The sequence below is a fragment of the Homo sapiens genome, chromosome 5 (assembly GCF_000001405.40).
Source record: "Homo sapiens chromosome 5, GRCh38.p14 Primary Assembly".
Taxonomy (NCBI): domain Eukaryota; kingdom Metazoa; phylum Chordata; class Mammalia; order Primates; family Hominidae; genus Homo; species Homo sapiens.
In genome coordinates, this window is record NC_000005.10 from 57,303,458 (window position 1) to 57,564,623 (window position 261,166).

The 261,166-nt window shown below is 40.6% G+C and overlaps 1 protein-coding gene, 1 long non-coding RNA gene and 2 pseudogenes across 2 annotated transcripts, besides 5 other annotated features; 2 read left to right on the plus strand and 2 right to left on the minus strand.

The window, feature by feature from the left end:
* Nucleotides 14,336–16,590, minus strand: LOC100288510 (TSR1, 20S rRNA accumulation, homolog (S. cerevisiae) pseudogene; annotated as a pseudogene).
* Nucleotides 24,074–25,273: an enhancer, noted in NCBI's record as "BRD4-independent group 4 enhancer chr5:56623358-56624557 (GRCh37/hg19 assembly coordinates)". NCBI's record gives its function as "activates an origin of replication core promoter dependent on BRD2, P300/CBP, MED14 and CDK7 cofactors, and independent of BRD4, by STARR-seq in HCT116 cells {active_cell/tissue: HCT116}" and the evidence as "EXISTENCE:reporter gene assay evidence [ECO:0000049][PMID:35650434]".
* Nucleotides 63,221–64,420: an enhancer, noted in NCBI's record as "P300/CBP strongly-dependent group 1 enhancer chr5:56662505-56663704 (GRCh37/hg19 assembly coordinates)". NCBI's record gives its function as "activates an origin of replication core promoter dependent on BRD2, BRD4, P300/CBP, MED14 and CDK7 cofactors, with strong dependence on P300/CBP, by STARR-seq in HCT116 cells {active_cell/tissue: HCT116}" and the evidence as "EXISTENCE:reporter gene assay evidence [ECO:0000049][PMID:35650434]".
* On the plus strand, nt 91,650–231,956 carry RMEL3 (enriched in melanoma 3). Its single transcript, NR_186596.1, has 4 exons — nt 91,650–91,721; nt 190,618–190,768; nt 193,323–193,460; nt 229,479–231,956. It is a non-coding gene; the product is annotated as an enriched in melanoma 3 (long non-coding RNA).
* Nucleotides 118,079–118,248: an enhancer, noted in NCBI's record as "experimental_86414 CRE fragment used in MPRA reporter constructs". NCBI's record gives its function as "activates a minimal promoter by MPRAs in K562 erythroleukemia cells, with activity observed for the introgressed 5:56717448 variant allele {active_cell/tissue: K562}" and the evidence as "EXISTENCE:reporter gene assay evidence [ECO:0000049][PMID:34662402]".
* Nucleotides 118,924–120,806, plus strand: SALL4P1 (spalt like transcription factor 4 pseudogene 1; annotated as a pseudogene).
* On the minus strand, nt 176,561–179,354 carry ACTBL2 (actin beta like 2). The gene has a single exon (NM_001017992.4). The coding sequence runs from the start codon at nt 179,248–179,250 to the stop codon at nt 178,120–178,122; it is 1,131 nt and encodes a 376-aa protein (NP_001017992.1). The 5' UTR covers nt 179,251–179,354; the 3' UTR covers nt 176,561–178,119.
* Nucleotides 190,837–192,036: an enhancer, noted in NCBI's record as "P300/CBP strongly-dependent group 1 enhancer chr5:56790121-56791320 (GRCh37/hg19 assembly coordinates)". NCBI's record gives its function as "activates an origin of replication core promoter dependent on BRD2, BRD4, P300/CBP, MED14 and CDK7 cofactors, with strong dependence on P300/CBP, by STARR-seq in HCT116 cells {active_cell/tissue: HCT116}" and the evidence as "EXISTENCE:reporter gene assay evidence [ECO:0000049][PMID:35650434]".
* Nucleotides 191,435–191,494: an enhancer, noted in NCBI's record as "active region_22582". NCBI's record gives its function as "activates an Ori minimal core promoter by ATAC-STARR-seq in GM12878 lymphoblastoid cells {active_cell/tissue: GM12878}" and the evidence as "EXISTENCE:reporter gene assay evidence [ECO:0000049][PMID:35858748]".
* Nucleotides 231,957–261,166: the final 29,210 nt, after the last annotated feature.

Here is a 261,166-nt window from a genome sequence, read left to right on the forward strand (position 1 = left end):
CTAACTTTCCACACACACTAGTGGGGGAAATTTTAGGATCACCAAAGAGGACTTAGAAGATGGCCATCCTTGTACCCTGCACCACTAACTCCTGTAGCCCCTATACCTTCTCTGTGGGGCAGTGGCTCTGTCCCGGGACACATGCTTTGCCATTGGCAGTGGTTCCTACTGAAGACAGTTGGGATGTCGGGTCCTTCTCATCAGCACTGAACTTGGGCAGTCTCTGAGCTTTGGGATCAGGGCTCCTCACACTCTCAGTGGTGGACGAACAGCTTTAACAAAATTCCCAATCCATCACAGACTGATATTTGTATAAAAACAAATTTTTGCCTTTGTAAAAAATGAAATGAAAAAATCCAATACAAGCGCCACTTAAAAAATTATTTGATTTTAACAGGTATAATAATCTGTCAAATTGCTATCAAAGCTTTAGAAGACTTTCTATTACTGGCACACTTGGTTTCTCAAGCCACCCACTTGGCCCTCTTCCAAGTTGTACTTTTCTTTTCTTTTTTTCTTTCCTTACTGTTCTAAAGCTTTTAAATAAACTTTCACTCCTGCTTTGAAAAAAAGAGACTGCATTACTACAAGAAACAATTCAGTAACAAATGGTTTTCCTCCCTGGGGCAGGTGCATTGACCAAACTTTGGGAAGCCCTGCTCTGGAGGACTTAGAGAGCCTACAGGCTCCTGTCTGGGGCCCACCACTATGTGACAGGCAGGGGGCACACTCCCTGTGCCTTGGCTTCCTTACCTGTAGAACAGGGGTCACGACACTGCCTCCCTCATAGAGTTGTTGTGAAGATGAAATGGGTTAGTACGTGTGCCTCTTAGAATAGAACACGGCTACTGTGCTCAGGTGTGAGCCAAATGTGATCAGTCTTCATTTACAATCAGCTCCTTAGGCTGGATGCTGTTTGTATCACTGGGATAGGAGCTGAGCCACCTGAATTTTGGAGCCACCTGACTTGTGCTCTTCTCGTTGGATAGCAAGACTTTCCTTTTCTTACAAATACTCATTTAGGTACATTGAAACTGTTGGAACTGCAAACATTTTAGGCTTTTGCTTTTTCTGCTTTTTTTTTTTTTTTACAGTTTGCCTGTATTTTTGCTTGGAAAATGAGACTTTATTGAGTGAATCTGTTTATCTTCTTTATTTTTGGTTAGTTTCTCTTTCTAGTTAAAATATACAAAAATTTTTAGACTCATAGTATGACAGTGGGATGTTTAGATCTAAAATAAACTGTTTTGTCAAAACTAAAAAACAGCAAGAACTCGTTTAATCCATGTACCTTTTCCTTTGGAAATCACAAATTTTCTTTTAGACTAAGAGCACTATTCCTTTTAATTAGTATAGAACATCTTATTTCTGGTGATGTTTTAGGTTTTGACATGCCCTAAAGGCAGAACACATTAGTGCCATGTTTTAAACAACTAAATCATTCTTATCAAGTCATTGGCCTAAAACTGAAATCTATAGCATAAACATGCTAAAATGACTGTTTTACTGTATTTTACCAGAACTTGGCCTCATGTTTGCATTAGACTTTTTCTAAAATACAACAACAACAAAAAAAAACGAGTGAGAAATTTCTACTTACATTGTGAATCCTATTTCTCCACAGGCTTCTGTTTTGTTTAGGAGTTGCCTTTGACAGTGTTTTGAGCACAAAATAAAGGCTGTGCAGTATTTCTGTGTTTTAATGTCACATTCAATTCTGGAGGGAAAAGTTGGTCAGATGAACAATTGATCTTTGTGTCTCTGTGCAGAGTAAATACACTACAGTAACAACATTCCCAGGGATCTCAGTTTTCTATGGTGATTCCTAAATATCTCACGTGTGTGTTACTAGGACTCACCTGCTTATGAGTTATAAAGAAGCTAAATGGACAATAATAATTCACTACTCACAGGGTTGGGTATCCACTTCAAGTGCCAATGGACACCTGCTTCACAATGGCTCCTGCCTCTGTTGCAGGCTCTCCTCTAGAAGGTGTGCCCAGGGTTCTTTGCTTGCTCTTCCTGAGTTGCTGACTGATTGCTTCATTCCTTAAAATCTTGACTGAACAATTGCCAAGCTGTGTTCCTTGATGAACTGGGGGCTGCCAACTGCCAACTCTGAACTATCCTCTGTCTCGTGTGTAGCAAAGCAGTCTGCAGTTCCTATAGCTTCTCCCAGAAGGCCATCTCAGGATGGAGTCCAGTCCTGAGTCCTGGGTACCTGATTGTGAGGACAGTGGACAGACTGTGCTGTTGGCTCCTCCTTTGTCTTTCCCTTCAGTCACTGCCACCGAAAGATTCCTTAACTGTACTCATTCAGCTGATAATACCCATTCAAATCAAGTCTTGCAAAGCCCTTCTCCCAGTCTTCTGGATTTGTTCAGACATAGTATATAAATATACATGATGAATTTATATATATATTATTTTATATAATATATAATAATATATATTATATTATATATATATCAGCTCACTGCAGCCTCGACCTCCAGGGCTCAAATGATCCTTCCACCTTAGCCTCCACAGTAGCTTGGACCATGGGTGTCCACTCCCACACCTGGCTAATTTTATGTATTTTTTGTAGAGATGAGGTCTTACTATGTTGCTCAGGCTGGTCTCAAACTCCTGGGTTCAAGTGATCCTCCCACCTTGGCCTCCCAAAGTGCTGGAATTACAGGTGTAAGCTACTGTGTCTGGCCCTGCATGATACATTTAATTAGAGTGTTTCTTTTTGGATAATGTGGTAACTAACCACTGATGTCAAATTTATTATTTGAAGTAGTCATTAGAAAATAATGTAAGTTTTTGAAGCATTTCAATTGTATTGATTGAAGAAATATTTATTTGAAATGGATAAATGCTATTGGTCCCTCTCTAACTCCTTCAGGCACAATGTCTGCCACTAAGTGGTAGAGCGTGGAATCACTTCCAAGAGCCCCATGAAAGTGATCATCTTGTCTGACAGAAAAGGGAAGTCACCTGAGCATATCTGCTCTGGCCCATTGTCTCTCCTCTTTTCTGGGTCTCCAATTTAACCTACGTTTGATCTTCTCACTGTGGCCTTTATGTCTCTTATCCTCCTTTCTACATACCATTCCTTTTACTCTCTGTGTTTCATTCTATTTCTTGTGACATATCTTCCAGTTCACTAATTCTTTCTTCAGCTTCCCCTATTCTGCTGATAACTCAGTACATTGTTTCAAATTTTGGTTATTGTATTGTTTAGTTCCTGAATTTCAACTTGTTTCCTTTTCAAATCTGCAATGTAACTTTCTACCTTTTCCAGTTCTTTGCTGAAATCATTTAGTTTTTGTTTTGATCTTTTTGAGCACATTAATTATAGTAGTTTTATAGTTTATGTCTCATAATTTCACTATCTGGACTACCTGTGTGTACAATTCTGCTGCCATTTGTGCTGGTTGTTGTTCATGTTGCCCTGTCTCTTTGAGGACTGGTTATATTTTATTGGGTGTTGGACCATTGTCTTTGAAAACATTTCTTGTAGAAATAATTTGAGGCCTAGAATATATTTTTTCCCAAGGAGAATTTTCTTTTGCTTCTGCTAGGTGTTGGAGGTATCTGGAAGTACAATCCAGGATCACATCAATTTAATTGCAGGGCTTGAGACTTTGTGGGCCACACAAATGACATGCAGTCAGACTGTAAGTGAGAGCAGGTTTAATTACAGTTTGCATTTATTTCTAGGATGCAGCCCTCAGCATACCAACCCCAAGCACTGGAGTCCCCTTTTAACAGGGTCTAGATGCTGCCTTTCCCCCTGCTATTCTCATAAGGTGTCAAAAGTCCTGCTCTCCTTTTATCTGTCTCTTCAGGACAAAGGCAGCCCAGGTGTGGGTCCCTTTCTCTGAATTTTTATTTTTTACTAGATCATGGCCAAATAATTCCTCACTCTCTTGTTAGCTATTTGATCCTTTTACAATTTTTTTTTGTATATTTCATCTGGCTTTTAAAAATTCAATTCAGGAGAAGAGTTGGTTTGAATTATCCAGTCTATCTTTAATGGAAATATAATGGGGGAGCAGATCTATAAAGGCTGGCTAGTGCCTGTCTCCAAAGAGAAAAATTTCCAGCTGCTTGCTCTCTGCTTCAAAGCCCATCAGAAGTCAGCTCTGAGCCCACCGGAGCCCTCTGGTGCAACAAAGAAAGCAAATTGCCTGAGGTCCTGCAGTCCTGTGGTTTTATATCACATAGCCAGGCAAAATAAAACTTGCATGAGTCTTGTACACTCTTAGCCATTACATTCTCACTCTGTTGCCAACATCCCAAGCTTGTGGAATGTGAGGAAAGCACCTGGTGGCTAAGATAAAACAACAAAACCATGCTCTGCAGACCTGAGCTGTAGCTCAGGCAAAGCAAGTACCTACTTTTGCACTGCCTTGTAATATAGACTGTGCATTTGTATGATAGTTCCTCAATTTTTTTCAAATGTCGGCTGCACTAGCTTTCAAAATTTAGCATGTATGAGAGTTTTAGGAGAGCTTGTTACAGCACAGATTGCTGACTATACCCTGAGTTTTCAATTCAGTAAGTCTCGCCTAGAGTCTGCAAATTTGTATCTCTCCCAAGATTCCATGTGATGCGGCTGGTTTGAAAACCACATTTTGAGAATTGAGAAACCAAACTGAGAATCATGTCTACTCCATTCTTTGGACTATAAGACTCAGGTAGGGACTGTAACTCATCCTCCTTGGTCTCTCTTACCAGCTAACTCAGTACTATGACCCATGTAGGACCTTTTAATGTAATAATCTGATATGGTTTGGCTCTGTGACCTCACCCAAATTTCACCTTGAATTGTATTCCCATAATTCCCACATGTTGTGAGAGGGTGGGAGATAATTTGAATCATGGGGGCAGTTTCCCCCATACTGTTCTCATGGTAGTGAATAGGTCTCACGAAATCTGATGGTTTTATCAGGGATTTCTGCTTTTACATCTTCCTCATTTTCTCTTGCCACCACCATGTAAGAAGTGCCTTTCACCTCCCACTATGATTCTGAGGCCTCCCCAGCCATGTGGAACTGTAAGTCCAATTAAACCTCTTTTTCTTCCCAGTCTTGGGTATGCCTTTATCAGCAGTGTGAAAACAGACTAATACAGTAAATTGGTACCAGTAGAGTGGGGTGTTGCTGAAAAGATACCCGAAAATTTGGAAGCGAGTTTGGAACTGGGCAACAGACAGAGGTTGGGACAGTTTAGAGGGTTCAGAAGAAGACAGGAAAATGTGGGAAAGTTTGGAACTTCCTAGAGACTTGTTGAATGGCTTTGACAAAAATACTGATAATGATATGGAGAATGAAATCCAGGCTGAGTTGGTCTCAGATGGAAATGAGAAACTTGTTGGGAGCTGGAGCAAAGGTGACTCTTGCTATGTTTTAGCAAAGAGACATTTTGCCCCTATCATAGAGATTTGTGGAACTTGAACTTGAGAGAGATGATTTAGGGTATTTGGCAGAAGAAATTTCTAAGCAGCAAAGCATTCAAGAGGTGACTTGGGTGCTATTAAAGGCATTCAGTTTTAATAGGGAAGCAGAGCATGAAAGTTTGGAAAATTTGAAGCCTGACAATGTGATAGAAAATAAAATCCCATTTTCTGAGGAGAAATTCAAACTGGCTGCAGATATTTGCATAAGTAACAAGGAGCTGAATGTTAATCAGGGTAAAATGTCTCCAGGGCATGTCAGAGATCTCTGTGGCAGCCTCTCCCATCACAGACCCAGAGGTCTAGGAGGAAAAAATGGTTTTGTGGGCAGGTCCCAGGATCCCCATGCTGCATGCAGTCTAGGGATTTGATGTCCTGTGTCTCAGCTGCTCCAGCTATGGCTGAAAGGGGCCAATATAGAGCTTGGGCCATGGTTTCAGAGGGTGAAAGCCCCAACCCTTGGCAGCTTCCACATGGTGTTGAGCCTGGGGGTGCAAAGAAGTCAAGAATTGGGGTTTGGGAACCTCCACCTAGATTTCAGAAGATGTATGGAAATGCCTGGATGCCCAGAGAGAAGTTTGCTGCAGGGGCAGGGACACCGTGGAGAACCTCTGCTAGGACAATGCAGAAGGGAAATGTGGGGTTGGAGCCCCTACACAGAGTCCCTACTGGGGCACTGTGTAGTGGAGCTGTGAGAAGAGGGCCACCATCCTCCAGACCCCAGAATGGTAGATCCACCTACAACTTGCACTGTGTGCCTGGAAAAGCCGCAGACACTCAACACCAGCCCATGAAAGCAGCTGGGAGGGAGTCTGTACCCTGCAAAGCCACAGGGGCAGAGCTGTCCAAGGCCATGGGAACCTACCTCTTGCAGCAGTGTGACTTGGATGTGAGACCTCTTTTTCTTCCCAGTCTCAGGTATGTCTTTATTAGTAGCATGAAAACGAACTAATATATAATCATTGACTGAATAATTCAGGGGTTTTCTTTGGGTTGTTGTTGTTTTTGTATGTTTTTATATGGAATTTCCTAGGGTGTACTAGAGGTTTCATGGTAACTCTGCTGTCTATAGCAAGAATCACAGGACCCTTGACTTGTAGGTTTTCCCCACTCCAGTTGTGGAGAGAGGCAGCATTAGGATCAATAACTGTTGTTGAGGAACTTTCCCATTGAGGACAATTCTTCACTTTGCTTTGAGAAATGCACATACTCTTTTTTATGAACAAATGCTAGTTGTGGCAGGCTATGATTGCTAAAAATCAGGGGTGGTTGAATTTAATTTGATTACAGAGACAAAAGCGTGTGGAGCCAGGAAGAGAAGCAAAATATGTGGGAAGATAAATAGTCTAAAAAAGAGATAAAGAAAGAACCTTCAGAGCCTGAGCAGGTGGCCACCATATGACCCCTGGGTGCTGCCTGAGTGTATCTGAGATAAAGATTCCTGTAGGAAGGCCTTGGTGTTTACTATCCTCCCTGCTGGTGGGTGGAAAAGAACCGCCTGGTGGGGTAGAAGTGGTGCTATGGTTTGGATGTGGTTTGTCCCCACCATGCTCAGGTTGAAATGCAATTACCAATGTAATGGTGTTTGGAGGTGGGACACTTAAAAGGTGATGGGGTCATTCAGAGGGATTAATGTCTTCCTTGCAAGACTGCATTAGTTCTCATGGAGATGGTTTCATAGTCATGAAGAGTTGGTTGTAATAAAACAGGTTGGCCTCCTCCTTTGTCCCCTCTCTTGTGCCTGTGCCCGGTGCTGCACTCACATGTGCTCCCACCATGTGATGCCTTCTGTCATGTTATGACATAGCATGAGGCCCTCACAGTAAGCTGAATAGATGCAGCTCCCTGATCTTGGACTTCCCAGCCTCCAGAACTATAAGGAATACATTTATTTTTTAAATAACTTACTCAGGCTGGGTACAGTGGCTCATGCCTGTAATCCCAACACTTTGGGAGGCTGAGGTAGGAGGATTGCTTGAGCCCAGGAGTTTGAGACCAGTCTGGGCAACATAGTGAGACCATGTCTCTGCAAAAAATGAAAAAAATAGCCAGGTGTGGTAGTGCACGTCTGTGGTTTCTGCTACTTGGGGGGCTGAGGAGGGAGGATTGCTTGAGCCTGGGAGGTTGAGGCTGCAGTGATCATGCCACTGCACTCCAGCCTAGGCCACAGAGTGAGACACTGTCTCAAAACAAAACAAAGCAAAACAAAACAAACAAACAAACAAAAACCAAAATTACCCAGTCTCAGATATTCTGTTATAGCAACAGAAAATAGGCTAAGGTGGGGGTGAAATAGGTAAAGTCTTTCTTTGGCACTTGCTGGTCTTTTTTTGGTGGGCTTGTCCATCCTCTATTGCCCCAGTGTTCTCATATTAGAGGTCCCTCCTTTCTGGTAAGCTGGTAAGTGATTGGACGGTATAGTGTTAATGACTGAAGAACATTTCTATTTAATTTAGCTAAGTTCAACAAATTACTGGTTAGCTGCCACATTCCAGGCATTTTTAGCCACTGGAAGTAAAAAAAGAAATGCAACACAGTCTCTGTCCTTTTCATTCTAATGGGAGATGCAAAGCACTATGGCAGGGGCAGGCAGAGGGCAAGAATGAGTAAGTAAGTTGACCATGAACTTTTTAATCAAAATTGAGAAATTTTAGAAAGTGAAAGAGGATGCTAAAAAATTATAGTGGATCAATGGAAAGGAGGATGCAGGGTCATGCTATCTTTTCAGGGCCTGTGGGAGCAACGAGAAGGGGCTATTTAGTACAGCTCAGCCTAGCCAGTAGGTTGTGGGTGGGGGCTTAGAGCAGAATTGTAGAACACTACTTAGTGGATATTGTGCTTGAGTTGAGTCTTGAGCCTGAACTTTTGCATTTTAAAGCAAGACCCCCTGAAAAGAAGCAGTGTTTTCCCCAAATGACTCTACTGGTGTAATTTAAGGTGTTATGATCCCTGGGAGTGCAAAAGGAGAACATTTCCAAATCATACTACTTTGAGTGATCAATGATAGACCTTATGTTCTTAATAAACATTTATCATGTGTAGAGGGAGCAAAAATCACTTGGTAGTTCACGATTCCTCATTTCAGAAAAACGAAAGTTCAGTTGATTCACTCAGAACTCTTAGAAAAAAAAGAGAAGCAATTTACTCATTCCTCCTCAACCCTGTCATACCTCTCTAACCTTCTCTCTCTGTCTCTCTCTTTTAGTACACAAAGTCAGTAAAGCTGATCTTTGGGCCAAGGTTGTAACATGGTCAGTCCCAGGTTGGAGACAACTAATCTCATTGTAAGACAGCTCTCAATATTTAAACAAAGCTAAAGTCTGCATTAGAGCTCAATGGTATGTCCTTGAAGTCTGTATTTCGTCAGCTAGTCTCTGCCCCAAGCTTTCCCTTCATTGCTAGATTTCTTTCCTAATTACCTTGCCTGCATTTACTTTCTCACCTGCTGAGAACATATTCTCACAGTAGCATAATTGCATAGCTGTGGCTTATATTTTGCTACTACCTTGGGTACTGTTTGCTGCAAATAAGGACATTTACGGTCCCTGAGAGATGTTGAAACAGTCCCAAAATAACAGACATGCAAACGCTTTGCCTGATTAGCTGCTACTTATTAAAACATATGGTTTAAGGACTGAGTTGCCAATTTTATGTTTCCATAAAGTACTGCATGGTCTTGAATAATGAGGCAAATTGCAGAATACTGATGTTTATGAGCAGTCAAATCTGTGGGTTTCAGAGGCACAGACCGTGACTTCTAACTTATAGTTTCAAGTTAATACAAACTTTTTGCATTATGTATTTTTTTGGTTGTTGTTTTTTGACACAGAGTCTTGCTCTGTCGCCCAGGCTGGAGTGCAGTGGCACGATCTCGGCTCACTGCAAGCTCCGCCTCCCGGGTAAACGCCATTCTCCTGCCTCAGCCTCCCGATTAGCTGGGACTACAGGCGCCCTCCACCACGCCCGGCTAATTTTTTGTACTTTTAGTAGAGACGGGGTTTCACCCTGTTAGCCAGGATGGTCTTGATTTCCTGACCTTGTGATCCGCCCGCCTCGGCCTCCCAAAGTGCTGGGATTACAGGCGTGAGCCACAGTGCCCTGCCTGTATTATGTATTTTTAACATCTTTTGCTCTTACAAGGATTGGGCTCTACTTGTTTTCTTTGTTGGGTTATATCTTAGTCTACTACTGTCTTTGACCTTGTTGATGTTTCTGGGTACAAGCAAAACGGAAAAGGCTTCAGGTTTTCCTTTCAGAGGTTTTGCATAAAAGTCCAGTGTTTGGCTATTATGGGTTGAATTGTGTCCTGGAAAAGGATACATTGAAGACTTGGCCCCCAGAACCTCAGAATGTGACCTTATTTGGAAACAGGTTGATTGAAGTTGTAATTAGTTAAGACGTAATACTGGAGTGGACCGGGCTCCTTATCCAATATGACTGGTGTCCTTATATGAAGCTGGTTATGTGAAGACACAGACACACAGGGAGAATGCCATGAAGATGGGAGATGGTGCAACTACAAGCCAAGGAATGCCGAAGACTGCTGGCAACCACCAGAAGAAGCTAGGAAGAGACAAGAAGGATTTCCCTCCAGGTTTCAGAAAGAGTATGGCTCTGCCAACACCTTCCTCTGAGACTTCTAGCCCCCAGAACTGTGAGAAAATACATTTCTCTGTTTAAAGCCACCCAGTTTATGGTACTTTCTTCCTGCAGCCCTAGGAATCTAATGGCTAATGAAGTCTGGGCCCATGGTTCCCCCTCTGGATGCCTCATTCACAGAAATGGTTCCAGGTGACCTGGGTGGTGTACAGCAGTCCCTGCTTATCTGCAGTTTCACTTTTCACAGCTTAAGTTAACCTATGGTCAACAGCAGCCTAAAAATATTAAAGGGAATAATTCCAAAAATAGGCAATTCAAATAAGTTTTAAATTCAGTACCATTCTGAATAGTGTGCTGAAATCTGGCACTGTACCCACTGAGTCCTGCGGGGACATGAATCATACCTTTGTGCAGTGTGTCAGCGCTGCCTATGTTCCCTGTAGGTTAGCCACCTAGGAGCCATCTCGGTTATCAGAGTGACTGCCATGGTTTCATAGAGCTTGTGTTCAAGTCACCCTTATTTTACTTCATAATGACCCCAAAGCACAGGAGCAGTGATGCTGGCATATTGTTATAATTGTTCTGTGTTATTATTGTTACTCTGCCTAATATATAAACTAAACTTTATCGTAGGTGTATTATATATGTACTGTATAGAATAAAACATAGCATATATAGGGCTTGGTATGATTTGTGGTTTCAGGCATCCACTGGGATTCTTAGAATGTGTCTCCTGCAGATAAGAGAGGACTAGTATAATATGAGCAGATAGCAACAGGGCTGGATAGGAAGGTGGACAGCCACCCTTCACACATGCAGATCCATCTGCCTGGTAGTTCGGAGCCTCCTGTAGTGGTGACTGTTATGCTCAGTAGATTTTCCATCCCCCTTCTTCTTGGTTTCAGCCCCTTTAATGATGAGTGTGGGGATAGGCAGGGTGCTCAGGACCCTGGCTTGGCTAATGGATGTGTTGCATCCTCTGACAGCAGTGGCACGGAACCCAAACGGAGCCCAAACGGTTCTTCCTGGAATGGATGGAGAGGCACTGGGAGAGAAAGCGCTTTCTTCCCACTGGTACTGCTAAGCTGGGACTGCAGGCAGCCATGTGTATGTTTTTCTGAAGTGGAGAGGGCCTGCCTGAGGTGACTTTGTCATGGAAGCCTCATGCTTCCGAATCTCTGGGTCTCATTCCCAGGTCCCAGTTCCTGCAGTTCTGACCTCCATCTTGTGAACTACTGCAGGATTCCTCTCAGCTATAAGATTCACTGCATTTCATTTCTACTTAGTTAGAATTTCTTCTTGTGATAAAGGCTTTTTTTTTGTTGTTTTTTTTGCTGCTTCCTTCTCACCTTATAATTCCCTCTCTTAGAATATTGGGCAGTATTTTGGTTTACATGCAGCTGGATCCCACTACACCATGAGTTTCTTGAGAATAAGGCCTGCATTACTTTTTTTTGTTGTTACTTCATAGTGCCATGCCTGGATTATGTCTGGGCACCCCAGTTTTTTCTGGGGGCAATTGGCTGCCAAAATGATCAAATGAATAATAAGCAAGCTCGACTGGGATCACAGAATGTTTAAGTGGTAAAGGAACCTAGAGTTGTTCCTAATCTAGCGGTTTTCAAAGTTTAGACGCAGAATCCTTTCCTCATTGGAATCTTAGGTGGAAGCCCACGTGTAGAGCTCAGGGTGTGGAGTTGCTCTGGTTGGGGTAGAGGTTGTGGCCCAGGGGGCTGCCCTCTACTCATTTCCTCAGCATGGCCTCCGTGAGGCTTTTAGAGTTTGCTGGGGGCCACATTTATCCTCACTGAGCTGCAGTTCTCCCTCTCCAATCCTGCCTTCCTTTCCTTAAAAAGTGGTTGTGAGAAATCATAAGTTGATGCTACCGCACTACAGCTACTTCTCTCTCTCTCTCTGTTACACACACACACACACACACACACACACACACACACCCCTCTCTAGGGTCCTGGTAAAAGTACTGATGAGCGTGATATGTAATGCTGAAAGTCTCAAAGAATGATCTATACATTTCACAGTAGCTTTTGGACTTTTGGGAATAGGATCAGTTCAAATGATCCAAATTTAACCAAAGTTTTAATGGGAGAATCTCTTTTCTGAATTATGACACCTTTTCCAAACCATGCTTAATTCTTAATTCTATTTTCTGAACTACCACCTACCATCATCAGAACACTCCATGTCCTGTCATAAACGACTGCCCTGTCATCAAGGCCCCAGGCTGGTGCTATTTTTCTTCATTATTATCAGTTTTTTTATTGTGGTAAAAACACATAAGTTAAAATTTACCATCTTAACCATTTCTGAATGTATAGTTCAGTAGTGTTGGTTACATTCACATTGTCATGCAACCAATCTCTAGAACTCTTTTCATCTTGCAAAACTAGAACTCTGTGCCCATTAAACAACAACTCCCCAAGTTCCTCTTCCCTCAGCTCCTGGGAACCACCATTCTATTCTTATCTCTCTGAATTTGAATACTCTAGGGACTTTATGTAAGTGGAATCACACAGTATTTGTCTTTTTCTTCCTGGCATTTACTTAGCATAATGTCCTCAAGGTTCATCCATAGTGTAGCATGCGACATGATTTCTTTCCTATTTATTTATTTATTTATTTATTTATTTATTTATTTATTTCCAGACAGGGCCTTGCTTTTTTTCCAGGCTGGAATGCAGTGGCATGATCACGGCTCATGCAACCTCCACCTCTCAGGGTCAAGCCATCCTCCCAACTCAGCCTCCCGAGTAGCTGGGACTACAGGTGTGCACCACCACACTTGATTAATTTTTTGATTTTTTGTAGTGACAAGGTCTCACTATATTGCCCAGGCCAGTCTCGAACTCCTGGGATCAAGTGATCCTCCCATCTTGGCTTCCCAAAGTGTTGGGATTACAGACATGAGCCACCGTGACTGGCCTCCCTCCTTTTTAAGGGTGATGGGACAGAAAGCTTTTAAAGAATCTAGAGAGCAGACCACGTTGGGGGCACATAAAGAACACTTACTGAATACTCATTGGATGACTTTAATTTTTCTCATAATGTCTTTTAAATATTTGGTTTTCTAGTTTCAATAAGCTGGACCAGTCAGATTCCCTGTGGACATGAATGAAAGAAGAGACCAATCTGAGGATGCTTTGAGAGTTCCCGAATGTTCTACAAATGGTCCTGTCCCTTCCTGGCCTTCATAAAAAGAATGTTCTTTTTAACTTTGAGTAGTGGTTCTCAATGCAGGTGGGTGGGTCGGAGGTGGTTTTGTCCCCTCCCCAGAGGACATTTGGCAATGTCTGTAGGCAGTTTTGGTTGTCAGGACTTGTGGGAGGGTGCTACTGGCATTTAGTGGGTAGAGGTCAGTTTGCTGCTAAACATCCTACAATACACTGGACGGCCCACAACAAAGCATGACTCAGTCTTGTGGTAATAGTGCTGAGCTTGAGAAACCTGATGCAGAGACAGCAGCTCAAGAAGGTCACGCTGTGTATGGAGGGTTAGCCAATGGGGGACTTCCAGCCATTACATAGAGTGATGATTCTCCTCTTTAAGAAGGCCTGGCATATACTGAAATAGAACAACCTCCATCTACGTCAAAAGCTCAAAGTTGATACAAAACATCACATCAACAGTGGCTTTCTTATCTAAACACCATTTGTCAAAACAGAAAGCCCTTCAAACAGCTGACATTCAGGGAGGGCAGCCTCTGCCCTGCTCTGGGAGCCTCAACCCAGGATATTTCATGTTAACATAAACAGGATAAGCCTTTTCAGCTGCAGTGCTGTTTACCAGGAACCTGCTGGAATAAACTAGATTGTTAAGTTTAATTTAGTGAGCAGCAGTAATCACCGTAGTTCTTCCATTTGTGGAGAAGAAACAAACATGTGGGCACATCTGACAGAAGCTGGATTTGCCAAATGGTGGATTTGCCAAATGGTGAGGGTGACTTTGGAGTGCTACCCCAGCGGATGATGAATGTAAGGATGACAGACTCCATCCCTCAGAGGAAAGAATCAACTTAAAAGTGAAAGAAGCAAGCCTAACTGCCCTCCCTGCTCTGAGGGAGGAATGGAAAGGCATTCTGGAAACGCATTTCTGTCAAAGCCGAACATCAGCAAGTCAGTGACTAAGTTGAAAGGAAATGTGGTCAAAGGGTACAAAGTTTCAATGACCCTGGAGGAATATCCTTTAGCGATCTATTGTACAGCATGGTGACCACAGTTATTAATAATGCATTGTATTTATGCATTTATTTTTATTTCAGTAAGATTTAATAGCTTTTTGGATTAAGCAGTAGAAAAACTTCCATACTTAACTGAGACATTTTATCAAGGCCAAAAAAATTCTTGCAAAATGGTGCAGCCGACTGACAAGCTGACATAGAAAATAAACTTTGCCCAATCACAACTTGTGACTCCCATCCTTGGAGTGCTGACTGGCCTCAGTAAGACAGAATCGCTTTAAATCCATTACTCCATGCCCACCTGAGGCACTGTTGAAGAAATCTCACTGTTCACCCAAGGTGCTGGTTCTGGTACACTTGGATCATAAGTCCATTTGGGGAAAACTCATTTGTAAAGGTTCATCAGTTCTGTGTTCTGAGATTTTAGCTTCCTATCAAAGCTGCACTTCATGCGGCCATGGGTACCTGAAGGCTCCTGGATGTGTCCTCTGCGGCTCCACTTTGTTCTCAGTTCTACTGGTTTAAACCACTGCACATCCTCTCTATTGAAGAACATGTAACATACCACTGCCATCTTAGTACAAATTTTGAAAGGAGGATCACTCAGGACAACTCTCTTGATGACCATTCTGTTTGGATCCACCAGCAAAAGATGGCCTGTAGCAATGAGATTGTGCATTCCATTGCTTTTCTGCTTGAAAAGCAGCAAAGATGAAGGAGGAAAAGTGGTTGGTGCGTATACTGTCACCGCCAGGGCCATATCAGCAGTCAGGAATCTCTGAAATTTATGTTTGTCTGCTGCAGCATGCTGAGAGAATAAAGGTGAGGCTCGGAAGTGCCTGGATCTACAGCGGAATATGAGCTCCTCCTTGGCTTTCGCAGATTCAGTGCTGCCAGGGTCATGCCTCACCACCATATTCAATACTGACATCTTCTGTTCATGAGGTAGTGAAGAAAATGCAATCAAGGGTGCTCCTTGCCTGAATCACTCAACCACTGAGACAGGGACATTAGAGACATGAAGTGTGACATACTGGCCAACATCAGCTCCTTCAACCTCTTTTTCTTCAATCTCTTTAAATATGCTTTTCCTAGTACTAGTAAAGTTCTGAAACTGAAATATTCAAGCACAATCTTGAGCAATATTTTTCCTTAGGATCCTATGGAGATGTCTGGAAGCTCTTGAGGCCTTTGTATTTCTGAAACTGAATTTCTGGCAGCCACATCACAGGGGGTGTCCACCCACTTCACCTGGAAACATCTCTTCCAGTCTTTCTTGTTTACATTTCTCCAACATTTTTGCCTCAGCTTCTTCATCCACTTTCTCATCAGAGAGATCATCATGCACAGACTCCCTTGTAGTCATAGTTTCACATTCCTCCTCTTCTTCATCTTCACACTTTCATGCTGAGATTCCTCCTTCATAAAATCCTCATGTTCTGTATCATCATATTCTTTACCACCTTAGAATCTCCCTTCAAGAAATCCTTTGTCTCACTCAACTCCTCCTCATTGGGCCAGGTTTGCTCCCCCTGCGTTAGATCTGGGATAACCTCTGTTTGTCAGGATTCCTGTCTAGCAGGATCTGCCTTCATTAGGACTTTAAGGTCTTCTTCCATATCATCGACAGTATCCATAGCACAAATCTCTATTGCCATGTCTGGGTCCTTTTGGGATTTAATTACTGTAGGATTTAAAGGGAAAGGGTCCATGGGGTCATCTATGTGTTTCATCTGGAAATCACCACGTCCAGTGATATGCAGCAACCTATTTACATTCAGAGTCTGCCCACGAACATAGCCTGAAATTTCCAAGGTGCCCACCAAATTATTCTCTTCACTAGGAACAAAATCAGCAGTATGGGCAAATAGGTAGGCCTGCTGATCTCGAAAAGCAAGATGCCATTGCTTCTGGTTAGCCAACTGCCTAAGCAGCATCCCTGCCTCCTGTTGAGTGTCTAACAAGAGGAGTTTGTCATCCAGAAAGTGCTTCTCCACTGCTTTACTTAGCTTCTTTCTGGCATCTATTTGTTTCTTCAGTGGGAGGCCAGATAATCCCTGGACAGCTAGTGCTAATGAGGAGAGCCATCCTTGCTACCCAGCTGTCTCTTCTCCGCCAGAACCACCTCCTTCTTCTGCTTTTGGAGCTGACTGGCGGAATGCCTCTGGTCTACTCTGCTGAGTTCTTTTCTCACCTTCTTGCTTAGGGTTTTCAGTGCTAGATGGCCCTTGCCATCCTGCTGTGCAGATCCCCGACCCCGATGCTGCCCACTTTTATGAGCTTTATTCTGCATCTTGAGTGGGCTGGAGTGGTGGGCTGCCATGCTGCAGCTCACGTGTACAGAGTCAGCCCATTGTATTTATTTCGTTTTATTCTTTAATCTTTTTTTTTTTTTGTAAAGTCGGGGTCACACTATGTTGTCCAGGCTGGTCTTGAACTCCTGGACTCAAGTGATCCTACCACCTTGGCCTCCCAAAGTGCTGGGATTACAGACGTGAGCCACCACGGCTGGCCAATAATGTATTGCATATTTCAACATTGCTAAAATAGAGTTTTAATGTTCTCATCACAAAAAAATGATAAATTAGTGAGGCAATGCATACGTTAACTAGTTTGATTGTATCTTTCTATAACATATGCATAGATCAAAACATCACATTGCCTCCTTTTCCACCGTATAGCAGAAGGATGGCACAGACACTTTGAAGGGAACAAATAATACAGAACCAACACACAAACAAATGATTGGAAAACATTGTACTCCATAAATATATACAATAAAATAATTACAAATTAAACAATAAAATGTGGAAGATTTGGATATTATTTTTCTTCCCATAGTTAAAATAATACTCTTTAATAAAAATTGTACAAGCTTTTTTTTTGTGTGAGTTTGTCATATTAGAATTCCCATCTACAGAAGACCAGGGAAAGAATGAAGGTTCTTAGTAGTAAGAGGAAATATAGTCTAGCCCAGCAGCACTCAGAGATCCGGTACTATCTCGAGTACCACTAATCGAGCGGATGCATCCCTTTTTGATAACTATAACTATCCCTCAGTGCCAAAATTTACTGTTTTGTCTAATCTCTGGCCAGCCCAGTTGAGCTAGAGAAAGGTTGTGTTTAAGTGCAGTAAATGCCTCAAAGGGAAACAAGTGAGTTTTCATCCAGGTGGTTCCCCTTTCAGCTGCAACTTAATTTCCTCTCGTTTTTTGCTCCATTGACATAGTAGAGTTATAGTTCGTCCTCAATGCAGTGGTTAACAGTTCAGACTCTAGATTAGACTAGCAAAGTTTGAATCCCAGCAAGTTACTAAACCTTTTTGTGTGTCCTGTTCTTCACCTTTAAAATAAGAATGATAATGCTTGTACCCACCTCATACAGTTGTGCTGACTTAAGTGATTTAATATTTGTAAAGCACATAGAACAGTTTAGGTGAATGGTGAATACTATATTTGGTAAATAAATAAAAATAATGCCTGCCATCTTAAGCTGGAATCTCTAAATTTACACATTAGACTGCAACTAAACAGACTTTGGAGTCTGGAGCTAAATCATAACAGGGAACAGGTATCCTAAAAACGAACATGCATTTACCAAACAGCCCTCAATGTCTCCAGGGCTGATTTTTAACTGCTATTGCAAAGGATTCCACCCTCCCAGGGCCTGCACATGCTGAAGGTATACGACGGCCTGGAAAAAGTGTCAGATGGTTTTCATAAACTTGGCACTGACCAATCATCTACCTTCTTATTCGTTGGGTAGGTGCTAACTGTAAGTTGGGTAAAATAGAAGTTTTACCAGAGCAGGGGGCTGGGACACCACAGAATAAACCAGCAATCCCTCTGACGTGGAGGTGATAATAGCAATTCAGTCAGGAGGTGACAGTCTGGACTAAGGGTGTGGTTAAAATGGCACAGGAGGGGCAGAATCGGAAACAGGTATAAGCTGCAGGCCAGGACTGTCCTTAGGGGCAGTAATGATGGGAGAGACCAAACCAACAGCCCGATTCAATGATGAAAGCTGAATTGGGCATGGCCGCAGAAGGAAAAGTCCAGCACCTGTCTCAGCTCTGGCAGTGGCTCATCCACCTGCTCTCCCTGGAACCTCCTTTTCCACTGTGTAGCAGAGGGATGGCACAGATACTTTGAAGGGAGCAAATAATACACAACCAACACACAGACAAATGATTGGAAAACAATTATACACAGCAATTCTTGCCTACTCTCTTGAGGCCCGAGAAAGTTCAATCAAAACCAGAATTAAAGAATGCCAGTACTGGCCACCACAGGCAGGGGCTCATGGGCTTTGGAATCCAAGAGAGAGAGAGGACTCGTGGATGTCAAACACGTTGCTGACTGCAGAAGTTTCACTTTTTCTTTTATTTATTTATTTATTATACTTTAAGTTTTAGGGAACATGTGCACAATGTGCAAGTTAGTTACATATGTATACATGTGCCATGTTGGTGTGCTGCACCCATTAACTCGTCATTTAACATTAGGTATATCTCCTAATGCTATCCCTCCCCGCTCCCCCCATCCCACAACAGGCCCCGGTGTGTGATGTTCCCCTTCTTGTGTCCAAGTGTTCTCATTGTTCAATTCTCACCTATGAGTGAGAACCTGCGGTGTTTGTTTTTTTGTCCTTGCGATAGTTTGCTGAGAATGATGGTTTCCAGCTTTGTCCATGTCCCTACAAAGGACTGTGCAGCCATAAAAAAGAAGTTTCACTTTTTCACTTTACCATTTTCCTTAAAATTTCCCATGGATGGTATTCTTGGTTTTTGGGTGGAAGAGAGAGAGGGAGAAGGGAAACAGGAAGGAAATATTTCAAGGGGGAGCAAAGTTGAATTAAGACTGGTGGTTGAAGGCTGGCGATGAATGCTCCATCTCTTACTTCTCTCCTTCCATTAATGTCTAAGGGGAAGCAACAGAAAAGGTCGGTTCTGAGTAGGGGAAGCAAAGGCAGAGCAGTCCCGCTGCTGTCATCAGATTTAGCGAGATTTTTGCCCAGCTGTTTGCTGAAAGAAAAGCAGGAAAACGAAGAACCAGAGGGCTCAGGCAGGGCCACTCTGTCTTGAATGGTCTCATTCCTCATTCTCAAAGAGAATCTTTCAGGGGTTAGCTCTTCCTTGAGAATTTCTGCAGCTCAGAAACCTGCCCTTTGAAGCCCAGGGTGGCCACCTTTTTTTTTTTTCTTTAATTTTTTGAGACGGAGTCTAGCTCTGTTGCCCAGCAGGCTGGAGTGAAGTGGCGCCATCTCAGCTCATTGCAACCTCTGCCTCCTGGTTGCAAGCAATTCTCCTGCCTCAGCCTCCCGAGCAGCTGCAACTACAGGCATGCATCACCACGCCTGGCTAATTTTTGTATTTTTAGTAGAGACGGGGTTTCACCATGTTGGACAGGCTGGTTTTGAACTCCTGACCTCAGGTGATCCACCTGCCTCGGCCTCCCAAAGTGCTGGGATTACAGGTGTGAGCCACTGTGCCTGGCCATTTTTTTTTTTGGAAAGGGCAATCTGTGACCCTCCCACTGGCTGCCCTGGGAGGGTTGTCAGCTTTGTTGTCAGGATGTTTTATGTTGGACACTTATAGGTTGAGTTGTGTCCCCTACAATTTATGTGTTGAAGCCCTAACCCTTAGCAGCAGTGAAGGTAACCTTATTTGGAAATAGGATTTTTGCAGATGTTATTAGTTAACATGAAGTCTTTAAGGCAAGCCCTCATCTGCCGTGACTGGTATCCTTAAAAAAAGGGGGAATTTGGACCAGGCGTGGTAGCTCATGACTGTAATCCCAGCACTTTGGGAGGCCGAGGTGGGCGGCTCATGAGGTCAGAAGATCGAGACCATCCTGGCTAACAAAGTGAAACCCTGTCTCTACTGAAAAATACAAAAAAATTTAGCTGGGCGTGGTGGCGGGCGCGTGTAATCCGAGCTACTCTGGAGGCTGAGGCAGGAGAATTGCGTGAACCTGGGAGGTGGAGCTTGCAGTGAGCTGAGATTGCACCACTGCACTCCAACCTGGGTCACAGAGCAAGACTCTGTCTCAAAAAAAAAAAAAGGCGGGCATGGGGGCGAAATTTGAATGCAGACACATACACACAGGGAGAATGCCACGTGCAGATGAAGGCAGAGATCAGGGCGATGCTTCTACAAGTTAAGAGATACCAAGGACTGCCAACACACCACCAGAAGCTAGGAGAGAGAACAAATTCTTCCTCACCGCCTTCTAACCTCCAGAACTCCAGAACTGTGAAACGAGGAATGCCTGCTGTTTTAATCCACCACTTTGTGGTACTTTGTTACAGCAGCCATCGCAAACTAATACAGGCACCAACTTGAAGGTTTGGACTTATTGGAAATAAACAAACTTTTCCCTGGGAGGTGGATCTACTCCACATTGTCCCTACGGACTTATATTTGGCTTTTGCCAGTAACGGTTTGTACAGTGACCCTTGGTGTGGTTCTGCTCCGGATCCCCCTATATCTCTCTGGTGGAAAATTTCCTAGCTGCTCCAGGCTGTGTAGGGGGATCAAGAATGGAGCTCTTTGTTTAGACTTTGCGTGGTGTACATAAATAACGAGCATATGGGGAATTTTCAAGCCAGAGGCATTTCAGAACTAGGCAAGGGAAGAGAGGTTTCATTTGTTAAAGACATTTCCTGTTAAAATTCATCACAAGCTTCTCTACATCCTCCCTTTCCAGTGTCCTGCCCCCTCCCCACACACCCCAAATATGTAAGAGACTTTCTTAGCAGCGTAGGCCCAACAGGATGTTGTGAGAATGAATAAGAAAAAATTAATACATCAAACCAGATGAATGGAAAAAGCTCTGTTTCTTTTTATGCATGTAACTTCAGAACTGTAAAAAGGGAACGAGTAAGAGAATTTCTCATAAGTGAACGTGCTGTTAAGTGTGTCTAAATTGTTTATACAAAGGGTTGCCTTCAGAAAATCACCCCAGTTGTTCCTTTTAGTTATGGGGACATGCACTGAAATTCTACCTTCAGGATTTTAATGGAGACTTCTTTTGTTAGTAGCTTATGTGCCTAGCTGTCCCAGGCTGAAAAGTAGGGGGGTCAAGTTTCAGGTGTAAGAGCTGATCTACTCCAAGCCAGTCCACCCAGAAAGCAGGAGGTGGGCCTGGCCCTGGGGAATAATTTTGGATTCGCTGAACGCAGGGTACCCCACTTAGTTACTGCTATTTCCTATTATCCTGTGGATGCTTGACAGCAACCACATCTATTGGCTCTGTAAAAGCTCTTTTAAATAAAAATATTTCATTAGCTGCCAGGGAATTGGTGAGGCAAGCTGTGTAAAAGGCAGCTCCATTTGCTTGCGTCTGGGAAGGAGGTTGACTCCTGGTTAGCACAAGCATCCCAGTTTCACACCCCATTAACAGGGTGTCAGTTGGATTTCTCCCTTTTAACCCAAACCACAACCCTAGGGAAGCTGGCCAGCCTTCCAGTTGCTTCTGGTGTAGATATTCATGGCTTCATGGTCTGACTTAGTTGAAGTGATTTCTTGCAACAGTTTCAGAAGAGGCACGTCCACATTCAAATGTAACCATAGGAACGTATAGCAATGATAAATGTTCATCATATAAGGATTGCCTTGTATTTTGAATTATGGTGCTTTCTGGACAAACCTCCTGAAGATCAATGTGTATAATTGGTAATTTGCAGTAATATTAGGAAATCAAATAGAAAAAGTAACAAAAAATTACAAAAAGTAACAAAAGAGTAATAATTCCTACTCTTAAAAATATTTCTTAAATGGTAAGGTGCAAGAGAGAATACAGAATATAAAGCATAAAACTGAAGGAAGTCGGATTAGGGTACAATTTATTGAAGATCTACAATGAGCCAGGAAATGCACTAAGTTCTTTACTGTGTATCCTTATCTTGGGAGGAGAGAGAGTGGGGTGGGGGGTGAGGGAGAGAGAGAGAGAGAATATGAATAGATCCATTTGGAGAATTTGTCTTGCATTATTAAAGAAGGGTAATTTATAAGAGTTTCATGAAGTCATTTAGGAGTTTGAGGGGCAACAGAAGAGATGTAATTATGTATCCCAAAACCCTAAACCCAACAATCACATTTTTCTGATTTACAGAAGGTCTAATCCCTGAGTAATGTTTTTAAGGTTCAGGTCCAAACCCTGGCTTTGGAATAATTGGCCTGTTGCCTGGAGTCAGGGCTTCGGCTTTTAGAGGCAAAAACAATAATCAAAAACAGCTTTCAGAAAGATGTCACTCTACCCCAAGCCTACCACAGTGACTTGCACATAGTATGGCCTGAAATAAGAGTTTGCGTAATGGATGAACAGAGGATTTTATATTGAAATGTTGTTTGTAGCAGACAATTCCTATACTTCTTTTTCCACTTGAAGATGATGAAGAGAGACTTGTCTGAATTGCAATAAGAGGAAATAGGTTAGAATTCCCAGCTGCAAGCAGAAATAAATCTTGGTAAGAGCTTCAAGAGGGTTAATGAAGTTCTTTCTGGAGTATCTATGGCAACAGAAAGGCTAAACATGGCCCTGTGTACTATGTAGAAGAATAGGGTAGATCTTTTTTTTTGAGGCAGAGTTTCGCTCTTGTTGCCCAGGCTGGAGTGCAATGGTGCAATCTTGGCTCACTGCAACCTCCGCCTCCCAGGTTCAAGTGATTTTCCTGCCTCAGCCTCCCAAGTAGCTGGGATTACAGGCATGCACCACCATGCCCAGCTAATTTTTTGTATTTTGAGTAGAGATGGTGTTTCACCATGTTGCCCAGGCTGGTCTTGAACTCCTGACCTCAGGTGATCCACCCGCCTCAGGCTCCCAAAGTGCTGGGATTACAGGCATGAACACCGTGCCTGGCCAGATCTTTAAAATCTGCTCCTTACCCCTTTCCTGCGTGCCTTTTCATTTACTACTTTGTGGGAGACACAGCCACCTAGAATTATACTAAATCTCCCGGAATGATGGAACTCTTTCTTTTGGTCAAGATGCTCAGTCTTTTTGAGGACACAAGCATCACGCAGCTGATGTTGCCTGAATTGTGTTATGGTATAAAAAGGATACATATCAGTTAGGGATTGGTTTAGCTGAGAATGAAGGCAAACCCCAAATAAAATGGCATAAACAAAATAGAAATTGAAGAAGTTCAGAGGAAAGTATCCTGTTCATGACATTGTCAGGAGCCACTCTTTCACCTTGTGGCTTCTCTACCTCATGGTCCAAGGTGGTTGCTTGAGCTCCAGCCATCATGTCTACATTCTAGCAAGGAGGAAAGAAAGGTATATTTCATTTTTTTTTTTTTTGAGACAGGGCCTTGCTCTGTTACCCAGGCTGGAGTGCCGTGCCATAATCACGACTCACTGCAGTCTTGACCTCTCCTGGGCTCAGGTGACCTCCCACCTCAGCCTCCTGAGTAGCTGGGACTACAGGCATGTGCCACCATGCCTGGCTAATTTTCGTATTTTTAGTAGCGATGGGTTTCGACATGTTGCCTAGGCTGGTCTTGAACTCCTGAGCTCAAGCAATCTGCCTGTTTTGGCCACCTAAAGTGCTGGGATTATAGGTGTGAGCCACCACGCCCAGCCATATTCTATTCTTACAAGGACACTTCCTAGAAGTTGCAAGAAGCACCTTTGCTTTTATAGTGTTGGCTAAAACTTACACATAGATATCCTACTTTCAGGGAAGACTAGTAATGTGGTCTCTATTTTGGACATTAAGCACTAGTGAAATACAAGGGATTCTATTATGAAGAAAGCAGAGGAGTTTGGTTAGAAGGGGACAACTTGCAGTCTCTACCATGAGGGTAAAACGGGCATCTAAGAGGTTTAAAGACAAGGCTTGTCACCCTGACCATGAAAACATTACTTTCCTTTCTAACTGTTCATTGTTAGCTTCTCGTTTGAAAGCAGGCACCAAAGGGAATCACTCTACACTCACCTTGGTTTTTCTCTCAGTTTTAACTCGATTTTGAAATCCTGACAGTAGGAACATCTTGGCAGAGCCTGAAAGTGTTCACTAGACTCTTGGAGGCAGCCTAGGTTCCCAGGAGAAGAGCACTGCTTTCAAACTCTAATGGAAAAATGCACTGTGAGGCAGGAGGTCTGGGCTAGGGCCTGAAATTCTACATTTCTAACAAGGTCCCTAGTGATGCAGTGCTGCACTGCACAGACCAGGTTTTCAGTGCAAAGATTTAGAGAAAGTTCTCTATGGCTATCTGAGTCCCAGTTTGTAGCAGGATATTCAGGAAGGGATAGTGTAATTGCCCAATGAGTTCTTCTTGCCTGCTGTACAGATAGAGCCTATTCACTGAGACAGTGCTATTGCAGTGGAGAAAGAGCTTAATAAATGCAGACCTAGCCAAACCAGAAGGATGGGAGTCTATTACTCAGAACAGCTTCCCTAAAAGGTCAGAGGCTAGGGTTTTTCAAAGATAGTTTGGCAGGAAGAGGGAGAGGGAATGGAAAATGCTGATTGGTTGGGGATGAAATCATAGAGGTGTGGAAAATGGTCCTCTTGCACTGAGTCAGCTTCTGGGTGGAGGCCTCAGGACCGGTTGAGTCATGAGTCACCAGTCCAGGTAGAGTCAGCTGGTCACCAGAATGCAAAGGTCTGAAAAAAAAAATCAAAAGACCCATCTTAGGTAATACTCTAGTGATGTTATCTATAGGGGCAATTAGGGAAGTTACAAATATTGTGACTTCTTGCAATGGCTGGTTATTGTTTCACTATGCCCACTTTTAGCAGAGTTCAGGCCATCTTGTGGCCTTCCTTTAGTTTTACACAGGCAGTTTCTGTTCCCAAAAAGAAGGGGATAGTTTTGGGAACAGCTATTGTCATCCTTGCTTTAAGGTAAACCATAAACTAAATTCCTTCCAAAGTTAGCTTGGCCTATGCGCAGGAATGAATAAGGACAGCCCAGAGATTAGAAGCAAGATGGAGTCAGCTATGTCAGATTTCTCTTACTATCATAATTTTGCAAAGGTGGTTTCAGTGGGGGTGGTAGTGACCAGTATATCTGTCAGTGGTTTTCATATACTACTGCTCATAAGAATGCCCTTTTGGAGCTTGGTAAAATACAGACTTCTAGGATCCTGACAATCACTTTAAATGTAACAGGTATACAGTATACAGGTATACAGTAACAGATGTCTGATTTTTATAGCAGGCACTCTGAGTAATTTCTGATAAAGGTGGTCAAGGAGCAGCATTTTGAGAAATATTGGTACCCTGTGCCTAGGCAGTCTGTGTGGGTGAGGGTCTCGACCTCTCAGATCGTAAATTTACAGAGATCCTGGTGTTCTGGGATATGTGAGTTTTAGATAGTCTGGTTTAATTAATTAAAGGAGACACATATTGCTAATCTTTGTGGCTCAGGAAAATTTTATCAAAGGTACATTTTCCTCCATTTTGGAGTTAAGGGTTTTGTTCTTGCAGGAAGTTTGAGGGTGTCTTAATCAGCTCAGCTGCCATAACAAAAGGCCATGAATGCAGTGGCTTAGATAATAGACATGTATTTCTCACAGCTCTGAAGAGTGGAAATCTGAGATCAGGGTGCCAACATGGTTGGATTTTGGCAAGGGCTCTCTTCCTGGCTTGCAGATAGCCTCCTTCTACAGCCACCTTCTTGCTGTGTTCCCACATGGCAGAGAGGGAGTGAGTTCCCATCTCTTTCTCTTCTTATAAGGACATTAATCCCATCATGAGAATTTAATCCTCATGATCTCATCTCAACCAAATGGCCTCCCAAAGGCTCCATGTGAAATACCATCACACTAGGGGTTAGGGCTTCAACATATGACTTTTAGCGGAACCCAAACATTCAATCCATAACAGGAGATTCTGCATCACTAAGAATGGTACTGGCTGATTAACAAGAGGTTTGGTGTGGATAGAGGTGGATGTGAGGGCAGGGGCAGGGGAGAATCAGGGAAGGGAAGAAGGAGAAGGGGCGAGGCAGAAGCTGATCTCTAGTGGGCATTGCTGCATGCAGTCATGGTGCTGGCCATTGTAGAGGTGTCACTTCATTTAACATGGTGGAGGTAGTGGGGGGTGTTTCATTTTACCTCAGACATTTGTTTTAATATTCTGTTTGCACATATTAAATATTTAATCTACAAAAGGGTTGGAGGAAAGAAATGGCTTTTCTGATGACCGAGTACCAGGACTCCTTTTTGCCTCTTCATCTTCATACCATGTGCACTGCCTGAAAGGTGTTCTTCCTTCCCATCCTCCTGCCTCCTTCCCATTCCCAGCTCTGCATCTCCAGTTCGGTCTTTGAATCCTCTGTACTAATAAAGGCCTAGTTCAAGTGCTAGGTAGATTTCTCTGTCACCCTTTTCAGGAGTCCCAGATCGTAGCCCCTTGCATGGATTCAATCCTTCATTCATGTGGATTAAGTTTCCCAAGTTTCTGCAATCAGCCTGGGGATTCAGGCCAAACCCCAAATACCAGTAATCCCAAACCAAGCAGTGACTGTGTTCTGAGATTGAAAAGCTGGTGGATGGTTCATTCTCGTTTGGTTGCTTCTCCAGTGCACTCAATAGCTTCAGGACCTGTTTTCCAGGAGATTACCATTCCACCTCTGAGGAAAGAAAAATGTGATCGCCCTAGGGGTTCATTTCTTTTGATCTTTCAGTAACTTAGCAGTCAGCTGGCTCAGTGGGTCTGCATTAGCTTGATTAAAGAACAGGTTGATTCCAGCCCTGGGCTCCAGAGGCTCCATTTCCAATAAGGACACTTCCTTGACAAGACAGCATCCAATATTATAGCTATAAAGATATTTCCTGTCCTTGTCCCCAAAAATGTTTGGAGCTTGATGCTGGTGAGCTCTGTTCTACCAGAACACCAATGTATTGCATTGATCAGGGTTCTTCAGAGAAACAGAACCAATAGGATATGTATCTATATCCCATATATCTACATCTATATCTAGGAAGAAATTTATTTTATGGTCTTGGCTCATATAATTATGGAGGCTGAGAAGTCCCACGATCTGCCATGGGACTGCAAACGGAAGACCCAGGAAAGCTGTTGGTGTAGTCCTAATGTTTGAGAGCTGAAGAGCTGGTGGTGTAGATTCCAGTCTGGGTCTGAAGACCTGAGAACAAAGAGTGGCAAGGGCAGAGAAGATCAATATTCCAGCTCAAGCAGTCAGACAGAGAGTGAATGGGACCTTCCTCTGCCTTTTTCTTCTATTTGGTCCCTCTACAGATAGCACCATGCCCACCCACATTGGGGAGGGCCATCTGCTTTCCTCATTCCACCAATTCAAATGCTCATCTCTTCCAGAAACACTGTCATAGACACAGTTAGAAATAATGTTTAATCAGGCTGGGTGTGGTGGCTCCTGCTTGTAATTCCAACACTATGGGAGGCGGAGGCAGGCGGGTGGATCGTTTGAGGTCAGGAGTTTGAGACCAGCTTGGCCAACTTGGCAAAACCCTGTCTCTACTAAAAATACAAAAATTAGCCAGATGTGGTGGAGCGTGCCTGTAGTCCCAGCTACTTGAGGGGCTGAGGCAGAAGAATCGCTTAAACCTGGGAGGTGGACGTTGCAGTGAGCCCAGATCACACCACTGCACTCCAGGCTGGGCAACAGAGAGAGACTTCATCTAAAAAAAAAAAAAAAAGTTTAACCAGCAATCTGGGCATTCCATGGCCCAGGCACATTGACACATAAAATTAAGCATCACATGTATTGTATATATATTTAAAATTTCTACATGCTAATTGTTTTGGCATCTTAAAAAATGTTTCCAGCTGGGCACAGTGGCTTATGCCTATAATCCCAGCACTTTGGGAGGCCAAGGTGGGTGGATCATGAGGTCAGGTGTTCGAGACCAGCCTGGCCAACATGGTGAAACCCCATCTCTACTAAAAATCCAAAGATTAGCCAGGAGTGGTGGCATGCACCTGTAATCTCAGTTACTCAGGAGATTGAGGCAGAAGAATTGCTTGAACCCAGGAGGCAGATGTTGCAGTGAGCCGAGATCACGCCACTGTGCTCTAACCTGGGCGACAGAGCAAGACTCCATCTTGAAAAACAAAAGACCAAAAAGACAAAAACATGTTTCCATCTTAGGATAGACTGCCCCTCCCATTGCTGGCCAATTCTGGGATACAGCAAAGGGCTCAACTGGGAGTGTGCCCTAGGTATCCCAACTGCCCAATCCAGGGCCATATCTCCTCTATCTGGTCCATGCACCCCAGGAAGCAATATTCCTCTGCCTTAATCATCCCAGGGCCAGCTACCAGGCAACTAGGGACATGCTTATAGCTTACAGCTTGCTGAAATTATTCAAACTAGCCAATCCTAGTTTGTCTTTCCTATGGAAACTTCAATAAAGACTCTAGCATAAACCATTTACTTGCTTCTATCTTCTGCTTCCTGACCACCCAGGTGTCTTTCCTTGTGGCCCTGAGTGGCCTGCTGTAGCTCCTGTCTCTAAGACCTGTGAGTATAATGCACTTTGTTTTCCTGAGCCTCTCCTCTGTCTCCTCTTGTGGTGGGGACCTGGCTGAACATTTCATAAAAGAAGGCAAAACAGTTGACCATGGGCTTGGGACTTACATACGCCTGGCCAAAGCTTTTGGGATGAGGGCTCAGGGAACTATGTGCCCTGTGCTACTTCTCTGCTTGTCATCTTCCCCCTCCCACAAAGCCTATTTTCTATCTGTATCATGAGGCATAAATGATGTGTGTCTATGACTCCTTTGTAAAACAGTTTCCAAGTTTTGCTTATTAACCACTCCTGCATTTGAGGATAAAGTGACGTCTGTGGTGACAGATCATGGGATTAATAACAAATGGTTGGACCACTGCTTTCTTCCCACTTAATAAATATTCCATGTGTAATTGAATCCTGTTGAATTAGTTGGGCCACAAAGGCTTCTTCCTCCTTTGCTAGGAATGCAGCCAGAGTTGTGCTTTAAAAGACACGTGTGCATGTGCTTACACTGAACAAATTCCCTGGCAGAAAGAAAGTGGTGGAGGAGTTAGAAACGCAGAGAAAAGCAGAAGGCAGCACCAGAGGAAGGATGTACGTGAAAGCCTCAGTACATTATACAAATGAAATGGTGATATATTCCCCAGGAGAAGGAGACAATGCTGTTTGGGGCTTCATACATCCTGTTTCTTCTTGTGATTAAACTGAAAAAAATTAATGATGTTGGGAAGGAGGGAAAGCTGAAGGAAGACCAGAGCCTGATACCTTGGGGTAATGATGCTGCCTCTGTCTGTGCCTTTTTAATGCTGACAGGAGCCACCCCTTCTGCCTAATGGAGAAACATAACCAGTTTCCATGCAGCTTAGAATAGCTGGGGTTGAAGAGAAGGTGCAGGGTTTTCCTTTTTTTGGCTCAGTGCCTTTTTAGTTAGTTCAACCAACTCGGCTGGGGGACACTGGAGATAGAAGTGTGACTGTTGTTCCTCATCCATAGGGGCAGGCCACATGGGCAGACTACCTGACATTTGTATCCTGCTTCCCTGCAGGGTGAGGAAGTCTCATGAACATAGTCTCCTGAGCTGAAGCAGGGGAGGGCTCTGGAGAAAGAGGACCTGGGTGCAGATCCTGCTCATTCAGTGATCCCAAGACCTTGGGCATATTTCACTATCAACTTGCCAGGGAGAATTTCCAGTGCTGAGGATAGGGTGGTGAACAAAGGAACTTTGGTTCTTGCAGGGAAACAGTCTAAGAATAAGTAGCAAGAAAAGAAAAGAATGGCAAATTTTGATAAAGATTTCAAAGGACACTGAGGGGCTGAAAAAGTGATGCTGGGGTGAGCTGGGAAGAGGACCAAGTCAGATATACTTCCTACATTCAGGGGACTCATGTCCTAGTGGGAGTGAGACATACATATACACCTGCACACATGGTGGAATGCTGCAAAGAAAACAAACAAGGGCCTAAGAGAGGAAAAAGGCAGGGGATGCAGGTGGACCCACGTTGGTCAGGGGAGGCCTCTAGGAGGTGACCATCGAGCTGATAGAAGATGAGAAGGCTGGCCTTCAGCAACAGGAGCAGAGCATTCAATATGAGAACCAAGAACAGCCTATGCAAAGGGACTGAGGAGGGAATGAACTGGGAGCACCCAAGGAAGTGAAGGAGGCTCAGTGCAGCTGGAGCCTGTGAAACAGGATGTCTGGGGAGGAGCTGAAGCCAGGAGCCAGGTCGGAGTCCTATAACATGAAGTTGTGTGGGCTCTGATGGGGACTTTAGAGTCTCTTCTAAGTGCAGAAGGCACTTTCGGCAGGAAAGTGATATAATCCAGTTTATTTTAAAAGACATTTGTGCTTGCTGTTATTCTTAAACCTCTGTATAGTGGGAATAGTCCATAGTACCTACTTCAGAGGGTTGTGTGAGGGTTAATTGCGGTCTGAATATAATGCACTTGGCCCAGTGTCTAGCGCACAGCAAGTTCAGGGCACATTGTTATTCATCTACGTGCAAAGCTGGCTTCAAGGCCATTGAGCCCACCTTATTCTAACTTTGGCAGTTCTTCCCATAGCCACTTGGAGCTGCCTTACAAGGTGAGGTCAGATTGTATTTGTGTGTCTATGTCTCTCTACCTACCTGCCTGCCTGCCTACCTCTATCTCAGTCATCTTTATATATTACTGGAGTAGCCAGAGGTAGGGTTAAGATTTTTCTCAGAACACAAATTTGGATCTAATCCAACAGTCAGACAAATGGGCAGTCAAGTTCCAAGTTCCCAGGTCCTTGCTATTGTTATCATTTTCATCCAGGGGCTATGAAATATCTACTTTGGTCATAAAATTCATGCAAGGCCACCATAGAATACTAAACTTTAAGCTAAAACTATCAATGTTGGACATTGTCTTCCACCTCCTTTTTGTTCTCTACCCTGCTGTCTGTGCTGGGGGCTGACCTCCACGGACCACATCCCTTCTGACTGCTGGATGATGTGGCCAAACACAGGAGACTGGAGGACAGACAGAGTGAGAGGTCAGGATATGTATTCCTTCTGCTTCCTCCCTATCCAGCCACCTTCCTCTACCAAAGGCCACAGCTCCTGTTGTGGTGGCCTCCTCTACATTGCTGGTTTCTCTGGGTTCAGGTGACCTCTCTTTCCTCTTACATCTTTAGGTCAGGGATTGTAGCAATTTTCTGCTATTTCTAGCCCAGAGGTGCTTGTTGGTTTCCCTTGATCCTGCCCACACTTTGATAAATAGTCTCTTCATCGAAATTATTTTAAATCACCCCTTTTTGTGTCTGCCATCTATTTCCTACTGGGACCCTACCCACCCACATACTCTCTAAGCTCAAATGTTTTAAAAATGTACCCTGGTTATTAGGGCACTAACCAGCTAGATGCAGGTATATTTTAATATTCATCATATTTTAATATTTCTAAGATGTACCCCCCACACACATATTTTAGCACCTCTGAAATCAGGATGAGATTTGCAAATGGTGATGTTTTACTCTTGCTACTGGCTTGGCATCTGTGGGTGTTTTCTTGTGCATGTGTGAACTTGGTCATTCATTGCTGGTCATGGAGTCCTCATTTTAATGGAGTTATGTTTGTTGTTGGTACTATTCAATGGTGTTTAAAGTATTTCGGTAGGTTTACATTATGATTCAGCTCTGGAATGAAGTCATTATTTACACAGAGGCATGGAACAGAGCAGCAAAGCATAATTTTGATGTCAGTGAAGCAAATATCCATCTTGGCAGAATGGAGGAAATTCCATATTTTTTAAAGGGCTTTATGGGACTTAAAAAAGGAAGATACTCATAAGTAGTTGGAACTGTGTTATATGTGTTACTGAGATATGTGCAAAAGGATTGCCTATAATAGGATGAGCAATGTGACTAAAGGAAGTAGGAATTCCCAAATCCTTTGGAATAAATCAAAGAAATTTCAAAGAAACAAGGAGTTGGTGTCATTGATTGGCAGTGTTTTTTATTTTTTTCTTTCTTAGTGGCACATACAATACTGGTGTGCTTTACAAATTGTTGACTCCTTAGATTTGATGATCTATGGTATTTTTTAGAATGCTATTTTCTGGACTCTAGCCCATTTATTGACTCCAGTCTTACCTCTCTGGTGAATTTACAGAGAAACAAAGGCATAGCATTCATCTCCAGGCTGGTGGAGGATGTGCTTCTTAAGTCTCCTTCTTCCAGCCCCAGATCCCACATACTCTAAGGGTTTGAAATTTGAAAGTTGATGAGTTACTGAACCTCCAGGGGAGTCTAGGACCTCTCAGAGGCCAAAGGCTTGCTGAATGTGCTGGTGTAGAGAGAAGACTGCTGCCCCAGGAATGTTCTCCTTAGCTGGGGTGATTGAACATTTTATCTCATGGTCCTGATGGAATAAAATAATAGGCCTTAAAATATAATTCTAGAAAGAAATTAGGGGGAAATCAAGTAACAATTCAGTGGAGTAGGAACATTCAACCCAGGGCATCACTGCTGTTTTCTTCCAAGCTTCCGATGCAAGACCACTTGTGGCCCTGCTGGGTAAGCTGGGGAGGGAATTACCAACAAGACTGCCCCTCAGACCCAGGCTGCAGATTCAAAGCACTTTATTTAGGAAGAGTTGAAGGTACTTACACACACCTATTTCCCCAAATGGCAAGAAATATGATCTTTTTTGAGTATGCATTTTGAAAGTATTTGAAATACCCTTTTTGAAAATATCCCTTTTCAAATATGATCTTCCCAAGGGCCATATGCTGATGGAAAAATGACTTGAGCGTGGAGTGAATTTGTGAGATGCCTTTGGAACTCTGTCCCCAAAATTGAAAAAATAAAAAAAGCAGAATAAACTTAGTACTTAACTCTAAAGGTCTGCTAACAGGTCATGTACATAAAGGTAGAAAAGAGATTCAGAGACAGATGAAGAAATTCAAGAGGGACAAATTCTGTTCTAAAGATAGTTCAACTGCTGTGCCAGCCTCCTTTTGTCCCTGGTCCCTCCATCTCCCCTCCCCATTCTCCACCTTTTTGCATCTGTCTTTCTGCTCAGAAAAACTGGCCTGTATGGACCCACAAAGTGTTTCCATGTCTTCATCCTCTGGGTTTGTCCAGTGAAGAAGGAATCCCAGGAGGAGATGAGAAGGAAGGGATGAATGAGGTCAAATATTGATTCCCCTGGCTCCCTGCCAGATAGGTTGCCTGGAACCTCTGTGTGCATCTACGGAAGGTCACAGGTCTTCTCAAGGTGTGGTGTCTGCATAGTCTCTTCTTTGGTAACTTCCCCTCTCTTTTTAGGCCTAGTCAGTCACAGTTCTACTAACTATTAAACTGCAGGTTACAGCACTATCTCTGTGGCTCCTCTACGCCTACAGCTTTGCAAGTATATCCTCCTGAGAGTATGCTATTTCAAGTGTGCCATCTGCTTCTCAGTGGAACCCTGATGTCTGGGTACCAGATACTCCCGTTTTCATGGAAGATGTTAGCTGCTGTAGGGTTTGAGAGATTGGAATTACCCTGGTTCAGTTCCTTTAGCCCTGAATTTCGGGAGGTAAATGCAAAGCCCTGACAATGATGACCTAATTCCCTGACTTCCTCTGGGTGTCAGAGATTTGGATGAGTTTAGAACATTGATTTTTGGACTGGGCGTGGTGGCTCATGCCTGTAATCCCAGCACTTTGGGAGGCCGAGGTGGGCGGATCACCTGAGGTCAGGAGTTTGAGACAAGCCTGGCCAACATGGCAAAACCCCGTCTCTACTAAAAATACAAAAATTGGCCAGGTGTGATGGCACGTGCCTGTAATCCCAGCTACTCAGGAGGCTGAGGCAGGAGAATCGCTTGAACCCAAGAGACGGAGGTTGCAGTGAGCCAAGATCACACTACTGCACTCCAGCCTGGGCGACAGAGTGAGACTCTGTCCCAAAACAAAGCAAAACAAACAACAACAACAAAAAACACTTATTTGATTTTTGGGAATTTGGAGCGCTAGGTCTGGGACAAGGAGTGTGATTTGTTTGTAAAGCGATGTGTTGGGCTTCAGTGTTCATTTGAATACGTCATTTAGTGATGGTTGTTTCTATATCTCTTATTAGTTAGCCTCTCCAACTTACCTAAAATAACAAAATCACAGATAATTTGTAGGCTAAAATTAGTCTTAAAAATTATTTTTGGCAGGGAGTGGTGGCTCATGCCTGTAATCCCTACATTTTGGGAGGCTGAAGCAGGTGGATCACCTGAGGTCAGGAGTTTGGGACCAGCCTGGCCAATATGATGAAACCCTGTCTCTACTAAAAATACAAAAGATTAGCTGGGCGTGGTAGCGCATGCCTGTAGTCCCAGCTAATCAGGAGGCCGAGGCAAGATAATTGCTTGAACCTGGGAGGCAGAAGTTGCAGTGAGCTGAGATGGTGCCATTGCACTCTAGCCTGGGCAACAAGAGCAAAACTCCACAGTTTTTTTTTGTCTCCCTCCAACATACCTTGAATAACAGTGCAAATTCACTGAATATAGAGTTTGGTGAGTTTATCTTTCCAAACAGAATTAGACTTTGACCTTTCGTAGTCACAATTGCAAGTGATACCTAAAGGGAAGTTGGACTGCTGCAGACAGTTGTTGAGGATGTGCACTGGTACCTGTAGGGGGCACCATTCATATATACTGTGAATTGGCATGCAACCTGCACAACCGTGTGCAGTGACCCTAGGAGGGGCCATAATCACCTCCAGCACTGATGGGCAGAACAGGGTGGAGTTTAACTGTTGCCCACACTGCCTCTGGTTATCTGCATTTTAAGCTTATGCCTTAACCTCAAGTATCTGATTCACGGTGTGAATTTTGCTTTTACTGTGGCTCTTTGTATATTGCAGCTAAATATTTCACATATGATGTCTCAATGTTTGAGGATATTCCATGGCAAATTTAATTTCTGGAGTACCAAGATGAAGAGAAGAAGCACTGGATCTAGTGCTGGATACCTGGATTCAAACCTTGGCAGAACAATGATGAAGCATTTCCGGCAGGACTCTCAGAATCTCAGGCTTCTTAACTGTAAACCAGGGTGAATAGTAGCTTTCTTATAGGTTTTGATGAATAAACAAGATTACATATTTCAAAGAACCTTACACACAATAAATGCTGAGTAAATATTGATTTATTCTTACAAAGCAAAACCTGTAAAAGTGACATTTTCAGAAAAGATTAATAGGTGAGCCTCTCAAGCACCAGTTTACAACAGATTTTTTTAATGCAACAGAAACTGTTTGGGAGGCTGGAGAGAGCTGGTTAGCTGGGCTTGAGGCTAACTGCACATGACATTCAGCTCCAGGGGCAGAGGCCTGATCCCCAGAGGGTTCAAAACCATTCTTGGCTTTTGCCCTTTTCTCTGACATCTTGAGTTTTCCTATTTATCGACAGGGCCAAGTGGCAAAGAGGTATTCTTCTTTGCCTTTGAATGTTTGCACAGCTTCCTCTTCTGATTAGAGAAATCAGATAGAGCTGGGATCTTTCACCTCTATCCTAATTGGTACATAGCACATTGTGACATCGCATCTATTGGTGTTGAACATGTAGGGGGAGGATTAGGATTTAGACCAAAGTTTTTTTTTTTTTTTTTTCAGAGTCGTACTTTGTCTGGGACTGCAAGTGCATACCAACATGGCCAGCTAATTTTTAAAATTTTTTGTAGAGATGAGGTCTCATCAGGTTGCTCGGGCAGCTTCTGGGCTCAAGCAAGCCTCCTACCTTGGCCTCCCAAAGAGCTGGGATTCCAGGTTTGAGCCACCACACCCAGCCTAGACTTTATTTTCTATGGTGATGGAATTAGGGAGTGGAAGTGAAGGATGTTATAATGTGGGCTTTAACTTGAAAAGGGATATAATCTACTCCCTCTATTAGGCGACTCCTGATTCTTGAAGCCAAATTTTTCAGTCTTCTTTTGTGATTCCAGGAGCCAAAACAACCAAGGAAGACCTGGTTCCAGTAATAATAATGATATCTTATATTTGTATAATGCTTTGTACTTTGGAAAGCAGCTCTATAATCTCATTTGACCCTCACATAAACCCAGTGAGGTGGCTTGGGAGGCATTCATTCCTTTATTTTACAGCTACAAAATCCCAGAAGATAATAAGTGTCTCGCCATGATCTCATAACATGTAAGTGATAGAGTCCAGGTCTCCTGGGTACTAGTCTAGCATTTTTTACTTTACACTGTATCATCTTGAGCATTCACATTCTTTGAAAAAATTTTTATTAATGAATTTATAATGTGTGTTCATGGTTTCAAATTTAAAAAGGTACGAAAGGATATATAGTCAAAATTAAGCCCTCTTCCTTCTTTCCTACTCTCTTAATGTATTGCCCTTTCTGGATATGACCACCATTCCCTATTTCTCATGTCTTCTTTGGTGATATTCTGGGCATTTTAAAGCATAAATGTATATTTTCCCCTTCCCTGATGGACTTAAAAAAATATAAGACAGTGGAAATACCCTAGAGAAGTGGGCTTGGAGAAGTTGGTAAGTAATCCCACTTGGGGTTTTGTGAGAAATATACCTAATCTTTGTGGCTTTGCTTTTGGGAATCTAAATGGCATATTTTAGCTTTTTTTTTTTTTTTTTTTGATGGAGTCTCACTCTGTCACTCAGGCTGGAGTGTAGTGGTGCGATCTTGGCTCATCACAACTTCCACCTCCTGGGTTCAAGCGATTCTCTTGCTTTAGCCTCCCAAGTAGCTGGGATTACAGGTGCCCACCTCCACGCCTGGCTAATTTTTGTATTTTTAGTAGAGATGAGGTTTCACCATGTTGGCCAGGCTGATCTCAAACTTCTGACCTTAGGTGATCCACCTGCCTTGGCCTCCCAAAGTATTGGGATTACAGGTGTGCACCATGGCACCCAGCCTATTTTAGCTTTTTAAATATAAAAGACAATCTCTTTGCACTTTAGATCTTAAAAGTAATGCAGGTGTTTTAAAAAAGTTCTTACTGTGGGATTTTTTTCTAATAGTAATAGATAATAGTTATTAAGTGATTTACTAAATGCCAGTTACCATTCTAAGTACCTTTTGTGTAATGTTTCATTAATTCTCACAATAAAGCTATGATAGAGGTATTATTATTATCCATTTTTTATAGCTGAGCAAACTAAGTCTCAGAAGGGTTAAGTAATTTACCCACAAGCACACATAGAGTACATGTCCAAGCTGGGATTTGAAGCAAGGCAGCTAAGCTTACCCCAAGAGCCACATTCTTAACCTTTGTATCAATGTGACAAAAATAATTCATGCAGGTTAAATTACTCCTGAGAATGACTTCAGTAAGGAAGCAGGGATTTTGGATAGCTCGCCCTTTCATTTCTGGTTTACTTCTGGTGTTAAAGTTATCACTTAATCTTGATCTGCTTTTGCTTTCTATCTATGGTCTTTCTCTTCCTTTTTTTTTGAGACAGAGTCTTGCTCTGTCACTCAGGCTGGAGTGCAGTGGAGCTATCTCGGCTCACTGCAACCTCTGCCTCCCAGGCTCAAGCAATTTTAATGTCTCAGCCTCCCAAGCAGTAGCTTGGATTATAGATGTGCACAACCATGCCCAGATAATTTTTATATTTTTAGTAGAGATGGAATTTTGCCTTGTTGGTCAGGCTGGTCTCGAACTCCTGGCCTCAAGTGATCTGCCTGCCTTGGCCTCCCAAAATTGCTGGGATTATAGGCATGAGCCACCATGCCTGGCCCCTAAGTCTTTCTCTTCTTCTGCCTAACATTATGCTTGAGGATCAGGAATTTGTTTTCTGGATCATAAGGTTATTTCCCATCTTCCTCCATAATTCCTAAACCAGGGCCATAAGAGCTTTCTCTCTTGTAAGTATTGGATGTTGTTTTCTGGAACATGAAATCATCAAGATAATACTTGAGAATTGGAAGTTGGAGAAAACCACCAAGTATAATAGAAATGTGAGTCCCTACATTCCTAGTCTTTAGCTCCTCTGATAGTGCCTCACTATTTCACAACATCACAACGCCTCAGCTCTTCTGATATGGTGTGTTATATATGGCTCTGCTATAGGACCAGGTTGGTTTTTTCCAATCTGTCACACACCAATGCTAATACCCAGTTCACCCTACCTGAAACTCACCAAGAAAGCTCCACACCTGAACTGGCCTACACCTTTTTCAACAAGTTGAACTTGCTGGAGCTTGTACTTGGGTATCGTGTCACGGTCTAGTTGCTGTAGACATTTCTAAGCACTGGCATTTTGCAAATCAATAGTGGGGACTGGCAGTGGTGTGAGAACAACACTTTAGGTGGCCCCGGGTACAAAATGCTGTGAATTGTTTAGCCAAGTAAATGAATGCTGGCACTGGCTGCTTAATTAGGACAATAAAGCTAGTGCTTTCATCTTATTTCTTCATAGCCTTTGATGAGGTGTTGCTCTCCTATTTATTATCCCTCTTTTTACTGTTTTTTCTTTTTCTTTTCTTTTTTCTTTCTTTCTTTTTTTTTTAAGACAAGGTCTTGCTCTGTTGCCTAGGCTGCAGTGTGACGGTGTGAATACAGCTCACTCCTGCAGCCTAAACTCCTGGGCTCAACTAATCCCCTCACATCAGCTTCTCAATTAGCTGGGACTGCAGGTGAGCACCACCATGCCTGACTAATTTTTTTTTTATTTTTTGTTTTGTAGAGACAGGGTCTCACTATGTTGCCCAGGCTGGTCTTGAACTCCTGGGCTCAAGTGATCCCCCTGCCTAGGCCTCCCAAAGCACTGGGATTACAGTTGTGAGTCACTGTGCCTGACTCATTTTACTTTTCTTCTTTTGGGATGGTTTGGTGGACATAACTCGTATGTGAATCTATCAGAACAAGAAATCCTACTACAAAGATGAAATTAAGTTGCCTGTGTGTTGAAGCACACAGTTTACACCCTTATGTGCTGCCGCATTGGAAAAAATTCATATGTGGCAGATGGGGAAGACCAAATAGACACATAGCAAAGGAGAAGTCTACACACTAAAGAGAGACACCCAGTCATTGTTCACCTGAGAGCTGTGGCAGGCTCAACCTGCTGAGTACTTGTTATTCATCTTGGGTTGGCCACCCTGTTGCCAACCACCAGGAAGAGAACCTGCCATTTAGTTGACAATCTAGAATCCAGTTCCTGGGTACTTAGTCTCTAGGTTATTCCATTAAAAAAGTGACATCTGCAACTGTAATTTCTTTCCCATGGGTCAGTGAAAGAATTTCCAGAAATACTGTTGATCATTTCTGAGCATCGTTAACTGATCCATAGATACCAGAGACTTTTTTCTCTGTGAGGAAGAAAGTCCTTGTGATACTTTATCGTAAGCTTGGACCACTTAGGCTATGCAAGAGATTCTGAGACCCAGCTCCCTACTACTGTGAATGTTGCTTCACATTGTTGCAAATTTCCCTCTTCTCCATCAATACATAGGGATAAGTTGAAAACCTCATCAGAATTAACAGGGAGACTGGAACTGCTTTTGATGAAAGGCCAAGAAGAGAAAGCTCTCAAAGTACTGAGTATTGTCCAGTCCAGATCACCTGGTGCTTGTAAAAAATGCAGATACTGGAGCCACTGAGTCAGACTCTCTAGAGGTAGGATTGTGGAATCTAAAATGTTAACAACCTCCCTGTGGAGTCTTAAGCATGCTAAAGTTTAATAACCACTAGTTTAGGGGTCCTCGTTTTAACTTAATCCTTAGCGGCTGCTTACATACTTCCAGGTGTTTCTCCAGACTCCATCATCCCAAGTGTGCTAAAATGGAGGAATCCGTGTCAAAATAACACTAGCAGCAATGAAGAGGCCTCATCTTCCCAAATGTCCAAAGTGTCCCCTCTGAAGCTGTCATTGTTGTTGATGGCTCCCAGCTCTGTCTCCCCTCACTGTCTGCTTCCTCATCTGCATGGCGCAGCTTTGCCCCTAGCCCAGGCTACCAGAACTTTCTTGTGAGTGCATCACTAGCTGGGTTGCTGGCAGCATGTAATAGCTCAGATTTGGTGGTCTGACAGACTTGGGGTAGATCTTGCCTCTCTTGCTTGCCAAGTGACCTTTGCTAGTTAAATTCTCAGGCTCAGATTCCTTATTTCTAAAAAGAGAAAATAGTTTATACCTTATAGGATTGTGTTAAGATTTAATAAGATAATTCATGTGTCTAACATATAATGAACACTCAGTACATTTTAGCTGCTTTGATATTAATATTAAATATAAAACCACAGCATTTGTCATGATTCTAGCCAACATCCCTAGATACAGGACTCTATCTTTGAGCTTGAGCCTCAGTTCAGGTGGGGACCTCTCAGTCCAGTCCAAGGGCGAACAGTTCTTCCCACATGGACATTGCCTGACTTGGTTAGAACACTGCTCATGGACACACAAGTCCACTGATGACTCAACATCTTTTGTCTGGAGCTCCTAAAGGATGCTCAAACTCAAATGTCCAACAGTAAGCTTAGCATCTTCCTCTCCCAAGCTGTCCCCTGCCAGCTTTCCTTTCTTGGAGAAGAGTACCATGGTTTCTATGGTTGCATAAAACAAAAAAATCTGAAAGCCATCCTCGACACCACTTTGGAATCTATCACCGAGGCCAGTCAGCTATACTTTATAAATTTATCTCCAACCCATCTATTTCTCTCATGTCCACTGCCAATGCTCTGATTCAAGTGGTTATATATATATATCTTTTAAAACACACACGCACATATATACATATGTATTTTTTTAAACTGGGCCACCGCAACAATCTCTTAACTAGTTTTCTGATCTCACTAGTATACCCTGTGCTATACAGAACAATTAAAACACAAATCTAATTATAGCACTATCCATCCCTCTCTAGTCATTTATTCTAGCATATTCTTTTTGATATTTATTTTGCTTGACAGACTTGACAAATATATTAGTTGACATTATGTTGCATATTTTTTGTTTATGGTCTGGCTTTCCCACTGGAATATAAGCTCCATGAGGGCAGGAACTTTGTTTTATTCGCTGTAGATGAGTGTCTGGTGCTGGTAGGCATGCAGTGAGCATTTGTTCCATGAAAGGTCTTACTCCCTTTCCGTGCTTTTCCACTGGTCTCAGGATATGGAGCAAATCTGTAGCACAACCCATGAGGCCCTGTACACACTGGCCCGTATAATACTTCTAGCTTTAGCTCCTTTCCTCTTCTCCTGCTTGAGCATTGGGCAAAAGCCAGCTTGACCTTTCTTGAATAGGTTAGGCCTCCCCTGCTTCAGGGCCTTTGCACATGCTGCTCACTCTGCCAGGAAACCTGCCTAACAACTACTCCTCAATTGCATCTTAGCTTTGTGGGGATGTCTATACCAGCTTTTTCAACCCTGTAATTTTTTGTAGCACTCATCACAGTATGCAATTATATACCTGTTTCATGGATTATTTAATTAATATTTAATTTAATATTTAATTATTTAATTAATATCTCTGTTCTGGTAGAACAGAGATTGGCAAACTATGGCCATATGCCATACTGGGCATCCCATCTACTTTGTATGATCTGCAAATATATCCATGCTTGTTCATCTATGTATTGTCTATGGATGCTTTCATGTTACAGTGGCAGAGTATGTGACCTCATGGACTGCAAAGCTTAGATATTTACTATCTGGCTCTTTATAGAAAAATTATGCTGACTCTTCTCTAGATTCTTCATGAGGGCAGGAGATATTTCTGTTTTATTCATTACAGCATATATTATGTGTTCAATAAATACTACTTAGATGAACAAATGATTTTGAGTAGGCCAACATTATTTTCCTACTGCTTCTCTAGAAAGTAATAATAGCCTCCATTACAGTTATATTCCTAGACTTTTGACAATTGGCTCACATTAGTAATTGCAAAAGGTAAAATTATGACTCTCAGGCATTCATTGTGATTAATATTGCTTAAATGTGATGAATTGTGGGGCTGGGTGTAGTGCATGTTCCACAGTGGCTAGTAGGATGGGTATACGAGCAGAACTGTGAACAATATTTACATATGGAGATCAACCAAAGACAATAGAATAAATATCTATTGTCATTTATTTATAATGAAAGTATCATATAACTTTAAGAGAAATGTTTTAGGTGAAGTAGAAGTGAGTATTTGAATGAGAAGCAAAGGAAAGAAAAAGATTTGTTGTCTGAATACTTAAAACTCTGTTCCATTAGTTCTTTGCTTACCTTGCTTTGTGACACTGAACTCTTCAGTAATGGCTCCAGGCTATAGAAAACACCTCCTATTGGAAAATTAAGTATCTAATGGCCAAATACTAGAAAGCTTTTTGGGTCAAACTAATGTTTTTTTTTCTTTTCTTTCTTTTTCTACCTATTTTTATAGAGAACAATGGCATCTAGTAAATTCTACTTGGGTGATTTCCTGGGATTACATAGAATAGTATATTTGATGTTCATTTTACCAATTAGAATACAATGGGCTACAAGTAACACAGTATCTTTATTCAAGTCGAGTGCTTTGATAAAGACAGGTATGACTTCACAAATGAGAAGTTCAGAGGTGAGGCAGTTCTAGGCATGGGACATTTGCCTATTAAACAAATATATCTACTATGAGCCAGGCATTGTTTTAGGAACTAGAAACATGGAAATAGATAAAACTGACAAAAATCTCTGCTTTCTCGGAGATTATATTCTAGTGGGGTGAGGGAAGATCATTACTGGCCTCAGTAGGCCATTGTAAGACTTTGGGTTTTACTCTGAGTGAAATTGGGAGCCACTGGAGGGCTTTGAGTGGATGATGAACATAATAAACTGATTTAGTTTCTAGGGGACAAAATGGCAAGAGTAGAAGCAGGGAGATGAGTCAGATGGCTATTGCAACAATTTAGGTGAGAGACAACCAGGGCTTGGACCAGGGTGGGAGTGGTGGAAGTGGGAGGAGGTAGTTGGAATCCACATACTTCAAGATAAAATACACTCACATTTCAAGGGCTAGAGATGACCCTACGGCTTTGAGGATTGTGAAACGAGCCTGGGAGAAGTGTTTGACAATGAAAATCTTTGTAGACATAGAAAGGTTTTCATTAAAACAACAATAACAACAGAAACATGAAAAAGAGACTCAAATTCTACAAACATCTGAAGGGTGTTTGTGTAAGTTATCAACTTATTGCTTCTCAGTTCCATATGAGCCCTTCATTACCTGCTCTGACATAATGAACCTGGACCCTTTTTAGCATTTCTCCTCTGCAGCAAACATGACGATGCTGAGCTTTGTTAACAGAGAGCCCTGGAGGGGCGTTGCTGGAGGAAGGGGGTTTCTCTTGCTGGTTCCAGTATACTTGGCTCATCAGGCTTCCACCCTGACAATAGCTGATGAGTATTGATACTGTGTGCCTGAAGTGACATTTTGGCAAGTTCACCTGACATAAGGACCATAGGCAGCATGGTGGATGATAAGGTAATGTCCATTCTACTCCTAATGATTAGAATATGCCAGAAAACAACCATATGTTCACCTTATTTGGCTCAGTCATGATGATGATCTGGATGCTATGACCCACTGGCCCACATCAAATGGTCTCTACCTCAGTCCTAGCCTTTTCTTGTTGTTCAGAATGAGTGCCAACTGTATTTGCTCTGCCCTTTTCTCAGAACAAGTAGAGGGCAAATGAGCAGGTATTCACAGTGGCGATTGTGGATTTAAAAATATTTATTCTTTTTTACTCTTTTGTGTTAAATTTTCTACAATACATATACATTACTTTTGTTATAAGAAAATAATAAAGTTGTTTTCATTTTTTTAATAAAGAAAAGAAATTTATTTTTTACAGTTTTGGAGGCTGGAAATTCCAGGGTCAAGGGGCTGCATCTGGAGGGTCTCCTGCTGGTGGGGACCTTCTGAAGAGTCCTGAGATGGTACAGTGCATCACATGGTGAGGGGACTTATGATAGGCAGCCACACTGGCTTTACAGTGGACTCACCCTCTTGATAACCAGTCCACTCCTGTGATAACCCATTCACATATCAACCCACTAATCCATTAATTCATGAATGGATCAATCAACTGGTGAAGACAGAGTCCACATAATCCAATCACCTCCCGAGTGTTCCACCTCTCAACACTGCTGCATTGGGGATCAAGCTTCCAACACATGAACTTTTGGGGGACACATTATTTATTTAAAAAATACTTTTATTTTAGTTTCAGAGGTACATGGGCAGGTTTATTGTATGGGTAAACTCGTGACTCAAGGGTTTGTGATGAAATAATCTGTACAGAAAGTTATTTTTAGTTAAAAAAAATGTGTAGCAACTCTTCCTTTTCTACGATAAAAAACAATGGCATGCATTCCTGATTCTTTTTTTATTTTTTTGAGATGGAATCTCACTTGGCTAGAGTGCAGTGGTGTGATCTTGGTTCACTGCAACCTCCACCTCCTGGGTTCAAGCGGTCCTCCTGCCTCAGCCTCCTGAGTAGCTGGGACTACAGGCAAGCACCACCCCGTCAGACTAATTTTTGTATTTTTAGTAGAGATGGTGTATCACCATATTGGTCAGGCTGGTCTCAAACTCCTGACCTCAGGTGATCTGCCTACCTTGGTATCCCAAAGTGCTGGGATTACAGGTGTGAGCCACCACGCCCAGCCACATTCCTGATTCTTAATGTTACAATTTCCATAACACAGAAATAATTTGGAGATAATGTCATTTAGCTACAATTAGGGAAGGGAAAACTTTTCAAGCTCTCTAAAGGAGGTAAATCTTATTTTTATAATTTTGCCTTGTTTAATTTTCATTGCCATGTGCATAGCTCCAGGGAAAAGTTATCTTTTTTGGACGTTTGAACTTCCTGAATACAGCCTAGTTGGAATAAATAGCTTTCATTGTTAGAGGGACCTCAGGGACTAAGTGTTACTGAGAATTTGAATATGTCCTCCAGTTTGGAAGACAGGCTATAATAAGGACAAGCCTACAGTCGTCTTGGGATCTCATTTGCAACACTTCCTTGGCATGCTTGCAGTTTGGACAGGGTTCACGTGCCAAGGTGTAGGATGAAAGATAACCAGACCCAAAATAAACCAGGCAGTAGGACAAGTTTTGAATTTTAATGCATATTAAAAATGTTGCCCTATCCTGGGGCTGCATTTCAAAGAGAGGTATAAAGATAAATGTACCTTTATATTTTTGGTATTTGAAGGTATTTGAAGGTCTGTTTTACTAGGAGATGTTACAGTGCAATGAAAGTTGACAACAGCTGCGCTGGACACAGCTACTTAGAGACTCAATCACCGTGAGTTTAGTTCTAAATTCATGGAATTCAGGGGTTAAGAGCATGGATTCTGAAACTAAACTGCCCGGATTTGACTCTGTCACTTATCAGCTGAGTGACTTTGGGAAAGCTACTTACCTTATCTGTACCTGTTTCTTCTTCTGTAAGTTAGGAATAGTAATAGACTCTTTCTATCCAGTTAGGAGGATTATTCTTTGGTGAACTCGGTGGATGAAGAATTGCTGGGGACTACAATACGGCAGAGGTTCTTTGGCTAAACTGGCAGTCATTCTCTATCCCTTTTTTTCCACAAGCTTTTCACCACAGAGGCAAGACAAGCTAACATTTACCCATTTGTTTGCCCTTGCAGCTGGTGATGGCTATTTACAGTTAGCCAATGAAACATAAGTGAAACTCTCCCCATGAAAGGGACAGTTGCAAGCTGCACTGCTTGCTCCTCTTCTTGCCTTGAACATATGTTATGTCTGGAACTGTGGCAGGCATTTATCAACCATGAGGTGACAAGCAAACAAGAAGCCAAGATAATCTCAGAGATGCCAATCTTAATATCCATGAACTGCTGAACCAGTGCCAAAACCTAAATATTACAGACTCCTTGCTTCAGTAGGTCAGGCTTTCTGTTACTTACAGTGGAAAGCATTCGTCTTAACTGATATGTATGGTAGATACTCCAGAGTTACCACTCTTTTTGTCCTAGTCCTGTGTTTCTCAAAATATGGTTTTTAGAACACCTGCCTTAAAATCACTTTGGGCTCCAGCCAGTGATTCAGAAATCTCTGAGAGTGGGGTCTTTGAATCTGTATGTGAAAGAAGTTCCCTAGGTGATTCTGATGCACATTCCAATTTGAGAAGTCTTAATCGGGTGTTGGCTCACTGAGTTCGTTTTTGTCGGGCAATCACTGAGCGTTTACTAAGGGCTAAGCACTGCATTAGGCATTGTGGATGCAAAGATGAACAAAACCACTTTGCTCTTGAGGGGCTTACATTCTGGTGGCAATTTCAGTACAAGGAGGTAATTGCTTTAAAAATAAAAAAAAGGTTAGCGAAGCAGTAGGCCATTCTGAGAGATCAAGAAACTACCTGGAAGGGAAGGCTATGTGAATTACACAGTTTCAATCAAATATATGTTTTTATCCCGCTAATTTGACTCCATAGATGTTCCTTTTCTGTATTTGTGAATGTAAACTTTTAAACAGCATTACAGCGATTTTGATAACATTTCGTGACCACATACTTTGTGGAGCTAATTCTGTAAAGCTACCTCAATGCCTTAATCAATTTTATCTTCTGGACAGTTAAAATTATCCATTATTTTCAATTTTCATTATGATTTTACCAGCATTATTTTTCTTTTTTTTTTTTAAAGTGAAAGCAAGTTTATTAAAAAAGTAAGGGAATAAAAGAATGGCTACTCCATATGCAGAGCAGCCCCGTGGGCTGCTGGTTGCACATTTTTATGGTATTATCTTGATTATATGCTAAATAAGGGGTGGATTTTTCATGCCTCCCCTTTTTAGACCATGGAGGGTAACTTTCTGATGTTGCCATGGCATTTGTAAACTGTCCTGGCACAGATGTGAGTGTAGCAATGAGGATGACCAGAGGTCACTGTCATTGCCATCTTGCCTTTGGTGGGTTTTAGCCGGCTTCTTGACTGCAACCTGTTTTATCAGCAAGGTTTTTATGACCTTATCTTGTGCTGACCTCCTATCTCACCTTGTGACTAAGAACACCTTAACCTCCTGGGAATGCAGCTTAGTAGGTCTCAGCCTCATTTTGTCCAGTTCCTATTCAAGATGGAGTTGCTCTGGTTTAAATACTTCTGACGGTTTTATGCAATTTTATCATATGTGTAGGTCTGTGTATCCACCACCACAGTTGAGATATGGAATAGTCCATCCCTACGAGCACCCCTGTGTTCTCCTGTCATGCTCACCTCTCACTGCCTCCCTCCACCTTCCATAGTGCCTGGCAACGACTAATCTGGTTTCCACTTATATAATTTTGTCAGTTGGGGAATGTTATTAAATGGAATCATACAGTAGGTAATCTTTTGGGATTGGCTTTTTAATTTAGCATAATCTCTGGAGATTCATCCAAGTTGTTGCTTGTATCAATCATTCATTTAAAAAAAATACTGAGTAGTATTTTGCACTATACCACACATACTGCAGTTTATTCACTCATTGAAGGACACTTGGGCTGTTTCCAGATTTCAGCTATTACTAATAAGGCTGCTATAAATATTCGTGTGTAGGTGTTGTGTGAATATAAGTTTTTATTTCTCTGGGATAAATGCCCAAGGATACAAATTATGGGTCATATGGTATTTTGCAGGTTTGGTTATATAAGAAACTGCCAAACTGTTTTCAGGGTGGCTGTACCATTCCATATTCCCAGCAATGTAGGAGTGACTCAGTTTCTCTGTATCATCCCCAGCATTTGGTGTTGTCACTAATTTTTATTCTGATAGATGTATATGTAGTGATATCCCATTATGATTTAAATTTGCATTTCCCTAATGACTAATGGCATTAGACTTATTTTCTTTCTTTCTTTCTTTATTTTACTATTATTTTTATTTTATTTTATTTTTTTTAATCATATTTTAAGTTTTAGGGTACATGTGCACAGTGTGCAGGTTAGTTACATATGTATACATGTGCCATGCTGGTGCACTGCACCCACTAACTCGTCATCTAGCATTAGGTATATCTCCCAGTGCTATCCCTCCCCCCTCCCCCCACCCCACAACAGTCCCCAGAGTGTGATATTCCCCTTCCTGTGTCCATGTGATCTCATTGTTCAATTACCACCTATGAGTGAGAATATGCGGTGTTTGGTTTTTTGTTCTTGTGATAGTTTACTGAGAATGATGATTTCCAATTTCATCCATGTCCCTAAAAAGGACATGAACTCATCATTTTTTATGGCTGCATGGTATTCCATGGTGTATATGTGCCACATTTTCTTAATCCAGTCTATCATTGTTGGACATTTGGGTTGGTTCCAAGTCTTTGCTATTGTGAATAATGCCGCAATAAACATATGTGTGCATGTGTCTTTACAGCAGCATGATTTATAGTCCTTTGGGTATATACCCAGTAATGGGATGGCTGGGTCAAATGGTGTTTCCAGTTCTAGATCCCTGAGGAATCACCACACTGACTTCCACAATGGTTGAACTAGTTTACAGTCCCACCAACAGTGTAAAAGTGTTCCTATTTCTCCACATCCTCTCCAGCACCTGTTGTTTCCTGACTTGTTAATGATTGCCATTCTAACTGGTGTGAGATGGTATCTCATTGTGGTTTTGATTTGCATTTCTCTGATGGCCAGTGATGATGAGCATTTTTTCATGTGTCTTTTGGCTGCATAAATGTCTTCTTTTGAGAAGTGTCTGTTCATGTCCCTCGCCCACTTTTTGATGGGGTTGTTTGTTTTTTTCTTGTAAATTTGTTTGAGTTCATTGTAGATTCTGGATATTAGCCCTTTGTCAGATGAATAGGTTGCGAAAATTTTCTCCCATTTTGTAGATTGCCTGTTCACTCTGATGGTAGTTTCTTTTGCTGTGCAGAAGCTCTTTAGTTTAATTAGATCCCATTTGTCAATTTTGGCTTTGGTTGCCATTGCTTTTGGTGTTTTAGACATGAAGTCCTTGCCCATGCCTATGTCCTGAATGGTAATGCCTAGGTTTTCTTCTAGGGTTTTTATGGTTTTAGGTCTAACATTTAAGTCTTTAATCCATCTTGAATTGATTTTTGTATAAGGTGTAAGGAAGGGATCCAGTTTCAGCTTTCTACATATGGCTAGCCAGTTTTCCCAGCACCATTTATTAAATAGGGAATGCTTTCCCCATTGCTTGTTTTTCTCAGGTTTGTCAAAGATCAGATAGTTGTAGATATGCGGCGTTATTTCTGAGGGCTCTGTTCTGTTCCATTGATCTATATCTCTGTTTTGGTACCAGTACCATGCTGTTTTGGTTACTGTGGCCTTGTAGTATAGTTTGAAGTCAGGTAGCGTGATGCCTCCAGCTTTGTTCTTTTGGCTTAGGATTGACTTGGTGATGCGGGCTCTTTTTTGGTTCCATATGAACTTTAAAGTAGTTTTTTCCAATTCTGTGAAGAAAGACATTGGTAGCTTGATGGGGATGGCATGAATCTGTAAATTACCTTGGGCAGTATGGCCATTTTCACAATATTGATTCTTCCTACCCATGAGCATGGAATGTTCTTCCATTTGTTTGTATCCTCTTTTATTTCCTTGAGCAGTGGTTTGTAGTTCTCCTTGAAGAGGTCCTTCACAACCCTTGTAAGTTGGATTCCTAGGTATTTTATTCTCTTTGAAGCAATTGTGAATGGGAGTTCACTCATGATTTGGCTCTCTGTTTGTCTGCTGCTGGTGTGTAAGAATGCTTGTGATTTTTGTACATTGATTTTGTATCCTGAGACTTTGCTGAAGTTGCTTATCAGCTTAAGGAGATTTTGGGCTGAGACAACGGGGTTTTCCAGATATACAATCATGTCGTCTGCAAACAGGGACAATTTGACTTCCTCTTTTCCTAATTGAATACCCTTTATTTCCTTCTCCTGCCTAATTGCCCTGGCCAGAACTTCCAACACTATGTTGAATAGGAGTGGTGAGAGAGGGCATCCCTGTCTTGTGCCAGTTTTCAAAGGGAATGCTTCCAGTTTTTTCCATTCAGTATGATATTGGCTGTGTGTTTGTCATAGATAGCTCTTATTATTTTGAAATACATCCCATCAATACCTAATTTATTGAGAGTTTTTAGCATGAAGGTTGTTGAAATTTGTCAAAGGCCTTTTCTGCATCTATTGAGATAATCATGTGGTTTTTGTCTTTGGCTCTGTTTATATGCTGGATTGCATTTATTGATTTGTGTATATTGAACCAGCCTTGCATCCCAGGGATGAAGCCCACTTGATCATGGTGGATAAGCTTTTTGATGTGCTGCTGGATTCAGTTTGCCAGTATTTTATTGAGGATTTTTGCATCAGTGTTCATCAAGGATATTGGTCTAAAATTCTCTTTTTTTGTTGTGTCTCTGCCTGGCTTTGGTATCAGAATGATGCTGGCCTCATAAAATGAGTTAGGGAGGATTCCCTCTTTTTCTATTGATTGGAATAGTTTCAGAAGGAATGGTACCAGTTCCTCCTTGTACCTCTGGTAGAATTCGGCTGTGAATCCATCTGGTCCTGGACTCTTTTTGGTTGGTAAGCTATTGATTATTGCCACAATTTCAGATCCTGTTATTGGTCTATTCAGAGATTCAACTTCTTCCTGGTTCAGTCTTGGGAGAGTGTATGTGTCGAGGAATTTATCCATTTCTTCTAGATTTTCTAGTTTATTTGCGTAGAGGTGTTTGTAGTATTCTCTGATGGTAGTTTGTATTTCTGTGGGATCGGTGGTGATATCCCCTTTATCATTTTTTATTGCATCTATTAGATTCTTCTCTCTTTTTTTCTTTATTAGTCTTGCTAGCGGTCTATCAATTTTGTTGATCCTTTCAAAAAACCAGCTCCTGGATTCATTAATTTTTTGAAGGGTTTTTTGTGTCTCTATTTCCTTCAGTTCTGCTCTGATTTTAGTTATTTCTTGCCTTCTGCTAGCTTTTGAATGTGTTTGCTCTTGCTTTTCTAGTTCTTTCAATTGTGATGTTAGGGTGTCAATTTTGGATCTTTCCTGCTTTCTCTTGTGGGCATTTAGTGCTATAAATTTCCCTCTACACACTGCTTTGAATGCGTCCCAGAGATTCTGGTATGTTGTGTCTTTGTTCTCGTTGGTTTCAAAGAACATCTTTATTTCTGCCTTCATTTCGTTATGTACCCAGTAGTCATTCAGGAGCAGGTTGTTCAGTTTCCATGTAGTTGAGCGGTTTTGAGTGAGATTCTTAATCCTGAGTTCTAGTTTGATTGCACTGTGGTCTGAGAGATAGTTTGTTATAATTTCTGTTCTTTTACATTTGCTGAGGAGAGCTTTACTTCCAAGTATGTGGTCAATTTTGGAATAGGTGTGGTGTGGTGCTGAAAAAAATGTATATTCTGTTGATTTGGGGTGGAGAGTTCTGTAGATGTCTATTAGGTCTGCTTGGTGCAGAGCTGAGTTCAATTCCTGGGTATCCTTGTTGGCTTTCTGTCTTGTTGATCTGTCTAATGTTGACAGTGGTGTGTTAAAGTCTCCCATTATTAATGTGTGGGAGTCTAAGTGTCCTTGTAGGTCACTCAGGACTTGCTTTATCAATATTGGTGCTCCTGTATTGGGTGCATATATATTTGGGATAGTTAGCTCTTCTTGTTGAACTGATCCCTTTACCATTATGTAATGGCCTTCTTTGTCTCTGTTCATCTTTGTTGGTTTAAAGTCTGTTTTATCAGAGACTAGGATTGCAACCCCTGCCTTTTTTTTGTTTTCCATTTGCTTGGTAGATCTTCCTCCATCCTTTTATTTTAAGCCTATGTGTGTCTCTGTACGTGAGATTGGTTTCCTGAATATAGCACACTGATGGGTCTTGACTCTTTATCCAATTTGCCAGTCTGTGTCTTTTAATTGGAGCATTTAGTCCATTTACATTTAAAGTTAATATTGTTATGTGTGAATTTGATCCTGTCATGATGATGTTAGCTGGTTATTTTGCTCATTAGTTGATGCAGTTTCTTCCTAGTCTTGATGGTCTTTACATTTTGGCATGATTTTGCAGTGGCTGGTACCGGTTGTTCCTTTCCATGTTTTGCGCTTCCTTCAGGAGCTCTTTTAGGGCAGGCCTGGTGGTGACAAAACCTCTCAGCATTTGCTTGTCTGCAAAGTATTTTATTTCTCCTTCGCTTATGAAGCTTAGTTTGGCTGGATATGAAATTCTGGGTTGAAAATTCTTGTCTGTAAGAATGTTGAATATTGGCCCCCACTCTCTTCCGGCTTGTAGGGTTTCTGCCGAGAGATCCGCTGTTAGTCTGATGGGCTTCCCTTTGAGGGTAACCCGACCTTTCTCTCTGGCTGCCCTTAACATTTTTTCCTTCATTTCAACTTTGGTGAATCTGACAATTATGTGTCTTGGAGTTGCTCTTCTTGAGGAGTATCTTTGTGGTGTTCTCTGTATTTCCTGAATCTGAACGTTGGCCTGCCTTGCTAGATTGGGGAAGTTCTCCTGGATAATATCCTGCAGAGTGTTTTCCAACTTGGTTCCATTCTCTGCATCACTTTCAGGTACACCAATCAGACATAGATTTGGTCTTTTCACATAGTCCCATATTTTTTGGAGGCTTTGCTCATTTCTTTTTATTCTTTTTTCTTTAAACTTCCCTTCTCACTTCATTTCATTCATTTCATCTTCCATTGCTGATACCCTTTCTTCCAGTTGATCACATCGGCTCCTGAGGCTTCTGCATTCTTCACGTAGTTCTCGAGCCTTGGTTTTCAGCTCCATCAGCTCCTTTAAGCACTTCTCTGTATTGGTTATTCTAGTTATACATTCTTCTAAATTTTTTTCAAAGTTTTCAACTTCTTTGCCTTTGGTTTGAATGTCCTCCCGTAGCTCAGAGTAATTTGATCGTCTGAAGCCTTCTTCTCTCAGCTCGTCAAAGTCATTCTCCATCCAGCTTTGTTCCGTTGCTGGTGAGGAACTGTGTTCCTTTGGAGGAGGAGAGGCGCTCTGCTTTCTAGAGTTTCCAGTTTTTCTGTTCTGTTTTTTCCCCATCTTTGTGGTTTTATCTACTTTTGGTCTTTGATGATGGTGATGTACAGATGGGTTTTTGGTGTGGATGTCCTTTCTGTTTGTTAGTTTTCCTTCTAACAGACAGGACCCTCAGCTGCAGGTCTGTTGGAATACCCTGCTGTGTGACGTGTCAGTGTGCCCCTGCTGGGGGGTGCCTCCCAGTTAGGCTGCTCAGGGGTCAGGGGTCAGGGACCCAGTTGAGGAGGCAGTCTGCCTGTTCTCAGATCTCCAGCTGCGTGCTGGGAGAACCACTGCTCTCTTCAAAGCTGTCAGACAGGGACATTTAAGTCTGCAGAGGTTACTGCTGTCTTTTTGTTTGTCTGTGCCCTGCCCCCAGAGGTGGAGCCTACAGAGGCAGGCAGGCCTCCTTGGGCTGTGGTGGGCTCCGCCCAGTTCGAGCTTCCCCGCTGCTTTGTTTACCTAATCAAGCCTGGGCAATGGCGGGCGCCCCTCCCCCAGCCTCGCTGCCACCTTGCAGTTTGATCTCAGACTGCTGTGCTAGCAATCAGCGAGACTCCGTGGGCGTAGGACCCTCCAAGACAGGTGCGGGATATAATCTCGTGGTGCGCCATTTTTTAAGCCCCTCGGAAAAGCGCAGTATTCGGGTGGGAGTGACCCGATTTTCCAGGTGCCGTCCGTCACCCCTTTCTTTGACTCGGAAAGGGAACTCCCTGACCCCTTGCGCTTCCCAAGTGAGGCAATGCCTCGCCCTGCTTCAGCTCATGCACGGTGTGCGCACCCACTGACCTGCGCCCACTGTCTGGCACTCCCTAGTGAGATGAACCTGGTACCTCAGATGGAAATGCAGAAATCACTGTCTTCTGTGTCGCTCACGCTGGGAGCTGTAGACCGGAGCTGTTCCTATTCGGCCATCTTGGCTCCTCCCCCCGATTTTACCAGCATTATTTTTCATGGGAAATTCACAAGGACAATTTACCAGTTTATAGTTTTTGTCATATTGTTTCATTTTGTGGTTATTATGACAACCAAGCCCAATTTGCCCAATTAAAATGTTACAGATCCAAATTTAGTCAAGAAGGACTTGTCTGTCAACTGTTTACCATATGAAGTTTTAGTTGTGGCTAGTTTCATATTCTTTTGATGAATATTTCCCCATGTCAATTTTTAGTTATTGAGAAAATGTGATTATTCAATCAAGCTTAAAAATAAATCTGTTAAAAATTCTCTATGTACATTTTTAGTTTGTCAGTTATGTTGAGTTTACTATTTCTAGTGGTCATATTTATTATAAATTTAATGCAAATTAAGAGTTTATATGATATTTTTCTCAGCTAATCCATGAAGACACTGGAGCAATACTCCTCAGCTATTCCAAGGCTGATTGGCCTATTATTTTGAGAATCCAATCATTCTGTTCGTTTTGAATGACTTTATGTGCTGGATATCAAAGGTCCGCACTTGGTGGAGAGAAGAGAAAGTGATAATGCCAAAATGGTGTGGGTATTAGAGAAGGTGGGTTGAGAGTGGAGAAGTGCTTTGCGTGATTCAAGTCCCTGGAAGCAGATGGGCAGTGGGTACAGAAGCCAGTTTGATGTGACATTGTGGGTACAATGAGAAGCAAGTGCAGAGAGTAAGGATTGTATCTCGAAGAAGCCTGACAGAGAACAGGAGGGTAAATACACACAAGAGCTAGAAGTTTGAAACTTTTTAGGATGGTGCAGATTTGACATGTTTGTGGGCTAGCAGGAGAGCATCAGCTGGGAGAAAAGACAAAAATGCAGGAAAAGGAGATTACCAACAGAGCAGTACCAATGAAGAAAAATGAAGGAACAAGAGCAAGTGCTCAGGTGGAGAGCTGGCTTCGAGTTGGAGGAAAGGAGATTAAAATTGATGCAGGTGTAGGTAAAATAGTCTTAATTTTCTCAGTGAGCCAGGAGGCAAAAGTGGCCTGCTGAGTGGGCAAGGATAGTTGAAGCTGGGTTAGTAATGGGCTTGACAACTCTTGCTTTTGGTTTGCCCTGCAGACTTTCCCATCTCCCTTCTGGTAACAACATCCTCTTTCATTTGGGGAGCTCTCCCCTGTGGATCACAGGATTTGGTATGTGACCCAAACTGGGTCATTTGCTGAATGGAGGAAGCCTGCTGTAAGAGTAAGTGAATAGAATCAGAAGGTCAGTTTGGGTCCTATTAGATTTAAGATGTCTGTTACACATCCAAAAGGAAATGTTAAGTAGGCAGTTGGATATATAAGTTCAGAGCTCAGGGGAGAGGTTAGACGTCATCTGAGTAAATGGCATGACCTAGAACTGGATAAGATCATCTATAGGGTTAGTCTCTGTTAGTTGGAGGGAGGGCCAAACAAGAAGTCCTGGGGAGTTCAAGGCTGCTGTGAACTGTGATTGCGCCACTACACTCCAGCTTGGGTAAGAAGAGCCAGATGCTGTCTCTAATAAATACATAAAATTTAAAATGAAGGAAAAAATAAGTCCTGGTGCATCATTCAGCACTAAAAGATGAGGAAGAGGAGAAAAATGTTCTGAGCTAGGAATAAACCTGGAGAGTAGGTTGGGTGTGGTGGCTCATGCCTGCAATCCCAACACTTTGGGAGGTCAAGGTGGTAGGCTTGCTTGAGCCCAGGAGTTAGAGACCAGCCTGGACAACGTAATGAGAACTCGTCTCTACAAAAAACAAACAAAAAATTAGCAGGGCACAGTGGTGCATGCTTGTAGTCCTGGCTACTCAGCTACTCTGGAGGATGAGGTGTGAGGTTTGCTTCTGCCCGGGAGATTGAAGCTGCAGTGAGCTGGACAGCACCACTGTACTCCAGCTTGGCTGACAGTGTAAGACCCTGCCTCAGTGAAAAACAAACAAGCTTGGGTGACAGTGTGAGACCTTGTCTTAGTGAAAAACAAACAAAATAGCCTGGAGAATATGGATTTTATTGAAGGTATGTGAAGAAAGCAAAGAGGGAGGTCAAGGGGAGAGGATAGCTTGAAGCCAGGACTTTGAGACCAGCCTGGGTAATACAGCAAGATCCCCATCTCTAAAAAAAAAAAAAAAAAAAAAAAAAAAGCAAAAAGAAAATTAGCTCAGTATGGCGGCACATGGCTGGAATCCTAGCTACTTGGGAGGCTGAGATGGGAGGATCCCCCCAGAAGTTGGAAGTTACAGTTAGCAGATTGTGCCATGCCTCTGTACTCCAGCCTGGTGGAGGAATCAGCTGTGAAAATGTTGCTGGAGGTCAAGTGAATTGAGGACTGTATTAATGATTGGATTTGGCAAGGTGGAAGTCATTGTCTTCAATAAGACCAATTTTAGTGGAGAGGTGGAAATTAAAAGCCTCCTTAGAGTGGATTGAGAGAGGGAGAGAGTGGGTTGAAAAAGAGGAGGCAGGAAGTATAGTAATCCTTTGAGGAGTTTTGCTCCAAAGGGGAGCAGAGAAATGGAGCAGTAATTGGAAGTGGAATGAACACAAAGGAGAGGTTTTGTTTTGTTTTGTTTTGCTTTTTAATAAGGAAGTATTACAGTATGCATATATGCTGCTGGGAATGATCCCATAGAAAGGGGTAAAATTGAAGATGTAGGGCAGAGAGGGAATAACTGTTATAGCAAAGAGAGGATGGAATCAGTATCAAGTGGAGAGTTTGGGCTTAGGTAGGATTAAGTATGGCTTATTTTTTGTCATTGGGATGTGTCACAGTATACAGTACAGTTGAAGCCAGGTTGATAAAGTTGCTGATAAGAAAATGAGGCAATTTTGTATTAATTGCTTTTAGTTTCTTAGTGAAATAAGAAATAAGGACACTGGCTGTGGGATTAGCTGTGGTGCTTTCCTAGGGTAAGGTAGACAGTCAGTTTGGATAATGTGAGGAGCGTAAATAGACCACTGGATTTGGAAAAGTGGAGGTCATTGGTGATGTTGGCCAGAGCCTTCTCTGAGGCAGTTTGTAGGGGTGAGGCGGGTAGTGTTGAGGCTGGGGAAGGAACTATCCCTCCAGGAGCAAGGGCTCTGTGCACCTCTCTAATATGTTGATGGCAGAATTAAGGCTGGAGGAGGGGGCAGGTGCTGGTGGTGACAGCAGTGGTTGAGGATATTACCAATGAGAGAAATTGGCAGAGGAGAGTTCTTTTTCTGATCTGGTTCTTAAGTTGTAAGATGTAAGTCTGGTACTTTGCACACCTACTTGGAAGAAGGCAGACTCTAGAAGGGGAGAATAGCGCCAATACTCAGAGGCAAGCAATGGAGAGAGAGAGTTTTGGAGGCCTCACTTGAACTGCTGGATCCAGGGGAGCCCTAGCTTTATCCTTCCATCGATTTCAAGTTGTGGGAATAAAGACCACTCAAATGAGAACAAGCAAAGACTATTTGTTCAGTGCTTACAAAGGAGCCAACTACCATCATTTGTGTTTGGCAGAGACTCACAGGCAGGCAGAGGAGTGGGAAAGCTTTACAGTGGAAAAATGACTTCCTGATTGGAAGTTGCTGGCATGGGGAAACTGGAGGCAGGCTAACTAGAAGTGGGGCCTCCTTTGAGGTTGGCTAGGGGAACATATACATACACATATTTTTTTTCCTGGTTGATCCTAAGTTGGAAGCAGGGTCAAAGAAGGAAAGCTGGAAGTTATTGAACAAATGTTGAATATTTTGGGCTGATTGCTGCAGAGGTTGTGGTTTGGCTTTCTAGGATGGTTGCTGCAGAGGTTGTAAATCAGAGTTCATCTTTTATGTATGATCTGTTTGTATATTCAGTCTCTTACAGCTGTATGTTCTTTTTTTTTGCTTAAGTTACTCTGTGTTGAGTATTTGTTGTTTGCAATTGAAGGAGTCCTGTCCTTCAATAGAGAGACAGAGTTTGAGCATAATTTGAAAATGAGTCTGCAGATGGAAGCCTGGGTGAGTAAGCAAAAGAAACCCCACAGAGGCTAATCAGCACATTTGAACACCTACTTTCTGCCAGAACCCTACATAAACCATCTCATTTAATTCTCAACAACCTATGGTTTAAACCTCTTCGCTTTCAGATGGAGAAAGGGACTCATAGTGGGCAAGTACGTTGCCTCATGTGGCAAAGACAAGGATTCAGTCTTGTATTTTGAGGTTGAGTATCTGCTCTCAGGTTGTGTTACTTTGGATCAAACAGGAAATGGATTTTCCTCCTTCAAGGTCACCCACAACACCTACATATTATCTTTATGTTTACTTCATTCTATATACGGGGTCCCCATGAACATGTGTTCACACATCCCTTGAGGCTGATTCACTGGACCGATGTCCACTTTGTGATCATGCCTTTTAAAAGAGCAGTTGTGATTTGGATGAAAACTTAATTTTGAATCCAGAGATTTTCTCATCCTCATAATATTATTTTGAAAATCACACAGTGTTCAAAAATGAGTTATTGATGTTAACAATGATTATGATGGATAATTAATTCTGCTATGCAAGTTGATCAATAAAACTCACATCTTGCAGCCCAAAAGAGATCATGTCTTGATGTTAGTAGGTATATATTAAAATAAATAAACAAACAATAAGAAAACAAATGATCTCTGCGTTATTGAAGGAATGTTTGGTGGGAAAGTTATTTTCAAATGTCCAGAAAAAGTCAATGGGGCATTAGGGCATTAGGGCCTGTAATCCCAGCAGTTTGGGAGGCCGAGGCAGGCAGATAGCTTGAGCCAGGAGTTTGAGACCAGCCTGGCAACATAGTAAGATCTCATCTCTATGAAAAAGAAGCAAAATTAGCCAGGCATGGTGGTGCATACCAGTAGTCTCAGCTACTCAGGAGGCTGAGGTGGGAGGATCGCCTGAGCCCAGGAGGCAGAGGCTACAGTGAGCCAAAATTGCTCCAGTGCACTCCAGCCTGGGTGACAGAGTGAGACCCTGTCTCAAAAAAAAAAAAAAAAAAAAAAAAGTATGTCCCTTTGGATGGCTGTGGGGTAGTGAGAGAAACGATCTTTATGAGGGTGGGAGAGTTCAGTAGAACCAATTAGAAATTGCTTGGTCTAATTTGAGGGCCCTTCTCTCCACTAGAGCCAGGTTGCTTTGCCTTAGCCAAAAAAGAGTCTGCTTTTTTCCCCCTCTATGGTTGGCTAGGAAAGTTCACTGCTTTCTGGATCTGGATGGAATAAATAAAACAAATTCACCTTTCCTCTTATGTAAGATCCTTGTTCAGAACTCAATTTTTCACTTATTTCATATTTCCCCCTTTCTATCATTCTCCCTTAGAAACTTGTTGCAAAACTAACATGCTTATTATGTGCAGGTGATAAAATTATTGATGTTCCTAATAAGGCACTCTTAGTCTGTAAGACATACAGGACATTTCTTTTAAGATTTGTATGCATGATAGACTTTAGTCGTTTGGCACATCAAAACGTTATAGGAGGGGGAGAAGAGACGCACCTGGATGGTTATAATCGTCTGCAGGGTGATCCAGGTTCTCAGACCTTGTGAATTTGTTGTGGTCCATCATGTGTGAATTTGGTTAGCACCTCATTAATTTATTAAAGCCAAAGAACAAAAAACCAAATAAAATAATGGCTGTGTTCCCGGAAAAATTTTCCACAGATGGCTAAGTGAGTCTAGTAAACAAAATAAAACAAAACAAAAATCAAGGGTATCATTTGACTTGTCTGTTGATAGTAGCCTCTAAAATTTTATATTTCCTCTTTAATGCTTTGGAGATAGAATGAATAACCAGCCAATGTTTCAGAATGAATAACCAGCCAATGTTTCAGTAATGCTCAGTATTGGTTTTAGCAGTCGTCAAAGTAGCCATTTTGTGGTAATGGACAACCAGGAGACTTTACTGGGTTTTGTCTGCTCAAAGCCACAGTGGCTTCTTCTGGGGAGATTTTACCTGATGACCACCTGGGTAGAAGTGATTTCAAGATGGTGACATGTAAGCTTCCGTGTAAAGGGTAAATATTGATATTTTTCTTGCAGTGAACAACTTAGTGGCTTGTTTTAAAAATTATGAATTTTTTGTACATACAAGAAAATATTGATAATATAAAGACTAGCAAAATAGCACTCATGTATTCAATATTCAGCATAAAAACTAGAACATTACTGATAAGAATTAGCTCCTTCCATGTCAATTTTTCACCCCAATCTCATTTCTTTTCCATTCCACACACCTCCCCAGGAGACCACTATCCTCAAGTCTGTATTTATTATTACATCGATTTTCTTTATATTTTCCCACATATGTATCATTTGTAAACAATATATTATTTAGTTTTGCATTTAAAAAGTTTTATACAACAATATCTATTTTCTATAATTTTCTTTCCCACCTCTCGATACAATGTTTGTCAGATGGTGTTTGTTGATCATTCTGGGATGTGTACATCAAGGGCTATGAACTCCATGGAGAGGGCCAGAAGCAGATACACAGATGACTGAAGTTTTGGAAAACAGAATCTAGGAGAAAAGAATAAAGGTATTGGACTGATATATATGCAAACTAAAAGGTGGTTGGCAAGATATGTGTGTGTGTGTGTCTATACATAACAAGTGCTTTTATAATGGATTGTTTTAGTTTTAAAATGATTTTACTCTTGATCTGTATTAAATCAAGTCAACTCATGTAGTATCCTAGCAAATACTCTATCTCAAGTAATATTCAAGACTATAGATCTTCTGAATCACACTCAAGAAGCTGACGATATGCATTTGGCAGTTTCCAAGAAACAGTGGTCAAACTATAATAAAATTTTAATGTATCAGTTAATATTTACCGAGCACCCCTCTTGCAGCTAGCATTGGACTAGGTGCTTAAGGACAAGTAGTTTGACTCAATAAATTAAAAAAATACACACTTAAGGTTTATTCTTTACAGATTCATGGTAGTTTTATTTAAGTTTCTACTGCTGAGAAATGTGAGGTTTTGTTGTTGCTCTTTCAGTCCCCAAAACTCCATTTTGAGTTCTCCAGGCTTTGGTGGAATTTCAGGTATTATCAGATCTGGTGGGTGGGACCTGTTTACCAATTCAGCCCCTTGTGCACATGGCCAGGAGGCTGGCTGCAAGCATTTTCAGATGGACAGAGACATGCCTCAGGCATTGTCAGTGGGTGTGAAATGCACAGGAGCTGGGCAGCAGGCCAGAGGGTGGGTGGAAGTTTGTAACTGATTATTATAAGACTCTGAATTCAAGCAGACCTAGATTCAAATCCTACTTTCACCACTGCAGGGGAATTCTACATATATATATATATATATATATATATATATATATATATATATATATATATATATATATATATAATTTTGCCTCTGGAAAAAGTAGGGTGAAAATCATTCTGAAAAAGTTTAGGTTAAGATATTGAGTATGGTTTGGATTTGAGTGGTTTATTTTGAATAAATTAAATCTCACCTACCTCACAGAATCTGTTGTGGAAAGATTGTTCAGAATGAAAATATTTTGTCCTGGGGTCTTGGTAGGATGTTTGGGGCGAGGTGAGGTGGGCACAAGTGGTGGGATGAAACATTAAATACATTTCCTTCCCTTTTTCTCCTTTGACTTCTTTCTTTTTTAAATGCGTCTAGTAATAAGAGCTCGATTCAACTGGACTTGGTGGATGAGTTAAGGAAAATCTGGATGTGCCCCAGTTCATGTTTCTCTGGCTAGTTCATTGATTTCATTTACAGGAACCACATACTCACCATGTGATCCTTGTCAAGTGTCTTGCCTTTTCAAAGACTTAGTTTTGTCATCTGTAACATGGAGATCTTATCTGAATTGTTACCGTGACAAATGAGATGATACATGTGAAAATGCTTTGTCCATAGTTGGGCTATTATTACTATTATTATTATTTCTATGACTTATTTTAAAGTCTCAATTCAGGAGTCATTGAACTATGGAAGTCTTCCCTGACTTTTCTCTGTCCCCCATTGGGACAGATCGTCTTCTCAAATCTTTTATGTGATGTGTCTTTTAAGCACTTAGTGGGTTGTTTTTTAATTTTTATTTTTTTACATTCATTGTTTATGTCATTTGTAGTGCAAAGCTTGCTTACTGGTTGTCTTTCTCACCAGACTGTGAGTTCCTTGAAGGGAGCAATAGTACCCAATCCCATATCCAGGATATCAAGCTACTCAATAGTTTTTGCTGCATGAATGATAAAAACTAATATTCTGTAAGATATGAATATTATATTTACTAAATATGAACTCAAAAGATGCTCTCATTTTCAAATAATTTATGAGTGGCAGTTTGTTAACATTTATTTAGGGTCTATGTGGTTATTTATTTATTTTTAGATATAGGGTCTCACTATGCTGTCCAGGCTAGCCTCAAACTCCTGGGCTCAAGTTATCTTCCCACCTCAGCCTCCAGAGTAGCTGGGATTACTGGTGCATGCCACCAATCCTGGCTTATGAGCTGTTAACTCTCCTAAACACTGGAACCAGAGAGCATCAGGCCACACAGTAGCCTTGCATCATCATGAATGGGGAGTCAAAATAAGACACAGAATACAACACTGGGACAATATATATCACCCTCAAAGAGTGGCTAATGCACAACAATGAAAACAACAAATTAGGGCTCAAAATACTCTTCAAGTGAAAACATCTATCTGCATTTTCTAAAAGTCTGAAAGTTTTAAAACTTGTATTATTAGTTTAATTGAGAATCTGTTAAACAAATCTGGGGGAATCATTCTCATCTCTGATGAATTGCTTCTATGATCCCCAATCCAACAGGATAGCTGTAGATAGGAGGAAAATGCTTACCAAAAGAAGGCATTTTAAAACCCATTTTTGGCCACCCTTTTCACAAGTGCTTAGACTCTTCCTTTTTAAAGAACAAAGACCTGAAGCTCAAGGTGGTTCACAAATTTATCCAAGAAAATTTTCAGAGTGGCAAATTATAGTTTCAGGTTTTACATTATTTTTCTTAATTTGATTAAAAAGTTCCAGTCTGTTCTAATGTTCCTGGGCCCCCAGGCATGATGGCCCTTGGAGGGTCCTGGAGCATCTGCATCTGGTGTTATTAGCGGGGTAAGATACTCTAGGCCATAAGTCACAGTTAAAATGTTCCTTACAATTAGAAACTGCCTTTGTGTGATTTTTTTGGGGGGGTTTAACCGAATGGCCCTGGAATATGGGTCCACTCTCCCTTTTGGATTGATTTTCTCTGTTTGAGCCTGATAACTGTCTTGAGCAGGAAGAGGAGGAAGGGGAACCAGCCACCTGTAGAAATGAGTTTAGGTCCTATTTACATAGCAGGTCAACAGCATGAAGTCCAAGGGGAACTCTAGCAGGGTCAGTGAGATAGGTGGAGAACCTAGCTGGTCTGTTTGTTTTTCCACAAAACATTCCAGGAGCAAGACAACATCCGCTGAGGAACAGCATTAATAAGTGGCATCTTTCATCAGAAGCACTCAAAGCATTCATGAAGACTTACTCATTGAGCTGTGAGCCACACCTATGTTGTATCTGTGGCTCACTTAAAGATTAAGAAACCAAATTCCTCCAAGTTTGACCCTGTGGCTGAAAGGGAGGCTGGGGAATGAACAGACACAGACCCCAGGTTCCATATCTCACTCCAAATTAACCTGGCATAGAATGGGATGTCGAGAAATGACAGTGAGCACCATTGTTATCACTATGACATCAATTGACCCTTATTTTTGGGTATGAGGATTCTACACAGTGAGGAGGCAGAGTTTCTGCTATAGGAGCTTCTGATCAGTTTGGGAGTTTTGTCTCATGTGCAAAAACCGAGAAGTACGTGAATCTACCCTATGTTAGGTGCCAAATACAAAAATAAAGATAGGAAGTTCAGAGGTGGAGCCACCACCCAGGCTGTGGTGGGCAGTGGAAACTTCACAGAAAAAGACCTTGAGTTGGACTTTGAAGAAAGATAGGATTCGTGCATGCAGGAGGTGTGGGAATGTGATTTTCAGTCTGAAAGACAGGAAGGAGATTGGGGAATGCATGGAGTAATTGGGGGTACTAGAGACACCAAACTGTGGTGGACCAGCTGGGTGGAAGATCCCCTGCAGGGATCCGTGGAGTGTCAACCTCACCGGTTTTTAGAGTCTGTGACCAAGGGAACAAGTTCCCTTTTGTCTGAATTCTGTGACATTTAATTTGCTTCAGTCAGAGGTAAACATCTGACCCTGCCTGGCAATCCCTTCCTAGGTTGTTATGATGACCAGTCAGAGGTTCAATTTTGCCACCCAATTTCTTACTGATCAGAATTCCAACTAGAGATGTAGTTCCCTCACTGTTTCCTCCTTCTGAACAGTGAAATTGTTCTTGCCTGCAAGAAGTAGCCTGAAGCAAACTGGGACAGTACAGTTTGTGAAAATCAAAAGAAGAAAGGATATTAAAAAGGAGAGAATGGTCAACAGTTTTCATGGATGTGGAGAAATCAGGGAGAATCAGGTTAGATGTGTCTAATCTTCTATGGTCAGTAAAGTAGAACCACATATTAGCTTCTTCTTGGATTAAGGGAGAGCAGATACTGTGAGTCAGCCATTGCCAGCTCTCCTTCACAAGCTTGAATACACTCTCCTATGATTCCTGTTTATGTGATTAAGACATTTAACTATCATCTAGACATATGTTAAAAATTAAACTCAGCTGTGATTTTCCCTCCCCCGAGATGCATAAAACTGGTGTATGTGTTCTGTAGGATTTTATTATGTTAAAGCATTACTGCCGCCTCTTATTAAAATTGAGTGCCTTATTTTGATATTAGGCAGAGGAGTTTGACGGATGTTAACATTCTAAGAGAAATTTGTGGGAAACAATTTTGAGGTTGAAATATTGATGCAACTGATACTAATTGCTAACATCCCAGTAAAGCTCTTAAGAATCTATTTGTATGGAAATTGAAAAGGACCATCAAATGGAAGAAAGACCCAATTTATTTGGAAGTTTTAGAAAGTCCAGTAATAAAGAAATGATTTGATAAGGGAAGTAGAAGAAAGGCAAAATGAGCAGATTACTTTGAAAATATTAAATTGTAATAGAAAAACATTAAAGAAAAAAATGATACAAATCCTACCACAGTATCATAGCAATTATTCTTATCTTTTGAATTTTTAAAAAAGAGATGGTGTTTTACTCTCTTACCCAGGCTGGAGTGCAGTGGTGCAATCATCACTCACTGCGGTCTTGAACTCCTGTGCTCAAGTGATCCTCCCATCTCAGCCTCCCAAGTAGCTGGGGCTACAGGCACTCGCCACCACACCTGGCTGACAGCAATTATTTTTGCTTTTTGAAAGTATCCTGTCCTTGCCTTACCAAGTTTTAAATCCAAATCTTGCATTTTTCAGAAACACTGTTGCAACATGGGAGACAAAATGAAGTATTTTGCATCATTTTATGCTGCGTGACTTCAGGCATGCCTAACACATGTCACTATTCCTACTTAGTCTTCATGATTATCTTTTGAAATTACTCTATAATATTTCAGTAGGGGTTTCTTCTCGTTTCTTGCATCTGGCCACTGACTTCTGATTCTCTCTGGATGGTTATCATCTTGCAGTCTAGAGGTAGAGGCAGTGGGAACTTTGTTTAGGATCTTGAAGATACTTGCTTGTAGATGTTCTTGCCAGGGGTACGCTGTCACTGGGTGTCTCATGCCATCCTCAGGCTGGGGGTGATAAAGGAACAAGAGGAGCAGCGCTGTAGAGTGGGAGAGAAGGGGGAGAGGTGGAAGGCTGGGGTAGATGACTTCCCCACCCAGCCCTGCCCTGACTCTTTCTTCCTTGGCTTTCTCCTTCTGCCCATATACAGTCCTTCTCTGCCTCCATCATAGCTTATCCTCTCTTTTGTTCCGGTTCCTTCTTCTGCCTCTCTCTCCAGGGACCTCCCCTGAGCTTGCTGTAGTTTAGAGATTCTCAACCCTGTCAATGCCTACCCTTTAAAACATATTTTGTAATGACCCCTTTATCCTGAAATGAAATTTGTAGGTTATAGATTCTCAACACATATAATTTAAAAATTAATCTAATAGTCTAGTTGTAATATAAAGAAGAAACAAAAGGAAACCACTGTAAAATAAAATGATGTAAATGCTCAGGCACAGCTGTATTAGAAGTCATATAGAAGGAAACAGATGTTGGCACATAATGAATACGCTTGTCAGAGAAGCAGACAACATTCGACTGGATATTGTTGATACTTAAAAATATATGTGACAGTGTGTAATAAGGGCTAGAGAAACACGGCACCTTCTTATCCAGGCATCTGTGTTCGGGTAAGCAGTCTGTGCTGCATCAGGGCACCTGGCAGAGGGACCAGTGGTTGATGCAGCTCTTGCTTTTCTTTCAAAGCTGTGGGCCCCTGGGACTTTGTCTACTGGAGCCTTCTTAAAATGGTCACAAAGCATCTACATAAGTGACTGGCTGTCCTGGCATGCCCCGTCCCCACACATGCACATACACATATACATATGTGCACTTAGATTAACAGTGGAGTGAGCCCTACAAAATGCAGAGTAATACATGTGTGCTATTTTCATGACTCAAATACTATGAAAGTTGTTGCTATTTGTGACATAATCTTCTGAAATGAATAATTTTTGGTATAGTTGGGAATAAAAGCAAGCACAATCTTCCCTGGATTTATGTGGTAGTTGTATTCCTGGAAAACTAAATGTATACGCAAACATTACAAAAATATTTATATAAAATAGAGTTAGATTCTAGGCTCAGATAATTAGAAACAGATTTTTTTCATTTTAATTCAACAGTCATGGTGACCCAGAAAAATTCTTAGTTTTCAGGGGTTAGCATCCCTGACTCCTGCTCATTAAATTCCAATAGCACCCCCAGTCATTGTGACAATCGAGAACACCTTTTTAGAGTATGATAAAACTTCCATTGAAAATCACCTATGTATTGAAGAGAAAGCTGAATTCTCAGTTGGGAAACCTGGATCTAAGTTTTATCTTCCTCCAGCTATTATTTCTGGGTGAACAGGAATAGTGAGTTTTTTATGGTGCTGCACTTCCTGATTGGTCTCCGGGAAGGGATGCTTGAATGGGAGCTGATCTTGTAGGGAGAAACCCTCCACCCTGTTCTCTAAAAAACAGTGGCACAGTGTTCTTGGCCTAGTATGCATGCCTCTCCCCCTTTTATAGAAAATGCACAGCCTTTTTTTTCTTTTTTTTTTAAATGAGTCTCTTCTCCACTCCAGCCATGAGACTCTCATGCGGCCTCTCAGGAACACAGTGTATAATGCATACCACAGTGCAGGATTCCAAGCAGTACCCTGCCCTCCTACCCACAAAAGTGAACGTTGCACCCAGTCTGAGCTAATCAGAGATCTTCCCTGGGAGTTTTTTACATTGAAGTTGATGGAGAAAAACTCTTTCTGCTCTGGGGTTGATGTTGGGTAATATAAGTCCAGAAGCTTCTGGCAACCGTACTTCTAGCTTGTGAGGAAAGTTTGAGTGAGAGAACAAACCTGATAAGGGGAAGAAGCAGAAAAGAGAGAGATACTGATATCTGATAGTGATATTATTTTATTTTATTTTCATAGGTTTTTAGGGAACAGGTGGTGTTTTGCTACATGAGTAAGTTCTTTAGTGGTGATTTGTGAGATTTTGGTGCACCCATCACCAGAGCAGTATACACAGTACCCAATGTGTAGTCTTTTATTGCTCACCTCCCTCCCACCCTTTCTCCCAAGTCCCCAAAGTTCAATGTATCATTCTTATGCCTTTGCATCCCCATAGCTTAGCTCCCACTTATGAGTGAGAACATGCAATGCTTGGTTTTCCATTCCTGAGTTACTTCACTTAGAGTAATGGTCTCCAATTCCATCCAGGTTGCTGCGAATGCCATTATTTTATTCCTTTTTATGGCTGAGTAGTATTCCATCATACATATATACCACAATTTCTTTATCTACTCATTGATTGATGGGCATTTGGGCTAGTTCTATATTTTTGCAATTGCGAATTGTGCTGCTATAAACATGCATATACAAGTATCTTTTTTGTATAATGACTTCTTTTCCTCTGGGTAGATGCCCAGTAGTGGGATTGCTGGATCAAGTAGTAGTTCTACTTTTAGTTCTTTAAGGAATCCCCACACTGTTTTCAATAGTGGTTGTACTAGTTTACATTCCCACCAGTAGTCTAAGTGTTTCCTTTTCACTGCATCCATGCCAACATCTATTATTTTTTGATTTTTTGATTATGGCCATTCTTGCAGGAGTAAGCTTATATCGCGTTATGGTTTTGAATTGCATTTCCCTGATCATTAGTGATTTTGACCATTTTTTCATATGTTTGTTGGCCATTTGTTCATTTTCTTTTGAGAATTGTCTATTCATGTCCTTAGCTCATTTTTTTTTTTGATGGGGTTGTTTGTTTTTTTCTTGCCAATTTGTTTGAGTTTGTTGTAGATTCTGGATATTAGTCCTTTGTTGAATGTACAGATTATGAAGACTTTCTCCCATTCTGGGGGTTGTCTGTTTACTCTGCTGATTGTTTCTTTTGCTGTGCAGAAACAATATAGTTTAATTAAGTCCCACCTATTTATCATTGTTTTTGTTGCACTTGCTTTTGGGTTTTTGGTCATGAAGTTTTTGCCTAAGCCAATGTCTAGGAGGGTGTTTCTGATGTTATCTTCTAGAATTTTTATGGTTTCAAGTCTTAGACTGAGTCTTTGATCCATCTTGAGTTGATTTTTGTATAAGGTAAGACATAAGGATCCAGTTTCATTCTTCTTCATGTGGCTTGCCAATTATCCCAGCTCTATTTGTTGAATAGGTTGTCCTTTTCCCACGTTGTTTTTGTTTGCTTTGTTGAAGATCAGTTGGCTGAAAGTATTTGGCTTTATTTCTGGGTTCTCTATTCTGTTCCATTGGTCTATGTGCCTGTTTTTATACCAGTACCATGCTGTTTTGGTGACTATGGCTTTATAGAATTGTTTCAAGTCAGGTAATGTGATGCCTTCAGATTTATTCTTTTTACTTAGTTTGATTTTAGATTTTATAGCTATTATGCTTTTTTTAAAAGAAAAAGCTGGCATTTAAAAACTTTTCTGCTAGAAATAAGGCACCAAAATAGAGCCAAAAACTCTTTAACAATGAAAATTATGACATCAAAATGAAAACATAAACTCAAGAGCAATAGCAAACTTATTGAGTGCACCAAGTCACCTTTATTAACTCATCCCATTAAAAGAAACCTGCAATCTGTGACATCTGAGTTAAGCTCTGCATCACTCTAATACCAAAACCAGGAAAGGACATAACAAAAAAAGAAAACTACAGACCAATATCACTGATGAATATAGCCGGAAAAATCCTTCACAAAATACTAGCTAACTGAATCCAATGGCATATCAAAAAGATAATCCACCATGATCAAGTGGATTTCATACCAGGGATGCAGGGATAGTTTAACATACGCAAGTCAATAAATGTGATACACCACATAAACAGAATTAAAAACAAAAATCACATAATCATCTCAATAGATGCAGGAAAAGCATTTGACAAAATCCAGCATCCCTTTATGATTACAACCCTCAGCAAAATTGGCATAGAAGGAACATAACTTAATGTAATAAAAGCCATCTATGACAAATCCACAGCCAAGATAATACTGAATGGGGAAAAGTTGAAAGCATTCCCCCTGAGAACTGGAACAAGACGAGGATGCCCACTCTCACCACTTCTATTCAACATAGCACTGGAAGTCCTGGCCGGATCAATCGTACAAGAGAAAGAAATAAAGGGCACCTAAATCAGTAAAGAGGAAGTCAAACTGTTGCTGTTTGCTGATGATATGATCATATACCTAGGAAACCCTAAAGACTCCTCCAAAAAACTCCTAGAACTGATAAATGAGTTCAGCAAAGTTTTGGGATACAAAATTAATGTACACAAATTAGTAGCTCTGCTATATGCAAACAGTGACCAAGCTGTTTTTGAGAATCAAATCAAGAACTCAATCTCTTTTACAATATCTGCAAAAAAAAAAAAAAAAATACTTAGGAATATACATAACAAAGAAGGTGAAAGAATTCTGCAAGGAAATCTGCAAAACACTGCTGAAAGAAATCCTAAAACAAATGGAAACACATCCCATGCTCATAGATGGATAGAATCAATATTGTGAAAATGACCATACTGCCAAAAGCAATCTACAAATTCCATGCATTTTCCAACAAAATACCGCCATCATCCTTCACAGAACAAGAAAGACAATCCTAAAATTCATATGGAATCAAAAAAGAGCCTGCATAGCCAAAGAAAGACTGATAGTGATATTGATACCTGCAATTGCTCAGGCTAATTTAAATTGCATTTCTGAGATGGGCAACCTAAAGAATCCTTGCTGACATGACTGAATTTCCATTCAATCTTTTCCTTATCCAAGGCTCTGTATGACAGTCACTGGGCACATGTAACTTTTGAGTGCTTGAAATGTGATTAGTCCAAATTAAGATGAAGTTGTAAAGTACACACTGTTTCAAAGACTTAGTACTAAAAAAAGTAAAGCATCTCAATAATTTTTATATTGATTATATGTTAAAATGATACTCCTTTGGATATATTGGTTTAAGTACAATATATTGATAAAATTAATTTTACTTTTTTCTTTTGTCCTTTTTAATGTGGTTATTAGAAAATTAAAAATTACCTAGTGACCCACATTGTGTTTATTTTGGATAGCTGTGTTCTAGAATACCTACCTCAGTGCTTACTGCCCTTTATCAAATTTCTAGTAATTGAGTCAATAGGTTAATTTCAGAGACTCATATACCTGAAGAGATGGGCAACTCAAATAACCCTGGCTAATACGACTGCATTTCCATACAATTGTATGTGCAGATTCTGATTTATGAGTGAGCTTTTGGTGCTGTTTATGAGTGACCTTTTGTGGGACTGAATGGATTTCCAAGAACACACAGAGGCTCAGCTTCTCGTTCCTCATAAACACCTATGTCTGAAGTGGCAAGCAGTGCCATGGCTTAACAATCCTAGTTAATGACACGCTGCTGGTTTTCAGCCAGTAGTTAGTAGTATCTTTCTATGAGAAGAAAGAAGCCTATAATCTATGCCCAACACATCATTGACATTTATTAGAGCTTTTCAAAAAGCAACACATGGAGCTGTATTGTCCAGAGAGAGAGAGAGAGAGAGAGAGAGAGATGGAGAGAGAGAGAGAGAGAGAGAGAGAGAGAGAGAGAGAGAAAAGCAACACAGATTAAGGAATTCAAGTTGCAGGTGCAGTTTCCACTGTATTTTACAGAGATGTTGATAAAACAAGAGATTTTATGTGGCTGTCAGCACCTCCAGTTTAGTCACTAAAAGTAATTGTGGGGTTCATGAACATCAGAGATCCTTAAATTATAGTTTGACACTTCATACAAATTTGGTCCTGATTAACCCCTGGAGGGGTTTGGTGGTAATTTATTGAGAGAGGTGATTTGGTATGTGCACACATGCATGCACGTGCGTGCGCACACATACACACAAACGCATATATGTGTGTATTTATACTCAAAATGTTCCTCCTTCCTAGAAAATGATTGAATTCTTATGAGTGAGCATATTTAGTCTAGATGCAGATGAATTCACTTATTCAGAGAACATTTATTGGGGTTATGAGCATTTATTGAGGGCCCCAGAGCTAGGCAGAGTGCACTGATTAGTATATGGCTGTTTGGGGACTACTGAAAATAATAGTCCCTTTTAGAAGACTTATATGTAGGATTCTACAGAACCACTAACCTAGCAGAAAATGGGAAAATGCAGAAAGATTTTTTGAAATAATTACAATACAGTGAAAAGAATGTGAAATACTAAATTATAAGACCCTAGAATTCATCATTTACTAGCTGCTATGACTTCAGGGAAGTTGATTAGCATAGTTTTCAAACCTATAAAATAGTAATGGTGTTAATAAAATAAAGTAATAATCCCCAACTTGCAGGGTTGTTTTGAGGATGTGAGATGACATATCTATCTAAAAGCAATTTTGTTAATAGAAAATTAACTCCAGAATATTAGATTAACACATTTTATTGTGATGTTGTGCCAGCTTCATTTTATTTGCAAGCACTAGAGGGTCCTAAATTTATAAGTTAGTCTGTAGCAATAATCAGAACCTTTGATTTCCTACTTGAAGCATGCCACTTTATTTTGAATTAATGCATAATCTGGAATGAGGTAGAAGATTTAATAGTATAATGCAATAAGATTTAGTATAATGAAGGAAATGACTACACAGGTCACAAGATCGCATACATTTGAATGATACAAAGCTTAATTAAAATTAATTTGTTTTATCCTTAATGATGAGGCCAAAGCAAACATTATTTTTATGTCTTTTACAAGTGATGTCAAATAACTAATTCTGAGGCAAGAATTAAGTTAAAAGTAAAATTTACCGAAATCTGTGAATTTGATAGGGAAAACAATGTCTTATATTGCAGTATTGAAGTTTATAAGAATCAGACTACACTTTATACTTAAATTTTTTTCCTTTGGTTCATCTAAGGCAGCTACTTGCTGGGACTTTGCATACTTTTATTTATCTATCAATCAGCCTGCACTCTGGCTTTTAATCAGGTTGGTGAAAATCCTTACCACGTGATTATGAAATGATTTCTTTTTTTGATTAAAATGGTAGGAAATTTAAAAGAAAAAGAAAATTAACTTTATAAATATTACTTAGCTTCCTAATTAATAAATAACTTAGTTATAGAAAATTGTCATTTATAGCATAATGTATACATACAGGGTGGCAATTTTCCAAAAATTTGAACACAATAAAATACATTAATAGAAAAATTCCACTGAACATTTAATATTTTTGGATTATTCTGAAGGCATGTTGGGGTTTTGGCATGTCTTTAAATTGCCTTACCCATTACCCCAGTAGATATGGGATAGTAGGATAATCAATTAACCTTGGGACGAACAGAAAAACACTTTTCTACATAGTGTTTAAAAATAAACCTTGTCCTTCCTATGATTTTCACAGATGCTGTGATGATCATCTTTAACTAAAATCTAAGACCCATTATTATTTGCAACATTGTCCCTTCTCAATGATTCTGTTTTAAAATATAATTCCCTTGAGACAGCACCAGCATGTTATTGGGAATTAGTTTTTATCTGCTTTTTAGACTTCTTCTATAATGGGAACAAGGCAGGATAAACACCCTCATTCTCTGTGGGATGAAATGAGGTTTAGAAAGATGGAGTCTTTCTAAGTGGAAGTAGAAGTATGAAGCAGGTGAACATGTTTGCAGTGACTTCTACTTACTGGAATTGTTGCACATTAATCTTCCCAGATCCCAGATCCTGCCATGTTACTCACCCACTCAACAACTTTCAATGGCTCTGCATTGACTCCAAACTTTCCACTCTCCCATTACTCCCCTCTACACATTACCCTATCCTTCATTTAAACTGGGTATCTTATTCTTTCTTAAACATGGCCTAGTGTCCTTCTTCTATTTCTTTGCTTCTCCATTATCGCCATCTTTCCTAATCTAGTTTATGTTTCATGACTCCACTCAAATCCACTTTCTTCATGAGGTTTACTTTCCCCTCTCCCTCACCCCATCCAAATAAATATATTACCTTCCCTCTCATTTCCAAGGCACTTTCTTTGTGTCTTTTTCACATCATGTATCATAGTGTGCCTTTTATCGTAATTATTTTAGTGTTTGACTAATCCAGCCACACACTGTAAGCTTATTGAAAGCATAAAGAGACTGTGTCTTCCTCAACTTTTTAACATATTCATAATATGTTGCAATTATAATCCAGGTGAAACGGACTATAAATAAATTTTCACTGATTTTTTAAATGTAATGTACATATGTTTTATCTCTCCCATTAAAGGAGATGTTCCTTGATGGTGGGGATCATATCTAACTTACTGCCCATATCCTCCACAGCATTTAACCAGGGTTCTGCACAGGAGCAAAGTTCTCAATACACATTAATGAAACGAGTAAGGTGGTAGATTGGACACACGAATGAAAGAATAGATGAATGGACAGATAGATAGATAGATGGAAAGATGGATGGATGGTCCAAAAATGATAGACTGGATTAAGAAAATGTGGCACTGTAGCCTTGTAGTATAGTTTGAAGTCAGATAGTGTGATGCCTCCAGCTTTGTTCTTTTGGCTTAGGATTGACTTGGCGATGCGGGCTCTTTTTTGGTTCCATATGAACTTTAAAGTAGTTTTTTCCAATTCTGTGAAGAAAGGCATTGGTAGCTTGATGGGGATGGCATTGAATCTGTAAATTACCTTGGGCAGTATGGCCATTTTCACGATATTGATTCTTCCTACCCATGAGCATGGAATGTTCTTCCATTTGTTTGTATCCTCTTTTATTTCCTTGAGCAGTGGTTTGTAGTTCTCCTTGAAGAGGTCCTTCACATCCCTTGTAAGTTGGATTCCTAGGTATTTTATTCTCTTTGAAGCAATTGTGAATGGGAGTTCACTCATGATTTGGCTCTCTGTTTGTCTGTTGTTGGTGTATAAGAATGCTTGTGATTTTTGTACATTGATTTTGTATCCTGAGACTTTGCTGAAGTTGCTTATCAGCTTAAGGAGATTTTGGGCTGAGACAACGGGGTTTTCCAGATATACAATCATGTCGTCTGCAAACAGGGACAATTTGACTTCCTCTTTTCCTAATTGAATACCCTTTATTTCCTTCTCCTGCCTAATTGCCCTGGCCAGAACTTCCAACACTATGTTGAATAGGAGTGGTAAGAGAGGGCATCCCTGTCTTGTGCCAGTTTTCAAAGGGAATGCTTCCAGTTTTTGCCCATTCAGTATGATATTGGCTGTGGGTTTGTCATAGATAGCTCTTATTATTTTGAAATACGTCCCATCAATACCTAATTTATTGAGAGTTTTTAGCATGAAGGGTTGTTGAATTTTGTCAAAGGCCTTTTCTGCATCTATTGAGATAATCATGTGGTTTTTGTCTTTGGTTCTGTTTATATGCTGGATTACATTTATTGATTTGCGTATATTGAACCAGCCTTGCATCCCAGGGATGAAGCCCACTTGATCATGGTGGATAAGCGTTTTGATGTGCTGCTGGATTCGGTTTGCCAGTATTTTATTGAGGATTTTTGCATCAAAGTTCATCAAGGATATTGGTCTAAAATTCTCTTTTTTTGTTGTGTCTCTGCCCGGCTTTGGTATCAGGATGATGCTGGCCTCATAAAATGAGTTAGGGAGGATTCCCTCTTTTTCTATTGATTGGAATAGTTTCAGAAGGAATGGTACCAATTCCTCTTTGTACCTCTGGTAGAATTCAGCTGTGAATCCATCTGGTCCTGGACTCTTTTTGGTTGGTAAGCTATTGATTATTGCCACAATTTCAGCTCCTGTTATTGGTCTATTCAGAGATTCAACTTCTTCCTGGTTTAGTCTTGGGAGAGTGTATGTGTCGAGGAATTTATCCATTTCTTCTAGATTTTCTAGTTTATTTGCGTAGAGGTGTTTGTAGTATTCTCTGATAGTAGTTTGTATTTCTGTGGGATGGGTGGTGATATCCCCTTTATCATTTTTTATTGCGTCTATTTGATTCTTCTGTCTTTTTTTCTTTATTAGTCTTGCTAGCGGTCTATCAATTTTGTTGATCCTTTCAAAAAACCAGCTCCTGGATTCATTAATTTTTTGAAGGGTTTTTTGTGTCTCTATTTCCTTCAGTTCTGCTCTGATTTTAGTTATTTCTTGCCTTCTGCTAGCTTTTGAATGTGTTTGCTCTTGCTTTTCTAGTTCTTTTAATTGTGATGTTAGGGTGTCGATTTTGGATCTTTCCTGCTTTCTCTTGTGGGCAAGGCTACAGTAACCAAAACCGCATGGTACTGGTACCAAAACAGAGATATAGGTCAATGGAACAGAACAGAGCCCTCAGAAATAACGCCGCATATCTACAACTATCTGATCTTTGACAAACCTGAGAAAAACAAGCAATGGGGAAAGGTTTCTCCATTTAATAAATGGTGCTGGGAAAACTGGCTAGCCATATGTTGAAAGCTGAAACTGGATCCCTTCCTTACACCTTATACGAAAATCAATTCAAGATGAATTAAAGACTTAAACGTTAGACCTAAAACCATAAAAACCCTAGAAGAAAACTTAGGCATTACCATTCAGGACATAGGCATGGGCAAGGACTTCATGTCTAAAACACCAAAAGCAATGGCAACCAAAGCCAAAATTGACAAATGGGATCTAATTAAACTAAAGAGCTTCTGCACAGCAAAAGAAACTACCATCAGAGTGAACAGGCAACCTACAAAATGGGAGAAAATTTTTGCAACCTACTCATCTGACAAAGGGCTAATATCCAGAATCTACAATGAACTCAAACAAATTTACAAGAAAAAAACAAACAACCCCATCAAAAAGTGGGTGAAGGACATGAACAGACACTTCTCAAAAGAAGACATTTATGCAGCCAAAGACACATGAAAAAATGCTCACCATCACTGGCCATCAGAGAAATGCAAATCAAAACCACAGTGAGATACCATCTCACACCAGTTAGAATGGCAATCATTAAAAAGTCAGGAGACAACAGGTGCTGGAGAGGATGTTAAGAAACAGGAACACTTTTACACTGTTGGTGGGACTGTAAACTAGTTCAACCACGGTGGAAGTCAGTGTGGTGATTCCTTAGGGATCTAGAACTATAAATACCATTTGACCCAGCCATCCCATTACTGGGTATATACCCAAAGGACTATAAATCATGCTGCTATAAAGACACATTAACACGTATGTTTATTGCGGCATTATTCACAATAGCAAAGACTTGGAAGCAACCCAAATGTCCAACAATGATAGACTGGATTAAGAAAATGTGGCACATATACACCATGGAATACTATGCAGCCATAAAAAATGATGAGTTCATGTCCTTTGTAGGGACATGGATGAAATTGGAAATCATCATTCTCAGTAAACTATCACAAGAACAAAAAACCAAACACTGCATATTCTCACTCATAGGTGGGAACTGAGCAATGAGAACACATGGACACAGGAAGGGGAACATCATACTCTGGGGACTGTTGTGGGTTGGGGGGAGGGGGGAGGGATAGCATTGGGAGATATACCTAATGCTAGATGACGAGTTAGTGGGTGCAGTGCACCAGCATGGCACATGTATACATATGTAACTAACCTGCACATTGTGCACATGTACCCAAAAACTTAAAGTATAATAATAATAAATGAAAAAAAAATGTGGCACATATACACCGTGGAATACTATACAGCCATAAAAAATGATGAGTTCATGTCCTTTATAGGGACATGGATGAAGCTGGAAACCATCATTCTCAGCAAACTATCACAAGGACAAAAAGCCAAACACTGCATGTTCTCACTCATAGGTGGGAATTGAACAATGAGAACACATAGACACAGGAACGGGAATATCACACACCAGGGCCTGTTGTGGGGTGGGGGGAGGGGGGAGGGATAGCATTAGGAGATATACCTAATGTGAAATGACGAGTTAATGGGTGCAGCACACCAACATGGCACATGTATACATATGTAACAAACCTGCACTTTGTGCACATGTACCCTAAAACTTAAGGTATAATAATAAAAAAAAAGAAAGATGGATGGATGGATGGATAGATAGATGGATGGATGATGAACGGATGGAGAAAATTTATCAATTTCTCTACTGTTCCTTGGCTATTAGGTCTTCTAGTCATTGGCCCAGTTGCCAACTGAGTTTGAAAGAAGCAATACTCAGCTGTGACTGTTGATGGAAAAATGGACCATAGAGGAAATTTCTGACCCACTTTTGGCAAAGTGGACACACATAGACCCAGCCCTTCTCTCTGAAAGATGGACAAACTGTTTGGGAGGGGATGACCTCCCAGCAAGGTCAATGTGGCTCTAGGGTGACCAACTGAGGGAGAGCAGCTGGGCCAAAGTGACCTGTCCAGCCATTGCTCAGAACAGGCTGTAATCCTCACTGTGAACAAGTCCACTGAGTTTGCTTGTGGAGGATAAATGCAGGACTGACTGTATAGAAAGGTAAAGAAGCATCACCTTGGCCAGGGAGGCCCCAGACAAAATCATGAAGCAGGTGTATGTGTTTGCAGTGACTTCTACTTATCCTTTTTGCCCAGTGTCTCCACCTTTCTAAATCTCATTTCATCCCACAGGGAATGAGGGTTTTTATCCTGCCTTGTTCCCATTATGGAAGAAATAAAATAAAGCAGAGTAATGCTAAGCATTCATTGTTACTCTCATGGCTTGCAGGTTGGCTGCAGCCTGGCTGAGCTAGGCTGGGCTTGACTGGGTGGCTCTGCTTCAGCTGCAACCCTGGCTAGGCTTGACCCTTTGCTGTGAGTTGGACTCATGTCTACACCCATATGATCATGTTAGAGTCCAGGCTCAAAGGGCAGCAGCCACCTGAAGGAAGCTCTTGTCCAGGTAATGGCAGAAGCATAGGACAGGTATTAGTTTCCTAGGGCTGTCATAACAAAATACTACAAACTTGGTGCCTTAAAATAATGAAAATTTATTCTTCTACAGTTCTGGGGGCTAGAAGTTAAAAATGAATGTGTAGGCAGTGCCATGATCCCCCCAAAAGTTCTAGGAAAGTGGCCTTACTTATCTCTTCCAGTTTTTGGTGGCTGCAGGTTTTCCATGGCTTGTAGCAGCATTACTCCAATCTCTACCTCTGTCCTCTGGCATTCTTTTCATGTTTCTGCGTCTTGTCTCATGCAAGGGCACTTTTATTGGATTTAGGGCCTGCCTTACTTTAGTATGACAGTATGATCATAAGTTCCTTTCAATCCTTACCTTAATTACATCTACAAAGACCCTATTCCCAAATACGGTCATATTCTGAGGTTCCAGGTGGACACAAATTTTTAGGAGACATGATTCACACACTACAGGAGGGCAAACCCAAACAGGCAAACACATTATGTCTGCTCACATCTCATGGGCAAAACCAAGTCACATCAATTGGTAATTATCTTCTGTCTCTAGTGTGAGGGGCTGTAAAGTCACATGGAACAGGCCTGGATACACAGGGTGGGAAAGAAATGGGGCCAACAATCCAACCTACTACAAAAGCCTAGTTTGCTGTGAACCCAGAAGAGGAGATGGTTGGTGGTTCTGCAGTGCTTCCTAGCCCTCCAGACTCTCATCTGCATAAATGGGTTTGCTGAGAAGTCCGTGCCTCATGGAGTTACAGTAATGATTCAGTGTTAATACATGCAAGCTGCTTAGCACAGTATGTGGCACACAGTAAGCACAGAATTAATGTTAACTACTATGATCCTTATGAACCCACTGTCCTTTCTCTACCATCCACTTCACCACTCTCTGTTATTCCTTATGCTTTCCCCCCTTCTCCTGGTTTTCAACACATGTAATTTCCATTTTGCATAATTCACATAAACGAGCAAAGAAATTCTCCTGTTGAAGAGTCTTGTTATACTAGAATTTGGAAAAAGGGGGTCCCAATTATAGGGTGAGATAACTATTTAGGACATTAACTATTAAGATAGTGGATAGTTGTGGGCAATAAGCAAGCTAAACTAGTGCTTTGATCTCCTGAAAGGGAACTTGCTGTAGGTTGAGGGATTTCTGTGGCTTTCATCAAAGGAGTGAGAATCATGCTGGGCCATTACCTTTGCAGAGTGGAAATGATCCAGCTCAGTTTTGAAGCAAAAGCTGATCAGATAAGGGCAAGAGAGCAAAGGATGCTGCATCATCACCCAGGCTGGCCTCTTGGCCAGCAGGCGGAGAGATAAGAACGTTGCTCTGGGGAACGAGTTCCCCAGCAGTAACTGCAGTCTCTGTTTGGAATATGAGTTGTTCCATGCTAATGAGTCACATTTCATCATTTCCGGGAGTTGATGCCCCAGAAGGGACTGTTGTCACATAAAACCTTTTTATAAAAACTGTTTATTTGGTGGAGTCTTTATGTTTAGCTTTTGCACCAAAATAATTTCTAAGTGATGATTCATTTCCAACCTACATGACATGCATAGACGCAGCTAATGCAAAATAGTGTTGATGCACGTTTTTTACATTTTTTTTTCAATTTAAAGAACCGTTGTACAGTTTTTGCTAAGGTCTCAGGATTTCTTGAGATTCCTGTGGACACAGTGCTGCAGAGCTGCACCCGAGGCAGGATCTGATGGGAAAGAGTGCTGACCTGTTAAGGGCTGGATGATCGTTCTGGATGGAATGTGCAGGAAGCTCTAACACTGAAAATGGACTTAGGGACTGTCTTTGCCTCTGTTGGCTGTTAATGATCTTTGCAATCCCGAGAATTTTAGAAAAGAGAGCAATAATTTCTACTAGCTGTATGGTTACTAATTTCTAATCATCTAAATATAACCTTTTATATTAAAATAGGTGTGATTACAGGCACAGAAAACCAAACACCACGTTCTCACTTCTTTTTTTTTAAATTTTATTATTATTATACTTTAAGTTTTAGGGTACATGTGCACAATGTGCAGGTTTGTTACATATGTATACATGTGCCATGTTGGTGCGCTGCACCCACTAACTCGTCATTTAGCATCTCCTAATGCTATCCCTCCCCCCTCCCCCCACCTCACAACAGTCCCCGGTGTGTGATGTTCCCCTCCCTGTGTCCATGTGTTCTCATTGTTCAAGTCCCACTTATGAGTGCACATGTTCTCACTTCTAAATGGGAGTTGAGCAATGAGAACACATGGACACAGGGACAGGAACAACACACACTGGGCCTCTTTGAGGGCGGAGTCGGGGGGCATCAGGATAAATATTTAATGCACGTGGAGCTTAATACCTGGGTGATGGGTTGATAGGTGCAGCAAACCACCATTGCACATGTTCATCTATGTAACAAACCTGCATGTCCCGCACATGTATCCTGGAATGAAATAAAATAAAATAAAATGAAAAAAATTAAATAGGTGTGATTAGCAAGATGAATTCCCCTGTGAAGCCTGGAGCAGGCTTCACTTTTTTCAACACACATCTGTGCCTCAACAACATCAGACAAGGTGTGGGGGCTCACGCCTGTAATCCCAGTACTGTGGGTGGCTGTTGCAGGAGGATCACTTGAGGCCAGGAGTTGGAGACCAGCCTGGGAAACATAGCAAAACCCTGCCTCTACAAAAAATAAAAAATTAGCCAGGCATGATGGTGTACGCTTGTAGTTCTAGCTTCTTGGAAGGCTGAGGCAGTAGGATTCCTTGAGCCCAGGAGTTCAAGGTTATAGTTATCTATTATTGTGCCACTGCACTCCAGTTTGGGTGACAGAGCAAGACCCTGTCTTAAAAAATGTCTTCTGGCCAAGAGAAGTGAGTATGGGTCAGCAAACATGAAGTTCTTGCCCAGAGATCGAGAGATGCTGTTGGCCTTTGCAGGGGGAATGGCCCTGCCCAGCAGAGGGTAGAGCTGTAAGGGACCCTGCCAGGAGATTTTGCCCATGGGTCACTTGAAGAGTGAGGAGTCACCCTTCTCTCATTGACCATGTGCTTCTTGGTCCTTTCTCCACCAGCCATGAATGTGTGTATGCATATAGGTGTGTGTGTGTGTGTGTATGTGTGTAGCAGGGGCGGGGAGGAGGATGGGATACCAAGGTGTCAGCGATCCACCCGTCTTTGTGCTCTGCCACTGCCAACAGCATCCAAATGCTAATATTCAGCCTCTCCACCCAGACATAGCTACACAGGTCCCTCCCACTTCTACATTCTGTGGCAGACATTGCTTATTGCCTAAACAGAGCCTTATTCTTCCTCAACTCCCTTCTTTCCTGCTCACAGAACCTGATTTATTCAGGAAGCAGGTGGAGTGTAGCAGGTTGATCTTGGGGAGCATAGGCCCTTATGTCAGCCATATAAGATAAAGCATTGAAATCAGTTAAGGGACTTTCATTCCCTTTAGCCAGTGATTGGCCTAAGAGTTTGCATATAACCCTGTTCTGATGAACAATGTAAGGGAGATAGATGAAGGGGAAGATTCAAATAAAAGCTTCATGAGAAGGGGCCTTTCAGCTTTTCCTTTTCTTCTCACCTGGAAAATATATATGAAGCCTGGAGGTTTGGTAGCCATGTTGCAGCAATGAGGACAAAACACAGAACACTAAGGAAGTTAGAGCAGAAAGACCACAAGAACCAGCCTTGGTTAGCCTATCTTCAGACTTTCTTATTATGTAAGAAAAATGTCTCCTTACCCCAATAAGTGTAATCCACTGTTTGTTACTCTATTTTTATGATACTGATAGCCAAATGCTTTGTCTTAATTTCACTACTGGCTAGTTTTCTAAGCTCTGCAAAATGTGGGACTGCCATTGATGCAGGGAATAGGTGGTAGTGTTGAGGATGAGAAGTAAGAGGGGGTCCAACCAAATGGTGCTATCCCTTAGCCCACCAAAATTTCAAGGTGCTACTCTTGAATTATAACACTTTTATAACAAATGTGACACCAAAGATGCATGTGTACACTGTACCAAGCAGAATGGGGCTTTGGACTGCCTGTCAAAAGCTTCTCAGGGAGCCTAGAAGTGACGTTCTTATTGGCAAAATGTGATGGAGTGAAAAATCAGAGGAAACTGAGGAGAAAATAGGGTTGTAAAGGAAATAAAGCAGGTCTTCATAACTCTTAAACACCTTTCACCATTCTGTCTATTTCAGATTAAATGAGGCCAGCTGCTGAGGATGTCAGGGAGTCTGGGTAGGCCAAGGCCAGGGAGCAGAGAGTCCTGGGTCCCTAAGGCCACATATGAGGGATGAATTTTGGCAGCAATGCAGCAAGTCTTCTCACATGTAGAGACAAAATGTATAATATCTGGAATGTGTTGGCATGGGAGAAGGGCTGCCTGCTAGTCTCATATACCAGTCACAGAATGAGTGCTGCCACGTCTTATTTTATATGTGTGCGAATCTACATAATGTTGGAAATAATGTGGTTAAACCAGGGATTGGACCCAATTGTCTTAAGTGACCAGGTGGTTTCTGTAAATGATTGAAACACAAATGCCTCATTTCAAGGGAGCAATTATTACTAAACTCCAGCCCACTGCCACCAGACCATAAAAACTTATGTTTTCAAGAGGACATGAAGAAAATATTGATTTTTGTGTGAATTCTTCTGATTTTAAAAGTTGGGAATGGGCCAGGTGCAATGGCTCAGGCCTGTAATTGCAGCATTTTGGGTGGCCGAGGCAGGCAGATCACCTGAGGTCAGGAGTTTGAGACCAGCCTGGCCAACATGGTGAAACCCCATCTCTACTAAAAATACAAAATAAATTAGCCAGGCATGGTGGTGCATGCCTGTAATCTCAGCTACCTGCGAGGTGGAGGCAGGAGAATTGCTGGAACCCGGGAGGCAGAGGCTGCAATGAGCTGAGATCATGCCACTGCACTTTAGCCTGGGTGACAGAGCAAGACTGTGTCTCAAAAAAAAAAAAAGTTGGCAATGAAGTCTAAGTTTTAAAAATGCTGTATGACCAAACCAAACATAGCTGAAGACACATGTGGCTGGTGGGTCACCAGTTTACAATCTTGATGCTATCCAGGAACTCTCCAAGGTACTGTTGATACAGTCATGTTCACAAGTACTTGAAAGAATCCAGTGACAGACCTAGAGAGGACAGATAAGGAAGACACAGAGAACTTCTCTCAGAAAACCGTAAAACAAGCTGTTTTCATTAAAAAATAAAAACTGGAATCCAGCAATTCGTATCTTGAGAAAAAGCAAGATGTTTAAATATCCATTGATAGAAAATTTAGTAGTAAAAGGTCATACTTGGACATGTACATAAAACAAAAAAAATCTGTGACTAATTAATAAGAAGGGACCTGATATAAAAAGTGGCTGTCTCAGCATAGAAAATGTGGAACAAGGGAAACATAAAACAGGTGAAGAGGACTAGACAGGTTGGGTGAATGTCCCATCACCGACAATGTTCATTGTCACCATTTTTTTTTTTGACGGAGTTTCACTCTTGTCGCCTAGGCTGGAGTGCAATGGCGTGATCTCGGCTCACTGCAACCTCCACCTCCCAGGTTCAAGCGACTTTCTTGCCTCAGCCTCCCCAGTAGCTGGGATTACAGGTATGCACCACCATGCCGGGCTAATTTTTGTATTTTTAGGCGAGATGGGGTTTTGCCATGTTTGTCAGTCTGGTCTTGAACTCCTGACCTCAAGTGATCCACTCGCCTTGGCCTCCCAAAGCGTTGGGATTACAGGCGTAAGCCACTGCACTCAGCCTGTTACCAATTTTTTAGTGAAGAAGAATTAAAAATTGGTATCAGAATTCTTTTAGATATATCTACATAAAATCTCCTAGTTAAAGAATTTATCCTTTTTGATTGAGACTGATGAGTGGTTGAGTAGACCTATGCTCATAGATAGACATGTGTGTAAATAGATCAGCAGGTAGGTACTGGGACTGGATGGATCCTAAAATAACTCTAAGAATTAAGATTCTCATGGCCCTGCTGGGCAAAACCAGGTATGAATTTCTACCTTCATTTTTTTTTATGTGATATATGTTATACTTGTAAGGTCCGATGCATAGGGAAAGAACTCTGTCTGGTTAAGTGCAACAGTCCTGCCTCTAACAATAAAACAAGGTGGAGGTTGATAAAATTATAATTTGGGCTTTTCCTTGATAGCAATATTCAGAATAAGCAATATGTAATCACCACATCAAACCCTTGCATCTTCTTCTCTTTCTACACCAGAACCTGTAAAGTCCTTCCTAACCATAACTAAGGCAGCCTGGATGGGACTATGCCTAACTCATGTCAACAGCATTCTCTGCTTTGCTACAGTTATGTAACTACTTTTTAAAAGTGTTTATGGCCTCAGTTTTATTGGTCGTTAAAAAAACCATTTTTTTAGAGCAGTTTTAGTTTCATAGCAAAATTGAGAGAAATGTGCAGAGATATCTCATATACTCTAAATTCCACATGAATGGCCTCCCCCATATCAACATCTCCCATCAGAGTGGTACATTTGTTACAATTGATGAGCCTATGTTGATATGTCATTATTAACCAAAAGTCCATAGTTCACATATTAGGATTCACTCTTGGGGTCTTACATTGTGTTAGTTTGAGCAAATGTGTAATGACTTGTGTGCACAATTATAGCATCATACAGAGTATTTTCCCTGCCCTAAAAAATCCTCTATGTTCTACTTACTCCATCCTTCCCTCCCTAGTAATCCTGGGCTTTTCACTGTCTCCACAGTTTTACCGTTTCCAGAACATCACATAGTTGGACTCATGCAGTATGTGGCCTATTAAAATTGACTTTTTTCATCTAGTAATATGTATTTGAGGTTTTTCCAAGTCTTTTCATGGCCTGATAGCTCATATCTTGTTTGTATTAAATAATATTCCATTGTCTGGCCACACCACGGTTTATTTATATATTCACCTATAGAAGGACATCTTGGAAATAATGAATGAGGCTGCAATAAGGATCTGTGTGCAGGTTTTTGTGTCACATAAGTTTTCAACTCTGTTGTGTAGATGTCAAGGAATGCAAGTTGCTGGATCATATGGTAAGAGTATGTTTAGTTTTATAACAAATTGCCTAAGTATCTTCTAAAGTTGCTGTACCATTTTGATTTCCACCAGCAATGAGAGTTCCTATTTCTGTTGCTTCACATCCTCACCAGCATTTGATGATGTCAATGTTCTGGGTTTTGGCCATTCTAAATTGGCATGTAGTGACATCTTGTTTTAATTTGCATTTCCCTGATGATATATGGTGTGGACCATCTTTCATATGCTTATTTTCCATCTGTATATCTTCTCTAGTGAGATGTCTGTTAAGATCTTGGGCCCATTTTTTAATCAAGTGGTTTGTTTTCTTGTTATTGAGTTTCAAGAGTTATTTGTATATGTTGGATATGAGTCCTTTATCAGATATATCTTTTTCAAATATTTCTCCCAGTCAGTGGCTTGTCTTTTCATTCTCTTGACAGTGTCTTTTACAGAGCAAAAAATTTTAATTTTAATAAAGTCCTGCTTATTGATACCTTTTTTTTCATGAATTGTGCCTTTGGTGTTGTATCTAAAAAGTCATTATTGAACCCACATAATCTAGAATTTCTCTTATGTTATCTTCTAGAGTTTTACATTTTACATTTAGGTACATTTTACTTTTGTGATTAACTTTCAGTTAATTTTTGTGACAAGTGTAAGGTTTATCTCTATATTTTTTTTACATGTTTAGATGTCCAGTTGTTCCAGCACCATTTGTTGAAAAGACTTTTTCTCTATTGTATTGCCTTTGTTCTTTTGTCAAATATTAGTTGACTATATTTATGTGGGGCTGTTTCTGGGCTTTCTTTTATATTCCATTGATCTATTTGTCTATTATTTCACCAATACCACACTGTCTTGATTACTGCAGCCTTATAGTAAGTCTTGAAGTCAGGCAATATTCATCCTCTAACTTTGTTTTTCTTCTTCAATCTTGTGTTGGCTATTCTTTGTCTTTTACCTCTCCATATAAACTTTAGAATCAGTTTTTTAATATATACAAAATAACTTGTTGGTATTTTGATTGAGATTGCATTGATCCATAGATCAAGTTGGGAGAACTGACATCTTGACAACATTGAATCTTCCTTTCCATGAACATGGGATAGCTCTCCATTTAGTTAGCTCTTTTCTTTCTTTCATCAGCATTTTCTAGTTTTCTTCATATAGATCTTATACACATTTTGTTGGATTTATACCCAAGTATTTCATTTTTGGGGATGCTAATGTAAATAGTATTGTGTTTTAAATTCAAATTCCACTTGTTCATTGCTGGTATATATGAAAGTGATTTACTTTTGTATTTTAACCTTGTATCCTGAAATCTTGCTGTAATCAGTAATTAGTTCCAAGAGTTTTTTTGTTGCTTCTTCAAATTTTCTACATAGACAGTCATGTCTTCTGTGAACAAAAATAATTTTATTTCTTCCCTCTCAATCAGTATACCTTTTATTCCTTTTTCTGTCTGATTGGATTAGCCAGGACTTCCAGTACAATGTTGAAAAGGAGTGATGAGAGGGGACATCCTTGCCTTGTTTTTTAATCTTAGTGGGAAAGCTTCCAGTATCTCAACATTAAGTATGATGTTAGTAGTAGATTTTCTGTAGCTATTTTTTTTTTTAAATCAAATTGAGGAAGTTCCCCTCTATCCTAGTTTGCTGAGAGCTTTTTTTAATTTATTTTTTATTTTTTATTTTTGATGGAGCCTCGCTCTGCTGCCCAGGCTGGAGTGCAGTGGCACGATCTCGGCTCACTACAAACTCTGCCTCCTGGGTTCAAGCGATTCTCCTGTCTCAGCCTCCTGAGTAGCTGGGATTACAGGCATTCACCACCATGCCTGCCTAATTTTTGTATTTTTAGTAGAGATGGGGTTTCACCATGTTGGTCACGCTGGTCTCACCCGAACTCCTGACCTTGTGATCCGCCCGCCTCAGCCTCCCAAAGTGCTGAGATTACAGGCGTGAGCTACCACGCCTGGCTGCTGAGAGCTTTTATCATGAGAGAGTATTGGTTTTGGTCGAATGCTTTTTCTCCATTTATTTATTTTTACTTGTTTTCTATTTAAAAAAAATTTTTTTATGGAGATAGGGTCTTGCCATGTTACTCAGGCTGGTTTCAAACTCCTGGCCTCAAGTGATCCTCCACCTTGGCCTCCCAAAGTGCTTTTCTTTATTTTTTTATATGAGCATTTGTTTTTTATTATTTAGCCTGCTGATGTGATTGATAACATTGATTGATTTTTGTGGTATCCTTGCATATTTAGGATAAATCCCACTTGGTTCATTTTTGTGCTATTGATTGATTTTTGTGCTATCCTTGCATACTTAGGATAAATCCCACTCAGTTCTGGTGTATAATCCTCTTTGCATATTGTGGGATTCAAGTTGCTAATATTTTGTGGAGAATTTTGCATCTGTGCTTATGGGAAATGTTGGTTTTCAGTTTTCTCTTCTCGTAATGTCTTTGATTTTGGCATTAGGGTGATACTGGCTTGACAGAATGAGTTAAGAAGTATTTCCTCTGCTTATACCTTCTTAGAAGTACTTCCTCTGCTTCTATCTTCTTAAAGAGATTGTAGAGAATTGGTATAATTTTTCCTTAAATATTTGGTAGCATTCACCAGTGACCCCATGTAGGCCTGTTGCTTCCTGTTTTGGAAAGTCATTATTAATTCAACTTCTTTAATAGGATGATCTTTTCAGACTGTCCCTTTCTTCTTGTACGAGTTTTGGCAGATTGTGTCTTTCAAGGAATTGGTTCATTTAATCAAGATTATCAAATTTGTGAGCAGGGTGTTGTTCATAGAATTCCTTTATTATCCTCTTAATATCCATAATGTCTGTAGTAATGTTGCCTCTTTCACTTCTAATGTTAATAATTTGTATCCTCTTTTGAATTTGAATTTGCTAGAGGGTTATCAATTTTATTTATCTTTTCAAAAAATCAGCTTTTGGTTTCATTTATTTTTCTTTATTAATTTTTTGTTTTTAATATGCCCTCATTTTCATTATTTCTTTTTTCCTGCTTACTTTGGATTTAACTTGCTCTACTTTTTCTAGTTTCTTAAGGTGGAAGCTTAGGTTGTTAATTTAAATCAGAAAGATTTCCTTTCTAATGTATACCTTCAATGCTATAAATTTCCCTCTAATCACAGCTTTTGCTGTATTCCACAAATTTTGATAAACTGTGTTTTTATTTGTATTTACTTCAAAATATTAAACAATTTTTTGGGGGATTTTTTCTCTGACCTATGTTTGTTTAGAAGTATGTTGTTTAATCTCCATGGGTTTTAGGATTTTCCTGTTATCACTTTGTTACTTATTTCTAGTTCAATTTCATTGTGGTCTGAGAGCAAATGTTGTCTGATTTCTCTTCTTTTAAATTTGTTATGTTGTGTTTTACGGCCCATAATGTTATCTATCTTGATGAATGTTCCATGTGAGCTTAAGAAGAATGTGTATTCTGCTGTTGTTGGATAAATTAGTTTATAGATGCCCATTATTCTAGTTGATTCATGATGTTGTTGAATTTGACTATGTCCTCACTAACTAATTTTCTGCCTGCTGGATCTGTCCATTTCTGATAGAGGAGTGCAAAAGTCTATAATACTGGGTTCATCTATTTTTCCTTACAATTCTGCAAGTTATTGCCATACATAGTTTGGTGCTTGTTGTTAGGCACATACACATTAGGGACTGTTATGTCTTCTTGGAGAATTGAGCTATTTATTATTAGGTAATGCTCCTTTTTAGCCCTGATGACTTCCTTGCTCTCCTCTGTCTGTAATTACTGTAGCTACTTCCACTTCCTTTTGATTAGTGTTAGCATGATGTATCTTTCTCTATCCCTTTACTTTTTCTTGTTCTTTTTTTTTACAATAGTCATTCTGTACAAGAACATCAATGTATCCCTTTACTTTTAATCTATATGCATATTTACATTTAAAGGAATTTCTTATAAATAACATATGGGTTGATCTTCTTTTTTGATCCATATTGACAATCTCTGTCTTTTAATTGGTGAATTTAGACTATTGATATTTAAAGTGATTATAGATCTAGTTGGGTTAAAATCTCCCATATTTGTTTCTGTTTTCTATTTGTTGTCCTTTTCTTTGTTCCTAGTTTTGTCTTTCACTCTTTTCCTGCCTTTTGTGGTTTTACTTGAGCATCTTATATGATTTCATGTTTCCCCATTTCTGAGCATTTTGGTTATTCTGCTTCTTTTCTTTTATCTTTATACTTTTTTCAGTATTTGCCGTAGAGTTTGAAATATACATTTACAATGAATCCAAGCCCACTTTCAAAGAACACAATACTGCTTCATGGATAGTGTAAATACCTTGGTCATGTTCTTTTAAATCAGAGTTCCCATATAAAGATGCTTCAAGAGAGAAAAGATTTATGACGGTAGACTTTTGTTTGCTATACCCTTTAGAAAAAAACATGTTTCTAAAGGATAATAAACCTACTTGTTCTTTCTGGTGGCCGGTGACTGCTTGAATAGTGTTTCCTTAGAATTCATGGCCACTGAGAATCACAGTATGTGGCCATATTTGGAAATAAGATCTTTGCAGATGTAATTGGTTAAGATGAATTTGTACTGGATTAAGGTGCGCCCTAATCCAATGACTGGTGCCCTTATAAGAAGGCCAAGTGATCACACAGACACACACAGAAGGAAGAAGTCCGTGTGATAGTGGAGGCAGAGACTGGAGTGATGCAGCTACAAGCCAAGGAACACCAATGATTGCCAGGAGTCTCCAGAAGCTAGGAAAAGGCAAGAAAGAATCCTACCCTAGAATTTCCGGAGGGAGCATGGCTCTGCTGATACCTTGATTTTGGACTTCCAGTTTCTAGACCTGTAAGAGAGTAACTTCCTGTTCTTTAAGCCACCCAGTTTGTGGTAATTTGTTATGGCAGCCCTAGGAAATGGATACAGTAGTGATGGGGGAGTTTCCTTCACTCTGATTGCTGTCATGTGATTGGCATTCCACTGTAACACACCTGGCCACTCACTCACTCACTCAGGGGAGGAAGAATGACTTAAATCTGCTTGTTGACCTGGGAAGGATAAACTGGACACTTGTATATCAGCCTTTTCCCTTCTTTTTTTCTCTTGGGTGTGAACTCACCCCAGAGAGCATGCAGTCTATGTGGGGAGGCCTGCAGAGGATCAGTATTACGAGGCCCCAGGATTGCAATATAAGCAACATCTTCCAATATCGGCCTTAGCAGTGATAAGTTTACATTTTAATTGCCCCAGTGTATTTTTTAATCTTATTTCTCAATTTGTTAAGTACTCAGCATGTATATGGATGGATTGAGGTGGGGAAAGGAAAGCCCCTTTAGACTGGCAATAACCCTCCAAGTTCCTTCTGTTCTCAGTAAAGATTTGTTTAGTTTCCCTTGAGAGGAACATTGTATGGAGAAAGGACACCCTGAGGGATGAATTAGTCCTCCTGTCTGCCTAGCCAGGATCATAATACCTCAGTCATACCCCACACACAAGAGAACACATTCAGTTTTCATATCTTCCAGGAGAATGACTTCAACACCTTCTGAAAGACCCCTGGAGTATTGAATACACTTTTTGTTACTTATCTTCCTTAAACGGCTGAGTTGATGAAAAAAAAAAAAAAAGGTCTGGGATAGGTTAAGATTTTAAAAAACTTTTATCTTTAAATTTCATTTATTATTATTATGTCTCAGTTTTACATTTTTATTTTGAAATAATTATAGTTTCACAGAAAATTACCAAAAATATATGGGGAAGTCCTGTGTATCCTTCACCCAGTTTCCTCTAATGGTAACATTTTGCGTGACTATAGAACATTATCAAAACCCAGACATTGGCATTGGTACAATTGGCAGAGTTTATTTAGCTTTCAAGGGTCAGTCTCTTCCCTCATTTGCCCCCGTCAGGAGGATCTTACTCTCCCAGACTTGTTCTCAGCCTTTCTGGGGACAAATGAAGGAAGCAACTGGGGAGAAGAAACTAACCAGAGGTTTGGAGATGTTTCTCAGGTTATTTTGAGAACAGCCGATCCGGTAGGTGAGAGAAGTGGGTAAGAAAATAAATGGAAAGATTTTAAGTATTGCTGTTGAGTGTGAGTAAACTCTGTTTTTCCTTTTCTCTCACACCCCAACAATTAACACAGAAGACTTCTGTGACCAAATGTGGTGGTGGGGGTTCCCTTATACACCAAGCAAGCAATCGCTTCTGCAGCAGGCACCAGCTGGGCGTCCTCCAATTCAAATCTGACACTGTCTACTGGGAGATACCATCAGATCCCACAGGTTGAGGGCTCAGTCCCACAAGACCACTCTTTCCTTCTTACCAGTCGTAAGTCCAGGCCTTCTGAACTTCTGACTGACTGGCTTCAAGTTGGGGTTTCCATGACCTCCTCTTTGAGTTTAATTAATTTGCTGGAGTGACTTACAGAAGTCAGGGAAACACTTATGCTTACCAGTTTATTATGACGGATATCTGAAAGGATGCAAATAAATAGCCACATGAAAACATGCATAGGGTGAGGTCTGGAATGGTCCTGAGTGCAGGAGCTGCTGTCCTTGTGGAGTTGGGATACGTGCCCCTGCTCTAGCAGGTGGGTGAGTTCTTCGCCTTCCTGCCAGCCTCCATGTGTTCAGCGCCCCGGAAGCCCTCGAACCCTGTCCTTTGGGCCTCTTTTGGAGGCTGCATTGATTGTCCATAATTGAAGCAGAGACAACTGTGTCAAAATGTGATTGGATAAGAAGAGTATGCTCTAAACCCAGCAAGGCCTGTCTGTTCAGATTCTTTTTGGCCTCTCTGTGCAGCATTCCTTCCTCCTGGGAATGGGGCAGGACCTCTTCTGAAATGGGGTCTTATGACCTGCAATCAGACAAGGTAGGTCAGGGAATTTCTTTTTGGCCAGTGCAAGACAGAAAGGTAGGGAACAATTAGAGTATATTTTTAGTTCCTAAGGCCTGCCTTGGGAAAAAAAGGGAGCAGGTGAAAGGAGGGCAGGAGACGGTCAGAGAGAGATTGTATTTTCTCAGGCCTGCTTCTGGGATCTAAAGTGCTCCAACATTACAACAAAACACTGTCACAAGCGCTATGGGAGTTACGAGCCAGAAACCTTGGATGAAAACATATATATAAAATAGTATCACAGCTGTAGTCTCTGGGTGCGCCCCTCCCCAACCCATAGTGTTAGAGAATTTCAAGTAATGACTTTTATTTTGCAACCTCTTTCAGGTGTTATAATATTGTTTTCTAAATGCTGTCTTGACCCAGTTTTGAGGCCCTGTCTAGAGGCCAGTTTCCCTGCCTAGACAGGCGACTGGCCCACGCTTCGACTACCTCCGCTGGCTACTGTCCACCCACACCGATCACCCCAGGACCAGTATCACACAAGCAGGGACAGCCCCTGTGCCCCAGAGCCCACTGAAATTATTCCAATTAGTCCATCCTATGCCTTTTGACCCTGCCTCGCAAATTCCTTCCCTGTAAGCCACAAAAAAGGCGTTCATCCACAGATCCCCCTCCCTCTGCCTCCTGAGGGGGTCCTGGTTTCTTGTGTGACCTCTATCTTTTCAGTGATGTCGTTTCTTGGCCTTATCACACTTAAATAATTAGAAACCTATTAAAACAGGTGGGTGGACCCTTTCACTGCACCACTTCTTTGGAAAAATAACTTTATTTGTTTCAGATCAAGTATGGCAAAAAAGAAAAGAAAGGATCACTCTGTGGGCAGCCTGTGGCTTTGTTCTCCCGTGCTGTTCTGTAGGTTTATAGTGGGTAGGGAGGATGTGTGGGTGTGGCAATGTGTATGTGTGTGTGTATATAATGTTTGCACTATTTTTTTCATGTAACTTAGCTTTAATGGAACTTATATATGAATAATATACTATTGCAATGTATCCATACTGACAATTTTAACTACTTTATAATATTGTATTTTATGAATGTACCATCACTTACTTAACCGTTGCTCTGTTTTTGTCACTTTGAGGGTGCTTATTTATTTATTTTTTTCAATAGTTTTCTACCTACAATACCACATAATGAGGCAGATGTGCTTCATTTGGAGTTTGCGTTGGGGAAGGTCTAGCCTGGCAGTTTGATCAGAGGTCAAGTTTCAGAAGTTCAGAGTTTTATTTTATTTTATTTTAACCACTAAAATGACTTGCTCATGAGCATCTTTGTACAAAACTTCTGTGTGCTCTTGGGATTATTTTCTTGGAATATTTGACTTAAAATTATAATAGTCTCCCCTTATTGGAGGTTTTCATTTTGAAGTGTTAATTGTCCTCAGTCAACTGCAGTCTGACAGTAGGTGAGTATAGCACATAAGATATTTTGAGAGAGAGAAAGAGAGAGAGAAAGAGAGATGACATTCACATAACTTTTATTATAGTATATTGTTATAATTGTTTTATTTTATTATTAGTTATTTCTTACTGTGTCTAATTTATAAATTAGACTTTATCATGGGTATGTATATATATGAAGAAACATAGTCTATATAAGGTTTAGTACTGCCTGTGGTTTCAGGAATCCACTGGGGGTCTTGAGGTGTTTCCCCTGCAGATAAGCAGGGACTACTTCCATATTAAGTTAAAAGGCATTTGTATTTTTTCTCTTTTTATGTATGTTGCCCAAATCTACAGCTAACTTTTGCATACTTTGTCAACAGAAAATGTTTATACTACATTCCATAATATTTAAAAATTAAGGAAGAATTATAGAGGTAGAATTTTAAAAATTAAAAACAAAACCTCTCCATGGACCCCATAAATACATAGACCTACGATGTACCCATAAAAATGAAAAAGTTTTAAAAAAACAAACAAAACCTCATGCACATCTTATGTTGTGGAATGAAATTTGGAAAGTATATCTAGAAAATAAGATTCCTGCTCAAGACCTACTGATCAAAATCTCTGGGAATGAGACCTGATAGCTTACATTTTAAACAAACTCCCGAAGTTATTATTATTATTATTATTTGAAACAAGGTCTCACTCCATCACCCAGGCTGGAGTGCAGTTATGCGATTATGGCTCACTGCAACCTCGACCTCCTGGGCTCAAGCGGTTCTCCTATCTCAGCCTCCTGTGTAGCTCAGACCGCAGGCGCATGCCACCACTCCTTGCTAACTTGTTGATTTTTTTGTAGAAAAAGGGTCTCGCTTTGTTGCCTATGCTGGTCTCGAGCTCCTGGGCTCAAATGATCTGCCTGCCTCAGCCTCCCAAAGTGCTGGGATTACAGGTGTGAGCCATTGTGCCCGGCTCCTCAAATTGTTCTTTTGTGCACAGAAGTCCATTTTATTTTACAAGTAAGGAATGGAGGCTCAGAGAGATTGAATGTCTTGCTCAGGGACACAAGTCCTGGTTTACAATGCAGATGGTTTTGAGCATACTATGAAAATGCCAAGCCAGAAGTCATTTAAGAGTCATTAATTCCTGCAGACTCCTGCTCATGACAGCCATCTCCTGATCTAACCTGCTATAGTTATGGGTCGAGGGTTAGTTCCATTATAATCTCTTTTTAACGTGGCATTGTCATTCAACTTATTTTTGCTTCACTCAGTAGAGAAAGCCTATTTATTAAGCCATTAGTCAATTTGCTCTTTTTAAAGACAGCTCATGTCCTTCGTTCTTTTCTAGCGCCTGTGAAGTCTCTATTTTCCCATTAGGAAATGTATTGTCACGACTTGGCATTTAGTTTATAATGTGGAGGAAATTAAAAAGCAGTTGGTGATGTGAGACAGAGACCTCCAGGCCTCAGAGTGAAGGTTACATGGAATCCTCTGAGGGATGGGTCTTGTCACCCCAGCCGTCTTGTGACTGTGGGAGAAGACCTAAATTAGCAAGCGTGTTTGAAGGCACGAATTTCCAACTCCGTTTCTGAAGTTCCACCCTGAGCCCTAATCAGGTGCATTTTCTGGGAAATTGATGCTGAAGAGAACGTGCTTTTTTGGTGTTAATTCACAGAAATGTCAAGTTTTCCGAGAACTTATAGTAGTAGAAAATCTAGGACATAACCTCTACTACGATGACATTTTTAAAAAAAATACGCATCCATCTATATCCTCCGTTGACATTTCATTTTTTTTCTGATGAGAGAAATGCTGCCAAACATGGATGGTGATGAAACCTCTAAGAACACAAAGGATTTATGACCAGGGCACAGATGAGCTAGCTTCTCCACCTCAGGCCTGCCCTTTGTCAGCTTTGTGATCCAAATCAGATGAAGCAGAAGAAACTGGAGTGCATCATTTGACATGGAACTGACTCCCAAATCTTTTCTCTTACTTCCACTTACAGGTCTTTTTGGCAGTTAACCGTCTTGCTCCTTTTCCTCTTACATCTGAGATTCTACCATATTATGGAAGTAAAAGAATAAATGAATACAAGTTCCATGAATCTACTCATACAACTAAAGTTCCTTTCTTTTATTTTTTTAATGGACATATAATAATTGTACATATTCATGGGGTACATAGTGATTTTTTGATACATGTAATGTATAGTGATCAGATCAGAGTAATTAGCATATCCATCATCTCCAACATTTATCATTTCTTTGTTTTGGGAATGCTCAATATCCTCCTTCTAGCTATTTGAAACTATATAGTATTTTATTGTTAACTGTAGTCATTCAACTGTGGTATAGAACACTAGAATCTATTCCTGTTATCTAGCTATTATTTTGTGTCCTTTAACAAATCTCTTCTCATCCTTCCCTTCCCCCTACCCTTCCTAACCTCTAGGATTCTCTGTTCTACTTTTCACTTCTTTGAGATAATTTTTTTTTTTAGCTCCCACATACAGGTGAGAACATGTGATGTTCAACTTTCTGTTCCTGGATGATTTCACTTAATATAATGTCCCCCAGTTCCATCCATGTTGCTGTGAATGACAGGATTTCATTATTTTTCATGACTGAATAGTATTCCATTGTATATATACACCACATTTTAAAATCTATTCATCTGTTGTTATATGCATAGGTTGATTACATATTTTGGCTATAGTGCTGCAATAAATATAGGCTCAGATGTCTCTTTGATACACTGATCTTCTTTCCTTTGGATAAATGCCCAGTAATGGGATTGCTGGATCATGTGGTAGTCCTATTTTTATTTTTATTTTTTTGAGGAACCTCCATACTGGCTTTACTAGTTTACACTCCCACCAACAGTGTATGAGTTCCCTCTTCTCTGCGTCCTCACCAGCATTTATTTTTTCTCTTTTTGATAACAGCCATTGTAACTGGGGTGGGATGGTACCTCATTATAGTTTTGATTTTCATTTATCTCTGATAATTGGTGATACTGAGCATTTTTCCATATATTTTTGACCATTGTTATATATTTGAGAAATGTCTGTCCAGATCATTTGCCCATATTTTAACTGGATTGTTTATTTTTGCTGTTGAGATGGTTGAGTTCCTTGTATATTCTGGATAGGGATCCCCTGTTAGGTGAATAGTTTGCAAATGCTTTCTTCCATCCTGTAGGTTGCATTTTATTCTGTTGATTGTTTCTTTTTTTGTTATGCAGAAGCTTTTTAGTTTGATATACTTCCTTTTGTTTATTTTTGCTTTTGTTGCCTGTGCCTTTGAGGTCTTAGACTTTAAATCTTTTTTCACACCAATGTCCTAAAGTGTTTCCCCTATGTTTCCTTCTAGTAGTTTTTATTTTTTTATTTTTTTAATACGGAGTTTCACTTTTGTTGCCCAGGCTGGAGTGCATTGGTATGATCTTGGATCACTGAAACCTCTGCCTCCTGAGTTCAAGCGATTCTCCTGCCTCAGCCTCCCAAGTAGCTGGGATTACAGGCATGCACCACCACGCCCTGCTAATTTTTGCAGTTTTAGTAGAGATGAGGTTTCACCGTGTTGGTCAGGCTGGTCTCAAACTCCTGACCTCAAATGATCCACCCACCTCGGCCTCCTAAAGTGCTGGGATTACAGGCGTGAGCCACTGCTCCCGGCCCTTCTAGTGGTTTTAAAGTTTCAGGTCTTACACTTATGTCTTTGTTTGACTTTGATTTGATTTTTATACAGAGTGAGAGGTGTGGGTCTAGTTTCATTCTTCTGCATATGGATATTCAGTTTTTCTAGCATTATCTATAGCATTATCTATTGAAGAGACTGTCCACTCCCCAATAAGTGTTCTTAGCACCTTTAGAAAAGTCACTTGGCTGTAAATATGTGATTAATTTCTGGGTTCTCCACTCTGTTTCATTGGTCTATGTTCTGTTTCTATGCCAGTACCATGCTGTTTTTGTTACTCCAGCTTTGTAGTATATTTTGGAGTCAAGTAGTGTGATGCTTCCAGCTTTGTTCTTTTGCTTAGGATTGCTTTGGATATTTGGGGTCTTTTGTTGGTTCCATACAAGTTAAAACTTTTACAAAAATTTCTGTGAAGAATGTCATTGATATTTTAATAGGGATTGTATTGAATCTGTAGATTCCCTTGGGTAGTAACAATTAAGGTTTTTTTTTTTTTTGACAGGGTCTTACTGTGTTGTCCAGGCTGAAGTGCAGTAGTGTGATCTTGGCCCACTGCAACCTCTGCCTCCTGGGCTCAAGTGTTCCTCCCACCTCAGCCTCCCAAGTAGCTGGGACCACAAGCATGTGCCACCACGTCTGACTCCTTTTTTTTTTTTTTTTTTGTATTTTTTGAATAGAAGGGGTCTTGCCGTGTTACCCAGTATGGTCTTGAACTCCTGGACTTGAGCGATCCACCTGCCTTGGCCTCCCAAAGTGTTGGGATTACAGGCATGAGCCACCACACCTGGCCCGCAACTAAGGTTCTTAATGTGACTGCAAATATTTAGATTTTGCAATGGTTATCATGAAAAGAATGGTTGCTGCTTTGAATAGAGTTGAAATGTCAATGGATAAAATTTTAATCTCTGCCTGCAAACATACAAATAAGAAACAGGCATTTGTATTTACATCTCTTGGAAAGTTTTAATTTGTTTTTTGGATACATGAACTATACAAATCATGCATGAGCTCTTCTAAATTCTAAGGGGAAAGATAAACAAAATGATGGTAAATAAATGTTTCATTACTATTTATTATTTCAGCTATATATTTGTTTGGGCCAAATTAATGATTCTACCAGTTTTACTATTTTTTTCTAATCTGTATACTCATCCATTGGAATCACTTATGTGACTATTTCCACTATGTGTGTACCTTACAGTAGAGTCTTACAGTAGAGGACTCAATCTTAAATTATAATATGGTTCTAGTGGGAACATGTAAGCTGCTTTGCAAAGATGCCCTTTGAAATGATCTACCTTATACTACTTGCCTTTATAATGATCTGCTTTGCTATGCTCTTTTAAGGCATTACACTAGAGAGCAGAACAGTAAAAAGATCATACGCTTTCAAAACTTCCACCTGTCATTCATTGCAAGTCCTTGTCTTTGGCATTTTCATCTTTCCACATCAGTTGCTACAATTTCTTTCAGGGTATAATTACATCCACGTTATTTCACTTCCATTTTCTTTAGTCAGTTTAGGGGAAGAAATCCTTAGCAAAATAACATTTAAAACAACTGAGAGTTTTCAATTTTGAAGAAAGACATTATGAAACTGCATAGTAAGGGAATATAATCTTTTCAATTTAATTTAGTCCATATGTTTTGACAAAAGATAAAAAGAATTTCATATCATAAAAGAAAATAAATGTAACTCTGAGAGTAGTGTATTTCCCCCCCAAACAGTTTGTTCACTATTTTTAGAATGTATTTGATCTTTGATATTTTTCCAAAATCAGAGCCAAAGTGAATATTGTCAAAGACCATCCGGTTAAATGCATACATGGCTTCCTGTAGGCCTTCAATTTAGTGCGACAAGCATTTGTTAATCATGTCTGCATGCAGGACAATGAAGCAGATGACAATCAGTGCTTTGATTCTTTCTGAGGGAAAAGGACACTACAAGGATATATGCAATAATAGAGCAATACGGAATTTAATTCTAGGACCAATAGCAAATACTATTCATTACAATGTGGGAAACACTGAGCTAATTACTGTAGCTACAAGGGAGAATAAAAAGACATTGTTTTTGCCCTCAAGGAGTTTACAGTCTAGTGGTGGAGAAAAGAGAAAGAGAACGACAGCGAGAGTAAGAGAGAGAGAGAAAAAATTAATTACAGAAATCAATATAATTGCAAACTCTGATGGGTGCTATAAATCCATAGTCAGGGTGCCATGTTATACAGGGCAACCTAGTCTGTGGATCCCATCACCAAACAAGTGACAGTTAAGCTGAGATGATGCCCCTGTCCTAGCTCACACAGATGATAATATTTGAAGAGAGTTTAATTCAGGCACCCTTTACAGAGATGAGGTGGGAGGAGGAGAGTCATGTGGGATAGTGAAGCACCTAAAGATAGTAACACTGGGATCATCACATTCCTTGGGCTGAAAGGATGAGGGAGCCACTTCAGAACCCAGAAGGAGAGAGCCATATGGAGAGGAGCTGGAATCTTTGGTTGAAGGACCAGAAATCCTGAAGTGGCCTAGCAGGGAAAGGAGCTGAGGAAATAAATACCTCTGTCCCCCGCTAGCTCCTGCTGGGCTTCCTATTGGCTGAACCTAATGGGAAGCCAGTGGGCAAGGGAGACAGGCCCCACCAGGTTTGCTTCTTGGGGCAGAGAGTAGAATGGGGAAGGGTGGCGAGCAGATCTGGGGAGGAAATAGGAACTATCCAACAGAGATGTGTAGAAATTGATAAGGGAAAGAGGCAGGGACAGAGGTCTAGGGTGTGAGGAGGAGGGCAGACGGAAATACATGCACAAAGGTGAGGTGGTGAAGGAGGATTGTGTGAAATCCAGGAACAGGAGAGGATCCATGGTGACCATGAGTTGGACTTGGGTCTACATATTTAGAGCAGTGGGAAGAGACACTGGAGAGTTTCATAAGGGATGGGGCAGGGGAGGTGGGGAGGAGAGAAGATGAATAAATGGTCTTTGAAAAGATCAGGAGGGACTGCACAATGCCAGAGTGGATGACAAGGGTCAAGGTCAAAAGGTGTTAAAGTCGCTTTGTAATATTCGTATGTTTTATAGTCTAATGCTGTATACATGGCTCTGTAATTTGCTCTTGTTAAACTAATACATAGTGTATATCTTTCCAATTAATACCTCCTTTTAATAGCTGTATAGTATTTTGTTGTGCATATAAATATCTTTAATCTTATGAAGATATTTATACGTGGTCAGTTTTTTCTCTTGTGTGCAGTGCTGCTGTAACTGTTCTGGTATCCTAGGGGCAGATTCCTAGAGAAGAATTGCTGAGGGAAGGCATGTGACCTGTTTGTAGGTGCTGCCAAAGTGACCTTGAAAAAGGTTATACTGATTTTCACTTGGGAGGACTATTTCTAACTAAATGGAATTTTATGTTTTCATAAACTAGAAAACTATACCTCACTTATAAAATGTATTTTAAGTTTTTTCAAAAACAAATCCTGACTACTCACTTGACATTACCTTAGATGTGGGCTCATCTACTCCTGTATCTAGTGACCGTTATTCTTTTTTTCAAAAAAGAATTTTTTTCTATTTAAAAATAATAGCTTGAAAAATAGTAAACAATTAAAAATATTATTCAATATTTGTTAAAAATCTCTAGATCTAATTTAAATATTGAAATGTGACTTCGTTACAGAACTAAAATTGTTGAGGAAAAATACCATCTTGTGAAAAACTTCAGTTATATCACAGATTGGAGTAAATCCCAATGGGAATTTTAATTTTTTAAATGAACTATATTATTTGTTCTGTCAGATAAATTGATACTTTTTAGTAGCCAATAAAATTTTGGGTAACTTAACACACACAAAAAACAACCAAAAGACAAACAACCAAACCAAGGAACTTATAAAACCCCTGGAAACACCATGCAAGTGATTTAATATGTTAGATATATTCTAATTATGAACCACAATTCTAATTAATTCTAATTAAAAACCACAGTGTAGCTGCATTACTTCATTAATCATAGTTTCATAAACACCAAAATGAAAAGAAAAAGAGAATAAAAGGTAGCAGTGATTTTCTTGAACAGAGGGACATACTAGTCAAAACTTTGGGTTGCAAGTGACAAAGCCTAACTCAATGAGGGCTGAGCACAAAAAGGGAATTTGCTTGCTCCAAAACTAGAAAATACAGAACAGAAGTGGCCACAGGTACTTGATCCAAACACTCAAAGGATGTTGACCGATTGTGTTCCGTCTTCCACACTCTATTCTCCATCATTTCACCTTCCCTCATATTTTAACTCATTTCTCTCAGTGTTTCATTTCTTCTGCACGTGGCAGGCAAGATGGCTACCAGCAGTACAGGACCAGAAGATCAGAGCTTAGCACCCACAAGGGCAAGAAAGCTGCTTCTTTTTAGAGGAGACAGGGATGATTCCCAGCAAAATTGGCCCTAATCTTAAGAAACAATTTAAGCTCTCTGAAATACACTTTCCACATTTGTAAAAGCTTTGTGAGTTTAAATGAATGTTGTATGTAACATATGAGTGCAGTGCCAGGTACAAGGCAGATGTCCAATAAATGGTAGCCCAAAAGAAAGAGAAAGTTGAGAAATGGTGTGCTTTGGAGAGGAAGACAATGAGTTTTCATGTTCTAGTGGTGTCTGAGGTGCTCATGAGAGACTTGGAAAGAAATGTCTAGCAGGCAACCAGTGACAGGGATCTGACACTTGGAGGCAACTTTTGGGAGAGATTGTGGTTAGAATCATGGGAGTTTGCTACAGATTTTAAGGCCTCTTTGCGCTGACCAAAGAAATCCTAGCTTGTAGTTACAAATATGGGTTCTGTGTTGGGAAGAGCTGAAGGGGTGGCCATGCCCTAGAGGTGGGTTGGAACAATATCTCTCCTGGGACTTTTGTGCCAAAACAGAGTTGTGTTTTTCTATTGTTCTCTCAGGAGATTCTTGCCTAGAGCTTGGGTTGTTCCTTTTTCTTATTGCTATTTTTATCCCCTTGATGGTGTGGGTTTTTTTCTGAAATTTCACTTCATTTATTTCAAAACAGTGCTTTAAAAAACATCATGCCATTATTATTTCCAAGTACTATGTGAGGTCACAACAGTGAACATTACAAATAGCAATGAAGCAGATTAGAGCAGTTCTTTCTGGGATCAGATTCAAGATTTATCTACAGGACAGAGGTCTCTGGAGGAATCTTTGATATCCAAAGGGTACAGTCAACTCCTAGCAGTCATTGGCAGAATTCAGGGCAGAGAAACAACTGTGGATATATGAAGATATATGTGTAGTGTCCTGTTTGAGGGTGTAAACTACTGATTCTGAGGGGTCATTTATAGAATCTGCATAACTTTTAGTTTAATGTGGACCCCTAATTAATGGTAAATAATAATAATACCTACCACTCAGAATGCTTAGGTGATGTAAGAAGAAGTTTACCCCTGAAAGAGAAAAATGGAGGGAAATTACATTTAATAACAGGATGAGTGTAATAGTTTTTATCACTACTGTAACAAATCATCACAAACTTAAGAAGAGTTTAAAACAACACAGATTTATCATCTCATACTTCTGTAAGTCAGAACCGTAGGTTGGCTAGGCTGATTTCTCTGCTTCAGGGCTCACAAAAAGGCCAGGCTGCGTTCCTTTCTGGGGGCTCTAGGGAAGAGTTCACTTCTAAGCTCATTGAGGTTGTTGGCCAAATTCAGTTTCATGTGTTTGCAGGACTGAGGTCCTCACTTTCTTGCTGGATCTTAGCCAGGGGTCTTTGTCAGCTTCTAGAGGCCACCTGGATTCTTTGGCTCATGGCCCCTTCCTCCATCTTCAAAGCCAGAAATGGTGGGTGGAGTGCCTCTCACACTCTGCATCCCTCCAGCCTCTTCTTAGGTCTCCTCCATCCTGCAGCACCTCTCTGAAGGACTCTTTTGCCTTCCTCTTCTGCTTCTAAGGGCTCATGTGATCATAATTATGCCTACCTAGGTCATCCAGAATAATCTCCCTTTTTAAAGTCAGCTCATGGGTAACCTTAATTCTGTCTGCAACACACCTTCACAGTAGTATTTAGATTCATATTCGATTGAATAATCAGAGATGAGAATCTTGGGAGGACATCTTTAAAATTCTGCCTACCACAGTGGGTTAAATGGGATTGACAGAGCTTCTTCCCCAGTGGATCTCTATAGGGCTTTTTAGAAGTTCTTATGGTTCTTTCAGAATTTAGGACATTTTCTATGATTATATTAACAGAATTGAAGAGTCTGATCTACATAGACCCGCAAGAGAGTCAAAAATATACTGTGTATGTGTGTGTGTATGTTTGTGTGTATATGTGTGTGCATGTGTGTGTGTGTGAGAGAGAGAGAGAGCGAGAGAGTGGCGTGAGTGAGAGAGAGAGAGAGAGAGAAAGAGGAGTATGCCCAAACCGGGGAAGCCAGTCTGGCAGATGGTGTAATTTTAAGGCCTGGCTGGGTGGTCAGCACCAGCATGAGTCTGCATCTGCTGCAGTTAGTAGAAGCAAGAGCTGTAGGAAGGAAGAAAGCCAGTGGATTTTTCTGGTTGGTTCTTGGATATGTTCAGGAGGTGTTACGGGCTGAACTATTTTATCCCCCAATTCATATATTGCAGCTCTAACTCCTGGTCCCTATGAATGTGACTATATTTGGAGATGGGGTCTTTAAAGAGGTAACTGAATTAAAATAAAGTCATTCAGGTGGCCCTTAATCCAATACTGTTTGTGTTCTTTTAAGAAGAGGAAATTAAGACACAGAGATGTACAGAGGACACCATTTGAAGACACAGAGAGAAGATGGCCACCTAAAAGCCCAGGGCAGAGGCCTCAGAAGAAATCATCTCTTTGATCTTGGACTCTCGGCCTCCAGAATCATGAGAAAATAAATGTCTGTTATTTAAGTCACTCAGTATGTGGTACTTTGTTATGGCAGCCCTAGTGGACTAATAGAGGAGGATTCGTTTCCACAAGGAAGGCTGAAATCTTGACCAGGGAGAAGCTGGTAGCTCCAGCCTGCAGCAACTATCTTTCCTTCATCTGGTGGCAGCTGGGGTTTTCTCAGCTAGCATGGACCTAGAAAGAATTCTAGTAGCTGCCCACATCCACTCTGGGGTTCATAATGGTGGGCTCTGGCCATTCCCACTCCAGACACCTGTCACGAGTATTTGGGTTGAGGGCACATGCTCCGAGTGGATGTAGGATGGAAGTGGTCTCTTTCTTGGTGATTTCAGGGCCTGCTTAGCAACGGGGTGTGGGCAACTTGCTGCGCATACTCTGGCTTCTTTATTATCTTGTCCTCTAGGGCCCTGCAACCCACAGTCTTGCGATTTTGGCAGAAGGGCTGTGGCATGCCTAGTTTTGGAATGAAAGGAATACTGGGGAAAGGTCAGGTAGTCTGAGTTCCTATCCCAACATTGTAAATGATTAGAAATTTTACTGTGGGCACATTGCTACTTTTCTTCATCTGTAAAATGAAATGGTTGCATTCCAGAATTCTGTGATTCTGTGAATCATTGGTAGATATAGATTACCTAGATGGTTTAAAATATGAAATCTGAGAAACACCACCATATAAAGTTGAAGCTCAAACTCAAACTTCTCTTCCTAGGAAGTGTGGAGAGCTTCATAACTTCCATGCTGTGGTGCTTCTACTGGTGAATTTCATTTAGTTATTCATTTGTTGTAGCTAAAAAGAAAGATTTCACAATAACCACTTCTTGGACAGGATTAAAGTTCAACTCAGGAAATCTCAAAGTTTGGCTACTAATTCGCTTTCTATTTTTAACCACACTTCATTTCACAGAATAATATTTTCCTCTGTGTCTGAGTGGTGCTCTAGAAACAGAATTTAGTAATGAAAACCTGCTTCTCAAAAGCCCTGTTGCTCTAATGAGTACCTACCCTGAAGGGTATGCCCAAGTTCAAGGTATGGAACTCTGAGCATGTAAAATTTTCATCTGTTGTTAATTATTGCTGTATGTATTCAGTTTTCTGAAGTCAGATGGTTTGTAGTAAGACATTGAAGTTTTATGTCCAGTAAATATTTGTATACACATCCCCCAAATGTGTAGAATAAACAGAATGATTTTCAACTTTCTGTAAATTAAGGTTATTTTGAATTTGAAAATGCTTGAGAAGGAAAACAAGCCTCTCGGTGAAACTGGGAGGCTTAATTTGTGCTCATCTTCCTTAGGATTTCCTTTGCAAAGTCGAGAACATGAAGTGCAGGGTCTGGATGTGAAACTACAAGTTTTTGCTTGGGTAAAATTTCTATGAGCTTTGGCCTACTCTCTAATTGGAATGTGAAATTTTGAGCAAGTCCATCCAAATTTTATTAATTTGGCAGACCATTATACCTTAATGAAAAATGAACAAAATTTGCAGTTTTTGACATAGAAAATATTTTACCTCTAGACCATGAACCTCTTTGGAAAAATTGTATTTCTTCGATGAGGTGTACTTGATGATAAATTTGGGAGCTCTCACACACCCAAATGTATAATTTGTAGTTGGTCATCTTTTGTTTATTGATATTATTCCAAAACTTCTCAAATCTTTTTTTTTTGTCACCATGGAGTGGTTCTCGTAGATTTTAAGCAAAAGTTGAAGAGAAAGCTATGATTTCTAGTGAATGAAAAAATAATTGTTAAATTTTTTTTTGAAAACAATTGTTAGGTAAGAGCTTATAATTAAGGACCAATTCTAAGAGCAGGAAAATGAGGGAGAACTAGCCATTTACTATAGCAACTGGAGTAAAAACAGAAAATGAAAAGGTTTTCTGTAGCCTCAGGTACAATTGAGAGAAGTGTTGTCAGCAGGGGTTTAGGTTTGAAAATCGAGGACTTTCTTTTGATCCTCTGGTACTAAATTGAAAGAGTTTCGCTGGATCCCCAAAAGGCCTTACATTAACAGGAGGCTGCCACTCATGAGCTTGTGAGTGGGGTGGGGGTAGGGGTTGGGGAAGAGTTGGGAGGATGTACCTATAAATAATGAATTAGAATGCAAAGTCATGTGAAAAACGTGCTATCTTGAGTGACACACTTATTGATGAGAGGTGGAAGGAGGAGCTAATGATGGTTTTTGACTAAGGCAATTGAGGAAGTTTCTGTGGGGAGGTGGCATTTTATTGGGGCCTTAAAGAATGAATAGTAGTTGATAAACACAGGTAAATTTAAAAAAATAACAATGACAGGAACTAAAATGTGCACATTAGGCATTGTGCTAAGCTCATTTAAATGTATTATCTCTTAAACCTTACAAAAACTCCATGGTACATGTAATTATCATCCCCATCTTAAAGGTAAGGAAACTCAGGTAAAGATAATTTGACCAATATGACACAAGTGCATTTGAATTAAGATATGTTGATTCAAGCAACTGGGCTCTTTCCAGGAGAGGGGGCAATTTACAAGGAGGAGACACCTTCATCAAAGAGCCAGATGAGCAATTTTTTATGTGGCTTACATATAGGAAATTTGGGGCAATGAAGTGAGAGAGTTAGAAATGAGGTTGAGGCCAGATGGCAGAGCCCTGAATATTATTCTAAGGACTTTTTTTTTTTTTCAGGCAATGTGGAGACACTCAGGGTTTTCGAGTGGGAGGGTAGTGTGATTTAACTAGTGATTGTAGGATAAGTCTGGTAGCAGCCAGAAAGATGGATTTGAGAAGGGAGAGTTTGGAGGTTAGGGAGACAGTTCCACAATAACTGTGGCACGCATGTGCGAGGATGAGGAAAAAAGCCAAGGCATGGCTAGTGGGAGGGAGCAGGGGCAGAGCTGAGGGCCATTGCAGGAGTGGAGCTGGCTGGGTATTGTAATTGCTTGTGTGGAGGGGTGAGGAGGAAGAGTTTCAGTTTCCTCTCTTTGGAATATAGTGATACCATTGACATAGGAGTACAGAAGCAAGAATTGGGGAGGAAGAATATGTGTTGGGTTTGAAGTGTGTTGAGCTTGGAACAAATATCCAGATAGAGATGTCCAAAGGGAATTTGGAAAATCTGGGCCTAGGACAGAGTAAGAGAATTTGGCAGACACAACATAAACATAAAAGTTGAACCATGGAACAGAATGGAGGACAAAACAGAGGCAGACCAAGCTTAGATCCCAGCAAAATGCCTGGATTTAAAGGAGTAGGTGGAAGAATAGAAAGCAGTGGGGGAAAATGTAAAAGGTGTGGTCATAAGCTTAAGGGCAAACATCCTGAGTTTATAAGTGCCTAGTGGGCAGTGACAATGTCTTAATAATTTGGCTCCTTGGCTTCAGTTAGTGGTGCCTTCTGCATAATGGGAGCCCTATGGGTACTTGCTGGATTGAGTTGCATATTTCTGCTCTGAGGAACTAGAATGGAATAGGCTCTGTAGAAAGGGTTATGTGTGTCCCTTGAGCTATCCCAGGAGTGACACAGTGAAGGACAAACCATCCTCGTGACCAATTCCATATTAGTGTCGTTCATATGTTTTTGAATATTTCCTTTTTACAGATGTAACAATAGGGATTATCAGACCCAAGAAAACAAACAAGTGGTATCAAGGCAGGAAACACACACATGCCCAATTATGGCACCAGATTTTAAGAAAAGAAGCATCCCAGGGGGTTGGAAAGGCAGGTGGAGAGAAGTAAGTGATGGATTTAGAGTGAACTATTGACTGAGAAAGCCAGTGACTGTTCTGTTTCTTAGATATAAAATGAAGACTGTAATGACCTTTTCATGACATATACTTGACAATTATACTAATTGTTTAATAACGCAGGGGGTGTATTTACAGAAAAACTTGGTGGTGATAGCTTTAAAATGGCCTTCCTGTCACTGGAAATCATCATGAACATATTTATATAAGAGAGCTTGAAATGATGTGGTAAACAGCTTTTCAGTGTGATATTTCTAAATTCAATGAGAAATTAGGGAGGATTGATGCAATCCACCAGGCTAGTCTAGGCTCCAGACCTCATGGAGAGCTGAGCTAATGGGTAGGACGGAATATAACTTAACCCCAAGGCTGAGGACAAGGGCTGAAGTGGCAGATTTTGGACATATATTGACTATTGCATAATGGGAGAAAACGGCTGTGACCAGATCTGTGCTTTATTTTCTGCTCTCTGCACTAGAAGGTCTGATAACAGTGTGTGTGGTTTATGCCCGAGTGCAGCTGACTCAGGCAGCGGCAGACTTTGAGTCAGTGTTTAAAGGTAAGAGATGATGCTGTTGGCCAGAAGCAATTTCATTTAGGATTAGTGTTGTCAGATAAAATACAAGATGCCCACTTAAATGTGAACTTTAGCAAAACAACAAAAATTTTTAGTGTAACTCTGTCTCATGCAACATTTAGGACATACATATACAAAAAATTACTTGTTGCTTATCTAAATTTCAAATTTAAGTGGGTGTTGTATGTTTTTATTTGCTAAATCTGGCAATGCCACGTAGGACTGAGTCTTGTTACTGTGAGGTTGCTTTTCTCTTCTATTAGTGCAAACCAGGATCTGGCCTAGGGTGCCAGGAAAACTATTTTATTTTCAAATGTTTGAGTTGGTCCTGGAGAACTTCTGTGTGTATCAGCTGTGAAGGTGAGAAATTGACTGAGAATTGGCAGGTTTGAAGATAATTAAGATACTTCTGGCTTTGACTTTATAGAAATTTTTTTATTGTGGTAAAATATACATAACATGAAGTTTACCCTTTTACCCATTTTTAAGTGTGCAATCCCTTGGCATTAAGTACATTCACATTGTTGTGCAATCAACATCAGTATCCATCCCCAGAACCTTTTCACTTTCCAAAGCTGAAGGTCTATAACAATTAAATAATAATTCCCATTCCCTACTCACCCTAGTGTCTGGCAATCACCATTCTACTTTCTCTCTCTATGAATTATTTGACTATTTCGGGTACCTCATATTAGTGGAATCATACAATATTTGTCCTTTTGTTGGGCTTAATTTATGTGTTTGGCTTAGCATAATGTCCTCAAGGTTTATCCATGTTGTAGAATTGTATTAGAATTCCATTCCTTTTTGAGGCTGAGTAATATTCCAATATATACATATAACACATTTTGTTTATCCATTCATCTGTCAATGGTCATTTGGGTTGTTTCCACATTTTAGCTATCGTGAATAATGCTGCTGTGAACTTTGGTGGACAAATATTTGTTTAAGTCTCTGCTTTCAATGTGTTGAATATATATCTAGAAGTAGAATTGCTGGATTATATGGTGATTCAGTGTTTAGTTTTTTAATGAAACTCTACACCTTTTTCCACAGTGGCTGCACCATTTGGGTTGTCACCAACAATGCACAAGCTTTCCAATTTTCCCACATCCTCCCCAGCACTCATTATTTTCTAGTTTTTGAGTAATAGCTATCCCAATAGGTCTGTGTAGATGTAATCTTTTTTTTTTTTTTTTGAAATGGAGTCTTCCTCTGTCATCAGGCTGGAGTGTAGTGGCACGATCTTGGCTCACTGCAACTTCTGGAGACCTGGGTTCCAGTGATTCCCCTGCCTCAGGCTCCTGAGGAGCTGGGACTACAGGCGCGTGCCACCATACCTGGCTAATTTTTTGTATTTTAGTAGAGACGGGGTTTCTCCATGTTGGCCAGAATGGTCTCGATCTCCTGACCTTATGATCTGCCCACGTTGGCCTCCCAAAGTGCTGGGGATTACAGGCGTGAGCCACTGTACGTGGCCATAGATGTAATTTTTAAGGATGGTTTGTGGCTTCTGCTCCTAGTTTAAATAAAAATATTTCACTCCTTCTTGCTCTGGAATCACAGTGGCCATTGGCACTGGCATAAAATTATGTATTCACTGCATAAGACATGTCTACAAGGTTAGGAAATGGATTTCCCAGAGTGGCTTTTAAAGGGGCTATGAAGATAGTATCAAAAAGAAGAGCTCTAGAAAAGTTTCCAACAGTGATAGCAGCGTTGGACTAAGCACATACCCCTCGTTTTCTTTGCAAGACACAGAGTGCTTCTCTTTATGCAAGTTCTGGTTTGTTTGCTGAAACACGCACTCGCACTCAAACACATGCATCATGATTTTGTCGTCATATCTCACAGACCCACACCAAGGAATCTGAATCAATTCTTGGAATAGACCTAGTATCTTTTTCTGGATGTTAGTTCCCAACATATTCTGAATTTTCAGTAATAACACCCAGGGTGGCAGTATCACAGACAGAAGTGAGCTTAATTCAGGTTTGGGACAGAATCTGATTACTCTCATATCCAGTTATTAACCACCTTTCAGATAATAGAGGATGACTGTTCCCATGGCAACAGAAGCCTTAAAGCAAGAGATCACTCAGCAGCCTGACGTTTTTAAAAAGCTCCACACTGATTTAACCTACTGGTGAAGGGAACCAAGAACCAAGGTCAAATATAGCCTCCATGGCAGGGTTTTTTCCTTTTTACTCCATCAGCGCTTCCTTTTCCCCGTAATTCTTCAAAAGAAATCAGTCTAGTGCTATCTTCCCTGTCTTCTGGCCTCTTCCAGGCCCGTTTCCCAACATCCTGGTGTGTATATGTGTTTGTATATCTGTTCATATTCTGTCTGCCTTACTCATTTCTATGTCAATCTAGACTCATGTCCTTCATAGCTATTAATCCATCATTCAAGGTGCACTTTTAGCTCAGAATTGAATAACCCACCAGAATAAAAAAGATTCCACTATTAAACATCTTTTGAGCAGGGCTTTTTGGATTGCTTGTTAAGCAGAAGTCAAATTTTCTTAGCTGCTCTTTCTTTTGTTTCATCATGAAAATATTTCTCATGAGTGAACACTTCTGATTTGGATTGGTACTAGTGGCATGTCTCATTGTTGTGCCTTTACTTGTGAGTGAACATTCTGAGCTGCCTGCCTGCAGATTCCAGTGACAAACGCTATGTTATTTTTAGTACCCTCAGTCATACTGAATAAATCCAATCTTATTTACATAATATATAAGGCTGAACTCATGGTTTGCTTTATGCTTTTAATGTCACAAGCAGACAATGATATGAACAATTGCACACTCCGTGTATGTGGACACAGTTTTTGTTGAATCAGATAGATTTACTGAGAGAATGGATCTGATGTGTTAGAGGTTTGCCTAACAGACATTTGGCAAATACCCATAAATGATTGCCAGTGGCATTACTTTTACCTAGAAAATGTTAATTCGTTGACACCTACAAACAGTGAATCTTGAGTTTTTCTTGAGACCGTGTTCCCTTTAAAGTGGACATACACAAATGAAATGTGCATGAAATCTCTCTCTTTCCCCTTCCTCTCACAGCATGCATGTATTCCAGAAGCACTTAGACCAGGTAAAGAGCAAGGATCTTGATTTTAACTATTCAGGCCTTAGTTTTTTCCTGACCATGGAAGCAGGAGGGAGAGCATGAAGCCATGATCTTGAGTCAGTTGAGGGATAAGGACATGCCATGTCTCCCTTCATAAGACATACTTCCTTCACTATACACTCTCCACTATACACTTTCTCCACTATACACCCTCATAGCTTTTACTCAAAGACAAGGCTGAAGTGTTTTTTTTTTTTGAGATGGAGTCTCACTTTGTCACCCAGGCTGGAGTGCAGTGGTGCCATCTCAGCTCACTGCAGCCTCCACCTCCCGGGTTTAAGTGATTCTCCTGCCTCAGTCTCCTGAGTAGCTGGGATTACATGTGCCCACCACCATGCCCAGCTATTTTTTTGTATTTTTAGTAGAGACAGGTTTCACCATGTTGGCCAGGCTGGTCTTGAACTCCTTGACCTCAAGTGATCCACCTGCCTCGACCTCCCAAAGTACTGGGATCACAGGTATGAGCCACTGCAGACACTATCTCTAGCCAAGCCTGCAGTTTTAAAATGAACTGGGTTGAGTCTTAAATAATGAAATAAATCTATCTTCATGACAGTATGTAACTGAAAAGTTATGAGGTAGTCTAAGATATTATTTCAGGAGCTTCTCATCCCATAGGAGATGGGAGCTTGACAGGATTGTTGGTCACATTTACTGGAAATAGAATTGTATCATGTTCAGGTCTAGCGTGGAGACTCTTCACCAACCTCCTTTCATCTCTTTGTCTGGGTCCTCCTTCCCTCACCTGAAAAATCTCTTAGTAGCACGTCTAGTTATTTCATCTTGGTCATCCAACCATGAAAGACTTGAGGGACTCCATTCCATGGAAACACTGAGATTAAGCACTGTTGATAAGATAACAGACCTGAGTTCTGGAAAACAAACATTAATTTATTAAACTTGCCAGTCAAGTGAGCCCTGCATTTGGGAACAGTTCCCCCAGCTATGCTTGAGCAGAGCTAATACATGTTACTAGGGAAGCACAGATGGTTCTGATTAACAGAAGTGGTGACAAGGAAACTGATGGACTCCTAGACCAAGACAGAGCTGCTTTAACACACTCAGCATTCCATCTGTCTTAGGTTAAAGCTGGTTTATTTTGGTTTTGCAGGTCCTGATATGATTTCAAACAGCAAAGTTTCTCGAGGGAAGAGATTCTAATGCATAAGGCTCTTCAATACTATGTCCTTGATGCTGATTTGATTTAAAGAACATGATTATTAAGGCTGTGTCCTTGATGCTTGCTAGCAGAAGCCCTTTAACAGTTTCACAGCACGACAACTGTATGTGAAGGAGGCAGGATATGCAGGGGAGGTGGGGGAAGCCTGGCTAGGGACAGTGGCAGGCAGCAGAGAGAAACATGTTGAAAAGGGATCCTAGACCACAGCCACATAAATGTGCTTGTGCAAAAGAATGGAGAGGGGAATGCTTGCCCTCGCCTGAAGGCAGGGTGGACACTGGGTCTCCACCGCATCCCCCAAGCTTTGCATGGTACCTGGCATGGGGCAAATGCTCTCTAAGCATTCGATGGATGAATGAATGAATGATAGGAAGATGGGGAAAACAGTCTGACAGGAGAACAATTTAAGACAGTGAAGGGTTCAAGGCCTGAGGCTGTGGCTGGGAGAAGATGATGAGAGCTTAGGTTCCCTGGCCTGGGTCATTCCTGAGACACAGATTTCATAGCCCCTTGCCCCTAATACATTCACACCAAGTGATGACTGATGTCAGGGTGAACTTTGCTTTCACAGAGGAGTTGTAGGGAGGGGTGAGGAGTGGAGAGGAGAAATCACTGGATTCTAGGTTCCTAAAGGGGTTGATGGAAAATGAGTGAAAACAAGTCCCCCTGTCTTTTTTGAACCACTGTACACTTAACCTGCTCCAGGTACTCTGCTAGACCCTTCAGACACTATCTCTAGTCCTTATAGCAAGCCTCTGCAGTTACAGTAGCGAAACTCATATTACCAACCAATGAGGGAGGGGCCTGTGACTTCCCTAGGCTCGCATAGACGATAGGGACAGGCTGACGTCATAGCCCACTCTGTCTTACTCCTTGAGAACCTTGATGCCACTCTCACCTGAAGTCCACAGGCAAGGTGGGATCCAGAGAGCCCTTTGTCCAGGCTGCCCTGAGTGTGACATTAGGTAAAGGGGATGAAGCTGGCCCTCCCGACCGTGGTGCCCACCAGGTCAGAGGTCTGCTGTTCCAGGGTGCTGGCTGCTTCTCTTACAGGGTGGAACACACAGTGAGTGCAAGCCCAAGGAAGCAAGAACTTCAGTTCTTCATTCTTTTCTTGCTTTACAGAAAAATTTAGTGGAACTTGAAAGCCTGATCATAAAGTTGACTGAATGAGAATTGCGCTAAGGTAATTTTGAAAAGGAAGAATACTCCACAAGGAATGCAGGAACTCTTGGGTTATCTTCTTACTTCAGATATAAAAATATCCATAAAGCTAGAGAATGAAACAATAGTGGCACATTTTTAGGTGGCAATTTGGTATATTTATCAAAATTGACAATAAATAAGAATTTTGTTTTTAAGAACTATTCTGGAGAAAAACTAAAAATGTGTATGTAGAGCTATGTATTAGGGTGTTCATTGCAGCCTTGTTTGTAAGAGTTTAAATGTGGAAATGTTCCAGATTTCCATCAGTACGGTAGAGCTTAAATTAATTAGGATACGGTCACACCACAAATACCATGAAACCATGAAAAGAAATTAAGCAGAGCCAAATATGCTGACTTGAAAGGACCTGAAATATATTTGGAATGGAGGAATGAAAAAAGCAAGTCACAAAACAATATTATGCAATGATGTTACAAACACATTGGAATATATTTGGAAGGATGCACACAAACAATTTTTAGTGACAAACTTTGCAATTAGAGAAAAAGTCAAGGGAGGGTCTTACTTTTTGATATACTTCTGTGTGGTTTTCCTCTTTCATAAAGAGCATATTCATGTGTCAATTGTGTACTTAATAAAATGATAATGTGGGGAAGCAGAATCTGGATATTTAGGAAACGAGAAAGACAGACAAATTAAAGATAATTTCAGGTTTAATCCTACAGGTGAGTTGACATGAAATTTAATGGACTAGATAGAACCCATTGCTATCACTGGTATGGGCCACTTATTTGAAGGGAGAATATCTTTGAGCCCTAGTTAGAGTCAAATTTTTGTGGCCAAAGAGATCATAGTGCCCTGAAGTATTCTGGGAGCAGTTAAGAATATGTTTATTGCAGCCAAATTAAATGGGGTCTTAGTGGCTATGATCGAAGAAGTTAGTACATGAAGAAAGGAAAAAATACAATAGGCTGAAATTGCTCCAGCAGCAATAAGGAAGGGAGTATCCCCTGGAAAAGTATCAGGAGGCTGTGCAGCACGGCAGGTGGGTAAGAGGAGAGAGCTACCTGTCATAGCTGCAATTAATATAAGATTATTCTCTTATCCAGCAGAAACATGAGCTAGATGCCTTTTAAGAAAATTAAAATATGCCTTAATTGCCTAGTAAAAATCATGAGTATGATAGAAGTATGAAGCCTAAAAAGAAACATTTCTTCTTAATTCCTGCTTCTAATTCTATACCCATTCCCATTAATCACCACTGTTAGAGTTTGGTGTGAATTCTTCCAGAGCATTTAGGCTCATATATATGTACACAAGCACACATAGAAGCACACTCACACACAATGACATGTGTGCAGAATTAAAAAAAAACTAAATATTTTACTAATGCATTCTCATTCTGAGCCTCAACAGGAGGCTATGCCCACAGAGCTGGCTCACCAAATTTTGGAGCTCTTCTTTGTGTTTCTTTATGGAATGCTCTGTGGCTGCTCTGGAGAACTGACTCTTCCTGAGTGTTTTCACCAGAACACTTGGGAAAGCAATGCAGGTTGGTTGTAAGTGTCACTGAGTGGGCAGATGTTGATTTGGATTTAGAAGAAATGGGATGCAGGAATTTTAGATTTGGGTAATTTGCAGTGCAATGAGTTTAAGAAATATGGATTTGAATATGGGTTTTCAAGCTATCTATATAAGCTTAGGAAAATTACTTAACCATTTAGAACCTCAGTTACCTTGCTTATAAAGTGAGAGTACAATGGCGCCTACCTTATTGCAAGGGGGTTCTGAGGACTAAAGAGGCAATGCTTACAAAATGTTTATCACCTTGCAAAGCATGTACTGAATGATCAATAAAGTAAGCTGCCTTTATTTTATTTTATTCCTGTTCCAGGTCACTTTTAGGCCACTTTTGAACACTTAGAGTCCTCTTCTAGCCCTTCTGAAAATTGCTTTTCCAAAGGCTTGACTTGCTTGCCTTTATTTTCTGATCTAATATTTATGCACCTTTTCTACTTTTAATCTATCATGTTTGCTTCAATATGCCAAGACTCCCACATGGTGTTTTGAAAATGAACCAAGAGGTAGGGCGTGGAGGTTCACACCTGTAATCCCAGCACTTTGGGAGGCTGAGGTGGGCAGATCATGAGGCCAAGAGATGGAGACCATCTGGCCAACATGGTGAAACCCGTCTCTACTAAAAATGCAAAACAATTAGCTGGGCGTGGTGGCGCATGCCTGTAATCCCAGCTACTCGGGAGGCTGAGGCAGGAGAATTGCTTGAACCTGGAGTTGGAGGTTGCAGTGAGTCGAGATCACGCCACTGCACTCCAGCCAGCCTGGGTGACAGAGTGAGACTCAGTTTCAAAAAAAAAAAGAAAGAAAGTGAACCAAGAACAAACCAAAATGCTTCACACACAACTTCTTGGAGTTTCCTTAAATTGAGTTATAGTTGATCATTTCTTGCATTTTAAACAACTTTCTTGGTTGATTTAGTGGCACAATTTTCCAAATTGATATTTGGTTTTTGACATCAAGGGCTAAAGAGTTTCCTTGCTTTTGGACTTGTGGAAATTTAGCTGTTTTTGTGCTTGTGGTCACTAGCTGACTCTTGACCCCACCAGCCCATATAGAATTGTCCTATATTAATTTGATGTTATATTATGTCTTAGTTGCACATCTAAGTGTTCTGTCAATTTATTTATTCAATAAATCTTTATGAGTGACCCTGAGTTTCAGGAATTGTATTATGTTTCAGGGATAGAGTGGTAATAGAGACAGCCCCTTCTTCCATGAAATGCAGAGTCTAGCAAGGCCTGTACACATTAAGTGATGAATTATTAATGCAGTAGTGCTCTGCTAGGTGATATGCTGTGAGAGGGACCCAGGCAGGGCTCCCTAAGGGAAGTGATACTGATATGAGATCTGAAAGAGGAATGAATAAAGTGATAAGTAGAAGAATATTATATCCAGAAGCAACTGCATATTCAAAGACCTGGACATAAGAGAAGTCTTGCGGTATTTGAAGAACTGAAATAAAACTCATGATTGCAGTGGAGAGCATGATGGTGTTGAGAGGTGAGGTGGGACTGAAGCCATATGAGGGATTTATTTCTTCCAGGAGTTTCCCTGACTGATTTCTGATAACAAGAGGTTACATAGTCTAGACTGTTGCTGAGTTTGCAATGATGACAACATGTTTGAACCTCCTTGAACATAGCAGTATTTTATCGCTCTTTGGTGACTAATGAAATTTTGTCTCTGGTCAAGTAATTGGATTCTTAGCATGACACATTTTATTTCAAGTCAAGAAGACACAAGTATAAAAGACTAGTGACTGAATGCCTCGAGTTTATATAGAAATAAAAAAGACTTGGAACTAGAGAGTCTTTGTTTTGGATGGTCTTTCTGGATTTCCTTTGTTAGTCTTTGTCTTTTGTCTACTTTTTTGTCTTCTTAAACTTTGTCTAAATGTTGTCAAACAGAACAAACAAAGCAAAAACAAAACAACAATAGATTCTGCTTCAGAGCTGTGAAGATCCAGGCAACTTTGATGCTTCACAGTTAAAATTTTCCTTTCAGTAGCTGCACTTGCAATTGTCTCCAGCACCAGCAAAGGAGTGGTAAGAGCATCATGGTTTCCAAGATCCAACTTGTAAGGCACGTGGGAATGGGATACTACCTAAGAAGGAATTCTAGTCTTTTATTCTATGTAGAATAAAAAAAACTTATCTTTGTTAACTAAAACCCTTGACTGTTTAAAATAATATGATTTAGGATAATCAATAAATATATTTATAGAGATGCGCTATATAGCATATCTGATATAAATGTTTAATTCATTCCTAGTGGTATGTATAGAGTTTCACCTATGGCTCTGTCTTGCCTTACTCAAAAAGCAGAACAATTTCTTTCTTAGAAAGAAAGCTACCAGTGCCCAGATGCCCACTCCTATTCTTTTTAGGGAATGATAATTTGTTCTCCTTTGAGCCCAGATTTCTCAGTGAATTCTCCAGTATGCTCACAGCTCTCCCTCCAGATATTTTGAGAGCTTGGAGTCATAGTCCTGCATTTTTAAGGAAGCTGTGAAAATCCACATGAGCTCTCCTTTTCCAGCTGTAGAAAAAACTAAATAGTGTCCCAACACCACTGTTGGTTGAGAGTCCTTTGGATCTAAGTTTTCTTCTTCTGTATTCTTATGGGTCCTCGTGAAAAACAAATGTAAGAGAATAGCAGAAAATAAAATACACTGGCAGAAGGATTTTCAATGTTAAGAACTGGCCTATGACAAAACTGGCCATTTTACATCTTTGTCATATTTATAGGTTTACTTTTCTAATACTTATACTTTTGATTTGCGGCGGGAGCTTGGAGTCGGTAAGGTAGCCATAGACAGGAAGATTTGTACAATGATGGAAAGCTAATAAGCACTTGAATTTTGTTAAAGAAAGATTCTCAAATCACAGTATATTTTTGGCAGTACAGAAAAGTATTCTTCTGGGGATAGAGGGAGTGTCCACATAAGTCAGAATGAAAATGAGCTGGGAAGGTGGGTAAATTTCCCAACTCTGGAATTTGTGGCAGAGAGAGCAAATAACTGCGGCTCTCCTGGCGCCTGGTTGCTCGCACCATGTCGAGGCCCAAGCACGCGAAATCCCAGCACATCATTTCGGAGGAGGACCAGGGCGAGCAGCAGCCGCAGCAGCCGACCCCCCCGGAGTTTGTAGATGTGGCCCCCGCGGTGTCGGCGGCGGGGGAGCTTGGTGCTCGGTGGGAGAAAACGCAAGTCTATGAGAAAACTCAAGTCTATGAGAAAAGTTCTTTAGCATCTCTGAGTTCTTGGAACGTAAGAAAAATTGCACTAAAAATCCACCCGTCTTCATCATGAATGATGGCGAGGGTCCAGTGCCTTCAGAAGACATCTCTGAAGCTGTACTGAGCCACCAGCCACCCAGTCCAAGCAGTGAGGATGGCCACAGGGAGAATGGGAGCAGCTCAGGGGACATGAAGGAGAAGCTGGCCGTATCTAAAGACAGAGACGGCCCTGTCACCCACCCCCGAGTAGATAAGATATTTACCCAAAGGCAAAGTGGCCAACACTAACGTGTCCTTGCAGGCACTATGGGGCACCAAGGTGGCTGTGAATCGGCGGAGCGCAGATGCCCTGCCTGCCCCTGTGCCTGGCGCCAACAGCATCCTCGAGCCGATACTGTGTCTGTAGCAGCAGAAGCAGCTACAGCAGACCCAGCTCACCAAGCAGATCCGCATCCCGGTGAACACATTAGCCTCTCGCGCCTGCACTCCAGCGGGGCGGGGCCGACACCCTGAAGACCTTGGGCAGCCACATGTCCCAGCAGCTTTCTGCAGCTGTGGTTTTGCTCAGCCAGAAAGCTGGAAGCCAAGGTCTGTCTCTGGACGCCTTGAAACAAGCCAAGCTACCTCACGCCGGCATCCCTTCTGCCACCAGCTCCCTGTCCCCAGGGCTGACGCCCTTTGTTCCAAAGCCGGATGGGACCCGGCTGCTCCCAAACGTCATGTTCTGCCTCCCCAGTGCTTTACATCCTCAGGCCCCGGGCTCGCTGCTCTTCCAGAGCCCTTTCTCCACTGTGGCGCTAGACCCAACCAAGGGAAGGGAAGGGAAGCCACCGGACATCTCCGTGGTGGATGTCAAATCGAAAGATGATGCCGTCCTCTACAAGCACAAGTGTAAGTGCTGTAGCAAGGTTTTCGGGACTGATAGCTCCTAGCAGATCCACTTCCGCTCCCACACTGGAGAGAGACCCTTCGTGTGCTCTGTCTGTGGTCATCGTTTCACCACCAAGAACGACCTCAAGGTGCACTTTTGCTGACATCCCTAGGTGAAGGCAAACCCCCAGCTGTTGGCCGAGCTCCAGGACAAAGTGGCCACAGGCAATGGCATCCCCTATGCACTCTCTGTACCCCTCCCTGTAGATGAATCAAGTCTCTCTCTAGACAGCAAACCTGTCCTTGTAACCCCCTTGGTAAAGCTACCTGAGAATCCTTCTTTGGTGACTAACCCCAAGGACATCAAGGGTGGCCCCCGGCCAAGCAACTTGCAGCCTGGGCCTTCTCCAGAAAGTGAGGGTGGACCTATACATCCTGGGGTGGGACCAAACATAATTCCCAAAGGACTGGTGGCTTCCAAGGGAATGGGACCACCGACCCCAACGAATGTCTCATTTGCGACCAAGTCTTAAGCTGCCAGAGCTCCCTCAAGATGCATTACTGCATCCACAAAGGGGAGAGATCATACCAGTGTGAGATCTGTGGCCAAGTCATTTCTACCAAAGGTAACCTGAAGACACACCTTGGGGTTCACTGAACCAACACGTCCATTAAGACGCAGCATTCTTGCCCCATCTGCCAGAAGAAGTTCGCCAATGCCGTGATGCTGCAGTAGCAGATTCACCTACTCCAAGATGGATGGCTCCCAATCAGGTATCAGTGCAGATGTGGAAAAACCATGTGCTACTGACAGCATTCCCAAAACCAGTTTCCTCACTTCCTGGAAGAAAACAAGATTGCAGTCAGCTAAGCTAAAGAAGAACTTGCACGAAAGGAGAAATGCAGATGGAGTGAAATCTCTAGAATCCGCTTTTTTTTGTAAGAACTCATCCCCTCCTGTTTTGTTTTTCTTACTGATACGCAAATGATGTTTACGATGGTTGTGATCACAACCTCAGGCAAGTTCTACAATCACAATTGTTGTTATATTGCTTTGCAAAAAATTGAAAAATAAAAAAAATACCAAAACAAATACACACTAATTTTTTTAAATTTTGGAAAGAAGCTTTGTTTCTTGTGACAAACTGTATATATAGAGCCTTTGTACAACCTAGAATGACTTTTTCCAAAGACTGTTACCTATTTCAAGGTAGAACCATTGGAACTTACTGAACAACAGTGGAAAAGACAAATACATAGCCTAACTGAGGGGAGAGGGGTACTGTATACTTCTATGGTAACTGTATGCAGGTCTGTCATCTATTTAGGGACCTGTTTTATATGCCCCAACCCTGTCCTCATCTTATTGTTTGTTTTTTTGAATGTAATAATAAAAAAAATACAAAAAACTAAGGTTGTAAAATTGAAAAATTGCTTCAGCCTTAGAACTTTAAGTAGGATGCCTTCAAATGGACTTATGCTAGTCCTTAGGGAATCAATACGTGTGTTGCTGCTTATTTAAATACAGTTCAATTGGAGCCCCGAGAGTGTCGACGTCCTCCTCACACTTCTTAGATGACTTCCTCTTCCTGAACTCCAGAAGAGGTGGGCACCTGAGCGGGGAATCTCAGATGACTTAATTTAGTTTGCCAGTGCCTACTTTATTGAAGAACTGGGTTTTCATTCTTGAGAAGAAACTCATGGAAGGGCATTTTTCCTATCACAGGTTCACATATTAATTTTTTTTTGTTGAATTTCCTTCTATGACTTATGCCAAATAATTATGGAGATTTTTTGGTTTTCTTGCAGAATATTTCATGAAGGCTATGAAGCTGGAACAGGCAAGTCCTGGGTGTGAAAGCTTTAATTGATCTACCTCATTTATTTTTTAGTTATCATAGACATAGGGTCTGTTTTCCTAGTTTAAGACCACTAAAATATTCCCAGGCCCTGTCTAAAACCTAAGAGTTGATGTATTGGTGGGAAGCGCTGAACGTTCAAGATGGTTTTGTGATGTCTTTTTTTTTGCAATCTCCTTTTGTGCATGTAATATTGAGCAAATGAAACATTGCTCTTGGTTTAACAAGAAAGGAGAAAGAAAGAAAGACTAACTTCTGGGAGAAAAGTTTTTCCCTCTATGTGGAAGGCCCTGACTGAAATGTGGATCCAAGACTATTGGCCAAAGTATTGTCTTTTTGTTGTTGCACTTCACTTTAGGATTCCCTCCACCCCTGCTTTTTTTGGGCAAGTTGTGCCTTTCCTTCTGGAATTGTAAGTGAATACAACAATAGTACCTATTCACACTGTGAAGTGGATATTGTTACAGAAAACACACCAGTGGCTTTCTCAATGTTGAGCTAATAATGTCTTGTGAATGTATAATCTGTGGAGAAACCCCTGTAGTTGTACCTGCTGATGCTGTCTGTTGGTAAATGAATTTTGAATTTTTTTCTCCCCAGAAAAGAAAATGAGTGGGAAGAGAACCAAATAGTTAAGAACATGGTCATAAAGAGTCTAGATTTTGATGAGAGAACAAAGGAAGAGTTAGAAATAAGGTGTGAGAAATGATCATAGTATCTGGCTAGAAAGAAAGCCAACTTTGTTTGAATTTAAAGTGGACCAGAGGGACAAATGGTGTGAAAAGCAGTGTGACTGATGATATCTAGTAGGTAGCAGATGCTGATGGAGGGAGGGAGGGTAGACTGCATAGACAGGAAGGGCCTCAGTATAAGGTAAAAATGATTCATCATTAATAACGACTAATTTTTTTTTTAAGCATAGGTGTTGTGGTGAAGGGACAAGTACAGGAGAAAGTATACAGTTATTTAATTATCTTTCCTAAATGTTGAAAACACACATGTAGCCTTTATAAGATATAGTATTTTGTGAATTAGATGAAGAGTTTGTGCATGGATACTGTGGTGCCTACTAGGGCACCTTCTTCTTAGGTTCAATGAAATATTTAGACTCACATCATGACCACAGGCCCCCTTGGCCCCAGTCTACTTGAAATACTATAGGACAAGAACTTTAGAATGTCAGAGGACAGTGTCAGGTGCTCCTCTGCTGTGGGAGTCCTTGCAGCAGTCTTTACCACTATCCACACAATTGTTCAGGAGCCATTCTCTGTGGCCCTGATTTAGAAGACTCCTGCCCCACAACAGCCAATACCTCTTATAACAACTCCCATCAGGGGTTTATGGTTCATTTATAGTTCTGCCCAGTCCAGATGCAAGTTACCAATAAAGAGTCATTATTATTATCAGTAATGTGCCAGACAACAGAGTTGACATCATTTTTATAAGGTTAGTTAGGGGACAGAGGGAGAAAGTTAACCAAAAGTCAAATTCTCAAGTAGAAATAAAAATGGTTAGCCCTTTACCTGCAGATATCTAAAAAGGCTCTTGTACCTGTGAAACTATAAGACTGCCTAATGCCTCCCTGTGCTGTGCTATCCCAGCCCATACATCTTGGTAATTAATATGGTTTGGCTGTGTCCCCACCCAAATCTCATCTTGAATTATAGCTTCCATAATTCCCACAAGTTGTGGGAGGGACCTGGTGGGAGGTAACTGAATCATGGGGGTGGGCAGGTCTTTCCCATGCTGTTCTCCTGATAGTGAATAAATCTCACAAGATCTGATGGTTTTATAAAGGGGAGTTCCTTTGCACACACTCTCTTGCCTGCCTCCATGTAAGACGTGACTTTGCTCCTCATTCACCTTCTGCCATGATTGTGAGGCCCCCCCAGCTATGTGGAACTGTGAGTCAATTAAACCTCTTTCCTTTATAAATTACCCAGTTTTGGGTATGTCCTCATTAGCAGTGTGAGAACAGTGATCAGTCACTATCTACTGAATGTATATAGGCGACATGATGTAAACTGAGAAATCTCAGTTATCTGACACTAAAGGGCTAAAATTGACAGTCCAGATGACCCAAACCATGCTTCAAACTCCCCACAAGGGCTGTGTAGCCAGGATATATTTTCATTAGTTAGTCCTCATAAAAACATGTAAAGTGGGTGTTGAAACTGTCCGTCAGCCCTTTAGTTTCTGATAACTCACATTTCTCAGTTTACATCATATCATCCATATACACTCAGCAAATGGTAATTGATCACCAAAAACAAAAAACAAAAAACCCCAGCTAATTTGGGAAATATGGAAATACCACCAGGGAAGTAGAGAACGATGCAGGGAGGGAAGGCAGCTAAGGTAGGTGCGCTACCAAGCCAGCTACCATAGTGGGCAACTGGAGCTCATCCTGGGGTGACTGTGGGGAACAGTGCAAACCCACACCTCAGGATGATCCCAGCTGAGGGATGAGGGAGGCAGGACATTTACACACCAATGCCCTAGAGCCATCGGTTGAGGGCTGCTCCCAGAAGGTGCTAACTCCCTGGTACTTTGGCCTGCTGCACAGGGGCAGCAGAAAATAAATCACTGGAGCAGGAAATATAGATACTGGCACCGGGGAGTCACTTGAGCACAGTGAATGATCCCAGGGTTGTGGGCAGGACATGGACAACATCTGTTATGGCAGGCTTGCATTTTAGGTCTGGAAATGCTATGACAAAGAAACTCTTTTTTTCCATTTATGAAGTCCCTCCACAAAGTCTCCGTGGGCTTTTAATTGAAATATGAGCATGAAACATTTAATCTGATGGAGAAGAAATGGTACAGCAAAGTGATTACAAACTCTCAGGAGTTCCACTGCTTGGGTTTAAACCCCATCTCTGCTGCTTGGATAGCTTAGTTGTGTAATTTAGGCAAGGTCTGGAGCCTTTTTGTGCCTCAGTCTTCTCATTTGTGGAATTGGGACAATAAGGATGTTATGAGAATTGAATTAGATGATATGAGTGAAAGACGTAGATAGAACAGATTGTTGGGGTCAGAGATGAATAACTAAGAGTTTTTGCCCTCGTAGAGTTTAAATCTTTTTTTTGAGATGGAGTTTCATTCTTGTTGCCCAGGCTGGACTGTGATGGCGCGATCTTGGCTCACCACAACTTCTGCCTCCCAGGTTCAAGTGATTCTCATGCCTCAGCCTCCCAAGTAGCTTGGATTGCAGGCATGTACCATCACTCCTGGATAATTTAGTATTTTTAATAGAGACGGGCTTTTACCATGTTGGTCAGGTTGGTCTCAAACTGCTGACCTTAGGTGTTCCACCTGCCTTGCCTGCCAAAGTGCTGGGATTACAGGCGTGAGCCACTGCACCTGGCGAGTTTAAATCTTAATGGGGAAGATACTTAAGCAAACAGATCATCTTAATATAACAGGATCAAATTTGAGATTGTGACAGACACAACATCTGTGGGAGCACAGAGAAGATGCATTTAGCACACTCTGAGAAATCAGAATGGCTTCCGGGGAAAGAACATGACTAAACTCCCAGACAGGAGGGGCTGCATGGAGAGAGGAGTGCCAGGCACAGGGAAGAACGCTCCAGGTAAAGCAATGTGAGCCTCACTCACCTTTTTTCTTTTTTATACAATTTAATTTAGTTTAATTTTAAGTTTAGGGATACATGTGCAGGACGTGCAGGTTTGTTACATAGGTAAACATGTGCCATGGTGGTTTGCTGCACCTGTCAACCCATCACCAAGGTATTAAGCCCTACATGCATTAGCTATTTATTCTGATGCTCTCCCTCTCCCCACCCCCCAAAAGGCCCCAGTGTGTGATGTTCCCCTCCCTGTGTCCATGTGTTCTCATTGTTCAGCTCCTATTTCTAAGTGAGAACATGTGGTGTTTGGTTTTCTGTTCCTGTGTTAGTTTGCTGAGGATAATGGCTTCCAGCTCTATCCATGTCCCTGCAAAGGACATGATCTCATTCCTTCTTATGGCTGCATAGTGTATGTACCACATTTTCTTTATCCAGTCTATCGTTGATTGGCATTTGGGTTGATTCCATGTCTTTGTTATTGTGAATAGAGCTGCGATGAACATACACATGCATGTACCTTTTTTTTTTCATTTGAATTGTATTGGATGAAGTGACGCAGGAGTGAGTTTAGGCAATCACTTCAAAAGCTTTACCACTCTGAAGCTGAGGAGTGGAGTATGAGATGGAGGGCTAGGCAGGGGGAGGGGTGGAGTGGGCGTAGGGCTGAGCCCTGGTGGTCCCAGCACTTCCTCTAACAATCTGCATGACTATAGACAAGTCCTTCACCCTCTCTAAGCCCTCGACTCCCCACCTGACCAAAGAGGGGCTTTGGGTAGCTGGGTCGTGATCAGGGCTTATAGCCCTGTCTAAGTGCCCACCTTCAGAAGCGTGCTTCAGCCTTTGTGGGAAGGTGGTTATGCATGCTGCTATGGCCTGTGATTTAGAGGGTTTTGACAAGTGTGGAGAAGTGTCTGCTCCCCTCTCATGCTTCCCATCTGGAGTTCTCAGTTCTTTGCCAAATTCCCTCCAGCTCTTTGGCACGGTGGCCTGGTCTCAGAGCAGGCTGTGCCTTGGAATTTGGCTTTTTGGGGACATGTTCTCTAGTTCTGGCCTGTTGAGGTGGTCTTGTTCTCCTTGTCTCCATCAGTGCCTGCTGGGATTTGGCAGGCCGACCCCCAGCCCAGACTAGGGACAGAAGGCAATGGAAGCCCCTCACTGGGCTGCACTGATGCATGGCAGGACCACTCAGTGTCTTGAGGTTCAGCTGTGGTCTTTCATGCATGATTTAGTATCAGAACTAGGCTTTTGGTGTTTGGAAGACAGCACATCCTCCAAGGCATCACATCAGAGATGAAACTCTCACCTCCATGTTTTCTTTCTTTTATTTTTTAAATTTTTTTACAGAAACGAGGTCTCACTGTGTTGCCCAGGATGCTCTCCAACTCCCGGGCTCAAACAATCTTTTCGCTTTGACCCCCGCAAAGTGCTGGGCTTACAGGCGTGAGCCATGGTGCCCGACCACCTCCACGATTTCTTTACACTGGGATTGCCAGTTGGTGAAGGTTAACATTTAAGAGGTTGGATGTTAATATTGTTGCTTTTCCACCCAAGAGGACAAAGATAGAAAAATGAGTTTCCGTATAAATTAATTGGTCAAGTGGTTGTGTCAAACCCCTCAGAAGTCACCTGGTTTTCCCATATCAGCTGGTGCTCTAAGTCATTTGCAAAAAAGCCATATAGTCTAGTCAGATCACTTCTCTTCAGTCATTTATCTCCATCATCTTGTAGAGAAGGATTTAAATTATTTATCAGTTGAGTCTTACTATCAGTTAAAGTGAGGTTCAATTGTTGACATTAGTAAAATTAAAATAATTGCAGTTTAAACAAGGTAGCTATTTTCTCTTTAATTTCTCTCTTGTATTTCTTTCTCACTTTAATGCCAGCATGTAGGTGGTCCAGGTGGTATGGTTACTTTATATCACAGCAGATCCCAAGCTCCTTCTACCTTGTTGCTCTGCCAGGCAGGACCTCCATGGGTTCCTCGTAGTCCAAGATGGCTGTTCCTGCTCCTGCCATCAAGTCCACATTCTAGCTAGTCGTAAGAAGAAAAGGGGTAAAGAAGGGCATGGTACCTCCCAAAGGCCTTTCCTGGAGGCTGCATATGCTTCTTTCTTTAGAATGTTATTGGATAAAACTCGATGATATAGTCACACCTACCCATAATAGGGACTGGGAAATGTAGTCTTTTTTCCTGGGTGACCATGTGCCCAGCTAAAAGTTGAGTATTCTGTTATTAAAAGAAGAAAGGGAGAGGACATATGAGGGGACAATTGGCAGTTTCTATCACTAACTAGATTTGACTCTTGAGAGTGTTGTATGATCTTGGGCACAGAATTAGAATTATTTGAGCCTCAATTTTCTTATCTGGAAAATCATTATAATGTTATTTACCTCACTGAGTTTTTGCAAAGATAATACAAAAATTAAATAAGGTAATGTTTGTGAAAATGCTCGGTAAACTTCAGAAAGCACTGTACAAGATATTATTAGACAATAATTTGTTTTCACATTTTCTTAAGCAACTTCTCATTATGAAAACAGACAAAAGGAGGGGCACAGCAGGTATATTTTGAATGGAATAAAAGTCACTTCGGAAACAAAAGCCAATCTAGGGACAAGCATGGACGTTCATCTTGTGAAATCAGGCAGAAAAGTCTCAAAAGCAAGTGTTCAAATGTGAGTTTCCCAATTGTAATTGGAAAGATGATGTACTCCACTAAAAAGGGTTTTCCTTTGGTATTTCAGCCTTATTAGCCTTGGCTCAAACCTACAACAGGAGAGGCACTCATAACCGACAAGAGGTAAAGAGATCTTCGAAGAGTTTTTATATCAGGAGGGCTTTATTTGAATCAGGGGAAAGGGTCTTTAAAAAGCCGAAATCCATTTGTCTGTTTTGCCTAATAAGGAAATACTTTATAGCATGTGATGTAGTGCTCTTGGAAAAGAATCAGCACTTTTTCCCTCTAGATTTTAATGGGACCTGACGTAATAGGAATGGGCCTCAGTAAATATTGCATATAATTATTTATTAGATTTGTAAATTCCTCCTACTGCTGAAGCCTCCAGGCATATGGACAAAGGTGGAATATCAGGCGGCAAATACATCCAGACTTAGCAAACACAATTGTGAGGTCATCCTATGAAGGCTCCAATAGAAACGTTGGCTATCCATGGGGCCAGAAGTAAACACTTTGTGGAGCAAAATGACCAGATTAGGAGGCGATGACCCTTTATTTGGGACTGGTCTGGACTGTTGTTGCCAGAGGGAGGAGGCCCTCTTAACTCTTTGTGTCAGTGGTGTGTGGGGCTTTGCAATACTGGCCATTGAGATCACAGTCCAGCTTACAGAGGGCTGACTCAATCACCCACAGACCGAGGGAATCACTTGAAGTACAGTTTTCTCCTTTCATGTGGAAGGAGCAGGAAGAAGTGATAGCAAACCATCTTCTTTGATTTTCTTGTCATATAGAAATAGCCATACTAATGAAGAGGTGCTTAACATGAACCATGAACCAGGCATATTTGGATATAAATCCAGATTCTGCTAGTTAATACCTAGATATTCTGAAGTAAATTACCTGCATTTATGAATTCTGCAGAGTTATTTTGAGAATAATATGCAAGTAATTTACACATAGTAGAGACTCAATAAGTGCATCTGATAGCTAGCTGAGGTATATCGTAGAGAAGAAGGTTAAATACAGAAGACTTACAGTCCTTTCTCTGTCCAGTGAAGCAAATGGGGCCTTATACCAAGCCTCACAATGCTACTGAATTTTGAATTTTGAAGGCACTTTTAAAAAAATTTGTTCAAAGCATCCCAACTCACCTAAAAAGGTAGGTTTATGAACCAAAGCATTCTCTATGGGAAGAATATCCTTTTGGCTCAATTGCTTCACTTTCCCTAATCTCCTTCACCTTCAATTTCAGATTCTTTATGGAATCCCAGAAATGAATGGTCTGGGAAGGTTGTCTAGAAATGTTTTATCTTTAGGAAGAACTGCAAGCAAACCATTCTTAAGGAGTTAAGAATACAGCCTAATACTTAACTGCCCAGTGAGGTACCTGGACACCGTAGTATGTCCCAGAGATTCACGCCACCCTGTGGTAGCTTTGCCATTCCATTCAGGGAATTATTCTTCATATATAACTTCAGTTCCTTATGGTTTAATTTAGGGCACTTAAAAAATGCTCTCATTTGGCATATATTCATTGAAAACCTTCTCTGTTCTTGACATTGCCAAAGCACTGAGACATATATTTGGTCCTTAACTGAATAGAAATATCACTGATATTCTATTAGAAATGAGGCCCTCCTTATATTTGAAGAAAACTCATTATTTCTTTTCAATCTTAACTATTCTCTACTTAAAATTTTAAGAATCAGTTCATACTTTTAGTCTTCACATCTAGGTATTTAGTCCTACCTGAACCCTATCTAATTTCTCCATCTTTCTCTTTCTCTTTTGTAGAAACAAAAACTACCAATTCTTTGAACTTAAAAACTTTTTATTTTTCTATGTTTGGCCACCAAAATGCTCCCATAAAGAGACCAGATTGTTTTGTATGGAAATGTATTATAAGACCAACATTTAAATGGAAAAAACCTGAATTAAGCAGCTATAATTCAGTTGGGAAATTCAAATGAACGCATAAAACACAACAGCTGAATTGAATTAGTCCCCTGATGGTCAATTCACTAGCCACAAAAAATATGAAATGAAAAATCACTTTTTCCAATAGTTTGAAACAAAACCTAAAACATTTTAAAGTCCCTAATCAGTAAGAAGAACTCTGATTTCCTTTACTTTCACGGAAGCCCCTGAAAGTAAGACTTTGAGAGAAATACTTACAAAAAAACTTTGCATCACCAGTCTTAAGGGTAGAGAGACTCACAACCCATCAGCTTGCTTTTAGGTAAATCCTTCCCCCCGACCCACCTTAAAGGTTTCAGATGGTAGACTTTAACACAACTTTGATGGAACTTTTTGATGATACAGAAGGCTTACAACATATGTTTCAAGTTTATGAAACCATTAACGATACAATTTTATTTGTTTCAATAGTACCACAAAAGAAGCAAAATACCCATTTGTGGAGACCTCTGTAATTTCTAAAGTATCTTTATCTCCCAACACACTGTATGATAGGTCAGGGAGGTATTATTTATTTTTTCTGTTAAGAAAATTAGAACTCAGAAGTTGAGGAGCTTGTCCTGAGTCACCCAAAGAAAATGGCAGAGCTGCGGTCACAATTAAATTTCCTGTGTCTCAAATCCATATTGATAGCCTATTGTACTCAAGTCTGTGAAATCCCTATTTTAATAGGTCCATGGGGACATTTGAGTCATTTCCCATAAAGATCAACCTTTACCTTTGGAATCGCTCTGGCCAACTTTTGTTTCATATGCATGTGTGGCTTATCACAATGTCTTGTGTTTCTATTGCTCCTTTCTCTGAGAAAATCCAGGCACATTCCAGACACTCAAGTCTAATCAGCTCTGACAGCAGAGAAGCAGGATTGGACTACGATGGGGGTCATTTGGCACTTGCCCAGTGACTGTGGTGTAACCCATTCATTCAGGTATTCCTGGAGTAAGAATGGCCTCAGTGACCCACCACCTCTGTATGCTAGGTACTTGGTTGGTGTTCCCTTCTCCTTAAAATCATACTCATGTAACCCCTGCTGCTTATCCCTTGCTGTTATTCCTTTTTTTTTGAGACGTGCCAAACTTCTCAAAAGAGTAGTGCATGCTTGCTATTGATAATTTCTCTTCTCTTATTCTCAATGTGTCATCCTGGTATTAGCTCTGACTTTCCCTCTAAATGATGCCCATATACTTTCTCAGGTTTCTTTCTCCTTAACCTAAATCTGGCTGCACTCTTGTTCTTGAAATTTTCTTCTCCATAACTGTCCTGATCTGGTTCTCTTCTTCTTCCTAGCTCTCCAGGTACCATTTTTTCTCTCTCGTTCTCTTTTTTTTTTGTTTCTTCTGGCTCCATTTTATTGTTTCCACTCCATAACAGTGTTCTTAACCCATAGTTCTTTAGGCTCTACTAACTTTTTCCTTTTAGCATATCGTTGCTTTTGTGGCTTCATCTCTGACATAAATTTTGAATGACTCCCAATCCACAGCTCAAACTATGTTCTCTTTTCTCAGCTTCAGCCTCAAATTTGCAGATGTCTACCCGACAGCTCCACTTTGATGCCCAGTTGCCACCTCAAACTTATGTCTAAATGGATTTCTCCTGGTCCCTCTCAGACTTCTTCATTTCTGTTGGTGGCATCATTCTTCCACTTACTCAAGGTCATTGTTTATAATTATTTTTTCATCCTTTTTCTTTTCCCAAATACAACACTGACTTTTCCCCTCTCGCATTACATTTCATCCTTCTATTCCTAATGCCATCATTATAGTCTGGACCATGCCTATTGCAATGAGTTAAGTGTCTTCGATTTCTACGGACTATAACACCACCCTACATGTTGTGCCACCCAAGTAGTTACCTTTTGTCCTCATTTGATATAATTTATGTCTACACTTTGGGCTGTGGCTTCTCTGCCATATTCTGTTCTATGCACTTCTTCCAACTTAAAGATGAGAGATTTATAGTATAACTCAAATAAAATCAAGCTTGTTCTCCCATGGAAACCATAGACTCCCATAAATTTTAATGGGATCTTAGCTCTCTGATGTTCTTTCCTATTTGGAGTAGAACATGTGGCAAGGAAAACAAAATCATTTCTTAGTCTTATCTTTCTGTAATGTGGTTTCTCTGGGCTGGTTCCTCTGAAAGAACTGGCTTCTACAGTGAGGTCTGATGAATGCTATGTCCTGGGCTGTGGTCACTTTGTATTTGACATGAATGTATGCACTTCTCAGCCTCCCAGGCACGGTTTACAACATTCTTTATTGTTTTTCCCATCTGGAGAGAGATAAGGTATAATACTTCTTATTGATTTTGGAAGCATTTCTATAATGCAAACAACACCTATCTGAGAAACCTTGTACTAATCACAGAAAAATGTGATCATGTGGGTCGAGGAGTGCAAGAATTTCCATAGCTGTAGGTCTGTGGGAGTATTTCCTTCTTATGATTCAGACCTTGGTTCAAAACAGTTCTCTCAATGGAAAAGGTACAGCACAAAAGCAGGATATTGGAATTATTTCTGCATTCATTCTGGTTGTACCTTAAAGTTGGAAAAACCCTTCCTTGCTCCATTTCCCTGTTGGTGAATTATGCCCTAGATTTCCTTGTTCACTGAGGAACTTACTGAAACTTCTAGCCCAATAGCCTTAAGGGGACTCTGAAGCGAGGGAGTTCACATGGCACCGCCAGGCACACTGATTGCTAGTGACAGAACCTAGACAGAACCCTCTATATCCTGCCTTTGGGTCTAGTGATCTCCTCATCGTGGAGTGGAGAGATTTTAGTGAAACACAGTGGACCCATCTTCAAATTTGAGAGGTCTAGGGAAAGAGTTCAAATGGAAGCCTATGTACCCTATGTCTAAATATTGAAATTTGTAAGTCAGGCTGAAAGATGTTAAATAAACTATAAACATATCTTAGTAATAAACTGGAAAGTCTGATTAAAATTGTGACTTCTCAAAATCTCTATGGAGTACTACAATGGTGTAGTGTGGGAGAATGCATCTCCGACCTGACCCATTCATTTCCCTTCTTGGAATCAACTCCAATCAATACCTGAATGGGCCTTGTGTGCCCACATTCCAGTTCTATCCACTCCTCCTCCAAACAGCTGCCTCTTGGGGTTAAGTGGCATACACCAGCTGTGCAGTTTATTCTTAAGAGGTCACATCTGGGAGGAAGCCCACATAAGACCTGGAAGCAGGCTTGGGATGTTTGGGCAAGAAACTCCAGAGTCTTCAGGACCCAGAGAGTGGTATCAAAGGGGGATGTGATTCACCTTGGCTGTGCAGGCTCCTTGACTGATATAAACTGGTCATAGGCACAGTTGGGTATCTAAGGCAGGACCCCTCTTACCTGGGTCTTAGGACAGCACTGAAATATATCAAAGGTACATTGAGAATACTGTTCCTTTGTAGCTTTGATACATTTGTAGAACACTATTGTTAGGTCTTTCCACTCTGACTTCCCATCATCTTTCAGGGCTGGCTCTCACCTGCTGTAGAAAACACACAAACCCCACTGATGAGCCTCCAATGTAGGTGGAACGAGTCCAACCAATCTATTTCCTCTATGTTACCGACCTGAAATGACTCCCTCCTGTATTTCCTTGTGTTAAATTTTGCCCTCATCTCACTGCTAGAAGTCCAGGTAGCCCCTAGTACAAATTCACCCTTTGGAAAAGCTGTGATTTAGTGCCAGGTCTAGGAGATGCTGTGTAGCAGGTGGATGGGGAGCCTTAGGCCTCCTTTCGATTCTCCCTCTTGACTCCCAAAAGTTTCTTCTTCTCAATTGTCAGATGCCTATTCTCTCATGTCTCATCTGCCACCTTTACCCCCCACCACCCTTATGCATTCTGTACTTTGAAAATACCTCATCTCCCCCAGTCTTTTTTGTGCCATTTTCTTAAGCCATCAAAAGTCTCTTCCCTTCAGAGAAGCTGTGTGAAGTGTATAAATTTTTTTTTGCTACATTAATCCATTAGAAAAACTTGTAAGGTAAGAAAGTTCATCTTGAAGCCACCAGGCTGTCTTTTCCCACCCTTGTGTTGTCCCCATTGTGCTGTTTCCATTTTCTCTTTTCTATCAAATCAAAACCAGCTCTCAGGAAAGAATACTCATAGGTAATTTGTGGTATCTTGGAAGTGGCATAAATGACTTGGTCTTCCAAAAGAAATGTTGCTGGTGGGGGCTGGGGGGAGCAAGTATTCTGGGTCACTTGAAAAGGCCGTAGAAGTCATAATATGTTGGGTGCCTGAATGCTCAGCCTCTGTATCTGCCATTCAAAGGGCCCTGCAAAGCAAGGCCTGTTATAATCCAGGTGTGTGTCTATATGCACCGAGGGTCACATTGTAGAAAAAAAGTGCAAAGACAACAATTTATTCCTAGTTTTTGCAAATCAGGATTGTCTTCTCCTTAGGGCAGGAAAATGAACTGGAGGAAGGAGAATAAACACAATGCTGAAGAGCCTGTTTATGGGGGTTCAAGCATTTCTGTTTCCTTCCTTGCTTTGCACCTCCTCACTCTCTTAACACTCAGATTTCTGGAATGGACCCAGGATGCAAATGTAGCTATAGGATTTGGATGCAATTCCTCTATGTTCTCTGCCATACCTCCTTTCAAAATGAGTCAAGAAGAGAGAAAACATAAAGATCATCTTCTCTTTTTAATATAAACAATCTGTGGCTGCAGGAAAAGGGGTTGAAACACGAGGGATAGATATTACTCAGGGTGACAGTCGGCCTTCTGCAGAATGACCTTTACTGACTGTTTATCCTGACTGTTGGAGAGGAAGGCCAGGAAATGCTTTCAAAACGTGGACACATCAGTAACCAGGATATATATATGTTCAGTGACTGTTCCTCTTCTACCAACTGAAATGATACGCAGTTTTATTTCTATTTTTACAAAATAATTGAAGCGAGTTCGTTGCTTTCTCCAGGGAAGTAACTGAGACATAATTTCAAGTATTAATACAACAGAAGTCTTAAAGGTATACGTGGCACATGATGCTTGAACTTTTACAAAATACTTTTCCTTAGAGGAAACTTTGGAGGCTGAATGATGTTATGGATAGAGTTCAAGTTTTGAAGTTAGATCTGTTTTAAATCTGTTTCCCTGTATGAAGAATGGTGTTGCTTATTCTCTTCGATCCCATTTCTTTCTGTATAAATGTAGTAACAACATTTAAATCTTTCTTGATTGCTACAAGGGTCAAATGAGAAAATCTATGTGAAGTGTCTGGCGGGGAGTTGATGCTCAATGAAATTTAGTTTCCTTCTATGGCCAGAGACTGCTTGTTGCCTAACCAATATCCATATCCCCTTTTCATTTAGTACAGACCCTGATTTCATTCTGATGGCTGTATGCTCAGTAATGAGGCCATATGTCCCAGCTTCCTTTGCTGCTAGAAGTGGTCATGTGATGTAGTTCTAATTAATAAAATGTATACAGTTGTTGGGTAAGGTTCTGGGAAAGTGCTGTAAAGGGGAGGACATCAGCTAATCCAGACTTTTTCTATTCCTTAACTCCTTCTCCCTATTTCTCCTGGAAAGCAGACATAATGGTTGGAGTTGCTGCAGCCATTTTGGATCATAAGGCAACTTTGAGGGTGCAGCCATGCGCTATTAATCAGAATTGTAGAGAAAGATAGGTATCTGGATCCCTAATGACACTGTAGAGCTATAGCTGCCTAGGACTGCCTACCTCTGGACATTTTAAAAATATGTGTGAGCTGAAGAAATTTTTATCTTGTTGAAACATCTCTCATTTCTAGCATCTGTTATTAAGCAATGGAATACAATTCCTAACTAATATGCCTTTCTCTTATACTTATTTGCTCTTATTTAATCCTCACGTTTATCCTGTGAGTTAGTTTAGTTTTCCCTATTTTATAAATAAAAAACCTGAAGTGAAGAGGGTTAAGTATTTTGCTCCACATCACTCAGCTATTCTGGGTTACCACTGATTTTTAACTTTATTATCATTGCTCTTTCTACCATAAAGGGTAATCTGTTGAGTTTTCCCAAGACCCTTTTACCCTAGGTCTTGCAGCCAGTGTGGCATGATGGTTAGGAGGCCAAACTCTGGAGCCAAACTACCCAAATTTGAATCCTGGTGCTACCAGTTACTGCTGAGAGATTTATGTGCAAATTGCTTGACCTCTTTGAGCCCCAATTTCCTCCTCTATAAAATCGAGATAGCAACACCTCATAGAGTTGGTATCATCCTGAAATGAGTCAGTGTATCTAAAATGCTTAGAACAGTGCCTGGTATATAGAGAGCTATTAAGTGTTAGCTATTACCGTTCCTTTTTCTACATCAGGCAGACAAATCCACTCATTGGACACAAAATCTCTAAAACCATAGCTAATCTTGAAAGATTTTACCATATTTCTGAGGTTTCAGATTTACATCAGTGTTATGGGGCATGAGTATTCTTAGCTAATTCAGAGTCCTTAGCTAATCCTGAGACCTTCCTGTGATCACATGGTTATGAGTGGGGGCTCCCTGTAATGGCACCCCTGATGGGCTGGGAGCCCAGGAATCCCTGGTGGTGGGAATACCATCTTTGTTATATAGGAAATGGGAGCAGGTGGCTGATAGGATTCTGGGTGAAGAATACTGGGGCGTGAAGGACTAAAAGTTAAGTATAGAATGGAGGCTCGAAAAGACATGTTGATATCTTAGGAAGAAAAATATAATTTTCTAGACTGGAGCCAAGAAAGAAAAAAAAACACACATAAGGGAAGGCTGTAAGGGAAGGAAATAAAATTTAAAAAGGGCAGAGAAATTCTCAAGCCTGGTGAGGTCTGGAACTTACAGACTTTAAGTCCTCGGGATTTTCACAGTATGCCAACCTGATATGCATATTTTCATTTCATGGTGGGGAGGGATTAGGGGAGCAATTGTTTCCCGGGGGAACATTCTCTAAAAATATAACTTTTTACATAGGTTTTTTTTTTTTTGAAAAGGTAGTGTGTTTCATGAGGATGAAGACCACAATGAGGACATCAGAAGAAGGATTCTGTTTTTTTTTGGGGGATGGAGTTTCACTCTTGTTGCCCAGGCTGGAGTGCAATGGCCCGATCTTGGCTCACCACAACCTCTGCATACTGGGTTCAAGCGATTCTCCTGCTTCAGTCTCCCAAGTAGCTGGGATTACAGGCATGTGCCATCACACCCGGCTAATTTTGTATTTTTAGTAGAGATGAGGTTTCTCCATGGTGGTCAGACTGGTCTTGAACTCCTGACCTCAGGTGATCTGCCTGCCTCGGCCTCCCAAAGTGCTGGGATTACAGGCGTGAGCCACTGCGCTCGGCCTAAAAGAAGCATTCTGAAAGCTCAGCATGACCAAGGAGGGAAGGGAGGATGGTGAGAGGAAGGTCTTCTTCTTTGTGCTTGTTCCTCTGTGAGCCCACAGCAAGGACCTGGCCAACCTCTTCCTGCTCTGCCCTGCCTGAGGTGCCGACTCACCCCAAGGTGAACTCTGTAAGACTTCTGGACATCTGTCACTTCCCTATGTTGCCTATTTTTGAGGTCCTTTGTCAGTTTCCTCACAGAATTTGTTATAAAATTCTTAAATTAAAATGGGATTCTGTGTTTGTCCTTACTGTCAGTCAAGGAGGCAAGGTGAGGAAGCCTGCCCCAGTTGGGCAGGTGAGGGCAAATGTGGGGAGTGGTAGTGACAGGGAGAGGGCATTGTCCTGGGGTTTGCTGGAAGGGAAGCAGGGACAGATGGAGGGATGATCCTGGGTGTGCATTCAGAAAGGCTTGCGATGGTTTCTTCTATCCTGGCCTGCTTTGTAGGAGAAGCCACACTGGGCTGGTCCTTGTGTTTCTTCTACCTCATTTTTAAGTTCCTTTGAAGCTTATTGTCTGAGATAAAGGGGACACCTGTGTTTTCAGTGGGCTCAGCTCAGCTGCTCCGTGAGCAGGAATACATTTACTATACTTGGTCATTGCATATTAAGCCCTTTGTTTTTGTTTTTAAAAGGTTCAGTGGTTTCCTTTTATCCACCTCACCCCCCATTCCATCCAGTCTGTCACGTGGCCAGTGTTGTGTGCCTTAAACAGATGTTCTCAATTTCCCTGAGGAGTAAGTTATGGATGAGTCAGCCCCAATGGGGTGGGTGATGGAGCTGCCTAGAAGTGTTTCTTATCAGCTCCCAGGAGGCTGCCTCAGGTTCTAAGGGTAGAGGTGGCCCCAGGAAAGTGGGTGTCAACTGTTCACAGGAAACAACTGAAGCAGGACTTTGAGAACTGCAAAGAATAGGGCATCAGCCACAAGATAATTTAGGTCCCCAAGCACTAGGCGTTGACTTTCTCCTCCCACAACACCTTTGAGAATTGTAATTTGCTGCAGCTCATGTTGGTTCAAAAATATTGCAGGGCAACTCTCCTTGTTTATCTCACCTAAGTGGCTCCTGAATCCATTGGAAAAGAACCCTCCAAGTTGAGTTATAAACATTAAAAGATGACCTGTTGGTCTCATAAATAACTTTGCTGTGCTGTGTGTGTGTGTGTGTGTGTGTGTGTGTGTTCGTGTGTGTGTGTGTAGAAAACTTATCCAAAAATTATTTCAACCCCTAGGCAATTGCCAGGGAATGTCTTAGAAAACCACAGTGGGCATTTTGGAAAAATGCTCTGGGGATGGGCCCAGAACACCAGAACAGCTCAGTGGCTGCCTCTTCTATGATGTTACAGGGGAAGACTATAAATCTGAACCCTCTGCTGCCCCCACCCCCACATTACTCATATCTCAGCTCCAAGGCAGCAATAGCAAATCACTGTGCCGGAGCCACTGCTTAACATGTTTTACTTCCTTTTAGTTGAGAAGCTTTTTGGTTGGTGTTCAAGTTATCTATTGTTGTATAATAAAACCCCCAAACACAGGGGCTTAAAATAACAATAACCATTCTGTTTGCTCATGAACTCACAATTTGGCCAGGGCTTGGGAGGAGCAGCTCATCTTGCTCCACAAAGTGTCATTTGAGGACACCTAAAGGTGGAGTCATCTGCAGGCTCACTCATTCACATGTGTGGCTGCTGCTTGGGAAATTAGTTAGAGCTCAGCCAGAACACCCACATGTGGCTTCTCCACATGACTGCCTGGCTTTCTCACAGCATGGTGGCCAGGTTCTAAGACAACAACCCAACAGAACAAGGCAGAAGCACATGACGTTCTTATGACCTAGCCGTGGATGTCACTTACCACCATACTTCATTGGTGAAGGTAGTCCTCATTCAGTTTCTGGAGACTTTCTTCTTTAACATTATTCTTACAATATTACTCTGAATCCATTTGTCCTGGTCTCTTATAAAAAAAAGCACTAATCACCCATGCATTAGGTCACTTTTGTTATCTACACAAATAATTTTTCCTTTCAGTGTATTTTTTTTTCTGTTTGTCATTTTCCTATGCTTCTGGGAGAAATTTTTGTGTTTATCCTCTACATGACTTAATTTTCCACATTCTCATTCTGTTCTTTAAAAGATTGATTTAAATTCTTCTATAGCATTTTTTATTACATAATTTCCTGAACGCTGCAGGCTTTTTTTTTGACTTATTCTTATGGTTCTTATGTTTAACCCTTTCTTCTTTTATTAATCAAGGTTTGTATTAATTTTGTTAAGAAAGATAGTAAATGTTAAGGTTTTTGTTTTTGTTTTTTTTTTTGCAACAGTGAATCTTTTTTTTAAATGGGCTGTTTTCTACTTCTTTTGTTTTTTATTTACCTCTTTCTTCCACACTGCAGGGCACCTTCACAGTCCCTAATTTTTAAATTTTGTTTTCTGTGTATTCACTCTTGAGAAAGAAGAGAAATATCCCACTGTGGTAACAACTAAAGAAAGTACAAACGTGTTTGTTTGAGTCCTCTTGTGTCCACCTGTTGGCAGTTAGATTCTTCCTCCCAAATGTCAGGTTCAGGGGTTGTACTTTTAGATGATGTTTTGAGAGGTCTCGTGGGCCAGGAGATCCTGGAGAAGAACCCAGCATTCTCAGGAGTCACAGCGAAGAATCTTCATTTCTGTTGCTACACCAGTTGCCAGATGTCCAAAACCTGAGGTCACTGAGGGGCATGGCTGGCTGAGACTCACCTCTGTCCTGGAGCAATGGGCTGGTGTGTGTGGAAGAAGATCCCATTGAAGGGAGAGTAGAGAGGTTGAGTCCCACTGCACTGAGAAGGATCCTCATCCAGGGACTTCTTAGGATTTCTACCTGCAAGCTCTTGGTTTAGTGTGGCTGTGTTTGCTCTTGGACCTTGTAATTCAGCTAAATTCGGGAAGCTGTCCATCAGCTGGTGCCAGATGAACACTGGATGGGATTGTGCTGGTTGCCCCTCAGCCTGCTCTTATCTCTGGCTCCCAGCCCTCCACATTAGGGGTGGTAGGGTATTCTGACAGGTTTTCCTTTGCTTACAAGAAGTAGGGTTGTACCATTTCCTAGGGAAGGAGAGTTGTGATTCAGCAGTCAGCCTTTTCTTTCAGCCTGGATCCATTGGCCTTTTAGCAGAAATCCCTTAACTTTTAAGTATACAAATGACGCCTTTCTTTGGTTTGAGCTATAAGATTTTTATCCCTCTTTTTTTGTTGTTTTTTTTTGTTTGTTTGTTTTTTTGAGACAGTCTCGCTCTGTCACCCAGGCTGGAGTGCAGTGGCATGATGTTGGCTCACTGCAACTTCTGCCTCCCAGGTTCAAGCAATTCTCCTGCCTCAGCCTCCCAAGTTGCTGGGATTGCAGGTGCATGCCACCACACCCGGCTAAGTTTTGTATTTTTAGTAGAGATGGGGTTTCACCATGTTGGCTAGGCTGTTCTCAAACTCCTGACCTCAAGTGACTGTCTGCCTCGGCCTCCCAAAGTGTTGGGATTACAGGTGTGAGCCACCACGCTTGGCCTTTGTCCCTCTTTTTACCTCCAGATTGATATTCCTTCAGAAATAATTTCAGCTCATTTCAGGGTGCAGGAGTGTTGGGATTTCTTCACTCGTTTTATCTTTTCCCCCAAATTATTGTTGGATTAATTTAGACTAGAGCTTCTCAAACTCAGCCCTATTGACATTTTGGGCTGGACAATTCTTTATTGAGGGGGGCTGTCCTGGGCATTGCAGGATGTTTAGTAGCATCGCTGGCCTCTACCCACTACATGCTGGTGGCACCCTATCCCCACCACCAGCAGCCTCCAGCTGAGAACCACTGCTCTAGAGCTTCTGCAATGCATCCTCCCACCATCCCCATGCCATGGCATCTCAGACCCCAGAACTGGAGGGCATCTTGAGAGATCACCTGTGTTTGCCCCCTTTTGTCAAGCAAAAAAGATGTTGTTATCTGCTTTCAACAGATGAGGTTAGATGATAAAGATGAGGAGGAAGAGGCAACTGAGCCTGGCCCGAGATTGCCCCTTTACACTTATTTATGAGAATAGGACTTGGGTTTCTTGTCTTCTGGAGCTTCTGCTATATGCTTTGTAGTCCTGGCCCATTAGGAGATAAAACTTCTCCATACAGGAACCCTGCTTGGCAGGACTTCCCTAATCCTTATTTATTTGAGACAGGAGAAAATGCTGAGAATGACTTAATTGGCTTACAGTGTACACATGTTGGAGTTTATGCTCTAGGAGTAATTCTGCTATGCAGAAGCTCTGATTTCCCTGTGAGGCTTGGCTCTGCAAGGAGGGAGTGGAAATGAATGATGGGCAGAGACAGACAGCCATGGACATGAGAGTTTACTGCTCTAACCCTCACTGGTTCTCATCAATGTCAGGGAAGAGCTAGTTATGAAGAAACGGGAGGTTGGGGAGTGTTGTTCAATTTAAATTACAGGGTGTTTGAGAAAGAGGCCACTGCTCTCAGACAGGAAAATCCTAGCCTGTTGAGTGGGAGAAAAAAATCGTACTGAGCAGACATAAAAAGAGTATGAGGGAGGTAGTTCAACTCCGTGTGACTGCTGAAATGACAGCTCTTTGGGAACTGCACAGTTATCACCCTGAGTGTGTGACTATTTTAGCTCACAGGAACTCCAAATGGGGTTGTGTGAAAGGCCTCATTTAACTTTGAGGCCCGAGAGGCCCCCAGGGAGACAGATGTGTTCCTCAGGAACAAGAAGCAGCTCTGCGGTGTAGGCCTACCTCTCTTCCTGCACTGTCCTTCTCCAGGGAAGAAGAAATGGTTTGCTGTACACAATTGGAATGTGCTGAAGGGGAGCAGGGTAGTAGTCAGATCCTTCCCTTATTCCTGCCAATGTTACTTGATGATTCAATTTCTCAGCAATATCTGGCACATGGTTCCCAGGTCATCGGTGAGAAGAAGCAGCCTCAACCGGGTCATGGAGCCTCTCAGCTAGAAGCCCTCTTAGCTGGAGCTGGCACCCATGGAGTTCTCACCCCCTTTGCCAGTCCCACCCCTGGCCGCAGCAGCCACCGCAAGTAACTGTTGACTCCCTGTGTGCGAGGCTCTATGGGATAGGAAGCTGCTGCATGAGATGTAGTTCCTGTCATCAGGGGCTTGCAGTCAATTTGAGTGGACACATGAGAAAGATAAGAATCGATGAGAAAGCCAAAAGAAACCTCAGCGTAACAACAACCAAAACATCTCAACATACTCTATGCTACATTCTTGAGAAGTCCAGACAGTCAATGTCAAGGTGATAGAGTATCGCTGTACCCTAAGGTTCTTGGGGGAAGACTTCCCATTGGCTCCTGTGAGTCAAGCTGGGAGGAAAAGGTGATAAAAACCACCAAAGTGTTACCAGTATCCAAAAGTCCTTCAGGGACTTCATCATCACAAAAGTCCTTCAGGGAAGATGTTATCAGCACTCTCATTTTACGGATAAGAAACCAGAGGCTCGATGAAAGCGAATAAGATGGACAACTTGAGTATTCTACCACATGCCATGCATTATAATTGGAATTTACAAGGCTTCATTAAATTTCCACAACCAACCTGTGATCATTATTATTATCACTATTTTTACAATTTCAATTTTACAGCCAAGGAAACTGATGCTCAGCACAGCTAAGTAGCTTTTCCAAGACCATACAGCTTGTCTATAACTTCAAGTCCTAAGCTTTTTCCATTTTAGCCACATAAATATGACTTGGAGGAAGGAGTAAGGAGGGAGTGAGGAGACATTCTTGGCAGGAAGAGTAGCTTAGGCAGAAATGTATCTGGCATGTGTAGAAATCTATCTCATATCTTTGGGGTACAACCCATAGTCCATGAAGACCAGAACAGGATTTTCCAATTACAATGCAGGGTATATGATAGAATATCCAAGTTGTTCATTTCATTCTCTTTCTTTGAGCCTTTGCTTCCTTATCTGTAAAATGAGAGCACTAATATCATCTTCCCTGTGTGGGACTAGTCAGGAGATCAGCTTGACAAGTAGTAGGGCTCTGATTTTCTTTTTTTGAATAAATCTATGAGGGAAGTGTTAGGTGGGTGAAAGGGGAGAGTCTGGAAAGCTGTCAGATCACGTGGGTGAGTATCCCATAGTCCAGGATGGGATACCGGAACTTGGTGTGACTGCTGAAATGACAGCTCTTTGGAAAGTGATGAGAGTGACACATAGGAAAGACCTGCCAGGCTGAGTTGATTGTATTTGTGAAAAGGATAAGCAGGCATTAATGAGGGCATCAAGATTCTAAGCATCAGTGACTGGGAGAATGAAGACAGAAACAGGTGTATTCAAAGAGGATATATACATATGTATATATATATATATTTTAAAACATCAGGCCAGGTGCAGTGGCTTACACCTGTAATGCCAGCACTTTGGGACGCCGAGGCAGGCAGATCACGAGGTCAGGAGATCGAGACCATCCTGGCTAACACGGTGAAACCCCGTCTCTATTAAAAATACAAAAAATTAGCTGGGCGTGGTGGCGGGCGCCTGTCATCTCAGCTACTCCGGAGGCTGAGGCGGGAGAATGGTGTGAACCCAGGAGGCGGAGCTTGCAGTGAGCCGAGATTGCGCCACTGCACCCCAGCCTGGGCGACAGAGCGAGACTCCATCTCAAAACAAACAAACAAACAAACAAACAAAAAAACATCAGTTCCATTGTTGGGCTGCTCTAGGAGTATGAACAATCAACACTACTTAGAATGCTTTGATGGAAGCAGATTCTATCAGCTTTGCTGTATTAAAAATCAAATACTCTTAGGACAGTGGAAATACTCACTGACCAGGCAGTTTGGTTCAACAGTGGTTGAACATTAGATTCTTCAAGGTTGAGTTGGTAGCCTCAAGAATTTCAGACAGGCTGCATTTTATGAATTAAATCAACTTTTGAAGTTCCTCTCAACCACTATGTGTATGGGATTCTAAACTGGCTCTACCTAGTACTTGGATTATTGGGAAATGGGAAGGGATTATTAGGGGCATGCAGTGAGTTTACTGATATTCACTCATTCATTCATTATTTATTCTTTGTGCACCTACAGCCTGCCAGGAACTTTTCTAAGCACTTAGCAGTGAACAAAACTCTCATGGAACTTCCACTCTAGAACCAATTTCTTCAGGAAACTGGGTCAGGAGGAGAGATTCTAGTGTGGGATTTTCTGGGTGTGAGTGTGCATCCAGTGATAATCCCACAGACGTTGTAGAAGCTGTGCAGAGGAAGATGCCTGCTCTTGTCTTGAATTGCAAATTTTGGCCAGAAATGTGTGGCATTCACATGCCCTTGGCCTTTCCAGAGGGAAGTTGCCATGTAAGAAACTGAGTTGCCCTCGACTGTTGATCCCACCCTGAGGTTAAAAAGCCATTTTTTTTCCCTTCCTTCATCTGGCACTTTTGGGACCTGTCTTGTCTTTGTGATGGCAAAAGCAGAGAGTGTCAACCAGGCCACGGCCCAAGTTGTTTGGGAAATAATTTTCTTGGAAAAGCTTGAACCACAAGAGTTTATATAAAGGGCCCTTTATACCTCACCACACTGAGTTTCGTTTGGAGGAAACTTGTAGACTACAGATAAATAATTTCATTCTTTATATTTATTATCTTTGCCGTATTCTATTTTAGTGAACATGGAAAAGAAATCTTTAGCTTGAATGAAGAGCCAATTAAGTTTTTTTTTCCTTCTCAATTTTATTGCTGTTCTTTAAAAAAATTCTTTTCTCAGTTGCATTTTAGACCCTTTCTGGCTTGTCTAGTCTATTCTTTGGAAGAGGTAGGTACCCACCAAGGCTGATTTCCTACAAAAGGGAAAACTTCTCTCTTCATATTCCTTTCCCAGGCACAGCAGGTTTTCTTTGGCTGGGTTTCTTCTGTCTCTTTCTCCTTGAATGGCTGCTTGTCCTGGAGAGACAGGCACACTTATTGTTCTTGGAGGAGGAAAGGATTGGGTTACAGCTTTTCTCTCTGAAGAGACTGCCATTCTGTCTCCAAGACTCTGAAGGTCTGTTCAAGCCCAAGGGCAGCTTCAGTTCTCAAGGTTTCCATGAAGCTTCCCTTACCAGGGGCCCCTGTTCTCTCTGTGGGTGGCTGGGGAGAAGCAGCACTAGACTAGGAATGAAAGCCCCGAATTCATCCTGGCTCCTCCATGTTGTTGGTACCATCAAATAGGCCACTTAACTCTTCAAGTCTAGGTTTTTCATCTGTTACAAGGAAAGCAGTATCACCTCCTCAGAGCATTACTGTGAAGACCAACTACAACAACGGATGTGAAGGGCATATAAATTGCACACACTGTATAACTGTTGGGCCCCATCTCACTTTACTTTGACCCAGAATTCAGATAATCCATGTCTCCACTTCTTTAATTTTTTTTTTTAATTTTAATTATTATGGATACATAACAGCTGTGTATATTTATGGGTACATGTGAAATTTTGATACAAGCATACAATGTTTAATTATCAAGTCAGGATAATTGGAGTACTCATTGCCTCAAATATTTATCATTTCTTTGTGTTAGAAACATTCCAATTCTACTTTTTTAGTTATTTTGAAATATACTCTCTCTCTCTCTATATATATATATATATTTTTTTTTTTTGAGATGGACTTTCGCTCTTGTTGCCCAGGCTGGAGTGCAATGGCGTGATCTCAACTTAGCACAACCTCCACCTCCCAGGTTCAAGCGATTCTCCTACCTCAGCCTACTGAGTAGCTGGGATTACAGGCATGCGCCTCAATGCCCGGCTGATTTTGTATTTTTAGTAGAGACGGGGTTTCTCCATGTTGGTCATGCTGGTCTTGAACTCCTGACCTCAGGTGATCCACTGGCCTTAGCCTCCCAAAGTGCTGGGATTACAGGTGTGATCCACCATGCCCAGCTGAAATATACAATATCTTATTGTTAGCTATAGTCATCCTATTGTGCTACTGGACACTAGATCTTGTTCCTTCTATTTAATTGTATTTTTGTACCCGTTAACTAACCTCTCTTTCCACCCACTCTGTACTATCCTTTGCAGCCTCTCGTAACCATTGTTTTACTCTCTCTATTCCCATTCAGTCCTTTTTTAGCTCCCACATATGAGTGAGAACGTGCAATATTTGTCTTTTTTCGCCTGGCTTATTTCATAAGATAATGACCTTCAGTTCCATTTACATTGTTGCAAATGACATGAATTCATTCTTGTTGTGACTGAATAATACTCCATTGTGTATATATACCACATTTAAAAAATCCATTCATCTGTTGATGGAGACGTAGGTTGATTCCATATCTTGGCCATTGTGGATAGTGCTGCAATAAACATAGAGGAGCAGATATCTCTTCCATATACTGCTTTATTTTCTTTCATATATAAACCTAGCAGTGGGATTGCTGAATCCTTTGGTAGTTCTATTTTTAGTCTTTTTGAGGAACCTCCATACTGTTCTCCATAGTGACTGTACTCATTATGACATGGTGGTGCTGGCAACCCATTGGCTGTGATTTGGGTCTGTTGGTGGGTGCAGAAAGTTGGGAATGCATACTTCAACTCGGTAGGGATTGAGTCCAGGAAGGGTTCTGTGCAGTTCAATGATATAGTGAGAGCTGAGTTTAAGAAGCTTAATAAAAAGTGAATAGAGGATATATTGGATAGGAGAAATGAAATGTGGGGATTCCAAATGGAAAGCTACTTTAGGAGAGTAGGTGAGAGATGAAGAGGCCTTGGACTTGGGTGATAGCAGTGGGATGGCCCAGGAGGAGGAGCGTTTGAAGCATCATTTTTCCTAGGGCTGGGCATGAATCTGAGGGGAAGGGATCTATATTTTATTTAGTCTGTGAACATTATGGGGGTGGGAAAATGGTTAGAGCACCCAGCACCATTGGAGATTTGAGGGAGCCCAGCTAAGACAAATCTCTTCTGGAGAAGTTCTGGTAAAGGGCTGGATGGTTTTGAGGCAGTCAGAAGAGATTAGCCCGAGGAATGAGGAGAATTGGAGAAAGGAAAGAATGATCTACATATTTAACGTAAGCCAAGAAGCCAGACAATACTCCTTGATAGGTCTTCCCATACAGGGTTCTGTCACACCAAATTAGAACATTTCACAATCTGTAGGAGCTTTCCTGTGGAATGCAAAGACTTCAGACCATGGATTCAAAATAATCAAAATCTCTAGAAGCACTCATTCCTATTGTGATAAGCTGTTATTTATTTTTCACAGAAAACCAGATTTAAAAAATGTGTTCTCCTGAATTTTTGCTTTATTTTCTTTGGATTCCATGTAGGGTACAATGGATGACCTGACAATTGCTAACCCTCATTCCTGGTCAAAATAAGCAAAACTTTGAATTAGGGTTGGCAGTTCTCCAAGATATGTTACCCAAAGACCTCTCATTCTGTGATCTGAACTCCATTATCTTTTCCCTGTGACTAGCTAAACACTCTTTTTGTTGTTTTTCAGAGGAGGCAAGTCTGATTTACAAGGTCTTTAATGTGTGCAAAAGGTAACATGCATTGCTGATATCCATTCTTGAGCGTGAGAAATGCCTCTATGTTTATTCACTTCACTAGCTCTGCCAGAGAAAACCAGCACTGGGGCATAAGCTGAGAACACAGAGCTTGGAAGCATCTAATTTGGACACAGATGCTTTTGATGTAATGGGTTACCTATGAAACCTACTGCTCTTTTGTTAGTATTCACTGGTGGAGAAAGACAGGAAATGATATACTTCTATCAAAGGAGTCAGGCTGCAGCATGCTGCTGGCTGCTGTCTTGGGCACGGGACAGCCATAATAACCTTGCATTTGGCAGTTTCCTGTCAAGTTAAATTGTAGTTGGCAGTTTCCTGTCAAATTAAATTGTAGAGCCTCGAGATGTGCCAACTGCAATAATTGGTGTGCTGTGCTTGTGAGTATTGTCCATTTAGAAGTTGAGTTCACTGTGTCAGTTGTCCCTTTTTGCGGAGATGGAGTCATTTATGGTTAGATGGAATGGCTAGAGTTGATTGGAGGAGTCTCTCCTGACCTGGCCAGTGCTGGCCTGGCGCTCACAGATTTCACTGCTGAGAATGTTGGAGGCAGCTGATGGGGATAAAATGCACAGACAGGACCAGTCTTTAAGTGATTCTTCCTATTGAAGAAGTATTGGCCCTCCAATTTTTTCTTTTTTTGCTGGGGTCTGCTGTCTTTCCACGCCTATCATTCATGAGGGATCCAGAAATGGGAAGAAAAGTGATTTTAGGGGTAAATCACGAGCAGTGGTCAAAGCCCAGAAAAAGGAACAACTATTTTGGTTATAATTCATAGCTCTAGGTTTCCTCTAAGCATTTTACAGCCTCTGTTCTGGTTAGGGGCTACCAAGGGTTTCCAAATAAGACCATCTTCAAATTTTGATCTATTTCCTTCTAAGTGGCAATGTCTCTTGGTCCCTAGAATTTCTCACAAGGTCAAGAAGGAAAGAGAAAGAAAGAGAACAATATTTGTTCTAGCAGAGAGCATACTATTTAGCAAAAATTCTTCCAGAAACATTAGTTTGTTATCTCCTTTAATTCCAAGCATGCCCCTACCAAGTGTAGGTATCACAATATAAATCTAAAGATGATACAACAGAGGCTTGGAGAAGTTGACTCACTTGTCCATGTTCATAACAGTTTTAAGAAGTGGAGACCAGATTGAACCAGGTTCAGCGTTTCTTCGGGTCACTCACTGTGCTGCCCCTGTTCCTTTGCTTTATGGGCCAGCAGGCAGACACTCCAGCTGCTAGGGTCTTTTACCTTCAGACCATGCAGCTTTGGGTGAGCCTTCTCACCTCTCTGTGCCTGGTTTCTCAATTTGATTAGGAGAAAATAATTCTGATCCACTTTGTGAAGATCTGCCAGGGCTAGAAATTGGGAAGAATAAAAGCTTTTGAAAAGTATTAAAGTTTACTATAAGTCCACCAACATTAGACAGTATTGATTGAGTGCTTTTCTTTTCATTGCCCTGGCCCAAGTGCTGTGCAAACCAAGTGAAACAGGGCTGGTTTCAGCCCTCTAGGCACATGTGGTAGACACTTAAGCTAGATTCACTTTAGTGAATAAATAAATAGAAAAAAGAAACACATCAGTGATTGTACAAATATAAACTGATATAGAGCATAAACAAACTGGTTAGGAACAAAATGTTCTTGCAGTGAGAGGACTAAAATTATCCTGCAAAATACAGAAAGAGAAAGGAGCTGCTTTGGTAAGAGTCAGTCTCCATGGGCAAAGGCACCCATTCTCTCCTGGTAGGTGATAAATTTTCTGGAGGGTCAGGGGCAAATTTGAATACATGTTATTAGTGGAACAAGCATTGTATTAGATTGGTGCAAAAGTAATTGTGGCTTTTGCCATTACTTTTAATAGATACGAAGAAGGAAGGAGCTGATAGCATGGTGTCTTCTATGAGACAGCACATTCTAGGTACTCTCAGATGTTCTGTTTTATTTAATCCTAATTCTATAGGGCACCAGACCTATACAGTAAAATTATTAGGCCCATTTTATGAATGAGAAACTGGAAGTTCTGGAAGGTTAAATATTTCATAGCTGATATGTGGCAGATCAGGGTTCTAACCTGGGCCTTTCTGACTCCAGAGTTCCTGTTCTTGCTATCCTATGTGGCATTCTGCTTTGAAAGCACAAGCTTAGAGACAAGAATGGGACATGTTGGTAGGGAGAAAAAGAAGGGAGGCACAGAAAACTACAGATGGGATTGCTGAGTGATCCCAAAGAAGTGCTGGAATCTGGAAGTGTCTTGGGTGTTTTGAGGTGTATGGCTTATATTATAGCTTCTAATCTGTATGTGATAAAGAAAAGAGAGCCAGAGCTGAAGGGTCCGAGTGGGAGGTGCATTAGAATCCAAGAAAACACTGAGGCCTTGCCCAGACCCTGGCTGGCAGAGGGTGTGGCGGCGGTTGCTGTGAGGGTGGGTGGTAAAATCACATCACGATGTGTGGGAGTGTCCTCTCTACTCCCAAATCTACATATCACAGTTGTACCCAGCCTTAATGACCATCTTGAATGCTACCTCTTCTACAGAGCCCTCCAGATTCCACCAAATTGGTGCCTTGTATACTTTCTGTGAATATCTGTTGCTTATTTGTGCTTTCTTTAGGGACTTGGCACATTCAGTTGACTTCTCTGTTATTTTATTTGTTTGTTTGTCTATTTATTTATTTATTCTTGAGATGGAGTCTTGCTCTGTCACCCAGGCTGCAGTGCAGTGGCACAATCTCAGCTCACTGCAACCTCTGCCTCCCAGGTTCAAGTGAGTCTCTTGCCTCAGCCTCCTGAGTAGCTAGGACTACAGGCGTGCACCACCACGCCTGGCTGATTTTATGTATTTTTAGTAGAGACGGGGTTTCACCATGTTGACCAGGCTGATCTTGAACTCCTGACCTCAAGCAATCCACTTGCCTCAGCCTCCCAAAGTGCTGGGATTACAGGCGTGAGCCACCGTGCCCGGCCCCCTGTTATTTTTGTACATGCCATGTCCATCTGACTAGCGACATCCTTTAAGGCAAGGAAATGTTTTCTTCATTTTGGGGGTTCCTATGGCACCTAGGTTAGAAGAGGTACTAAACAATGTTTGTGGAATGAAATGGAAGGCACAGTGGCAGAGTAAGAGGAATGTGGTGTTGCAGCTAACAGCAGTGATTGAATTAATAGTTCTTGCCTGGGAAGGGGCATATTTTAGCGCTAGTCATGACTTCAAAAATTTGAGGCTATTTTTGGCTCCAAATCTTCCTTTCCTCCTGCAGCTCCTCCATGCCTAGGGGGTTAATATTGTTCATTCTTCTCCTATACCTACAGGGAAAACGGGAGAGAAGAAGGAAAGAAAAATGTCACTTACTAAGAACCAACTCTGGGTCACAAAGTGTTTAGTTATTGGATACTCTTAGTTATGAGATGACATTCATTTGGAACAATATTTTAGGGAAAAAATATTACAAAATGACTTGCTGTATATTACATAAACATGTCAACTGTAAGTTTAATTTTCATGAAGAAATTCTGGGATGTAATGTGAGGCTCAATTGCTCTGTTCAACTTTGTCTTGGTGCTACTCCAAATCTGTGTAACCTAAACCTCTTCCTCCTCCTTCTCCTCCAAAATAAATAAATAAATAAATAAAAAGCCTCTGCTTATCAGATTTCAAACATTCACTCTCCACTGAAGCCTATATACCAAATACTTTTTATGGCTTGAGAATGCTTTTTGAGCTCTCACTCCAACTCCTGATTTTCTTAATATATTACTCCTTTAAAAATACTAAAATCTCTCCAGGAGGGCATGGATGATTTTTTTTCCTGCCATCCAATTATTTTGCCAATAAACATATTATCTACTGTACTCCTCATGTATCTATGCTGAGAGGTTGGTGTTATTTTCCTACTTTCCAGATAGAGAAGCAAGTAAAGAAAGGTAAAGTAACTTTCTAAGTTACAAGGAGTGGCAGAGTTAGGATTCGGATTCCGGTTGGTCGTTCTCTGAAGTCAGTGCTTTTTCAGTACACGGGGCTGCTTCATAACATTCACCTCTACTCATACCATGTCTCCGTACCATGTCATGGTACTCATACCATGTCTCCGTACTCATACCAAGTCTCCGTATATGAAAATCCATCATTTCCCAGCAGGGAGCAAGCTCTCAGCACCGCATCAGGCAGTAAACACCAACTCAGAATCTACTGGATCAGGAACCAGCTCTGCCCTAGGGGATCTACGGGAGTGGGGATGTGGTGAGACTTACATGAAATGTAAATTCTGAACAAGCTTTCAGTCTAGCCAGGGAAATGGAAACTGTTCTGAGAAAACTGTGAAACTTTGAAATTATAATTCAGGGCAGTAGTCGTAGGAGTTTGAGGTGGAGAGGAAGGCCCTGCAGCCTCAGGGAGGTCTCAGAGGAGAAAGACAAGACACTGGTGAAGGAAAGTGGTTGGTAGCAAATAAACTCCTGACTCGCTCCCCTCTGTGGCCCCGTTTATGTCCTGTTGAAGAAGATCTGGGTGATGGATGAGACCATCTCTTTCATTCTAAACACGTGCCCATGGGTGAAACAAAGCAAGTCTGCACACGGGAGCTTAATTGCACTCTCGAAATTGAGAGCTGGGAGACACAGGATTTTACAGGGCATTTCAGAAAACCTAACATTAAGTTTACAAAGATTACATTGTTTAGGAAAGAAAAGGACTTTATACTACTCCATCCGTTTTCTCCCTGACCTTTCAGATGAGCCCGGGGGCTTTGAGGGAAAAGCATGGAATGTTGTGCATTGCTTGCTCTAAAACCAGTTCCTGTGTGCGCAGATAGATTTTTTGTTGTTGTTAAAGCTTTGGACTTTGGCTTTCTTTTTATTTCCTTGTTCCTGTAATATATTCCTTTTCTGTGATATGCCGTATGCATCATTAGACATTTGGCAATAGCAGAGATGTCAGAACGTTTGCTTAGTAAGTTTGGGAATAAAGGTGGGGATGGAGAAAGAAGGAGGAGATGGAGTTGAGCTTTAGGAGAAAGGAGAGGAAGAGAAAGGGAAGGAGAGAAAGATGTGTCCCTGGGCCCTCAGCATGGTCGAAGAGGGGTGTTCAGATCCTGTGCTGTTCCCTTGCTTGCAGCTGCCAGGCAGATGGCTGTAATCTGAACACTGACCTACTTAGGGTATCCTCTGCATTGGCTTCCCTCCTGACCCCTTCTATCACATGTGTTCATTCATTTTCCTGGCTGAGCATTTGGGATTTTCCTATTGACATGGTTCTTTCAGATCAGCTTTGCTTCCATCGGTTGTTTTCACTTTTAAGGGTATTTCCTTAGAGAGACGTTTTATTGTACCAGTGCAGCAGCTTTTCTTAGATGGAACTCTTACACTAGAAATGTTGGAGATGATTGTTCAGGACAATCAACTGTGCGTGGTCAGCCTCCCTGCGGAAGGTTGGATCTCAAGGCACAGGAATTGGCAGGGATTTGAGAGAGCAGCAGATGAGAATTCCCAAGGAAGTCTGGCTGCTGGGTGTCCCAGGGCTTTATCAGACATGCTTGTCCTGAAATACCTTCTGAAATGACCTGGACCCCTACATCCTTTTTCTGATAAAGACTATGTGACATAAAAGAGGACTTGATTTGAAGAGTTTTTAAGTGGACATTCTCTCTGTTAATGTAATTTCAATTTCCTTTACCATAAGGGATGTGGTTTCAACTCTGAATATGTCTTTGTTTACCTTCAGATAGAATTCATGGAATTGATTTGCAGAGAAACTATATTTTATATTTCTAGGCCTGAAGACACCTTAATTTACTTGGAAGATGTTTCTTCTCCAGCAGGGTTCTCTCTGCCCACTTCTCCTGCTCTTTAAATCTCTGCGGGTAGGTCTATGTCTCTGTGAGCTTAGAGGAAGACTAATGTATTCCACCTATCTGGTTCACGAACAACCCTTTAATGATGGCAGGAGGAAATACTGCTTATGGATCTGCCCCTCATATTTACAGCTCCCAAGGCAAGAGTACAACTGGAGGTGCACATACTATATGTCTAAATATTTCAACTATAAACCAAACTGTGTCCAAAGCCTGGCCAGCTTCCTGCTTAAGATTCCTATAGTCTATTGGTCCAGCTGCTGGTGCCCTAGAAGCTAAAGGAGAGTGTTTCACTGGGGACCAGGCTGCTCACATGAGCTGAGCAGTAGTCCGACTCTGCTGGGGTGGGGGAAGGCGATCAGTGCCCAGAACTCCTGGTTGGCCTCTGGAGCTATCCAAACTCAGAAAGGGAACCACAGACCAAGTCAAGCTCCCTGAGAGCTGGGAAGGGTGCATTTCCTTCCAAAATACCTCATTAAAAAAAATCTGGGATTTCAAGTAATTCTAAGCACCTCCCAAGATGATACCACTGGAGCAGAAGATAAAACAGAGAAAGGGTATGCAGGTATTTGGCGATGTAAGTCTGTCCACATATACTACATGATTTGCTTTTTTTTTTTTTTTTTTTTTTTAACATTAGGCAAATGCAAGGGCAGAGGCCATGGTTCTCATTCCTCCTTTCCTTCGATCCAGCACAGTCATGCCACAGAGCTCACAGTCCCTAGCTCCATCTGGCCTGGGGGCGCTCATTGGCCCATTCGTCTTTCTTTAGTTTTCATGCACTCAATCAATGATCACACTTTCAAAAAACTTTCTTATGAGACTGAAAAAAAAAGGAAACAAAATCTTTGTGCTTTGGTGTTTGTAGTTGGGTGTTCTTTTAAAGCACAAGGTCCTGCCCAGAGGCTCTTTGGCCTGTTTGTGAGAGGGGTATTGGCTGCTTCGGATTTGATCCTTTATGGAGGTCAGCAACCCCAAGCCAGCCTCTGAGCCAGCACATTTCTCTTCTCTCTCCATCTCCTCCCGATCACCTGTGGCAGCTGCAGAAAGATATTAGGGATGCGTATTTTATTTTTTGTCTCTGGTTTCTGGTTCCTGTTTACTTGGGGCATATTTATGACCATCTTTAATAAATAATACACATTTATTTATATGTATCACATGTATTTATTTATATGCATACATATATACATGTTATTTATTAATAATATTTATTTAATGCTTACTATGACCATCATTAATAAATAATATATAATGATTCTATTCTATTATAAATAATATTTAATGCTTACTGTGCATAATACCACATACACATTATTTCATTGAATCAGCCCAGCAATCCTATAAAATAGGTTCTGTTAATAGACTTAATTTGCAGATAAGAAAACTGAGTTCTGAGGACACAAATTTACATGGTCAAAATCACACAGTGAATAGGACCTGGGGTGGGGAATGAAATCTAGGCCATATGAGCCAAGAGTCCACCATGTCTCACCCAGGTGTGACCAATAATGTGTCCTACTATTCAGGCTTGTGTTTCTGTCTGTATGTGGTTCTCACAGTATCTGAGGCTTATCCATGAGATTCCAAATGAAATAAACAACACCCCCATGGGAGGCAGAATAATGCTACTCCCCCAGAAAAGAGGTCCAAATATCAATTATCCTAACCTGTGAATATGTTACCTTACCTGGCAAAATGGATTTTTCAGGTGTGATTAAGTTAAGGGTGTTGAAATGGGATTATTCAGGTGGGTTCAATGTAATCACAAGTTTCTTACAAGGGAGAGAGGAAGTGGGAGAATCAGAGGAGATGTGAGGGCTGAAGCAAAGGTTGGAGTGATGTAACTGCTGGCTTTGAAGGGAGAAGACAGCCATGAACCCAGGGATGCAGGTGGCCTCTAGAAGGCAGAAAAGGCAAGGAAACAGATTCACCTAGAGCCTCCTGAAGAAACAGACTTGTGGACACCTTGATTTTTGGCTCAGTAGAATGCTTTTCAGATTCCTGACCTCCAGAACTGTAAGCTAATATACCTGTGTTGCTTTAAGTCAAGAAATTGTGGTAATTGCAAGAGCAATAGGAAACTCATGGGGTCTCCTTGCCATATATCTTAACTACCTCTTGCCTACCTGGCAAACTAATGTGGGAACAGAAAACCAAATACACATGTTCTCACTTATAAGTGGGAGCTAAATGATGAGAACGAATGGGCACAAAGAGGGGAACAACAGACACTGGGGCCTGCTTGAGGGAGGATAGTAGGAGGAGGGAGAGCATCAGGAAAAGTAACTATCATGTACTGTGCTATGCTTAGTACCTGGTTGACGAAATAATCTGTACACCAAATCCCCGTGACATGAGTTTACCTATATAACAAACCTGCACATATAATTCTGAACCCAAAATCAAAGTTAAAAAAATATAGTCTTAGTGTAAAGATAAAATATATTTTAGAAATTATTAATTCAAACAAAAAAGAAAAAAGAAATCATAGCCTCCATTCCACTGCTCTTGGGATGCTTTTCTTTATTTTTCTTCTTTTTTTAAATTATACTTTAAGTTTTAGGGTACATGTGCACAACGTGCAGGTTTGTTACATATGTATACATGTGCCATGTTGGTGTGCTGCACCCATTAACTCGTCATTTACATTAGGTATATCTCCTAATGCTATCCCTCCCCCTTCCCCTGACCCCACAACAGGCCCTGGTGTGTGATGTTCCCCTTCCTATGTCCATGTGTTCTCATTGTTCAGTTCCCACCTATGAGTGAGAACATGTGGTGTTTAGTTTTTTGTTCTTGCGATAGTTTACTAAGAATGATGGTTTCCAGCTTCATCCATGTCCCTACAAAGGACATGAACTCATCCTTTTACATGGCTGCATAGTATTCCATGGTGTATATGTGCCGCATTTTCTTAATACAGTCTATCATTGATGGACATTTGGGTTGGTTCCAAGTCTTTGCTATTGTGAATAGTGCCGCAATAAACATACATGTGCATGTGTCTTTATAGCAGCATGATTTACAATCCTTTGGGTATATACCCAGTAATGGGATGGCTGGTCAAATGTTATTTCTAGTTCTAGATCCCAGAGGAATCGACACACTGACTTCCACAATGGTTGAATTAGTTTACAGTCCCACCAACAGTGTAAAAGTGTTCCTGTTTCTTAACATCCTCTCCAGCACCTGTTGTTTCCTGAGTTTTTAATGATCGCCATTCTAACTGGTGTGAGATGGTATTTCATTGTGGTTTTGATTTGCATTCCTCTGATGGACAGTGATGATGAGCATTTTTTCATGTGTCTTTTGGCTGCATAAATGTCTTCTTTTGAGAAGTGTCTGTTCATCTCCTTCGCCCACTTGTTGATGGGGTTGTTTGTTTTTTTCTTTTAAATTTGTTTGAGTTCATTGTAGATTCTGGATATTAGCCCTTTGTCAGATGAGTAGATTGCAAAAATTTTCTCCCATTCTGTAGGTTGCCTGTTCACTTTGATGGTAGTTTCTTTTGCTGTGCAGAAGCTCTTGGGTTTAATTAGATCCCATTTGTCAATTTTGGCTTTTGTTGCCATTGCTTTTGGTGTTTTAGACATGAAGTCCTTGCCCATGCCTACATCCTGAATGGTATTGCCTAGGATTTCTTGTAGGGTTTTTATGGTTTTAGGTCTAACATTTAAGTCTTTAATCCATCTTGAATTAATTTTTGTATAAGGTGTAAGGAAGAGATCCAGTTTCAGCTTTCTACATATGGCTAGCCAGTTTTCACAGCACCATTTATTAAACAGGGAATCCTTTTCCCATTTCTTGTTTTTGTCAGGTTTGTCAAAGAGCAGATAGTTGTAGATATGTGGCATTATTTCTGAGGGCTCTGTTCTGTTCCATTGGTCTATATCTCTGTTTTGGTACCAGTACCAGTACCATCTTTATTTTTCTGATGAGCTCATATCATTTCCCAATTCCCAGCAACACACACTGTGGCCTCAGTTTTTGGACTTAGATTTTGAGAAGTCCAAATGTGCTCTGTAATGTTTTAGTGGAGAAGAGAGCCTCTGTCCTGTGGAGGTGCCAGTGAACCAGGCAGGTAGGCGTCTGTGCCAGAGGCCCAGGTGACAGGCCAGGCTGGTGGCTTCTGAGGGACTTGCCTTGACTGGGAAAGCTGATTAGTTGACTACACACGACTCTCTGCCTTGAATCACTTCGTGCCCTGCTGAGCCTTGAGTCAAGCCTCCACAAAGCATTTCATGTATGTTGCAGCTGTGCTACAGGCTTTCTTATTATTAACTTTCCTATGGGATGCTCACCTGCAGAGAGAATCCAAAATACTTTTCCTGCAAGAAGGAAGGCTTGGCCATAAGGATTTCAAAATGAAATTCCTTTATGATACGAATACACCTCACTGTGCGAGTTATCACTTCAACTCTATTATTTGGGGATTTGCAACAAAAGAATTAAGGAACTCAGGAGCTTCATGAAACTGAGGACTGTTAACCCCAGAAACACACACAGGCAGCCTCTGTGCAGTCAGCTAACAAGTGGGTCATTGCTCCCACTTTACCCTGCCGAGGACCCAGTTACCTCTTGCATCAGGTACTGACTGCAACAGTTGAATTGCACATATATTATTGGCTATGTCTCTCTGTTATCATTAGGTGTTCAATAGCTGCTAAATATCTGTATGCATAAGAATATGCATAACCCATTTGATTGCTATAAAAAAAGAAGCAATTTTACAAGCTGCATTTCTTAAATGAGCTTACACTTCTTTTGAAATACCATGACCTTCTCCATAATGTGACAATTGGCCTCTTTTAAGATAAAAAGAATTGGTAATGACTAGTGAGAATAGACCAGATCTGGAGAGTACATGCTACACACTCAAGTCTCAGCAGCTCCATCTATAAACACAAAGCAGGACCAGTTTTTCAAAGCAATCACAAAGCTGGTTTAAGCCTGGGAAACATTTTGGTTATTTAAGTAATATTTTGAAATTCTAACTTTTAAGCTAAAACCAAACAAGTTTCTGTGGGTAGCCTAGTAGTCAGGACTCTGTAATAAACCAATTGTCTACTGCTTCAACTTCAAATGGAGTTATATCAAGTCATCATGTTGTATACATTGAATATATACAATCTTTGTCAGTTAGATATTTTAACATAAAAAGCTGGAATTTTTAGCAGCTCCAAAATATTTTCTTTTTAAAGAGGAGGAATTGGAAAAGATAGTAAATGAAGGTTGAGTTGATGGGAGTGGATGATTGCTTTGGAACTGGTGGTGATTGTGGAAAACGCAGTGACCGACTGAAGGTGATATCTGAGGTGGGAAGGGATGTCCAAGAAGAGGGAACAGAGATGGGGAAGGAGGTCAGAAAGTGACAAGTCCACCGGTGGACAATGCTGTCTCTGGGACCCAGGTTGTGGAAGTATCGATATCCTGGGAACAGTTTAGAAAGAAGAAAGAAGCAATAGCTCTGTTCATTTTTTTAAAATTTCCTCTCCCATAACCACTTACCACATTAGCTGGTTGGAAAATGTAAGGTGATTCAAAAGAGAATTGAAAAAATAAAAGAAAATTTTCCTCAGGGAGTAACTTTTATATAAAGTAATACAATCTAATTTGTGAAGAAACAGTTAAGTCTGTAACCTCACAGATGCTCAAGACCGTTCCTCGTGTCACAGCACTCATCAGTCCTGTGGTCTAATTCATCCTGGACTCTTTGCAGGGCATCATATTTGTATGTACACCCGTGTGGGGGACTAGAGAAACCACCAGAAGTCAATTTCATTATTCTCTTTTCCAGTTGTCATTTTATTATTCCAGCCAAGGACATGGAATGTCTTGGTAGATTGGACAGATGTATATACTGACTCACATATATTGACTGAGCGACATAATGTGTCCCTGTCTGTAATTTCCAAGAAAGTATTGTGATGAGATTATTCAAATCATTTGGCAAATATAAGAAGTGAAAGTTCCATAATAAATCCAGGAGCAAAGACTAGATCGTTTTTTCCTGGAACTGTCTGTATTTGAAGAATTAAAAAAGATAATGTTGACCTGACTTGAGCACTTTTATCTAAAACTCAAGAGTTTTATATGGTGTCAACCAACTTTATATAATTTCCATGGAATTGGTTTTTCTTCTCAATTTGAAGTGCTCAGTGTCTTTTGTCTTTAAATTGAAGCCTAGCAATGAAGAGTTCATTATTTCTTAGTTTTATTAGATTTGGATTTTTAAATAGGTAGTCCTATTAGTCTCTCTAGAAATACTGTAAAGAGTGTTTCTTTATACCATTTTCCTTTATTTCCTGGAATAAATCAAATATAGCTACATATGTTATATTTTATTATACTATTTATGGCAATGTGTAATGGGTTTATATTAAAAGAATTGGTGGAAATGCTGCAGATTTTCCTTTGGAAGAGGTTGACTTCTCCAAGTTATCTATACTCTTAAGTCTTGTTGGATTCATATAAGGTTACTTAAGCATATTCCCTGGAATGGCTTGATATTTCATCACATTTTAAAGCATGTGTTTCTTTCCTAAAGCTGTAAACCTTAATATTTCTGGGTCTGGAAATAAAAATTTCAAATGGCAAACATTTCTCACATTTTCAAAGAGAACAGATTCCACCAATGTGAGTGGTTGAAACTTTAAAAGTTCCAAGCAAATGTTCACTTTTAACTGAAATTCTATTCCACATGCCTAGGGAAATCCACGTGAAGCATGTTACTCTCAGGCCGCAGTCATTCTTCTCTGGGTACAGGTCTTCAATCTAAAAGCCTGGGAAATGTGCCCCATTGAACAACTTACCTAGCATTAATCGTTTGATGATGCTGTAGGTTCTTACTGTAATGAGCAAGACCTCCTGCCACTCCTTAACACTCAAGTTACCTGAAAGATAATATACAGTTGGCTCCATGCTACCCACACATAGCCTGATCTCTCTCTTGAGCATACCAATAAGTGCAAGGCTGCCCTGCTGTGGATCACATTAATTCTTGGGCTGCTGCTTTCAATTTCACCAGAAATTGCTGGTGGCAATTTCTTTCTCTTAGCCTAGTGTTATCTGCTCCCCTCAGAAGTTTAGGGTCTGAAAAGAAAGGATCCTGAACTTCAATTTTGATCTTCCCTGATCCAGCTTCATCAGCAATCCATATTCTTTATGCTTTGCTGCCTCCACATAGTCTACTGATTCTAAACTGCCTCTGGTTCTCATCTGGATAACGCCTTGTTTTTACCATTTAATAAAAAATGTAGCTGCTACACACAGAATGAAGAGGACTGCAACATTCCCTTCAAATTGTAACTCACCTCGTATAGAAGTCTTCTGTGATACTACCAGTCCAGAAGTCATTACACTGGCCCTCTCTTGGGTCCATTACAATTTATCACAGCCCTAATCCCCCCTGCAAAATTGTTTGGAATAGGCTTCTCAGTCCTCTAAAAATAACCACACATTAGTGTTCCGGGAGCTGTTAGAACCACCTTAATTAGGCCGGGTGCAGTGCCTCATGCCTGTATTCCCAGCACTTTGGGAGGCTGGAATAGATCACTTGAGGCCAGGAGTTGGAGACCAGCCTGGTCAACATAACCCATCTCTAAAAAAAAGAACACCTTCGTGAGACCCTGAATGGCTTCATGAAAATAAAACGTGTACACAAGAGCACCAGCCCCTGCTCCAGCAGTCACCAGCAAAGCTGGTTATTCTTTCTCAGAGGTCATTGAATCATGGAATTTATCACTAGAAATTTTATGTACTTCCTAATATCACTTGTACAGTTGTCTTCATTTTAATTTATATTTTTTAACGTACTTACGTCTTGTATTCTCATCCAGAGCAATCTGGTGAGAACAAACACATTGCTTACTATTCTTTAGTATTCTCAATCTTCTCAGCACAGATCATATTAATCACAATTAATGAAACAATGGTCATGAAGATAAACATACTGCCTCCCTCCCCACCTCAGCACCTTTATGCTGTTATTTTGAATGTGTTGATTTACTCCACCACATAAGTGCTGTGTTTGCTTTCTGGTTGACTTGGGGTGTCTTCTTCTCTGCCTCTGGTCTGCCAGTCCCAGCTGTTTTACATAGTAGACAATTCTATCTAGATGTCTTTTTGAGTTGCAGAAAAGAGGACTATAGCCTCTATCTCTACCTTCTTGCTGTGCCAGGTGTATACCAACCAACGTCTTTCTGGACCCTGAAACAACATTTTGAATCTGGAACTCATTACTTTCTCTTCCCAAAGGAAACCTTCGGGGGGCAACTCAGCTGTTGATCTTACTTTACCTGGTGGGATGATCCTTCACCACCAAAGAACTTGAGCCTTCGCGCTCTGTCTATATGAAATTATAGTATCTTTGGTTAATTTTATCTCTGAACATAGTTATGTAAGTGGTACTCTAGGAGATTTTCTAGGCCTTATCCATATTCATTCTTGTCTCCATAATGAAGCAGCAAACTTACTTCTTCTTTATTGTCAGGATCAGTTATTTATGTCAATAGTAATTTCCTTTTATGCCAGTTTGTCCACTGGTAGGGGAGCTAAAAATGGCCAGGGGATGGTTTTAGTTTTTGATGAAATGAAATAATCTTCATGTTCATTTGTAGAAGTATTCCTCCTCTGACCAAGATTTAGGAAATGATGGCCCATAGTCCTGTCACCTGTTTTTGTAAATAAATGTTTTATTGGAACATAGTCACATTTATTTATTTACATATTGCCTATGGCTGTTTCCAAGCTATAGTGGCAGAGTGATTGTGACAGAGACTGCATGCCCTGCAATGCCTGAAATAGTTACTATTCAGCCCTTTGCAGAAAAATGTTGCCAACTTCTGCTTTAAACTATCAGAGGGCAGAGCTATGGGGATGATAACTATAATTGCAAGGGAGTCATTAGCTGTAATAATGAGGGGTGTTACCCCAACTTCTATTTTTCCATTGCAAGGTCCATGTATCCCAGTCATGGGAAAACACCATTTCTTGCTCACTGGATCAGTGTATGTACTGCATCCTGGGGGACAGCACCCCAACCTTTCAAGCGTTGTCTCCTAATTGGCATTGTGGCTGATTCTTCAGTACATCATTCCACTCTTCTATAAGGCCAGTTACTTCTGCGTGATATAGTACCAGACTAGATACTGAAGCTCTTTAATGCCCAACCTACTGACCTGCATTTTTTACTATAATGTGAGTTCTTGCTAGGAAGCAATAGTAGCAATCAAGATTGGCAGAGAAGGCAAATCCAAATCCACTTTTAATCCCAGTGCTTCATCCATAAGGGAAAAGGTGCAATGTAATCAACATGCCATCAGGGCTCTGGCTGGCTCCTCTGGAGTATGTCACTTTTTCAGGGCTTAGGGCTGGTCGCTTATGTTAGCAAAGCTGGCACTCAGCTGTGGAAGCAGCCAGAGTAGCCTTGGGCAGTGTGAGCCTGTGGTGTAGGTCCTCTGCATATTCTGCACTGTTCTATCGTGGCTTTTTTATTTATGAACTCACTGCTCAGGCACTTGAACATCTGAGAAAGAAGACTGACAGTCCAGCAGTAGGTCGATGTGATTATTAAGTCTCCTCCACAGTAAGGTCTGTTGAGAATGCATTCACATGAGATACGAATACTTCCCTTTCCGAGTTCTCCTTCATGTCTCCCCTTTAAGTTTCTTTGTCAATCATTCTCAATTTTATTTCCTTTATTTGTTAGCCACTGCCCTGAAACTAATGTAAATTCTTACCTCAAAGTTAAAGTGGAAAAAAACCCTGCACTGATTGCAGATCTGCCTGCTAGGATGACCCCCTTCTCTGCTCTCCCAGCCTATTGCTGTGGCTGGGTTTGAACACTGCAGAATCTGTTTCTGGTTGCTGGCATCTCTCTGTAAGTCTGGCTTGCTTTTTTTTTTACGCCTTAGACGACTGATTATAGGCAACTCCTCATGAAGTTGCATGTGTGAATTTAAATATGAATACCCTGCACCATTTACAAGGGTAACTGTATACTACAGGCATATGTTTCAGAGATTGTTGGATACTGGTTCTAAGTTAACATTAATTCCTGGAAACATACACTACCACTGTGACCTACCAGTAAAAAATGGGGACTTATGTGGGTTGGATGTGAGCAATCTGTCTGTGCAACTTATTTATACCTTCAGAATTTACTCAGTCTCAGCCTGAAATTAGTACGACCTGATTATGGAGTGCTGCTGGCATGGTAGTTTTTACGGCTAGGTTAACCAGTTTATAATAAGTAGTTCAGGTTGCAAGTTACATGTTAAGATGACATAGTCAATCTCTACCTATACTCAATAGCAATTCAAGAACTCTTTTTTGTTTGTTTTCTTTTGTTTTTGGGACAGAGTCTCGCTCTGTTACCCAAGCTGGAGTGCAGTGTTGCAATCTCAGCTCACTGCAACCTCCGCCTCATTCAAGCGATTCTCCTGCCTCAGCCTCCTGAGTAGCTGAGATTACAGGTGTGTGCCACCATGCCTGGCTAATTTTTGTATTTTTAGTAGAGACGGGGTTTCACCATTTTGGTCAGCCTGATCTCGAACTCCTGACCTTGTGATCCACCCACCTCCACATCCCAAAGTGCTGGGATTACAGGTGTGAGACGCTGCTCCTGGCTTAAGAACTCGTTCTTAAGAGAAGTATAGTTGTTTGTCGAAATGGGTAATGCGTCGCTTTAAAACTGTAGGGCAGTACTCCCCAAATGCTTTGGCACCACGATTTTGTGGAAGACAATTTTTCCACAGACTGGGGGGTGGGGGAGTGGTTTTGAGATGACCCAATCACATTACATTTATTGTGCACTTTATTTCTATTATTATTACATTGTAATATATAATGAAATAATTATACAAGTTACCATTAATGTAAAATCAGTGGGAGTCCTGAGCTCATTTTTCTGCAACTAAATGGTCCCATCTGGGGGTGATGGGAGTCAGTGACAGATCATCAGGAACTAGATTCTCATAAGGAGCTAAGGAGCGTGCAACCTAGATCCCTTCCAGGTGCAGTTCACAATAGGGTTCGCCCTCCTACAAATCTAATGCAGCCGCTGATCTGACAGGAGGTGGAGCTCAGGTGAAAATATGAGTGATGGGGAGCGGCTGTAAATACAGATAAAGCTTCTCTAGCCCACCGATCACCTCCTGCAGTGCAGCCTGGTTCCTAACAGGCCACAGAGTAGTACTGTGGCCCAAGGTTTGGGGACCCCTGCCGTAAGGGATGCTGCTGAACTCCTGCCCTAGGGGATGCTTCCCAACTCTATTGAGTAACTCCACCTACCACAGAATTGTTGAGAAATTTCGCATTTGCTGGGTTGTAAGGGTCAAGTCCCAGAATGGCTTTCAATGTAGCCTAAATCCATTGGAGAAATTATCACTCAAAGGTGATAGCATTTTGTTATTTGGAGCCTATCGTCTAAAAATATATCCTAATTTCCATCCTCCTCCCTCAAAAAAAAAAGTTGCCTGAAGTAAAACCCTTGTTTTGTATTTTTGTGAGATTTATCCATTGCACTCTTAGTAAGATTTGCTGAAGTTACACAATACATTCTGCTCTGTAGATTCCAAAGTATGATGTAAACCACTATGATGTCCTCTGGCATTATGAGACAGTCATTGAACACTGAATTGTACTACAGAATTGGGCAATTGTCTTAAAACTGCAGCAAGATGGTAAAGTTATCTATGTCCATACCAGGTAAAAGCAAATTTCTAAAAAGTTATTTTTTTATCCCAGAGAAAAACTATTAACTATGTTAATAGCTACAGGGAATTTACTAATTTGCTCCAATAAGTAGCAAATAAAATCTATGTCTAGAGTAATAGCCGCATTTTGAATTACCACCAGATTTAGCTTACAAGATACCTCTTGTATTTTTCCAGACCTATCCATTGTTTGCATGACTGCAAATAAAGACCCTGTTTTGCTCTGTCCTTTTGTATGCTGACCTCTAAGAACTACATCACCTGGCTTCCCTTGATCTCTGGCTTCTTACTGGGTTTAGACCAATGGGATACCCCAGTGAAATTGTTGGGGAGTGAAGGAGGGCAGAGGTCAGGGATTTTATTTTCTCTTCTTTGTTTTTCTTTTGCCAGGGTCCTGGCTGGGACTGTATTCCTTTATGGCCATAGCTCCTCTTCTCTGACATTCTTGCTGGGCTATGATCGCACCTCTCCTTTTTCTTAATCCTTCAAGCTTAGAGATGATAATGGATTCTTGCTGTTATGTCTCATCATACCTTATTGATTCCTTAATCCTGTCTAGACCTCTGTAAACATTCTTTAATTAAATTTTCTTCAGTTAAAACCCTCTGAGTATTCTCTATTTTACTTACAAGGACCCTAACTGTTAAAATTAGCTGTTCGTTTTCAGGACCTTCCATTAGGTAAGGCTGTTTTAGGTGTGCAACCAAATGATAAAGCTTTCATCAAATGAGGAAAAAGAGGCTGCTTTGGCTTCAAAGGGGCAGGGCTGGATGTTTGGGATCTCCAGATTCTCAAATTCTCCTAAATAGCCACTCCGGTTCTTGGGGTCTCATTCTTTTCCATCTTTGCCCTAAATTTAAAATGAAAGTCCTAGTGAAGCTGTGAATTCAATCAATGAAGTTTGTTTTTTAGGTACTCAGCCCTATGTCTCTAAGAGATAAAAGATTCTTTTAGCTCAGTGTGTGCTTTGAGATATGTGTAGGAATTTAACTTTGTTATACTCTCTTTTAAGCTGGTTGGAGTCAGTGAAGGCAGCCATCCATTCTTCAACATGAAATTACTCATATCCTTTATACTGTTCAATGACAGTGAAAGCTTTATTCCCCACAGCCTTGACCCCCAAAAGTGTTTTATTTTAAGTGATCCCAGGAGATATTTTAATGAGCAATTTCTCTCCTGTTTGCCATGAGCTGTAAGATTCCCCTTAATGAATGCTAGTGGGTTTTTTTTTTAACTGCCATTAGCCTGAATTGAGCCAGATGACCAATCCTAGAATTGCCCAATTCTTTAAGGGTCTGTTATCTACAATTCCATTCCCTGGTACCAAAATATGTTTCAGTCAACATACTTAATTGCATGCAGCAGAAATTGCCTTTAGATAGCTTAAGCAGGAAAAAATATTTTTGAAGGAATAATGAATAGCTCACAGATTCCATTCTTGGGAAATGGACAGAAACCAAAAAGAAAATTAGCTTAAGTTGTGCCAAAGCAATAGTCTGGTTAGGACTCTATTATGGGACCATGCCATCGTCACTGATGAGTTCCTGTGTCACAAAATGCATGAGTAATTTCTCAACAGTTCCTGCAAATTTGCATCACTTTGTCAGATTCTAAGTATTGAAAATCTCAGAATAGAGTATCTGATAGGCTGAGCCTAAGTTCTAGCTGATAATGAACAAGTGCAACTCAGGGGCTTGCCTCCCATCAAGGTTCACACAAAAGGGAATTAAAGGAAATTCTTGTCAATAAAAAGGGCATTAAGTTGCTGGTTAGCTAAAAATCAAGACAAAAACAAAAATGAATCAATCAGTATCTACTATATTCATCCTACATACTTGACCCTATGAAGAATTCCTTTGTCGGGGCAATGTTTGAGGAGCAGTCAAGCAGACTGGCTACAGATTTTGGCTACAGTGACTCAAATATGAAAGTAATGAGTAAGTGCTACTGAGATCAGGTAAAAATAAAGAATTAAGAAAGCATTTTTAATTATCATGGACACATAATAGTAACACATTTTTGTGGGGTACATGTAATATTTTGATACAAGCATTTAATATATAACGATCAAATCAGGGTAATTGGGATATCTATCGCCTCAAGCAGTTATCATTTCTTTGTGTCAGGAACATTCCAATTCCACTCTTTTAGTTCTTTTGAGATATACGCTAAATTACCGTTAACTATATTGCATGTTCTCACTCATGTGTGGAAGCTAGGAAACACTGAACTCATGGAGATAGTAGAATGATGGTTACCAGCGGCTGGGAAGGGTGGTAGGAAAGAGTGCAGATAAAGAGGGGATGGTTAGTGAGTACAAAAATATAGTTAGATAGAAGGAATAAGATCTAAAGTTTGGTTGCACAAGAATTTTGTTTTTAATTGGTATTTTACCATCTTTTTCATTGATAAAATTTCCTTTCTCTACATCAACTTTTGTTTCTCTGAGTCCATCAAAATTTTAAAATTGTACTTTTTTTATTTTATTTTATTTATTTATTTATTTATTTTTTAATTATACTTTAAGTTTTAGGGTACATGTGCACATTGTGCAGGTTAGTTACATATGTATACATGTGCCATGCTGGTGCGCTGCACCCACTAACTCGTCATCTAGCATTAGGTATATCACCCAATGCTATCCCTCCCCCCTCCCCCCTCCCCACCACAGTCCCCAGAGTGTGATATTCCCCTTCCTGTGTCCATGTCATCTCATTGTTCAATTCCCACCTATGAGTGAGAATATGCGGTGTTTGGTTTTTTGTTCTTGTGATAGTTTACTGAGAATGATGGTTTCCAATTTCATCCATGTCCCTACAAAGGACATGAACCCATCATTTTTTATGGCTGCATAGTATTCCATGGTGTATATGTGCCACATTTTCTTAATCCAGTCTATCATTGTTGGACATTTGGGTTGGTTCCAAGTCTTTGCTATTGTGAATAGTGCCGCAATAAACATACATGTGCATGTGTCTTTATAGCAGCATGATTTACAATCCTTTGGGTATATACCCAGTAATGGGATGGCTGGGTCAAATGGTATTTCTAGTTCTAGATCCCTGAGGAATCGCCACACTGACTTCCACAATGGTTGAACTAGTTTACAGTCCCACCAACAGTGTAAAAGTGTTCCTATTTCTCCACATCCTCTCCAGCACCTGTTGTTTCCTGACTTTTTAATGATTGCCATTCTAACTGGTGTGAGATGATATCTCATAGTGGTTTTGATTTGCATTTCTCTGATGGCCAGTGATGATGAGCATTTTTTCATGTGTTTTTTGGCTGCATAAATGTCTTCTTTTGAGAAGTGTCTGTTCATGTCCCTCGCCCACTTTTTGATGGGGTTGTTTGTTTTTTTCTTGTAAATTTGTTTGAGTTCATTGTAGATTCTGGATATTAGCCCTTTGTCAGATAAGTAGGTTGCGAAAATTTTCTCCCATGTTGTAGGTTGCCTGTTCACTCTGATGGTAGTTTCTTTTGCTGTGCAGAAGCTCTTTAGTTTAATTAGATCCCATTTGTCAATTTTGGCTTTGGTTGCCATTGCTTTTGGTGTTTTGGACATGAAGTCCTTGCCCACGCCTATGTCCTGAATGATAATGCCTAGGTTTTCTTCTAGGGTTTTTATGGTTTTAGGTCTAACGTTTAAATCTTTAATCCATCTTGAATTGATTTTTGTATAAGGTGTAAGGAAGGGATCCAGTTTCAGCTTTCTACATATGGCTAGCCAGTTTTCCCAGCACCATTTATTAAATAGGGAATCCTTTCCCCATTTCTTGTTTTTGTCAGGTTTGTCAAAGACCAGATAGTTGTAGGTATGCGGCGTTATTTCTGAGGGCTCTGTTCTGTTCCATTGATCTATATCTCTGTTTTGGTACCAGTACCATGCTGTTTTGGTTACTGTAGCCTTGTAGTATAGTTTGAAGTCAGGTAGCATGATGCCTCCAGTTTTGTTCTTTTGGCTTAGGATTGACTTGGCGATGCAGGCTCTTTTTTGGTTCCATATGAACTTTAAAGTAGTTTTTTCCAATTCTGTGAAGAAAGTCATTGGTAGCTTGATGGGGATGGCATTGAATCTGTAAATTACCTTGGGCAGTATGGCCATTTTCACGATATTGATTCTTCCTACCCATGAGCATGGAATGTTCTTCCATTTGTTTGTATCCTCTTTTATTTCCTTGAGCAGTGGTTTGTAGTTCTCCTTGAAGAGGTCCTTCACATCCCTTGTAAGTTGGATTCCTAGGTATTTTATTCTCTTTGAAGCAATTGTGAATGGGAGTTCACTCATGATTTGGCTCTCTGTTTGTCTGTTGTTGATGTATAGGAATGCTTGTGATTTTTGTACATTGATTTTGTATCCTGAGACTTTGCTGAAGTTGCTTATCAGCTTAAGGAGATTTTGGGCTGAGACGATGGGGTTTTCTAGATAAACAATCATGTCGTCTGCAAACAGGGACAATTTGACTTCCTCTTTTCCTAATTGAATACCCTTTATTTCCTTCTCCTGCCTGATTGCCCTGGCCAGAACTTCCAACACTATGTTGAATAGGAGCGGTGAGAGAGGGCATCCCTGTCTTGTGCCAGTTTTCAAAGGGAATGCTTCCAGTTTTTGCCCATTCAGTATGATATTGGCTGTGGGTTTGTCATAGATAGCTCTTATTATTTTGAAATACGTCCCATCAATACCTAATTTATTGAGAGTTTTTAGCATGAAGGGTTGTTGAATTTTGTCAAAGGCTTTTTCTGCATCTATTGAGATAATCATGTGGTTTTTGTCTTTGGTTCTGTTTATATGCTGGATTACATTTATTGATTTGCGTATATTGAACCAGCCTTGCATCCCAGGGATGAAGCCCACTTGATCATGGTGGATAAGCTTTTTGATGTGCTGCTGGATTCGGTTTGCCAGTATTTTATTGAGGATTTTTGCATCAATGTTCATCAAGGATATTGGTCTAAAATTCTCTTTTTTTGTTGTGTTTCTGCCTGGCTTTGGTATCAGAATGATGCTGGCCTCATAAAATGAGTTAGGGAGGATTCCCTCTTTTTCTATTGATTGGAATAGTTTCAGAAGGAATGGTACCAGTTCCTCCTTGTACCTCTGGTAGAATTCGGCTGTGAATCCATCTGGTCCTGGACTCTTTTTGGTTGGTAAACTATTGATTATTGCCACAATTTCAGCTCCTGTTATTGGTCTATTCAGAGATTCAACTTCTTCCTGGTTTAGTCTTGGGAGAGTGTATGTGTCGAGGAATGTATCCATTTCTTCTAGATTTTCTAGTTTATTTGCGTAGAGGTGTTTGTAGTATTCTCTGATGGTAGTTTGTATTTCTGTGGGATCGGTGGTGATATCCCCTTTATCATTTTTTATTGTGTCTATTTGATTCTTCTCTCTTTTTTTCTTTATTAGTCTTGCTAGAGGTCTATCAATTTTGTTGATCCTTTCAAAAAACCAGCTCCTGGATTCATTGATTTTTTGAAGGGTTTTTTGTGTCTCTATTTCCTTCAGTTCTGCTCTGATTTTAGTTATTTCTTGCCTTCTGCTAGCTTTCGAATGTGTTTGCTCTTGCTTTTCTAGTTCTTTTAATTGTGATGTTAGGGTGTCAATTTTGGATCTTTCCTGCTTTCTCTTGTGGGCATTTAGTGCTATAAAGTTCCCTCTACACACTGCTTTGAATGCGTCCCAGAGATTCTGGTATGTTGTGTCTTTGTTCTCGTTGGTTTCAAAGAACATCTTTATTTCTGCCTTCATTTCGTTATGTACCCAGTAGTCATTCAGGAGCAGGTTGTTCAGTTTCCATGTAGTTGAGCGGCTTTGAGTGAGATTCTTAATCCTGAGTTCTAGTTTGATTGCACTGTGGTCTGAGAGATAGTTTGTTATAATTTCTGTTCTTTTACATTTGCTGAGGAGAGCTTTACTTCCAAGTATGTGGTCAATTTTGGAATAGGTGTGGTGTGGTGCTGAAAAAAATGTATATTCTGTTGATTTGGGGTGGAGAATTCTGTAGATGTCTATTAGGTCCGCTTGGTGCAGAGCTGAGTTCAATTCCTGGGTATCCTTGTTGACTTTCTGTCTCGTTGATCTGTCTAATGTTGACAGTGGGGTGTTAAAGTCTCCCATTATTAATGTGTGGGAGTCTAAGTCTCTTTGTAGGTCACTCAGGACTTGCTTTATGAATCTGGGTGCTCCTGTATTGGGTGCATATATATTTAGGATAGTTAGCTCCTCTTGTTGAATTGATCCCTTTACCATTATGTAATGGCCTTCTTTGTCTCTTTTGATCTTTGTTGGTTTAAAGTCTGTTTTATCAGAGACTAGGATTGCAACCCCTGCCTTTTTTTGTTTTCCATTTGCTTGGTAGATCTTCCTCCATCCTTCTATTTTGAGCCTATTTGTGTCTCTGCACGTGAGATGGGTTTCCTGAATACAGCACACTGATGGGTCTTGACTCTTTATCCAACTTGCCAGTCTGTGTCTTTTAATTGGAGAATTTAGTCCATTTACATTTGTAAAGACCATCGAGACTAGGAAGAAACTGCATCAACTAACGAGCAAAATCACCAGCTAACATCATAATGACAGGATCAAATTCACACATAACAATATTAACTTTAAATGTAAATGGACTAAATTCTCCAATTAAAATTGTACATTTTGTCTTGATTTTACTGCTTATAATTTCTTCCATTTTGATAAAATTGACTAATTTAGCCAAAGATATAATATTTTGATTCTCATCATTGAATAAATGCCATTTTTGTAAAAAATAAGGGTGTGTTCTACATTTCTTCTGGCATTTTACCAACTCATTATCTAGAAATCATAGATTTCACATGTAATGAGCTCTCAAATTACCAGAATAATTCAAGATTTATGAAAACTTTATATTTCTGTGGAAAACTTCCATTATGAACATGGTGGACTGCATTAGAAGATCACAGCATTTCCACTGAAGTACATGACTTTGTCTTTACTGGTGAGGCCAGCTTTTCCTTTGACAGCCAACTATGGAAAAAAAATAAACAATGTCGAGTAGCTACATTATTTTTAATGGCAAAAATTGCAATTACTTTTGCACCAAACTAATATTTCTCTACTATAAGAAGGGCTGATATTCAGGGACATTTGAGTGGGTCACAGAGAATATGCGGTGGGAGAGAAGGAGCCATGTTAAAATATCATATTGGTGTCTGGCTTTGCCTGTTCCCTCTCAACTTATAAAGTGGCTAAAAAAGCTATTCTTACTGCAATACACCCACAAAGGGGACATGAGCAGAAACTTTCATCCTTCTTGCTGGGTTGGCTCTGTGTTTCTGTTTCTTTTGAACCAGACAGTGTCATTTAGTATATGTATGATTACAAATGTCTCATTCCAAATCCTGGAGAGAGTAACTTGCATTTTAACATATATTGTCAAATAGCCAATTAAATAAGATTTTTCCATTTTTAAAGCAGTGTTATGGTGTTGTCTAGATAAAATTTCTGTCATCATATCATACTGGAACATCTGTTGAATAGATATAACTGAACTTAAAATTATAAGGTGGTTAGGACATCAGATTTGGAATAGGATGAAAAACAAAGCAGGAAAACTTGAGGAGGCTCTAGAGTCTTCATTACTTATGGGATTAGTTTTTTTTTTAAATTACAGTTATAACTCAAACAGTTCCTTTTACATTTAAAAAGGAAGTCTTAAAGTATAAATTAATTTTAATGAGTAGTCTGTCTACTGATATACACATATATATCTTTAAAGACATTCCAGCTGTACTTATCAACATCTGGAAGCAGTACTGGGCAAACCACATGCTTAGTTCCTAACTTCAAACATTTTTTGAAAGGAATCTTTTGTAAACTTTGAAAGGAGCCTGTGAATAGTTACCAGAAAGGCACACTTTTTAATGTATTATAATGTCTGAATTGTTAGTCAGATATCTGAAACTGTCAACTCTAGAGCAATTGGAGCTTAGCAAAAAGAGAAAAATATCAGCAAGAATGCAGACAGATTAAAAGAGCTGAATATACTACTGTACTCTGTGAAAGCCTTTCTTTCTTTTTCTCCCCTTTTCTTTCATTTCTGTCCCTCTCTCTCTCTCTAAATCTTTCTCTTTCTTCCTTCTAAATTTCAGCAGCCACATAGATGGCACACGTTCCAAAAGATGAGGTTGATGATCCTTTGACCAATCAGAAGAATAACAAATTTTATGGACAAGTGAAAGACTATTAGAACCCAGCTCCGCTGGAGGCCATTATCCAAAGCAAATTAATGTAGAAACAGAAAACCGAATACTTCATGTTTTCACCTATAAGTGGAAGCTAACCATTGGGTACTCATGGACATAAAGGAGGCAACAATTGAAATTGGGGCCTACTGGAGGGGGGAAAGGATACAAAGTTTGAAAAGCTACTGGGTACTATACTCAGTACCTGGGTGATGGGCTCATTTGTACCCCAAATCTCAGCATCATGCAATATACCCAGGTAACAAACCTGTGTCAGAGGCATGTACCCTCTGACTCTAAAATAAAAGTTAAAATAAAGAAACCACATGAGAAGATCAGAGTTAAGATAAATGAGTGGTATTAAAATGATGTTAGTCTGGGCTGTGTGGTTATGTTGTCCAGCCCGCCACCACTATACTGTATGGAAGGTGGGTATCTTCTCCAGCCTGCCACCACTAGACCATTTCTGTATGTAAGGCAGTTCTCCTGTCTAGCCCACTGCTGCTGGACTCTCTTTCCTGTATGTAAGCTCTTAATAAAATCCCATGTCTTGTTAAAAAATGATGTTAATGATAATTTTGACTATGGAACAAATAACATTATGATGGGGAAAAAATAAAATCCAGCTCTACATGTTGAGATGCATGGGAGAAGTGGACGGAAAAGGAAAGAAAAGAGAGGAAGAAAGGAAAAAGAGAAAATATGCTTCAGAGGAAATATTCTACCAACAAAACAGATGCTAACAGACCAGGAACAGATGCTAACAGACCAGAAGCTGAGAATAGATTGGTAAAAAATAGACAATGCAGAACTGGGTTCACAAGGTACATCAGAATCCATGAACTCACTAACTTGTTAATTCAAATCAGGTTTATCAATATGATGTACCTGGCACTAGGAAAAGGCTGGAGGATTCAAAGGGGGAATAAATACTGTCCCCGTCTCTGTCCCCCAGGTGCATATTGATGATATTGGGGATGGGAATGGTGGACACATGTTTGCGATGTGTTTATGAGGCTGTATGCATGTAAGCAATACAGTAGGGATTCAAGGGAGGAGTTGTCACTTTTTCTTGGAAGAGGGGATCCTTTTCTAGACTTTCGAAGGATCCTTTTGAAATGAGCCTTTAAAATTGTGAACTTTTTTTGTTTCACATTTTTAAAATGAGTTTCTGGTACAGTCCAATGGAAGTATTCAAAATAAGAATTAATCACCATACCAGCCCCAATAATTAGTGATCATAATGCTGCCTGAGACACTTAAGAAAAGTTTTTGTGTTTAGTACAACTTGTTCTTTAAGCACAGTCTGGCATAGGACATTGAATTAATAATTGTGTAATGAGTGAACAAATATGGCAAAGTCCTTGTCACCCAAAGGATTATCCTTTGATTGCCTGGATAATGTAATACTCATATTTAGGCCCTCTGTATTACAGAATTGTGCATTGCATATCTAGATAGGGTATAGTTCAACCTGTATCCCAGGACTACTGTAGCTCACTATTGAAAAATAAGCACATTTATATGTTAGGAAAGAAGAGTAGAAGAGTGTCGGAACTGGCATTGGATCAGTCATGTTTTCAGAAAAATATTACCTGTGATTGGGAAATAACAGTGTGCAGGGAATTGTGATACAGCCCTGGCCTTATATTGCTACTCAGGAGGCATCACAGAGGGAGAATGAAAATCATTTACAGAGGTATGAAATTAATCTGAGAAGGCTGCTTCAGTGATGTCTCATCCTCAGAGGAAGATGGATGAAGCAAGTGTCTGGAGACCTTTCCTGTCCATGGAGCCTGTAATGTGCTGGGATTTTGAATTCTGTGGAGCTGTAATTCCTCTAGTTGGCTGTGCATTCAGATTTTTAGTGCTCATTCTAGACCCACTGCTCTGAGCCCAGGGCCAGGGACCCTATATTTATATAAAGTTCTCTAAATAACTTGGTTGATGAGCCAGGCTAATGATACATGAATAGCATGTTAATCGTATTACCTATGTAGATGTCATTCTTTGATTCTAAAATATAAAGTTGTGAAACAGGCTGTTTCTTCATTAAACTCATCCATAAGTCAGTCAATGTTGATAAAGAGAAGAATATCCCACAACTCTAGGTTTAAGTTTCTGGCATTTTACCAACTTGTTATCTAGAAATTGTAGATTTTATATATAATAAACTCTTAAATTACCACAGTAATTCAAGATTTATAATGCGTAGTTTGCATTATGGGGCTCATATTTTCACCTAATGTTGTGGGGCTCTATAGCTCACTCTCTTGTAAGTTCACATTACCTGTCCCATTTATAGTCTGTGGGTGGGAAGTCATATTTTTTTTTTTTTGGTAATTCAGAATGCAGGTCAGAATGTTTGTGAGAACTACTCACTCTGCAAATGGAATGCATTGCAGCATATAAATCCAAAATATTATGATTATTATTGTTGATGTTGTCTCTGCCTATTAATTACCTGAAGATCAGTTCATCCAGTAAAACCCAGCTTTAAAATTTAGATTATGAGACATCTATATAATGTTAAATGGCTAGCTATCCTTTTTTTAAAATTTGCCTTTTAATGTTTACATGATTAAATGTATGAGGTGCAAAATTGTAACATACAGATGAATAGGTCACACATATAAAAAGAGATGCTATCTGGATCATTCTCTAATTCTAAGGGAATGGTTGAGGAGAAATAACAGGAAATCTAAGTATACAAGTATGAAGCAATTTTAATGTACTGAAAGCAAGTTATATAAAATAAAGTGTTTTTGGAGATTAATTTTGGTTACATGCATTTTAAAGATTATGTTGTCAGATAAAGCCAATAAGGAATAATCAAATTATTTGAAAAGTATTACCTTAAACAAAAAATTCTTACTGATTCCATTTTAAAGATTTATAACATAAGTACAAGTTTCCCAACTAAGAAAAAAAGAGAAGTGATTCCTTCCTCCAGAGTACCTTATAATGCCTGAATAAGCAATCCAAATAAATATTTTAAATTTTCAGAAATTACCCTGAAAAATACAAATAATGCTGATATCCAAATATTCAGAAATCACTGCATAGATTGGAATAAACATACTGGTACTTAAAATTGGTTAATAAATCATCACTGGAGTAACTAAAATATTTTAGACATTATAGGAACATACATTGATATTTTCAAAGATGTTAGTATCTCAGAGACACTTTGCATAAATAAGTATTGCTAGTTACTGGACATAATAAAGTAGAATTATTCTAAAAGCTTTCCAAGGATAAAACTGTGTTAGTATACTGGTAGTAAAATGTATAATTAATAAAGATGCTGCAGCTATATTTTCCCACAGTGAAATCCTTGCACAAGAGAAGTATCTGTAATCCTGGTCTACAGAAATTATTTAAGATGTGCTATTACACTAAGAAATAGAAATAAAATTACCTCTGTCAAATTGTACCATAATGACATTAATTTGATATTATAATATCTATCTCTCTTAAGAATTAGACATTGTCTGTAGTTTTGGTATGAGAAGGTTCAGTAAGAAAGATATTAAAATATAATTTGACCAGCAGAACTCCACTATGAGCTGAAAATTTAGATGATTTATAAACATTAATGGAATGGTGGCTGTCTCATTATGCTTATTTAGTAAGGGAAACAATTAAAATATGTACCTAGTACAACGATGACTTTTGGGAGTAAAGAAATTCACATTAGCTGTTCAGATAGCTAGATACATCAGCATATTTCACAATATATTTTATTTCCCTGGTGCTTATGTATATATGGATATTATTGAACTTTATAATTCATTATCTCCATACAAAGAAGTAAACAAAACAAAGATACTTAACTAGTAAGACACGGCTGCTAAATGCATACGCACCTTTTTTTTTTAAACAAGTTTATACAGCCTGTTCTTGTTAAATATTTTAGCGAGAACTAAGTTTTAAAGCTTGATAATTATAGTTATCCATTCTGAAATGACATTTCTCGTGATTTTACTCCTTGTCACTTATATGTATTTAAGCTGGCCTACCTATCTTTGAACAGTATAGGCAAAGAAAAAGGAATATGGTATTAGAATTCACCTTCACTTGATGGAGAACCGGATGTGGTTATCTGGGTAAGAGCCCAGGTTACTTGGATGGAGAGATGGGTTTGCTGGTTTACACTAGGAAGAGTGACGTATTTACCTCGATTCTACTGAAAGCGGATAAAAGCAGTACCATCACTGTGACCTAGGAAAAGGGAAAATGTAAGCCCACTAATATGGAAGCCCATTCAGAAACATTTTCTGTGAACGATAGGAGGACCAGCCTCATCATATTCCTGCTTACTGATCCACATCTGCTGGAATGTGGACAGGCTGGCAAGGATGGAGCCCCCAATCCAAACAGAATACTTCCGCTCTGGGGGAGCTATGATCTTGATTTTCATGGTGCTGGGTGCCAGGGTTATGATTTCTTTCTGCATCCTGTCAGCAATGCCTGGGTACATGGTGCTCCCTCCAGATAACACGGTGTTGGCATAGAGATCCTTGCGAATATCCACATCGCACTTCATGATAGAGTTGAAGGTTGTCTCATGGATCCCACTGGACTCAATGCCCAGAAAGGAAGGCTGGAAAATGGCTTCAGGGCATCGGAAGCGTTCATTCCCAATGGTGATCACCTGCCCATCAGGAAGTTCATAGCTCCGTTCCGGTGAGGAGGATGCGGCTGCCCTGACCATCTCCTGCTCAAAGTCCAGGGCTACGTAGCACAGCTTCTCTTTGACATCTCGCACAATCTCCCGCTCAGCAGTGGTGGTGAAGTTATAGCCTCGCTCTGTCAGGATCTTCATGAGGTAATCAGTCAGGTCTCTCCCTGCCAGATCCAGGCGTAGAATGGCATGAGGCAGGGCATAACCTTCATAGATGGGCACGATGTGAGTGACCCCATCCCCAGAATCCATCACGATGCCTGTGGTCCGTCCTGAGGCATAGAGGGACAGCACAGCCTGGATGGCGACATACATGGCTGGTGTGTTGAAAGCCTCGAACATGATCTGAGTCATCTTTTCCCGGTTGATCTTGGGGTTCAGGGGTGCCTCGGTGAGGAGGATGGGATGCTCATCTGGTGCCACACGGAGCTCATTGTAGAATGTGTGGTACCAGATCTTTTCCATATCGTCCCAGTTGGTGACCACTCCATGCTCGATAGGATACTTCAGGGTCAGGACGCCTCTCTTGCTCTGAGCCTCATCTCCCACGTAGCAGTCCTTCTGGCCCATGCCTACCATAACGCCCTGGTGTCGAGGACGCCCTATCATGGAGGGGAACACAGCCCGGGGGGCATCGTCACCACCAAAGCCTGCCTTGCACATCCCTGACCCATTATCCACTACCAAGGCAGACAGCTCATTGTCAGTCATGGTGCTGGCTGAGATCTTCCAGACGAGTGAACAGGACAAGTGAATAGACAGTGAGTAAGAGAAAGTGAACAGGCCTAAAACACTCCAGAAATGCTTTCAGACACGGGAGGCTGCACCGGGACCACAGGTATTTAAAGGAACACACTGACTCCGCCCATGTCCTACTCCACCAGTTCCCAGCATTTCTGGATGAGGTCATCTCTGAGGTATTAATGATGGTGATGATTACATAAACAATTAGATCTTTCTACATAAAGAGAAAATTGGCTGCCAAGTGGTCAAATCTCAGGTTCCTGTAATTAGGCAACCCACACATGACCGTCAGCCTGCCTGGTGAGGTCTCTAGATAACTATGATGATGCAGTGGGGGATATAAAAGCAAGATGAAAGAAAGCTGGTGCTAGGTATGGCAACACTGCTGGGAGGAAGGCTCCCTCCTTAGCGTCCCTGAGGATTCACTTTTCCTACACTAGCTTACCTTTTCATTCTTAAGATACTGTTCTGATGAGGGGTCTTACCCTGCAATCTTCACTTTTTCAAGATTTTTGTTTCCATTAGATTCCTAATCCCACAGGGTGTCATCATCGTAGAGACTGTTTTAGTAAATGAAAATAATAAATGGCTAAGGATGGCCTGATGGCTGTAATTACAATGCACTTGTGTCAAGCAAAATGTAGAGATATTTAATAGACTTCTAATCCATCAGAGATCAAGCGAAAGGAATAGAATGATTGCTAAAGTTAACCCATATAGATACTTTTTTCTGATATAAATTTCTAACAACCAAATTTCATTAAACATTTACTGTGTCTAGACATTGTTCATAGAACCAGGTTCATTGGGTCCATGTTAATTGTATAATGACTGAATGTCAACTATTTTGCATGATTTATTAAGATGCAGGTTATAAAAATTTATTTATTTGCAACAACTCTTGAGTTCTGCAACAATGGACAAAATGAAGTGATAAGACAAATTTGAAAAATTATATATTTAAACTAATCCTTAAAACATTTTGATCTTCAAGATACATATACTATATTATAACATTAAACCTCTATGTAGTTATTAAAATCTATACAATTAGAATTATACTAGCTTTCCTTCCATTTCAAGATATATTACACCCTGATCACTTCATAGCAACAATTTGTTTGGGTTCCATGTTTCATATAGAAATACAGACTACCTGAAAAGATGTGTATGATGGTAAAATGTAGGACATCAGCAATGTGTTACAGAGAAATAGCATTTAAGAAAGCTCATTACTTCTGCTCCCCTATGTGTTAGGCGAATAGAATATAATTATCTTTGTGAGCTCTTGTAAAGCAAAGAAATTTTCCATGTCTACATCTGAGTTCTCCAAAATAATCTTTATTTGGGTTCATCATTCATTCATTTACCCAATAAAGCTTGCTTTGTAAGAGGTAGCACAGCCCCTATTTACTGGACAAAAAACACCCTCCAGCTCAAGGCCAGGAGAACTAACCTGAGTCTTTGCCCAGTGAGCCTCTTGGAGAGTCATGGTGTAGCATCAAGCTGTGAGCATCCAGCCCTCTTCTTTGTCTATAGCTTGATATAGATTTATTTTATCCAGTGCTGTAATATGCCTTCAAAACCTTTCTGGTGACAATCAGTCATGGCAGAATGTATGTTTCATCACAAGATCCATGGTTTTGCTTTAGGGCTCACCAAAACAGTCCTTTCCTTTAATCTTTTCTGTAACTGCAAAATTCCTTCTTCAACAGTGTTAAAAACCTTCACACTGAATGGTTTTATGAACTTCCTTGTTATGTAGTACAACCAAGCTTTTGATTAAAACAACATTTTATTGCTATAGGATGGTGCTTCTGGGAATTTTTTAAAATCCCATAACAAACTACATGCACATTTTACAAAATGGAAAAAATGAAATACACATTGTATTTAGCACAAGTCCCCATTTATGAATGCTCCGGTCTGGAATATAAAACAAAGCCAAGTTGGTGGAAATGTTAGTGGAGGAGCCCACATAGTACCAAGTGCAGCCTTAGATCCTACACTTACTAGAGTGCTGTCCTTAGAATCACCTTCAACTAAGGGATATTTGGTACTGAGTCCACACAGCATAACTGATGCCTTGAGAGTGTGGCTGATGTGTGATTTTGCTAGAGACTGTCTAGCCTGCTTTAATTCCGGTGTCCCAGGAGCAAATTTCATCAGTTATGTATTCTTAAAATAAGCTTATGCTCTTCTAATTAACTCTCAATAATGCAAGAGGTGCTTATCACAATTCAACAGCCATTAAAAATGTCATCTGTTGAGTTGGTTAAATTTTTAAAAAGTAGTAAGAATTTGTGTTGAGTAAAACATAGAAAGATGGGTTTACAAATACTGGGCTCTGGAAGCTGTGAGTAGGGAGTACTGTTCTTGGAGGTAACAGACTTTGTAACTGACCAGAATTTACAAATGTTTAATTAATTACCTAAACCTTTAGGGCCCTTCAAGGTTCACTCATGGAAGCCCAGAATATTCTTTTTCTTTTACATTTTGCCTAGTTTGACTATCATGCAGATACACGAAACTAGAGTGAGGTTTAAGTATGGGCATTAAATATGAAGACAACTGGTGGAAGCTACCGTGTCTCCTTGCCTTGTCTTTGTCAACCTTAGACTTTTCAAGCAATCCGCAAACATTTATTAAACATCTCCTATGTTCTGGGCACTGGTGATATATCAATGAATAAAACACAGCCCTATTTTTAAAGAGTTCACTGTCTTGTGGGTGAAAGTCACCTTACCCCAGGCCGACAGGTGGCCGTTTGGCACTGGTATGATACAGCCGGCTTATGTTCTGATAGGGCTCTGCCAGCGCTGTTCCAGTTGTTAAAGATCTTGAATGTCACTCCCAAATACACAGATAACAGGTATACAACACGGGAGATGAGAGAAGGAGCTCAGGGAGACATAGAGGTGGAATGAGGGGCCCCTGAACCTGAGGTCAGGGCAAAGAGAAGGAGAGGCCAAAGGAGATGACCCCTGGGCTGAGTCTCAGAGGATGGGCAGGAGGCTGTCACTGGCCAGTGGAGGTAATATTGCAGGCATGAGCATCACAGCTTGGATGAAACCAGAGAATCAATTATGTGTTTGGAACTAGGAGGCTGCCAGCAGCCAACGGAGGCAGTATTACAGCAGCACCAACAACTTGGATGAAATCAGAGAATCAACTATGTATTTGGAACTAGGTCTCTACACAGAATCAGCAAGAGTTTAGAGGCTTACAACAAGAGTCTGAATCTTCACAGGCATGTGGAAGGAAGAGGAACTCCAGAATTGGGTGTTGCTTTCTCTCCGTAGTACATGAGATCTAAGAAGAGGCTCTTACCCATGGGTCATGGAGGCCCTGTCTTAGTGATCATCTCCTGTCTAGGCTCTCATCTGTTTAACTGAACTGCTGAGATTATGCATTTTAATGAGGCCTCGTTCAGCCTCCCCCCTAGGGATGCAATTTAGTACATGGAGGTCAGCTGCCTGCCTCTCTGTCTTCACTTGGTTCCTTCCTTGTGTACCACACCCTCTTTCCTTCTATCCTTGGCTGATTTTGCACACGTCTACCTCTCTAGTGTGGTGATGCTCTGAGAATCTCTTTCAACTGTACTCTGCTCTTAGTGGAGATTTGTAATGTGTTTCAGAAATAGATACATGAATGTTGTAAGCAGTGTGATTTGTTTTCATTATATACTCATCTGTTCATTCATAGCTAGATATAGCTGACCACTTCTTAAAAGTTAAAAAGCTTATTTATTTTGTGGTTAAATACTGCCTAAGGTTTATATTTCATATTGATGAAATGGCTTAAACATGGTATCTTACGATACCAAATAATCTCTCTGGAGATTATTTGCAGTTTGTAAGATACCATGTTTATCTCTCTGGAAAAGAGAGATAAAATGGTAAAGATAATTACCGTTACTTCTCTCTGGAGAAGTCTCAACATATGGCTTTAATATTTCTTACAAATAGTAAATCCACCAATAATAATTACTGATAGAGCTTATTGTGATTTTCTGTTTGTTTGAATATATAGAACTATGTAAAAAATGGCATGAAAAATCAGAAATACAACAAACACTTCCTCAAGTAAAACCTGACTCACCTATTTCCTGAGGCAGGCATGGGCAGAAAGGAGGAAAAAGTGGCTTTGGTGAGGTACGTCTTGACCAGTTCCAGGATGCATTTGGAAGGAAAATATTAGCATAAGAATCTTTTCATTGGTGCAGTTGACCACAGCTCCCAGCCCCTATCTGGTGTGAGCCCACTGTCTGTGAACAAAACCAGCTTTCACTCCACAGGGCAATAGCGCTCCCCCCGATGGATAAAGGGCCTAACGTAGATTTTATGGCACTTCTTCCTAACTAACTTTTAAAATATGCCATAGATCAGCTTTTGGCTATTTCAATTGACCTGTAAACAAAGTTGTTAAGAGGAAGAACAGATTCCTGTGTGTGGTGGATGAACCTTTGGAAATGCCTTGATTCTAAGGAAAGGGGAGAAGAAACAGTTGTAAAATCGGAAGCATCAATATTCACAGTTCAGCCGTTACTGATGGGAACCATATATCATCCAACACAGATAAGCATCATGTTGTGTTCTGATCCTGAAAGGTGAAGGGGATAACAATAAAAATAGTGATTACGGATCATGTAGTATGTGCCAGTCTCTACGCTAAATCCCTTACACATATCATTTCTTTAGTCTTCATGACAACCCTATGAGGTACCTAGGATTATCATCCCCATTTTAGAAGGAATAAACTGAAGCTTGAAGAGGAAACTGACCAAGGCTATATAGAGCCACCACGGTAGTGTCGGGATTTAGAACCCAAGACCAAGCCCTGAGCCCAATCTCTGCCCAACGATGAGCTAAAAGAAAGGGCACAGGGTACCTGGCTGGCTCCTAGTAAGAGCGGCAGCCAACAAGGACCGTCCCTGTGAAGTCTTTGTATTCCCTGTTGGGAAACAACATCTGAAGTTATCCAAATGCCATCTCAGAGTGAAAATCAGGCTGAATATTGGAATCAAGAGAAGAAAATCAAATAAAAATCTAGAGAACCGTAGCAGGTCCTTCCATGTTATTAATATTAATATCAGGATATCTTACTCTCAAAATGGAGAAAACAAAATGACGAGTTAATGCCTGAACTGAGAAAGAAAGACATTTACAAGTAAAGAGGCAAATCTTCTATTATCTAAAATAAGAAAATAATATGAGAGTGATTTCAGGAGAGGATAGTAGGATAGGCAAGGGGACTATTAAAAAGCAAAAACTAGATCAAGAAGACAGATGCATCCTTTGGATATCAGCCAAGAGAGAATTGCGGCCTGCCAGGTGTCAGCTTTCAGACCCCAAATGGCATTGTCTTCAAACCCCTGGATTTGACCATGACATGCCAAGGTGTGAATAGTAGAAAGTGGAGAAGGGGGCTCTGCTTTAGGAAGTGGGGTGAGCCTGGAGTAATTGAGCAAATCTGATGTCTCTAAAGCAGGCCAAGAGGGGAAGCCAATCCAGATGGACAGGAACCACCAGATTATAGAGGTGAAGGAAGCAAAAGTAGAGAACAGGAAATCAGGTCAAAAGAAAGGCCCTGATGATCAGACCACCGTAAAGAGTATGTCTTGGAGTCGAGAAAAATTCATTTGGGAGCCGAGATAATTCACATTGCATGAGTGACCCAGGGCCTGCAAGGCTTTGAAGGGAAGATCTCACAGAGAGTTGGAGAGGAAATGACTCAATGCAGCTGTGACCTGATACAGACCAGGGCCAGAGAACACAGGTCCTGAAAGGCTAATTTAAATCAATCCAGACTGTCATAAAAGCACAAAGAACAAAAAATGCTTTGCAGTTACTAAGTAATGGTCAGTGTTTATTCTTCATTCCGGTGACAGCTTTGTGTCTGACTTTGTGACAGCTTAGGTATCATGCCGGATTTCCTGCACATTTTCGTGAAGACCATCTAGAAGCCCATGCCTGCTTATAACTGGCGAGATGGGATTATGGCTTGTCAAGCAGCAGAACACACCCAGTGTCTCCTCTCCTACAGAGCGTCTGCTGCTATGGACATGTGCTGCCCTGGGAAAAGTCCACTGAAGGTGGATGATGCAGATGAAAAGGCTACTTCACTTTTGGAAGCTGCCTAATTCACTTCCAGGAGCAAACTTTTTGATCGGTAGGATATGACTCAGTGTAAGTTTTTTTTTCTTTTTTCTTTTTTCTTTTTTTGCCAAGGGAAACAGGGTTTTTGGGGATCTTAGGAGACACAGGTAAGAAATTATTTCAGGTATCTCGAATTAGTAAGGCTTCCTGAGGATATTTTTATTCTACTTTTGCTGACATCAAGGAAGCACTTTATCTCTTTTCAGAGCAAAAATGAAGGGGTAGGAAGGCCCTGTGAGGTGCAGTTCAGGGGAGGAGGGGAACAGAATTTATAAAAGAAATAGGAATCCTAGATGAAAGCAAGGACAACAGACTATTAGGACTTAAAACCTGCTTAATGATGGTTTCCCTTCCTTTAGTTGCCATGTCACCAAGTCCAGGAAAAATAGCACTGAAGAAACTGCAGAAAAGACAATACTAGTATAATATTTGGTCTTAAGGTATCTAAATGCCATCTCAGAGCAGAAACCAGGTGGAATCTTGAAGTCCAAAGAAAAAAACCAAATAAACTTCTAGAGAACCACAGCAGGTTCTTCCATGTTATTAATACTAATATCAGGATATCTTCCCCTTAAGATGGAGAAAAAGATATGCTCAGTTGATGATGCCTGGATGAGAAAGAAAGCCATTCTTTCTGGATTGCTTATTCAGTCCAGATCACAGCTTAGTGCAGAGTACACAGACTGGGATCCTCAGCATGACTATGTTGGCCCACACAACGTCCTACAAACATTTTCAAATTTTTAGTTTTTAATATTTGTAAAATAAGTATATTTTTGAATTCCCACTTCTCTTATTAAAAAAAAATAGAAAGATCAAGCAACACTGAGACCTTATTCCCAAACTAAGCTGAATAGCAGCTACTCCCCTTAGAAGAGGTGCGGATTCTCCATTTCCCCTTGGCCTCCATGTTCCTGTAGCATGGCTCCTATCCAAGAAGGACCACTAATGGAGGCAAGTGAATTCATGTGCAGTAAGCATGCATTTGAGGGTGGAGCATGCATTTCATGTGGAGAAAAGGACAAGTGGGAAGCCGGTGTTCTATGGTCCTTTTTCTTTTGGGGATGGATTGGTATTGGTATCTACAAGAACAGAATATAAAATACTATGTGGCTACATTTCTTTAATCATATGAAAAATGCCGAAATGTAACACTTAGTCTTGTTGATGGAAAGAGTCAGACTGTGTAAAATATTTGAAGAGATTTACTCTTAGCCAAATATGAGTGACCGAAGGCCTGTGACACAGCCCTCAGGAGATCCTGAGAACATGTTCCCAAAGTGGTCAGGGTACAGCTTAGCTTTATACATATTAAGGAGACATGAGACATCAATCAAATAAATGTAAGATGTACATTGGCTCAGTTCAGAAAGGCAGGACAACTGGAAGCGGGGCCTTTCAGGTCATGGGTAGATTCAAAGATTTTCTGGTTGGCAATTGGCTGAAAGAGCTAAGTTATGGTCAAACACTTAGGAATGTCTGGGTTCAGATAAGGGGTTGTGGAGACCAAGGTTTTTTCATGCAGGTGAAGCCAGCAGGTAGCGGGCTTCAGAGGGAATAGATTGTAAATGTTTCTTATCAGACTTTAAGTCTGTTCTATCAGTATTTCCAAAAGGGAAGAGGGTAGAATGAGGCATGTCCGACTCTCCTTCCTATAATGGCCTGAACTAGTTTTTCAGTTTAGCTTTGGGATGCCCTTGCTGAAAGAAGGGGTCCTTTCAGATGGTTGGGGGGTCTAGAATTTTATTTTTGGTGAGCAGTCTTCAGAATTTTATTTTTGGCTTGCAGTCTTTAGGAATTAAAAAGGAATACAATTCAGAAGATTGCAGGGCAGGAAGAGAGGTTCTGTCCCTCTTTGTTTTACTGAGGATGAGATATGGTGGAATGCATTTATGTGACAAAAGGAAGAATTTTAACTAACAATTAGAATAAAATTGCTGAGAATATAATAAAATAAAACTGTTTTCTGGTTAGTTGTTTTGTTGCCACTTTGGAGAGAAAACTCAGAGGTCTGGCTCCTAGCATTTGTTTCTGTTTCTGTCTCTGGTAGAATGGGGTGAAAGAGACTGGAACAGGTTTTTAAATGATGTTATCACTTCTGGGGACTTTGTCTAAATTTTATTTCTTTTATTTTTTAGCAGGAGGGCTATCTTTATGAAAGAAATAGAAGCATTTTGACTTCTTCAGATCATTTTCCTCTGAAACTGGGTTCTTTGAAGCAGGGCACCCAAAGATGCCATAATATAAGAATTTGCCAAAGGAAAGCCTTGCTCGAAGCATTCAGGGCAAGCCCTCTTTCTTTTCACATCCAGTTACAAATGGCATCTGGGTCAAACTAGTAGAGTATCATAAATAGACTTTAGGACTAAACTTAAAGAGGAAGAATTCTTTTGTTGATATCCCTGGTTGAGATTAATGATATTTTCGGTTCCAACCAGAAAGGAAAAAAAGGGTTACAGGTTAGATAAAAGGCTAATTGGAAATATTGTATAGAACATAAAAAAATGCAAAATAATTTAGGAATATTTACCCAAGGGTAAGATTGCCATAAAAAGCAGAGTGAATGGGGAGAGATATGAGGCAGTTTCATTTATTTTATGAAATTCATATATTCATTTATGGAAATAAGAGATTAGAGTATGAGTCACATAAGAACATGTCACTCCCTGTTTGAAAGCTTTTGATGACTTTCCATTAGCTGTTGAACAAAGTAAACTTCTTGGTATAGACTTTAAGGCCCTCTATTATCTGGCTCCGACCTACTTCCCCAGGCTGATATTTTAGTATCCTTTCTCCTCCCCTGCTCGTGAACCTTATGCTCCAGTCTTTGGAACTAATTGCTACTCCTAGAGAGCCCGTCACTCAGAATTGCTGACACTGCTTACTCCACTGGAAATGTCCTTCCCACCTTCTCTATCCTTTGACATTTAATCCATCTTTGAGAGCCCATCTTAGATTCTCACCAGTTTCCCCAGGAGGAGTGAATCTGATGCATCTCTAAAGTCCCGTAGCTTATATCGCTATTGTAGTTCTTTTCTCTTTTTGTTTTATATTACTTATGTATGTGGTTTTCTCCTTCACTATACTCTCTGTATCATCTTCACATTCTATTTCTAACAGTGTCTAGAACATGGATTTCCAACTCTAGTTGTTTACTCATTGACTATTGTACTTCCCATATTTATTTTTAAACTGAAGATTGATTGGGTTATGTTAACATTTCAACATGTTATAGATTTAATTTCTAGCTTAACATAGCTAAACCAAATTTATTAGTTTCTCCCAAGTGCTCTGTTTATATAAATGTTCTCAATATTTTGAAAAATCACTTAATTTTCTAATTTGAGAATTACATTTGACTCAACCATTTAATTAAATTAATTAATTAATTAATTAATTGAGACAGAGTCTCACTCTGTGCACAGGTTGGAGTGCAGTGGCACAATCTAAGCTTACGGCAACCTCTGCTTCCCAGGCTCAACCAATTCTTGTGCCTCAGCCTCCTGAGTAGCTAGGATTACAGGTGTGTGCCACCATGCCTGGCTAATTTTTTGTATTTTTAGTAGAGACGGGATTTCGCCATGTTGGCCAGCCTGGTCTCGAACTCCTGGCCTCAAGTAATCTGCCCACCTCAGCCTCCCCAACTGCTGAGATTGTAGGCATGAGCCACCGTGCGCGGCCTCATTTAATTCACTTTTGAAAAACAAAGTATAGTATGACATCACATTCTACTGAATATTCTTTGGGATATTTCTTATAACCTTTGCTGCTTTCTGCCCCTATTTGCTTTGCTTTAGTTCAGGCACTAGTCCCTTCATAGTTAGCTAATTTCCGGAGTACTTTGGTGAATAACTCTTCCAACCCCAAACCTTTCTAGAGACCACGGTCATAAAACTCTTAAGTCATGAATATTAAAATCTCCTGGGCTCCAAATTTGCTGCCACATAAAAACTAAAATTCTCTGCCTTGTGCTGGTCCTGCAGTAACTATGGAAACATAGTGATTAAGAATACAACTCTAGAATCTGGCAAAGCTAGATTTGTTCCCACACTTCCTAGGTTTGTAAAGTGGGGTGTTTCAGAGCTTCCCAAGTCTGTTTCTTCCTCCGTAAATGGAAGATAATAATTGTATTTACCTCATAAAGTTGTCTTGGAATTGACATGAGATGATGCCTCTAAAGTGTTTAGCAGTTTGCATGGTAAGAGCAAAAATTGGACAAAATATTAGCAACACTCGTTGCATTTTCTGTGACTCTCCAGGATGCTTGCTCAGCTCTGGTCAGTGGAGCCTATTCACTGTGAAGCAGGGTCAAGAATGGTAGCACAACATTCCTGGCAGGTATCCTAATGGGTACTGAGCCAACCCCATGTATTGGGTAGGAATCTATTGTTAGCACAAGAAAAGGAAGCTTGGGATGGCTAAAGTGAGGTAGACAATTGGTGAAAGACACTGAAGCAAATATCTAGTGTTTGACTTGAGTGGTTTGAGTTCTGTAAACCAGGCAGAGGCTCATTCTATTGTGTCAGGTGTGGCAACATTCTCTATGGAAGCTAAATTGTTTTTTGGGATTCATTGATTTAGGCAGTGTCTAGATGTGAAGAGACAAGACAGGAGATGTCTCTTACCTATCTAGATGTAGTGCTTTTTTACTCCTGGGGTTTGGAGGTATGGGATGTTCTGTGTGCTCCTATGATGCTCCACACTGACTTGATGCCCACTGGAGTTGTGTGGAGATGCTGAGCACATCCCCGGAATGGGCTGGGAGATGATATGAAGGCTTCGCATAAGTGACCCTGACATCTGAAGCAGGCTCTTCTGCATAATCAGTGATGCTTATAGGCAGAAACTAGATACCTGTAACTAGATATCTGTGGGCCATTGGATGTCAGGAAAGGTTATTAGCATATTCTGAAGCACCTGTTCTGGCCATTTCTTACTGGCTTGAAAGTCATTGCCCTGTCCAACAAGGCTACGTTGTATACCTTGCAATTTGTTTCAGTTTAGAGCACAGGCATTTGTTTATGTAGTTAGAATTTTAAACACTGATGGAATAGTTTCTAATTTGTGCCTGAGAGTTTACACATAATCTGCGAGCATACAAAAATTTGCAATTCTATGTGGATGATGGTTTAAACATCAGCAGGGAAAAGTAATATGCTTTTATTGTATATTTTAGAATGCTGATTGAATTGGCTTCTCACTGTATTTGTCAAGGCTGGAACAGACGATGGCACTGCAGAATCTTATGTGCACAGAAGAAATCTACAGACATTCAATGAGGGGAGGATTTCGTTCCATCAGATGGGCTTCCTGACATAATTGCAAAGGTAGCATGGAATAGAGAAAAGAACATTGGAGTGGTTCCAGAATTCTAGGTGGTTTCAGATTTTTTACTAATTACTCAGGTGGCTTTGGGCAAGCCACTTAGCTTCATAGACTTCTGTTTCCTCATCTGTAAAATGAAGTGAGGAGACTTCTTGTTAAGTTTGGCAGATTAAACACTTGGGTTTATCTACATGTTCTCTCCAAACACCACTAAACTTTGCAGTAAGGAAATAAAAAGACATTAAAAACAATGATAAAGAGAGCAGGACAATAACAATAACAGCAATAACATTTTTAAAGCAAGAGAGAGGTGAACCAGTGGTAACTCAGCCCTGAGGAAACAGAGCCTCCATGGGAGTGGGGGAGGCCCAGAAGCAAAAGTGGTCTTACTAGAGTCCCAGAAAGACTCAGTAATGGAAACCTAGGAACTTCCAAAAGTGGGGACAAATTAGGGTCAGAAACAGGGAAATAGGCTGAAGATACGGATAAAAAAGCAAATTCATCAGAGAACTCCTCCCCAACCCTGCCCCTTATCTCTGAAGCTTTAGCTGGGAAAGCCGGGCTGACTCACTTCTGGTGAATGTGGTCTGCTCTCCTCCTGTAGGCAAAGCCCAGGCTCTTACATTGTGGCTGGGCAGGGTTCCAAGAGGGCTAGTCGAGGCATGCAAAGACTTTTGAGGCCTAGGCTTGGAACTGACACAGTGTCTCTTCTATGCATTCAGTTGGGCAAAGCAAGTCACAAGTGTAGCTCAGATTCAAGAGCTGGGGAGGGATAGGGTCTACCTCTTGATGGACAGGGCTGCAAAGTCACATTGCAAAGGAACGTGGCTACAGGGAAAGAAAGAGTTGTGGCCAGTTTTGGAAACAAGCTTAAGGCACAATAAGGATGAGATTCCTGAAAAATTCAGTTTTCAAACTTGCACACAAAAAGTAAGGCCATGTGCAAAAAAAGATTGAGGTAGAAAATTCACAACTTATGCAAAGCACTAGTAAAGACAATAATTGATACTCAGGAAATTAACTTGTACTATTGAGGCAGGCTGCGTGTGGCTGGGGCCTGTTACAATTGTTGTGAAGTCAGAGGAATAATTGAGAGAGAATGTTAGTAACACATACACAAGAGCAGAGCTGGTAGGAACTCCGACAATGCAGTAGAAGTGGCCTTCTCAGTCAGTGTGGCTGCCCTGAAGGTGCCACAGAGACAATACCACCTGCCAGGAGTCAAGAGTCCCACAGGTGTGGGGTGTAGCCGCTTCGAGGGTGAAGCCCAGGTTTAAGTACTTGTTTTTAATTTTCAAACCACAGGCAAACGGTTTCTATTGCCAGAGCAGCAACCATTAAAAACTTTTTCCTTTCCTACCGAAGGTTATACTTCTGCTCCACATCCTGTTTTCTTGAGCAGAGGAAGTATTGCATATAAATTAATTCTGCATTATACTGACATAATTTTTCTATTTACCAACTGCGTAGGAGCTAATTTGTATTATAAAACCACATCTGTTGTAAAATAGACTCCACAGAGGAATTATGTAAAAGTCTACATAGTGCATAGAGAGGTCCTCAGCCTCCTTTCCCAACCTGCCTTCAAGAACATGCTGGCAGCCAGGCTTTTATCCCTTAGGCAAGAGGGTGGATGAGCCTAATTGGAAAGGCATACAGATATCAACTTTAGGGATCCCTCAATCAAAAGCCCAGCCAAATCATCCTACAGAGCAGCCTGTCTCCTTAAGGCACAGAGCTTCCAGTCAGCTTTTTATTGCCTTGCTTTTAAAGGTTAAGGGACAGCCAGGGACATCAGCTATTTGACAAAAGCTTCTAATTTGAAAGACACAATCAACAGAAACAATGGGAACAAAAGGAACAGAAAGGAGGTAGGGACAATGTAAGGAATAGAAACAAAGAAAAAGCTAACAAAGGCAAAACTATAAATAATATCCTCTGAGTATAAAAGATGATATTGCATACATAAAATAAGAAGAGAATGTTATAAAAAAGAAATATTCAGAGAACAAAAAGAGCTCTTAGAGCTTAAAAAGAATATTGCACAAATGAAAATTTTAATAGAATTGTTGGAAGATAAAGTTGAGGAAATATCCCAGAAAGTATACCAAAATGACAGACACACACAAAAAGGATTTTTTTAAAAAAAAATTCGAGGATGAATCCAACAGGTACAATATCCAACTACTAGAAGTTACAGAAAGGAAAAAAAAAAGCAGAGGGAAGGATATTACAAAATAAATGAATTAAGAAAATTGCCCAGAACTGAGAGGCAAACCTATAGCTCGAACTGGTTAACTCACAAATAGGTGAAAGGACACACATCACACCTTACATCATTGCGAGAGTTTAGAACGCTGGCAGAGAGAGAAGGTCCTAAAAGCTTTAACTGGAAAAAAACTCCCAATAATCACAACCATAAAAATGAGAACCCAAGTATCATTAGTCTTGTCAATAGCAAAATGGGAAATTCAGAGGGAAAATGATATCCAGACTAGAGTTTTATACCCAGCCAATCTCACAATTAATATGAGGGAATAATAAATGCCTTTTCAGACACATGAAGACTCAACGATTTATCTCCCATCAACCTCTTCTTAGTTAATATCAGCCCATGTGCTCCAAGAAAACCAGAGGAAATATCAAGAAAGAAGAAAACATGAGACCCTGAAAATAAAAACCTCAACCCAGAAGGTATGCCAAAGAAATCTCCAGGGCGACGGGGAGGGAGATGCAGATGCCATAGCTGTGAAACTAGCTTGGAGAGCAGCAAATCCCAGAAGTGGGGCACAGAGGCTCCAGAAAAATGTTTCAAAGGGAAGGATGAAGGCTTATAGAATACCTGATTGCTTGAATGCGTTGAAAAAAATATTTATTCCTAGAAGTCTGGGAATGAATATTCATTAATATTGGATGAAGAAAATAGACTTTTATTGGCCGGGTGCAGTGGTTCATGCCTGTAATCCCAGCACTTTTGGAGGCCGAGGCGGGCGGATCACGAGGTCAGGAGATCAAGACCATCCTGGCTAACACAGTGAAACCCCGTCTCTACTAAGAATACAAAAAAAAAAAAAAAAAAAAAAATTAGCCAGGCGTGGTGGCGGGAGCCTGTAGTCTCAGCTACTTGGGAAGCTGAAGCAGGAGAATGGCGTGAACCCGGGAGGCGGAGCTTGCAGTGAGCAGAGATCGTGCCACTGCACTCCAGCCTGGGTGGCAGAGCCAGACTCCGTCTCAAAAAAAACAAAAACAAAAACAAAAATTAGACTCTCATTAAAGCAGAAAAAATATTTTGGTAATCTTACCATCCAGAGATAATCACTATTCTTGTTTTTACGTACATAGTTGAGACCTTTATGTATGTTAAATTTTGTATCTTTCTCACACATCCATATCACGAACATTTCCTCTAAATTATATAAAACATAAGCAAGAAATAAATTGATAAAGAGGAGCTTATGGTACATATCTTTTATAGGTCCTTTCCTTCTATAAGGTAAAATAATTTAATGAATTGGACTAGATACAATATTCTGAAATTGGGTGGAGGGTAGTGCCAATTTTAAATTATCCTGTCTACCTATCAAGTCATGTTTGCTTTTATTGGGTGGGTGCTCAGAATATGTGATCCTTGAAGAAATAAGCATCCATGTCTATGGAGACATGACATCACCTTTGGGAAAATGACTTTGTGACAATTTATCTTACTGTATTTGACAATAACAGTGACATGTTATATATGCAGAGTGCTGCTTATGAACTTTTAAGAGCTTTCTCTTGCTGTATCTCACTCAATTCTGACAATAACTCCATGAAGTAGGTAAATAGACAATTTTTTGTATCCCCAAAACATTAATATTTAATATAATGTAAATGTTACTAACAGTGTCTATCTTAAATAACACCTTGCATTTCTTCAGGATAGTGCTTTCTCAGGTAATATTGCATGAGATTCTTTGTTTAGGAGAATTGGGCTATAGGAAATTCATAGAAATGCTGGAATGCTAATGGAAATTTCATGCCTTGCCTATTTCTCTCCATCCACCCATCCATCCATCCATCCATCCATCCATCCTCCATCCATTGACTTGTAGTCTGACGGCTATAAAAGAGGTCACATGGATTATCAGATAATTCTTCTTTTTGGCCAATTGTGGAATCATGTCTTAGTGATAACACAGGTTTCTCTTCTCTTGCTCTGATGGTAGTTCCCTCAACATTTTCCCTTGGAATAAAATAAGGTCTGGATAGTAGTATTTGCAGGACCCCAGCAAGGGTAGAGGTGGGAAGTGGGAAAGGATGCTCCATTAAAACAGTGAGGAGGAAGAGCCATCCGATTTTATGCAGCTGCAAACTGAATGATGAACTGGACTGGGATCTGCAGGACTTGATGGGCCAGTCAGAATAAAATGTCCTAGTCTTTTTAAACAACAGTTTCTTTGCCTAAAACACAGAAATAGAATTCACACCTATTTCAAAGGCATGTTGTGAAGATCAAAATAAGTTTTTGCATCATTTTAAGATGTTTTGGAACCCTTGTGTTAAAGGAATTGGAAGCTTTCTACCTCTGGTGCATGAAAAATAACCAAAGTTCAGCCCATGCAGCCATGAAGAAGCTTGAGAAAGACCACCGCTAAGAATGGAAAGGGGGCCTATAACTCTGGTACACTATACTCCTGCAGCCCAAGAGCCAGCTTCTCCAAAAACTACAGGACGGAAGTGCAAAATCCCTCTCTATGCTCTTCTCAAAGCTCTTAGAGAAGTCCTTTTGGCTCTGTTATCCGCATGGGTTCTCTGTGTGTGTGTGTGTGTGTAGGAATAACAGCATGTTTGGCTGGTGGAACACCTCTGTCTTCTGAACCCTGGTTCTTCTTGATTTTCCTTTAATTAGAGTTGATTTAATTATTAAAGTTTCCTATTTTTTTTTAAGAAGGCAAGGAGTTCTATTGATTTATAATTTCCCTAGAGCTTATTGTTGTCTTGCTATGACCCAAAGAAAAGCGTGTGTGGAAAGAGAGGTCCTATCAGAGAGTTCTGAGGCCACTGATTGACCCTCCTCTTTCTACCCTAACTAAATATGAAAATAAAAGCAGGCAGCAAACATCTGTTATCTTTATCAGAAACCTGGACTTTCAGTTTCATACCACACACGTGAAATGGAGAAAACAAATTAACTGAAGGCACTGTAGACTCTGAGTCACATAGATGTATTTTTAATTTTAAACAATTGCTTGTCACAAAACTCAAAGTATTTTTTTTTCTTTTCAGTGTAGGAACGTGGGAAATGAGTGCGTAGTGTGCCTGCAGGGCTTGGACCTCGTGCCCTTGGAGCTAGGAACACGGTGCTTTTGGGATTCTCTTTCTATCCCCTAGATGGCAGCAACATTCTTTAGAGCCTAACTGGTAAAAACAAACAAACAAACAAAAAAAACACCTATGGAAAAGCTGCAAGTCCTGCCTGTTTAGTCTTGGCTTTCAAATTTACATAGTACCTTTACTGTGCTATTTATGTGACTGCTTGGCTTAGTGAGTCTACTATTTATTAATGAGAATACATGACTTTCTCTGTTGTATGGAAAAATAATGGTTTTGTATATCTAGGTCTGTTGGTATCTCTAGACCAGGGTTTCTCGCATTGACATGATTGACGTTTTGGGCTGCATAATTCTTTGTGGTAGGGAGCTGTGCATTGAAAGATGTTTAGCAGCATCCTTGGCTTTTACCCACCCACTAGATTCCAGTGGTACTTCTTCCCTCCCCACCTCAGTCATGACAACCAAAAATGTCTCCAGATATTGCCAAATATTTCCCGGGGGGCAAAATCAGCCCTGGCTGAGAACCACTGAATTAGGTTGTTTTACTTATCTCCAAAGATTAGCTCCTGTATTACTATCATTTAATTTTGTAGGGATGGTTAAATTAAAGCATATCTACTTACACTTTTTCTTTTCTTTTTCTTTTTTTTTGAGATGGAGTCCTGCTCTGTCACTCAGGCTGGAGTGTAGTGGTGCGAACTTGGCTCACTACAACCTCTGCCTCCTGGGTTTAAGCAATTTTCCTGCCTCAGCCTCCCAAGCAGCTGGGATTACAGGTGCCTGCCACCATGCCCAGCTAATTTTTGTATTTTTAGTAGAGACAGGGTTTCACCATGTTCACCAGGCTGATCTCGAACTCCTGACCTCAAGTGATCTGCTCACCTCGGCCTCTCTACTTATAATTTAAATATATTCTATTTTTTTATTTGTTTGCTTGGGGGATACTTTTTCTGGAGGAGAAAGAAATGAGGCTGAAAAGACAAAGATACATGTAAAGACGTTGCACATCTTACCTCCAAATGAGAAGATTGAGGTTTTCAAATTATAGCTTCCTATTAATAATAGCCACACATATATACTTTTGTTACTTTTTATTCCTTTTGATTTTAACTAGCCTGGCTGAATATGAATGATGGGAAGGAGAAAAGCAAAAGGGGGTTATACTTGAAAATTGTTTTAGTCTATGAAAAAGGCTCAAAGAATTATAGAAGGATTGTGGAGATCACTCGGTCCAACTTGTGAGCCTTAAATCTGGGGTGCAGTAGTTATGGTGTAAGCTGAGGAGGAGCCAGGGCAGTATCATCACAGGTGCTCAGCCCAATGGCCTCTCCTTGGTGAGGAAGGTGAAGCCAATTTGAAAGCAAAGAGAGAGATTCGGTTCTCTGCAAAAAACAAACAAAACCAAAGCCAGTCCCTCCTCCACCCAATCTTCCATTGTAAATTCTGAGAAGGGAGCACCAGGCCTGGAGGATGCTGTCAGAACAGGACTCCTGAGGAATTAGATGCACCCGAGATGGCGATGGGACCCAGGTGTAATAACCAACACTCCACCTTCTATTAAATAGGAACTTTCTTCTGATTTGTTCCAAACACTCCCCACACTCGGAGAGCATTCCAGTGAAGTGGGTGGAGAAGGAAACAGATGTGAGACCAGATGCAGATCTGAACAAATTTGTTAGGTGAGTTCACGGATCCTTCCTTCTTTGGGAAGTGTTAGAGAAAGGAGGGAATTTCTGGAAACCAACCAAGTCAGTCTTGGAGATATATCCAGAGAACTCCATCAGCTATGAAGGGACCATGTTCCCACCTTTAGAACAGATATGATCTACAAAATAGAGCAAATGCTTTTTCTGGCGAGGAAGGACAGAGGGCAGAAAATGAGGTCCAAATAGAGTGGTTTGAGTTGTCCTCATCTGAGCCTAAACAGTTATGATGGAATCTCAGGAGGAGCCACATGGTATGAAAGGGTTTAATATTGAGTGAGCCTGGAGGAGGGACAGTATTGAAAGCCCAGCTCAGATGTACAGGATGTGTCTGTTCTTTAAAGATACTGATGCATTTCTCTTGAATTTTTCTACACTGCTGGGTCAAGCTATGTCAAGAATCTCTGTCTCATTGGGAAATGAGATATTTTCTACAATCTGTTTTTTTCTCTCATGATTCCCGTCGAGTTAAAGGCTGACATCTCATCAAGCAGCTCAACAGCCCCAGAGAGAGAGAGCGAGAGATCCCTTAGAGAGCTGGGCCCCAGGGAGAGACACATCTGAGGAACTCTCCCTGCATTGACTTGGCTTTGTGGCCTCTGTCCGAGGTTTTCAGATCTTATCAAATAGTGTCTCATTTGCACTGCAGTGCATGTCACAAAGCCCTGTGGATGCAAAGGAGGTGACAGCAAAAAAGGTTAACAGCAAACTGGGGACAGTGCCAGGAATGGAACTTGATTCCTTAATTCTTGTTCCAGAACCCAAGCAGCCTGGCTTTGCCAGGGCCAGCCTGGGTCTGTTCATAGAGCTGTCATTTGGCTTTTGGTCGTTTATATACCATTTGCTAACTGTTCATAATTCCAGTGCAATTTTCCTCAGAACATGGGAAACAAAGACAGCGAAACAAGGGGCTTTTATGTTTTTCTGTGCTGTCGTCAGTGGATGAAGTTGGCTGGGCAAGAGTACAAGCTTTTTCTTGCTACACTTGATGGAGTTTCCTTTTTTAAATGAACATTTTTAGGGAGAAAATGTCAGTGTGCAGGGTAAATGCAGAATGCCCTGTTAAATATTTAAAACATAGCATTTGTCCATCGATTTTGGCAGGGTTAGAGTCAATAGATTAATCATTCAGTCAACAAATACTTGAATAGATGCAAATCATTCATTGCTGTCAGAGCTACTCCTAGCCCCCACTGAGTCTTTGTGCAAAATTGAAAAAGGGGGTCCTCTGGGCAGAAACAACTCTGCACCAGGCCACATGACTTCAAGAGTCCCTAGCTCTCAGTCATGTGCCTTTGTGCAGTGTACAAACTGTGCAACTGTACATGACTATACATTGAGAGAGAGAGTGGGCCATATATTATGCCATTAGAGTACAAAATTAGGTCTTGAGCAGAATTTCAAGAAAAAGTCCCCCTTTTTGGGGCATGGCAAACAGAAGGAAGTAAGTTGCTTATTCTAAGGGAAAAACTACAAAGGCTTGCTGGGGTTTTGCCCCTAAATTCTTTACCCCTACTGCTGGGATAATACAGCCTCCTCTGGGCTGTAGGAACAATCCTGGATGTAAGGAGAAGGATAAGAAGGACCTGAGGACTCAGTATTGAATGAATCTCATCTTTCAGCTTCACGGTGATATCTCATGTCCATCTAGGTACAGATCCATGGTTTTTTGGTTCCTGCCCTATCTTCAGAATTCTCTTAGTGGTGGAATTTGTGCCTGTTTTTTACCCGTCATTTTCCCCTCTCCTTAGGGTCCTACCTGAACCCTTGACTGGTGCCCTATGACCATTTGCTGTGTTCTCCTAATGCCACACACCTTTCTGACTCCCTGGAAGCCTTTATGCTTCCAGGAAACTACCACAAGGAATTCTGACAATGGCCTCACCTGTTAGGGTGACTGCCTGGATCAAGGGCTCATTTTAGACCTATAAATCCTATTCGTGTTTCCTATCTTTTACTCCATGGATCTATTTCCTGGTTTTGGACTAATCTTTAGAACCATAGTTCTCAAAAAAGAATGCTTATTAGAACTGCCTAGGGTGCTTTGTAAAACTTGGGTGCCCAGATACACTTCTGCCCACTGAAATTAGAATGTCTGGGGAGGCACAGGCACCTGTATCTTTAAGCCTCCATAAGTTATTTCTACAGGCAGGCAGGCATGGTTGAGAACACTGTTTAGAATCACATCCCCACGTTTGTCTACTCTTTTTTTGTTGTTTGTTTGTTTTCTTTATCTCTTCTTCATTTCTGAAGTTCGCTCTTTGATTAGTCAGCTTTTTTTATGTGTGTTTCTATGTTGAGAACTGTGGCCTTCACCTAGACTCATGAGTCTGATTGCACTAATTTTTCCCGGGCCAGCCTGGCTCACCACCAGACAAGCTTAAATTATGATTATGTTTTGGAGCCAGAAGGCTGAGAGGGCTATCTGGAGACCCAAAGTTAGCCTTTTGTGGTTTCTTTATCCTGTAATTCTAATAAATGCAATTCATCAACCTGTCTTGCACAGGAAAGAACATTCTTTGTAGGCAGACCTCAACTTATGAATAGATTATGTTCCAAAATTTGTTTGTGGTCAGTTGTTAGGGACGTAGAACTCCATTCCCAGAATAACAAAGTTACAAAGGAAAGTTTCAGGTCGCAATAGTCTACTGAGTCTTTGAAAAGCCGAACTTTAGAACGAATAGAGCCAAAGGCTCAAGTCTGTGATTAGGCTGAACCACATGAAATTGAGATTTTTGTATGTCAAAAATGGTTGAATATTGGCAATTTTCTGTAGGCTCAACCAATAATATGTTTTGGTTTAGGGAGGGGGAAAACATTTTAAGTGCTAGATTAGAGTGTTTCAGAACAGTTCATGCTTATCAAGATTCTAAGAGGACCCTAAAGGACTACCTCATTTTTAAAAAGTCCTTGCACCCCCTTCAGTCTCTCTCCTTCTAGCCAGGTAAAATGTAAGCAAAGACAGCACAGGCCTTCTGAGGGAGCAGACATACAAATGAGGAGGGCTTTAGCAGTTGTGGATTTCTATTGATTCTGCTGGTGAATGGGTTGGGGCAGAGGTGTCTAGGTGAGCAGGAGGGAGATGAGGTTCTTATGTTGGCAGCCTCCAGATAAGCAGATGTTTCTACAGAAACCTTTCAGGTACTGTGTGGAAAATCCTGCCCTGCCCTTTCCTCCTGGGGTAGGGGACAGCAGCGGTTGGGGTGCTGTCAGAAGCAGGGCAGACTGCAGGCATGAGCTGAAGAGTAGCATCATTGCCACACCCATGGGTCACGTGACTGCGGAGAGTGTGGATGTGAGGCCAGTGAAAGTTATCTACCTGGAGAAGTGACGAGTATGTTGTTTGGATGAGTCAAAGCTTATGTGCCTCACTTAGTGTGCGTTGCCTTGCAGTAGAAATTGTACATTTTAGACAGTGAATGGATTACTTTGTGAGTCACAAAGCTGCTGTATGTCCTTTCCTTACTTATGTAGGAAAGGCCATTCTGCTTTTGGAACTCAAGATAAATGCCTTATACATAGTAGGGATGTGCTAAGGATTGCCTGGGAACAATCACTTTTTTTCCTATGGAAAGTTCAAAGGTCATGTGTGTAATTCCTCTGGAGGAAAATGTAGCAGTTGTCAGAAAAATTTTCATACATTTGTATTGCTTAGGAAACTGACTGCTTTAGAAGAAGGCTGTATGTTCATTTAGAAAACAATGGGTTTCTTTACTTTAATGTTAATTGTATATTTGATATAGGAAAACACATTTTTCACTGATGCTTATCCTTTCTCTAATAATCCAAGTTCCTATCTTGACTCTATACAAATTAAAATTCGATTTGTAGCCAACTTTTACTCAGTAAAGGGGCTTGAGAATTGTGCTGCTCCAAATGAATTCTAGGTCAACAAGGGGAAATCTTTGCACCCTTCTGGAGTTGACTGTTTGAGGACAACTGCAGATTTACATTTAGAACAGATGAGAATGGAAACAGACTGTAATTAAAAAAGATTCGACTGTGAGGACTGCAAAGATTATGGAAGCTCCTTTTTTCCTCCTTAGTCAAGCATAAGTAAATAGAAAAATTGGAGTCCATATACAGGAGCCTTCACAAAAGTCTGGGTCACATCCTTCAAAAGGAATGTGGCAGCAAATGGATGATTACAAATTCCATGGACTCTGAAAAGTAGTCTGATCTCTTAGCTTTTGCAGTGATTTCCATAATGTATTTTACTTCACCATGACATCTTACTGCCATACATTGCCTGTTTTCACCCATGAGGTCAATTCTGAGTCACTTTGTGCAATTATGTAAAGTACAAGAAAATAATGTTACTGTCAGCCATTTTTGAAAATCTTCCCATGATAGAGTCTCACTCTAGACTAGTAACACTGTATTGTTCTTTCAATTTTGTACTGTATTTTAGAATACATTAAAAAAGTTTCTAGGCATCTTTTAAAAATGATTTCTAATATACCTCTTTCCAAGGTTTGTTTATTTTTAAGATAGTGGTCTTTAACAATTTTAATAAAAGTCTATGAGCATTGCTCACTGGCTATTTCCAGACTGGAGCCAATCTGACTATAGAAGAGATCATTCTATTTCTGTATATTAGCACCAACGAAACATAGACACACACTGTTATCCGTGCTGTGACAGTCTCTGGAGCCTTTTGCTTCAGCCTCAGACAAGGGGAGAAATCATATCGGCTTTGCTCATCCTCTTTCATCTGTGATTATGTTATTTACACAGCGAGAGGCATGGACTGATTGAAGGCACATGCAGAAAGTGTCTGTCTTGTAATTTGGGCGTGTCCAGGGCTGAGATAGGGGCTGGGAGAAGGCAGAGATGAGAAGCCTCTTCCTAAGAGCATAATCAGATTAAACTTCTCCTCAGAGGAGTATAACTAAAATAGTGTTTTCACTGTGGGTACATGGATTTATATAGACTGTTCAGAAAATAGACTGTATAGGTAAAAAGACAGAGATGTAGCATATAGAAAATAGATAAGTGATTCTAGCCTTAATTAGTGAAGGGCATAGCTAGTATTGAAGGGATAAAAATTCAGTAGATAAGAGCTATAAACCAAATGAATTTTAGGCAAGTTTTAGTCAGCTACCAAAGATAAAGGCCATATTCTCAAGGGCAATAGGGCATTGCAGAAAATTCAGTTGTTGAATGTCAGTGTTCAAAGAGCAGAGACCTAGCACACAAGTGGAGATGATATATCATGAGTGAAGGAGTTATCAATACTGTCAAATGCTGCTGAGAGGAAAAGCAAGATGGTGGTAGAGATTGATCACTAGATTTGGCCAGATAGATGGAGATCAATCTATCTATCAATTATCAATTTATCTATCTATCTATCTTATATATACATACACATAAACATATACATACAGAAATTGAATAATATTATTAGAAAACCTGATCATACAGCCCTTTAAATATATTTTTTGCAGATTTTTTAAAAAACTCACTGATTTGTAGGTTGATGTTGTATTAATTGTTGCAGAATAATTCAGATATTCTCATATTCATGGAGAACATTGTACCTCATATTTCTTGAAATGTCAAAGGCATTAGGAAGAAATAAATTTTTATTAGAACTTTATTGCAATACTTAATAAATTGACTATGCTTTCATTAATTTTGATCTTTGGTAAGAATTCATAGGGCATATGAGTAATTATTTTTCCTATTAGAATTCAACTGTCATAACTCTATTCAGAATCAGAATCATTGTAGAATTTTTGAGCTAATAGGGTTGAAAGACAAAAGAGTCTTAAAACAGAAAAGCAATTTGATGTAATAAAAAGAAAACTGGCTTGAAAGTTAAAAACTTGGGTGTAAATTCTAGCTCCACAACTTACTATTTGATTTTCTGTGAGTTTGTGGAGTCTCAGTTTTCTAACCCATAAGATGAGGATAGCTAGCATTTACATGCTTGTGAGAAGGGTCAAATCTGGTAATGTATATAAAGCACATAGTGCATGCCTGATATGGACTAGGAATTCACATCGTGTTGGTGGCTCTCCCTCATCACTCCCAAAGTCCCAAAGGTAGAGTAGCCCAGCCAGGACTAGAACCAGACCTCCTGACTTGATTTCCGAACTTGCCCATTTCTAATAATTTTTGACTTTGCTTCTGTCTTGAAAACTGTTAATTTTTCCAATGAGCCATCATGATTGTGAATGGAGATGAAGGCAGGGAAGCCTCTTGCCTCATGTGCTTTGGCTCTGCAGTCATGGTCACTGAGACCCTCACGAGGAAGTTGGGTGTAACATGGAAGCTATCCAAAAATAATCAGAAAGAGGCTGCTCTGTGCTTCAAGGAGTTTTCATATAACATAAGCATTAGTGCTCATTGTGTAGGGAAATTTAAGTGAGAATCGGTGTATGACATTCACTCCATTCCCAAATTACTGGTCTTTCAAAGCACTGAGGGGCCTGGGCCAGCTTTTTGTCATCTATTGCCAAAGGAAAAAGGATGTTTTCTTAGCAGATACAGTAACTGATGAAGTTCATGATGGCTGCCACCATTCCTGTCTCTCAGCCGGCACGGGCTACTCATGCATATTTTTAAGTCATCCACTTTGTGCATTCCCATCTCTACATCTTGGTCTATGTCTTCCCTGTTTTTCCTCCTTTCTCTGCCCACTGGAAATCACCTTTACTCTCTTTGAGACTTATGCATCCATCCTCAGAAGCTAGCTGCATTCCAATTTTTTTTTGAAAAGCTCAACACCCAAGAAAGCTCTCCATCCTTAGAACAATGGATAACCATTTAATCTAAAGAATAAAGCTATGCACAGTTTGACAGAAAGACCACACTGATCACAATTCCCATGTGGCTCTCTAATCTTCTAAAATGTATACTGATGACAGACAGGACTCTTCATGGGTCAACTTAGGACCAGTAATGACAGAAATAAAACTTATAGGCCTGGATCATTAGTTTCAAGAAAATATATTCAGCACCATCAATGATATGAAGTAGCACAGACAAAGGATACCTCTGAGCCCCTCTGCCCCCCATCTAGGGTGACGGCTCTGGGTGGTGCTGATGGTTAGCAGCCCATCAAACTGAAGAATCTGTGAGTCAGGATAAAGAATTTCATTCTTTTCCCAGCTAAAGGACTATGTCACTGCAGAGATATCTCCTGCTTAATGTAAATCAATAACTCTGGTACTCAGTAAACTTAGGGGCTAATGCTAAAATTAAAGCTTAGTTATGAGACCACATTGGAGAGTGTCGAGTCTTGCTTATTGCCTGTGCTCCCAGGCTGGCCAAACCTAAGGGAGCCATAACAAATGCTGATATAGTGGGTTGTCATGCAAAGAGCATGCATGATGGGAGCAGAAAGATCTAAGTTCAAGCCCTGACTCCTGACACAGTGGCTAGTTGTGTGTTCTTGGGCAAGAGAGTTGATTTCCGTGTCTTAGTCTACTCACCTGTTAAATGGTGGAAAGTTTGGCTTCTGCTTGGTTTCGCCTGGGTACATTCATATTGAGGTAGGAGGTGGGACTCCAGAGGTGGAGCTTGGACACTGGACCAAACTGAGGACTTGCTAAAACAGGGACAGGGTGGAAGCAGCTTCCCATAAGACATGCCCACCAGTGTGCCCTGTCAGTTTACCACTGCCATGGCAACACCCTGAAGCTACCTCCCCTTTTCATGGCAATAACCCAACAACCCAGAAATTACCACATATTTTTCTAGAAATTTCTGCATAATACACCCATCAATTTGCATATAATTAAAAGTGGATATAAATATGACTACAGAACTGCCTCTGAGCTGCTACTCTGGGCACACTGACTATGAGGTAGTCCTGTTAAGCAAGGAGCAGTGCCTCTGCTGTGGCTGCATACTGACATTTCAAAAAAAGTTGTTGCCTAACACCACTAGCTCACCCTTGAATTATTTCCTGGGTGAAGCCAAGAACCTTCTTTTGGGGCTCACCTGCCCTGCATCAATGTTACTGAATTCAGCTGGCTTGTCAGCTGAGGGTTGGTTTATATTCTCAAATTTGCCTCATTTTCTTCCACTCTTAGTTGAGGGCAAAACCAGAAATGTAGTCTGGGTGATATTCTGCCTGTATCCATTCATTTGTAGCCAAAGAACTGGATGGTCAGAGGATTCATGAAGTTGAAAAAAGATGCATTGTTGACACTTGAGTTGAAGTCAAGTTGTCTTGAGTCTGCAAGGTAGAGAGGGCCCTGCTGGCTTCACCATGTTCAGCAGCTGTGAAGTTGTTTCTCTCAGGACAAATGATGGTTGCAGACCTTTTAGAAACATTTCATCCTTAGAAATCTAGCATTGATTTTTTTTTTTAAAAAAACATCTTTTGAACATTACTGTCATCACTTATGAAATGTGGATAATAATACCTCCCTCTCAGGACAGCTGTGAAAGTTCACAATAGAACTGAAATTCTTCACACATATTATATGTTTGTTTTATCCAAAGGGTCAAGGTTGACTATGAGAGGATGTGCATGCTAGGAAGTAGCAGAATTCATAGTTTTGCTTTTGTTTTTTTGCTTATACAAGAATTGTGTTCTTATTGGAACCTTGATAGGATTAGCCCAAGAACATTTTTCTATCCGTGTAGCACTGCATAACTGCCTGTTACCATTCTCCATTTTGACAGCTGATGGGGTTTGCTGAGCCACAACATTGTGTCTGTGGTTCCTGACCTTATGATGCTTGTATGGGCATGTGGGGGATGTGAGTTACTTGGTTCTACTGCCACCTCTTCTATTCTCTTGCTCTGAACCAGAGTGCTGGTCTCTGATCTGATGGAGTCAGTGGTGACTGCGGGGAGGGAACCAGGGTGCTGGTCTCTGATCTGATGGAGTCAGTGGTGACTGGTGTTGTGGGGGGATCGTCTGCTGTGGGTCCAGGCAGTCTCTCATGTGCTGTGATACCCCCTTTGAGGTAAGTGGAGACACATTTCTTTCCTGGCAGCTGCAGACCTCAAGCATCAGCAGAGAGCTTTGAAGTTTTCTGGGGAGCTGGAAAGACATTTCATTAAGAAAAAGAATTATTATTGCTTCCTGACTTTGGTGAGTTAGCAATGGTCTGGTGAATTTGGAAAGCAGCAGTGGACTTCTTGTTTAATTGTCTTGATTTATTTTTAATAAAAAATGAAAACTCCTCTAGCTAAATATGATCAGCAAAAATAAACAAAACAAGACAGACAAAACTCTGGCTTTTATTTTGCTAGAGTTGTACAAATGTATATTTGCAAATCAGAAAGTAAATAAAAACAAATGAAAAATGTGTGTGATTCTGTAATTCTCACAACATGCAGCAGGAATTTAAATGATATTAAATTAACTGAAATACATTTGTATTATGTCTTCAGAGTTCGTTTTTAACCTCTCTTCTCTTTTGAATAGGCCTTGGGGTAGGGGTTGTTTTAAGATTGACCCAAATTTAGCCTTCCAACATTTCCCCTAACTATTGCAGAATCCCTCCTCCTTCCTTTCCTCCTCCTCTTCCTCCCATTCCTTCTCCTCCTCCTAATAATGGATATTTCCTTCTCCTCTGTCTCTGTGTGAGGAATAGCTCTCTTCCCTAATTGCACGCACAGTGTGGTAGTATGGCTTTTGCTGGCAATAGGAATGATCATGTGCAGACATGGGTTTTACAAATGTGAATTTTATAGTGGGCTTTTAACTGATGCAAGGAAGACAGAGTAGATATAGCTGATATAGCTGGCATGCTTGATTAAAACATCATACTGATGTGGCTAATATTTGGCCACAGCTTATCAGACTTCGATTGCATTGTGTTAGGTGAGATGGGGCAATTTACAATATAGACTCCACTTAATGAGTCTGCAGAAGTGTACCATGAGGGATGCAGACAATAGAAATACAGTGGGGTGCCCCCTCTCCTTGATGAAGTGATCAGGAGAGGAAATCATGCAGGAGTAGGATCCATTGACGTCTTGAAGGGCATCTAGGCTTTGAGTGGTGAAAGGAGGAGGAAGGGTATTTCAGGCAGAGTGACTGCAAAGACAAGTTAGGAAGGTCCAGAACCCAGAGGTATAACTCGGGGAGAGTGAATAGACTGATTAAATTAAAGCAGGATAAGCAGATAAGAGCTTAGAAGGTGAATGAGGAACAGTGAGTTGGGAAAGGCAAGGGTTGAAAGATGGAAGTGGAGAGAAAAGCTGGGAAAAGGAGACCCAGGTCAAACATCTTAAAACAAAACCCTCATGAAAGCTAAGGGATCAAGGATTCGGGGAGAATAGAGCACAGAGATCAGAGAATCAGGCAGAAGTGGAATTAAAAGATAGCCTTACATTAAAGGCAGGGTTGAGAAAAGGGATAAAGGCAAGTGTTTCCTTCCTAACCTCAAACACTGACTGCCTCCTCTTTCTGCTGGAAGGCTGGCAGTGCTTTGGGTCTCTGGAGCACAGTTTAACCCAATGATCAAGCACATGGATTTGGTTAATCCTGGGTCCACCATGTGAGCTCTGTGACCTGGGGCAGATTAACCGTGTTGTGCTTCAACATTCCCATCAGTAAAATGGGAGAAAATAATAGTTCCTTCCTTAGAGTTGTTGAGATAATTAAGATTAGTCAAAACACATTAAGTGCTTGACCACTATCTGGGCATTGGCTGTTACTGAGGCTCTTTTTGCTGCAATGTTTTCTGGAATTAGGGACCTGGCTTGGAGATCTAGCATGGTTTTGAAAGAAAGGACAAGCAGCATTTAAAAAATTAGAAACCAAATCCCTACTGTAGTCTAGCTAACTGGTTCCTTTATGCTAAAAATTGGACAAGGATTGGAAAACTCCCCTCTCCCAGCCCCTCTTTGTGCCCGTGGATGGTACATAGCAATCCTCTTTTCTGTTAGTTTCCAGGGAACATTAAAACAGGGTATGTGGGTTAGACTTTAGCTGAAATACAGAGACAACATGAAAAGCTTGTAAGGCTACCAGATAATTGAGAAGGTATCACTAATTTTCTGAATGCACAATGCTGTGCTGAGTATCCGTACTTCTCCTATGGAGAGGAAATTAAATTCACTGGCTAAGATGATGTGACTGACAGAGTACTATGTGCTTTCCCATACATGATCTCATTTAGCCCCTATCACTATCCCACGAGAAAGGAATCATTATTCTCATTTTGCAGACGAGAAAACAATTTGAGAGCCATTCACTTACATGTATAAGGACAAATAGCTAGTAAGTGACTCTTAATCTATGTCCCCTGTAATGAAACATTAAAAACAATGTTTTGCTCTCCTCCCTCTGAGGAAAATAGAGTGTTTTTTTCTCTTAAAATATTAGAGGAGCTGGGTGATTGCTTAGCATGTCTTCCTAACCTCTACCCTTGTGATTGCAGGTCCTGAATTTCTACTGATCACAGTAGCTGATGAGAAATGTCTGTGGCATAGTAGCAAGTCTCTCTGAACAATTTAGAATGGACGTTCATAAATTAAGGGCATAGATGTCAAAACTGTCATTCTCTGCCTATGAGATGGAGAAAGCTGATTTTATCAGGAGGTAAACTGGTATGTGAAGGTACAGTTTGTAAAACTGTGTCCTATGATCTGAGCTAGATTCTTCTGAAGACTAATTCATTTTGAAAACTTTATACCAGTGTGAAAAAGTTTTTGGTATAAGAGTTAGTGCCTGATTCAAATGGTCAAAACAGTTACCCCAGCCTGGCTCCTCATCCTTCAGTAATTTGTGCTCCCAGCTGGATACCAACCAGCCTTACGGGATGCTTGGTTGGTTGCCTGCATTAGCTGTCAGAGAACCTTATAGAGGAGGAGAAGACCCTTGTGTCTGGGGCTGTCCTGTTGGAAACTCACATCTTGTTTTCCCCAGAGGAGGGTGAAGGGCTCATTATGCTGCCTGCAGTTTAGCTCTGGGGTTTGCCGGCCCCCTGTCCCCTAATCTACCATCCTGTAGAGAAGGGGAGGGTCAGTCAGGTTACAGGGTGATCTGGGAAGGAGTCTTTAGTTTTAAAGGTCAGTCTTGCTGACTTTCACGCCTGGATTTAGCCTTAAGCCCATTGTATAAGGCACAAAATATCACTTTATGCCACTAGACTATGGCCAGCTACTCCCCGCCCAAGCCCACAAGCTGAAGGGCCTCTCTTAACATATCCTTAGGTTTTTGATGGGGATTTTTAGTCAAGGCATATTAGTTTTTATTCCAAATGCATTTATTTGAGAGGAAATACATGTTCATAGAAAGGTAACAAAAAGCTACAAAAGGACATAATGTGAAAAGTGTGTGTTTCAACCATCCTGTGCTCAGAATCCAGTTTCCCACTCCAGAGTTCATCATTATTACCCTTTTCTTATTCTATTTTCTGGGGATATTCTATATACAAGCAAAACTACATGGATAAAGACCTGGCTTTTATTCTTGTTGTCTTTGGTTTCTTTTCTTCTTTTTTATGTGTATGAATGCTATTTACTTTAAAGATTTTTCATTTAACAAAATATCTTGCATGGAAATTCTTATAGACCTGTGTATTAGTCCTGCCTCTCCAGAGAAACAGAACCAATAGGATATGTGTGTGTGTGTGTGTGTGTGTGTGCACGCACATGTGCATGCGTGCATGTATATTTATTATAAAAAAATTGGCTGACACCATTGTGGAAGCTGAGAAGTTCCAAAATCTGCAGTTGGCAATCTGGAGACCCAGGAGAGCTGATTGATAAGTTCTAGTCTGAAAGCTGGCAGGCTCAAGACCCAAGAAGAGCTGAGGTTTCAGTCTGAGTCTGAAGGGCAGAGAAAAACAATGTTCCAGCTAAGCATGCAGGTAGGAGGAATTCCCCCTTACCCATGGGGAAAATTTTTTTTGCTCAGCTTTTTTGTTTAATTCAGGCCTTCACATGATTGGATGAGGCCTGTGACTTTTCCAGCTTCTTGAGCTTCATTCCTGGCATTATTTGGCTCATGGATCATTCTTCCTTCTTCAGAGCCATCAGGATAGCATCTTCAAATTCTCTCTGCTTTGTTATCACATTCTCTGCTCTTCTGTCTCTGTGTCAAATCTCCCTCTGTCTCCTTCTTATGAAGACACTTGTGATTATAGTTAGAGTCTGCCTGATATCCAAGATAATGTTCTCATCTCAATATCCTTAATTCAATCACATCTGCAAATTTCATTTTGTCATATAAGGTAACAGTCAGAGGTTCCATAGATTAGGACCTGGATATCTTTGGGGGCCCATTATTTAGCCTGCCACACAGTCTAACTTTGTTTTAGTTTTATCCTTGCTCTACCTTCCCATCCTCTGAAAATGATGATGTTGATATTGCTGCAGAAGAAATAGAAGGGAACATGATTCACATCTGATTTCATAGACTCTCCTGTTTCATTATCTTTCTCAATTTGGAGAGTTACAATTGTTTTCTACTCTAGAATCTTTGGTCATGCTATAAATATTAATAGAGAGCCTATTATAGTGCTAGAAATATAGCAAAACAGACATGCAGCCTACCTAACCTTATGGGGCATATAGGAGAGAAACATAATAAAATAATCATGCAAATGTAGGGCTATGAAAGATAACTGCAGACAACTTTGAGCATGTAGAGTAGGTGCTTTATATTCCAACATAATGTTTTGTATATAATGGGGATGTTACAACACTGGGGAGATATTATGATATTTGTCCGCTTCCCCCCAGGGATGTGGCAAAATTCTTCATAATTGTGCTTAAACTTATCTGGGAGTAGGAAACTCACATTGGTATGTAGGAACAGGGTTGTTACTGGTGAAAGAAATTCTTACAAGGGCCCTATCTAAACAGAAATCAAGCAGGGGGAATACAACTCCTCCAAACAAGGAAATATTTCCCCTGAGAAAATATTTTGATGGAACAAGTTATTACATTTTCTTAGAAACTCTGAGCAGAGGATGAGGTTGGTTTCTGTTGCTTTATATATGATGAATTTAAGTTTAAGGAATGGTTCGTGCTGGGCCTAGGATTAGCATCAAAGTGAATTGGAATTTGTGCCTTAGGAATAATGCTATCAGGGAGAGAAATGATACTTTTAAGCCATTTTTTCTAAGATTGCCTCAAGAAATGAAAATGCTACTTTCATATATCATTGCTACATGTACCCAGTGAAAAAGAAGTTTGTTATTTATCTATCTCCTTCTAAAACCTGGGATAATGGTTTAAAAAGGATTGCTAGATCAAAGCAGACCTACACTGTTGCTATACCTTACTGAATAAAAATACTTTCACACTGCAGTAATTTCACACTAGGGGCGAGGAAGTAATCTGTTCTACTTTTTAAAATGAATGCTTTCCCACTACTGCTTCAAAAGTGCTCATTTAGAGTGTCTTTGACATAACACCTTTTGTGATTGGTGAAAATCCTTCAGATATTTGAAGGTAGTTATGTCCTCATTAAAACTTATCTTTTGCATTAAGCCTTATCTTTTAAATAACACTTATTTCAGCTAACAGTTCTGAGTACCTACTGTGTACCAAGCTATAGGTTAAGGCCAAGTGTTGGCTCAGAAAGATAGTATGATAATAAGGATATAATAGGAAGTGTGGAGCCCCAACAGAGGGACGAACCACATACTCTTAAGTGGATCAAAGAAGTCTTCACAGAGGAGATGATGCTGGGGCTGGGTTTTGAACAATAAGTAGGAGTCTATGGGGGAAAATAGATGAAGGGCACTTTAGGTAACAAGAAGAGCATGGAGAGTTACACAGCACTTGGTGTTCCAAACCATACATGGGGAAGAACAGGTTTTTTTCTCTTCAGGTCATTCTTCAAAGAGTAATGCCTTTTCAATGATTTATATGTTAGTGTGATGGTAGTAAGGCTTTGATGAAGAGACATTAGGGAAATCAGAGAAAAAAGTAAAACTAGTAGGCATGAGGAGAAAAAGTAAAACTAGGAGGTGTGTTAGTTCTGTGTGACAAGAAGCAGATGTCAAGATGTGATTAGATATGCAAGAAATTTCATGGAGGAGGAAGCAGGAGGCGGAAGGAGCCTTCAGACCATGATGCAGCTCTTCCACCTGTGAAAGAGGGGAGAAGGAAGAATCCCATACTGCAGCACAGTTCCAAGAAAATTTTGGCCAGGCTGATGGGAAGATGTCAAGCCAAAGTTGCCCTTAGATGAGTCCTGCCTCCTTTTGGAATGAGTCTGCCTCAGCATCTTCACCTTGTTTGGGCTGGGAGCAGCCAGAGATTGTGGCCTCACATAAAAGAAGTGGTGAATCTGAAGGAACAGCAGCAGGAGTTGCCCCTGCAGAAGGAGGTCTGAATGGCATACTTTCATGGCTGCAGAGGAAGGTAACTCCTATAAGCAGTGGTTCAGGTCTTACCTATTTGGCCTGCACTTTGCCCTCCATACTCACTTCTTTGACAGTAGGACTGATTTACAGTTCCAATCATATCCACAGGAAGTGCAAAAAATTAGTTATGTGGGGAACGTAGAGTACAGAGTGGAGCAGAAGTGAGGTTGGTCATGAAAAAAAAGTTCAGATAGTGGAGGGCATCAGAGTTTATGCTAGGGAGTTTGGACTTGATCTTATAGACAGTGGGGTTTAAAGCAGAAGAACAACGTTATATGTGACTTTCGAGAAAATTACTTTGCTTATAGTGAGGAAAGTGGATTGAAGTGATGCAATACTGAAACAAAGACCACTTGGGAGGCTTTTGCAATTGTCCAAGTAATGGATACTGAAAGCCAAATAAGTCAGGGTTGATGGAGAGAAAAGAATGGACTTGTCATAGAAATTGATATGATTGAGGCTAGGCGTGGTGGCTCACACCTGTAATTCTAGCACTTTGGGAGGCTGAGGTGGGAGGACTGCTTGAGGCCAAGAGTTCAAACCAACCTGGCCAAGGTAGCAAGATCCTGTCTCTAAAAGAAAAAAAAATGATAGGAGTGAGAGTTCAATAGTCAATAGTGGGATGGGTGGTGGTATAGGGTGATCTCTAGGTTTCTAACCTGGCGGGGAGGGATGATAGTGTCAGTAATGAATATGGTACAGCACATATTGGAAGAGAAACACATGGAGTAAGGAGTGAATAGTAAGTTAAATTTTGGACATATTGAATTACATGTACTATGCTTCTTTATATGATTTATAGACCGTTTGTGATACTGGTTGTTCTCCTCTGGAGACACTTCAATGCACATCTCAAATGTGTTGTGGATCACAGTAAATCTAGTCCTGGGTGTGATCAAAGCTCAGGAGAATGACAGCTACATTTCTTTTAATTCAGCCAAAGCCTCCATTAGCCCTTTGGCAGCAGGCTCATGCTGTGGGCTTATTTTGAGCTTGCCATCCACTCAAGCCCTGAGGTCTTTTTCACATGAACTGTTTTTAAGGCAATTCTTTACTCTGTATATTTCCAGTTGATTTTTTTTTTTTAAATCTTAGGTGTAATACTTTTCATTTGCTCCATTAAATTTTATCTTGCGAGTTTGGATACATTATTACAGCCTATCAAAAATTATTCTAAAATGTTGATTCTCTTAGTCTTTTTATTTGTGATACCTTTAAACTTTGCGATATCTTTGTCTTTGAAAAATATATTTTATCATGATCACTGATAGAAACAGAACAGGACTACTTGAGAGCATCATATGACTCAAGCCCTTCTTATTTGACAGACATCTACTAGGTACCTCTTTTGGGGAACACTTTTTTCTTTTCTTTTTTTTTAGTATTTATTGATCATTCTTGGGTGTTTCTCGGACAGGGGGATGTGGCAGGGTCATAGGATAATAGTGGAGAGAAGGTCAGCAGATAAACACATGAACAAAGGTCTCTGGTTTTCCTAGGCAGAGGTCCCTGCGGCCTTGCGCAGTGTTTGTGTCCCTGGGTACTTGAGATTAGGGAGTGGTGATGACTCTTAATGAGCATGCTGCCTTCAAGCATCTGTTTAACAAAGCACATCTTGCACCGCCCTTAATCCATTTAACCCTGAGTTGACACAGCACATGTTTCAGAGAGCATGGGGTTGGGGGTAAGGTTATAGATTAACAGCATCCCAAGGCAGAATAATTTTTCTTAGTACAGAACAAAATGGAGTCTCCTATGTCTACTTCTTTCTACACAGACACAGTAACAATCTGATCTCTCTTTCTTTTCCCCACATTTCCCTCTTTTCTTTTCGACAAAACCGCCATCGTCATCATGGCCCATTCTCAATGGTCGCTGTCTCTTTGGAGCTGTTGGGTACACTTCCCAGACGGGGCGGCTGGGCAGAGGCACTCCTCACTTGCCATTCGGGGCGACCGGGCAGAGACGCTCTTCAGTTCCTAAATGGGGTGGCGGTCAGGCAGAGGCGCTCCTCACTTCCCATTCAGGGCAGCTGGGCAGAGGCACTCCTCACTTCCTTCCAGAGGGGGCGGCGGGGCAGAGGCACTCCTCACATCCCAGACGATGGGCGGCCAGGCAGAGATGCTCCTCACTTCCTAGACAGGGTGGCGGCCTGGCAGAGGTGCTCCTCACTTCCCAGACGGGGTGGCTGGGCAGAGGGGCTCCTCACATCCCAGACAATGGGCAGCCAGGCAGAGACGCTGCTCACTTCCTAGACGGGGTGGCGGGTGGGCAGAGGCTGTAATCTTAGCACTTTGGGAGGCCAAGGCAGGCGGCTGGGAGGTGGAGGTTGTAGCAAGTGGAGATCACGCCACTGTACTCCAGCCTGGGCAACATTGAGCACTGAGTGAGCGAGACTCCGTCTGCAATCCCAGCACCTCGGGAGGCCGAGGGGGGCAGATCACCCGAGGCCAGGAGCTGGAGACCAGGCCAGTCAACACGGCGAAACCCCATCTCCACCAAAAGTACAAAAATCAGTCAGGAGTGGCGGCACGTGCCTGGAATCCCAGGCACTCGGCAGGCCGAGGCACGAGAATCATGGGAGCCTGAGGCAGAGAGGTTGCAGTGAACCGAGATCACGGCAGTACAGTCCAGGCTCGGCAAGAGAGGGAGACCGTAGAAAGAAAGGGGAGAGGGAGATGGAGAGGGAGAGCCATTATTTTCAACTAACGAAATTTATTCATCATGATTTTAAGAATATTAAGACAGACATTTCCAATGTGTTGTTGAATTCAGATGGCCTGTGTCTCCAGAATTTCCCTGATCTGTCATTTTAGTGACCTTATCAGAAGGCACGATTTGTCCATAAGGAGCCTGGGTTGGTCCTCAATACTTATCACTTTCTTTTCTGAGTTCATAAACTCTGTTTAGACGTGACTTGCTGTGGTTTGATGTCAGACTCATGAGGATATCATTTTCATAATCTTCTTTTACCTGTTTTTGAAAATAAGAACGTTGACCTTTTCAAGTCTATTGACCCTAATCCCAGTCTTACGCACTTTCCCCTGCAGAGATAAGTGCCAGTGTCTTAGCTATTGTATCTGTAGGTTCATTTGCAACTCAGCATAATATACTAATGAAAGGTTGATTAACCTTCCTGGGCAGAAATCCTTGCTGTGAAACTTCTAGCAGCTGATAGTTACCCCTCTGAACTCCTAATCCTTACCTGTGAAATGTGGCTAATAATAATGCCTATCAAATATGTTGTGAAGATTTAGTGAGTTAATCTGGGCAAAGGATTTAGAATAGTGCCTCTCATGTAGTGGACACTCAGTAGATTTAACTTTGTTATTGCTCTAGAATGTTATTTGGGTGGGCCTGATGTCCTGCTATCTTAACTATTTCCGCAATCTGTCATCTCTCCAATTCCCTATTAAGCATGATTATTCTCTTCTTTAGAGTTTGAAGACTGTTCTTTTGATAAAGAAGATAGAGTTTTTTTTTTTTTTCAGTTGCGAGATTTAATAGAGTGAAGACAGAGCTCCCATACAAAGGGAGGGGACCCAAAGAGGGTAGCCGTTGCTGGCTTGAATGCCTGGGTTTATATCCAATCATTGTCCCTCCCACTGTGCTCTCAGGCAATAGATGGTTGGCTATTTCTTTACCTCCTGTTTTTGCCTAATTAGCATTTTAGTGAGCTCTCTTTACTCTCTGATTGGTTGAGTGTGAGCTAAGTTGCAAGCCCCGTGTTTAAAGGTGGAAGTGGTCACCTTCCCAGCTAGGCTTAGGGATTCTTAGTTGGCCTAGGGAATCCAGGTAGTCCTGTCTCTCAGTCCTCCCTCTCAACAGGAAAACCAAAGTGCTGTGGGGGAGGTTGGCCGATGACCGCTCTAACTGCTTCCTGCTGAATTGGAGTGTAGTAGGGGTTGTGCAGTTGAGATTTCCTTGGGAGGCATGCCTTTGATGTCATTAACATCAGAGCATGGGCTAGCAGGCCGGTCCAGGGGTCCACAGTAGATCTTGGTCATGGACTGCATCAGGGGCTCCATTTGAAGAACGATTTGTAGTTTTACAGCTTTGATTCTGGAAGAGACAAAGTTAACAAGGAGGTTAAAGATACAGGGTCCAAAGAGGAGTAGCAATATTATAGCTGCTAGAGGTCCTAAGAAGGGGAGAATCCAGGGCATCCATTGGCTGAGGAGGCCAGGGTCCAGTGTTTTGAAGCTCCTCTGCTCTATGTTGTATTCGATCTTGAATTTCTTTAACTTTATTGGTGATGATTCTGGATTGATTAACATAATAACAGCATTCTTCCCCTAAAAATAAACAGGTTCCCCCTCTTTCAGCGGTTAGCAAGTCTAAAGCTCGTTGGTTTTGAAGGACTACTACAGCTAGGGAGTTAAGTTGATCTTGCAAGGTGACTAGGGAGTCGGTGACCTGTTCCATGTCACCATTTAGTTCTTGAGATAGTTTGTAGTAGAACCGAGTAGAGGTTGTGATACTGCCAATGCCAGTACCTAGTCCACCTAGCACTCCTGCTCTGATAACAAAAGGAAGAATGGGTACTCTTTTGTTGTGGGGCTTTGGTACGACATGATTGTATAAATCTTGTGCAGTGTAGATGGTCATAGGGGGCACTAAGAATGAGAGGAAGCACATAGATTTTGAAGAGCCATTCAAACGACGATAGGCTGAGGTACTACAGACAAAAAATATTCCTGAGGGTAGGCAGACTATTCGTGTGGGAGGAGTTACCCACCTGATGCATTGGGAATTGGTTGTGTCTATAGTATTGCTAAATTTTACACAGGTGAGGTTTGAGGTATGGGTTGTTTCCAGATTGGAAACAAGAGGTCCTACTAAAAAGGAAGTAGTATTTCTGTGCTGAAGTTGTTCCATTGTTCGGCTACAGGGATTGAAATGTGTGGCCTGAAGTGCAGGGGGAGGCACATCCAACAGTTAGTAGGGTTTTGGGCTGAGACCTCATGGAGCCCAGTGAGGGTGGTATTAAATAGGCTTACCAGGCAAGTATGGGTATGGAGGGTTTCATGTAGTTTTGAGAGATCTAGTCCTTTGTAGGGGCTAGGGGTGCTATGTACCCGGGTCAGTTGGGAGATTACTTCCTTTACGTGTTTTTCTCTTGCCTGATCTTGAACTCCACCCCCATCAGACAACAATATGCGTGAAGTAAGCCCAACAGACAGTGGTTCCCAGTCCTCCAGAACAACTAGGATTAATCATTTTCCCTGTCCAATAATGAGTATTTGCATGCATGCAAAGAGTGGCAGAGTTATAGCAATTGCGGGACATATGGGTGTGGGCAGTGAAGGTGGGGGTTCCCTTAGATAAACTCCTATACGATGGGGCATCAATATTTCTGGGAAGCTGCATCCTCCATAGAAACTCTTGGTAAGGGGAGCTACTGGTCGTACAGTGGCATGGAGGGGGTGCAGTGAGTGAAAGTCGGTAAGAGGACAGTAAAGAGAAAAATATGATAAGGGAGGGCCATGGGGATTTATGATTTTAGTTACTTTCCTCACTGTTGTCTGACAGCCACAAGTCTCCTTTAGCAGTGAGTATGCCATTCATATCATGAGATGTCCACACAGTAAGTTCTCTTCCCTGTATTAACTGCTTTAGATACTAACACTGCTACTGCCACCACTACCCGTAAACAATGAGGCCAATCCTTTGTCACTACATCAATTTCCTTACTCAGGTATGTCACAGGTTGCAAGCTCCTCCTTCGGACCTGTGTAAGGACTCCTAGAGCTATTCCTGTTTTTTTCTGTGACATATAAATAAAAGTCTTGCCTTGTTGGTAAGTGTAACACTGCAGCTTGGGTTAGGGCCTTCTTTAGGGCCTGGAAAGCTGCTTCTGCTTCAGGTGTCTATCTTACTAAATGGGTATTGGCTTTTTGAGTTTCCCTAATTAGTGTATATAATGGTCTGGCTGTTTCGCCATACCTGGGAATCCATATTCAGCAGAAACCTGTTATGCCAAGGAACCCTCTTAGTTGCTTTAGGGTTTTGGGATGAGGATAAGCCAGTATAGGCTGCATACGTTCCTCACTGAGGGCCCTGGTGCCTTTGGATAATTTTAGCCCTAAGCATTTATCCTGCTGTGAGCAGAGCTAAGCCTTTGGTTTGGAAACCTTATAGCCACATGTAGCGAGGAAATTTAAGAGTGCTTGGGTGGCTTGATGGCGCAAGGTTTCTGAACGGGTGCTAAAATTAAATCATCCACATACTGAAGGACAAGAGTGTCCAGGTATGAGAACTGGCTCAAGTCTTGGGCTAATGCCTGGCCAAATAGATGGGGGCCATCCCTGAACCCTTGGGGTAAAACAGTCCATGTGAGTTGAGATGTTGTGTTTTAACTGTGGAGTTAAATCAGTTGAAGGTGGGTAAATTTTATTCAAATAACTTGGTCTTCTTTTGGCTTCTATGGTACAGAATGATTTATCAATCTCTTTTCTTTCATTGGAATGGCCTAGAACTTGAATATGTTTGGGAATTAAACTAATTCCTTTTGTTTTTTGTCTCTTCTAAACTTGGCTTGTTTGCAAATGGAAGGCATCACTCCTCTGGGAGACATTACCTGGTGGCGAGGAGCACTGTTAAATATTTGGGAGTGTCAGTTCCCACATCTATAAAATGAGGACCCTGGCAGATGATCTCTAGGGTCCCTTCCAGTAGGAACATTTTAGTGTGCAGTGATTCTGCAGATGGGTTGGCATTCCACTCTAGGTCTAGATGTGGGAAAAGTTTAGCCACAAGGGTGCTAATTCTAGATTTCCCAGGAGAAAAATATCAAGGCTTGAGGGGCAGGAAGTTCCATCAGAGGGCCTAGGAGACTTCTCATATTAAGGAATCCTTACCAATTTGCTCTCATCCCTCAGCATCTATGCTAAGTATAGTGTCAGGAATCCTGTGATTTCTTCTTAAAACTGAGCTGAAACAATTCACTGATTCCATGGAAGAAACATTCTCAGTATTGAAAAACCATTTCTGCATCCCAGATCTCTGTAAACCATCCACTTTAAGCAAGATTCCTTCCATTCTGTGAATAAACAAATAGCTTTGTCCACATATCAGAGAGTCAAGGTTCCTATGCACAGTCTTGCAGAAGGGATAAGCTTGCCAAAGAAAAACCTGAACTTGAGAGTATTTACAGCAGAAAAGGAATATTTGATTCAGGACTATTGTAATAGGAGAAAAGAGGCCTCAGTATAGAACTGGGCCCAATTCCAAATATGGAGTGTGCAAGTCAGGATGCACAGCCAAGGAGCAGGGTGGGTGTCAGTGGATGGAAAATTACTAAGAGAAAGCCTCGAGGATTCTGGCTAAATGTACGTGACAGGATTCTTACTGAAGGCAGGCCAGGGTCATCAGATACCAAGTGGGGAAGATGAATAATTTGGTCAGGTGTTGTGGCTAATCATATATAGAAAGTGGAGATTCTCTCTAAACGGATTTAGCAAGATTCTTGCTAAAACTGGGCTCTTGATAATGTGCCCAAGGATGGGGCCTAGTCAAAAAAGGCAGCTCAAAAGAGCCTGCCTAGAATTTGGTCAAGGGGAGCATCTTGTCAGGCTCTGGAAGACTCCTTTGTCTCAAGGTAGTTCTTGGGAGTTTTCCTGTTTCCATTCCTTTTCATTGCATTCCACATAGGGCTTACAGAATCTGACCATGGAGGTGAGATGGCTAGGGGAGTTTCTTTAATTGATGTAGCATTTGTGAGACGAGATGAAAAGGATTTTTCTGGATGAGGGGGAGGCATTTTCTCCTACCTCCTTTTCCCTGGATGACCTTGTGTTGCTGCTTTGAACAAACCCTCCGGAGAAATCCTTGGAAAAATGAGACTATTAAGTCTAAACTTAACTACAAAGATTCAAGGCACCACAAGAGACATTAGAGGAAACCTTACTGAGACTGTTAACATTTCATGTTTCCTTTTTTCACTTGGAGACTTGATTTAAAGGAAGAAATCCGATACCTCTTTCTTCTGGAGAAACAAAGATGTGGTCTTTTTCCTTTTGTCTCTTCCTGAGATGTATTCAAGAGGCCCATGAGAGGCTGAATGTAACCAGCGCACCAACAATTTGTTCAGCTAAATGGGCAGTTCGATTTTCTTATCTGCACACTCTACTGAGTGGGACCCCTTGCCCTAAACCCCCAGCTAGGTGTGTTATTGGTGCTCATTCAGAACCCAGACAGCAGCTCCTTCTGATGCTGCTTTTTGTAGCAGAAATCATAAAACCCTTTGAAATGTATGTTGCAGCCAAACCTCTCTGCTTAGGGGAATCCTGCAGATACCTTTTTATTCTTTCTCTTTCGTTCTCCAGAGGATATCATCATGGCAGTCTGAGTTCAAAGTGGGTTTTTGTCATTTCTGTGCTTGGATGGGAGCCAGCAATTGCCTGCGAGACCTCTGAACTACAAAGTTTACCCAGCTGGTGAAATTTATTCCTAGGAAATTTGAAAATAATCTCTCATTTCACAGCAACTGAAGACAATGTTTTAAAAAATTTTTTTTAATATAATCTCTGCCATTTCTGGTTTTCATTCAAATGGAAAGGGGGTTTCTCTCTGAGGGATTTCATTAGAAAGAGAAGGAAGAGCTCCTCTTTCCAAGCCTCACCCTGTTAATTTCCAGTTCCTTAAAATTCAGAGAACTCTGGCTTGTTGTGTCTTTGTTTCTGGGTCTCAGAATCTTGGTGGTAAAAGACAGCCTGGTTTACTGTTGAAGAGAACGGGAGGGTTAGGGAGTTTGAGAGGCACATCCCTCAGTTCTCAAGCAAAGCCTTCTGAAGAGTGACTGAATGCTTCTCACTTAGTTTTTATTTATAAGTCTAAATGGATGAATGCGTGGAGTGAACCCTTCCATTTGTTTTAAGAATTGATCCATAAAGCACAACTAACTAGCTCATTTTTTTTCTGACTTGTCTGCCGGGAAAGTGCTGATCTGAGTCTGCTCTTCTTATTTTCCTTAACCCATAAAAAATGTCAAATGAAATGGATACATAGCTATGATTTCATTTCCATTATGCATTCATTACAGTTGAGATAAGGTGGAAACTTGGGGCTTATTTATTCTAGAGTCTGTCGCAGATCATATCTCACCCTCTGCTCCCCACCTCATAGTAATCTCAGTGCAGCTCTGTGTAGTACATGTCAGTGGGCTGTGTACTCCAATGACCCAGAGGACATCACATACATAGATGTCATTGTGGATAGTTTGATAAAGATTTCTAAATGGCAAATATCTAGGTAAAAAAAAGCAAGAGCAAGACAAATAAATGAAAAAGAACAAAAACAAAACAGTCCAGAGAACCATAAACTATTAATGTACATTGTACTTAGGCAAAAGACTGTGTTCTAGTTTTAGATTTACTTTGGCCTTTTTTTTAGCCCTACTTCTGCTTCCTTTACCAAAGTAATTTACTTTACCAAAGCTATTCTCAGACTTTCGGATAACCTAGTCATTGGATTTTATAGACTATTCCTGAATATGCTTTCCAAGGAATGTCTTTAAATAGAAGACAGGTGTTATGTAGTCAACACATATGGAGCTGGGCTGTATTAGGCACCTGCTTTGTGTGATCCTAAGCCTGGTGTACCCATCAGGACAGTGACTCCAAAGGTGGAAACTCTCACCAGATTCAGATGGTCCTCAATAAACTCTGGACCTCAGACAGACACCAGCTTTATTGAAAAGTTAATGTAAATTCATTTTTATGTATTAAAGAGATATACGATATGATTTGGATATTTGTTCCCTACAAATTTCATGTTGAAATATGATCCCCAGTGTTGGAGGTGGGGCTACGGGGAGGTGTTTGGGTCATGCGGACAGATCCTTCAGGAAGGGCTTGGTGCCTTCCCTGTAGTAATAACTGAGTTATTGCTTTATTAGTTCACACAAGAGCTGGTTGTTTCAAGAGAGCCTGGAACCTCCTCTCCCCTTCTCTCTTGCTCCCTCTCTTAGCATATGACACACTTGCTTCTCCTTCACCTTCCACCATGAGTGAACACTTCCTGAGGCCTCATGAGAAGCAGATGCTGGAACTATGCTGTCTGTACAGCCTGCACAACAGTGAGCCAGATAAGCCTCTTTTCTTTATAAATTTCCCAGTCTCAGGTATTCCTGTATAGAAATGCAAAATGGACGAATGCAATATATTTACATGTGTATTTATGTAAATACTATATATATATACACATTTTAAATGTACATTTAATCTCCCCATACAGCAAATTTAAATCCTAATATATGAGTATGATTTAAAGCCATTGGTTTTCATACCATGTACCACCATGTCCAACTGAGTGGCTTTATGGGCTGAGGGAGACCTGAAAAGGTGGATTTCATGGCTCTTTTCCATAGTAGATTAGATCCTCTTTTGTCTGTTTATACTGGGCCTGTAAATGAGGTTTGGTTGGAAGAGTTCTTTAGCTCAAAATTTAAAAACCACTGATGTAAAAGGTCATTCTGGCATGAACCACCAATCTCTTCTACCTAGGACATTGATGAAAGCCTTCTTCCTAGAATGGTTAGGGTTAAGAGCACACTTTTGATTCTAGTTCTGATACTGGTCCTGATTCTCTTCTTGTGTTGCACTCTCTCTTGCTAACTGCCCTTTGTGATGGCACAAGTTCTCTGCACTTGAGAAACTTCTCTAATAACTGAAGGATAAACTGGATGTTTTCTAAAATGTTTTCCAAAGCCACAGTTTTCCTTTATGCAAAAAGTCTGTAATAGAAATAGACTGTCATCAAACAACAAATCTGGGGTAATGATTTAATTTGAATTTTTAGTTCGTAGCTTTCTTTTTACTTTCTGGCACCCTAGTCTTTTGTTAAGACTATCTTTACATTGAATTACATTCCCTTTCTGAATATGAAAATACTAAATGGCAATTCTAGAACTGTTGGACAATACAGAATATCATAATAGACCACTCTTAGAGTTTATTTTGATGTTATCTTTTTGTCTTCTTGGTATTATCTTTGACTCTGAAAGTGTTTGCTTTCACTCTCTGAATTTACTTTTCAAATTTCCTTTCTTGATTCTTGTTTAAATGGCATTATTTTTTCCTACGTAATTGGATGAACAGAGTTTCCTTTTCCCTTGAAGTTTTAGATCAGACATGAAGTTCTCACATCCTCGAGTTGATCCTTCAGTGGGCTCTGGTTTACACTCTTTCTTTCACTGTCTGCTATTAATCTCTTCAGTATTTTGGTTCCAGTCAAGGAAATGACTTTTCTTTTTCATCTTCACCATTCCTCATCCTCTGATGCAGTGTGCCCTCTTTCTGAATGTTTTGATTCGCGTCTCATCTCTCATTTGACTAATTATATCACTCTCATTCTCTAAATCTCTTTTAAGAGTTTTTTTTTTTTTTCACTAGAAATAGTACTGAAAAGTTTTCTTTTCCTTTCTAATTTAATTTGTGGCTTTTATATCATATACTTTACTTCCCAAATGTTTAGCGATCCATTAAAACCAACCAACCAGACAACCAACCAACCAAACAAATCAACGGTTGGCCTTAAGTGACAAAAAGATTTATGGCAGAGTTGAGACTAGAGACTCGAACCTCCAAATTCCGGTTCTGTGATCTTTCTTCAAATGATGGTGCCTCTCACTACTCCCCTAATGAAAAACTAATAAGATCCTAGAATAACATTTAGATTAATCTTGCATAGCATGTAGTGCTCACTTATGGGCATTCAGATAGTGCACTAGGACTTCATTTTGGAAGAGGATTAGAACAGGGGGATCAGAACGAAGAGTAGACTGCCTTGTTCCTCCTAAAATGTAGTTTCTTCACTTGAGTATTTGCCAGACTTTGGGAAGATACAAACAATACAGTATTTTCAACTTTTTTTTTTTCTTTTTTTGCCATCTTTACATTGAGGACTTCTCTAATACCTCAGTTTAAAACAGAAACCTACCATCACCTTCACACTCCCTATCTTCCTTCCAGCCATTAGTTTTTCCACAGCACCTTTTACATTTTGACGTACTTGCTAGTTTGTTTGCTCATTGTTGGATCTTCTCCCCTCCTGCCACCTCCCCAACCTGAATGTAACTCCATAAGGTGGGAATATTTGTCTGTCTGTTCATTGCTATATCTTACCCCTGGCTCCACCCCTCCATTCCTTCCAATACTGACTAGGATATAGTTGATACTCCATGAGGATTTCATGGAGAAAAATCAACAAATGAATTGGTTAAGCCTCAGGACCCAAACCAAGCAAGGTAATCTCCCCCACTATTTAACAGATGGAGGAATCAGTTTACCTTGAGCTTATGCTACTTGGCGAAGGTCTCAGGATTTAGAGTCTCCTTTTCATCCTGTAAGCAACTAAGCTTTGCAACTGATGAAAAGATGCCATAATACATGCAATTAATGAAAATGTTGTGGAATTCATGTTACAACTCTGACTACAAACTAAACACCAATTCCAGATGTTTGATGAAAATACTTCTTAAGACTCCAGTATATGCAAATTTGGTTAGATCCCTTAGTCAAATGACAACCATGAACAAATGGAACACATACCCTCTGCATTAGAGCAGTGTCTGACAGCTTTCTCAGACCGAAAGAGTCTGTCAATACTTACCTTGGTCTGTTCATCTTAGAGACCCTCAGCAGCATCTGTAACCCAGAACTTGGCAAACAAAGTAAACTAGGAGACTGATTTGATTTCATCCCAGCTGGTTGAAGCTTCATTACCTACTAAGTCTGTTTAACGTGGTTGTTACTGTCCCTTTGCCCCAAGTCTATAGTCTGGTTGTAGTTTGGGTACAGACTGTTACTATTAATAACATAGTGGGTTTATTATTTTCATCTAGAACCATTTTTTTAATCACAATAGGGATTTGCTTTTGTCCTGAAATGTGAGGACAGATCTCTACACCAGCCATCCAGGGCTGGCTTTTCTACTTACACTGATGAAGATATCTGGTGACCTCTATTTTATCTTCCCACTTTATTACTGGTTTGGTGTGTGCTCCAGTTTCAATTGTACGGTTTTAGTTTAAAAGTAATGTTTCGTAGATCAAAGTGCCAGAGAAGAAAAAAAGCAGCAAGTAAACTTTGATATTGTTAGTAACGAAATCTCTTTGTTTTAGAAGCATGCTGCTTTTTCTATGGAAGTAAAGAAGGATGTGAAATCATCTGATTATATATGATAGTATTTGTGATTATTTCATCTAGGTGGGGAAACCTGGTAGTAGGGTTCCCTGTGTTAAACTAAGAATGGTCAAGAGAAAGAGGTTATGAGGACTCTTGCTATTGTGCAAATTTCCAAGAAGCAGAAAAATAGATACGTTTAGTCCTGAAAGCAATTTGCAAAAATAATAAGACCTACTAAAATGATGCTAGATCAAATAATGGTATGAGTCTCTTTTGTTTTGGTCCTTTGCCAACATTAGTGTACACACAGACATACGCTTGCACATGGCTTCTATGTCCAAATGTTCACAAAATCCCCACTAGTACACGTTTCCTGAGTATAGTTCCACTTCTCTCTTTTAGAAGCAAGTGAACCCTGAGAGCCTGTGGTCATACCTGGAGGGAAATGTCCTGAACTACGAGTTAGAGATCTCAGCTTCAGGTCCTGCTCTCTGTAGACTCACAGTGTGAGCCAACTGATTCTTTTTAGCCTTATTATTGTTATTATAGTTGATGTTCTCTGCTGTACCAACCTCGTGAAGTTGTAGGAGACTTCAATGAGATAGTAGGTGTGAAAACTGCAAATTATAGAGTATTGTGCAAATAAAGATAAAGGATTGTTTTGAGGATCACATTGTAGTTTGCTCAATGCAGGATTGTAAGGAGGGGAAGTTAGTCCTGATCGTGGGTGTTCAGGGCAGTGTCTGGGAATCCTCACAATCACTACCCCCCGACCGTTTTTTAAAAAAAATCTTTGAGGAGGGAGCACACAGTGGAAAACAATTGCCAAATGGGAAATGAGATATGACTTTTTAAATATTTGATAAGCATCCAAATATCTCATTGTATAAATGTCACACTGGAAAACTACTTAGGCTCCAGGCCTAAGTGAGGCTTCCTATTTTATTGCTCTTGAATCGAAAAGCCCCACAGTCATGGGCAGAGGAGATGGAAGAGAAGGAGTGATGGATGTGGAGACAGTTGGAAAGAGAGTGAGAGTGAGCTACTTGGTTTTGGCTGAGGGAAAGAGGTGAGCCCTGGAGACTGGTCTTTGCCGGCATGCTATATGGAAGCTGGAAGAACATGCCAGGGCTCCTGCTTTCAGGGCACAATCACTCTTGTGTCAAGCCGATCTAAGTCCTGGACTCAGATGATGAAATGGACAATTTTTGCTCCACTGGCGTTGGAGGCAGGGGGTAGCATGTGAAGAGGTGGGCAGAGAATGAAAGGGGGATGGGGGAGCAGAAGTTCCCTCTTTAGCTGCTCCTGCTCAGGAAAGAATATATGTGCCACCCCAATTGAACAATGAGAACACATGGACACAAGGGGGGGAACATCACACACCGGGGCCTGTCGGGGGCTGGGGGAGGGATAGCATTAGGAGAAATACCTAATGTAAATGAAGAGTTGATGGGTGCAGCAAACCAATATGGCGCATGTATACCTATGTAACAAACCTGCACGTTGGGCACATGTACCTTAGAACTTAAAGTATATGTAAAAAAAGTCGCTTAACTAAAAAGACTCCATGCAGAAATAAAATGACAAGAGTTTAGAAAAACAAACAAACAAACAAACAAACAAACAAAAACAGAATATATGTGCCACCCCAAAGGGGCACGGGAGGGAAGAGATAAGAAGCAGTGCCGATGGTAAGGGGCTCTTTCCTATAGGGCTCCAGAGGAGTTATTGATTTATGACCTCAAATAAATCTCTTTGCCAGGAGTTTTGTACCTGGTCAGTTCTGTAACTCTAGCCAAACTGAGAAGAAAGTCTACACAGAAGGTGGAGTTGTAAGTGTGCTTCTAGTGTATGAGACTGTATTTTCCTTCTGTTTCCTAAAGTGACACAGAAGTGAAACCTTGCTAGTGGTTACTTAGCAATTAAGTTCATTACTTTGTGTTTTTAAAAATAAATGAACTACATTGCAAAAAACTACTATTGTAAGCATACTTAGGATGTTTCTAAGACAGCAAAGGTTTTTCTCAACACCTGTGATTTAATACAATGCAAGTGTTTAGTTTTTTTTTTCTTTTTCTTTTTCTATGTTCTCAGAGTTAAGATTAAAAAATGAGGCTGGAGACGAGGGAATCTTAAGAATGGAAAGATTGTATGTTTCAGTTTTGCTCATTGAAAGTTGGCTAATAATGGATAATATAGACATTTATATACAAGGAAGGAATAGAAATGACTGTATTCTATCAGTGAATTCTTAATTTGTGCTTTATTTTCACTTTTAGTAAGTTAAACATTTTAAATGTCTCCTGGTCAGTAATGTAATTTTTTAAAACAAAATATGATGAGGTGAAAACAGGAAACTTTCTGCATTCTGTAGTAAATTCTGTTAAATGAATAAGTTAGTGAAAAAGTTTCTAATAAAATAACATTGAATAATTTCACTGTATTGAGTTCAAATGTCCTTGGGTTTCATGACTTTTCATCTTATTCTATCCATTTACTCATTTAGTGAGTTATACAGAAAAACTTCCAACTCCTGAAGTGACGGTACATGCCACAAAAAGATTTAGACCAGCATCTTCTGAGAAAAATACCCATGCCTGAGCCCTAAAATGATATTTTGCCAATCTTTTAAAAAGTAATAAACTTAACAAAGAGCTTCTTCTCTTATAAAAGTTGGGCACAGGTCTACTATTTATAAACAGTGACTTTGGCTCACCAATCTTTTTTTTAGAATTTTGGATAAGGCTTTGCACACAGTAGGTGCTCAATGAAAAAAGAAAGAGCCATTCATCAGTTTATGATACTAACTTGCCCTCCCTCCCCTTCTTTCACTTCACTGTACTTTTTTAGAGGAGTGACACTAAAACTACTGCTACCGCCTGCTGCTTGGAAAAACCTCTATCATCCTTCTATTCTTCCAGTCTTCTAAAGTAGATGTGAATTTAGGTTCTAAGAGGTTAATGGGAAGAATGTCATAGGGGTGTATTGTTTATGTAGTAACAACAGAATGAATTAAAAGTTTAAAGCTTTAATCAGTGTGTGTGTGTGTGTGTGTGTGTGGGTGGGTGGGGGCAGTGTTTTGACATTGGTAGTGTTTTGATAATTTAAACAGTTTTATTTTTCTCTTGAACTGATTATTTTGGTGTCATATGGACTCCATTACCTTTTCAATATTATGTTGTTAGCCTTTTTTTGAGAATTCATCATGTTCTTATTGTGTTCTTGACTACATGTACTGTTAGTTCTTTAATTTTTTTTCTTTTTCTTTCTGCAGGAGACCATGAAATAATTCCAGTATGTTTGCTTAATTGTTGGGTATTCCTGTGACAAAGAAGGCACTACTCAGCCAGCCAGAATGCACTGACCACCACTGCAGGGTTTCAGTCACATGAGACATCTGGGTGATAGAGGGAAGTGTGGGGAATGGCTATCATTGATGAGCCTGTATGTTCTAAGTGATCTGGGGACTAAGGCTTATTTTTCTCCAGGCTTGTCTTATGAAGAAGTTTTAGTCTATTTGGAATAGATAAGGCTTATACACATAAAGTAACTGATACTCAATTATATGTAATTATGTTAGTTGGGGATAAGGCTAAGCTGTGTTATGTAGTGACTCAAAAATGCGATGACTCAAACAAGATTGGAGCTTGTTTCTCTCCGGGAATGAATGATCCCACACTCGGGGGCAGCTAGGCTGCTGGGATCCAGGTTCCTTCACCTGTTGCTCTGTTATGGTTGAAGCTGGCTTATCCCAACCTCATTCACATTTCAGCCCACACAGCTAGGCAGAAGAGGGGTGAAAGTGGAGCATGAGCAATGCCTTTTCTTTTATTTTTTTTAAAGTCAGTATTATTGCATTATAATTTACAGAAAATAAAATACACCTATTTTAAGTGTATACTTTAATGGGCTTTGGCAGATTGCTTACACGCATTGAACCACCACCCTAATCAAGATAATGGCATTTCCATCATCCCTAAACATTTCCTCATGCCCTTTGCAGTAAATGCCATCTACTCTTGGTCTAAGGTGGCTACTGATTTGATATCTATCACTACAGATTATTTTTGCCTGTTCTAGAATATCACATAAATGGAATTATATGGCAGGTGCTTTCAGGCTGGGTGATATAAGTCAGGTGTCTAAGTTGTAAATTTAAACAGACACTCACACTAAGTTTTATGCCAGTGCTGACTCTACAATGCACCCTGCGCCATGCTGCATTGTATCTTGTTTCTTTTGCCCTGTGTATTGTTTTTGAGATTCATTTATTTTGTTATGTGTATCAGTGGTTCATCATTTTTTGTTGCTGTGTAGTAGTCTATGTCACAAATTCACTACAATTTGTTTATACGTTTGTCTACTGATGGACGTTGTTTCCGGTTTTGGGCTTTTATGAACATAGCTGTCACAAACAGATGTGTACAAGTATTTTAGTGAACATATGTTTTCATTTCTCTTGGGTAAATACTCAGGAATGGAATTGCTGGATCATATGGTAAGCGTGTCTTGGTAACTTCAGGAGACTGCTGAACAATTTTTGAAAGTGAATTTAATACTCGATAGTCTCATTAGCAATGTATGAAAATTCTAGTTGCTTTACAGCCTCACCAACACTAGTTATCATCAACGTGTTTAACTAGCTATTCTAGTAACTATGTTGTGATATCCATTGTAGTTTTTTCCTTTTTTGTCCCCGTACCCTAAGCTCCTATCCATTGTAGTTTTAATTTGCATTGCCCTGATGACTAGTAATGTTAAGCATCATTATATGTGATTATAAGCTATTGTAGTGTTTCGTAAAATATTTGTTAAAATTTTTTGACTATTAGAAAAAGTAGGTTGTCTTATATTATTATTGAGATGAAATCTTTTAATATTCTGATTCATGCTTTATATGACCTAAGAAATCTTTGCAAAACTCAAAGTGTCAAAAGATATTCTTTTATGTTTTCTTCTAAAAACATAATAATTTTAGCTTTAATTTAGATCAGTTTTCCATTTTGAGTTAATTTTTATATATGTTGAGAGATAAGGGTTAAAGAGCATTTTTTCCCCCTTGTAGATATCCAGTTGTTCTAGAACAATTTGTTGAAAAGACTATTTTTCCTCCAGTGAATTACTGGCTCCTTCTTAAAATAAATTTTCCATGTATGCATGGGTCTGTGTCTGTTCCAATGGTCTATATGCCCACCTTTATACCAATACCATACTATCTTGAATACTGTAGCATTATAATCATTCTTGAAACAAGTAGTATATGTCTCAAATTTCATTCTTTATCAAAATTATTTTGGCTTCTCTGTATTCCCATATGATTTTTAGGATCAGCTTGTCAGTTTTCAGAAAAAAATGCTAGAATTTATATTTCGATTTGGTTAAATGTACAGATCAATTGGCAGACAACTGACATCTTAACAATAGTATGTCTTTTATTCCATGAAAATGGTGCTTATTACAATCTTTAATTTTTCTGAGCAATGTTCTGTAGTTTTCAATGTATACGTCTTTGTTAAGTTTTGCTTTGTGTACTTCATGTTTTTGCTGTTATTTTAAATGCATTGTTGTATATGTTTGCAATAGTTTTTTGCTCACATATAGAAAGGTAATAATTGTGTATATACTTTGCATCCTGTGACCTTGCTTAATTTATTAATTCTAATAGCTATTAAAATATCATTTTAAGAGTTTTCTGTGTACATAATTATGTCATTTGTGAATAAAGATAGTTTACTTCTTCCTTTTGAATCTATATGCCTTCTACTTATTTTTCTTGCTTTATTACAGTGGTTAGAACCTCCAGCGCAATGTTGGGTAGGAGTGGTAACAGCATTCTCCTTGCTTGTTCCCAATCCTAGGGAAAAGCATTCAGTCTTTCATCCTTTGCATGATGTTGTCTGTAGATCTTTTATAGATTCAATTAAAGAACTCTTAGTTTGCTGAGAGTGTTTATCACAAATGGTTGTTGAATTTTTAAAATGCCTTTTAGCCATTATTAAGATAATTATATGAATTTTCTTTTTTATTCCGTTAATGCTGTGAATTACAATGATTGATATTCAAATGTTGTATTCCTGGGATATACCACCCAGCCCCTAGTCATGATATAGTATCCATTTTACATATTATGAGATTCAATTTGCTAACATTTTATAAACAATATTTTGTTATATGCTCACAAGGATTATTGTTCTATAGTTTTCTTTTCTTGTAATGTCTTTTTGGTATCAGGGTTATGCTGTCCTCATAAGGTAAATTGGCACATTTCTTAAAGCAATTTTGAAAGCTAGTATTATTTTTTCCTTAAATATTTTATAGAATTTTATCAGTGAAGCTATCTGGGCCTAAAATTTTCTTTATGGAGAGTTAAGAATTTTTATTATAAATTTATTTTTAAATATAGAATAGGGTTATTTATATATTCTTTTTCTTCTTATGACTGCTTTGGTAGTTTATATCTTTTGAGAAATTAGTCCATTTCATCCAAGTTGTTAAATTTATTGTCATAAAATTGCTCATAATACTGCCTTTTAGTATTTGTAGTATCTGTGGTCATGTCTCTCATTTCTAATACTGGTAATTTATGTTCTTCTCTCTCTTTTAAAATCTTTTATCACTGTAGGTGGAATTTTATAACATTTATTGACATTTTTCAAGGGCCAACTTTTGATTTTATTCACTGTTTGCATGTTGTATCATGCATTTATTTCTGCTTTTTTATTATTCTTTCTTTTTGCATAATTTGGATTTATCTGTTCTTCCTTTTCTAGCTTTTTAGAGTGATAGGCCATAGATTTGTTTTAGAATTTTCTAGCTTTCTAATAAATGCATTTAAAGCTATAATTTTTTCCTCTAAGCATCACTTTAGCTGTATCCTATAACCTTGATATATTGAATTTTATTTTATTTTATTCAGTTCAACATAATTTCTAATCTCTCTGTATTAGTCATGGTTCTCTAGAGGGACAGAACAAATAGGATAGATAGATGTATGTATAAAGGGGAGTTTATTAAGGAATATTGACTCACATGATCACAAGGTGAGGTCCCACAATAGGCTGTCTGCAAGCTGAGGAGCAACGAAGCCAGTCTGAGTCCCAAAGCTGAAGAACTTGGAGTCCAGTGTTTGAGGGAAGGAAGCATCCAGCACGGGAGAAAGATGTAGGCCAGAAGACTAAAGCAGTCTAGTCTTCCCACGTTCTTCTGCCTGCTTTTATTCTGGCCGCACTGGCAGCTGATTAGATTGTGCTTACCCAGTTTGAGGGTGGGTCTGCCTTTCCCAGTCCACTGACTCAAATGTTGATATCCTTTGGCAACACCCTCACAGACACACCCAGGAACAATACTTTGCATCCTTCAATCCAATCAATTGACTTTTGATTTATTCATGAATTATTTAGATATATGTTGTTTAATTTCCAAATACTTGAGGATTTTTCCAGATATCTTATTTTTATTAATTTCTTCATTAATTCTCTTGTTGTGGTCAGAGAATATATTCTATATGTCAATCTTTTAAATTTATTAAAATGTGTTTATAGCCAAACTATAAGTGTTCTATCTTGCTGAATGTTTCATAAGCATACAAGTTGAATGTGTATTTGGCTCCTATTGGGTCTAGTGTTTTATAAATACCAAATAGGTCAAATTGGCTTATAGCTTTTTTAAAAAAAGTGTTCTTATGTCTTTATTGATTTTATCTGTACTTGTTCTATCAATTAACTAGAATTAAAATTTCCAAAATTGTTTAGATGCTGTCTTTGTTTTCACAGGATGTGAAGAAATTGTATAATTGATTTCTGCTCACATTCATGGCAAAATTTAGGTTACATGCTCATATAGAAGCTAGGAGATACAGCCCTTAGTTGGGAGCCATGTGCTTAGATAAAAAACAAAATATTCTATTACTTAAAGGAAGAAGAGAATGATAGAAACTGGCAGAAAATTTACAATATCTGCCACAATAATTAAATAGTAACCTACTTGGGACAGACTATAAATTATGTAGGAGTTCAGAGGAGGCATCTTCAGTGTAGGATGAAGTTTTTGGGTGGTGGGGCTTTAATGCTAAGTCGGACTTATATGCATAGATTTGATGAAGGTCATTCTCCATATATAGAGCAGTAAAGGAGAGTGACAATGATAGAACTGAGCACAAAAATGCATGTGGTATACAGTAAGGGAGAGATTAAGGGGGACCACACAGTGAATTAATATTAGAAGTTACTAGGAAATAAGGTTGGGTAGGCACATTGGAGGATCGAGTTAGGGAGGGCCTTAAGTAGCCTGATAATGGAGTTTAGATTTGCTTCAGCAAGCAGGAATTTAGGTTACTGAGCAGGGAGATGATATGATGGAAGCAGTGCTTAAGGCTGATTTGTCGACTGCTGCATGTCTTGAGGTAGGAGAGACCAGCTGGTGCAGCCATCCAGATGTGAGGTGATGAGGTGTCAGTGTGAAAGAAGAGAAAACAATATTGCTTTTTTTCTGTGCTGGATATATTGATATGTACATCCACTACTACTCCCACTATTGCTCCCAGAGCAAGTCACGTGGCTTAGTAAGGTCTAATTAGTGGGCAGTTTAAGATCTCAGTATCTTAGTCTTCATAACCGTAGTGCTTGAAGGTACTGAGTCCCTATTTCAGGTGAGACAAAGCTGTTTTAGAATCACAGTTGAATAAACACATCAGGAAGTTTTTTGTGACTCAAAGACCAGTTCATCTCCAACCATCAGGCTTTTTTTTTTTTTTTTGACTCATAAAAATGCTGCCAGTTGCATCAGAACAATGAATAAACCCACAGGAACAAAAGCCAAGTTGTCCACCCCGCCTTTGAGTGGTAATCCGCTACTATCTCCTTGGGAACACAGTGCCACGTTTCCTTTCACGTGGGGCAGCTCCCAGTTGCTGCAGCTCTGCAGGCTTTCCAACCTTCTCTCCACTGGGGCTCTCCACGCAGTGGTTAAGTGTCTATGCTTACTATTCCATATTGGGGTTATCATGAAAAATAAGGGCAATGTGAGACTGCTAATAACTATATCATGGATGAATCACAGCCATTTGATAGTTCACATCTAATTATTTAGTGTCTCTAAGGGAGGGCATGGTCTCAATTAGGTTAGGAATGAGGTAGGAGGGGTGGAAGAAAGAGAAAGCCTCTCCTCGATCTATGGCTTCTGGGTGGGATTGAAACCCACAGCTCTCTCTAGACATGCAAACTGAAGTCAAAACTCCCCGCATGAGTCATGTGTGGGCTGCTTATTTTGTTTCCCAGAGCTTAATTTCAAGGCTGTATTTCCTTCCCTCACCTTTCTTCCCTCTTCCTTCAAGAGTTAGAAAATTTGAGTATATAGTGGATACAGAAGGAAGGAAGGAAAAAAGGAATGAAAGAAGAGAAAGGAGGAAGGATATTCTTCTATCATGAAAGAAGTTGCAAAAGAGATATACCACGGGCAAAAGAAGACAAAAAGATCAAAGACATATGCCCATTTGACTCCACTCATATTTTCTTTTCTTGCTCCTAAGATTATTCTAACCCCAGGTAGAAATCATGTAATTAGGTTGTATCTTATTTCTTTCTCAACTCTTAACCTAGCAAAAACCATGACATTAGTTTACTGGTGCAGCTCCTGAGGCTGGGTAAAGATGTCATGGAAAGCAACACGACTCCAGCATTCCATTTTTGACCCTGGTCTTGATGCAGAAGTGTCTCTTTCATATGTCTGCTGTTTGGTCATCATGAGGTTTGTTATGATATGGACCTTCCCTTAGATGACCACTAGTGTGACCAAAATCAGCTTTTATGAGCAAACATTAAGAGTAGTGAGCTAATGAGAACAGCACATTTGGTTAAACAAGTTTTACTTAGTTTTCAGGAATCTATTTTATAGACACAAAGACGTTCGCTTAAATACCATGTGGTTCTGATTAGCTGGCTTTTGGTTAACCCAAACATGCAGTTAAACAAATGTGATCCATCTTGCCCTGCAGCCCTGAGGCCAGCTCCCCCAAACACTGAGGTTAGCAGTATATCTCCAGACTCAGAGGGCTTGGATAATGTGGAGTTAATTTATATATGGATGGATGACTGCAGATGACCTCTTAGTAATGTGGTAGCTAAAGGAGAATCTACATATTGATCAAGAATCAAATATATGAGCATCTTCCCAAATCTGCAAATTATGCCTGTGAACAAAGCCTTGTGATTTTATTAAGTTGGTGGGATAAAACCTGTCTAAAAGTGATTGAGAGAAATTGCTATATATTTCTTTTTCCTAGTGAAGTAGACCAGGGTGCCTGAAAAATCATAAAACTGTCTTTGTGATAGTGCTTAGTGTAGCAATTTTTGGGAGGATGGTAATACTCTTCTCAAATTCTACATTATTGTTTTCTGGTGAATGCTTTCCCTTTTCTTATTCAGCCATGATAGGGGCAGTGGTCAAGCCCCTGGTTCTACCTACCAAAACTCCCCTTCGAGGTTAAAATATGCCTGGTGGCCACAAAAGGACACTTATGTAAGTGTTGTGGAAGTTGGGAGAACTGAGAAACGGTGTTGTAGTTTATTACAGTGAGTTCAGAAGAGTGAGATCCCAGGGGTGAGGTTGGAGATAACTGATGAGGAGTAATTAGTGAAGTGTGTATGGTAGGCTGTCTCCCCATTTACTTTTCTACCAGCCTACTGGGAGTTTCCACATAGTATCTCTCCCTCCCACCTACCCTCCCTCTTTCTCTCACTTCTCTCTCTCCTCCCTCTCTCTTTATTTTTCTCCCTCTCTCTCTCTCCTGCTTTTGCCACGTGATGTGCCTGCTCCTGCTTTGCCTTCTGCCATGAGTAAAAGCTCCCTGAGGCCTCCCCAGGAGTCCAGTGATGTCAGTGCCATGCTTGTACAGCCTGCAGAACCATGAGCCAATTACAGCTCTTTTCCTTATAAATTACCCAGTCTCAGGTATTTTTTTATAGCAATACGAGAATGGCCTAATACACTGTGTGACTTTGGGCATGTGATTTAGCCTCTGAGTTTTAGAGTTTTTCATCTGTAAAATGGGTGCAATGATAAAACTATGCTGGCAGGTTGATGTAAGGATACTGGTACTGGTACAGTACCAAGGGCCTCATGCAGAGTTGGCACTTAACAAATAGCAGCTGTTATTTTCTATTGTATGAGTTGGTATTGTTTCCTTTTTACAGAGGGATTAACAGAGAAACAGAAGTTAAATGTCCTGTAATAAGTTATCAGTAGTGCTGAGAATGCCTTAAGCATCCTTGGTAGCAGTGCCTGTGTTTACTTGCATTAAAGAGAATAAAAGCACAAAGTACTATTTCAGGACTATTTATGCTTGTCAGCTGCAACAGAAGTACTGTACACAGTGGAACACATGGGATTCCAGAGGCTGCGTGTGCCGGCTGTTTCTGAGGCAAAAATATCCAAGTACACATGTATTATATTGAAAAAAAAATTATGTGTATTTGGGCCTTGTGGAGGGCATCTTCAATACTGCAGGTTTAGAAGTCATTATTAATACCTTTGTCCTACAGTTACTTTCCTCAAATCAATTTTTTTTCATTGCACATTCCTACATACTATATAATTCTCTTGGGTTCCTGGAGCATGAAATAGGGTTTTTCCTTTCTTATTTTCTTGAGCAAATGTGCAGGGTACACACAAATCTTATTCAATTTGCATCATCCAGGCCAGTCCAGCTCCTCTCAGAATGCTCTTGAATCTCATTTGCCATTGGAAAAAAAAAAAAAAGGTTAAAGCGTGTAAGATGGTATGACTTCAGTGTTTGAGAAGTCTGCCTTGGTTGAATATCTAAGCCCATGAACGAGGGGAAATAAAACATTTATTGTTACCAGAACAACACTGGCTCTGAGACATTGGGCCAAACATGACCACTTAGACAGCAAATGCCTCAGCAAGCGGCAGATCGCAATGGGCAGAGAGGCAGCTTCCTAGCTGGACCCTGGGAAAGCCCAGTGGCCCTCAGGTGGGAATAATTCTGGAGAAAGGGTGCCAGTGCAGCAGGAATGCTAGCTAGGAGGGTCACCAGTGTGGTGGGAGGTACAACAGAAAGATTGGAGCTTGAAGTTTGAGAGTAAAGCTTAGCTTTCTAATAACATTGGGGGGATGGGTAAATATCTTATTCATCCATCCATATATTTATTAATCTACTCACTTATCCATCCATCCATCCATCCATCCATCCATCCATCCATCCATCCATCCATCCATCCGATTACTCTCTTTGGAAAAGGTTAAACACTTTGATGCATTAATAATACATTGTTCTAAAAAATAGAGAGGATGTTTTATGAGTGTCCTTGAGTTGAAAGGCTATGGCTTTCTGAAGACAGGCTTATTTAGTTAGTAATCACTCTGGATTTCAGGGGATGGACTTCATAAAATGCTGTTTTAGGAAGAGATGAAGCATCTTAGAGAAATTAGGTTTGAGTGAGCTGCAAGGAATTTTCAGAACACCATCTGAATTTTTTTTTTTTGAGACGTAGTTTCACCCTTCTTTTTTTTTTTTTTTTTTTGAGAGGGAGTCTTGCTATGTCACCAGGCTGGAGTGCAGTGGCACAATCTCGGCTCACTGCAACCTCTGACTCCCTGGTTCAAGCAATTCTCCTGCCTCAGCTTCCCAAGTAGCTGGGATTACAGGCACGCGCCACCACACCCAGCTAATTTTGTATTTTTAGCAGAGTTGGGGTTTCATCATGTTGGCCAGGCTGGTCTTGAACTCCTGACCTCAGGTGATCTGCCCGCCTCAGCCTCCCAAAGTGCTGGGATTACAAGCATGAGCCACTGCAACCGGCCCCCATCTGAATTTCTGGAAGTCTCTGTGGATGATGAGGATTAATCTTACTTGTGATTTGCAAAGGACTCTCCCATCGTTCCATTGCTGTGGGGCTCCACACATCAGTTCACAGATGATTCTCTTTGAAATGACTAACAAAACAAATACAGTCAGCCCTTGGTGTCTATGGATTCCACAATCATAGAGTCAACCATCTGCAGATTGAAAATATTTAAAAAATTGCACCTGTACTAAACATGCAGAGACTTTTTTCTTTTTATTATTCCCTAAACAACAGAGTATAACAACTATTTCATAGCATTTACATTGCATTAGGCATTGTAAGTAGTCTAGTGATGATTTAAAGTATACAAGAGGATGTGCATAGGTGCAAATACCATGTCATTTTATATCAGGGACTTGGGCATCCCTAGACTTTGGTATCTGTGGGGCCTAGAACCAATCCCCCATGAATACGGAGGGGGGACTTCACCTTAGAAAATCACTTGTCACAACACCACCTCGATGTTTAATGGATATTTTCCCCTTAATGAAGCTGAGACAAAGAAAGGCTGAATCCTGAGTTTGTCACATTAAGCCCTCAGTTCTCCCAGCCACAGGAGTGGCTTCCAAATCTATGAAGATTCCTCTTTGTCCAATCTGGGCCCAGCTTCAATCCATGAACAGTCATGGTGCTCTGATCACGTCACTTCTCTGCTCAGGAACAGACAACATCTTTCAAATTTTTTTCAAAATAAAGTCTAAATGTCTTCATATGGTATTTGAGATCTTCTCCTTCATGAATCCTATACTCCAGATGAACAGAACTACTTATATGGGCTCCCACTGTGCCACAGTATCCCCTCTCTGTTTTCACTCATTCTAGTTTCACTCTGAAATACTCTCCTCCACATCTCTCTAGTGTCAAATCCTACCCATCTTTCAAGGTTTGTCTCCCCTGGGAAGCTTTCTCCGACCTCTCTGCTGGAAATAACTTCTTTCCTACTCTTAATTCACATAGAATTTGGTTTCCATCCCTCTTGTTTACAATACTGCTTCTCATACTTTCCTCATAATGAGACTCACCTGCAGGTACTTGTTTAAAAAAAAACAAAACCTGGGCCTGGTCCCAGACCTACTGAATGAGCAGAAGTCTCCAAAGAAGGGGCCTGGGAAGTAGTATTTTTAACAAATGCTCCAGGTGAGTCCTTATTTTTTATTTTATTTTACTTTATTATTTTACTTTGAGTTCTGGGATATATATGCAGAATGTGCAGGTTTGTTTCATAGGTATATGTGTGCCATGGTGGTTTGCTGCACCTATTAACCCATCGTCTAGGTTCCGTCCCCTCACCGCCCCCTCCAGCCCCCAACAGGCCCTGGTGTGTGTTGTTCCCTTCCCTGTGTCCATGTGTTTTCATTGTTCGACTCCCACTTATGAGTGAGAACATGCGGTGTTTGGTTTTCTGTTCCTGTGTTAGTTTGCTGAGGATGATGGCTTCCAGCTTCATCCAAGTCCCTGCAAAGGAGATGAACTTATTCATTTGTATGGCTGTGTAGTATTCCATGGTGTATATGTACCACATTTTCTTTATCCAGTCTATCATTGATGGGCATTTGGGTTTGTTCCATGTCTTTGCTACTGTAAATAGTGCTGCAATAAACATACATGTGCATGTGTCTTTATAGTAGAATGATTTATATTCCTTTGGGCATATACCCAGTAATGGGATTGCTGGGTCAAATGGTATTTCTGGTTCTAGATCCTTGTGTAAAACACTGTCTTCCACAATGGTTGAGCTAATTTATACTACTACCAACAGTGTAAAAGCATTCCTATCTCTCCACAGCCTCGCCAGCATCTATTGTTTCTTGACTTTTTAATAATCACCATTGTGACTGGCGTGAGATGATATCTCATTTTGGTTTTGATTTGCATTTCTCTAATGATGTTGAGCTCTTTTCCTTATGTTTGTTGACCACATAAATGTCTTCTTTTGAGAAGTGTCAGTTCATATCCTTCACTCACTTTTTGATGGGATTGTTGGATTTTTTCTTGTAAATTTGTTTAAATTCCTTGTAGATTCTGGATATGAGACCTTTGTAAGATGGGTAGATTGCAAAAATTTTCTGCCATTCTGTAGGTTGCCTGTCCACTCTGATGATAGTTTGTTTTGCTGTGCAGAAGCTCTTTAGTTTAATTAGATCCCATTTATCAATTTTGGCTTTTGTTGCAATTGCTTTTGATGTTTTTGTCATGAAATCTTTGCCTATGCCTATGTCCTGAATGGTATTGCCTAGGTTTTCTTCTAGGGTTTTTATGGTTTTGGGTTTTACATTTAAGTCTTTAATCCATCTTGAGTTAATTTTTTATAAGGTGTAAGGAAGGGGTCCAGTTTCAGTTTTCTGCATATGGCTAGCCAGTTTTCCCAACACCATTTATTAGGTAGGGAATCCTTTCCCCATTGCTTGTTTTTGTCAGATTTGTCGAAGATCAGATGGTTGTAGATGTGTGGTTTTATTTCTGAGGTCTCCATTCTGTTCCATTGGTCTACATGTCTGTTTTGGTACCAGTACCATGCTTTTTTGGTTACTGTAGCCTTGTAGTACAGTTTTAAGTCAGGTAGCGTGAGGTCTCCAGCTTTGTTCATTTTGCTTAGGTGTCTTGGCCATACGGGTTCGTTTTTGGTTGAATATGAAATTTAAAATAGTTTTTTTCTAACTCTGTGAAGAATGTCAATGGTAGCTTGATGGGAATAGCAGTGAATCTATAAATTACTTTGGGCAGTATAGCCATTGTCATGATATTGATTCTTCCTATCAATAAGCATGGAATGTTTTTCCACTTGTTTGTGTCCTATTTCCTTGAGTAGTGGTTCTCCTTTAAGAGGTCCTTCACATCCCTTGTTAGCTGTGTTCCTAGGTATTTTATTCTCTTTGTGGCAATTGTGAATGGGAGTTCACTCATGATTTGGCTCTCTGCTTGTCTATTATTGGTGTATACAAATGCTTGTGATTTTTGCACATTGATTTTGTATCCTGAGACTTTGCTGAAGTTGCTTATCAGCTTAAGTTGTTTTGGGGCTGAGACAATGAGGTTTTCTATACACAGAATTATGTCATCTGCAGAGATAATTTGACTTTCTCTCTTCCCATTCGAATACCCTTTATTTCTTCCTCTTGCCCGATTGCCCTGGCCAGAACTTCCAACACTATGTCGAATAGGGGTGGTGAGAGAGGGCATCCTTGTCTTGTGCCTGTTTTCAAAGGGAATGCTTCCAGCGTTTGCCCGTTCAGTGTGATATTGGCCGTGGGTTTGTCCTAAATAGCTCTTATTATTTTGAGCTATGTTCCATCAAATACCTAGTTTATTAAGAGTTTTTAACATGCATGGATGTTGAATTTTATCGAAGGCCTTTTTCTGCATCTATTGAGATAATCATGTGGTTCTTGTCATTGGTGCTGTTTATGTGATGGATTACATTTATTGATTTGCATATGTTGAACCAGCCTTGCATCCCAGGGATGAAGCTGACTCAAGCTTTTTGACGTGCCACTGGATTCAGTTTACTAGTATTTCATTGAGGATTTTTGCATCGATGGTCATCAGGGATATTGGCCTGAAGTTTTTGTTGTTGTTGTTGTGTTTCTGTCAGGTTTTGGTATCAGGATGATGCTGGTCTCATACAATGGGTCAGGGAGGAGTACTTCCTTTTCAATTGCTTGGAATAACTTCAGAAGGAATGGTACCAGCTCCTCTTTGTACCTCTGGTGGAATTTGGCTGTGAATCTGTTTGGTCCTGGGCTGTTTTTTTTTTTTTTTTTGGTTGGTAGGGTATTAATTGCTGCCTCAATTTCAGAACTTGTTATTGGTCTCTTCAGGGATACGACTTCTTCCTGGCTTAGTCTGGGGAGGGTGTGTGTGTCCAGGAATTTATCCATTTCCTCTAGATTTTCTAGTTTATTTGCGTAGAGGTGTTTATAGTATTCTCTGAAGATAGTTTATATTTCTGTGGGATCAGTGGTGATATCTCCTTTATCATTTTTTATTTTGTCTATTTGATTCTTCTCTCTTTCCTTCTTTATTAGTCTAGCTAGTAGTCTTTTTTATTTTATTTTTTTCTCAAAAAACCAGCTCCTGGATTCATTGATTTTTTGAAGGGTTTTTCGTGTCTCTGTAGGGAAAAGAAAGAGAGATCAGACTGTTACTGTGTCTATGTAGAAAGGGAAGACATAAGAGACACCATTTTGAAAAAGACCTGTACTTTAAAATAATTGCTTTGCTGAGATGTTGTTAATTTGTAGCTTTGCCCCAGCCACTTTGACCCAACCACTTTGACCCAATCTGGAGCTCACAAAAACATGTGTTGTATGAAATCAAGGTTTAAGGGATCTAGGGCTGTGCAGGACGTGCCTTGTTAACAAAATGTTTACAAGCAGTATACTTGGTAAAAGTCATCGCCATTCTCTAGTCTCAATAAACCAGGGGCACAATGCACTGCAGAAACCCACAGGGAACTCTGCCTTTGAAAGTGGGGCATTGTCCAAGGTTTCTCCCCATGTGATAGTCTGAAATTGGACTTGTGGGATGAGAAAGACCTGACCGTCCCCCAGCCCAACACCTGTAAAGGATCTGTGCTGAGGTGGATTAGTAAAAGAGGAAAGCCTCTTGCAGTTGAGATAGAGGAAGGCCACTGTCTTCTGCCTGCCCCTGGGAACTGAATGTCTCGGCATAAAACCCGATTGTACATTTGTTCAATTCTGAGATAGGAGAAAAACCGCCCTATGGTGGGAGGCGAGACATGTTTACAGCAATGCTGCCTTGTTATTCTTTACTCCACTGAGATGTTTGGGTGGAGAGAAACATAAATCTGGCCTACGTGCACATCCAGGCATAGTACTTTCCCTTGAACTTAATTATGACATAGATTCTATTGCTTACATGTTTGTTTGTTGCTGACCTTCTCTTTATTATCACCCTGCTCTCCTACTACATTCCTTTTTGCTGAAATAATGAAAATAATAATCAATAAAAACTGAGGGAACTCAGAGACCGGTGCAGGTCCTTGGTATGCTGAGCACCGGTCCCCTGGGTCCACTGTTGTTTCTCTACACTTTGTCTCTGTGTCTTATTTCTTTTCTCAGTCTCTCGTCCCACCCGACTAGAAATACCCACAGGTGTGGAGGGGCAGGCCACCCCTTCATGTCTCCATCTCCTTCAGTTCTGCTCTGATCTTAGTTATTTCTTGTCTTCTGCTAGCTTTTGGATTTGTTTGCTCTTGCTTCTCTAGCTCTTTAATTGTGATGTTAGGGTGTCGATCTGAGATCTTTCTAGCTTTCTGATATGGGGATTTAGTGCTATAAATTTCCCTCTTAACAATGCTTTAGCTGTGTCCCAGAGATTCTGGAATGCTGTCTCTTTGTTCTCATTGGTTTCAAAAAACTTCTTGATGGTCCACTTGATCCAGAGCTCAGTTCAAGTCCTGAATATCCTTCTTAATTTTCTGCCTTGTTGATCTGTCTAATATTGACAATGGGGTGTTAAATTTTCCCACTATTATTGTGCGGGAGTCTAAGTCTCCTTGTAGGTCTCTAAAAACTTGTTTTATGAATTTGGGTGCTCCTGTATTGGGTGCATATATATTTAGGATAGTTAGCTTTTCTTGTTGAATTGATCCCTTTACCATTATGTAATGCCCTTCTTTGTCTTTTTTGATTGTTGTTGGCTTAAAGTCTGTTTTATCAGAGCTTAGGATTGCAACCCTTGCTTTTTTCTTTTCTTTTTTTTTGCCTTCCATTTGCTTGGTAAATATTCCTCCATCCCTTTCTTTTGAGCCTATGTGTGTCTTTGCATGTGAGATGGGTCTCCTGAATACAGCACACCAGTAGGTCTTGACTCTTTATCCAATTTGCCAGTCTGTGTCTTTTAATTGGGGCATTTAGCCCATTTATATTTAAGGTAAATATTGTTATGTGTGAAGTTAATCCTGTCATCATGATACTATCTGGTTATTTTGCACACAAGTTGATATAGTTTCTTCATACTGTCATTGGTCTTTATATTTTGGTGTGTTTTTGCAGTGGCTGGTACCAGTTTTTCCTTTCCATATTTAGTGCTTCCTTCAGAAGCTCTTGCAAGGCAGGCCTGGTGGTGATGAAATCCCTCAGCATTTGCTTGTCTGTAAAGGATTTTATTTCTCCTTCACTTATGAAGCTCAGTTTGGCTGGATATGAAATTCTGGGTTAAAAATTCTTTTCTTTAAGAATGTTGACTATTGGCCCTCTCTTTCTTCTGGCTTGTAGGGTTTCTGTTGAGAGATCCACTATTAGTCTGATGGGCTTCCCTCTGCAGGTGACCTGGCCCTTCTCTGTGGCTGCACTGAACATTTTTTCCTTCATTTTGACCTTGGAGAATCTGATGATTTTGTTTCTTGAGGCTGATCATCTCAGGGAGTATCTCAGTGATGTTCTCTGTATTTCCTGAATTTGAATGTTAGCCTGTCTTGCTAGGTTGGGGAAGTTCCCCCGGATAATATCCTGAAGTGTGTTTTCCAACTTGGTTCCATTCTTCCCGTCTCTTTCAGGTACTCCAATCAATCATAGTTTCAGTCTTTTTACATAGTCCCATATTTCTTGGAGGTTTTGTTCATTCCTTTTTCATTCTTTTTTCGATAATCTTGTCTGCATGCCTTATTTCAGCAAGATGGCTTTCAAATTCTGTATCTTTTCTTCTGCTTGGTCGATTCGGCTATTGATACTTGTGTGTGCTTCACAAAGTTCTCGTGCTGTGTTTTTCAGCTCCATCAGGTCATTTATATTCCTGTCTCAACTGGTTATTCTAGTTAGCAGATCCTGTAACCTTTTATCAAGTTTCTTAGCTTCTTTGCATTAGGTTAGAACGTGCTCCTTTAGCTCAGTGGAGTTGTTATTATCCATCTTCTGAAGCCTACTTCTGTCAATTCATCCATCTCATCCTCCATCCAGCTCTGTGTCCTTGCTGGAGAGGCATTGCAATCATTTGGAGGAGAAGAAGCACTCTGGCCTTTTGGGTTTTCAGTGTTTTTTTTAATTGATTCTTTCTCATCTTCATGAGTTTGTCTAGTTTTGATCTTTGAGGCTGCTGACCCTTGGATGAGGTTTTTGTGGAAATATTTTTTGTTGATACTGTTGCTGTTGCTTTCTGTTTTTTTGTTTGTTTTTCTTTCAGTGGTCAGGTCCTCCTTCTGTAGGGCTGCTGTGGTTTGCTGGGGGTTCACTTCATGCCCTATTCATCTGGTTCACTCCTGCACCTGGAGATGTCACTCAAGGAGACTGGAGAACAGCCAAGATGGGTGCCTGCTCCTTCCTCTGGGATCTTTGACCTTGAAAGGCACTGTCCTGATGCCAGTAGGAATGCTCCTGTATAGGGTGTCTGACAACCCCTGTTGGAGGGTCTCTCCAAGTTGGGTGGCACAGGGAGCAGGACCCATTTAACAAAGCACTTTGGCTGTCCCTTGGTGGAGAAGGTGTGCTTTGCTGGGGGGAAACCCACTCATCTGGGCTGCCCAGATTCCTCAGAACCAGCAGGAGGAAATACTAAGTCTGCTGGTCTGTGGGGATTGTGGCCACTCCTCCCCACAGGGGCTCAGGCCCAGGGAGATCAGAGTTTGTTCCTGAGCCCCTGGCTGGAGTTGTTGGAGTTCCTGCAGGGAAGCCCCTCCCAGTGAGGAGGGGTGGGTCATGGTCAGGCCTGAAGAGGCACTCTGGATGCAGCCGGCCACAGCCAGTGTGTTGGGCTATGGGGGACAACTCTTGGGACCAAGCTGTCCGGTCTCCCTGGCTCCAGCAGGCGAAAGGCGTGGCCTGGAGCAGCTGCCCTTCCCCAACCCTGGGAGCTTAGTGTGTTAGGCAGCTAGCAGTCCCAATGTTAGCTGCTGTGCCCCCTGCAAGGAGCTCAAATGGCTTAGACAGCAGGCAGCTGCAACTGTGGTGCTTGCTGCCCCTCTCCCCGGGGAACTTGGCAGGCTTAAGCAGATTCTCGCTGAGTGGCTGTTGAGAATCTGTGTGGCTCCATGGTTGGGACCCTATGCCCCAGTGGCGTGGGTTCATGAATGGGATCTTCTGATCTGTGGGTTGCACACTTCCGTGGAGAAAGCACGGTTTCCCAGGCTGGGTAGGATTCTCACTCACCACCTCTCTTGGCTGGGGGTGGGGGTTCCCCTGCCCTGTGTGGCTCTCGGGTGGGCTGCCACACCACACTGTTCTTCCTTCCTCTGTGTGGGTCACGCCAGCCACCTAGTCAGTTCTGATGATAGAACCTGGATACCTCAGTTGTGGGTGCAGGATTTGCACGCTGTTTTATGGTTTTTTTCGATGGAAGCCTCTGATAGCTGCTGCTTCTAGTCGGCTATCTTGGCCCCGCCCCTCCAGGTGATTCTTATTAGAGAAGGGAAACATCCTATAACCTTGCTAGTCAAAGAGTGCTCTCAGACCAGCAGCATCAGCATCATCTGGGAACTTGGTAGAAATGCAGAATCTTGGGCGCCATCCTAGAACTACTGAATTGGCATTTGCATTTGAGTAGGATCCCCAGGTAATTCCTAGGCATGTTAAAATTTGAGAGGCTCTGCCTTGCTATACTTATTACTTGCTATTTTGGTTACAGGTAATTATGCAACCAAAATCCTTTACACTTATTATCTCATTAATTACTCAAAGTAACTATTATTATTCCTCTTATTTCAGATAGATGAGACTTCAATTAAATCGAACCATATTAAATTGTAAATGTTAGATCATTTTTTGACCTACTTACAAAAAAGGCAATTTTATACGTTTCAGCTTAATAGCAAGTGGTGATGGCACTGGGATTAGAATTTCAGCAGTTTGACACTGGAGCCATCTCTTAAGCCTTATATTATTATTATGACTGTCATATATACCAGTAACTGTTGGTTTTCAATAGCAAAAAAACCCACTCAAATTGAAATACATTATTGAGTTTCAAAGTTAGTGTGTGATAGGGTTCTGAAAACGAAAATGTGCTTATATAAACAGTATGAATGTGAGATGGATATGAGGGAGTAGGGTAATGAGATAGTAAAGAAAGCAACTGAAATTACATGCTTTTCCCTCCATTTGGTCCATATGGAGTTGGAGACTACAGGTATTAATGCTAATTTTCTTCCAGACGTGAAGGACTGAAATATCTTTTGTTCTGACTTATAATTTTCAGCTTGGTTCCAAATCTCAAAAACTGCAATTTTAGGCTATGATTAGAACATAAGATTGCTTCTGTCTACTAATTTTCAGGCAGAATAAGTTTACAGTAATAGGCTTATACAGCTTTTGTGTTCAAGGGCCAAAGTCTGTAAAATATGTGGGAAATTGGAAAAGGAAGGAAAGGTTTCTTGCCAAACTTTTTGATACGTTTGATCCTTTGCAATGACTAAATATGCAATGAAGACCCAACAAAGAATCGACTGCCATCACAAGACCACTAGGTAGTTTCTTTCCTTCCCCAGATACAGGGTATAAAAATGTTTTCTAATTGAAGGTTATAATCAACTAGTTTTTAGCGTGTTGTTCACAGAAGATTGAAGCTTCTCAAAGGAGTATTTGTTTCTCTGATTTTTGCTGACACCCTTTATTACGCCACAGTTCTTAGTCTTAACAAAGGGGCTTTATATATGAAAAGTGCTTGCTGTATTTTAACACGATAAATGAGTCAAGTGGTGATGACTTAGGCATAAGAGAAAAAAAACAAAAGATACTCTAAAGATGTTTAGGATTACTAGACTAGGACTGGAAAGAGTAACTAGAGATGACTGACCACTTAAGTGACTGGCAGTTGGAAAGTAGTCTGTGAGAGGCTTCTTGTGGAAGTGGATCATGTTGCTTCGTTTAATGAGGCTGGGTTATGAGGTCCATGTGGCTGAGCCATGCAGCTGGTCACTTGGCATTTGAGTGTCCAGCTAAATAGGTACCTGCAGTGGAATAATATTCTGAACCTCTGTTCATTCTTCTGCAATGTTTTCTTCCTCGTTAAATATCCTGTATTCCCCCCAAATTAATGTGTGTAACCACTTTTTTATCCAAGTATCACACTCTTCCCTGAATACATTTATTATATATGCACTGCACATACCTTTTCAGAAGAGTAGGAATTGTAAAGGTTATGGGAAATGAGAAATAATTTTTTTAATGAATGAAACTAATGGTTGCTGGTTGCCTTTTCCTTTTGTATGGTTGGTACCTTTTTGCTTATGAACATGAGAATAGTGGCCTTGGTTTTGTTTAGATTGCCCTAGGAATGTGTTCTTTAGGAGCTGTGACCTAAGCACTTTCAATTTTGATCTTGTAAAAAAACAATGCTTTTGTGTTTTTGTTTTATTTTTATATAAGTAAGAAAAGGAAGGTGTTCTATATGTTTGTCAAGTGGGCCTTTGTATGTCAATATCTGTCACATAGAATCATAGAAAATACAGACATTCTTCCAGGACTCATACTCTGTGTCTGGTCCCAGGCCTATCAGTGATTCTTTATATGATTTAAAGTATGTCCACTCTACTTTTCCTTCCTTCTTTTTTATATATTGTAAAATCAATTTCCCCTCAGAAAGTTTAGAAGGAATGAATGAAACTAAACAATGAATATGAAGTAGGAAAACACGTTTTTTAAGAACTTAATAAATTAATTTCTTAATTAATTTATTAATTAAGGGGTTTTGGGGAAAAGAAGAGGAACATCCATCAGAGTGGTTCTAGTTCTGCATTAGCAGTGTGTAATGACTGGATGTCTTCCTGGGTCTGCAGTGTTTCACCTATTCTTACTCCTGTCACATAGCCTGAAAATATTTTACCATTGTTCTGACTTCAAAGGACTTGACTAATAGGAATACACAACTCGATATTACCCGTTCATTGTGATTCTTAATTTGCAAATAATAATAAATGGAATCTAGGACAGTATCCTCAGTCTGCTTTAGTATGTTCAAGATTAAAGGGGAAAGTTTCCTAAAGTTAATCTTCCAATTCTCAGTGAAAAGAACATTAAAAATAGAGAAAAAGGCCTTTGGGTCAAATGAGTTTTGTGTTTGGCACTGACATAGAGAAACCTGTGAATACATTAAAAGTAGAAGGCACATAAACCCAGTCTACCTGAATTAAAGACATGAATACCAAAAGGCTTTCCTTGGAGATCAGATGCTATGGGTTGAATTGTGTCCCTTCTGTCAAATTCATATTTTGAAGACATATTCCCCAATACGTCAGAATGTGACCTTATTTGGAGATAGGGTCTTTACTGAAGTAGTCAAGTTAAAATGAGGTCATTAGGGTGGGCCTTAATCCAATACGTACGTTATATTTATGATTGGAGAAAACTTGGATGCAGGCACACAGGGAGAATACCATGTGAAGATCAAGGCAGACAGAAACTGGAGTGATGCCTCTATAAGCCAAGGAACACCAAGACCAGCACACAATGAGAAGATAGGGGAGAGGCATAGAATAGATTCTTCCTCACAGCCCTCAGAAAGAACAAACCCTGGTGTCACCTCGATTTTGAATTTCTAGCTTCTAGAAGGGTGAGAGAATAATTTTCTGTTGCGTAAGCCACCCAATTTGTGGTACCTTGTTACGGCGGCCCTAGCAAACTAATACACCAGGAAAGGAGTTAAACCTTGAGATTCTACTTACAGGGGCCAGTGTTATGACTGAAAAGACCACTACTCCCCAGACCTGGGCAAATAAAACTGAAGAAGGAATAGTCTATGGAGTTGTTTCAAATGATGTTCTCATTTAGTGATGTCTGAAATACAGTCTTGCCTATTTACCTCAACTACAGAAAGAAAACTAAGTAAAATTGAGGAGAATGAGCTTTCATTTCACACATCAAAAAATGTGTTTTCTGATTTCCCAGTGAAATTTAGGCTGACTAAAAAAAAAAAAAAGAATTCCTCATGATATTGTCACTCTAATTTTTCTAGGTCACTAGAGCACGGAAAAAAATCTGACTGCTCCACACCTGAATTATACCAGTTTGCATAAACTAATAAAATTACAACTTAACTACTATCGTGAGGAGTTATCCTGTTCGTTATGGTGACAGAAGCTGGGCATGAAGAAGGGAAAATGCTGCCAATCCCCCGGAAAGCCATTAATGTTACTCTGCCAGGGGATCTAAAGGTGTGGGAGAGGATTTTAAATATAGCACCCATCTTAACCACTGTGAATAAGCAACACTACTATAGGTAATAAGAAGAAGCCAACCTTAGACATATGGCTGGGCCTTAAAGGGACGCAGCTGAGAAAACATAGCCCTCGTCAGGTACTTTAATAGGAGGAGTTTAATATGCTAAATTCATAATAAAGGTGTTATTAGAAGAGCTATAACCACTCAAAGATGGGGTCGATGGGAGAAAGGGAGGTGGTAGTGTTTCTAGAGCCTGCGATCTTGGGTAATAAGGATAGGAATTGAGACCACTGAAGAGATATAACAACTGCTGGGCATGGTCCAGAGCAGGAGAGGGGAACTAGCACCCTTGCTTCTGTCTTCCTTCCAGCCTCCAGTGTCTTTCCAGCACTTGTTATGGCAGCCCTAGCAAACTAATACACCAGGATAGGAGTTAGACTTTGGGTAAACCCTTCCCTTAGGATGGCTGGAGGGAGCATACCCCACCCTGGCGTTCCCACTCATCACAGGTCAGCCAGAAGCATTGCTGAGCAGAACTGAAGGCAAGTGGCAAGGAGGTGTGGGAAACATGGTTTGCTGGTGTCGGCTCCTTGGATGATGGAGGCAGGGGAGGAGTATTAGTTTCCTTTTGCTGCTGTAACAAATTACCACAGACTTAATGGCTAAAATCAGCACAGAGTTATTTCCTTATAGTTCTGGAGGTTAGAAGTCTACAATCAAGGTGTTGGCAATGCTGCATTTCTTCCAGAGGCTTCTAAGGAAAATCTGTTTTCTCACCTATGCCAGCTTCTAGAGTCTGTCTGCCTTTCTGGGCTCACTGCCCCTTCCTTCATCTTCAAGATGCATCTCTTTAACTCAGTTTCATGGGCACATCTCCTTTTTTGACTTTGACTCTCTTACCTCTCTCTTGTGATTACATTGGACCCACTAAAATAATCAGGAGAATCTTTCCATTCAAGATTTTGTTTTTATTATACTTTAAGTTGTAGGGTACATGTGCACAATGTGCAGGTTTGTTACATATGTATACATGTGCCGTGTTTGTTTGCTGCACCCATTAACTCATCATTTACATTAGGTGTTTCTCCTAATGCCAACCCAAATGTCCATCAGTGATAGACTGGATTAAGAAAATGTGGCACATATTCTCCATTCAAGATTCTTAACCACATCTCCAAAGTCCCTTTTGCCATGTAAGGTAACATTTTCATAAGAGCCAGAAATGGGGATGCGGACATTTTGGGGGGCCATTATTCTGCCTATCACAGAAGGGAAGGTAACAGACATGGGGTCATCAAGCAAGTGACAAAGGCCTCCTGCTAGCTCTTAATAGGCCTTTTCTATCCTTTCCAGATGCTCCTTTGCACACAATTCCATGGCATTTCAACTAGCTCAAGTCTTTTTTCTTTCTTTTTTTTTTTTTTGAGACTCTGTTGCCCAGGCTGGAGCGGTGTGATCACAGATTATTGCAGCCTTGACTTCCCATGTTGAGGCAATCCTCCCATCTCAGCCTCATGAGTAGCTGGGACCACAGGCACATGCTACCATGCCTGGGCTAATTTTTTTATATTTTGTATAGACAGGGCTTCCATGTTGCCCAGGCTAGTCTCAGAATCCTGGGCTCAAGCAATCTGCCCACCTTGGCCTCCCAAAGTGCTGGGGTTACAAGCATGAGTCACTGCACCTGGCCTGCCCAATTCTTATACAATATCTGTTGGATCACTGTTTTGGAGGCAAGTTTGCCCGTTTACAGGGTACTACAATGAAGGCTTAGTGAAATGTTATCCTAGAATACCTTCTTGGAAACTTTGATTTAGTTGAATTATTTTTGAACCCGGCAGTTGCTGAGATGGAATCAGAGGGTGGAGAGGAAAGGAATAGGGTTTGTTTCAGCCCAGGAGCCTCTAGACGTTGACAAGCCGACCCCTAGGTGAGGAGAACCCTGTATGTAAGCTGAGCAGTTGTCAGGACAAAGGCTTAGTGTTTTAGTCTGCATCCCATTTATGTGTGTGTGTGTGTGTGTGTGTGTGTGTGTGTGTGTGTATGTGTTGCAGCTTCTGTGGGAAGCACACCAGCAGGAGCCTTCTTGTCTTTAAACCCTTCCCTTGGGATGGCTGGAGGGAGCATGCCTCACCCTGGTGCTCCCACTCATCACAAGTCAGCCACACACAGAGGTGAGCTGTTCCTGGAGAAAGTGAAGACCCAATTAGACAACAGGTCTACTCTATGCAATTGGAAAATCTGAACATATTTTTCGGGGAAAACAAAATCAAAACCCTAGTAACAGAAAGTTTATAAACAACTGCTTCTCTCCTTCTCTATTTTTGCATGTTCTGAGAGTTCTGAGCAACTGTCTCTCCCTCCCTCTAATGAAGTCCAACAGAAGCTTCTGATTTTGTGGGTGGCAATGTCTTCCATGTGTGGCTTCCTAAGAAAACACCCTTGGGATGAAGGTGGTGTAGTGCAGTGTATTTTCCAAAGCAATCTTATCCCTGTTAATTTTATCAAGAAATTTATAAAGAACAATAACTGTGAGACAAACTTAGATGCAACTAGGCCCTATCCAAGGCTGGTTTCTAAACTTTTTTTTTTTAAATTCATTGAGAATAGTCTCTTCAACCTCCACCTTTTTAGTTGCAGTGGTCTAGATTGTGCTAGAGTGTATTGAGTGAATACATGGGCTATAAGCAGAAATTCAAATTTTCTGAAGGGTGTAGGTGCCTCTATTTCAGGAACATAATAAGCACTCTGGTATGGTTGGGCTCTGTGTCCCCACTCAAATCTCATGATGAATTGTAATCCCCAGTGCTGGGGGAGGGACCTGGTGGGAGGTGATTGGATCATGGGGGTGGATTTCTCCCTTGCTGTTGTTAGTGAGTGAGTTCTCTGTTTGAAAGTGTGTAGCACTTCCCCCTTCGCTCTCTCTCTCTCCTGCTTTGGCCATGTGAAGACTGCCTGCTTCCCCCTTTTACCTCCTGCCATGATTGTAAGTTTCCTTGGGCCTCCCCGGAAGCACAAGCCTGTGTAGCCCACAGAACCATGAGCTGATTAAACCTCTTTTCTTAATAAATTGCCCAGTCTCAGGTAGTTCTTTATAGCAATGCAAGAATGGACTAATACACACTCACCCAGCCAGCTCTCCAACAAGAGTCTGTTTTATACAGTGTGAGGCCTGGCAGAGAAAATGGAACAAGCCATGGATGCATTCACAGTCTATCTTGGTTTTTGGAAATGGGAGTTTCAGAAAAAAGGACAGGGCTGGGATCATGAAAGGGCTTGGCCATCATATGATAACTTGTACTGACCACTACTGGTATTAGTCCACAACCTCCTGGCTGTGGCCATTTGACTAAGGCAGCCTCTTCTTGGTGTAATTCAGGATTGTGAAGATCCACAAGGAGGTGACAGTACAGTTTAACAACTGAGGAGCATCTTCTAAGGCATACAAATATCCTGGTAGGACATGAGATTTAAAAAAAAACTAATCATGGTCCAGTTCCTACATATCCTGGTGAAACATCAAAACCTTGCCAAGGATAAAGGATTTGGCTTTAAAGATGTGTGTGTGTGTGTGTGTGTGTGTGTGTGTGTGTGTGTGTGTGTGCGCATGAGAGAGAGAGAGAGAGACAGAGAGAATGCACATTGGAGTCTGTGTGGTTGGCTCGGGGGAAAAGGGAGTAGTTTAGGAAAAAGGAAAGTCTGACAATAACAAGTAGAATCTGGAAACTACTTTTCTATAAAACTTTTCAAGGGCCAAATACCTCTGCAATGTCCTCCTTCTTGGCTACTGAGTGGCATAGGTAAGTAACCAAGGAGCTGCATATGGTCTGGTTAATGTCCTCTAGCTGTATGGGACTAAATTGGTATCCTTCTGCAACGGAGGTGTATTTATGGCTAAAATGGACTCTTGGAACTGCTTCTAAATCTTTGATTCTAGGAGGTTTATTGTGCCTGCTATACCAACTGGACCCTAAGTGGTTTTAACTTCCTGGAGTTAACTGTGTCACCATGACTGCCAAATTGTAGTCCCTGGTACCTGGTTCCCTATGAAGACCACAGTGGGTGGTATGTGTGGTGGTGATGATGACATGTATGCAGGGGAAGGCAACAAGGGAGTTGTAGAGACAAATTATGGCCTATGTCTCCATTTGTCTTCTGTTCAGGCTATGGAAAAAGCACTTGAGCAAGAATCTCACTTTCTGCAAAAATAAGTCTTTCTGAAACTTTTAGCTTTTGCAGTTCTACACAGTGAGCATGGCATCTGTGTTTTCCCATACCTGCTTACTTACCTCTGCCATGCAGAATATGCTGTAGTATTCTCATTACTGAATGGGAACGCAGAGAAAGGCTGATGGCAAGATAGCAATATTAAAGTAATATAATTTCTTGGTTCAAATAAAATATTGTATGCAAAAATGCTTAATAAACTGAAATGAATCTGTATATTTACTTTAAGTTCAATATTTGATATGCAGTAAGAATGCTTCTTGAAATGAGAAAGTGATTTAAGGAGAGATAAAAACCAGTGTATTGACTTAAATTTTTTTTAACTTGTGGCAAAATATGCATAACATACAATAAACCATCTTAACCATTTTTAAGTGGTTAAGCTCAGTAGTGTTAAGTGTATTCAGATTGTTGTGCAACCAATCCAGAACTTTCTTCGTCTTGCAAAACTGAAACTCTATTCCCATTAAATAGCTTTTATGAATTGTGCTCCTATGAACATTTATCTATGAGTATTTGTTTGAGAACCTGTTTTTAATTCTTTTGGGTATATATCTAGCAGTGGAGTTGCTGAGTCATATGGTATCTCTATGTTTAACTTTTTGAGGAGCCACCAAATTGTTTTCCACTGGGCTGAACCATTTTACAACTCCATCAGCAACATACAAGGGTTGTGATTTCTCCGTATCTTCACCAGCACTGTTTATTTTTCATTTTAAAAAATCATAGGAATCCTAACGGGTGTGAAGTGGTTTTTCTTGCATTTCTCTAATGACTAATGATTGTTGAATATCTTTTCATGTGCTTATTTTCCATTCATGTATTCATTTAGAGAAATGTCTATTCAAGCCCATTGCCCATTTTAAAATTGGGTTGTCTTTTTGTTGTTGAGTTATAAGAGTTTTCTAAATATATTCTGGAGATGATTTTCAAATATTTTCTCCTGTTCTGTAGGTTGTCTTTTCACCATTTTGATATTGCCCTTTGATTCATGGAAGTTTACATTTTGATGAAGTTGAATCGATTTTTTAATTTTGTTGTTCATCCTTTTGATGCTATATCTAAGAATCCACTGCCAAGTCTGAGTTCATGAAGATTGACTTTTATGTTTCTTCTAAGAGTTCTATGGTTTTATCTGTTATATCTAGGATATTGATCCATTTTGAGTTAATTTTAATGTATGCTATAAGGTAGGAACAGCTTTATTCTTTGGCTTATCAAAGCACAAAGAGGACCATCACAGGCAAATTAATTAAAGAACAGCATTTGGAAATTATTTGTCTTTCCTTCTCCCTCAGTTTAAACTGAGTTGCAGGCAGAAGTAGAATTTTCTCCTGAGATATAACTCAGAATTGTCTTCAAACCAAAATAAACTGATTGAGAAGCACTCCTAGCATTGGAGAAGAAAGGCAGAGTGAAGCAATCAATGTAAGATCTTTACAAGGATAGTATAGGGAGGAGGAGGGGAAGAAATGCAGTGGCTGACTTCAGTGTTCACTCCTAGAATAAACCCTGAGTATATCTCTTCAAGGTTGGAATTCTGACCCAGGATAATCACTTATTGGGTGGCAGGGCATGAGAGACAGGGCCGTATTGTCTGTTACAGACTGTCTCCAAGAGGGTTGAATAATTTCCATACTCAAAACAAGCTACCTACATACTCTGTCAAATTTCACATAACCATAAAGCACTAGCTGTTGTAACTAGGGTGTTTATTTATTGACATAAAAACAAGAATTCTCATATACAGATTGCAAGCAGTTAACCAGGAATCACAAAACACTTGAGGAAACCCAGCACTGTGAATGAGAAAAAATTCAGTAAGTAAAAAAACTAACACATGAGAAATTGGACTTCAAAAAGCAAACGGAAGAGTTAAAAAGTTAAATTAAAATTCTCATAAAGATTCCAGACAATTTTACTAACATGCACTAGTAATAGAATGGCATAAAAAATCAATTAAAATTATTGGTGTTTAAAAGTGAAAGAATAATTTTAAAAAGTCAAACCTCAGATCAGATGCATGTGAGGATGGCTGCAGATGAAGAAGCAATATGAGCTGGAATATGTAGTGGGGAAAATGCCCCAGAACTCAGCCCACACATGCAAAGAGAAAAATGTGTGAAAGAAAAGTTAAGATAAAATTGTTTGAAACTTAGAGTTCTTTATCCAAAAAGATACAAAAGCGTTTGAGAAAATAGAGATATTATTACACAATAATATTACTGTCTGTGGGCTTTCTCTGAAGGAATCCTTAGAGGATGTACTCAATCAAGACAAAACAATTAAGAAGGAGGAGGAAGACTTGAGATAAAAGAAGTTTGTTCTTTGTTTCCTTTACTGTTTTGCTTGTTTTAGCTGAAACTTGGCTCTTCCTTGAGAGCATGTTTCTTTCTGTAAAGCCCCTTGACACCAAAAAGCTTGAAGTTGGGGTGACTGTTTTTCTTATCCTTGGTTGCTATTCAAACAAAATTTCCTCCTTCCCTAAAAATCCTAGTTATTTTGAAGTGCTTCAGCTGCACTCCACACAGCCTTTCCTTGTTGCAGAAATTCCCTCACAATTTAAGTACTCCTTTTCATTCATTGAAGGTTTGCTCTCTTCCTCTGCATACTTAAATCATAATTTTTGCTAACCTCATCATCACTTAGTTCTGAGCCTTCTCATTTCCTATGATCATTTATTTTTTCACTCCCATGGTCATGCTCTAGACCTTGTCCTAGACAGCAACTACCAACACCGGAATTTCAATGTCAAGCTGAGTTCAACCTCCTGAGTTTCCAGCACACTAATCCGGCAGCTTGATGGTAACAATATTTCAACTCTTTGGAAAACTTTAATCTTTTAACCTGCCAGTTTTCTCTGTGTTACAGCCTACTTCTCATCTCTCTTCACTTCTCTCCTTACTCAGCTTAGAGTCCATGGTCCTTCGTCATGATTACACACTTGTAAACACCCCATCCCCTTTTCAACTCTTGCTTTTTACAGGAAAAAAAAAATCCCAGTTAAATTTCCAACTTTTAAAAATCCACATCTAAGCCACTGATGTAAATAGAGTAGAACACAATGTTTCTATCTGGTCTTATTTTATGCTTGCTGTCAAGCATGCTGTCATTTCATGCTTGTTGTCATTATTACTCAATAATTCCAACATGTATCCCTAATAAATATTCTTTTCAATATTTTTGATGAGTGTTTCATGTTTCCTTCTTCCTCTTTAAATCCTCCAATGTTCCCCACCCACCCCTGCTTAGCTGATGTATTTGAGTCTATTTTGTTGAAAATAAAAAAGAGAATAAGGGAATACACCCTCAAATATCTGCTGACCTACCTGTATCTGTACCCACGTTCTCCAACTTGCCTCTTACTACAATGGAGAGATTGTCATGTTCTTAACTAAGGTGAATCTCTCTACTCATGCACTAGACTCCATCCTATTTACCTACTCCAGGACTCCTCTCTGATTTTTTCCCATTCAATTTCACATCATCACATTTCTTATATATCAGATCATCCCCGAAGGCTACTAAAATGTAATATTCTAAGTCTTGAAGAAAAAATTTTCTGTTGACACTACATTCTCCTTCAGTTGCCCTTTGTTCCAGGCAAAAACTACCATCACTTTCTTTCTCTTTATAACAGACTTTCCTGGAAGAGGTATCTATACTCACTGTCTCTACTGCTTTACTTCCCATTCTTCATACAACCTAATTTAGCCAGGTTTTTAAACCACATATTCTCCAAAAAACACTCTTAGTTTCGTTGATAATGATCAATTCTTCAAGTCCAATGATCAATGCTCTGATCTTACAAGAATCTTTTAGCAGCATTATAATCTAGGAACCCTCCCCTTTTTCTTACATCTCTTCTTTTTGTGGTTTCCAGGGTGCTACATTCCTGTTTTTCTTCTGCCTCACTATCTGGCCTTCTCTGCTTTCCTTACTAATTCTTTTAACTTTTTCTTATCTTTGTGTTTCAAAATGACCTTTTCCACATTTCATTACATCCCACTGAACATGACTTTTGACCAAGGAACTCATTTTACCGTAAAAGAAGAAAGGCAAATATAATATAAAAATCAATTATGTCAAGGGAAAGGGAGAGAAAAAATTGGTCAAAATTCGCAAATATATGCACTTCAAAATAATAAAGAAAATATGCATAGTTGCTGCATTTTTGTTTATTCAACTGGTCATGAGGCTGAAGTTAGAATTTATAACTATATTCATCCATGTTCTCTTTGTCCTCATCCAGGAGCTCATTTTGTCAGGATATCTTCTACCTGGAGTGGTGAACAAACTGTCTTTCCTGAAAGGTCTGAGATCTCTTAATTATGTTCAGCTTCTTTAGGACCTTAATCTTTTGGGGTCCTGTTTATATCGGGTTATTTTAAAACTTTTATCACAAGGCATAGTTTAGTAAAAGATGCTTCAGGGAATTTCCCTGGGTTCCTGACATCGTCTTTCTTCCCCTTTGTTCAGCAGCAGTCCTAATGTCCTTTGACAATTAGTAGTCATCATTTCAGGCAGGAGAATAATACCCTTTAAAAATGGTTAGTTCACTGGCAGGAGAGGCCGTAAATGTCCAGGTGTCCAGTTGTGACTTCCCATTCAGTAGAACACTTGCTGTGTCTCGTGGTGGGACTGCTTTTCTCTTGGCGGGTAATACCTCTGTCCATCAGACTCCAAAGACATGGGGAAGGTAGCGAACCTTTCATGAGTGGTTCATAAGATGTGCTAAGAAGACAAGTGACTCGTATTTCTATCTTGGGCTCCTAGACTTCATGTAACTATGTCTAGTCACAATATTGGGACAGTAACACCTTTTATTGGATATTCTTTGGCAACATATGCAACAACTTGTAGGACTGCACTGTAGCTTTGCTAGGTGCTGTTTCCCAAGTGGTGCTATAATTGAGTTTTCAATAAGCTGTTCCATCATCCTGAACCACCAGCTTCTTCTGGGTGATGGGGTACATAATAAGACCAGTGGATCTTGGTGGCACAAGCCCATTTCCTACCTTGCATATTTCATCTCTCACAAGAGTTCATCACATTGGCTGAATCTAACTGTATCCAGAAACTTGCTGGCAAGGAAGTCTAAGAAATGTAGATTTCCAGCCTACAATGTGATATTGAGGAAAGCATAGAAAGGAGTGGGATGAATGCTGATTACAGTAGACAATGTTAGTATGCACAGCTTGCTCTGCTACATGATATAGGTCTCTGCACAGATATAACTTTTGTAAAAAGAACTTCCTTGGCCACATTATCCAGAATGTTACCTTTCTTCCTTCATCTCTCCTTACTTTGGTTTATTTCATAAAGCAAATACAGCTATGTAAAATAACGATGTTTAGTTAGATGCTTACTTGTTTATTGCCCGTTTCTCCCAACACTTGAGCTCCATGAGGGTAGGGCACATGGTCCTAGAACAATTCTGGAAATGGAGGAAATAAGCAGATATTTGTTAAGTGAATGAAAGAGACAATGATGAATGGTGGAACAACTAGTTAAAGAAAATACTACTAGCTAAAGAAAATGGTTGGGAAAAACAGCCCTCACCTCCTCCTCTTTTTCCTTCTCTCTCTTTTGTTCTTTTTTCCTCTTTTCTTCTCCATGCGATGCATGCTCATCTTTGCCTTCTGCTATGAGTGGAATCTTCTTGAGACTCTCACCAGAAGTAGGTGCTGACACCATACTTCTTGTACAGCTTGAAGACCTGTGAACCAAGTAAGCCTCTTTTCTTTATAAATTACCCAGTC

What these genes read in the sequence shown, in the direction of transcription:
- ACTBL2 (NM_001017992.4), bottom strand. Translation starts at nt 179,250, where the DNA reads ATGACTGACAATGAGCTGTCTGCCTTGGTAGTGGATAATGGGTCAGGG.